Below are 262,314 nucleotides of genomic sequence, written 5' to 3'. Positions count from 1 at the left end.
ATTATCGATCAGATCGTCCTGACTGGGCGCCACCATTTTATGTGAAGCAAACGCAAGTGATACGAGAGGTGGAATCTGATTGGTCCATAGGAGAGGCTTAGAAGGAATATAACTGGTAAAAGCCACTGGTGGCGCTACGATCAAGCCCAGTAATTCCAGCCTAGTTCAGCAAGGGCTTTTAAAGTCAGTTAACTCTCTTGCCTCGGGAAGATGGTGATCAATGTGCATTACAGGAAATATTCACATTTCAGGCATTTATCTGGATCCTTCTACAGACTCGGTGAGGATTTGGGGAGTTCCAGGAATCAGACTGGGGTACCAGGGTCATACCAATAACAAAATACATAGTATTTTTAAATTGGTGTTCATAATTCAAGTAGTCATACTTTTTATGCATTCCATGGAGCAACCAGTGCAAATTATGTCCTGCAGACATAGTGATACTATGAACATTGGCATGACCATAGGGGCCCCTATGCTTGCTACATTTGGCACACTCCACTAGATTTCTAAGAATTGTGCAGTGATGTCATAATTGCAAATGCTAATATATGTTGTAGTCGAATCATGAGATTTTATGTGTCCCGCATTAGGTTTTATACCTCGAGCCGGAGGCGAGTGGTATAAACCTAACGAGAGACACATAAAATCCCCATGTATCCCTTGTGATCCTGCTACAACAAATTTTCCTTACCATGTTTTAATATGACATTGTAAAATAATTTAAATATATTCCAAATTGATTGAAAACAGTTGCTCGATTGAGCTGAGGTTAGCTTGCGCTATATTATGTGACATCTATTGGCTCAGAGAATGCGTGCAGCTTTTTTCTTTGAAGCGGGGTATAAAGGATTTATTCTGCTTCTCAGAAATGCACGTGCAGCCTGTAGTGCTCATGGTGGGGTATAAGAGATGTATTCCCCTGCTGAGAATTTATTACCCTCCAAGGGTATTTTATCAAGATCACGTGGACCAATCAGATCTCATCATTCTGACATGGAGGTATGATAAGAAGCCTTATGCCTATTATAATGGGGATTTCAATGCTACAAGACAACCAACTATGGACACTCTGAACTTTGTGTGTATGTCTTGCTAAGATGGAAATGTCAGTAATGTATAACATGCAATCTACAATATTGATTAGCTTTTATGTTTCAAACAGCCATACATTTCCCAAGACTTGCTCTGTTAACCATTGTGTCCCATTCTCAACGTTTTATGTTGAGGTCAAACCCAGGTCTGTTCTTAGTTTTTATGCATATTTGATGTATTATTTGGCATCAAGTTAAAGCCCTGAGCTTCCGAATAAGCTTCTTGTAGCGTTGAAGCTAGAGACACTACACATATATCCACTCTGATGTGATTGTAATGAAACACCACGGGGATCAGAAGACCAAGACTGAAATTATGACAATCTGTAATTGCAGACCTTTGTTAACTGTTTGAAGTATTGATGCTGTTAGGTAGGACTGCAAGTTCTTTTGTTGAATGATGATATATCCCTGTGTTACACAGCATTGCGTTTTAATGGTTTTGTTATGTAAATACCTTATTTCTTGTTTCAAGACTCGCGCCGACAATTTGCTCCATAAAATGGCAAGGTGCTATCGATCATGTGTGATTCAGCTGACAATGTAACATTGTTCATTCTGTAAGATTGTAATAAAAATGTGTACAGTAAACTTGATACAGTCCATGCATGTGTGTTGTGATGATGATGCAAGTTCAACAATTAAGATGTGGTAAACCTCAGCTGTAGTAATAAGAAAGTATTGCAACGCTATAGGAACAGATGGAGAACATCATGAGTATGCAAGTGTTGGTACTTTCATAGCAATATTTGCATTTTGATATTTTAATATACAAATGCAAAACCTTTCACCAGCACAGCACATTGTAAAGTAATTGGTGTATTGCAATATGCATCCTTTCTTTACCCTGGTCACACATTTATGGTGAGTGAACAGCAACCAGCAAGAACAGAGGTACTTCTTCTAGTTAGCCACAGCTGAGGTTTTCTATTCAGCTGCTAGTGCCGACAATATGGGAAGAGCGGAGTTATATTGGTAAAACTTTCATCTAAAGGATAGCAATGTTACAGATTTCTGCCCATAACCCCCGTCTCAAAATCGAAAAAAAATCGAAATAGAAGTATTAAAAAATCATTTACGTGGGGTTATGGTTACGTTGCCCTAACCCAGGCTAAATTTGAAGCAGGGTTCTGGGCAGAAATCTCTATTACATTACTATACTTCTAATGCTTGCGAGTTGTCGCATCTATTTCATAACTAGCCTAACCTAAAACAGTAGATAGGGGCACAGGTGGCCCAGTCGTCTAAGGCGCCGCGATTTGCTGTGCAGAGTTGCGTCCCTTCGGCACGCCAGAAACCTACGATTGTGGGTTCGAATCTCAGTTCGCACCGATTATGTTTCTAGGTTTGTCAGCACCATAACCGTGCTCGTGGGTTACACCGAAGTCGTCAACGTCTGAGACCTGCATCACTTCGGGCTTTCCTCCCACATTAAGCTGACATGCCGTGATATAACTGGAATACTGTTAAAAGCGGCGTTAAACCCAACTCACTCGCTAAAACAGTAGATACCTCACAGAGGGAAACAGTTAATACAGTTGTCATGGAATGGGTGATGCAGCATAGACAAGCATTACTTTGAAATTCCTGGTTTGAGTTTTGAACTTGTGTGGACAATATGGATCTGATGTTGGAGTTGTATAATGTTGTGAAGTAAACTATGCACTGAAATAACGTGTTCTGATTTCCCTTGGTGTATCGCTAACATACAGAACACAATTTGGATGTTTTCTGCAATATAAAGGGAGCACATACCAGCCATGTGCAGCAGCAGAAGCCTTGTTTGGTTGGCTTACACAATTTACCTGCATCAAAACATACGTTAGATTTGAACATGACAGGCAACAGTGTGGATTAACCCAATCCCTGACCTGGCTTTTAGTTCTAAACATGCACCCTCATAATGAAGACTGACTTGACTTATGAATTTCAACTTCGGTACAGGTGCAAGCCAGAGAAAGAATAAAGAAATTGAAATCAAAATCTTCCTTGATAGTTTCTAAATGTCACTATTAGATAAGATACACCTCCATGAGACACTGGACTTTTACAGAATAGGATAGAAGAAACCTGTGCAATGGAGATGGTCCTTGCTCAAAGTGGACTTTGTCACTTGACCTGACAAGAAGCCATAAGGAAAAGAACCCGGCCTAATGGTATTGGTTGCTCTCAAAACCCGGGTGTATGTTAGATCAGTTTGAATTTGGCCTCAGATGAAATAATGTACACATACAATAACTTGTAGCAGGATCATGATGGCTGCATGGGGTTTTATGTGTCCCACGTTAGGGTTTATGCCAACCCCCTCTGACTCGTATAAAATAACGAGGGACGCATAAAACCACATGTATCCTTTGTGATCCTGCTGCAAAAAATTTATCTTACCAACATGTTTTAATGTGACATTGAGTGAGTATGGTTTTACGCCGCTTTTAGCAATATTCCAGCAACATCACGGCGGGGGACACCAGAAATTGGCTTCACACATTGTACCCATGTCGGGAATCGAACACGGGTCTTCGGCATGACAAGCGAACGCTTTAACCACTAGGCTCTGTGACATTTAACAAGAATTAACACATATTCAAAATTGATATAAAACAGCTGTTTGATTGAGCTGAGGTTAGCATGTGCTATGTCACATGCCCTACATTGACTCACAAAAAGCGTACAGCTGTTTGCTTTGAAGTGGGGTAAAAGGGATTTATTCTGCCTCTGAGAAATCCACGTGCAGCCTGTATTGCTCATGGCGGGGTATAAGAGAATTACTCCCCCGCTGAGAAATTTATTAGGCGGGTTACACTGTATTTTATCAAGATCACGTGGACCAGTCAAATCTCATCATTCTAACATGGAGATATGATAAAAATCTTTGTCAACCCCTAAACCAACAAAGATGTTAAAAGATGGTACTTGTTACCCAGCCTGGAGCTCGGCATAAACAAGGACTGGTCAGCTCAGAGTCTGTATACTTTGACGAGGGTATTTATGTTAAACTGCGGCATGGTATCTCAGTTAGCTAGAACTATAAAACTGGCATTTGTCCGGACTAGAACAAGCAGCAGCAGGCACACATGCTGCTATGTAAGTGCAATGATCTTGAACACGGCATTAAACCCATTCTCACCTCCAAAACCAGCCAAGCATGAAGATCCGGGGTAGAATAGGTCTTCAGCAACCCATGCTTGCCGTAAAAGGCGACTATGCTTGTTGTAAAAGGCGACAAACGGGATCGGGTGGTCAGGTTCACTGACTTGGTTGATGCATGTCATTGATCACAGTTGTGTGGATCAATGCTCATGATGTCAATCACTGGATTGTCTCGTCCAGACTCGATTATTTACAGACTGCCGTCATATAGCTGTGATATTGCTGAGTGCGGCGTAAAACAACAAACAAACAAATTCAAAACCAGCCCCTGTGAGTGACCCGTAGCAGCTGTTTCAGTTATGTGAAAGACTTGCACCGGTCAAATACTTTGTAATTCATGTATGAGTACATGTGAGGAAAGTAATCCCCTGTGTTTCATTTGGGGTGAGTATTCATAGTGTATGTACAAACTCCCACAAAACATCACAGTCAACATGATTAAAATAGTTGTCACAAAAAACACAAGAAGATTTCAAAGTTGTAATATTCATTCAGAATACTGTTTTCGGTGTCTCTAATAAATACTGATAAACATGGCTTGTGACCTTATCCCTTTCTTGATTCAACATCTTCACAACACAAAGTGAATTAACAGTATAACATGCTGCATTTAATATGACCACATGTGTACATGGCTTCTAAAACAATCATCAAAACATCACCTCTGATAAAAACTAAAGACAAAACTGAAAGGAAGACAAAAACAATAATTTCAAAACTGACTGGCTGTTATGTTCTGACTTGAATTTCAGTTTGATGGATCAGTTAAAAAATTAAAACCATTGCACACTTCAACCCATTTTGGTACACATTAAATATTACAATTTGATAGTAATGAGTATTGTGACAATGAAAAAATGCAATTTTAATTTTAATGTTCCAAGATGAGTACGAAGTAATGTCCTAAATGCAGTCACAATTCATGGACAAGGATGAGACAATTCATGGACAAATCAACAAAATGCTAAAAATCTTACTTAAAACAATCTTTCAGTTGGAATACCTCTTTGCTACATGAACAGTGTTTTGAGCAATATATCACAGACACAACTGGCAACAGAATTACATTCAATAACACAGGACGGAATGGCATTCATAAATAGGGAGCCCCTTTGTTAAAGTGCCATATTTGACATTAAACACCCAGGGCACATAACCTATTCCACTGAGTTTTGACAGTAACTAGGTTAAGCATCTGAATACTTCTTCAAAATATCAGTATAATAACAAGACATTTGGATTATACAGTGCATCAGCCAGGACCCATACTTCCCGCACTCAAATTCGTGAAAACAGTGACCCAGGTCTATCAGTAATGTTACATTTATAGTAGGAGATCTTGACTAAATATTTTTAGAACCAGTCTTTCAAAATGCTAAAAACTTTGCATCTGACTTTAAAGATTTAACATTGGCATCTTGATTCTTAGAACGAAAATGTAGTCATCAATAGCCGTTTCTGGGAACTTGTACCATTTATGGAAAATAGCGTTTCACAGAAAAATGATCAATTAATTGCTGCTGGGAGATGTGTTTATTAGTTAGCACAGGAAGAAGGGGCAACCGTGAACAGCACTTGTACCATTCTGTGTCATCATTCACCTGGCACCCTTTTTGAAAAGTAATGTTTCAGCTGGCACAGTTTGGGTCAAATCCTGGCTGAAACACTGGTGTTATCTTACAGGGTACTGATAGAGCACTGTGCTTAATGCTGAAACATGGTACTATAACTTGTAACAATCACCTTAAGGAAGATATCTACAACAATACTGGCAGCATAGGTCATCACAGTTATTTTGGCAATGTGAATAGATTTCAATGTACAAATAATTTACAATTATTTCGAGCCACATTTTAGCAAATTACACTTTGTGAAATTGATTGAAATATAACCATAACTTGTAAAGAATATATACATGTCAACTGTTTGAATATATCTATTACAACTTACCATTACATGTTTTGAATATTAAAACAGCAAAATAATTTGTCCCTGAACCCTACAAGTGACACACCTCCTTCACCACAAGAAAGACAGAATTCACTTAGTCATGATTATGGTAAACTAAAAAACATATTGTCTGAAAAGTGAAAACTGTAGGACTTCACAATCTCCCTTTCTGGCTATCTCTTGTTGTTGCGTACATTGTTCATTCTGGAACAAAGAAGGTATTGATAACATTTAGTATATTGCACATGCAAGATAGTGATATGGAAACATCAAACCCTTTCACATTTATAGTTGCTTTTTGTTCTTTAGGCGACATATTTTATTTCTTGGTTTACAGATGCGCCACTCTTTCAAAGTCCAAATGTTAATTTTTTTTATCAAAATACAAACTACTCCTTATTTTTTTACCGCCGATCTTTGCTTTTAAAAATGCAAAAGTTCAAACAAAAAAAGATTTCATTTCCTCGTTGAGTGTAAAAAAGGAAGTCGGTCTGATATTTCTCGCTGGGATCCTTCTCTGATACCATCAAAGCGTGTCAATGCATAGCGCAGTGGTGACCAGTTTAATGGCCATGCTGCCAAAATGGCGTAGTCTTTCATGCATTTCATCATGACATGAATATTGTTATATTGCCATTTGTGCACAAACTGTGTGCCAGGGATATAATAAAATGTGCTTGGAAAGTTGAGTTGTTTTACTTTTGTTACTCCAGAATATTTTTTTCAAACCTTTCAAACTTTTTAGGACAAAAGTCAAGAAAAAAAATCCAAGAATTTTTGTCTTTTTTTTTGTTTGTTGAAATTTGCCTACCTCACTTTTGAAATGAGTTTTAAATCCATAAACCAAGAAATAAAAAACATGTCGCCTTATATTATAAAAAAACTGATAAATTCCATCAAGTTCTGAATAACTTTTTCTCCTTATATGATGTGCTTCCAAATGTAAGATGCAATTGCTGAATAGGTATGGCAAAAATGAACAGATTCCTATCTGTGAAGAATATATAGCCATCAAAACCAAAACAAGCTCATGACAGTTATCAGAGGTTTTCTCAAAGACAATCAATCCACTTTTGACACAAGGATTGTAATTTCAGAAGATTATATACTACCCAATAGCAGTTCAAGACCACTCGATTCCTTCGTTACTATAGTAAATCTGTCATCACATGGAAGGTGGATACACTTCTAGGGTAGTGTTTTTGTATAGCCACTTGGCATCCACCATCCTCAGATCACCCACCTAGCCAGACTCTCCACATAGTCAGCTGTGCTCTGAGCTGAGTAGGGCGCCTGGTTACTGAGATAGGAGAACTGGCCGCCATTCCTGTTGCTGTTGTTGTAGCCATAGTTCTGCTGACTGCTGAGGTGCTGGTAGGCCATGCTGTTACCCCCTGTCCGCCCCCCACCATTGCCGCCAACATCATTCTTTGGTACCCCCCGTCGTCTACCTCCACCTGCAAATATTGAGAGACATGATTAGCTGGCTTCATCACGCACAGTATATATATCAGGTAAGTGTTAAGCAACTTCACATCAGCCTCATCAATTCAAGTCAAACCAATGGATGATCATTATGAAATTAATGAAATGAACAATTATCAGTGGGTTTGAAATCCCAGGTTATATATCATCAGTCCTCCAGGATTACTTTACAAAAGCATCACCAAATCCCTGATGTTATTGGCCATGGTATCCAATTCAGTAAAGCCATGGAGATCAATGCAAATACAGCATGTTCAATACAACCAGGGCATCCTGAATCCACACAAACAGTGATGTTCTGCCAAGTTACTTTGTGTTGGACAACATATTGAGTCCTTGAGTTAACGAGGTTTCAGTGTAGAGCACAAACCTATCAACATGCCCTCGTATCTATTTGAATGAAAAGAAGCGTTATTAAAATTAATGTAAACAATATCGTGTGTTTAGCTACCAAGTGAGAAGGAAGAGTTTTAAATGCGAAATAACTGCAGTAACTTGTCGTAACAGCAGTTCTCATTGGAATCACCACACAGCTGCTATTGGAAACGACAGCATCGGCAACCGAACCGGTCATATCCGTTAAATTCCGCATTTCGCCGAACCACAACACTACTTACTGTCGAAACAACACGATGTGTTTTGGCTATCAAACAGTTGCCAAGATTGCTGGGATCTGGTGGGAGAATGGGCGAGATGTCAGACATCTTCAGCGTGTTCGGGGACCATACCTGACCACTTCCCATTTATTTGCAATGATACAAGAAAACATGTCTCCCACTTTAGATAACAAATGCTGATACATATGAATACTAGTTGCTCAATGCCATGGATTTTATACTAAATAGTCAAGACTTCGTCAGACCAAAAGAAATAACTTCGCTTGTCATTTATTTGTTATCACCAGCATTTCTCGCATGCTGTTTTTTCAGAAAAGGTGTTGTCAATTAACTTTGATCAGGTTTTGATGGACACAGCCGAAGTTATTCCACATGATGTATATGCAAACAATATTATATCCGAACAATTACTTGAGTTATTTGTTGCAGGAACAGATAGAGAGCAATTTTTAGGGCATAGCATTATTTACTTGTTGATATTACAGTAATTGGAGCAGATGAAGCACCATGAAAATACTTGTTTAGTGTAAAAAGAAAGGGGCTGTGTGCTGCAATCTGATTGGATTCAAACTGTTATTACAATAGAATTGCATCCTGGATATCATAATTCAGACTCCTCACTGCATATGAATAGCTTTCTTGATGAGTTTCTTTTTTTCTCAATCCCAAATTTGAAAATTGTGTCATTCAGGGTTGGCAAAATGGAAACCTTTTAACTAAATATTAAGTATGATCAATGTCTCTCTGAACAACTTTGTCATAGTTATTTTCTCCGCTAACCAGGTGAGTTCCTTTATTATTTAATTACGTCATCATAATCCAGGTGACGTCATAGAATTCCAGGCTGACAGAGAGAGAGGGCATGCTTCATTTGTAATTTCCAATTGTCGATAGACATTATGTGTTTACAGAATTGCAGGTGTTATTGAGTATTCATTGCCTCGTGATATTAACATTTGAAACCTCCGACTATTCCAAATAAAATTTCCATCCATCAAATACTCAATAAAACACATATAACCTGAAAACAAATATACAGTTTATCTCCTAACTGTTTTCTTCAGTTGATCAGTGTGTGTGGTCAACCATCTTGCAGTCTGTACAACATAAGGGCAGAGTGAGTGAGTGAGTATGGTTTTACGCTGCCTTTAGCAATATTCCAGCAATATCACGGCAGGGGACACCAGAAATGAGCTTCACATATTGTACCCATGTGGTGAAACAAACTGAGGTCTTTGGCATGTGGGGTGAACACTTTAACCACCAGACTACCCTACCGCCCCTAGGCAGGTCAGATCAAGGCTACAATAGACCTAGCTTCATTGCTTGCCCATCTGGGACGAGGTACTTGGCCCCAGTGGTCTAGATGGAATAAACTCAAACACAAACAGTCTGAGATTATTAATAAGATCACCAGACTACTGCATGTCGTTGACAGGCTAATTGTGGTATACGTCAGTACACATGGCAACAGATCAATAGCACTTACAAAGAATAAGAAAGAGCCCGTATTCAACATGACTGATTGGTGCTGTACTCACCTCTTTGGACATTAGAGTCTGTAGCCTCATCGTAATAGACTGCCCCACTCCACATTGGTGGGGAGGACAACTGGACATTGGTCACTTTCACTGGCACAGAGGTCTTGTACTGACCAATACCAGGAAGCGTTGCCTCCACCGTGGTGGTTGTGGTACCAGTTGGCTGGAACATCGCAAGTTATGAAGATAGTCAGTATTTATCTGCGAAGATGAAGAATCTATCAAATCTAAATATTTTCAGGGTTACGAGCTATAACTTTGCTGACATATATTAATATTTACTTGCCTAAAAAGGAAACATGGTATGGAATCAACAACATTAAAACACATAAAAGACTAAAGAATAAGGTAAAGCAGATCATTCTGTCATCATTTTTAGGAGTCAGCAAGGCCAAAATGTTACTAATTCTTGGGGACTGGGGGGCATGTCATCAATAAGTCAAGCCTGGCATGAAATAACATTACAGACACTGATGAATGATGATCCTATTATATAAATTGTGAAAGTTATCAGGTGTATGAGCAAGATGTAACAGCTGACCATGGGACGCAGATGCGTGCTCATGCATTAACTGTTATTGGCCATGTGCTTCCTGATTTGGATGTAGACTGTGCATCAATGTAAAACTGGTTTCAACATCTGCATATTATCAGGGACACAATCTGAACAATCCATCTGTAGATGAATTATGTACATGTTATATCTTCATGAACAGTTTCCTTTTTTGTGAGAGACTATATATATATAGAGAGAGAAATAAAAGAATAAACTCTGATGAATGCCTATTAACTTACCTGGAAGTATACCTGCTGGTCAGCAAAGTACAGCTCCGCCTTCGCGCGTTCCTCATCAGTAACAGGAAGGCCATCAATAACCACTAGCTGTGGCATGCGGAACACCAGCATTGGTCGGTGCATTAGGCGCCGAGATATCTAGACATAGACAGACTTACTATCAGATCTCTTAGCAGCCAGCACAGAGATTTGTAATAGTCCAACAGTAACATAATCAACATACTGAAACAAACATCATGTGACCATATGGCAGTCTGCCACTGCCAAAGATTCTTTATATGAAAGAGTGAGAGAATAAAACTTTACCGCAAATCCTTTTTGTGAAAGTCAGAAAAGTTACGCATGATAACAAGTGAAGATGAGACACTTACCACATTGTTAACTATGGAAATCTCCACCAAGTTAGAGAGAGAGTCCAGCTTCTCCAGTTCTGACAAATCCTGAAAATATAATAATCATGCTGTTATAATGAAAATCAGTCAACACCAAAATATCAACATTAACCCACAGCTCAGTGTCATAGGTTTCACTGCTCTTGCATTACCTTAACACTCCCCACACATCTGTTGTACTTCACAACCTACCTGTATTCTGTTAGATCCTAGATACAGTCTCTGCAGGTTCTCCAGACTACTGAGGTTGGATAGGTCGCGGACTCTGTTCTCCTCAAGGTGAAGTTCCACTAGATTCCATTGATTGATGAAGGCCAACTCAGATACTCCCTTGATTTTGTTTCGATCTAAGACCAGCTCACGTAGATCATGCAAGCCATCCAAACCCTCAACTTTTGTGATTTCATTCCCTGTGAACAGATCCAGACATTAAACACACTTCCTTTTCAGGTCAAGATGAGATAACAGGGATCTATAACAAGTGAGTGAGTGATTATTTCATCAAAGTCACAATTGTCCTAAATTCAAAGCATTCCTATCGCGATTGCATACAGTATGCAAATTATGATTAGAACAATGACAATTACACAAAGCAATTCAGTCCAAATTTACATCATCGAGTGACATCTTTCATATTACGTTAAAGTTTGATATCTCTGGATACATTCAATTTAGAAAATGAGTGAGTGATTGAGTATGGTTTTACGCCGCTTTTAGCAATATTCCAGCAATATCAAGGCGGGGAACACCAGAAATGTGCTTCACAACGAATGAACGAACGCTTTAAACACTAGGCTACCCCACCGCCCTTAGAAAATGAAGTAATGTATTTTTGATTAGTTGGTCTATGAGTCTCACCCTGTAAGAAGAGTGCTTTCAGAGCAGGAAGACGACTCAGCTGCAGGGCTCCCATGTCTTTTATACAGTTGTATCTGTGAACATGAGAAAGTATCAACCCATGTGTCCTCCCTGTTCCAGGCTTATGTGAACATAGACATGATGAAATATCACCACATCCATATACAAGAACCTTGGAGGGACTCCTAAAAAAAAATTTGTTCCATAACAAAGGTAATTTGTTTTGTATGAATGTTGTGTTTGTTATATAGCATATGGCTTATCTTTTAATTGTATAACCAATTCCCCTGGCCTAAAAAAGTGAAAAGTGGATCAAAAAAATAATCTGAAAAGCACTTTTGATTTTATTCTACTGAATGCCAAAAAACATGGTCAATACAACAGAACTGTACATGCAACAGGTTAAACTACAAAACAATAGGTAACAATGGCTTGATGCTCAGACAAGCTTTACTGACACTAGCATCACATACAGATAACCAAAAAAACAGTCAATAATCGGATAATAATAATTATATTTTTGTATTTTCCCTATCTATAAACACAAAAATCTGTGAACCAATTAATTAAACAATATCTAACCTAAAAAGAATGTGTGTGATACCTTCAGATAAACTGAAACAAAAACAAAAAATCTGCATAATGGTGAGTTTACCCAAGATGGAGGACCTCCAGTGATTCCAATACTGGTGTAAATGATTCTGTGTAGAACTCGAGGTTCTTTGAGGGGATGCTGCTCGTCGGAAACTTCTGCTTGGTGTTGGTGGCTTTTGACCGGGGCAGGATACACTCGATGTGATTGTGATTCAGGCACAACACCTACAATAAACATGTGGCAGAATACACTGGATGTGGTTCAGGCACAACACCTACAATATACATATGGCAGAATGCATGCAATGTGGCTGTGGTTCAGACACAACATCTACACTATACATATGGCAGAATGCATGCAATGTGGCTGTGGTTCAGGCACAACACCTACAATACACATATGGCAGAATGCATGCAATGTGGCTGTGGTTCAGACACAACACCTACAATAAACATATGGCAGAATGCATGCAATGTGGCTGTGGTTCAGGCCAAACACCTACAATACACATATGGCAGAATGCATGCAATGTGGTTGTGGTTCAGACACAACACCTACATACACATATGGCAGAATGCATGCAATGTGGCTGTGGTTCAGGCCAAACACCTACAATACACATATGGCAGAATGCATGCAATGTGGCTGTGGTTCAGACACAACATCTACAATACACATATGGCAGAATGCATGCAATGTGGCTGTGGTTCAGACACAACACCTACAATAAACATATGGCAGAATACACTGATGAGGTTGTGGTTCAGGCACAACACCTACAATACACATATGGCAGAATGCATGCAATGTGGCTGTGGTTCAGACACAACACCTACAATACACATATGGCAGAATGCATGCAATGTGGCTGTGGTTCAGACACAACACCTACAATAAACATATGGCAGAATGCATGCAATGTGGTTGTGGTTCAGACACAACATCTACAATACACATATGGCAGAATGCATGCAATGTGGCTGTGGTTCAGACACAACACCTACAATACACATATGGCAGAATGCATGCAATGTGGTTGTGGTTCAGACACAACACCTACAATAAACATATGGCAGAATGCATGCAATGTGGTTGTGGTTCAGACACAACACCTACAATATACATATGGCAGAATGCATGCAATGTGGCTGTGGTTCAGACACAACATCTACACTATACATATGGCAGAATGCATGCAATGTGGCTGTGGTTCAGGCACAACACCTACAATACACATATGGCAGAATGCATGCAATGTGGCTGTGGTTCAGACACAACACCTACATACACATATGGCAGAATGCATGCAATGTGGCTGTGGTTCAGGCCAAACACCTACAATACACATATGGCAGAATGCATGCAATGTGGCTGTGGTTCAGACACAACATCTACAATACACATATGGCAGAATGCATGCAATGTGGCTGTGGTTCAGACACAACACCTACAATAAACATATGGCAGAATACACTGATGAGGTTGTGGTTCAGGCACAACACCTACAATACACATATGGCAGAATGCATGCAATGTGGCTGTGGTTCAGACACAACACCTACAATACACATATGGCAGAATGCATGCAATGTGGCTGTGGTTCAGACACAACACCTACAATAAACATATGGCAGAATGCATGCAATGTGGTTGTGGTTCAGACACAACATCTACAATACACATATGGCAGAATGCATGCAATGTGGCTGTGGTTCAGACACAACACCTACAATACACATATGGCAGAATGCATGCAATGTGGTTGTGGTTCAGACACAACACCTACAATAAACATATGGCAGAATGCATGCAATGTGGTTGTGGTTCAGACACAACACCTACAATACACATATGGCAGAATGCATGCAATGTGGCTGTGGTTCAGACACAACACCTACAATAAACATATGGCAGAATACACTAATGTGGTTGTGGTTCAGACACAACACCTACAATAAACATATGGCAGAATACACTAATGTGGTTGTGGTTCAGACACAACACCTACAATAAACATATGGCAGAATGCATGCAATGTGGCTGTGGTTCAGACACAACACCTACAATACACATATGGCAGAATGCATGCAATGTGGCTGTGGTTCAGACACAACACCTACAATAAACATATGGCAGAATGCATGCAATGTGGCTGTGGTTCAGACACAACACCTACAATACACATATGGCAGAATACACTAATGTGGTTGTGGTTCAGACACAACACCTACAATAAACATATGGCAGAATGCATGCAATGTGGCTGTGGTTCAGACACAACACCTACAATACACATATGGCAGAATGCATGCAATGTGGCTGTGGTTCAGACACAACACCTACAATACACATATGGCAGAATGCATGCAATGAGGCTGTGGTTCAGACACAACACCTACAATACACATATGGCAGAATGCATGCAATGAGGCTGTGGTTCAGACACAACACCTACAATACACATATGGCAGAATGCATGCAATGAGGCTGTGGTTCAGACACAACACCTACAATAAACATATGGCAGAATACACTAATGTGGTTGTGGTTCAGACACCTTCAATATACATATGGCAGAATGCATGCAATGTGGTTGTGGTTCATTCATTGTCCTTGACACACAAACATCATTTCTCTATACATAATTATATTCCTCATTCCTGAGAAGTCTGTGTAAGTGTGTGATGTAGATGAAGCTCACCCTCAAGTTGACAAGATGGACCAACCCTGTGAATGACGTCAGGTTGTTGTGTTCCAAGTTCACACTGCAAACAATCATTTATAGCATTCTTTACAAAGACGAAATGTTATTTACTTGTTAGCCTTAACTAGACCCACTTTTGAGTTCAATATAAAACCAAAATGAGTGAGTGAGTGAATGAGTGTGTATGGTTTTACGCCGCTTTTAGCAATATTCCAGCAATATCACGGCGGGGGAGACCAGATCCAAAATCAGTGAGTGAGTGAGTATGGTTTTACGCCGCATTTAGCAATATTCCAGCAATATTACTAGAAATGGGCTTCACACAATGTACCCAAGTGGGGAATCGAACCCGGATCTTTGGTGTGACGAGTGAACGCTTTAACCATTAGGCTACCCGACTGCCCTAAAACCAAAATGATGTGACACGGTTTAAGTAATTTCATGTAATGGGGATGTATTGAATAATTTCAATAAACTCAGGAAACAATGAAGCAGTTTTTTAGCCTTATATATTTTTACCTTTATATATTTTTGGCTACTTTTGCCTGGATGATTTATTTTCAATGTTGCTTCAAACATGTTACCTTCTGAGGTTAAGGAACTGCTCCCCTGTGCCAAGGTCCACAGTTCTGATCGAGGAGTTTGGTAGGTCCAGTTCCCGAACTTCGTGGAAATTTGAATGACCCAGTTTCTCAGCAACAAAGTCAGCTGTCAGTCGCCCTCCAAATGTGTCCTTGGCCAAATTCCCCTCCGAAGCTTCCTATAATAGACACATCAGTCACAAAACATTACAAGATATGTATAGCAAAAGAAACACAAACTTGTAATCACAAACATCACACAGGTATTATTGCTATCTCCAAAGTAAATCATTGTCCACTTATTTTTATGTGAGCTGTCATATTATGATTATATGTTCAGAACCCTCCCTATAATGTTGACACATTCGATTCTCTGTCCCCGCCCCTGTCCCTGCCCCCTGCAATGACCAAGACATTCTGCAAAGAAAAGTTTTATGTAATAATGTTTATGGTATGTTTCAGTCACTCACTATTGCACATCCATCGAGAGCCTTGAGAGTTTTCAGATGGAAGATGACGAAGAGACGATAATGGTCCACATCCACAGCTACTGGGTTGCCAAACAAATCCAGGATGACTAGGCTTGGCAGCATCTGCAACACATCAGGTGCATAACTTACAGTCATTATCACGATACACAGAGTCAAATGTGGAAACAAAGAGAGATTCTTCCATGACATATTAGAATCCTACATTCTGATCGGTTAGAATCTATGTTAGACCATGATCTTGCTGTTAAGCGCATTACTAATTACCGTGAAAGTAAATATTTATTCAGAAGCACTTCTTTTGCAAACCTCCTATTTCTCAATTTCATAAACTGATCTTACTTCAATAACATTGCTAAATAACTTGTTGCCGTTCCTTAAGTAGTTAAACATCAAGTGAAATATATTCACTTAAAGAATGTATTGTAAAACTCAGTAACATCAACACAGCGTGACTTTTGGTGCTACCCTGACACATACTGTGGCGTCATGTCTACCACATCACAATGCTTAGACTAACCATCTGCAGAGTGAGTGAGTGAGTATGGTTGTACACTACTTTTAGCAATATTCCAGCAATATCATGGCGGGGGACACCAGAAATGGGCTTCACACATTGTACCCATGTGGGGAATCTGAAAACCGGGCCTTCGGCGCATTAACCACTAGGCTACCCCACCTTCCCCCATCTGTAGAACTACATGACATCTTATATACTGATGTGTACTTTAGAACAAAATATTCTAATGGTCGCTTCACATCCTCTAGGGATGTCTATTTGAATAATGCTCACACATATCGTGCCTCATTCAAGTATTATGGTTAAAAATATGGTATGGGGTACATAGAGCAAACAAGTATGCAGATTAAAACCGATCTTCACCATGTTCACTGATCCTTGAAAACGCCTTTTTGCCATTTTCCTACTGAAAAATAAGACACTAGGTTTGTCTCCTAATGACATAATGTAATACATAACAGTAAAAACTTGTTAATCTGTGATGGTCATGCAGACTATTATATTTCTGAAATAACAAATCATGGGTACTCCTACCAAGGTCCATTTGTATAATTATAGACAAACCAATCAGTAATCATTAAGAAAGTAGACTTCACTGTTGACAAACACTGATAAAGCTGAAGTTACAGAATGTATGACTGATGTAGTTACAGCACATCTAGATGACTGGACCAAGTATGTGTTCACATTAACAATAGTCAACATATTTTATACAAAGTCTTTTTTCATATGCCAGTAAACAGAGATAGGATGCCTTGAGTAACTGAAGCGGTGACATTACCTTGAGACAAAAGACCTCTCTGATGTTGGAGATTAAGTTGTTGCCAACATAGAGCTCCACTAGCCACGTCGCCCTCTGGAGACCGAGAAGGGAGGTAAGCCTGTTGTTCTCAAGTGACACATAACACAGGTGAGTGAGGTTGCTGAAGGCAGCATTGTCCAGTGTGTTGATGTAGTTGTAGCCCAGACTAAGTCGCCTAAGTTTGGTCAGTTTGGCCAGGCCCTCTACCTTCACAATACAGTTGTTCTCCAGTGACAGCTCTTCCAGATTGACACAGGAATCCAGGCCCTGATGCGAAGCATTGTGTTACTCAATAAATAAATCTAATAACCAAGGCCCTGTTTCATAAAATGATCTTAGCTCTACATCTGTGTTAAAGTATGGGAGTCATAGCATTAAAATTACTGTGTGAATCAGGACCCATGGCAGGAATGTATCAGGGTCCCTGGCAGGAATGTATCAGAGCCCAATACCATAAAGCAATCGTAGCCCTACAACCATTGTAAGCCTATGTTAAAGAAATGGAGTTACGATCACCTAATGCTAAGATTGGCTAATGAATCAGGGCCCCTGGCGGGAATGTATCAGAGCCAAATTCCACAAAGCAATCGTAGCGCTACGACCATTGTAAGCCTATGTTAAAGTAATGGAGTTACGATCATCTAATGCTAAGATTGTTTTATGAATCAGGGTCCCTGGCAGGAATGTATCAGAGCCAAATTCCACAAAGCAATTGTAGCGCTACAACCATCGTAAGCCTATGTTAAAGTATGGGAGTTACGATCACCTCATGCTAAGATTGCTTTATGAATCAGGGCCCCTGGCAGGAATGAATCAGAGCCAAATTCCACAAAGCAATTGTAGCGCTACAACCATCGTAAGCCTATGTTAAAGTATGGGAGTTACGATCACCTCATGCTAAGATTGCTTTATGAATCAGGGCCCCTGGCAGGAATGAATCAGAGCCAAATTCCACAAAGCAATTGTAGCGCTACAACCATCGTAAGCCTATGTTAAAGTATGGGAGTTACGATCACCTCATGCTAAGATTGCTTTATGAATCAGGGCCCCTGGCAGGAATGAATCAGAGCCAAATTCCACAAAGCAATTGTAGCGCTACAACCATCGTAAGCCTATGTTAAAGTATGGGAGTTACGATCACCTCATGCTAAGATTGCTTTATGAATCAGGGCCCCTGGCAGGAATGTATCAGAGCCCAATTCCACAAAGCAATCACAGTGCTACGACCATCGTAAGCCTATGTTAAAGTATGGGAGTTACGATCACCTAATGCTAAGATTGCTTTGTGGGACAGGGCCCCAGTATATAGTGACGTCCTGCAACTGGTCATTTGGACAGCAAAACAATGGTGAATATAGTGTCAGTAGTGATCTATCCTATTAATTTTACTGATCAAGTTTACAACCTATTTTCTTTCCTTCTGAAATTGTTGTGCAGTGAGTGATGTGGAGCATGGTATCATACTGCAACCGAATCACAGCTCAGTTAAAAAACTGGAACAAAGAAATAGTTCCTAGGTGTTTACCTGTTTGGTGACCACAAGCAGAAGTGTAAAAACATTTTTGCTTTGCTGGAAGACAACAAAGCTGATTCTGCACAACAAAGGTTAGCTTTGAGAACAAACATACCTCTATCTTAGTCAGGTCATTGTTACTGAAGGATGCCCACTTCAAGTTCTCCAGCCTGTCTAGGTTGGACAGCTTCGTGATGTGCTGGCCCTCCAGGTTGAGTGTGGACACTTTCAGATACCACGACGTATCATGCTCTCCGAACTTCTCCGGCTTCTGTCTGCTCATGTGCAGTACGATCTGTGCGGTGGTGTTGAGGCTGAGTGAGCGTGGTGTGGTGGCGTCCACGCGGGACTGGGTGAGGAGGGAGAGCTGGGAGATGCGAGACCCTGCTGCTACTCTCAGGGCAGCAGTAGCCTCTTCCTCTGTCACAGGCTGGTCATCTAGCAGGGTGAGGGACTTCAACCGACCAATGACACGCAGGCGTAATCCGTCAGGCTGAGATTGACAGGAGGAGGAGAATGTGATAATAGTGTTGCTTATTGACTACTGTTTTGTGTGAAAAGCGTTGTCTTCTAAATCGCATTGCTCTCATTCCAGGGAGGAGGGACTCCAACATATTTGTGATAAATTTTAACAGAATTATTTTCATTACATGAGAGTATTTAATTATTTACAATGCATGTCATTGAACAGTACAATCATGATAAAGCATGTGATCTGATTGTTTACAATGCATATCATTCCAATAAATCATAATGTTTGCATATAATGCATCTTATTTCACTTTTCATAATTCGTATCATTTTGACTGATCATAATGCATGTGAATTCACTGTGCACAATCCATACCATGTAACCTTGTATGTCATTGCATGACTGTTTCTAATAAAAAATATCATGTAAAAAATAAAAATTTCTAAAATTTCTAAATAGCAAAAGGCACCAGTTCAGCATGTACCTGACAAACCTGCAAAGTTTGATGAAAAATTATTGAATGGTTTATGAGTTATGCTCCGGAAACGAACCCTACCCTCACAGAACCTAAGTCCATCTTGTTGCCATGGAAACGTAAAAAATAAAAATTTCTAAAATTTCTAAATAGCAAAAGGCACCAGTTCAGCATGTACCTGACAAACCTGCAAAGTTTGATGAAAAAATATTGAATGGTTTATGAGTTATGCTCCGGAAACGAACCCTACCCTCACAGAACCTAAGTCCATCTTGTTGCCATGGAAACGTAAAAAATAAAAATTTCTAAAATTTCTAAATAGCAAAAGGCACCAGTTCAGCATGTACCTGACAAACCTGCAAAGTTTCATGAAAAAATATTGAACGGTTTCTGAGTTATGCTCCGGAAACAAAACGTGACTGACGGACGTAGGTATGAACTTTGTTGGGCGGGGGATAATTATAGATTGACACCATTCAGGAATAATACCATTCATTTAATCGGGACAGATGAAGCTTGTTGGATATTCTCTAAAACATACATGTCATTTGACTCAATAGTGTATGTCCTATGTCCCTGTACCCACCTTAAGCCATGGGTTGTATCTCATGTTAAGAGTCTTCAGACCCGACATGTGTTTGCGCAGAATGGACAGCTCCTCTCGCGTGTTGGTCAGTCGGTTCCAGCTGATGTCCAGCTGCTTCAGGCGAGACAGACCCTAGCAGAACAAAATCTTACTTCAGTCCCATGAAATGTTATCAAGGCAAAAATTATATACATGGTCATAGTCAGTGCAAGAGATCCAGCAAAGATGTACCACTGATACAGCCATGCTGCAGCTGCAGCAGTGGTCGCCCATCTATAAGTACCTACCTCAATGTTGCTTCAGTTCACAGCCTCAACAGAGCACGTCGCGTCCAAGATTATTGCACTTAAATAGCAACGTGCATGCATGTGTGTGTATGTGTGTGGCTGCTTGTACTAGACCGGACTAGCCCTAGTGCTAGCCCACTGAGATACCATGCCGCAGCTTAACATGGATACACCACTCAGACACAGTATACTGACTCCGAGCCGACCAGTCCTTGCTTTAACCCCTTAATGCCGAGCGCCAGACAGGTTAACCACAAGTACCATCTTTAAACGCCTTTTGGTATGACGCGGCTGGGGATCGAACCCCGGACCTTCCGCTCTCCGGGCTGACGCTCTACCACTAGACCAGGGAGGCGGTCCCATGTCATTAGAAGTAAGTACAAATTGGGACATTATGCATACAACATTTTCACAATGTGAATACTAAGATGTAGGATGGAACACTATATTATCGTGGTAGTTAATTTATAATGGATCGTAATGGCGCATGCTTACTAACCTATTAAATATGTCATATGCAAAATGTTTCTTGTTCTTTTTTTAACTTTTAGGACACACAAATTGGGATTGATTGATGCTGATTTTCTTCACCAAGTTCGATAAACAAAGTAGTCATTAGCATCTCAAGGGCAGCGAACTCTATATTATTGCAGTACGGCTATTTTGTGGTGTGACACATGTGGATTATGTGGTTTGCATCACGTCCTGTTTTGGATTATGCATAATCAGTGTACAAACAACTTAGGTTGGATCATGGGGCTTCTTCGTCGAAACAAATGGGTTCTTTTCTAATCAATTTCAAATGGAGTTAGGGGTAATTCCACTTCAAAATCATTCAAGAAACTATCATATAAAAAGTTAGCGAGTATACTTACAAGTAACTATGACATACCACAATGAGTCCTGTGTTCGATCAAGCAATCAAATATCGTGCTTAGATTTGCATAAGTAAACAGTCGACAGGCGGTGTGGATTACGGGATTTACCGATACCGCAATAATATAGAGTCATGCTATAACTGATGATTGGAGGATGTAATGAAAACAGTGACTCAGTGATGTTTGGAGAGTCGTCACTACTCACCTTCATCCCCTCAAGTGTTATGATCTTGTTGAAGCTGGCATCCAAGTACTCCAGTGACTGTAAACAAAGGGAGAACCTTGATAGAACAGCACTTGCATGACTTTACCAACTCAAGACGCAAAACATCAAACCAGAGGAGGATTGAAACAGAGCTAAGTGCTTCTAACTTAAAACTGAACTACAAGTGGTTATTACCATTCTTAGGCTAACCTTGTCACTGCTCTACAACTGTCTCCCATCATAAAAGTGGTTTGTGCAGGATATAAACATATTAATGTCTTATACAACAGGAAATGGGAAAATTGTCGAGTGCTTTTATGCAGAGACCATGTACTGATCAGTACCGGTATATGGTCTCTGGTTTGAGCTTATTGTTGCATATCAGGTCTACGTGCTAAGCAGACATCCAAAGGTTTAACTCTCAGAAGGAAATTTAACTTGGATTGGTTTTCAAGGGTACCTTCAAAATGAGACATTACACTTTCTTTAAGTGGGCATTTAGCATCTACTAGCATTTAGCTGTTGTAGCATCGATGACAAGGTTGATTTTAGGATTTGAATGTCTTTATTCTTTTAATGTGATGTTACTTGCTTAATAAACGTATTGGCACCTTCAAAGAAAAATAAAGAGGCTGCAATCCGTAAGTACACCCATTTGTCCAAAACATTGCCTTGTTAGTTACCATGTGTGCTAGGTCCTCTAATCGTGTCAGCTCATTAAAAGGGACAATGAGTTTCCTCAGTGCTGATAGAGACTGCAGGTGCTTGAGTTTTGTCAGCCCATTTCCATGGAGATTGAGCACTGTGATATTGGCCAGAGCATCACACTTGGATATTTTCAGCAAGAGTTCATCATTCAGTGTGACTAGCCTGTAATAGGGAGGAAGTGGGTATGATTTTATGCCCTCTTTAGCAGTATTCTAACAATATCATAGCGGGGGACATCAGAATGGGTTTCATACATTGTACCCATGCTATGGGGAATCGAACTTTTTAACCACAAGGCTACCCCACATCCCGTTCTGCAATAGATCACTTACTTCCCATTGATAAAAGTGTATGAGTGAATGAATATATGCCAGATTCATCGATACGACAATAGGCAAGCAGAGCATTGAATCAGAAATGAATTGGTCTTCCAAGGTGGTCACAAATGCTAGTTCTATCCATGTTCTGCAGCCATAGTGTCCACCTCATCCTCATCCTAGTTATAATTATGACAAGCATGATTAACTAGCCATTTCAAAATATACACATATTGAGACAAAACCTGTTTAGCGGCCAAAGTACCAGATTAACACTAAGCAAACTCCTGTTCTTTAAATAATCATGGAACATCTATAAATGAAGAAATACAATACATTCTGAAAACAATTTCAACTATATGTTTAGCAGAAAGGTTTAAACAAAATAGTATCTGCAGGAAATGAATGACCTTGGTCTCTGTTTGATTGTGGGCTCCATGTTAAAGATTTCCTCATCCTCCTCTGAGTGCACGTCCTCCCCACCCCCCAGGTTTGCTAGTTTCACCGGCTTGTTCTCCAGCAGCTCATCACTCAGACCAGAAAATGGGGATTTGCATTTGCTCTACAAAACACATAAAAAATTAAGTCCCTAGTTTCCTAGGTCATCTTTTCAGATTATTATCTAGTCCGCATTTCACATTGTGAGTGAATATTGTTGAGTGCCCAGTCAGAAAACTTCCCGAGGCAAGTATGTCCACTAGCCTATATCAAAGCCTAGTTTCTACCCTTGCCACATCAAGGCCACTTTTCTTGGCTCGACCCTGGCCCCACCTCTCCCATATCAGGAGTTATGCCCCTTGTAATGAAAACATGATATCCAATCAGATCGCTGTTCACAATGATGGCGATTACCATAGGCGACGACTTTGTCGATCAGTTTACGAAAACATTCACCATTTCATCCCTGACACAAAAACACAGGTAATCATTGTGGGGTTTAAAAGATGAAAAAGACATATTCATGTTAACAAAGACAGGCATCGGAAAATCACTTTCATACAAAGGTGTACAAGTTGTGGAAGTTGATTTTGTGAAACGTTCTCTGATTGGACTATCTATATGTGTGATAGTCCAATCATATTTAACACAGGAAAGTCGGCTTGATGTGGCAAGGCAGGAAACAAGACTTTGATAAAAAGTCTAGTGGACGCTAGTGACTCGGGAAGATGCTGTCAGCACAAGTACAAATATAAATTGTATGTAAGCAATTTGGGCAGACAAATCAGTGACTGATAGTGTAAACAATGATCCAAGCCATCAGGGTACAATGACACACAATCAGACAGGACACACAATCAAACAGGTCACACATTGCAGCAACTTGGATACAATGAGAAATTGATGACTACAAAGAGGTACGATGACTATAATGAGGAAGACATATTCGTCCACAGTGGAAGTCAACATCTTGAACCATGTATATACTGGAATCCGATACATAGCCAATATTACTTTTAGATGAAAGTTCCTATGCGATTTTTATGAGGTTCCTAACTGGTTACAACAATGTGATGCTGAGACAACAGTAGTTGTGTTGTAGGAAGCAAGCAGTGACAACCGTCATTGTGGTTCTTTTCATATGTGTTGAGACCCCCAAAACTACACATGTACCATATTGCATAACAATTTAAACAAAAATGACTGAGAATAAATAGCATTTTCAAAATGGCTGCCACAGACCTGAATTCAGATTTGAACCTTTTGCACAAATTCAGGTGTAATCACTGGTAGGAACAAGAATGTGAAGTTTCAGCTTCATCGGACCATGGCCTTTTAAGTTTATGGGAAGAAGAATTTTGAATTTCTTGAACTTGAACTCCCTGATAGTAACAAACATGAATTTCCACAGGATCCATCAAGCTATTTCAGAGAAGTAAACAATGTAAAATGTTATGACAATGGCTGACTTGGGACAACATAAGCTCAGGTGGGTTAAACACATTTTTTCTCACCCGTGTGATGTACTCAAACTCTATGATGTACTCAGGAAGTACCAGTTCATGATCGAAGATGTACCACTCACACTGCCGGGCGCTGCACTCACATGAACTGTTCTCACCATCTTTCTCTGAAATATCATTGTCAAATTAAAACCACAAGAACAAACACAAAATGGTTGCAAGCATTTCTATGTCATTTGTAACAATGAGAAAACAACAGAAATAAAATATCCAACCTTTGATGTATTATGTCATCATAATGTACTCACTTTCATTTGGAATAACTTTCCTTCTTGGTTTGAATATTGCATCTATCTTGTGATATGCAGATTTTGATATACTGCAAAAGAACAAAAAAATGTATATAAATACACTGTATTTTCTATTAGGCTTAAAAAATGAAAGAATTGGTTCTCAGGCAATGACTTTCAAAAGATTTTTTATTTTTATTTTTTTAGCTTGTTCAAACTAGTATGTAACCAAATAAACAGTTGTGAACCATCAACCTGGGAAAGGGACTCACTACATAAACAATCATACAAACTCCTATTGCCGCCATGACCATAACTCGAGATGCGCAGTGAAACATTGCGCATGTAAAGGGAAACGTGCGGCAGACTTTATGATGATGCTTGCGGTGCCTGAGAACCAAGACTATTATTTCTTTTTGTCTTTTAATGGAAAAAAGGCAAGACTATTCACACAATACTGCAACACAATACTCTGTGGTATAAAGACAATTGGAAACTTTCAATTCCAATACTCAGACAACTGGAGATAAATGAATGTTTTCTAGAAGAATAGACATCTAATTACTCATACTTGTACTTACGATCTGTCATCCATGGCTGACATACTTTTCCCCAGGTACACTTTGGCTACCACCAGCTGACCTGAAAAACATAAGTATGAAATTTAATCTAGACCAGAAAACCAGTAACTGAAAAACATAGCAACGTCCAAATGACACAGAATCAGCTAAGTCACAGAGTGAGTGAGTGAGTGAGTGAGTGAGTATGGTTTTACGCCGCTTTTAGCAATATTCCAGCAATATTACGGCAGGGGACACCAGAAATTGGCTTCACACATTGTACCCATGTCGGGAATCGAACCGGGTCTTCGGCGTGACGAGCGAACGCTTTAACCACTAGGCTACCAGACCGCCCCCTAAGTCACAGAGTCTGACTCCCTGATCTAATATAGTCCATTCTCATGACAAGCAATAGAGAGCTGGAGGCAAAACCCGGGTTCCCACAGTGTTTGTACCTGTGTCCTGTCTTACCATATCTATAAGGGCAGGAGTCAGCAGCTTCCTTGTCTTTAGACTGTCTCATCAGACAGTTGATGCGGCGGCGGTCAGCCAGGCTTAAACTGTTACTTAAGGGGACAGCACCATCTCGACCAAGTTTCTGAAACACAAAAAATACAGTGACATTTTAACTAAAATTTTATGTTCAACTTTGTTCATACATTCGGTTGTCTAACGTGCCACAATTCGCTGTGCAGCGTTGCATCCCTAGGGCATGAGATACCTATGATCTGTGTTCAAATCCCAGTTTGCCCTGATCATGTTTCAAAGTTTGTCAGGTCCATACCCATGCTCGTGGGTTTCACCAAAGTGGTAAACATCTGAGACCTGCATCACTTTGGGCTTTCCGCCCACACCAAGCTGACAAGGATATAACTGGAATACTTTCAAAGTAGCATTAAACCTAACTCACTCACTCACTTACATATATTATATTCTGATAAGTTCCTGTCTCTAATGAAAGTTTACTTGTACACACAAAACTATGATGACACAATATAATACAATGAAGTATCAACATTCCCTTAGTTTCACTTGAGAAAGTCTGGCCCACTTTCCCTTAGTTTCACTTGAGAAAGTCTGGCCCACTTTCCCTTAGTTTCACTTGAGAAAGTCTGGCCCACTTTCCCTTAGTTTCACTTGAGAAAGTCTGGCCCACTTCACCTTGTTCATGTCTGCATCTAAGACTCACATGAGACAGTCATGAACATTTCATATCAGATTGTTACTCTAACACCTCTCTGCAAGAAGATCTGACAACCACTCCATAGGAAGTTATATCAGTTGACTAACTTTGACTGCCCAATCTCAATAAAGGATCAGTGGGTTCTTGGGCTAATCATCTTTCCAAAATTATGTGGCTGCATTTTTGTACCATCTTGATTTGGAAAATTTGATTTAAAACAACGGTCCCACACAGTACACAAATATTCTTTCATGGTACTCCCTTCTGGGTGCAGTTGCTATAACTTTAAAAACAGGATAGGGTGTATAAAATATCCACAACAACTACATGACATGGTCTATATTATTTACATTGAGAGCTGAGCATTTAAGTTCATTTTCGTAATACAGACATCAGATATGCTGCTGTTAACGCTTCACTTACTCGTACCCGAGAATTTAGAAGCCTTGACACTGATTGGCTGATGTTATGGAGGGTTTGTCTTATCTTCATCCCTATCATAAATCCATGGACCTCATAAAAATAAAATGAAGGAAGCTAACCTGGTACATGTCTGCATCAGGGAATCCCTCCTCTAGGACCCGAGCCATCTCTGTAGCTCCTCCAGCTATATCAGGGTCCCACATCCAGAACAAGTACTCCAGCAGCTTCTTGTGTGTGGGGTTCCTGCAACAGTGCACAGACTATGGTAATATCTAGGATTCCAGACTAAACACCCATGGCCTGGAAATTGGGGGCAAAAAATCATTATATTATTTAAAATAAGAATTTAGGGAGTCATAGAATTCCTAAATGCAGAGATATTTCAACAGTGTATTTTAACACTGCATTCAATGTATAAATGTAAAACTTTTACAAACCTGTAGAGGTTATGAATTCTCTGATGAAATCCTCCTTGGGGCACTTATTGCATTTTCCTGGCTCAAGAAAATCTACATGACATAGTTGTAACCATTTTCCTTAATAAAAATTGTTACCACACAAAAAACTTTGTTTTTGTATGATATACGTCCACCCTTATGGTGCCTCACCCTCCACGGCGCGTCACGCCAAGGGAAGCAACTCTCACCCAAATCACTTTCCATATGTCTAATGCTGACGGAATGTGGGGAGGCGGGTGGCCGTGCCCCAAGGAGGATTTCATCAGAGAATTCATAACCTCTACAGGTTTGTAAAATTCTCTTTCAGATTAAATCCTCCTTGGGGCACTTATTGCATCAAGATAGACTCCTAAAGATAATCTAGGAAGTGGCATCCGTCAGCAACAAGCGTGCATAAAATACATCGTATTTTGATTATTTCAATGAATAAACAAGAGTTCAATAAATGGAACCAACCTTATCGTGAGGCACCACCGTCGAAAGGCGGGGGCTGGAGACAGGGCGTTATCGACCATACACAATGAAAAGAGCCATTCTTTGTGGCTCATCATATCGAGAACTCGAGACACACACACCCCCCACCCCACCCACTTTTTTGAACAAGTGATATTGGGGGCACAGATCACGAGAGACTATAAACCCGCACAGAGCTAGGCCAGAGGGTCCCCGTAATCGAAGGAGTGCATGTGCAATTACGATGATTATCGACTAGTAATGGCTGGTATTGTATCGACCGTAGAAGATAAAATCCGGACCGTTACTGAGCAGTGTTATAACCGGTCCGGGCGGTCTAAAATCTCGAAGGCTCAATCGGCTAGAGATGTAGTACTTTGCCCAGTTCGGAGAACTGACTGACCAAACCGAGCACGCTCGCTTGAGTGTTTGTCGAGTTGGTAATGTTTGATGAACGTGCTCGGCTGGCTCCAAATAGCCGCGGAGCAGATCTCCTCAATGGGCAGAGCCGCAGCATACGCTTGTGTCGTAGCCACTGCTCTAACCGAATGAGCCTTCAACTTGGTAGGGGGGTCCCTGCCTTGAAGCGTGTACGCCGTACATATAGTAGAGACTATCCACCGCGAGATAGTTTGTTTGCTCGCAGGTGAGCCAGCCTTCCTACCGCCATAACAGCAAAATAGTTGATTATCCTTACGGATACCCTTAGTTCTGCTGATATAGGACTTAAGGGTCCTGCGGACATCCAATACATGAGCATGTCTTGTAGTGGTCCCCGACGAGGAAGGCTGTGAAAGAGCAGGTAGCTCAATAGGAGCCGTCACGTGGAAGGCGTGTGCGACCTTAGGACGGTAAGAGTCCGGCAGGCGAATACTGACCCTGTCCCGGTGAAAGACAGTTAGTTCGGGATCGGCTGACATTGCGTGAATGTCGCCTACCCGTCTGCCGGACGTTACCGCCACAAGGAACGCCGTCTTCCAGCTCAACAGCTGAAGAGAGAGAGACGACAGATCCCGAAAGGAAGGACCGGACAGCCAATCAAGAACGATTGACAATTCCCAAGGGGGACTGATCCGCCGGACAGGCGGTCGGATCCTGTCCACACCTGCTAAAAAACGCTGCACTAATGGGTGCGCACCCAAAAGTGCCCCGTCGACGGGGACGTGAAAGGCAGCGATAGCTGTAGAGTACCCCCGGACTGTCGATGCGGCCAGGCCGACATCTAGTCGCGACTGGAGGAACTCAAGTACGGCTACGAGATCTGCAGAAAAGGGATCTGCAATCCTTCTATCGACACACCAGCGCGCATAGCAGGCCCATCTATCCTCGTACTGAACGTTTGTCGAATCCCTCCGCGAAGCCAGTATTGTGTCTGCAACTCGTGCAGGAATACCGCTCTCCTGGAGGCGATTCCGGACAGTGGCCAAGCCACCCACTGAATCCTGGGATTCGGGTGGAGGGCCTCGTTCTGGGATAGGAGGTCCGGTCGTAAAGGTAATAGAACAGGAGGCTGAGCCAGAAACCTGAGTATGACTGGAAACCAACTCTGCGCCGACCAAAGGGGTGCCAGGAGCACAAGTAGTCGCGCAGGCTGAGTGGCTAGCTGAGACAGGACCTTGGAAATCAGAGGTACTGGGGGGAATGCCCACAGTATTCTGTCCGTCCAATCTAGCTGGAAGGCGTCCGGTGCCACCGACCTCGGGTCGGGGACTCGGGAGCAGAACGTTGGTGTCTGGTGATTCACCCCAGACGCAAACAGATCCACCTGGAACGACCCGTATAACTGGGAGATAATCCCGAATATCCCCGGGTCGAGCCTCCACTCGTGAGGAGCGAGGATCCGGCGAGACAGAGCGTCCGCACGGACGTTGTCTACCCCCGGGAGATAAACAGGTAGCACCCTGATAACGTGTGAGTCGCACCATAGGAGGAACTGCCACGTCTCTTGGAGAAGCGACGGAGACACCGTTCCCCCCTGCTTCCGGATGTAAGTCATCGCCGTTTGGTTGTCCATCTCTAGACGCACCACTTGGCCACGAAGCAGATCCAGGAAGCGTTGGAACACCAACCTGACCGCTCTCAGTTCTAGCACATTGATATGCAGTTTGATCTCCTGCTGGGACCATAGTCCCGAGGCAGTGTGATCGTTCAGAACGCCTCCCCAGCCGGAGAGTGACGCGTCTGTTTGAACTGTGAGAGACGGCACGGGAGTGTCGAGGGGGAGCCCCCGGGACAGATTCCCGACCTCGGTCCACCACTGAAGGTGTGCATTGAGCCACTGCGGAGTCTCGAGAACAGTCTCGAGATCTTCCGAGTTCACCCAAAGTCGACGGAGCGCTTGTTGAATGGGTCTCATTCTCAAGCGCGCCCGCCAAACCACATCCACTGTCGCCGCCATGTTGCCCAGTAACTGGAGCCATGTACGAGCAGTGTGACTGGCGGACAGAAGGAACTGGGAAGTAACACTTCTGACCTTGGTAATGCGATCTTGTGACAGAGATACAAGTCCGCTCACCGTGTTGAAATTCGCCCCTAGGAAGACTAGATTCTGAGTAGGGCTCAGATCTGACTTCTTGAGATTGACTATCCACCCTAGAGTGATCAGAATATCTATCACTTGTTGTGTAGCTATCTGACTCAGGGATTGCGATAGAGCTCTTAGTAACCAGTCGTCGAGGTACGGATGGCAGAACCGACCTTTTGACCTGGCCACTTGGGCGGGAATCAACATCAGCTTGGTGAACACCCTCGGGGCCGTAGCGATCCCGAATGGTAGAACCCTGAACTGATAACACCTCCCGTCGAAAGAAAACCTGAGGTATTTCTTGAACTCGGGGTGTATGGGTACGTGGAGATAGGCGTCTTTTAGGTCTATTGACGTTAGCCATTCTCCGGTCTCGACAGCTGAGATCACCGAGCGCAGTGTCTCCATCCTGAAGGACGGTACCTCTATAAGTTTGTTCAGCCTTCTCAGATTGAGAATAGGCCTGAACCCTCCGTCTTTTTTGGTGACTAGGAAATATGTCGAGTAGAAGCCCTCGCTTTCCTGTCCCACGGGAACCGGTTCGATCGCAGCCTTCATAAGAAGTGCGTCGACCTCGGCACGGAGGAATTCCGCCCTCTCCAGGGTAGCAGGCACCGGAGTGTGCTTTATCCCGGAGAAGGGGGGCGGATGATGTTTCCACCGAGGCAAATGGCCATCCCTTAGAGTGGACAGGGTCCAGGGATTGGATGTGACTGTCTCCCATTCCTGCAGGAATAGAGCCAGTCGGCCGCCTACGGGGACATCCGGCTTGAGGCAGCAGACCCCGGCTGTCGGCAGTTCGAAAACATGCGACCGTGGGTCCGCCCGGGGCGCTTCGGGCGCTAATGGGAACCCGATGGGTTCCCGGCCCCGCGAAAAGGCTGCTGGCCTCGACCAGCTGCCCTGCCCCGGCCCCTGCCTCTCTTGCTCCTCCCGGCGCCCTTACCTGAAGGAAGCGGCTGCTTCCAAGCAGGTGCAGACTTCTGACCCGGCGCGTCAGCGTAGGAGGAAGCAAGTGGAGAGGTCCGCTTACGCGGTTTAACGCATGGTACCTCCAACAAGGCCTTAGAATCCTTGATGGAGGCATACAACTGTGCGGCCTCTCGGACCACCTGCTGAGCCCCAGGGAAGAGGGTGGCACCCATCTTATAAGGCAAAGCAAGTAGATCCTGGCGTGTGGAAGCCGAGTATTTGGATACCGACATCCACAGCCTGCGCATGCCCATGACTGCGCACATCATCTGCGAGGCACAGCTACGAATAGCGTCCCTCGCAAGATGACTATGTACCTCCGTCAGTTGCGCGGCCAACTCCGAAGAGTCGGCCGGCCCCTCTCCCGCTAACTCCCTCTGTACGGCCGACAGATAAGCGGAGTGTACGGACACCCGGAGCTGCTGACATGCGTTACGATATTGCTCCTCGAAGCAAACGTAAGCAGCCTTCAGCTCCGTACCGCACGCGGGAAAGGGTGGCAACCGCCGGCCCTGCTTGACCTTAGCCAAGTTGGGGGTCGAAGACCCCCCCAGGGTAACGGAGGTCCAGACGCATTCGTCCACCACCGGTACCTCAAAATCACCATCCTCTGCTAACGGGTACCGCTTAATAAGTTCGGGCAGGTCGAACTTCCTGCGGGCACCCGACAACAGAGGGTTGATGACTTCATGCACCAATGAAGACAGAATACGGAGCCGCACCTGGGGCGCCTTGCTCGGAGCAAAAGCGTCCCCCGGAAGGCGGAACTCAGTCGGATCCGACTGGGGCATGGGCGCAGCCACCTGAGGCAGTACCTGGACAATTTTGTCCCGTACATGCCTCAACGAGGAAACGAAGGAAAATATTCCCGAGGTCTCCGAGTCGTCTCCCCCCTCCTCCATCCACTCCTCCTCTCTCGATTCCGAGCCGAAATTAATCGACTCTTCCCCGAGAGAAGAGGCAGACGAAGTCGGAAGGGGACGCCCGAAGGCCTGGGCCTTCGCATCCCCGGGCTGCACCCGGCCCGAAGCCGAGTCCCGGTCCCGAGGTGCCGGGGGTTCAAGGGAACCCACCTGGCTCTGGGCTAGAAATCCGCTAGAGGAAGCCTCGGCCTCGGAAGAGGCGTCTGGCTCCGCTAGGGAGAACTGTGCGTCGGTAGTGAACGGGCCAGTGCCCGCCACCCCTCCGCTGGGGAGCGACCTCGAGCCGGCGCCGAAGCCCGGTCTGAGTTCGTCCCCGAGACCAAGTGGCCTGCCTCGGCCGACGCCGGGCATATCACAAGGTCTCGAAGCCGCGTCCGGCGCCGACAACGGGGAAGGCTCGGTCCGCAACTCCTCTCGGAGCTGAGACTTTACCTCCTCCATCATCGACGCCATCTGCGACCTCAACAAGGCAGAGATGTCTGCCAAAGACGGTGCAGGAGAGGGTGCAGTGATTGTGACGGGGACCCTAGAGCCTTCTCCCCCGGCCCCCGGGGAGGGAGCGGAGGAGACAGTCTCAGCTGCCTTTTTACCCTTTCTTACTTTTTTTGAGGGGGGCGGGGCGGTCTTTGCCGACCTAATGTCCACCCCCGCCTTCAATAGACCCTTAAAGTGTAAGAGGTCCACATTTCTCTTTTTTTGCGCCCGTGGTGTAAATGCAACACAGATCGGGCATGACCCATCGTCATGCCCGTCTTCGGCCAAACACTTTATGCAGGTATCATGCCTGTCTTGGGGGGGAATCGAAGCCGAGCACCCCGTACACAGTTTGAAGGTCTGTAAAAAAGACCGTAATTTTTGAGTTTGGCGGGAAGGGTAATAAAGTGTATCAGTGCGATTGAAAGATCGGAAAGATACGTGCATAAATTGTGTAACTAGAAGCAAAGGCGTAATTTAGAATGCGATTGGTAACGCGATACTAATAGCCAATGTCGTAGTATAATTATAACACCAAAGTGGGCGTGTTACGCGCGAAGGTGTAGAAAACCCGTAAAAAAGGTAAGTGTAATTTAAAATAATTAACACACCACCTTGGGTTTATTTAAAGGAAAAGATTGTAGGCTAAAGCCCGATGATATAGATTAAAAAACCGAAGCCGTTTTTGATGGCCCTGGTGTTACATATATCATACGTGGCACTACAAAATGGACGCTACGACGGCCTTATTTCAAAGGTATCGTACACGTGTCACATAATTACAACTTTATAACTTTACAATGCGAGGTATTACGCCTTTGCATGAAAGAAATGTACCATACATACAGTTTGGTCTGCCATGGTTCTTGTACAAACGATAATCTTGTCTTTATATTGTCTTGAAAAAAACAGCACGTCTGTCTTTGTCAGATGACATAAGGAAAGTGATTTGGGTGAGAGTTGCTTCCCTTGGCGTGACGCGCCGTGGAGGGTGAGGCACCATAAGGGTGGACGTATATCATACAAAAACAAAGTTTTTTGTGTGGTAACAATTTTTATTAAGGAAAATGGTTACAACTATGTCATGTAGATTTTCTTGAGCCAGGAAAATGCAATAAGTGCCCCAAGGAGGATTTAATCTGAAAGAGAATGAGCATTAAAGACTATATTGGTCCTGTAACCATGGTTACAAGTGAAACACAACTCACGGCTACAAAAACATATCTTTAGTTATGACTAGCATGAATTAGGAAATTTTCATTTCAATTTGTAAATGTCAACTGACATTTGCTGTTGACATGGGGCTGAAAATCGGCCTTTAGGGCTGTTAGATAAATCCCTACCACATGCCTACAGAGAGCCCATGAAGCTTAACATGCTGACACAACATTTCTATCATTGATGTGTTGATTGTGGGAGGAAAGCCTGAAAAACCACAAGGTCCCACATGGACAGACAAATCAATCTAATTTGAAATTCTAATATTATAAAGAAAATCCATGTTATGCTTATAAAAGTGCAGACAAGGTTGAACTTACTTGCTGAGAGGGTAGAATTCATTATCCTTCTCATCAGTAATGTTGGCCAGTTTTTCATCGAATCTTGCTCTTAGTATCCGATTGCGGACGCGAATGATGCGATGCAGCTTGATACCCATAATGCCCTGTTCTCTGTAGTCGGCTGCACAAAACCTCGACAGCACCAGATCATGACAGGAACTAAACCTGTAATACAATTTGTACAACTAAATTCACAATTATACAACTTAAAGTACACAAACATTTACTGAAACTGAATTCATGAGAGGTTTGTTCAGCTCCAGAAGAATATATTAAGATGTTCATAATCATAAGTTGTATGTTATTCACTCTGAGAACCCACAAGTTCAAATATATCATAAATTAACAGCAAATGCATAAGAAAGACCTTGTTTCAACTCTTTTGTGACCTTTATTTAACATAGAATATATGACAGATTATTGTTTGAACCATTCATAAGTCTAGTTCAAGAACTAACAGTAGCGACCTTGCCCTGCGTGAACAGCGGGTGCTACAGATAGGTTCAACACTCTCTCCAGCTGATGTCATCCTTGTAGGCTTACAATGATTTGTGATTGTAGGTTTTATATATTATTCTTGCCTATGGGCCTTGTTTATTATATCCGAGTGACAATACTCCTGTGTGTTGACATTATGAAATAGACTTACCAGATGTCAGCTGACGACCCCTCTTCAAAGCGGACATTTCCCCCTGTCTCCAGTTCTATCATGAACCTGCTGATCAATGTATCTGACATCCGATGAAGACGACTTTCAGCCTCTTCACAGTAACCCTCAATCCTAAACACATTAATCACAAGCTTAGCAAGACAATGTAAATAGGTTAGGGTTGGGACAGTTATCTCGGGTACTCAGGGTGGGTGGGTACTGAGTAGGACCCAGGTATCTACAGGACTACCCAGACCCGTGGTTAGTCATGTGATATATTGTTTAATAACAATAGTAATAAAATTCCATGATTACACAAGTACAAGTTGCTAATGTTCGCAATTCTTTCTGACTATGCACACATTCCTTTGAATTTATGTTTGATTTAAGACAAAGCTTCAGCCAACTTCAGTGCATGCACGATCAGATCGATTTATACTATATCTAAATACTTTCTGCCAGGCCCTGGTAAAACAATTTCCAACTGAACATTTTGTACCAAACTTGAGACCTTCAGCGGGTACAAAGGTAGGTTAGGGTAATAGGGGGTCGGGTACCTGGGTAGTCATTTTGGACTCATCCAAGCCCCAAAGTGTAAGTACAAGTTTGGCATATTGTATATCGCATAGAAAAATGCTTAATAAGCCATACTTAATGAAGGTTTCTAAGTTTAAAATAAAATTTGTTTCACCATGTGAAAATTTTATATGGATAAATTACTGTGGCCTTGACAAGAGTACGAACCAGGGAACTTACTCTTCACATTTCCTCTCCAGCTTCCTCAGCCTTCTCTTCAGTGCATCATACTTGTCCATGATAGGCTTTCGATGATGGCTGTGATCCACTACTTTCTGAGTTGAACACATGATTATTTCATTTACTTGGCACTGTCTGTTACTGACTACCTAGACATTGTATGAGAAACTATGCCAGTCATGAGACATATATCAGTCACCAGAGAACAAGGTAGCTTCTCATTGTTGATGCATTGCACTCCTACTATTGATTACAGCCACCCCAGGGTATCACTAACTTAACCCTACAACCATTCCTTTCCTACTAATCTGTGAAAGAATTCAACACTTTAATCCAAATAGAATGACATATAAGTATCCACATCATACAACGTTTAGGACAATGATGCCTTATGAGTGGTCCCAATTAAACATGAAAGTCAAGGGGCGTAATCACTGTCATAACCTTACTATTAAATAGTCATGGTTTTAGGGTCCCTTGTTTCACACAATAGCAGTAAACCTCAAGGGCCTCAATGTTTTCTTTTCCCACTTACTGACCAGGATTTTTCACAAAGAAATCTGTTATCCAAGAAAAAGCAATCTGTCCCCTATGTCCTTACCTTCGATTCCTTTGCATCTTTCTCACTCTCGGTGTCGCTGGTGCACATGTTGAGGTCCTCCCCTGCCTGCTGCAGTTCCTGCACCTCCCGCTCCAGCTGCACACACAACACACCATTACACACCCAGTAGCTGTACTAGGGAGCGAGCATGGATTAACACTGTTTCGAATCATATTTCACTTACATTGTTGCTTAATGCAGGAGGAAGTTTATTACCAGAACCGCTTTAGTGAAACCCTCGAACACAGGTATTGTGCTGATAAACCAAGAATTACACTGAGGGTACACAATCCATGAGCAACAGACTTTCACATGGCTAAGGGATGAACTCTGTCACATTATCTACCGATCAAGGCCTCATTCAACCAAAAACCATAAGGTTATGACTGGCAGATGATATTGAATGTGAATTACTATAGTCGAAGCACAAAGGCTTATAACTTTTTATCACTTAGTTTAATGATTTTGTTCTCTAAAAAAACATAGGGTCAGTGGTCGAAATAAAAATAAAAAAATAATTGCAGAACAACAGTTTTGTTAAAATCTATAAATAGTATAGTCTGTAGAGTAAACAAATTAACTCCATAGCCAGTTAAACCCATAAAAGCAAAAACATTCCTGAACCAGTTAGCAATGGTAAAACTTTTTACAGACATCATCTGTGTTAAACCATTTACATTACAAGCTTCTATATGCCCCCAACACTACTAGTATTAATTTTGTTTGGCAGACTCAGAGGGAATAAAACTGACAATATTCAACTCTAAGAGTGAATATATCCATGTAACAACGAAGTTAGAAAGGATATCAATGGGCTAGGCAAAACCACATCCATAGCACATGTTGATTTGAAGCAAAGTTCAGAGGTAGCTAACCATGAATGGGTGACCGGTTTCCAGGGTGCATCCAGGGTGCTGTTTTCACTCTTTGTTATGGATATCAGAGATTAGAAGCAAACTGCACCTTGTCATACACATAGTTTACACATAGTTAAATTTATATCAACCATTTTAGACAGTGCTTTTATTTTGATTTTGTAAATGGCTGACCTCCTTCACAGCAAACACTATCTTTCTCATTCTCTGGTAAGGTCCCTCCAACAGATGGCGCTTGTGTGTCTCCAACTTTGAGACGAGAGCTGTCAAATTACGGCGTATGACTTTCAGCCTCATGTTGTAGTACATCTTCTTCTTCGTCACAGTTGTCTGTAATGAGGGCCACAGATACATCAATAACTTCCATGTCGTTTCTTGCAATGTGATTGGCCGATATTGTGTTCATAGACAGCTTGACAACTCAAAATACATTTCAGCCACACTCACACTTAAACCAACATGAGTAAGTTACTTTAAATATAATAGATTAGAAATCATTATGACACAACATATAGCAGCTGAGTCAACCCATAAGCAGAAAAATATTATCTTTTGATTTTTTTCAATCTGGATAATTTCTACATTTTTTCACCCAAACAGCTCTTCAGGTAAATCTATATCAAATTGTGCTTAGCTGAATATATATCTTACCTCATCATCCACCAGGATAGAATAGCTGGAATCTCTTTGAGATAAGATGGTGATTTGCGTTTGACTGTCTGCCTTTTTAAATCATTGCCAACCCCCTTTACCCCGAAAGCCTTTTTTCCCCATTAGATCTTGTTGGTTGACAGATAATATTTTTTACAAAACTTGAAAATGGTGGATGAAAAAAACAAGGAACTAAAAACACTTTCAATTCTTTTGGGTCTTATGTGAAAACATATGGTTGGTAGATATATTAAAGAAACACAATTATTTTATGTGCATGTATTGTTGGTTGTGGAGAGTTATCTTTTGTTGGAACAATTTCTCATTGATTTATGGTTGGTTGGTTTGTTGTTTAACGCCGCACTCAGCAATATTCCAGCTATATGACGACGGTCTGTAAATAATCGAGTCTGGACCAGACAATCCAGTGAGTAATATCATGAGCTTCGATCCACGCACTCGGCATCGATGACATGCATCAACCAAGTCAGCGAGCCTGACCACCCGATCCCGTTAGTTGCCTTTTACGACAAGCATAGTCGCCTTTTACGGCAAGCATGGGTTGCTGAAGACCTATTCTACCCCGGAATCATTGATTTATGATACATTTCATTGCTAAATGGGTGTAATAATAAAAAACTCTTAATTGTGAATTATATTTTTCTTCTACTTTCGTGATATTAACGGTTGTCCGATCCATAAACCAATAAAAAAAAATAATCGCTTCACAATCCCATCAAAAGAAGTCTCACCATGACCAAGACGACAGTTTACAGAAGTCCATGTTATTAAATCTACTACTTATTGAAACTATGAAGCTAACAATCATTTAAATAAATCAATCACTCGGTCTTACTTCTGCAAGATCACTGAGCTGCTTGGCGGTGATGTCGTATGTGTCGAGACGCAGTAGGTTCGGTAGATGATACAACAAGTGTGTGGAGTAGTTACACAGCTGACTCACAGGACTGGCGGAGTACAGAGGATCCTTCAGACTCACACTGTTCAAGTGAGGGAACCGTGCAAGGTTGGTCAAGTCCTACAGTGGCCAAAACATATCATTAAGTGAGTGAGTATAGGTTTATACCGCTTTTAGCAATAATCCAGCAATGTCACAGCTGTGACACCAGAAATGGGCTTCACACACTACCCATGTGGGGAATTGATGAGCGAACGCTTTAAAAACTAGGCTACCCCACTGCCCCTCATTTCATTAAGAGTATGATTAAGCTAGTTAATACTTAAGGCCACAATAAATTAATAGATTTTCATCAAAATTTAAAAAAGGTGATGCAGTATATTTTGTCACTTTTCTAAACAAACTGTTCGAGACATCTGTGTCCATTAACTGACAACAGTTAAGATTCACATGAAGCATGACGCTTGGTAGGACTGTGTACATGGAGGATATTATCATGTAAAGAAGACAACACAAATAGTGATTTTCTTTGTCTTTGGGTACTTTGGGAAAATAAAATGTGAGGCTGGGTGTTTTGAAGTGAGATGGACGGGTGAAATTTTATAATAAATTCATCATGGTCAAATTACAAAAATTGAACATTTTATATTAAATTGTATATTGATATACTTGGCCTATCTAACGCAATGCATTTCTTCCTTCTACTTTGGATCCTGGTGTGGAAATGCTCTAAAACAGTTTCCAGCTTCAAAAAACATTTTGCCCGAACACATCCTAGCATCATCATGGTCACCACCCAAACAAATGGGTCACTCACTGTAATCCCATGCGCCGCAACCCTTAGCGACCTGATCACCTGACATAACCTGCCACATCGTTCTATTTCTCAAATCAGACGGGCTGGTGTAACTGTGATGTGGGAATGGTCAGGTGGGTATATAGCATGTGAGATAGGATAAGTATATACATACACAATTTATTATAAAATTTTCAAATTTTTAAACATATCCTATCTCAAACCATGCATTTATCCCAGAGTTGGACGGTGGGGCGCAGATACCCTAGCCTGTCTTAGACTACAACTGTGTGAAGTTCTGAGGAAGCTGTTGCTGAACAATGCATCTGTTACATGATTGCTACAATGTTTAATGTCATAAAGACAAGAACTTGCAAATGGGAGAGCACTAACAGAAGTGAGAAACTCCTTTGCATTACAAGGACATAAATATTATGATATCGGGTAATACATGTGTCATGTGTCTTCACAAAGGACATCAATTCAAGAACGATCGCGTAGCTTTGAACTATGGCAACAAATTCAGCCACAACTTTTAACCAACCTGGAAGGGGGCTCCAGTCCATCGGTTCTACAAAACAAGCCTCACACTCTATCTCTGACAGACAATAGCTTGGCATCTCTTTTAACGCCTTGTCAAAGCTATCAAACACACCAGGAGTGAATAAAGCATGCTGAGACGCGAAGAAGAACAATCGACAAAACCCAGAAGACAGTCTTCAAACATCTACTGAGACATCACATGCAAAAAGGAAGGGGTGAGAAGGTAGCGGTTTAAGGACATTGTTGAAATGGCCGCACCTTGTGGCGACTTCCATGCTGAAGACCTAAGTCTCTTTAGATGAGTCTTGTTGCCCTCTAAAGTGTGGCAATAATAAACAAAGAAATCAAAATTCCAATATTTATTTCTGTATGTACTAGACATGGTACACGATTCATCCGAAAGTAGGTTCTTCGTATCATCATCTGCGCTGAAGAACTGCAATCAACTGATGTGCAAGGACCAAAAGACTGTACTAGTGAAGGCCTTGGACATCTGTGACTGATATGTCACGTAGATAGTGGGAAGCAAAGACTGTATCAGACTTCCAAAAGCACCCTTCCATAATATCAGACAACATGCAATTACTGTGCAATGCCATCGCAGAGATCTGGTTGGCCCGGCAGCTGATTCTTCACTACAAATTCCTAACGCAGTCCAAGGAAGACTTTCCTGTGACGTTGCCTCTCAAAACTGTTAACATTAAGAGCATGAAGTTCACGTGTCGTGTAGCTGTTACTGGAGCCAGTAGAAAAACCGTCTTGAGGGTGACATGTTAAAAAAAAGTATTTCTGGAGGCTCATTGGCCTCCGAAGTTAGATACGATAAGATGGCTTTAAGGTCCCATGTAGGTGGTTGAAATCAGGACTATTGATCCGCAAGTCTGTAGGAATGAGAGGCTGCAACTCTGCAACCATGGAGACCTTCGAGCATGTTGTAGTGGCAATCATTGAATTAATTTCAGCAAGATAAGTAGCCACTTGTGGAGGTGAAGCAGTGGTCGGAGTCGTGATATCATGTATTTGACAATACCCTTCAAAGGCCTTCCACTTATGATCATAAAAGGCCTTAGGAGAAGTGTGATGGGCTTCGGTGATGGCCATGGCTCCCCTTTTGGAATACCCCTTGGCTACAAGGGACTTTGGTGTTAGCCAAACAAAGTCGGAGGTTGTCCAGCGATAGGTGTAACTGGCAGGAGTAGATGCATTTCGCATCGGTAGCGATGGCACCTTCGATATGTGATGTTGACCAGACGGAGAACCAACTCTTTGGTGGTCAATACTCGAGGTAGAAGGTTTGTTGGGGGACAGGCTTATTCATTGAAACCCTCTTAAGACATGTCTAGAGCGTCATGATCACAAGCCTTTGGATCCAAGATCGGTGAATATAATCTCAGCAACTGTGTGTTGAATCGAGTTGCAAAGAGGTTGATGCCAGGATCTGGAAAATTGTGGGATAAATTCACCATTCCATCAGGTGATGGTTGATCTGGTCAGGACAGAGTGTCCGCTATGCGATTATGGAACCCCAGGATGTGTCAAGGCCAGAACCTGAATGCAAAGGGAATCGATCAGTCGGAACAACTGTATAGCTGTTGACAGAAGGGACGCTGATTTGGTGGAGCCCATCTGTTTATGTACGAGACCATTGCAGTGTTGTCAGACTGGATCATGACCTGCACAGAGAACATCGGACAATTGAGATATTGCCAGAATCACTGCCTTGAATTCCAAGTTGATGTGAAGCTTCTTGTCGTCTACGGACCAAAGCTCTGCAACTTGAAGATCGAGAAGGTGTGCGGTTGAGGCATTGAAAAAACAAGTGGTGGGTCGGAATGAATGCCTTCAAAGAGACTCTGCTGCAAACATTCAATTCCTGAAGCCTCCACTGGAGATGTTGGTGTGATGACAATAGGTGACGGATCTCTGAGGAGCTGTGTGACGAAGGGGTCTTCCAGTATGGTCCAATTCTTGGCAAAGAAAACAAATCTTCTGGCTACTGGGGACTGGTATATGAGTATGACGGGGTAGGGTTAGGGTGGAAGATCCCAGTTGCCCCAAAGCCGTAGTAAGTCACTTGGAGGAGGAGTCGCCTTTGCTGAAGTAAAGGAAACTGTTCTGGGGCTTGAAGTCTTGAATCCCCTTAGGCCTTGACATCCTTGTCTTCTGCGAAAAGAGCCTTTCTTGTTCATGAGTACTTCCCGAAGATTGCGATGTACCGATGTGAATTGAGGACTACGTCGCTGCCGTTGTTCCTCCAAATGCTGTAGCGGAAGTCCTTGGAATTTTCTCATGGATTCGGTTCACATATTAAAATGGAGTGGACCAAGGTAGCTGATAGAGCTGCACCTTAAAGTGGTCTTCCAACTGGGAGGAGTGTAAAATTCCACATCGATGAAATGCTGTGAAGAGTCCCAGACGGTGACATAACAGATCCATAACACCCTGGAACTTGTCATGAATTAGGGCAATGGCCCCTCTGATATAGAGGTTTCATGGCTAAGTGGGGACATCTCCGTCTGTTTCTGGAGAAGCAATAGTGGCTGACATACCGTGTGTTCCACATTCCAACAGGGTAAACTTTGGAGATGTCTCTGAAATCGTGATGTAAGGTGGAGTAGAATTGGTAACCACAAGTCAGTCATTAGATCCTTACAACTTCTTGGAAAAGTTCAGTTAATCCGCAATCCACGGGAGTGTGTCCACAGGGTCGACATACTGTAAATCTGGAAAGATTTGTGCCATGAAATTACTGCAAGTAGCTACTAATAGCCTTAACTGCGTCTTGAAAGTATTGCGACACCCTGGTAAGATTACCAAATATAAAAGCTACTTTTGCAGGTGTTATATTTGATAAGTAGGAAGCTGCATGATGAAACAGTAACTCATTGTCAGTCAGTGATTTTAAACTATAGATACATGTGTTGTTGTAGTTGACGAAGGAGGTTGGAGTAGCGTGTTTATCTAACAGAATAGACTGGCTGGCGTATTTCTGGATTACTCAGTGTCATGTCAACAACTTGACGAGATGTGGCAAGTTAATGAACTTAGATGAAGTAGACTTTTGATGCAAAGTGACAAATTGTAATTAGGGAAACACAGGATGTGAGAGATTATTTATTCATGTACTGGCTGGTTTGACACCATCTGCACACCGTGTGAAGATCCGAATGATGCTATGGATCTGAATCTATAGATCGAGACCTGGCTTCCTGTTGATGTTGATCCGAATGACGATGTCGAACCAAAGGTTCTGATTGACCTTGCGTCTTAGTAGTATGTCAACCCGAAGGTCAATCCAATGGGTTGATTGAGAGTCCTCCTCAGTTGATCCAACTCTCAACTATTCTTCTTCTGTTGTGATCGATCAGGATCCTAAGAACGATGTCGATCCAAACGTTGATGTTGATCCTTATTACAAGTGTGCTGCCAACTTTTTCTTCCTTGTGGTGAAGGCGACGAGGGGCTCGAAACAACAATCCCAGAATTTGGTGACTGTCCCTGAGAAGTCTGGGGTGAGAGATTATCCCATGGTTGGGGTGTGCAATCTTGACTATAACAGGATCATCCTGGTGAGGAGGGGGGATGAAAGGCAACTCTCAGCTGAGGGACGTGGCATGGTGGGTGGTTTGTATGTAATTATCGTCGAATTCTGTAGGGGAGGTTTATTCTTTGTGACGATCAGCCGTAGTAGTTTCAACAATTGCTTAGGTGTTGTCAGGTGCACGGGGACGGGGCATGGTCGTAGATTTGGCGGGAATATCCGTGTGCAGAATGCTATCTGACACTGCGTCATTTCGAATGCTAGCGATGAGATTGGATGATCGAAATCTTGTAGTAGATAGTCGGCTGGGTAACACAGCTTCTTCATTGCCAAAGGTTCAGCATCTTTGGAACTGGATTTTGATCGCCGGTCTACTGAGCGATTTGACACTTGCAAATGTAATTCTTGAAATCTTCCTCAGGGAGATGAGAGCAATATGAAGATCAGTTGGTAGGTTTGCACTTATGTCAGGTGATCAGGTCGTTTGGGGTCTCGGTACATGGCATTACCGTGCATGATCCATTTGGTTTGGTGGTGACCATGGTGATGCTAGGATGAGTTCGGGCGAAATGTTTTTTAGGCTGGAAACTTTGTTTTACAGCATTTCCACAACAGGATCAAAAGTAGACGAAAGAAATGCATAGTTTGAGATAGGATAAGTTTAAGAAATTATAGTTTCATTAGTTCATGGACACAAGTATTGCCTTTAATGGGATTATGTTATCAAAATGTACTGCAGTATTTCATCCCAACTAACAAGAATGGAATACAAAATGCATAATAATCCTAATTTACGAGTGTTTGTTAATGCTGCAGTAAATCAGAGTTGCAAGAAAAACATTTTACCTTAAGTGATGACACTTTGGTGCCAGACAAGTTGAGATCTTCTAATCTGATATTGGCATCAAGTGATCTTCCTGAAAGTAACAACATCCAACATAATCCAGGAATTTGGTTCTGTGGCAATGAGACTGACATTTAACAGATAATTAATATCAACATAAACAGTCAAAACTACGTAACAGCAGAAAAACAGCTTGCATCATTCGTATCCTTCTAAGTGCAGGTCTGAGAGCCAAAAATTGGTTACAACTCTCCAGTGAAAAATTTTACCTATTTTTTCTATCTTGTTTTCAGCCAAATTCAGCTCCCTCAGTTTGATGAGTGTAGACATATTCTGGAAACCGATAAAGCATTAAAAGGTTAACGAGGCAAAAAAGTACCAGGTAACTTGTGGAACTCCATGATACATTGAATGGACATTGTTAGGAGGATGCTTATTTAAAAAAGCAAGCCTTAAAAGAATTCATGTCATTGCAGAGAAAACTATTTGACATTACTGTTATTTCATCTAATATCTATGTAGATGCAGGTCATCTAGGCATCCTCTGAACCCACATACGGGTGTCTAAGTGAGATGGTTACCTCAATGTTTGTAATGTTGTTGTCATTGAGCCACAGTACTTCCAACTGTGACAGCTGAGAGACATTTTCTATCAGGGAGATCTGGTTCCCATACAAGAACAGTTTCTTCAGTTGTTTGCATACTTCCACATTTTCAATTTTCTGTGAAAATAAAATTATGCTTGTATATATTACACATCATATCTATACTCTATCAGCACTACAACCTTAATTAATGTTCTCTAAGGGTAATGATAATTTGATTTGGGTGGTGGTGGTGGTGGTGGGATTGGTCTTAGGACTGTATCATATTATGCTGAGTCCTCACCCATAATATATAACATCCTCTCCTGTCCTATAACATCATAGTGAGTGAGTGAGTATGGTTTTACACCGCTTTTAGCTATATTCCAGCAATATTACGGCGGGGGACACCAGAAATGGGCTTTACATATGTACCCAATCAAATCCAAGTCTTTGGCATGACGAGTGAACGCTTTAACCACTTGGCTACCGGACCACCCCCTAAAACCCCATAACCTTAATTAATGTTCTCAAGGGAAATGGTCCTTTATTATTGGTGGTGGTGGGTGGTGGTGGTGATGGGATTGATGTTAGAGCTGTATCATATTTTGCTGAACCCTCATCCTCCAACCCCCAAGTATATTTGTGATAAATTTTGGCAACCCCTCCTCTTTCATTGTCATTTTTTCATAACACCTCCTCAATCTAAATAACAAAACATATATAACCACATTGTCAAGTTATCCACAAATACAATTATTTATAAAATCACAGCATTCTTTGTGTAAAATACAAAACTCCAACCTTGATCTGACATTCACACAGCCACAGTTCCTGTAGTTTAGTGAGAGCTGATAATCCATTTATCTTGGTGATAGTCTGACCCACAATTGTCAGGGTGTGCAGATTCGGGAAGTTTTGTAACCCAACAATTTTAGGGTAGCCAGAGAAAAACATTTCAATAATGTAAGCATTTTCTCCTTCACCACTTGATAACTTGCTGTAGTTGAGGCCATTGCAAGCACACTGAAAAGAAAACAACAAATATCACCCTCAGTTTTCACTCAGTTACATGAATTGGGGAAAAAATCAAACACATATTGCAGAATAATGGGTTTTTTTAGGATAAAAGTATCATTTATACTTATCCTGACTCACACTTAATGCTTATCTCTTCTCATTCACGAAAGGTAGCAGAAACTACTTGTGCTGTGTTCCCCAGGAACAGAAAAACATCTCACCCAATCTCACAGTTGGTGGTGGATCTCACCTCGCTGTGTGATTCTGTCACAATCCTTTTTTTAATAAAACCCTGGGAATGTGGTCAGACATCCAGTACGCTCTTCTGTATGTCTGTACAGCGGTACCACCGCAGTTTTGGAGAAAAAGGAACAAATCAAAGGATATTGTGGGCTTGATAAAAGCATGCGCAGAGGAGCATTCTAGCTTGCTTCATAATGATTATAGTGTTAAGAGAAGGATGTAATCTTGACACAATCGTTATCACTCATGTGCTGAAATACATAGTAATACAGGGGAACATGGACTCTCGGGTCAGTGGTTATGGGAAGTAACCTGACATATTGAGGATTGTGGGTAAATGTAGCCTATCTTCTGGTGGGTATCTTCCCCTCTCTTTGCTCCATCCTAGGCCACTTCAATCTCATTCTAGGCCAGTTCTTTCCCTCCTTGTATTGAGGTTGGAAAAGTTCAGTCTAGGCCAGATCTTCCCCTCTCTTGGCTCCAACCTTGGCCAGTTCTATGGCTCATCCTTGGCCAGTTCTTATCCACTGTGGTCATACCTCCCCTGGACTTCAGAGTGCGTCGTGGGCCAGTTTGCGGTCTTCTATGATGGAGATGTTGGAGAAGCACTTGGGGTTCAATGACGCAATGTCCCCATGGAGGCGGTGGGGGACATTCTGTGAGTGCCAGTCTCTGCTATGTTGAAACGCTCAGGGAATAGCTTGTCCTTCAGACAACAGAAGGCGGTAAAGGTTTCATCCACTTTCTTGGTAACATCGGTCATGATAGGCTTCGGTGGAAGCGTAATGGCGGCAGAGGCCGTGTTGGAAATTATAAATCCCAAGGGTGGTCATCAAAAGGAGTGATTGCATTGTAAGTTGAGCTGACCCGAAATCCAATGGAGGACAGTAGTCGGATCAACAGTGTGGAGACTGCCCAGAGAGGAAAATTGTGAGGCTTGACTGGCAGTAGTGGCATATAGCTGCATTGCTGGAACATTAATGTGAACAGCAACCGACATACTAGGAGGAGCGGCTAGAGTAGAGGACAAACTAGAAGCGTCCATTGGATGTAAATTTGGCTGACCAGTGCACTGAAGAAAGACCAATGTAATGGCCTGTAGTAATGACAAAGTCCAAAGTCGCAAGCGCTGGCTGATCCCGATGATCCCATGAGGTTAGTAAAGGTAAAGTAGACGGCAGATTCTTACTGGCAGGAGCCTCGATGGGTTGGGGTCACAGCGCAGGAACAGGCAACGGAGACAACGATCAACTGCAAGACTCGATCTGTATGGGTAGCACCAGGGGATGCAGCTTTTGGGAGAGATAAGAATGTCAATGCCGATCTAACTGTAGATGTTGATACGGATGTCACTCCCGTGGTAGCGAATAACGGTAGAACTCTGATCTGTTATCCGGGTATGGTTGGTATTGAAGTCGATTCCCATAAGGGCCCAGTGATGATATCGATACAAGAAGGAAGGGTAACGATCCTGACTGTGATCCCTCTAAGTGCTGTAGTAACTGGGAGACTGGGGAGGGTGGGAATCAGAGGATCTAGGTTAATCCTGATGGCTAGGGTGATCTGTAGGACTGGAATGACGGGGAGGTCGACAGCGAAGTATCCATCCCTGCTGGGGATGAAAGTACCGGAGATGGCGGATGGGAGACTGTAGCCTGAGAGGGGATGACTTCCACGAGCTGGGCTCCATCATCCTGCAGGGGAGAGGGGGATGATAGGCGACTATCAGCTGAAGGCCAGGAAGCACCGGGAAGGTTGGATGCCGTAATCGTCATTGTAACCGGGGTAGCACTGACTTTAGCCAGTATGGTATGTTTGTCAGACGTAGGTTGTAGAGACTTCGAGGAGAGTACTTGTTGACGACTTGGTTTTGGCAGGAAAATCTTTGGGAAGAAGCCTCGTTAGAAAACATGTTGTCTTCTATCGAAAGTAATGTAATTGTCATGACTGAAGATGGGACAGTCGGTTTCTTTGTGACATGCTTAGGCTTCATGGAAGAGGACCATCCATGTTCTGTATCCCGTGGATTTGATTGGCCATCTAAGGACTTTTACGCAAATAGTTGGTGAAGGCTTCCTCTGACAGATGAGCACATCAGGAACATCAGAGACCAGGCTTGCAAACTCCACGACAATCGCAACAAAGTTCATGTTGGTGAAAATAAGCAGCGACACGTATTACAAGTCTGGCTTTTAGTCTCATCACTGCCCATGGTCATAGATGTTCGATAATGTATATGAGAGGAAACTCGAGCAGAAAATAATTAAAATCAATTCTCTACTACTCAAACATGTCTCCACATGAAAGGGAGAATGATGTGGCATTGGGTATTGGGTGATCAAACCGCTTAGGTCAGATCTCATGGGATTACAGTGCATGACCCATTTGCTTGGGTGGTGACTATGGTGACACGAGGGGTGTTCGTGTGAAATGTTTTTTGAAGCTGTAAATTTTGTCTTAGGATGTTTCCACACCTGGATCGAATGAACTTTGAAGAAATGCATAGTGTGAGATAGGATAAGTTTACAAATTTGTACATTGTAGATCACACCCAGAGCAGGAGAAATATAAATGCTTAAAAAAATCATGAGTGCCCAAACTTAATCAATGCTGGATTCACAAGAAATAATTTGAAGGAATCAATGATTAGGCTTAAAAGAATTGGTTCTCAGGCATTGGCTTTTGAAAATAAAGTGAGGGCTGGCAGTGTTTTGGGGTTTGTTTTTTTGTTGTTCAACATGTTCAAACTAGTATGATACCAAATCAAAAGTTGTATACAATCAAGGGCCTCCTTACATAAAAGTATTCCTTGATGAGTAAAATACTGGAAAACAGTATTTGACTACCGTTGGACAACCAGAGTGTGTATAATACATGCATACAATGAACTTTGATTTCGCACCACGAACACGTTATCGTGAGCACACAACACCAGAAGAATCATGTCAACAAATCTATAATGAAATAAGCAAGTTAGTCCTGTTATTACACTATTTAGCTATAAAAGTGTTTGTGTATCTGGACTTGTGTTTGTAATCCATTTTACAACTTTTATGCAAGTTTTCATTCAATAATGATTACATTAAAATGAAATCGTGTATGAACTGATCTGCAAAACATATCAACTTGCCATGAACTCGCCTTGAAACAAGGTACAAAGTCTTCTGTATTCTTGTCACTGTATTGAAATTTGTTTTCAGTTATGATATTTGCCATGACATTAAGCATTAAACAAATTCACCCATAGATAGGGGAGAAAATGCTGATTGCTATTTCTAACTTATTTTACAAGACAAATACACATGTAATCTTAATATCTGGGAATGAAACATTGTCCGGCATACACATGATACAGTACACAAATACCACTGAATTTGTAAATCATCATGATGATACGAGCAGTGCCTGAGAACCAAGACTATTAATTTTTGTTAGCCTTAAATAAATGATAAACAGTCTATGAGCTTATCAGAATCAAGAGGAATCTTACTATCTCTCTCAGTATCTCCTCCTCAGCACTGTTGGATGTGATGGGTTTTGGTGCCACATACTCTGTCTTGGATACTGACTGAACAGGTCCTCGACTGGACGAAGTTCCTGAGGTGGTTGTTGAGGATGGGGTGTCCAGTGAACTGACCGTTGATCGTGTGGTGCTTGAGGCAGACATCTTGACAGATGCTGGGTCCGATTTTGCCCCTAAATCTGTATCCAAGCTGTCACTCACATCGCTGCTTCATGTGTTTGACCACAAAACATCCGATTGAGGAATATATGTTTAGTTCTGAAACAGAATATAAGTAGAATCATATTGGATTTAAGAAGACATTTATTTGTGGAAATATGTTGATTTTGTAAAGTTCATATATCCTTGTATGGGCCTGTTATGTGTCTTTGGACGCCTTAGAAACAATCATAGTATTCTCGCTAATCATGTGAACAACTGTAAATGTAAAACATCTCTCTCGCTTACAAAAGACAACTTACAATGTCACGACCCTCTTTATTGCACTAAAAACATGGTCGTCAAAAAATGTATAATGTCCATTAACGTATAATCCGACGATACAGAAATCCGACAAAAGGTAAACAAACATGCTGATGCAAATCAACTGTGACTTTCATTGTTTGTGTGGCAATCCTTTGCTCTGAAATGTTTATTAATTACCAACTATATGCGCTTCCAAACTGACTGAAGCGTTATGAAAATGTCACGTTTCAAAGACCAAATTACCCTATGACCACATATCAGAATGCCTTATTTATAAAATATATACACTTCGATAAAGGTCTGTGTATTTTCTACATTTTGAATGCGATTTATGGAAAAAATACCAAAATTAAGTCATGCAAAATAGTAGCAGAATAAATCGCATTCTTTACCTAATGTTTCACTGCAATCCTACACACCCAAGGTCGGAAAATGCGTCTGTTACACTGAGACCATAAAATACCGATTTGCTGCTTTCTTCAGTTATATTTTTAGTTCATTCTAACGTGTTCTATCGTTACCATTGCAAAAGGTTATTACAAAAATTGGGAAATGATTGATATAATCAGATCAAACGATAACAATAAGATGCACATCCAAAAACTCACTGTTCACTTCCGAGGGCCGCCATATTGAAGCCGTGTTTACAATTGTGATTGGACAATTAAGGTCACGTGTCACAGGTCATCGCTGGGGCAACCAGGTCATTGACGGAGAGGGAATTTCAAAAAGCAAGGAGAGAATAAAATACAGGCGGAGTGAGCTTTATTAAATGTCGCATCGGCATGTTTCTGCCATATAGCGGCTATTGTAAGGTGAAAGAGACTATAACATCAAGACTTCCCCCAAATGCATGCAATACTGGATACATCTTATATTGTTTGTAGAATATGGCGTAATGCATAAGTGATAATAGCCAACAGCACCGAAAATGTTTTAATCTGTTGGTAGCAAAATACACAATACATTTCTCTCCTCTAATTGTTTTTTTCCCCTGATGCTGATTTCATATGAGGAATAGAGCTGGCTTGACTTCCTTTTATATAATCTGAACGTATATAATCTATATTGATTTTGTTTTCATTAAAAGTATATTCCACAGTCATGGTGCAGGACTACGGTGTTGGAAAAACACCTTGTCAGGCATCTGACATATATCATATATTCTGTGATAAATATATCCCGAAAACATATTTTAGTATATTTAAACATACATTTTAAATAATGATCATAGGATACATGATCTCAATATACTTTTCATAAGGAAGATGTCATTTATAAATTAACTTAATTAATATCAATACCAAAGAAATAGAGCATACTATATCTCACTAATAAGCAATGGCTCAATTAATTAATCCACAGCCCAATTAAGATATTGTTGTTTGTTTTAATCAATACGTTTTAGTTCAAAATGTTCAAAATTAAATATATTAAGTCCGTATAATAGCATATAGTGATTAGAACTAAATGCCTTTATGTTAGGCTTGGCACAGTTGCTAATATTATTACAGCGAAATACCTTCATTCCGTGCGGCTACGTGCCGTTTTGCATGGTGCCATCGTCTCTGGCCTAGATCCGCTCTTGGCACGTCCGGTAAAGGAGCGTTTGTTTATAGTTTCTATGACCTGTTGTAGCGTGACATCAGCTCACGCAGCACTTGCTCTCCAGCTTTCAGCCGTGCAACACATAGTTATATTCGCGCATTCATCTATAGTTCGTTGCACCCACCCACCCACCCTGTTATCCTTAATTCCAAGTTATTCAAGCTTTGCAGCTGTCAATTGGTGGAATTTTATTGGAGCATAATGTTTGTATATAATGATGTTGTCATGAATAAAATGTTGCGGATGGGCGGGGTGCTGGTGGACTGCATTACAAGTTACATTTGGCGTCTTGGGATACGTCCAAAATTATAAATTATTTAGGATAGGGTTGCCCGCTTTACAGCAGGATACAATTTATCCATTCTGCTTTACAGCAGATGGCTTAGTGTCCGCTTTACAGCGGATGGTCAGCTTGGCAACAATAGTTGCCCTCGCTCATGGTTAGTCAATGGCAGCGCTGCATTGGTAAGCAACATGGGTTGCTTGGCAACGGTTGTTGCAGGGCAGCGGTTGCTGCAGTTGGGGTTGCTTAACAGGGGTTAAGCTCATTTCTGCAGTCCACCAGTACCTCCACATCCGCGACCATTTCATCCAATAATATTTCTTGTCTTAATTTGAAGTTCCGCTATCATGCATGACAGCGGAGCCTGTCATAATGGAGCCATGTCCTTATATAATAGAAAAGATGCAAGGTCAAGTTTTCATGTGTGTAGAAAGTGTGTGTGATAGATAGATAGTTGTATGGTTGAATTGTTTCAGATAATTGTAAACTTGCTAGTTGCTATCACGCACTTGTACATGCAGTTAATCCATTAAGAAAATGGTATCCTGCCAGCCTGGTCCCCTGGGTATGCTGCGCTGGCGCTACAAAGTGTAGCGCCAGCGCAGCATACCCAGGGAACCAGGCTGAGCTGAAGAAAATACAAAGACATTTCCATGCCTTATATAATAGAAAAGATGCAAGGTCAAGTTTTCATGTGTGTAGAAAGTGTGTGTGATAGATAGATAGTTGTATGGTTGAATTGTTTCAGATAATTGTAAACTTGCTAGTTGCTATCACGCACTTGTACATGCAGTTAATCCATTAAGAAAATGGTATCCTGCCAGCCTGGTCCCCTGGGTATGCTGCGCTGGCGCTACAAAGTGTAGCGCCAGCGCAGCATACCCAGGGAACCAGGCTGAGCTGAAGAAAATACAAAGACATTTCCATGCCTCAAGAAAACTCCCAAAGACGAAAATGGGTCAGATTTTAGGGAACTAGCAGAACGGTACAACTTCCGTGAAAGATAGAAGATAAACCAGGATGAAAGACCAGGGTCACTCTCAATCGGTTTACCGGCGAAATGTACCCTGGGTATACAAAACAATATATCGCATTCTACCCAGATTTTCGTTGCCGTATCTCTCTACCCAGACCGTATCTAAGTGTACTCCGAAATTGGAAATCTTTCGAGGCATAAGGTAAATGCATTGAGGCCAAGTGTAGACAGACTTTCACTGAGTGCAATCGAAACTACTTATAATATTTGCTTTAGATGCCATGATTTGTATTTAAAAATCCGACCCACAATTGCTTTGAATTGTCTTCAGAAATGGGCTAAGTCAGTATTTAATCAGTTTATAGAACACGGGTCTGTATCTATATTAATGGTGCAGTTGCTTGACACGTTTTAGGCGTTATATCAGTTTATTTTCGGGGATGTAGATGTAGATCAGCAACGCATAGAAACGCAATGGTCGAACGATCGCATCCAAAAGTTGGCGAGATATGACAATCTGTATTGGGAGAAAAGGTACCGATAATGACCGTTAATTGTTTGTGAGAATATTCAGGAAATACCAAACTTAACCACCCTGTTCATATAAATGAACATGTCCGACATTGCTGAAATCGGATTCTATTCAGGGAGTCATCAATATTTACATACTTGTAAATCTTTTTAAAGCTTCTAAATTTTCTTAACATCATTAAAAGAGGCTGTGCATAATAGTCCAAGAGATAGCAGGGAATTTATTTACCTCAGAGATCCAAAAGGTTTGAAATGTGAATCATGAAGAAAATTGATTATATTTTCGAAAAATCAATTTCTTTCAAATTGAATCTTGACCAATTCCTCACAGTATGCCATTAAAGGCATGACTCAGCTATTTTGTTTAGCGCCCATGTGATTAAGGAAAATACGATGTTTAATAAAAATTGAGACGGACAAAAGTTATTTGGGTATTGAAGCGTCGGTATGAGCATATACTTTATAAAAGAACACATTATTGCACCCACTATATCAAAATGTGTTATCTGTGATAGGAAATATCATAATATTTAATATTTTGTTTGCAAAGTATCATCTTTTGTTTCTTCTTACTCCTATAATATAAGGTTTTACGTTTCTCAGTAATTTTGCTTTACAAGCCCAACATTATTGGAACAATTTTATTCATTTTCATAACGAGTTTTGTTCAAAGGAGTCAGAATGATTTATTTTTGGTAAAGAGAGATAACTCCATCCTAAAATCATAAACTGTGACATTTCAGGCAGTTCAAGTACAATTAATGTAATAATAAGGACCAGATTTGAATAGAGTTAATCAATTAACCTTTCTAATGAATAGTTTTTAGTATGTGATTTTAATCAAGTGAAATGACTTGTCCCTGATGCCAAGATGGCCACAATGCTGGAAGCATATAGACAGCAGGAATGGAAAGGGTGAGTTGTTGTGAATACCCTTATCAGTATCTTTTACACTGTTTGTCATAAGTTGTGTAGTGATCCACAGAAAATATCATCTCTAGTTCAACAGTATAAAGTCTTGTGATCAGTTATAAAGCCCCTGCAAAAAAGTTAAGGCTACCAAGGGAGAATACTCTTAATAACAAGTATTTCCAGGGAGCAGTTGTTTTAGTTTGGGACTATTCAAGTTTGATTAATCATTTATAAAGCAATTTGTTTGTTTTTTTAGATGATGTGTAGTTGCAACAAATATGAAGAATGGGTGATCAAAATCTCAAATGTATTCTGCATCTGGGTCAACATTCAAAAGAACCAGTCAAACAGTTTGACAGTGAGTCTTGGCAACAAATACAAAATGCTGCAAAAACTTCGTCTGAACAAGTATTCTTCATCAAAATACCATAAAGCATGTTAATATGTGAGATCTCTAGATGCCACTGAACTGTCCTATGGATATCATATCATCTGCTACAAAATTTCACAGCTATTCCAAAAGAGATAACTGAGCCCCAAAGAAATGCATCTCTTTTACTCCTTTTACAATTGCCTGGTATTGCTTGTAATTCCTCTGGGGTATTTGAAAATGTGTGCATTTCCTGCAAAGCTGTTTCAAAGCGTGTTGAGGAAAATAGAGAAACACTTGAAAGATGCAAGAGTTTTGATGCTGAAGAAAAAATAAAATCTGCTGCTAAAACCCTGTGTGACCAAGCACTACTAGCTCAGATTTGTGACGTAGACTTCATATCGAAGGAAGTAAAATATCACCATTCCTGTCGTAGGCATTACCTCAAAAGAGCAGAAAATATATCCATCAATCATGGAGCATCTCTGGAGCACTCTGACAACAGCAAAGAAAACCTGACCAACAATGCACATGAGACAGCCTTCCAGACATCTGTATCAGAAACTGAATCACCAGTTCCAGATGGTCTCCTTCACTTACCTGGACTTCACACTGGCACGGCGTGGGACAATTATGATGAGAACACAGAAACTCTATCAGGTGCTGGGACACTTCATGACACAGTTTGTATATGTTACCAGGATATTCCAACAGCCCCAGTTACACCTGAAGATGTTCCAACACATACATCTTTTAAAGCAGGAAGAAAGAGATCATTCCAAGTAGAACAATCTTACATCAAACCCTACATGAAGAAGCCTAGGATTCAAAGGTTTGAGTATCCATTATCCAAAGAAGATGAGCCTACAAATTATGTACACTTAAGGCACATGGACATGCTCTGGATGATGGGTTATTCATGGAATCAGCAAACTCCAATGTGGATAGGATCGAATGCACGATGGTCTGAGGACTATCGATCACAACAAAGAATTGGGTATTTGAAAAACATAACAGAGCCACCAACACAACTGGATGTGATGGCTAAAACACTGAGGATATCTCAAGAAGTTGCAAAAGCCTGTGGTGAAAACATGGCACTTGCCACTTATGATTTGGCTATAGCAAAACTTGCATTGCAGATACAGGCACAAGAAAAACCCACCTATGACAACGTGCTCGTTTGCTTTGTAGCTTTCCATATATCTATGACTTTTTTTGCTTGTTTGGGACACCTGGATGGATCTGGGGCACCATACCACTTGACTGAGACTGGCGTTCTTGCTGGTGGATCACTCAAGGGATTTATCAGTGGTAGACATTTCAATAGATGCAAACGCCTTCATCCAATACTAGCCCTCGCTTTCTGGAAACTACATTTCCAGTCCTGACTTGACAAGCACCATGGAATTATTTATGATGACATAAAGCAACTGGTGAGTTGGCGTCAATCCAACATCAGAGTCTGTCAAACTGGCTTTGGAAAAGAATGCAATTCTAAGAATCCTTGACACAGATGATGCCTATTCAGAGGAGACGAGGAATGGGGCTCATGGGAAAACTACTCCGTTCTGGATCATCTATATCGATCTTGTAAACCTGTATCTGACGTTTAGCAGGGCCTGCAGGACGTGTGACTTCAACGTTTTTGTGTACTGCCTTGCCTTTGATATGAATCGTCTAAATTATTGAAGATGGATGACCTTGTATCACTTGAATCTTCTGAACATAGATATCACACACCCGGTAGCTAAAGAGATGCTAAAAAATGGAGGACTTTCAATAAAGAGAGACACAAATTCATCCTCCAGAGTACCAGTTGATATGGCACTTGAACAAACTGTCAATGCTGATGCGGCTTCAAGGATGACAGGAATTTCTTTGTTCATACAATCAGAGTATGCTCGCACAAGATGGATGATAACTCGTTCTTTAAGACGCGCATTTGTGTCAGGTCTTCTTGAGATGGCTGGCCTTGACAGAAAAGATGAAACTTCTCGTGAGCAAAGGCTATGTCAGGTTGTGAGAGATCACAAGGATGCAATAGAAAATAGTTTGAATCCATTCAGTGAAGCATGTCCCAACCTCTATTGTATCAGTTCTGGAAAGGCTGTACAAAATGAAATAGCCAATGATCTTGTTTCTGTGCTACAGAAAGGAGAAGAGTGGTACAAGCAATTTCAAGATGGCTGTTTCAGTGATGCTCGACGATTTGAAAAACCTATTCCCAGATGTAAAGTAAAAAATGTTGCTGCTGGAGCTGTGAAACTTTCATGCACAGCCAAAGATATGAAGGTAAATGAGCTGAAATGCACAAGTGATCTGTTTGGAAGACTACTGTACCTAGCTACAACCTCAAACATCAACCTGCAAGAAGTCTTTCAATATCCCTTGACTCCAGTACCTCTTTGCTTTGCCCACATAGATGGCTCTTGATGTTTGTATTGTTGACGGGATGTTCTTTGTACATTCACTCACGAATGTGCCTCTAAGGTACAAGGATATTGCCAAAACAATGCTTATTGGCCAAACGTGTTGAGTTTGTTTGTGATACATATACAAGAGTCCATCCATTATACTATATTAAGGACAGTAAACGGCAAATGTTGGGTCCGACTGAATTTGAAGCCTTACTGACAGGTCCTCTCCATATTAGACCAATAGAATTACATCAAGCATTGAGGTCTCACTCATTGCCAGATGCGCACAGCGGCTATATGATTAAGTCCACCAAAGTACAGACCAGAATCATGGTTTACATTTATCAGTTTTCTCATTTTTTCACATACTAACCTCCTCCTTTCTAGAGATGTTTTTACAGTACTTATGTACACTCCCGCATAGACATTTGCCCTTTGAACAGGTAAATTTATGTTGCCAATGTACAGATGTTCAGGCGACACTGATTTCTTTCTACATCCAAATGTTAGGACAGCACTTTTGATGACATTGTATTTCAACTCCCACTTGTAAGCATAGTTTTTTGCACCGTCGAGGAGCATTTGAAGACCTGATCAAGGTCGTTTCATCTGCTACCATTATTCCTGGGCATCATCCCCATGGGAGGCATAGTCCACAACCGGAACTGCTAAATTGATGATATCGAATTGAAGTACATCGTTGATATAAAGAGTAAAGAGCCATGCTGATATGACACGACCCTGACCTACACCCAGGGAAAACCTCAGATTTGAAGCCAACAAAGCTAACACATGAGTACATATAATTATAAGACCTCGGACAGTGACTGGTCTGCTCGATGTCGCATACTGTGTCTGAGTGTGGTATTCATGTTATGGTAGCTGCAGTATGGTAGCTCAGTGGGCTGGCACTATAAATCGTCATCAGTCCAGACTAGTACAAACAGCTAGTTCACTCACACTTGCATGCACGTCGGTATATGAATAGTAACATTTTTACTGTTTGACATATATTTGTCAATATAGATAATCGTGCTGTCTTTGCAGAACCATCTACATGTATAGCCTTAAATATTACTAGATAGCCATCAGAACCTTTTAAGCATGTGTGTGTGTGTGTGGGGGGGGGGGGGGGGGGGGGGGATGTGTTCGAATCCAGGTTCGCTCCTAATATGTTTCTAGATTTGTCAGCACCATACCCGTGCTCGTGGGTTTCACCGAAGTGGTAGACGTCTGAGACCTGTATCACTTCGGGCTTTCCTCCCACATTAAGCTGACACGACGTCATATAACTGGAATACTGTTAAAAGCGGCGTTAAACCTAACTCACACACTCACTTTTAAGCATGGTTACCTTCGTACGGCATGCGCCTTATAAAAATATCTACATGTCCTGACATAACCGCCCACGCGAAGACAAGTCCTGCATACAGCTGCCCTACACAGACTCACAACATCGTGACTGACAGAAAGGATTGGTGCTGGTATCATTTGAAATAGAAGTACATTAGACTTAGGATTGTTTGTTGTCTAACGCCGCACTCAGCAATATTCCAGCTATATGACGGCAATCTGGAAATAATAGAGTCTGGACCAGACAATCCAGTGATTAATATCACGAGCATCGATCCACGCCTCTTGCGACAAGCATAGACAAAAACTGTTGAAAACAATGAAAAGTGAAAGATTGAAGCTTCCCGAAAACACACGCCTGAAAGCAGCCAGTGGTTTAGTCCATGCTACAACTGAACCCCACTCTTGGAAGTTGAAAATGCGACGTTTTATCTCCTATCTGCGGGGACCCCTGAAGATCCGGGGTGGAATAGGTCTTCAGCAACCCATGCTTGCCGTAAAAGGCGACTATGCTTTGTCGTAAGAGGCGACTAACGGGATCGGGTGGCCAGGCTCGCTGACTTGGTTGATGCATGTCATCGTATCCCAATTGCGTGGATTATTTACAGACCTCCACATATAGCTGGAATATTGCTGAACAAAGAAACAAAACTGTTGTTGCTGTCATGTCGACCTTCCATGTCAAAAAGATAACTGTTTACCTGGTGAAAAGAAAACCCTTTACCCAACTTCCCAACAGGAAAACAGAGATCGACTAACCAGACCATCTCCGTAAGAATTAATAGTTGAGAAGATTTCCTGCTGATTTTCCTGCAAGACAAGATCCTTGGTTTGGGAACAGTTCCCAATATGCGACTCCTCTGTGATGCTGTAGTCATGTATGGCGACGGGACATTCTATGTGGTGCCAACTCTTTTCTATCAGCTGTATTCCCTTCACGCCTGTGTCAGTGGTAGCTTGTATTCTCTCACAAAGCAAGTCACCTACGAGCGGATGGTCCTTCTGTTCCGAGATGTTGCTGCTGCACATAATCTTCAGCAGTCACCCCGAACCATACAGGTACATATAATATGAACTAATACGTAATAATGTAATAATATCCATAATATTCATATATAAGGAAACGCCATTGGCTTGTTTAGCAGTCCGTTTTCGATATTTTATATTGTTTTATATGGATTTCGAAGAACCTGCTAAACGAGCCGATGTCACTATGTTCAACTGTGAGTGGAAGGGCTGCTTCTTAAACTGTACGCATGTATTTGTATGCATTTTTTATGGGAATAAACGCTGACATCTACCATTACAGGACGTTTCAAACTAGCGATATTTCAGACTATGCTTTAAAAATATTTTGACAAAGTTCTCGATTCAAAATTTGAAGACATCCCATCTAATGTATGGCCTAGATTGTATGACAGTACTTCCCACAAGCTATACAAAGTATCTTCCGTTTAAATGTTGATCTCATTGAAGTGAGAGATAGGCGATACTTTTGACGGATTTAATCGTACAGCCTGTAACTATTATTCTAAATACCCCGTGTTTACATTTTCAAGGTTGCATGATTAGAAAACACATTCCGACTGTCACTTTTCTGATCTGGTAGCGGCGCTCTGATTGGTCGGATGAAAGGCATGTCGTGCACCGTCATTGGTTGTCCACAAATCTTTGTTCAGCTTCAGCGAGAACTAGGGTCTGATTTCAATGAGATTACAAAATATTACAAATAATGATTATTCGATTCGACAAATGCCGTTAACATTAAGCATGGTTACAACATCGTAACTAGAAATATCTGCCCCTGGGGATAAACAAGGGCGCGTAGAGAAAAGCATGACGTGTAATAATCACAGTACCCATACTCCCAGGCCTTTCCTTATTTGAGAAGGAGATTATCAATATTTTGTTATCGTAAACAGAGAACATTATAAAGCAAAAACATTGATGCCCGACGCCGGGGACACGACCCAGCGTATGTCGTCATGGCGGCTTACCCGTCCCACCACCTTACGCTCACAGGTAAGACTTGCTATGGGCGTGATAGCGCTGTGAATTTTATTAACACCGTTTGAAACATCTCTTGCTGGTTGGGGTTGAAGAAACACGTAAATAAATACGGATGGCCTTCGGGAAATCTTCTTTTTCTTTGCATGATCTTCCAAGTAATGAGTTTTGTGTCCCGCCAGTCGGCCTGGCGTGAAGACACCATTTAGAGTTCAGTCAATACATCATGATAGGGGAGCTATATCGGTACAGACGGATTAGTTTTGGTCGACTGTTGCGTCCGATAAGGACGTTGATAAATAGTACACATATATATACACAGGAGTAATAAATAGGATCGGACATCCACAGAGATTCTGAAACATACCTGTTGATAAATAGTTCATGTATACAGGAGTGACATGTAGTCTCCCACACAGACCCTGAAACAGACCGGTTGATAAATAGTTCATGTATACAGGAGTGACATGTGGTCTCCCACACAGACCCTGAAACAGACCGGTTGATAAATAGTTCATGTATGCAGTAGGCCTCTGGACCGGAGCTGATGATATACAAGACGTGTATCTTGTTGCCGTATTAAGAGGTATATCCGTTAACAACCAGTATCCGCAGGTAACGGGTTCGAATCCAAAGTTCGTCCCGTTTATGATCTGTGATTCACAGGCACATAACCCTCCCTTACTCGTAGGATTCCTGAAGTGCGTGTGTATGGTTTTACGCCGCTTTTAGCAATATTCCAATATATCACGGCGGGGGGCACCAGAAATGGGCTTCACACATTGTACCCATGTCGGGAATCGAACCCGGGTCTTCGGCGTGACGAGTGAACGCTTTAACAACTAGGCTATCCGACCGCCCGGATTCCTAAAGGTTTGACCGCATTCGAAACGTGTAACTTCGGACTTTTCCCCCGTACCGTGTTTAATTTACTCACTGCAGCCGCCGCCGCTTGCGTCACCTGACTTAGTGTTGGGTAGAGAAGCAGTGTATAGCGTATTCAGACCAGTACATCTCCCAACATGCTCGCTGTTTCATCTTGTTTATTTGTTTGTTGTTTAACGCCGCACTCAGCAATATTCCAGCTATATGACAGCGGTCTGTAAATAATCGAGTTTGGACCCGTTTCGCATTGCTTATGAATGAATGAGTATGGTTTTACGCCTCTTTTAGCAATATTCCAATATATCACGGCGGGGGACACCAGAAATGGGCTTCACACATTGTACACATGCCGGGAATCGAACCCGGGTCTTCGGCGTGACGAGCGAACGCTTTAACCACTAGGCTACCCGACCGCCCCCCACATTGCTTTTGAAGTGGGGGTGATCTCATGGTCGGGTGTGTAGCAGTAGTAGTGAACTATATAGTCTAGTCACTGTGTCTCATGTTCCGTGATCATATCTATCTTGCCGTGACTACCCTATCCTTTCAACGTAGCATATCCGGTTAGTTGACTGCACCCACTGATAATAGTCATATTGTATTACCACTAGTTATTATAATGCACGATTCGAAAAACATATATTTTAATTAGGATCCTGTTGGACCAAAAGATTATGTCAAAGTGTGTTTGTTTTTTTACTTACGTCAGGTGCAGCCAATTATATACGCAATTATGTACGGCGGAGTCACGCGGACCTCGCTGTGAAGTCTGAATGCATATTTGAAATAACATGTTGTGCAAAGAATAGCATGCAGATGGAACAACCCAGTATGTCTATGCATATATAAGAATGACGCTTCTTGAGGTCATATTATATTAGAAAACCAGAATGTGAAAATAAGTACATAAGATGATATTTCTATTAATGTCAAGATTTAAGTGTTTTGACATGGAGCAAATGTTTGTTTGTTGTTTAACGCTGCACTCAGCAATATTCCACCTATATGACAGCAGTCGAGTCTGGACCAGACAATCCAGCGGTTGATATCATGAGCATCGATCCACGCAATTGGGATACGATGACATGCTTCAACCAATTCAGCGAGTCTGACCACCCGATCCCGTTAGTCGCCTCACACGACAAACACAAGCATAGTCGCCTTTTACGGCAAGGACGGGTTTGCTGAAAACGCTGTGTATTAGTTTCAGAGATATTGTTTAAAACTCATCTTGGGTATTCCAAGCTATCCGAGTTAAACCGACATATCAATTGAATGGAGTGAATGTTCATTTTGTCCGGTCCAAACTTTACAGACCGCCGTCGTTCAGCTGGAATATGCTGGGTGCGTGAGTTTGGTTTCTCTGAGTTATACCAATGGGTGGGTGGGTAGGTGGATGGTTGAGTCGCTGTGAGCGAGTTTTAAGTACAGTCAAGTAATATGACGACGGTGATACCATTCGGTTCCTAACCACTGACCTCTAGATGGATGTTGCTAGTTATCAGCCAAGCAAAGCGGTTGTTAAATGACCCATGAAGTGAAAGGTCATGTTGTCTCTCTGTTCTGAATAAAGACTTCTGACATATATAAGGAAACAAAGATATACTTTGTTTACACACATTGTATTCTGGCATACATGCGCAGCCAGGCCCACCTCACACACTATCACCCCGTTATAACGCCAACCTCGATATAACGCAGTATGGTTATTATAAAGGTTCAATGGTTTGGTAATGGCTGTCTTCGATATAGGAACGTTAAGGAAAGACACTTGTCAAATTATGCTTCTCAGACGCTTTAAAATATTCAGTAAAAACCTTTTCGAAAGGATGTTGATAATACGCTTTGTCGACATTAACCTGCTACAGTGGCATTGAAACAGAGAGCGACCCGATAAGATCCGGGGTAGAATAGGTCTCATGCTTGCCGTAAAAGGCGACTATGCTTGTCGTAAGATGCGACTAACGGGTAAGAGTGGTCAGACTCGCTGACTTGGTTGATGCATGTCATCGTATCCCAATTGCGTGGATCGATGCTCATGATGTCAATCACTGTATTGTCTGGTCCAAACCCGATTATTTACAGACCGCCGTCATATAGCTGTAATATTCCTGAGTACAGAGTAAAACAACGAACCAACCCAATTGCGTGGATCAATGCTCATGATGTCAATCAGTGGGTTGTCTGGTCCAGACTCCATTATTTACAGACTGCTGTCATATAGCTGGAATATTACTGAGTGCGGCGTTAAACAACTTACAAAAACAAAACAAGAGTCACCTTTCCGCGGCGGGGAATATAGCTGAGCGGATAAAGCGCTAGCTCTTCTTACTATCCTGGGTGCCCTTGTATCAAAACAACCATAGCGTTACGCTTGTCGTAATTCTACGTTAAGCTATAGGAGTTACGATCACCTTAGCACTGAGATCGCTTTGTACAACGGCACCCTGGTTCAAATACCACACATGTATATATGGCTTTTGGAATTCCTGGCTGATATATTTTAAATATTTATTGCTTAACGCGACTGAACTCTAATTATCTATTGATTAGTTGCCTGATAAGTAAGCAAGAATATGCTCCGAAATCGTTGTCCTGTGTAAGTAATACGATAAATTGTCGCCAGAAGAAGTGCATTTCTGTGTTTACCACTGCATGTGTACATCGTATACTAGACTTGTACAAGTCTCTAAGGCAATATTTATTAGTTTAAATAATAATTTCTAGATTATGTAAATAATAAGAACAAGTTGTTCCGAAAGGAGACTGGAGTTTGTTTACATATCTAGACTTGCCTATTAGGATGATAGAATTACTACACATTCATGGACTTATCTTTCTGTTCAGCCTTGGAGCAAGGCTAACCGTATGCTGTTAACGTATAATGTCTAATGAAGGTGCATGTTCCTTTACCAACGGGCGAAGGGCTAGCCTAGTGGTTAAAGCGTTGTCCCGTCGCGCCGAAGGCCAGGGTTCGATTCCCGACATGGGTACAATGTGTGAAGCCCATTTCTGGTGTCCCCAGACGTAAAACCATACTCACTCACACCTTTACAAACAAGTGAGTGAGTGAGTGAGTTGGGTTTAACGCCGCTTTTAACAGTATTCCAGTCACATCACGGCGTGTCAGCTTAATGTGGTTGGAAAGCCCGAAGTGATGCAGGTCTCAGACGTTTACCACTTCGGTGAAACCCACGAGCAAGGGTATGGTGCTGACAAACCTAGAAACATAATCGGGGCGAACCGGGATTCGAACCACCAATCATAGGTTTCTGGTGTGCCCAAGGGACGCAACTCTGCGCAGCGAATCGCGGCGCTTTAGACGACTGGTCCACCCGTGTCCCCTTACAAACAAGGATTGCTTTCTGTTTGGGTGATGCTGGTGCACCGCGGTCAGACTCGTTCCAGCTTTATGACTGTAGCTTGTAAATAAGGCTGGACCAGACATACCACGGGTGGACAGCATGAGCAACGCTCCACGCCGCTGCGGTCAACCATTACACATTGTAACCACCTGATACCCATTTCAGTCTTAAGCCCCTGTTACACTATAAAACACTTTGATGGAATAGAAACCGATCCTATTTCTCGTCGAACCTTGGTCAAAGTTTGATGACGTTGATTTAATTTAGCCAATCAGAATGCAAGGAATATTTACCCCTTCTCAACCGGAGGTGCGTAGAGTCAAGTCAAAATGAGGAAACTAGTTTTTGACTCACGAGATGGAAGAATTAATCGATTTGGTTGAACAACGAGCAGCCATTCTCGGGACCTAATATGCCTTTGCCTACCCCGACGCCGCATTTTCAACATGGCAATACACAAAATACATATGACAACAGCAAAATATTCTTTGTTAATAGCATCCATCTTGGCAAGGTAATTCCCGCCAAAACTTTGGCCTGTCAAAAACTTTAATTAGTGTAAACAGCCCAACTTGGTCAACGTTTTCTTTGACCAAGTTTTGGATCAAAGTTTTTGATAGTGTAACGGGGTCTTTAAATATCGGGTAGGCCTATACCTGGCCAGGGCCCACTTGCACAAAGCGATCTTAGCGCAAAGATGATCGTAATACCCATACTTTAACATAGGCTTACGATAGTCTTAGCGCTAAGATCGCTTTGTGCAAGTTGACCCAGGTGTGGAAGCCTCCGGGTCCTTCTCGCGGAGACTGAGGTTAGTTGCTAAGATACCTCAATCTGCTGACACGGCAGTGTTGGGTGAGCGTAAATAGAGGTTCACACACAATCGTGAAAAAGCCACAACATCATCAATAGCTCACGTTTTTTTAGAAAACGATGTGCCTTGTCAATTCGCGTGCAATAATCTTGTAACTTTGTTGGAAACATGACACAAATTGAGCTTGTCATATTGTTTTTCGTTTCCTTATAACAATCACAATAGACTAATTAAGCTGGGATTAGATTTTGGTTTGGTTTGTTGTTTTACGCCGCAATATTCCTGATATATGACGGTGGGATTAGAGGCCCAAAATATAGAAATGTACTTTTACTTTTGTTTTCTTTTAATCTTATAATTTTCAGTCACATGGTGATGTAATTAAACATCAGAATGTTTGGAATTCGTTATCATAATAAAATAAATGGACAGATCTGTCAGTCAATTTGTAAAATAACTGAATATTTAGGCGTGTAATATATTGCCTAAATGAAAATTTGAGTCTTTTTACACATTGACTGTAACATATACATACGTTAGAATAAGCAATGCTCATGTGAAATATTCAGCTTGTGTCACAAGTCAAAATAGTATGAACAACAATCGCACAATACCAAGCAAGTGACTTATCAAAACATTTATTACCATTAGTGATGCTACCCCAAAAGATACCTACATTTCTTTTTTTATTACCCAGACATAACTGTATTTAATTTGTTCATCAATGGGACCATACGCCTTTATGCTAACAATAAAAGCCACAAATGCGCTTACTTTTGGCGCAGCACAGGTCGCTAACTAGTCGAGATTTCCGGGATATCATCGGGGAAAAAACAATCACAAAGGCAACAACCAATCACAGGGGAAATTACTGGAGATCAGTGTCCCTTTAATGAAATTAATCGCCTATCAAATTTCCGAATGTTTAAAGGCTTTGTATGCTTTAAACACAGGACCACGTAACTAATACGCCTCTTACGACAAGCATAGTCGCCTTTTAACGAAAAGCATGGGTTGCTGAAAAACTATTCTAACCCGGATCTTCACGGGTCGACCGGTCTAGAATTGGCCTTCCGCGTCTCCCATACTTGTTGCAAGATGCAAGTAACGGGATCGGGTGGTCAGGCTCGCTGACTTGGTTGATGCATGTCATCGTAACCCTATTGCGTAGATCGATGCTCATGATGTCAGTCACTGGATTGTCTGGTCCGGACTCGATTATTTACAGACCGCCGTCATATAGCTGTAGTATTGCTGAGTGCGGCGTTAAACAACAAACAAACCATGCGACATATAGCAGCGTGTTTCAACAACCCTGATGAATGGGACTGAGAGAACGGCCAAGCACAACACTCTACAGACTTGCTCAACAGCCAAGTTAATGTACTAAACATCTTGAATAAATAATAACCTCAATAGAATACTATTTACCAAACGTTCAACTCTTTAACTTAACACTCAGCTGAACGACACCGTGGGATTACTAATTAGGCTTAGTGCGCTTGAAAACCTCTCAAAAACATTGAGCTCATTGGATGGCGAAGCCGTCTCGATACGCTTGCTGGTTTCGTCTGACCTACTTTGTGAGGAAAACACATTGCCCGCACTTTCTTACCCATACAACTTCCTGCTTGCGTGAATAACACACGTGATAAATACAGACTGAAGGTAAAGTTGGTTTTCTGGCGTTTCTCTGTATATTTTCTCGTACGCTGTCAACAGAGTTGGGTGGTATTATGTATATGATTTTGTATCCTCTCTAAGCAACCTTCCAAGAAGGTTGACAGCGCGAATAGGGGAAGGTTTTGTCGATGTTGTATAGTGCCTGCTCAACGGGGTTGACTTTTAATATTACCTGGGGAAAATTGTTATCAAATGCTAAAAATATTTATATATATTCTCTATATTTGGGTTCAATAGTGTGGGATATGGTTGAGTAGTCATACAACAATTTTTTTATTATTGAATGCATCACCCTACAATTGTAATTATAATAACAAGGATGATGATGATGATGATGATGATGATGATGATGTCAGCAGCATTAAAAGAATCTGTATTCACCAGTTCATTGACAACACTTACAACTCCAACATGCACACGACCAATACATTTATTCATTTAAATTAAACTTTTACAAACAATATCATGAGAATCGAGCTTTCAAATTTGTAATTTCAAAACCTTTTCATTATTTGTATAGTATTGATGTTACACATGCCAGCTTGGAATGCCATTAAATTCACACCACTGTGAGCTTCACATTATTTTCGCCAATTTGGTTTCGTTTTCGTCACATGGCCTTTTTCTTCAGATCTAATTAGCATCACAATACATAACAGTTCCGGGTATGGGGAACACTCGCATAACACGAAGGGAGTTGTGATCGACGGGAGTAGCAATTTACAGATTTAACGAACTACATCGAGGTCCCCGGACTTTGTGAACTCCCGATATGCCTGTATGTAAAGTCATGTGACAACTTGTTGATCACGGTGTTTTATTCCCTGTTTGGCAGATTTCCAGAGACACAATCAATAAAGCAGGTTTTAGATAAATCATTTAAAAAAGGTTACCTTCCTTGCCATACAAACTCTGCATCACCAGTAGCACACACATGCATCCAGGTGTCGTTGATGCCATTATTATTAATATTATTGTTTATCATATTTGATATTGTTATTATTGATTTTATATTGTTATTACTGTTAACACTTTTATTATTTGATTTTTTTATCAATGCTGTGATTGCTGTTATTGTTATGTTAGTGTGTGTGTGTGTGTGTGTGTGTGGGGGGGGGGGGGGGGGGGGGGTGGAGGGGCTTAAATGAAGCTATAAAACATTGGATGGCGCACATGTGGTCCAGTCGACAGGGGCGCCACAATTGTCTAAGCAGAGTTGTGCCCCTTAGGCCTGCCAGTAACCTAGAAACCTAGGAGCGTGGGTTCGATACACAAATGAATATGTTTCTAGGTTGATCAGCACCATACCCGTACTAATGGGTTTCGCCGAAGTGGTATATGACCTTCAACACTTCGGGCTTTCCTCTGACATGCCGTAATATAACTGACAATATTACCCACAAGGTTAGAAATAACCGAGTTCATAAAAGTCACACAAGAAACGATTTCATAGCTGAAGATTCATTCGACAGTTTGGGTTTCTAAGACGATCAGTGTATATTCTAAAGGGGAGCTCAAAAAGATTAAGAAACATTGGGTAATAAAAACATTATTACACTCGCATGTGTGTCGCACTGATTTTACAAAACTCGTTTAAGAAAACATGTATGACCCTTGCTCGGGAAATACAAGAGTTCTGACACTCGTTTCGTAAAATCAGTATGACACTGATGCTTGTATAACAATCTCTATCGCTGTCAAAGCGGCGTTAAACACTATCTCGCCCACTCACATAGCTTCATACCCATGAAGATCCGGGTTAGAATAGGTCTTCAGCATACCATGCTTGCTGTAAAAGGCGACTGTGCTTGTCGTAAGAGGCGAGTAAGTCGATTATTTACAGACCGCCGTCATATAGCTGTGATATTGGGTGTAGCGTTGAACATCACACAAACAAACATATAGCTTAATGCTTCATGCCGATGACACGATCATACTTCTTTCTATATATACAGATATGACGCATCTCTTTAAAACGAGGTAACAACTTCATTGTTGAACAATTTTCTATATAGAAACCAGTTTTGATATAATTCCCTGCAGTGTTTGTGTGTACGGCACATCGCGTGGTGTATTGTTCCTACTGGGCGTCGACAACATGGAAACAGAGCGCACTGTAACATTACGTGAGATTGTATTTGTATACCACACACACCTGACCCACAATCCGAGGTGACAGTCGGAGAAACACGTTCTTCCTTTGATGGCCATACAGCTTATGACAACCGACCGATCAGATACACAGACTCGTGCCTGATACGAAAGAGATTTGTGGAATCAATTTACAGTTACCAGGACACGAAGCTTAAGAATTTAAAACATTTCCGTATACCTATAACATAAGGAAATGTCTTGTCACGTAACGTCATGGCCTATGAATAAATTAAATTCGATATGCAGATTAAATGTCGTTGACAGAAAGCTATTGACATCTTTGCTGAGCATTCTTCCCGCATCGTTTACATTACGGTAATATCCGGCCGAGTGGCCCAATACAAGTCTAACCGACTAATCAAAATAGCCCCGCAGACGAGGTGTGTTATTACAGGCCATTCTCATACACGCCGCCCCCGTCAGTGAGGAAACTCTATTGTTCTTTCAGGAAAACCCACAGTGGGCGGCGAAGATCTACGGATGGTTACTTGTCATTGGGTTACTCACGAGTTCTTGGAAGTCCTGACTATGATGCCTTGACAGATAACATCACGTTTCTCACCTGTTGAGTCAGCTATCTCCAGATTACCACAGTGAGCATTCAAGGATTATACAGTGTTGTGGTGTATTCAGGAGCTAGAAAACGGCACTCGGATAAGGTTGTAGTGATAGTTACAGCGAGTTGGTTCATGGCTGAGGAGAGCTTTACTCGAACATACTATACAGATTGCGCGTCTTCTTTTGATGCATGCTGTCAAATGTTGTCATGCATTATGGGTATATAATGACAATGATCGTCAGTTTGATGGAACGTTTTACGCAGTGAGAGCGTTTGAATGATGTTCACGTCACTCCAAAACTCCCTCCACACTGAAATGACCACAACTGGTCACCACGTCCTCAACGCCACCCCAACGATTGACCAACTCAACGATGAAAGACGCCTGTTCCAGCAACCGGTGGTCGTGACACTGGGTGTTATCATGGTTGCCGCCATCTTTGGTAACGTTCTCGTTATCTATGTATACTTGAGCAAGAAGATGACACCCTCCTACTTCTTCATACTGCTGCTTGCTGCGGGGGACCTGATCAATAGCACCCTGTGCATCCCGTTCCAGATGTTCGATCTCAGCAACCCTTACAAGTACCCAGTTCCTGTTGCATGCAAGATCTTCCGATTTCTGGAAACTGTCGTAAACACCTGGTGTGGCCTTATTCTTATGTGCATCGCTTTTGACAGATATTTTAAGATATGCCACCCTCTTCAGAAATATACAATGGGTAAGGCGAAATCTCTTGCAATCGTTATGTTCGCTATGACAATTTCGGTATCATGGCCCCAGCTGTTTCTGGTAGGCAAAAGGACTGTCACAACTTCCGTCAAGGACGTGTTTGGTGAAGATTGTTCCACCCAGGATGGATTGTTCGGTTCTGTATACTCCCTGTTGTTTCAGGGTGCCATAAGCTTCCTGTTCGGTGTATGCTTTTTGATATTTCTATTATTCTACGGAAGAATGTTTCACGTGATTTGGAGAAGGAAACGTCAGCGAATTGGGGAAAGTTATTCCTTCACTGTGTCGTCTGGTTGTGAGAAAATGAAAGGAGCAGACGATAAAAACAAACGAACTTTAAGTGTGATGGAGGATACCAGTTTTACCGCTCAAAATGATAGTGCGTTCCCTTTTGAAAATATTGATCAAAACAGTAATGGGAATATTGGAGAAACAAATTCCATAGTTGATGGTCGGAGACCGTCGACGACAGATAGAAAATTTACGAACCTGACGGAGTCCTTTTCAAGCAATCTGAATGAAGTCCACGTTGGAACCAGACATTCGTCCGTGTGGTCCCTTTCAATGATGTCTCAAAGGACCCCTTCTACACCACTAAGTGCTCAATCACACCGTTTGAAATTCTCGAGTCAGATTAAAATCCGGACGTCTCGGACCACCGTCATGTTTGGCCTGGTTACTTTGGCCGGAGTTTTTGGATTTCTGCCATATTTGTTGTTGGAGGTTCTCAGACAATCTGGAGTCGCATTTCAACCAGGTATGACAAACACGGAAGACTTAATGTACGAGTTTTTATCGAAGTCTTATTTTCTAAACAACATTGCCAATCCGTTGATATACAGTGCTGTGAACCCACTATTTAGAAAGGACAGTAGGAATGTGCTACGAAAGCTGATCAAGTGCAAAGACTGATCTTGTTCATCCAAATGAGGTTAATTCAGTATTAAAACATTTATATATTCTAATAAATGTTACTATTTCTTAAACAGTCTTAGTGTTGTTGTATCCCGTTTTAGAGGGTACTGAGACAAAGATTTTGTCAGCCGCTGTTTTGACTTCTGTAGTAGACTTGAGATTGTAATTACTGGATGTTTGTTTGTTTGTTGTTTAACGCCGCACTCAGCAACATTACAGCTATATGACGGCGGTCTGTAAATAATCGAGTATTAAGAAACCTCAAGTCTTTCCATTTCAGGGACTAAGCAAATCTGGCACTAATTTATAGGATGTCCCAACATGCGTGGAGTCATTGCTAATTAGTGTTTCCACGCAACTATGACTTGCTGAGAGGCATGTTTGACGTGTATTCTCCACGCCAAGATGGCATGTTTGACGTGTATTCTCTACGCCAAGATGGCATGTTTGACGTGTATTCTCCACGCCAAGATGGCATGGCATACTGCAAAACATGGGCTGGGGCTGGGCTGGGCTTAGTCTGTCTTACAGACTCTGATACAAATATATATCAAATACAGCCCATGCAAGTCTATAATGTTTGGCAAGTCTAGATTACTGCAGTATCTGAAAATGAAGAGAGTAACAGGGCTCCCTTTTATTATATTTTTATTAAGATAACCGAACAATTGTTTTTTCTGTACGATATGTTCATTTCAGAGACTAGATGTTAGTCTAGGCTGGGCTTGGTTGGGGTTGAATTTGAAAATACATATCTGTTAAACATCGGGAGGGATTTAAGAATTGTGGAAACAAAGTTCCAGTAGAAATTGGCACTAGTCCCATAGTCCTTGACAAACTGCCCAATAGCTAAGGTATCATAAGGACTGGTAGAAATTTGCGACTTTTAAGGGTTTTGCTATGTGTTATTATGAGGACTAGTGGACTGAAAATGTTGGTTTCCAATGCTGAATTCGGTCACAGACTAATTTTCCCGTGTGTTCGCAAAACAGGAAAACTGTTCCCCGATACTTTAGTTCAAATGAATATCATAGGTCGGGATTGAAGCTGACAGCCTTCTTGACACACAGGGAAGCTGTGGACAGGGAAATGTACTCGTACATTACAAGGTCATTGTTAATCTGTGTTAAGCTGAACTGGTAAAACAGACGACGTGATGTAGGATAAACGGGGGAAGGGGTGAGGTGAGGTGAAATGGGGTTTAACGTCGCGTCCAAGATTGTTGCACTTATATAGCGACACGGGGGAAGAGACGGGAACACCTAGTGCTGGGACAAGGAGGAAATACTGAAATAGTTGAAATTTCAAAATTGACCACGGATTAAACTTTTACAAACAATGTCAGGTAAGGTGAGGTGAAATGGGGTTTAACGTCGCGTCCAAGATTATTGCACTTATATAGCGACGTGCATGTACGTGTGTGTGTGTTTGTGTGGCTGCTTGTACTAGTCCGGACTGATGCCGATTTATAGTGCTAGCTCACTGAGATACCATGCCGCAGTTTAACATGAATACCCCACTCAGACATAGTATACTGACTCCGAGCCGACCAGTCCTTGTTTTAGCCCCTTAATGCCGAGCGCCAGACAGGGTAACAACAAGTACCATCTTTTAACGTATTTTGGTATGACACGGTCGGGGATCGAACCCCGGACGATCCGCTCTCCGGGCGGACGCTCTACCACTAGACCACGGAGGCGGTCTACAAACAATATCATGAGAACTGAGCTTCCAAATGTGTACTGTCAAAACCTTTTCATTATTGTTTGTATAGTACTGATGTCAGCTTGGTGAGCCATTAAATTCACCCAACTGTGAGTTTTGGTTTCGTTTTCGCCAGACAAATGACATTGTATAGTTGGCCTGGTTTGTCACATGGCCTTTTTCTTCAGATCTCATTACCATTACTATACAGTTCCGGGTATGGCGAACACTCGCATATAACGAAGTTAGTTGTGATCGACGGGAGTAGCAATTTACGGATTTAACGAACTATATCGAGCTCCCCGGACTTTGTGAACTCCCGACACTTTCCCAGAGAATAGACGGGTGTCAAGTTTGCCTTTCAGAGAGTTGGTAACTGAAACATCCTACTAACCTAAACCAATAGAAATGCAGTGTTTTATCAGTGGCACTACATGTATTCCAGATGGGGGTGATACTTAGGATACAGCTGACAGAGTTTCTATAAACAATCTTTTTACCCACCGCGTCCACATAACTAGAAACAAATACCGGTTTTTACGGAAGCCGTTTAGGGTCATCTGCTTTTATATTTTCCTTCTTGCTGTTTCAAGACACTAAGTTGAAATTTCAAAATAATAAGATGATGTCGGAATGCATTTATACAGTGTACATGTCTTGTTAGTTCATTACATTATAGAAGTTATGAATAAGTAGCTTTGGTGACAGAAAGTCAACTTAATGTCTTGAAATTTCAATTTAGTATCTAATTTAAATTTCAAGTAAAAATATATAGGGCAAATGGCCTTGAAAGGCTTTCATAGTTTTTTATGCTGGATAGTTTCATCCTTCACCCATTGTTTTACAGAGAATTTTTTTCTCATTCGACCCCACCCTACCCACCCATGCTTCATAGTACTCCGGGTGCATCCCTTCAAACCACTGACCAGAAGAATCAGATGTCCAGAAACCTATCTGGTGTTGGCAGATGGCACTCTAACATAATAGTCAAAATATATCTAAATACACAATACATTTCTGTCCTTAAAATAAATAATTTCCTGACACTGCGGATAAGAGCTATCTAGACTGGGTGTGTTAGATTGGTTTTGGTTTAGGTTTCATAAAACACATACATTCCACAATCGTGGTTTAGGAGAGGGGATGAATAGAGGCTGATGGAGCTGAGACGGGGATAAGGGGTGCAATGGGGGTGCTTGTTTTATTGAACATAGTCTCTGGGTTATGTATCACTAATGTTGTTTTGAACACAGGAACTCCATGATAGCGTGTAAAGCAATGATATATTCATAAAGAAAAAAAACACACACCCCTCGACATATCGACTATATGTATAGAGGGGTGTGATTATTAATGTACGAATATATCATTGGTTTACATAATATCATCGAGTTCCTGTGGGTCTAAACTACATCGAGTATGTTTTTTAACGAACAGTGACCGCCTCAGTGGCCTCGTGGTAGAGCGTCCGCCCGGAAAGCGGAAGGTCCGGGGTTCGATCCCCGGCCGCGTCATACCAAAAGACGTTAAAATACATACTTGTGTTGTTACCCTGTCTGGCGCTCGGCATTAAGGTGCTAAAACAAGGACTGGTCGGCTCGGAGTCAGTATACTGTGTCTGAGTGGGGTATTCATGTTAAATTGCGGCATGGTATCTCAGTAAATCGGCATCAGTCCGGACTAGTACAAACAGCCACACACACACACGTGCATGCACGTCGCAAACCCCATTTCACCACACATCACCTTGGCCAATCGTGTAACCTCGGTGTTGTATGTTGTATCTAAAATGTATGCGCTTATTCTCTACCCGAACTGTACGCGTCTATCTGAGATTTATACAGGGCTTATGACTTACAGGTTCCACGTGCTCAGGGAGTCAGTGATGCAATAGAAGCTATGGAATGAAAATCACCAGATGTGGAAATGTCTTAGGCCTTCCATTACGCATATCGGCTAAATACCATGTGTCGTATTGTGGGATTACATCGTCAGGTGGAAGTAATGGGGCACAATGACCTACTTGAGAAGAAACAAATAAAGATTTGATTCACAAAGGAGCGACAGAACTCTGCTCACCTGGTTGATAAACCTGCCAAGATTCTTATCATTATTGTAATTATTGTCATTAACACCCACAACAATGCTACTTACCGTGACTGATTTGAATTCAAATATAAGATACTAATCTTTATGTTTGTGTTTCCAAGGTCGAGTTTCTAAGAATCGATATCAGTCGCCAGGTTACCGGCAGTAAATGTTTCTTTGCGAAGAACCCCAAGAAATGACTTCTTAATTATTCAGGTTCCAATGTCAATGTGACAGCGTGAGTGTGTTTGGAAACAATCATTATGTTGATGTTCGTGCATTTGTGGCATTAGACTACACAATGGGTCGTTTTGCTGACAAGTATTGCTTCAAGTCAATTCCATTGTTGTTTATGCGTAACGCATACCTCTATAAATTAAGACGTTGCATGAATATTATTTTACGCCACAGCCAGCCATGTTCGTGCTATATCAGAGGCGTGTCCAGGTTTTGAAAAACATAATGTTTATTTGTTTGTTATTTAATGCAATATTCTAGCTATATGACAGCGACCTGTCAATCATCGAGTCTGAACACTCTGTAGCATTGATAATTTAGGCAACCTCCCACACCACCAGGGTACAATGACATGTAATCGACTAAATCACCGATCTTGATGACACGATCCATTTAGTCGACTTTTAAGACACGCACAGATGCTGGTAACCAGTTCTAATTCTAAGACCAATTCCGAAATTTCCGCGGATTTTGAACAAACGTACGCACACACTTGGATCAGCAGTGTAGTAAATATTCAAGCTTATACCAGGAAAACCAGTGGTTGATAGCATGAGTAACAATCAACGTCGCGTTCAATAGTTATGCACTTATAAGGTGTGTGTGTGTGTGTGTGTGTGTGTGTGTGTGTGTGTGTCTGCTTGTACTAGTTCGGACTGATGCCGATTCTATAGTGCTGGCCCACTTGGGCACCATTCCGTATTCCATTAACATGAAGTCCCCACAGCATAGTGACTCCGAGCCGACCAGTCCTTGTCTTACCCCGCTTAATGCCGAGCGCCAGGCAGGGTAACAACAAGTACCATCTTTTTAACGGCTTATTGTATGACGCGGCCGGGATCGAACCCCCAGTCCTTCCGCTCTCCTGGCGGACGCTCTACCACTAGACCACGGAGGCGGTCTCAACGACGCCATGGTATTATTGCACAGTATCATCCAGGTCACACAATGTGACCGATCCTCACTGTAGCCGGTTTTTACAACAAGCTTTGGGTACTCAGCATTTAGCACCAGGCAGACAGTAGCCATTGTGTACAGGGACACGAGGCGATCACGGTTCGAACCTGCGGCACCACATTGCTTGCAATTACATGTACAGCCTCAGTGTTAGCCTGCAACCTCGGGGTATCGCGGTACTTGTCATGTACGCTAAACGGAACAAAATGCACTCACTAACCTTTATGATTATTCGTGTTCTCTGTATCAGATATCATTCATGTTATCAAACAATGCATATTTTACTGATAAAAGTTCATTATTTACATTAGTAGCTCCAAATAAAAGCCGGGCCTCGCGCTCTGTTTGATAAAGGAGAGAACTCCTTCGTATCGCGGTACAGAGAAAAGTTGTGTATGGAGTTCGGAATTGTACAAAGAGAGGACATAATTCTACCAACCACTTGGTATGATCATGCCAGACATCAGTGATTTGTCCAGACAAGTGCAAAGACAGCACAAGTAAAATTCTAAATGTGTTATCAGCAATAGGTATTCAATGCATATTTACCGAAAAGTAAGAGAAAAATAATTTTATAAGTCAACATCAAAATATCAGAAATTATATTTTAAGATTGTTTAAAAAAAATTGGATGACAATAATTTGTCACAAAATGGAAAAATGTTAAAAGTCAACAATAGATATATAAAAAGCACTCCTAGTATGCCCAAAGTATGTATTTATCTTTTGGCTACTAGTGAAGAACGTATTTCTAAGTTTGGCATTATGGCCCTTATGATCTCCAAATAGATTCTGGGCACAGAGCGGGAAACAAAGTGCGGACTACGTAACTTCCGTTACCTCATTAGTCGCCATGAATATGCAAATGATCTAGTTCAGGTCGATAGAGAAAGTTTACTTGGGGAACTGCGGGTTATATCGTTGGCCATTGATAGATGGGGGTAAGGCAATATTACAACAGATGCCAGAAGTATGTATCAACGCATTAATAACTCCTTACTTACAGCAGACGGAACATCCCGAGAAAATTGAAATTGTTTACGAAGTGAGCACTTCCTGGTTACTGATTTTCATTAATAGACAGCCGCTATGAGGCGTGTACCGCGTGAACTATCGGAAATCACAAATGCCGCGATACGATGAATGCCGCGGTACCATGGGGTCCGAGTATACCTCTACCTACCGTGCATATTGACAGTCAGCACATAGCTAGCCTACGACCCGTGAAGATCAGGGGTAGAATAGGTCTTCAGCAACCCATGCTTGCCGTAAAAGGCGATTATGCGAGTCGTAAGAGGCGAATAACGAGATCGGGTGGTCAGGCTCGCTGACTTGGTTGATTTATGTCATCGTAACCCAATTGCGTTGATCGATGCTCATGATGTCAATCACTGGATTGTCTGGTCCAGACTCGATTATTTACAGAACGCCGTCATATAGGTGGAATAGTGCTGAGTGCGGCGTTAAACAATAAACAAACAAAGCTAGCCTACACTCTGCATTACAAGGACTGGGTATGGATTCAACTTCCCACAGACTTAACAGAGACATTGAAAACGGCACTGAAAATAATGGTAACAAAAAGACAATGTAAACAATCTCAGTTATATGCAAACATCTCTTCTTTGGCAGTTTGGCAGCTTCTAAAAGTATTTTCGAACACTCTGCTTTCCTCCCTTCACTGTCTTTACACATGAAATGAAAGATGATTCATTCCTAAACCTTGTTTAACGCCACTATTTTGCCATTTATGCCAAATCTGTTTCTGATAATGCTTATTTTGTAGCGATGACGTTTTTCATTTATGTGAGGAAAGATGACTAGATTGAATCTACAGTTGCAGGTTGGAACATACTGTGTCAGTTGCACAAGGAGATGATAACGGGAGTGGAATTAAAACATCCATCATATTAAAAACCAAGTTGCTAAAATAATTTCCTTTAGTTACCATGGTTACAGGTTATGAATTTCTTATCATTTCAAAATATGACCATCTGTTATATATCTATATAGCGAAGCTCAAAAGTTCGATGTCCAATAAAAAACGTAATCCCTAAAGTTTTCAGACAGCCCACACACCCCTAAAACTTAATTATGAAGATGTTGACATCCGCAAACATATTTTTTCAGGAAGAAAAACACAAATCATAATACAATTTCATACATTTTATCAACCATACCACAGCAGGAGATAGATATAAGCGGTTGGGTAGTCAAGTGTGGACAAAGCGTTTGCTCGTTACGTCGGTGGCCCGGGTTCTATTCCCACTTGGCCACTAGGCCGCATAGCAACACCAACACACCGAGGAAGGCTTTGTACTGGTGTGAAGTGTAAGGCCCCGCGACTTAGTGATTTCTACTACAAAATATAGCCAATATCCATATTCTCGAGCGACACGTATCCATTTCTTTAGTGATATAAAATTCAAATTAACATTATTTATTGGGGGCACGGGTGGCCCAGTCGTCTAAGGCGCCGCGATTCGCTGTGCAGAGTTGCGTCCCTTGGGACAAGCCAGAAACCTAGGATTGTGGGTTCGAATCCCGGTTCGCCCCGATTATGTTTCTAGGTTTGTCAGCACCATACCGTGCTCGTGGGTTTCACCGAAGTGGTAAACGTCTGAGACCTGCATCACTTCGGGCTTTCCTCCCACATAAAGCTGACACCCCGTGATATAACTGGAATACTGTTAAAAGCGGCCTTAAAAACCCAACTCACTCACTAACATTATTTATTCAATTTTAATATGATATATTAGGGCTGCATTTATTGATAAAGATCCGTGGTTTCACAAATATGCTTACACGCATACTTTTTTAACACTTTCATCCTGCTTGACACTGACAAACAGAGCTATAAACTTTGTAGAGCAGAACCGCTTAAGAGGCAATGAAAACTACAGACAAAGAGATCTCCGAGCCTCTATATATTGCTACACGATTAACTTTTTAACACAATCAAATTTAATTTATTTCGAAAGCTGCATGATGGGGTTGAAATTCTTTGACTGAAAATACATATGTTTGTAGAACAGGAGAGAGTGTGCGAGTTTGGTGTAAGCCGTTTTGATAATATTCCAGTCATATCACGGCGTTTCAGCTTAATGTGGGAGCATAGCCCGAAGTGATGCAGGTCTCAGACGTTTACCCCATTGGTGAAACCCACGAGCATGGTGCTGACAAACTTAGTAATCAGTGCGAATCTGGAATTCGAACCCGCGAGTATAGATCAAAGGGACGCAACTCTACACAGCGAATTGCAGCGGCTCAGACGACAAGGCCACCTGTGCCCCGATTGAAAGAGACACTGGTTTAAGGTAATATTGAGAGGTATATGTTCTCACAATAAGTAATCTACAAAAATGAAAATGTAAAAAAAGCGGACTGGCAGATATGAGTGTCGTCCGGAAATGAGCAATTGTTGACAACGATGCGGTCAGACGTTTAACATTTGGAGTCGGTCGTTTGTCCCCGGATGTGCTCATCATGTCATTAAACACGCGAGGGGTGGTGTGACTGTGGCTGTAAGAGAGAATGTGGAATCCGGCACATGAAAGTGTCGGAAAGGATCATGGTGACACGGCATTGTGACGGCAACACCGACAAAGGTCAAACTGTCAAAGATACGAAGGCGAGGTGGTTTAAACAACATGGGCTGAACTCGAACACGGATATTTAGCCCGGGGCTTTGACTGCGGAATATGTGCATTTAACTTTTAAAAAAATATTTTTGATGAAAGTAGGCATGTCTAGCTACAAATATTCCACAAATTAGCATTGAAAAAACAGATTAACACTTTAAGAGAGAAATTTATTGTGTAATAAAAGATTCATAGAAATATGTTAGGGTAAACATCTGCCAAATGAGTGAGTGAGTATGGTTTTACGCCGCTATCAACAACATTCCAGCAATATCACAACGGGGGACACCAGAAATTGGCTTCACAAATTGTACCCATATCGGGAATCGATAACGGGTTTTCGGCGTAACGAGCGAACGCTTTAACCACTAGGCTATCCGACCACCCCTTCTGCCAAATGAGGAGGGAGGGAGTTTGGTTTTAAGCCGGGGGGGGGGGGGGGGGGGGGGGGGGGACTTTTAGTAGAGATTTCTTGTCGTTATGGAAATGTTTTTTGTCGCTTGTATTTAATTAGACCCATGTGCACGGGTCTGGTGCTGACAAACCAAGTATCATAATAAGAAACCTATATTCGAACCCACGATAATTTGATTCCGGCACGCCAGAGGGACGCAACTTTGGAACATGTATCTAGCCGCATGTATGTACTTATATCTAACTTACACGGGATAAAAGGAAACAAAGTATAGTTAAGTAAGGATAAGAACTTATGGATGAACAACTTCTTCATTACAATTATGAGCGACGTTTCGGTGTTGGTTCTAACACCGTTATCAAGAAAGTGATATACTGAGTATAGTTGACAAGTATATATACAAGTAGGAGGCAATGTTTATACAGTCGAATATACTGGAGTGGAGAAGCCTGTCATGTACACACAAGGGTAGTAACGACAATCATCGGTGAAGTCAGTGACATAAACAAAGAATGAAGCCAGTAATATAAACAACAGGATTATGGCTGATTGAAATCTTTGATGAGTTGATGGTACGCCGGGAGTATGTATGTTCATCCATAAATTCTTACTTAGTACTCCAACTTCTAAATGCCTATCAAAGAAGTCAAAGTATAGTTGTCAGTCATGTTAACTTTGTAACAAGTATAAGTGATGTCGAAAAGGCTACAATATTTAATATAAGAATTTCTACATATGATACCCTAGCTGAGGGTTAACCTTAATTTTTCAGTTAAATCATGGCGTGTCGGCTTGATCTGGTCAAGTCCGAAGCGAACCACCCCTCGGGAAACCCACGAGCACGGGCATGGCACTGACATGATCACAATAAGGCTGAATTTTGGATTCGAACCCATGGGCAGCAGATTTTCACACGAAGGTCATTGACAGACAATAATCGAGGAAGAAATCAGTTTATGGTTGTTTGTAAAAAAGAGTTCTTTATATATAAATATGTGGAAATGGCGTTATATCAGATAATTTTATTAGTAATATCGGTGTCCGCCAAGGGTGTATATAAAGCCGATTTCTTTTTTCCTTTTTCATAAATGAATTATCATATCAAATCCAAAATATATGCACTGATGGTTACACCTACATCCCAAGCTATTACATTATTTTTTATTCTTTTCACTGATGATATAGTCATTTTATCAAGCACAATACATGGCTTGCAAAAGCAAATATATGTATAAGAGATATAGTGAAGGGTCACAGCTTACTGTTCATTTTCACAAAACCAAAGTAGCTCGTATGATTTATTTATTTATTGCGTGACTGAGTGAGGTTTTACGCCGCTTTTAGCAATATTCCAGCAATATCACGACGGGGGACACCAGAAATAGGCTTCACACATTGTACCCATGTCGGGAATCGAACCCGGGTCTTCGGCGTGAGGAGCGAACGCTTTATTTAAACAGGCAGATATGTTGGTATTTTAAGAGAACATAGACTTTTTTAAATTTGTAAGAATAGATAGACTGAAGATGAATATCACTTTCCAGTGTCCAGTGTACAGTGAATTAAATGCAAAACTATTTCTACCACTTTCCTAATGTTAACACCTTCTGTAAATCAATGACATGTGATTGTACAGCACCTTTGACCTCGTCAGTATTGTTTTTTATCACTGAGGTCAACCCATATATTTCTACATACTAGTTATTTAATCTAGATTCAGAAGCAGGATGGACTAGCTGGCTGGTCTTGAAGGACATCTTGATCTAAGTTTGACCTACGGTCATGGAGGAAAAAATCATGGATGGATGGCTGTAATATTTTACGCTTAACACGTGACAAGGTTCGGGTTGAAGTGTCGGTTAACCTCAGGGGTGATTAAGCACCCGAATGGAAAACCTGACGTACAGGTCAAAAAACACCTCTTCTGGTCATTAGAGGCCACTAAATGAATCAGGAGCTCAGGCTCGGTGTCTTGGTTGACTGCGTGTCAGTGTACGCGATGGCGTGGATGTTACTCTTAATAAAAAATATTCTTTGACCTCGACTTTCCAAACGCTGTCATCTAGTGGAAACATGGCGTTGGTATTGTACATTCATATATTAGCATGTGCTAATTTTATGCACCTGAAAACCTAATACAGGAATATTTGAATTCGACCTTTAGGTTGGTTGGTTGGTTTGTTGTTTAACGCCGCACTCAACAATAGTCCACCTATAGGACGGCGGTCTGTAAATAATCGAGTCTGGACCAGACAATCCAGTTATTAATATCATGAGCATCGATCCACGCAATTGGGATCGATGACATGCACCAACCAGGTCAGCGAGCCTGGCCAACCGATCCCGTGAGTCGCCTCTTACGACAAGCACAGTCGCCTTTCACGGCAAGCATGGGTTGCTGAAGACAGGTCACAGGTCCGACCTTTAGGAATCAATGTGAATTTGCAATGCGTACCTATGTAAATACGATATTTTGTAATCCAAGAGTGCCCAATGTAATACTTGTTAGGTTGGGGCAGTGGCAAAGGCAGTCATGCACGTGAAAATCCCGGTTAGAATAGTCTTCAGCAACCCATTCTTGCCGTAAGAAGCGACTAACGGGATCGGGTGGTCAGGCTTCTGACTTGGTTGATGCATGTCATCGTATCCCAATTTTGTAGATAGATGCTCATGATGTCAATCACTTAATTGTATGGTCCAGACTCGATTATTTACAGACCACCGTCATATAGCTTGAATATGTCTGCGTGCACCGTTTAACAACAAACAGACAATGAGTTGCATGACATAGTCATTATCACGTAGCTACCGAAGCAAGATCAGTGTATGTCAATATCAAGAGAGAAAACGTGGATCAAACCGCGCACGATTTTAGACTTAATCCACTGTTTTCATGTGTTTGTTGTTTGTTGGGAATTCAGAACTCCAACGCCAGCGAATAACTAATTTTTAAAAATATTCCCAAACAGATTTAATAGTGGGTAACAGGCAAAACACGAAGACACGTATGAGAAGTGGTGAGCATGTCCTGCTCTCCTGGCAGAACCCGCCACTCACACTATTCTTATTAAAAAATTAAGTGCCAGTATGTGAAACTCCATTAAAGGTCATAGTATGAGATAGCGTCACGCATCATGTTGACAAGCGATTTGCAAATTCCTCTGAATGTCTAACATATACTTTCCGGAATGACTTAATCAGACTTTGTGTGAGTGGCGGGTGCTGCGGGTAGAGCAGGACATGCTTACCTGTTTCACGAACACCTGATGTCCTCAATGGTTTTGGTGATCCACCCACATAGTTTTCACAGCTATATTACCCTTTACGTCAATTGGAATCTGTTCCGGCAGATAATCTGATATTTGTCTGGCGTTGACGTTTTATGTATTTGATGGTGAATAAACACTGATAGAAAAGCTCAGTAGTATGAAAGATGAAACATCACCGGAGACGACTCTGAGAACAGGTTCAGGAAGAAGCAATGGCGATATTTAAGACATGAAATGATGATTAAGACGTGGCACCGATGACCTCGCTTTGTTCAGCGCTGTGCTGTGTCGTGCCGTGCCGTACCGTGCCGTGCCGTGCCGTGCCGTGCGTCCATTAGATGACAGGATGTGTGTGATAGCTTTTGTGTTTCCCAGATATCAAAATACATTATTTTTATCTACCAACACCGCCTACGTGTTATTTGGGGTTTCACTGATATGGCAACCGTCTACGACCTTGACATACAAAGGTCATACAATGACATACAAAACATTAAGCGTGATGGTACATGTACTTAATTTATTTGTCATTCGACGCGTCCCTTGTGTTTTCTAATCTTTATTTTAGCTATGCCTAAATCGTATCATTATTATAACAACGCTGTAACAATATTCTCACTACTATCGTAAAATTCAGCAACCAATGCTTGCCGTAAAAGGCGACTATGCTTGTCGTAAGAGTCAGGCTCGCTAACTTGGTTGATGCATGTCATCGTATCCAAATTCTGCGGATCGATGATTATGATGTCAATCACTGGATTGTCACGTCCAGACTCGATTATTATTCAGACCGCCGTCATATAGCTGGAATATTGCCTAGTGCGGCGTTTAACAACAAACAAACTACTGTAAAACAATATTAATGATCGTTATTTGGCATTACAAAAAACACGGTGTCTGGCGACTGATACCTTACGCCAGGTTCTCTCGTGGTCCCTCCCCTGTGATGAAGGCTTAATGTCAAAGGGTCGTAAACTGTAAATTTTAATAAATTAAACAGCCGTTTATCATAGAATGTAAAAATATCTTCTCAATTTGGAGCATAATTGTTGCAATTTGTGAGTCAGAGATGTCACATTACCGGAGTCATTACTGTCAAATATACTGTTCTGTAATATTCCATTCATCTTCAAACTTCCAAATGCTTCACGTGGAATAAACCCCGTGGACACACATGTATATAATATACATCTACATGGTGGTACACTGACGACTGACACATAAGATCAAACTCGGCTTACACGAAGCGACATTGGAATAATCCCAGGCGGTACTACAGGCATAGAGTGCCATGATTCAAGTGGCGGCGAGTTGAAGATGGAACCATATGTTCACCCCGGCTGTACACGAAGTGACACAGGTATTATACAAGCACTTAGATCCACAATACAAGCGGTTGTGTAAGGAAGGTGACACAGGTATTATACCAGCACTTGGATCCACAATACAAGCGGTTGTGTAAGGAAGGTGACACAGGTATTATACCAGCACTTGGATCCACAATACAAGCGTTTGTGTAAGGAAGGTGACACAGGTATTATACCAGCACTTGGATCCACAATACAAGCGTTTGTGTAAGGAAGGTGACACAGGTATTATACCAGCACTTGGATCCACAATACAAGCGTTTGTGTAAGGAAGGTGACACAGGTATTATACCAGCACTTGGATCCACAATACAAGCGGTTGTGTAAGGAAGGTGACACAGGTATTATACCAGCACTTGGATCCACAATACAAGCGGTTGTGTAAGGAAGGTGACACAGGTATTATACCAGCACTTAGATCCACACTACAAGCGGTTGTGTAAGGAACATAGAACCCATCTGATGACACATTTCAAGCTTCATTCAAGGAATCTTTATGAAATTGAAAATGCATGTGACGCCTACTTGACCAGGTTCACGTTTTAACAAGTTCAACATAGCACCATGTTCACCGACATGAGGGAGTCTATAGAGACATAAATGCCATGTCCATGATTACCGTGACAGGTGGAAACATGTCGGATACAAACCGGTCGGTAACACTTGGAGAACTAAATGCCGAGAGGCGGTTACTCCTTCTACCTGTAATTGCAGTATTTTGTGTTGTCATGGCAATAGGAATTATCGGCAACCTATTGGCCATTAACGTTTATGGAAGAAGGTACCAGATGAAAGCCGCCATCTTGTTTATGATTATTTTGGCGGCCACAGATCTGTTGAGCTGTTCAATATGTCTACCGTTTGAGATTTACGACACTGCAAATCCATTTCTGAACCATTTTCCGATCCTTTGTAAACTTTTCCGATTCATTGAAGCATTTTCGAACACCTATTCTGGATTAATACTTGTATGTATTGCTTTTGATCGCTTTCACAATACCCGCTATCCTCTCAAGATGTCTTCCCTGGAACACTCAAAGTCTCTGGCGGCTGTAATGTGCGCGTTGGCAGTGGCTATCGCTTGGCCAATGCTGCTTCTTAGTGGAAACAAAACTATCCGTACTCGTATCGATGGGGTGACCGGAATTGACTGTTCAACGTCAGATATGATGTATCATTCAGTTTATTCACTATTGTTTCAAGGATGTTTAAGCTTGTTGTTTAGCATTTGTTTCATTGTATTTGTTGTGTTCTATGGCCTCATTGCTTTAACAGTTTGTAACCGTAGCTGTAGAACTATTGGTGCTGGCGTTTCTTACAAACAGCCAACTATGCCTGTTAGTCCAATGAGGAGAAAGAGGTTTGAGCAGATGCTGATAGCAAGAGCATTGAGTAGTATGAAGACTCCGATTGGCAAAACTAGGAGTAACATTGGTAAGATCCACCTACGCCCTGGGCATACAACGATGATGTTGAGTGTTATTACATTTTCAGGAATCATTGGTTATGTCCCTTACCTGACAGCGGAGTTCCTGCACTTCTCAGGTCAAAAGTTTCAGGAAGACATGAGTTCCACCGAGGTTATTATTTACAAAATATGTAACAATTCTTACTTTCTCAGTAATGCAATGAACCCTATAATATACAGTATTCTCAGCCCACACTTTCGGAGGGAAAGCGTTGTATGTTTGAAACGTATTTTCCGTTGCAAATGAAAAGAAATATACAGGTGTATGACTAAGATAAATGTCTATAGAAGAAGTAGGTAGGATTGTGACTGCTTTACCTTTATATACAAGCAATGTTATTATGAAACTGGTTCTTCAGCTTTATGTGGAAAGAATTAAAAAAACGAACCTTTTGCAAAATATTATTTATCATAACCAAGACTTTTCCTATCTATGTGTGTTGATGCCTGACACGATGGTTGTTGGGAGAAAACATAAAAAAACAATTTAAGAAACCGTGAAAATATTAATCTCCCAGTTTCACACACAAGGTCTCATTTAACATCATATTTCCCTTCAAGCATTGAACTTTGGAATGCATAAATACCCCTCTGATCAGACAAACACAAATCCACCTCGCAATCATACAGCTTATATTAAGTAAGTGGCGAGTGAGTTGGGTTTAACGCCGCTTTTTAACAGTATTCCAGATATATCACGGGGTGTCAGCTTTGTGTGGGAGGAAAGCCCCAAGTGATGCAGGTCTCAGACGTTTACCACTTCGGTGAAACCCACGAGCACGTATGGTGCTGACAAACCTAGAAACATAATCGGGGCGAACCGGGATTCGAACCCACAATCATAGGTTTCTGGCTTGTCCCAAGGGACGCAACTCTGCACAGCGAATTACAGCGCATCATTTTGAATTCTATGCAGAGAACCAAATATGACACTGAATAAGGTTTCGTTCTTTCACTTCCATCTTTGGTGAATAAATAACATGTAGAAACCAATTAATCTTGATGTTAAAAGACATGAGGTCACATATCTGCTGGCAGAGGGGCACAGTGACAAGCCATGGGAATACCTACTACTTGTCTACATGTTCTACCTCCGCACTAGACAGAGGTTGTCAAGCAGGAAAACCAGCAACAAAATTACAAATTGATGTTTATAAAAAAAATTGACAAAAAATAATTTCCAAACTTTTTTTTTTGAAGAGGTTTGGGAAATTCTTATCATTTTTTGTATTCAGTGTAAATTGTTTGATAAACAGTAGTGTTTGGCTGAATTACTTGTAGTTAACAATAACAATATTCTCAATGACATAAGCCCGATTTTATATGGCAATGCAGATGATCTCAATATATGGATGAACATATTTAAAGCAGTACAATATAATAAAGCAGAGGAAAGGATTTGTAGAAGTGGTATTTTCTGATTTTACTCCTGATTTTTCCCTGTTGTACTTGTACATAGCTGTTGAAAATCCTTTCAGAGAGGTCTACTTAGTTGTGATAATCCATTTAATCTTTAAATAAAAATAAGTTCAAACCAAACAAGAATCCTTATGGCTACACATATGATACATGTTCTCCACAGAACAATGTTGTTGTTGTTGATGATGATGATGTTGTTGTTGATAATGATCATGATGATGATGATGGTACTTTCAGACAAGCTGTGTAGGGAGTGGTTTGGGCTCCACTTTATGGTGTCATCATAAATGTTGTTTATCCTTCATAAAAGCTTCATAAAACTCATCAGAATGCTTGAATCTGCAGTTCAGACAAGTGATGTCAGGAATCCACCCACCCAATCCATCTTGTGCCATTCTTTTCCCTTTTGGCCTCGACAAAAGATCAGCCGAATACAAAGAAAACACAAAAGACAGAATTTGATGAATATTTTACTGAGCTACACAACTACATGTACAGTAGCTACAATGTGATGTGTCATGGGAATGCTAAATAAACCATCAATATGATCACGTGGTCCTACTGCCAGTGTCTACAGTGTAGGGCTGTACAGACATACAGACACAAGAGTCTCTAGAATACCGAGTGAGCACTGTCTGTTGAGGCAGCCCAAGGCAGGAGCCTGCTCAGGCTAAGACTGTTGGCGTTATACAAGACAGGCACCATGGGCAGTAGATAGTCATGTTGAACAGCTCACTGCGAACAGACTACACCAGATTGTTTCTGTTTCTAGTTTGCTAAATGTCTATTGCATTATAATTATTGCTAACCTGATCGCAGTAATGGGATGACATGGTATGGTTCATTCAGAATAAGCATCTTCATGTGGCAAGTTGATTTTCACATGGCTGCAGATGTGGCCGATTTGCCAAATATTGCACACAGCTTGACTGAACCTTTTTGAATTGCCTGTAATGCCCAATGAAATCTGCTTCACTGGATAATCGAGACTAGTTATTCTCTGGTGTTATATATTTTCACTTTTAAATGATGTTATGCTTCATTATAATGTAGCACACTTCTTTTTCATTAAAGACTTAACCAAATACCTTAATGTAAGAATTTAAGTCTTCATTGCTACAAGTACCATCAGGAAACCAACCATTGAAGATATATACAATGTTCTGATATACCATGTATCAGAATGTTCTGGTACACAAAGTTATTCAATGTTCTGGCATACAATGTACCTGAATGTTCTGGTATACAAAGTTTTTCAATGTTCTGGTATACAATATAACTGAACGTTCTGGTATACAAAGTTATTCAATGTTCTGCTGTACAATGTTGCTTAATGGTCTAATATATTGTTACCAAATGTTCTGGTATACAATGTAACTCATTGTTCTGGTATACAATGTTACCCAATGTTCTAATTAATTGTTTCTAAATGTTCTGGTGTACAATGTTGCTGAATGTTCTGGTATACAATGTTACTCATTGTTCTGGTATACAATGTTACTCAATGTTCTAATATATTGTTACTAAATGTTCTGGTGGACAATGTTACTAAATGTTCTGGTGTACAATGTTGCTGAATGTTCTGGTATACAATGTTACTCATTGTTCTGGTTTACAATATTACCCAATGTTCTAATTAATTGTTTCTAAATGTTCTGGTGTACAATGTTGCTGAATGTTCTGGTATACAATGTTACTCAAAGTTCTAACATATTGTTACTAAATGTTCTGGTGGACAATGTTACTAAATGTTCTGGTGTACAATGTTGCTGAATGATCTGGTGTACAACATGACCATGTATGTAACCCGGTGTCCCATCCTTTTAAACATATTGCACAAGTGAACTGGTATATGAATTATTCTGTAAAACCACAACAATCATTCTACTATGTTACTACTTGTTCAACATTCCTTGTAAAGTGAGCACACACTACTACCGTGTGTACAACTGTTGAAGTCATCCACAACAAGGTAACACTTCTTCATTGTGTGCACAGCTCTACCTGTGTATTGTGCTACATCTATCTCATGTCTCCAGCTTGTAGTATTGACACTGCTTTAAACATAAAGCAAAACCACACAAAGTAGTTGTTGTTTCTCTAACCATGACAGGTTAAGTACTGTAATCATACAGAGCCCTTAACATGGATGATTACAAAGGATCCATGTAACTTCCTCCCAATTGCAATGTGTCAGGTTCATGTTCAAATTAGACCAGTTGGAGATCTGCATCATGTCTGCAGACAAGTTTGCAGCCAGCATTTTCAAGTTTCAAACAACAGTTGCTGAAGTGAAAACATATATTTCTAAGCAATGAAAAGAACCAACAAAGAAGAAACACTGATATTGCCATTAATTCTTAATTTGCTGTAAAATAATAAAATTAACTTAACAGTACATTTCTGATGATGTAATAGAGGACAAGTGACAGTACATCAGGAGGATATAAACCAACAGTGCTTATATCACTCTGATATCCTGGGATGGAAATTAATCAAGAAAGCCTACTCGCCCGAATAGTGATAACATATAGCAATATCCAATGTTTGAACTTCTAGCCATTAGGATACCTTTACTTTCAACAAAACTGGTCCGGGCTTGTACTAATTTCCATCCCTGAAGTCGTTTCAAAAGTTCTCTATCTCAACCAAATACCACATGATGCATGAATGTAATGCAGTACACATTCCGATCTTCAGAACATTCATATACTGTATTAATATTGCACAAAATCAAACGACAATCTCTTATTGAACAAGAGGTGTTAGCTGAGCTTGAGTAACAGGTTAGAACTACACTCTCAAACCACATGTAAAACACAAGGTTGCTGAAGGTGCTTCTCTGCACTACAGACAAGTCTAAAACAAATCAAGCTAACCAAAACAAGTAACAACAGAAGGATTACTGTATCACAGATATAAGTATAATGCCATGACGTAAGGTGTGAGTGTCTGGGACAGGCAGAAGCAGATCAGAGTCATACAAGGTAAATGCATTGTAAAGACAAATCTGTAAAACAAGGGTAAAGCACAAAACAATTATAAAAATACAAAATGAGATTGATATGATTCATGTATAAGGAGTAACAGAAGCAACTGGCAAGCATATCCATGGATACAATCATCTTAAGACAAACGAAGGCTAATACATCACACTGTATATTGAGATAAAGTATTATTAAGTTGAGGTCTTGACCAATTCTTGTGATGAGTATAGAACCCTGAGTTCAATAAAATATCTTCAAATTTAGTTTTGATACATTTTCCTGAAACCCATAGATGATGCTAGTAAGATTACAAAAGAATAACATAAGCACAAATAAAACATTTCAACAAATACTTCAATGATTGTACTGATCATGCTGATATCCTGGTATACCATACGTAAAAGAGTCCAATAAAATCAATCCGACTAGACTTGAATTCTGTAAGATGTTAGACATTAGGGATGAACCATCAGAGCTTAAAACAGCTTTGAGAACGTGCATCTAAATATTTGTCCATATCGGTCCTGTAATCAGTATTCTGTAACAATGGGATTCCATCAAGATTTGTTTGCTTTAAATTTGTGTACATTTTCTATTCTGCTTATGCCTGTATATATGAATATTTGATTCATAGAAACATATTCAATGGAAAACCTGAAGACATTTTTGTGTCTCAGCTACCATATTTGATATATCAAAAGCACTGGTTTTATTAATAAAATTGAAAAAGACGTTGTTAGAATGCCAACTGCATAAAATGTTCATTTTTCAGCATCTTTCAGACAATTTATCCTCTTTCAAATGTAACAAACAGACCAGCCATGGGCATGTCTCTTACTCCTGTTTATAAGATACAGGTTGTTTAACTGTTTAGTAAAATGCCAATGTAACAGGTTCTGAGATTGCTTACTGAAGCAATGTCCCTTATACACTGATTCATACCTCATTAACTTTCTGGTTATGACGTGTACACTTTCAAGCAGGATATTCCAGAGATATAAACAAAATAAAGCAAGTAGAATATGAGAATGATTATAACACCATACACATGGGATAAAAATAACAAATTGATTGATATATGATAAATAATACTCTATATATGAAATACTGAAGAGGATTGAGATATATTCTAACATGCAATTTATTCTTGCTGTATATGTCGTCATCACAAGCAGCCATTTATAAGTAGCTTTTATTCATTGACAATATTGTGTTCTGATTAAGAAACAGTAAGTATTTAGCTAATTATCTTTGTTTATATTAAGATTAGATTAAAGATCTGTTTGTTGTATTGTTTTTTCCCTATTATTGCGTACTATTTACATACATATTGTACGTGTGTGTATGCTGCTTCATTCTTAGTTTATATACAAGAGATCAAATTATGGTATGTTCTCAAAGTCTTTTTCTTGATTCTAGTTTTGTAGATGTGAGAGTGTAGTGTCCATTTTTAGCAGTTTTGCAGCAAAATCACATCAGGGAATACCAAAAATACCAAACAACCTTGAGGACACTAATCAAACTGGGATCTGCGTAGAGAGTGAAAGCACCAACCATTGAGCTAAAAGTTATATCAATCCAATCAGTAAGATCTAGTATATAGTATTGCATCAGTCATTAAATATATTTTGTTAATGGAATGTCATTTTACCTAAGATGTCAGATCATTGCACCAGTGTCAGAAAAACAAAGTAAACAAACCGGTATACATTAAAAATACTTTCAAAATGACAACAAAAGTGACTGAAAATTAGACACCAAATTACATCTTGATTAAAGCTGATCAGAAAGGTGCATTATCAGAATAAGCCAAACAACATAAAAACAGTTAACTACATCTTTCTAGTGTTTTCTGCAAATGCATTAATGAAAACAGATCATTTGTTCTTGTCTTGCCAGGGTCTTCTCCACAGACACAGATCTAAATGAGAGGAACTGTGCAGGCAGGTAGGTACAAACACTGAGCTGTGCATTGTTCACGATACGTCTGTACAAATTATGGTCTACTTCACACATTTATATTCTACACTTCTCACATTGGGTTAAGTCTCCACATTACTAAGTCAGCTATTCCTACGTATCAAATATTAAGAAAAGTTCTGAAAATTGTAATTCCTGAGTTCTGATAATAACAGCAATGAAACTCTTTCCATAATCATAAGAATTATTAGTCAATCGTACAATTCCTATATCATAAGCATGTGTTTATGAACCACTATCAAATAGTGATGATAACAGGTATTTGTGAAAAGGTGAACATATTCTGCCCCACCAGTGGCACCAGTCACAAACACATGCAAATGCAAGTCAAGTGTTGCAAGGGAATTGCATCAGACATAATTTTTGTCACTGATGCATCAAATTAGGAAATTCCCTCCACATGTCTTCTATGAAAGTTTTTGAAAGCCTTACAAAGCCTTTCTTTGGCCTTATTGACACCTTATCAAGAGTCTGTATCAATATCAATTTCATCATTTCATTATATAAATACATGTATTTAAAAATCAAGGTGGTATAACCGACACCTGTTTTTAATTGATAACATTTTAGTAAGATTATCATAACCTGAAAAGGATATTTATTATATTCTTTGTCTGATTGTTATGAATTATTCATTATAGGAAACAGTAAAACAAATTCAACCTATACCAGGCCATATTTGTTATGGAAACACTGCATGTTCTTGTCATGCAAATCAGCATTCCTATTTCACTTTCTCACAATTTCACATCCAATTTTTCAGAACTTTTCTTGACACACTGACATTACAAAGCTTGTCATCCAGTGCATTGATACAAATCCTTAAACTGTATCAAAGATCTATTGATCAACTACAGTACCTTGTATACTTATCTACATATATACACACACACGTTGTTACAAAATTTGTCCAAATCCATTTCTCTACATATCACATAATTAATAAAATTGCAACAAAAGTCTTACGCAGTGTGTAACGCACACATGCAAATATTCAATGCATTATCTACCTTTTACAATATAGTACAGGATAGTTGTATCTACTTGCATTCTCTACTTCCATGGTTCCGATGCTATTCTGTCTACTGTGTCTATAAATCATACGCTACAGAAGGCCTCAAATTACTCATTTGTCTAACTGGCATTATCTTAACTGATTCAAACATTAACAATAATATGTTTTATACATTAACTTCAAGTCATGTTTGTTTATGACAAGAAAAAAAAACGTTATCAAAGATAAAATCAACAAATACAATCTGTTCTCCAGAACTGCAAATACTTAGTGCAGTTAATGCATATGGCTGCACGGTTCAAGGGAGATAACTCTTATGGCCCTGCAACTAGCAGTCCACTGTAAAATCAATACTTGAGAACTGTAACACTCACAGGGAGAGATCTAATTATCTATTGTCATTGAACATATTTGTACATCAATGAAGTGATTCAAATTTATGTATAAGTGCAGAATACATATTCTAAAATTACATATAAAACAATTATGCGCACAATTTGATATCTATCTCTACACACACTAAGGCTTGTGTTACAGTGAGTCTAAAGGCAGTTTTCAATTATAAATATCTATCACAGAAAGAAAGAATTACTCTGTCCACACTTATCATACAATCCATTAAGCAACAGGTGTAGTAGAAAGAAAACCTTCCTAATTGTCCACTGACATCAAGCACAAAAACTGCCTTGTTAATCACTGCGTAGAAAATGATCAAACTCTATGACTTTGATGATGGTATGTTTTTTTCTAACACTTCCTCTTGGACAAGAATACCACAATATTAATTCTGAAATCCTATATTTCACAACTCAAGGACAGATGCTAATTATCAGGGTTAGTGATATTCCAGGTAGTGTATAATTGACGTTATACATTTGTAGGGAACATAACACATGGAAATGTGTCATTGCCGGTACGGTGGGTATGTCCTGCATATCACTGGGAAAGGAATGTTACAAATGGCTCAGATATGTGAAATTTCATCCCATTTCACTGTCCCAAGGGCACCTAGGTTGATCTCCAGGTCATTCAGCTGACACATCTAATCACTCTCCTTCTCTGACTCGGTTTCATTAAGATGTTCAATCTCAACCTTGTATTCGTATTTGGCTATGTAGCGGACCCACTTCTCTGGTGGGCTGGGATTTGCCACGGAGATGGATCGAACCTGGGCCTTAGACACAGTACATGCTGGCATCGTGAAATCCACATTAGCAAACTGCTCGTAGTGATCAGGAATCTCATCATGAGGTCCGAGGTCCAGCCGAAGCACGAACAAGTGGCTCTTGTAGGCACCTGGAAATACAAGAAGAACAGTTTAACACCAAAAAGATGAGATGCAATTTGGGTAGACATGCTTGAGATCTTAGCACGTACAGTTAAACGTCATTGTGTCCAATTTGTGGGGACCTGAAAAAAGTTTGAGTCCGAGGTTTCAAGACAACCAACAAAGTGAATTTTTGAAAACCAAACATCAGGTTATGTGAGATTTTACCAGGTTCAAACACAACACTATATTTCAAGGCATATGTAAATTTCAGTTCCCAGGCTGCTGGTAGTGGTAGTGAAGGGGGCAGCAGCTATGGCGTAGCATCGATCTCACTGTCCCCATCTGGATCGTTGTTGTTGTCTAAGTCATAGCTCGAATAATAGATTTACTGACGTAATATTAATCCATATTACTCCTTTCCCAATTTTCAGTGTCAATGGCAGTCACATGAGAACACATCATTAACTTGCTGCTGATGTGTATACTATATGTCTCGTGATGTGTAATTGCAAATTTCACCTTTACATTGACAAAGATTGTTATCGTGTTGTTTGTTCACCTGAAGCAATGCAATGTACTTTTTTACGAACAGAAAATTAGTTTAAAGAAAGTGAAACCTTTACATAGGCTAAACCCTTTCTAGTCTTTTTTCTGGTCCTCAAAATTCAGCTTATCTATGGTCATATGTGGTAGGATCAACTGGATATTGGCCTGTTGTTAGGAAGCATCCTGCCTTTGATGTAATCACAGCAGTCACAGTAAGATCAGTTAATTGTGTGTGAAGTGAGTTAATATTGAGCTGAAAGTTGAAAGTTTGGCGAGTATGGGTGTCTGGATGTTATTTTAAACTCACTGGATTGTCTGGTCCAGACTCGATTATTTACAGACATCTGTGATATAGCTGGAATATTGCTGAGTGCAGCATTAAACATCAAACAAACAAACAAACAAACTTGGGACTCCTAGAGAATCTTAACACATCCAAGTTCGACACAACTAGATTCGACTGTACTTGCAAAAACAGAGGCAGCTCTGTCACTACCATTTTCTCAAAGCTTCTATATTCTTAAAATATCACCATGTATTTCTAGACCTTAATCTTAATAAAGAGAACTTCTTAGATCCAACAATTACCAAATCTCAGGATTGCTTAAAACTGCAACAGTAACTGCAACTGTTTCATAATAGCCTCAAAGGTGACCTTCTCCTTATGTTGTAGTATTTGTAAGGAAATATGCACATATAAAGTTGCCTGTAGAGTGTGTGTGTTTGTTGTTTAATGCTGCTCTCAGCAATATTCCAGGTATATGACAGCAGTGTGTAAATATTGGTATACGATGACATGCATCAACCAAGTCAGCGAGCCCGACCACCCGATCCCATTAGTCGCATCTTACAACAAGCATAGTCGCCTTTTACGGCAAGCATGGGTTCCTGAAGACCTATTCTACCCCAGATCTCCAACTATATGACCACCTGTACCCCGTCCTTCCCAACCAGGATAGGTTGCTGGGGGCCAATTCTAACCCAGAATCCACATGAGGCCATGCCTGTAGAGGGAACCATGCCTTAGATGCTTACAATAACATAACCATGTTTTACAAAAACCCTGAATGCGAAATTGATTTTTGCATAGTGTTTTACCAAACCCTTTTCAGAGCATGGCTGCATCCCAGAGAACGTACATAGAAGTGCATTGATAAATGCATAAACATATTCTTTGAAAGCGTAACCATGATGATTTGAGTGAGATTAGTTTCTCTTGACCATGACCTCATGATATGTGCCAAATGAATTCCTCAGGTCATGTGGAATAAGTCCTTTGTAGGTAGTCCTCTAATAATCTTTGCAAAGTATTCAAAAGAAAGTATGATACAACTCTTCTGAGATTTACCTCAAAGGTGAGCTTGAGCTTTGACATTAATTTGGAAGCCGTGGGATTGGTTTAGAAACATGTAAGTATCCTTGTAACCATGTCATGTGATATAACAATATTTTACAAAAATATCTAAGGAACTTGCAGGAACCACTTTCACCTGACCTTGACCAAAACGGCAGATGCGCACAGAGTAGGTGACTGCTATCACCTGGCTTGACCAAACGGTAGATACACAGACCTTGATCTTCGATTAATCTAAATCCCAACCTTATCAATGCAGTGCCCCAATGATAAAAGCAATAACTGTGTTCTATCCAGAGACCTTGACCATTGACCTTTTCAAGATATGAGAAATGAATTCCCCAGGGCCGCATTGGAAGAAGTCCACGGAAGATTAATCTTTCTAATGTCAATAATCTGTGTGCAGTAGACCAAAAAATCACCACCAGCGGTGGCGGGATAGTCAAATTTCTACAAAATTTTAAAGCAGTCTTGATTCACAGGGGTGTGAATAATGAAATACTAACCTGCGTTATTTTCAATTATTAAAATATCTAAACTTACATACAGTATATTGTATTAAGTAGACAGTTAAAGTTTAGTTTTATGTTTTGAGCAGTGAACAATATATCACATGCTTGCGGACAAGAAAATATAAAGAGATTTATCATCTTATGCTATCTTGTTCCTGTCTCAAACACAAATACATCAGCTTCATATTTCTGCTGAACGATGCAGACGTACCTCTTACCTATGCTGCTTGTTCGTCATGACCTCAACCTATATTATGCTGCATACATACATTCAAACATGAAGTCATCCATCATTCATCAGGTTATTACCATTTGTTTCTTTACATGATTATAGAAGACTGCCTTCTGACACAAAAAGTTAACAGACAACATATTCAATCTTTTCTTCCACCTAACAGTCAATCCTCCCCCTGTACAGTCTACATCCCTCTCTCTCCACCATCAACTCCTCCCCCTGTACAGTTTACATCCTTCTCTCTCCACCATCAACTCCTCCCATTGTACAGTTTACATCCTTCTCTCTCCACCATCAACTCCTCCCCCTGTACAGTTTACATCCTTCTCTCTCCACCATCAACTCCTCCCCCTGTACAGTCTACATCCCTCTCTCTCAAGCATCAACTCCTCCCCCTGTACAGTTTACATCCCTCTCTCTCAAGCATCAACTCCTCCCCCTGTACAGTTTACATCCTTCTCTCTCCACCATCAACTCCTCCCCCTGTACAGTTTACATCCCTCTCTCTCCACCATCAACTCCTCCCCCTGTACAGTCTACATCCCTCTCTCTCAAGCATCAACTCCTCCCCCTGTACAGTTTACATCCTTCTCTCTCCACCATCAACTCCTCCCCCTGTACAGTTTACATCCCTCTCTCTCTCCACCATCAACTCCTCCCCCTGTACAGTTTACATCCCTCTCTCTCAAGCATCAACTCCTCCCCCTGTACAGTTTACATCCTTCTCTCTCCACCATCAACTCCTCCCCCTGTACAGTTTACATCCCTCTCTCTCCACCATCAACTCCTCCCCCTGTACAGTCTACATCCCTCTCTCTCAAGCATCAACTCCTCCCCCTGTACAGTTTACATCCTTCTCTCTCCAGCATCAACTCCTCCCCCTGTACAGTTTACATCCCTCTCTCTCTCCACCATCAACTCCTCCCCCTGTACAGTTTACATCCCTCTCTCTCAAGCATCAACTCCTCCCCCTGTACAGTTTACATCCTTCTCTCTCCACCATCAACTCCTCCCCCTGTACAGTTTACATCCCTCTCTCTCCACCATCAACTCCTCCCCCTGTACAGTTTACATCCTTCTCTCTCCAGCATCAACTCCTCCCCCTGTACAGTTTACATCCTTCTCTCTCCACCATCAACTCCTCCCCCTGTACAGTCTACATCCCTCTCTCTCAAGCATCAACTCCTCCCCCTGTACAGTCTACATCCCTCTCTCTCAAGCATCAACTCCTCCCCCTGTACAGTTTACATCCCTCTCTCTCCACCATCAACTCCTCCCCCTGTACAGTCTACATCCCTCTCTCTCAAGCATCAACTCCTCCCCCTGTACAGTTTACATCCTTCTCTCTCCAGCATCAACTCCTCCCCCTGTACAGTTTACATCCTTCTCTCTCCAGCATCAACTCCTCCCCCTGTACAGTTTACATCCTTCTCTCTCCACCATCAACTCCTCCCCCTGAACAGTCTACATCCCTCTCTCTCCACCATCAACTCCTCCCCCTGTACAGTCTACATCTCTCTCTCTCCACCATCAACTCCTCCCCCTGTACAGTCTACATCTCTCTCTCTCCACCATCAACTCCTCCCACTGTACAGCCTACATCCCTCTCTCCAGCATCAACTCCTCCTCCTGTACAGCCTACATCCCCCTCTCTCCACCATCAACTCCTCCCCCTGTAAAACCTGTGTTCCTCAACTCCTCCCCTTGTACAACCCGTGTTCCTAAACTCCTCCCCTTGTACAACCTGTGTTCCTCAACTCCTCCCCCTGTACAACCCGTGTTCCCCAACTCCTCCCCTTGTACAGCCTGTGTTCCTCAACTCCTACCCCTGTACAGCCTGTTCCCCAACTCCTCCCCCGTACAACCTGTGTTTCTCAACTCCTCCCCCTGTACAACCTGTGTTCCTCAACTCCTCCCCTGTACAGCCTGTGTTCCGCATCTCCTCCCCTGTACAGCCTGTGTTCCGCATCTCCTCCCCTGTACAGCCTGTGTTCCGCATCTCCTCCCCTGTACAGCCTGTGTTCCTCAACTCCTCCCCTGTACAGCCTGTGTTCCCCAACTCCTCCCCTGTACAGCCTGTGTTCCGCATCTCCTCCCCTGTACAACCTGTGTTCCTCAACTCCTCCCCTGTACAGCCTGTGTTCCTCAACTCCTCCCCTGTACAACCTGTGTTCCTCAACTCCTCCCCCTGTACAACCTGTGTTCCTCAACTCCTCCCCTGTACAACCTGTGTTCCTCAACTCCTCCCTTGTACAACCTGTGTTCCTCAACTCCTACCCCTGTACAGCCTGTTCCCCAACTCCTCCCCCGTACAACCTGTGTTTCTCAACTCCTCCTCCGTACAACCTGTGTTCCTCAACTCCTCCCCTGTACAACCTGTGTTCCTCAACTCCTCCCCTGTACAACCTGTGTTCCTCAACTCCTCCCCTGTACAACCTGTGTTCCTCAACTCCTCCCCTGTACAGCCTGTGTTCCGCATCTCCTCCCCTGTACAGCCTGTGTTCCTCAACTCCTCCCCTGTACAGCCTGTGTTCCGCATCTCCTCCCCTGTACAGCCTGTGTTCCCCAACTCCTCCCCCGTACAGACTGTGTCTCCACTACCAACCCCTTCTGCTGGAGTTCCCCTTCCCTCTCATCTCTGATGTCAACCATCAAACATGATCTTGCATGGATTAACATGTCTGATTAGAAAGCTGACTGATTTGACTGATATTGGTTCGCACATATTGAGTTTGCCCCCAAACTTAATTTCCTATCACAAACTGATATCTTGCTGTGAGCAATGCCATTACTGTAACAAATTAGCTCTGATGGATATTATCTGAGTGAGTGAGTGAGTGAGTGAGTGAGTGAGTGAGTGAGTGAGTGAGTGAGTGAGTGAGTGAGTGTGTGAGTGTGTGAGTGGGTGGGTGGGTGAGTGGGTGGGTGAGTGAGTGAGTTTTGGTAGGTTGGTAGATGAGTGGATGAGTGGATGAGTGAGTGAGTGAGTGGGTTGTGAGGGAGTTTTGTTCTTTGTTGTTGATCATGAAACAGTTTTTCAGTTCTATCACTGCGTGTGAGAGATGATCACAATCTGGCACACCTAAGGGACAACAGGATCATGAATGCATGAGAGTTGGAATGATTGCAGTTATCCTTAAAGGGAGTTTAGAGGCTGCAGTTAAAATAACGATACATAATGATGAGGACTAACTTAGGCAATGTCTTCATTATTTCAACGCAATATTTCAATATTTCAGTAATACCACTAGACCACTGAGGCAGTTCTAGCATGGGAAGAGCTGATGGACAGTCCACATCATGCTTGCCTCAATGCCAACTCAGCAGCCAGACCACAACAGAGATTAGGGTTTCCAGCAATAAACATACTTGCAACTTTTGCAAAATCTTGTTAATATTGCTATGACTTAAAAGGCAAATAAGAATTTGCAAAATGAAAAAAAGAAATATGAAACGAAATATTGTTTAACCTATATGCCTATATGTACTTCTTTCTTTTTAAGACTTTTATCTCAAGGGTATTAATACAACAACATTTAGTTTTGCTGCTACCTTTTGGTACATTGAACAAGCAAATCCAGTAAAAATGGATCATATCTATCAGACAATTGTTTTCTATTAAATATGGGTTCCTGGGAGCAATTTCACCAACAAAACCTTATTGTCTAATAAGTTGTGCATTAAGACACCCGGAAAAAAAGTTAAACACCAAACCTATATTCTTTTCATACATTCGGAAATATCTTTTTGAAATATCTACATTTGAGATTTATCTCATTTTGATCTAAGATACCATGAAGACCTCTGCTGGTACAAGAACACTGTTCCTTCAGATGCTCACAAACAATGAGTGACATCATGTGATGAAAACAAGCAGAGGAAGCAAGAGAGAGGTAGTCAGATAACTTTTGCCACCGAACAGTTACAAACATGTCATTAGATAATCAAGTTCAGCTTCTGTATTTCAATGAGTATTTGGAAAATATATACACAATATGGTTTAAAAAATACAGCGTCCTATCGTCCTTGCCAAACTGCCTAATGGTAGACTAGAAGTTTGCCATTTTTAAGGGTTAATATGTTATAATTATTAGGACTAGTGGACTAAAACTGCAAGTTTCTATCGCTATTCTGGCAACTTGATATGGAGCTATATAGATGGTGGTGCTTAACTTGTTTCCAGCTGTATATACATGGTGGACAGCAAATAGTAACAGAATCAACAACATTCCTCATGTTCACTTTCACTGTCTCAATGGAACTCCATCACAAGAAGGCAGTGTCTGCTTTTCGCCATCATCTGCCGTCCTTGATAAAGGGCACAAATAACTCCCTGTTCCTAATTAATTCCAACATGAAATTCACAGGGTCAATCAGTGTTGTTTTCACCCTGCTGGAGAACTTGTCTCTTATTGATTTCTGGATACAGACAAGGGCCATGTTTCAGCTCTGCCTAGATCTTCATTGGATTCATTGTGGCTGCACCCAATACTACTGCTGCTCTGAGGAAGAACTGGGAGGCTGGGAGGCTGGGAGGCTAGGAGGCTAGGGGTACCTGTCTCCTGAGGGTCAGGATTCAAGGACAAATTGTAACTCTCAGGGGTTTCTTACAACCAATGTGTATCTCTGTGAGAAATGCAGTCTGCAACTTTAGCCACTAATTCGAAGCCTGAATCAAGTAAAATTCTAGGTCTAGTAAGCTCAGTTAATAATAGTCCACAAAACACTAAATTCTACTGATTTGGCACAGTCTGGAAATGGTTTATTCCATGGCAGTACAAAGAGAATTATTCCAAGACATTTGATGCCAATGATACACTGGTGCATCATCTTTGATTATTTACAGCATCATGATGAAGAAAGTAATTCAAGGTACTAAACTCCGTGGGCAGTCGGGTAGCCTAGTGGTTAAAGCGTTCGCTCATCACACCGAAGACCTGGGTTCAATTCGCTATGTGGGTACAATGTGTGAAGCCCATTTCTGGTGTCCCCCGCCGTGATATTGCTTGAATATTGCTAAAAGTGGCGTAAAACCAAAACTCACTCACTCTCTCACTACTGAACTCTGTATTGAAGCCAATAGACAAGGATACATTGATTAACAAGTTATTAAATCCACATTACATTCCCCTATGACATGGACTGTTAACGCCAGGCGCTTATCTCGAACATTGCATGCAGTCATCCACTGGTTTACCATGTCCAGACTTGATTCTTCATAGGATACCATGAGCTGGTTGGAATTGTGCAAAATAATTCGAATAAAAAATTAAAATGTATTCATATCATGGCGAAAAATTTACACTGCAGTCAGCAATTCTATGTTAAGTGTAAAAATATTCTTGCTAGTTCTATCTGTGAAAGACAGGATTATATTTCTGCATTGAGATAAAAAAAATTCCTGAATCTGACATTTAGGTGGCTGAGTGTCTGACAGAAAGTGATCATCAAAGCAACTGCTTGAGAATCAATTGTTTTTCAGCTTCTTAAAGTAGTATGTTAGAGTTTATTGTTTGTTTGTTAAATGCCACACTCAACAATATTCCAGCTATAAAATGGTCGTCTGTAAATAATCGAGTCTGGACCAGACAACCTAGCATATAAGAAGTTGGAATACTCAAATATGGACATATTAAAGAAAACTTCTGCTAATATACATATTGTTAACGTCTTTGGTCCTGTGGACAAGGCGTCCGACCTCTGATCAGAAGGTCCTTGGTTCGAATCCCGTCACGGGACTCGGAAATTTTATGGCCGCTATACGAGCAATATTTAGATATATATTATTACATTTTTAGCAGTCATTGGTTGATAATGTTGTCAGAAATCCTCAGGACAACATCCCAAGAAATGGATATCTATACATTTCTTCTTTCTCCTTTTCAGCCAGACAGTTCAACAGAAAACATTCTCAGTAATAAAACTATATTGGGGGTAAACTAACAGCATGAAGGAGATATAGCTGTTAGATCAACAGAACCAAATGTAATCCCTACAATGACTGACCCAAACTTTCAAATCAAATCTTGGATATACAAATGATAAGCACCAACCTTTCTTCTGCTTATCTACCTGATTTTAATACTGCAAGAAAATAACGTAACAGAGTATCTATCTACTGACCGCGAACTTTCATGTTTCTCAGCTGGAGGCAGTGTCATGTTACTGTAGTTGACCTTCACCTTGTACAGACTCCAACATGAGTGAGTGAGTGAATGAGTGACTGAGTGAGTGAGTGAGTGAGTGAGTGAGGTGGGTTTAACACCGCTTTTAACATTATTCCAGTTATATCACGGCGTGTCAGCTTAATGTGGGAGGAAAGCCCGAACTGATGCAGGTGTTAGACGTTTACCACTTCGGTGAAACCCAAAAGCACGGGTATGGTGCTGACAAACCTAGAAACATAATCAGGGCGAACCCAGATTCAAACCCACAATCATAGGTTTCTGGCCTGCCCAAGGGATGCAACTCTGCACAGCAAATTGTGGCGCCTTAGATGACTGGGCCACCTGTGCCCCGACTCCAACATGAACACTTAAAATATCATCCTGGAAGATCCTATGTAAAACAGTGGGGCAGATTTTGAATAGGTGGCTAATATATGCAACTTCATAGAAGTCAAAGAACACTTGATTCTTTCATAATACAAGTTAATCTGTCATGCCATTCTTTAACTTCTTTTGAGTAGTATTCATAATAATAGGGCCTACTGACAATAAAGGGAATTAGGGAGTCCAATGGCATTGTATAACGTAAACTGGTATTCTCCAATCTTTCAAGGGGCGGTCGGGTAGCCTAGTTGTTAAAGCATTCGCTCCTAACGCTGAAGACCCGGGTTCGATTCCCGACATGGGTACAATGTGAGAAGCCCATTTCTGGTGTCCCCTGCCGTGATATTGCTGGAATATTGCTAAAAGCGGTGTAAAACCATACTCACTCACTCCCTAATCTTTCAAAAAAATATCATTCTGACAGAAACTTACCTGTACATTCAACACATAAACTTATCACAAATATGATAATGTGATGTCTCCGAAGCCAATGCTTTTGCATATTTTAGATAAGTAAAATATTTGTTAAAATATTATGACCCGTTGATCAGTATCCATCACTTTGTCATAACTTTTTCAAAACACTTTACTCCATAATTCATTATGAAATATGTTGGAAGGAGGCTTTAAATAAACATCCAAGTACCTCATCACATGTTTTCATAACTTAGTGGTTGAAATAGTCAGGGGCGGTCGGGTAGCCTAGTGGTTAAAGCGTTCGCTCCTCATGCCGAAGACCCGGGTTCGATTCCCCACATGGGTAAAATGTGAGAAGCCCATTTCTGGTGTCCCCTGCTGTGATGTTGCTGGAATATTGCTTAAAGTGGCGTTAAACCATACTCACTCACTCACTCACTGAAATAGTCAGGGGTCATTACCTTGATGTTGAAAACCAAGAACCTTCCTTATTTCTTTTATATGAGTGAATAGTACACTACTTTTAGCATATTCCAGCAATATCACAGGAGGCAGCATGAATAATCTCCCCACAATTTGCACACACATTGGGGAATTGAACCTGGGTCTTTCAGAAGATACCCAACAAGTTACAAAGAATTACAGTTTATCTGTACCAAGTGGTGTTCATCCCACACCTCTGGCGAGGGACTTGAACATTCATTCACGAGGAACAAATAATCTGTAATTCCGAGTCTCAAGTAGCCTATTCACTTTATCACTTATTGACATTTTAAGAGAGAAAATGTATAAAAATGTATAAAATGTCAACAGAGAACTTCACTGAAGGCAGCCTATTTTTTAGAAGATGCAATGTAATCAATTTGTGAAGTTTTTGTTTGTTTGTTTGTTTGTTGTTAAATGCTGCACTCAGCAATATTCCAGCTATATGACAGCGGTCTGTAAATAATCATATCTGGACAAGACAATCCAGTGATTGACATCATAAGCATTAATCCATGCAATTGGGATACGTAGACAACCAATTCACGGATGTCTAACCCGTTTGTCGCCTCTGACAAGTATATCGCCTTTTACATCAAGCATGGGTTGCTGAAGACCTATTCTTCACTGGATCTTCACAGATGATTTGTGAAGTCATGAACAATGGATGACGTCATATCATATTTTTCTAAACAACATGTCGTATGGCTTTAATTGACCAATCAGCAATGAGAATCACTAAAATGTACATGCGCAAATATCGGAAAGTTAATACACACGATCATTCGATCCTTTTGTGTAATATAATGCTGTAACCACTAGGCTGTCACATTATATGCTGTTGCGGGGAAGTAACTTCAGTTGCCTTTATATCACAACTGCAGTTTATGAACTATAGCATGATGCAAACCCTCCTGAGTGTTAACATGAGCATTGTTTAAAATGATAACCTCCCAATAAAATCAAGGGTGCATTACAGACATTCTAAAAAAGACTCTGTGGAAACACTACTGCTGGATCTATGCCAAGGTTGCAATCAGCAGAGTACCTATAAGAACAATCAGCCACAGATGTGAACCTTTAGGGTACCTTGGCACTAGGTGACTGATGTCTGGACAAAAAAAAGAAACTAGAGGCCCCACGAGATGGACTATGTGTCAGGCTTAGGGACATGAAGGAGAGAGGAAGAACTTATTCCTAAATTGGTAGCCACCAGTCCAATCAATCAATCAATCTTTCAATCTTGAATAGCCACCAGTCACACAGATAGACCAACCTTAGAGGAACTGTTGGTGTTGAAGACCAAACAGCAGTCATTAACGATTTATTAGTAGGCCAAAGTCATTGAGATGAAGATTTAACAGTTTGCTTGAAATGCTTGTTTGCTATGCTAACAACTAGCAACTGTGGCCAAGGAGCTCTTGCAATCTGAAGACGAACAGTGACCATGAACCCTTGTGTAACTATGTAACTGAGGCCAAGGAGATCTTGCACATGATGACCAAGAGCGACCATCAACCCTTGTGTTACTATGTAACTGATGACCAAGAGTGACCATGAACCCTTGTGTTACTATGTAACTGTGGCCAAGGAGCTCTTGCATCTGATGACCAAGAGTGACCATGAACCCTTGTGTTACTATGTAACTGATGACCAAGAGCAACCATCAACTCTTGTGTTACTATGTAACTGATGACCAAGAGTGACCATGAACATTTGTGTTACTATGTAACTGATGACTAAGAGTGACCATGAACCTTTGTGTTACTATGTAACTGATGACTAAGAGTGACCATGAACCCTTGTGTTACTATGTAACTGATGACTAAGAGTGACCATGAACCCTTGTGTTACTATGTAACTGTGGCCAAGGAGCTCTTGCAATCTGAAATATTGCCAATGTGACGTAAAGCATTAACTCACTCACTCACTCTTGCAATCTGATGACTAAGAGTGACCATGAACCCTTGTGTTACTATGTAACTGATGACTAAGAGTGACCATGAACCCTTGTGTTACTATGTAACTGTGGCCAAGGAGCTCTTGCAATCTGAAATATTGCCAATGTGACGTAAAGCATTAACTCACTCACTCACTCTTGCAATCTGATGACTAAGAGTGACCATGAACCCTTGTGTTACTATGTAACTGTAGCCAAGGAGCTCTTGCATCTGATGACTAAGAGTGACCATGAACCCTTGTGTTACTATGTAACTGATGACCAAGAGTGACCATGAACCCTTGTGTTACTATGTAACTGTGGCCAAGGAGCTCTTGCACATGATGACCAAGAGTGACCATGAACCCTTGTGTTACTATGTAACTGATGACCAAGGAGCTCTTGCAATCTGACGACAAACAGTGAGCATGAAACCATTGTGCTAAAATCTTAATATGCAACTGTAGCCAAGGAAATTTTGTATCAAAAGACTAATAGTAACCATGACATTTAGTACCTATGACCGATCGGTCAACTAATATCTTATTGGTCCTGCCCGACACACATTTAATCCAAACTTCACACAAAGGAACATACCCTGACCTTTGTGCCTAACACAAACAGTGGCCAACAGGACTCATATGTCATGTCATAAAACACACACTGATTTGAGGATACATTTTTGTGTTCTCAAGATATTGATATTGGTGTAGGTTAGGATGAAACAGATAGGTTTATGCAATAGGTAAGTTAGCACTATGATTGTCACAAAGTGCTCACTCGAGCACATTCATTTCATCAAATATCTAAGGTAATGCTCACATAAGCATACTTATTAAATTAAAAGCATTATAATTGTGCTTACATAAGCATATTTATTCCATCAAACCAAAAGCCTATGGTAGTGCTTATGTAAGCACAATTATGCCACCAAAAGCTTAGGGTAGTGCTCACATAGGCACAGACAGGCCTGGGCAAGTTATTAAATGTTATACTTCTTCTGTTTAGTTCAGGTCTTGGGTATGATTGGGTCTACCAAGATGTTGGATGTATAGCTGGTTTATTTAACCTTTTTCAAGCCCGTTTGAAATTTATGTACAGCCCAGAATGGTTCAATATAAATATCATCTAGTACTAGATATGAATATCATACACTTTTTAAGCGCCCCGCTCTAATAAGCGCCCACGGCGATATTTGCTAATATATATTGACAAGTAAACAATCATAATAAGCACCCCTTCTGATTGATAAATGTACACAAGACTTATTTATTCGCGTATAATACGCACTCGTGTGTTACATGCACCCTTAATAATGGCAATTAAATTCTGGAATAATATATCTGTCGTATATAAGCATTTCAGGCTGTCAGCATAAACCACGAAATTTATCTTTCAACTCTTGTTTTCACCAAAATAATATTCTAATAAGAGCCCCCTATTTCCAATTTTGAGAGCGCCCTGGGCACTTATTGCATTGAATACGGTAAGCCTTGAAGCAGAGAACTATTTAATAGATTAGACTTTGTGTACATTTGCTGCCGATGGTGCTTGAGCTCAAGTTCGATGTACATGGCTTGATATTGATACCAGGAGACACCATCAAATTCCAAAATCTGAAAGATTATGTACCTATTGTAATCTAAACAATACCAAATATTTGTATCATTTCACCCTTATATGTCCATCCTTAAAAGATATTCAGAAGCAAAACATACCAAATAAATATATAATTCGACCATCAGTCCAACAATTTATTTGCCTTATGGCAAATTATCAATATTTAAAATCTGTTATCTGTTATATTTAAAATATGCCTTCAAGATCAGATGTGTACAGAAATGAAACATGTGATTCACTTGTAAAGTCATCCTGGACTGTATTGTATCCACTTCATGTATCGGGGCCTTTGGCCTATCATACAATAAACATTGGATTTGATTTGATATTTATTACATCAAATGTCAATGGTAGTGTTCACATAAGCACCTATAGTACATCAAATGCATGCCTATGGTAGTTCTCACATAAGCACATTTATTCATAATATTCCATTAAATATCTAAGGTAGGGCTGACATGAACACATTTATTGCATCAAATGTCTATGGAAGTGCTCACATAAGCACATTTATTCATAATATTCCATCAAATGCCTATGGTAGTGCTCACATCAGCACATTTAATTGTAATATTCCATCAAATGCCTATGGAAGTGCTCACATAAGCACATTTATTGCATCAATGTCTTTGGAAGTGATCACATAAGCACATTTAATCTTATATTCCATCAAATGCCTATGGAAGTGCTCACATAAGCACATTTAATCATAATATTCCATCAAATGCCTATGGTATACAATCTAATATAACACCATCCTGCTAGCATAACCACTTGTCGGTGTGCTCAGTGTATCGTTTAATGAAATTAAGTTACTTTTTTGCAATGGGATTGAAAAGTGTAATTTGTCTGAGCAAATTGATAGGAAATATGCCAAGTGTAATACCTTTGGGAAATATCCTGACATTTAACAATTTGCACCAAAGCTGCAGTTCTGGTTTTGAAAGTTGATTGGATTCCGCATCTTCGAGATTAAAGCCTTGGATGCAATGGGAACCTTTATCATTAACATTTTTCTTGCATTGTATTCAACGAAATCTGATAAACATGAAAGCTTCCTCTGAAACTACCACCTACCATAATAACACTTAATGAGGAAGTGACAAAATTAATGTCTGTGTAATTACATGTGATGAATTATTTTAGATAGGAATCAATACCATCTGTGATAGTGAAGTTAATTTATCATATTAATTATTTATATAAACAAGCTCTCCAGCAGCGTTAGAAATTATAACTAGCCCTATAGTCCTGGCCAAACTGCCAACTAGTTAAAGTCCCAACCGGACTATAAATAGCGCGGTATTTTGCGAGATCTTAGTGTTTGACAGACGTTGCGATGATCGGTCAGCCAGTAATCGGTGACCCAAAATCTTGAATAACTAAAGAACGAGACAACATTCACATCCAAATCTTGGAAGACAGATTTGCCCTACACCAGTCAGTGTAACAAAAGTCACACGATATAAAAAAATATTACATTCGATCTGATGTTTGGTTGTAAAAAATCCAGTCGTCTGTGAAACAACAGAAGTGGGAGGAGTTAGCCTTCGGTCAGCTGACATCTACTGCGCGAGCGAATCTAATTATAGTAAACCACGTGGCGAACTCGCACATGGCACAACTTCTCGAAGTGTTTGTTTACTTGCAACGAAACTGCCAAGAAACTACCAAATGGCATAACAAAGACGTTAAGTTCAGTACCACAATGAACACATACCCATACAGTTTACGACTGTTTTGTGCACCGCATTTGGCGAAAACATTGTAAACGGGACTATGCAAATTAACTTATACAAAATAAATAAAAGTTATAATGTCGACAATATGTAGTTTATTTATACACAAATCTATCATAAGAATGAGTAGAAATAAGGGTTTTGCTATATATTATCATTACAAGGACTAATGGAAAAAAACTGTTAGTTTCTAACGCTGTCCAGTGATTGTTATCTATATGAGTGAGTGAGTGAGTTGGGTTTAACACCGCTTTTAACAGTATTCCTGTTATATCATGGCGTGTCAGCTCAATGTGGGAGGAAAGCCCGAAGTGATGCAGGTCTCAGACGTTTACCACTTCGATGAAACCAACGAGCACGGGTATGGTGCTGACAAACCTAGAAACATAATTGGGGCGAACCGGGATTCGAACCCATAATCATAGGTTTCTGGCGTGCCAAAGGGACGTAACTCTGCACAGCGAATCGTGGCGCCTAAGCCGACGACTGGTTATCTATATGAATGATAATTACATACAATTATATCTGTATAAAAACAGTTGAATTACAATACGAAGAATAGAGTCAATACTGTCAACTGAACAACATTTGCAACATCATAAATCAACATTACAATAGGCAACACAAGGGACACATATTCAAAATATGCAAAAATACACAACATCTGCCACTGCACAGCAGACTTTATGTATACATGTATGACATTACATATACAAGAACAACTGGCTGCAGTGACCTAGAAAACTATTTCAATAAACCTGCTGTGGGGGCAAGATCAGATATGAATTTTGTGAGCAAATTATATAATTTTCAGGTTCGTAAGCTAAGGAGATTCATCAGATATGTCATGAGATTACATGGGTGTAATACTGTGTAGGCCAATGGTCATGGTCAGGTGTATGCTTATCATGCATAACATAAATATTCACTGACATGTCAAATTACATGATGCTACATGCTTACACGGTTGAGAATTTTCATTTTCTCTGCTGTTGCTATGATGAATATTGATAATTCCATGAACAAAATAGGAATGCTTGTTTGGATAATATTTTCAAACTGATCAGATTCCTATACCTTGTGGTTTCAGAGGGTGTGTATAAATGTTTATGACAACAAGTGTAAATTTATTACATTATGTTGATGATGGACAATGCACTATGACATAGGATCACAAACAAAAGGCAACCTAGAATTGTATCAGACACATTTGAAATGTCTAGTATGCAATGTCAAACCTTCATAAGATTCTTGCTTCACAGTCTTTAATCCTGCTAGTCCACAATTAATTTTAGACTACTGTTCTTTCAAAACATACTGGTCTCAGTATTGGCTGGGTTGACAAAGATTAGAGGTGAACTGTCTTGTGCCCTTTCCCAGTGTAGGTCTTAGCGGTTTTAGTGATGGGTCACACACAGACAATAGCTGTGTTGTTAGTGATGTGTCACACACAGACAATGGATGTGTTGTTAATGTGTCACACACAGACAACAGCTGTGCTGTTAGTGATGTGTCACACACAGACAATAGCTGTGTTGTTAGTGATGTGTCACACACAGACAATAGATGTGTTGTTAGTGATGTGTCACACACAGACAATAGCTGTGTTGTTAGTGATGTGTCACACACAGACAATGGATGTGTTGTTAATGTGTCACACACAGACAACAGCTGTGCTGTTAGTGATGTGTCACACACAGACAATAGCTGTGTTGTTAGTGATGTGTCACACACAGACAATAGCTGTGTTGTTAGTGATGTGTCACACACAGACAATAGCTGTGTTGTTAGTGATGTGTCACACACAGACAATAGATGTGTTGTTAGTGATGTGTCACACACAGACAATAGCTGTGTTGTTAGTGATGTGTCACACACAGACAATGGATGTGTTGTTAGTGATGTGTCACACACAGACAATGGATGTGTTGTTAGTGATGTGTCACACACAGATCATAGATGTGTTGTTAGTGATGTGTCACACACAGACAATAGATGTGTTGTTAGTTATGTGTCACACACAGACAATAGCTGTGTTGTTAGTGATGTGTCACACACAGACAATGGATGTGTTGTTAGTGATGTGTCACACACAGACAATGGATGTGTTGTTAGTGATGTGTCACACACAGATAATAGATGTGTTGTTAATAATGTGTCACACACAGACAATGGCTGTGTTGTTAGTGATGTGTCACACACAGACAATGGATGTGTTGTTAGTGAGGTGTCACACACAGACAATAGATGTGTTGTTAGTAATGTGTCACACACAGACAATGGATGTGTTGTTAGTGATGTTTCACACACAGACAATGGATGTGTTGATAGTGATTTGTCACACACAGACAATAGCTGTGTTGTTAATGTGTCACACACAGACAATAGCTGTGTTGTCATTGATGTGTCACACACAGACAATAGCTGTGTTGTTAGTGATGTGTCACACACATACAATAGATGTGTTGTTAGTGAGGTGTCACACACAGACAATAGCTATGTTATGAAGGTAATCACTATTTGTTTGTTGTTAAACGCTGCACTCAGCAATATTCCAGCTATATGACGGCAGTCTGTATATAATTGAGTCTGGACCAGACAATCCAGTGATTGATATGATGAGCATTGATCTATGCAACGGAGACACGATAACATGAATCAACCAAGTCAACGAGCCTGACCACCCGATCCCATTAGTCGCCTCTTATGACAGGCATAGTTGCATGTTACGGCAAGGATGGGTTGCTGAAGACCTATTCTTGCCCGGATCTTCATGGGCAGGTAATCCCTAACTGTTACTTTGAGATACATAATAACATTTCAGTTAGCAACAAACATGATCGGTATTAAAAGGATGAAATCAACTTGCTATGATGGCCAATTGGCCCCAGTCTTGTCCCTTCTTCAAGGTTTATTGTAAATTGAGGCTCTGGGTCTGTACTGGGAACATGAATTCTTTAAAGGCATTCTTGATTAGATAAATGAAAATGACGAGGCAGGATGAACCACCAAATCTTAAACTAAATTTAAGTTGAAACACATTCCATTAAGTGATTAATAGCAACATAAAAATACAGTGGAGTCTTACCATGATTTCTTTCTGGCAGCCTGCTAATCCTCCACACAACTGATTTGTACACGTGCTCATATTTTGCACTGCCGACTGATGCCTCCATGATGGTGGGAGTGAGCGCCCCTTGAGCCATCATAGTGAGACGTTCTAATCCCTTGATCTTGCCAGGTTTGCGAGCTGTTGCTTTGAAAGAGCCATATCCAAACCGCTTCTCATAACGAAACAGGTAAATCCATGGCTCAGGGATTGGGAATCGGATTTCAATATCCTCACATGGAAACTGTCCATGTTTTTTGCTGTTTGCATGGTATCCAGTCACTAACATGTCACACCTAATTTCAAAATGGTGACCCTTCAAAATCTGTTGGATTCTCATTTGCATTGGTAGTTCACGGTTTTCTTTAGGGCGTATTCGGAACCGTAAAAGTTCAAATTGACATGCATCTAAAGGATGAAATTTCAGAGTGTTTGTTCTGTCAAATTCATCCAAGTCAACAGAACAGTGAAACTCTGGTTCCTCTATTCTAATCCAATCCTCAGTTTTAACAGGAATAATGTCATACCTTCCCACAACTTCTCGCCCCTTCCGCCTCCGGTCGTTCATCCCCAGCTCACAAGATGGCATGCCAGTAACAAATGCCAGAAAGAATACTCTAACTCTTGCCTTCTGGGCTTCAACATGTCCTTCCTTGTTGATGACAGCTCTGTATTCATCCCAGACCTCAGCCTGAACCTCATCTTTGTTATAGGACAAGGTTTTTTCTCTATGGGCTTCTAGTTTCATGAAAGCATCTTCAATTTCCCACACAAATGTCCTCAAATCATCCTTACTTAAACTGCCAAATTTCAATAGTTCAGACACTTGAGGTGCATGATCTAGTATCATAGTTGGCTTCGGTTTACGCACAAATGAAGGGGTAATCCTCTCTGGTCTTATTCCAACTCTTTCCCTGTAGAATACATATTGAATTTTGACAGTATGGATTTTGCCAAACTGATCAAACTGTTGCAGTGCTGTTTCAGATATGGAGTAACATGGCTGAAGAGGCAGCTCCTGCACGGGTTCATTGTCACTTTCATCATTATAGATTTTCAACAAAAGCCCACCTTCTTTAGGTTTAGCTAGCCTAACAAACACAGTTTTCCAAAATCTGTTTCCAGCAAGCTTTTTCTTTGTTGGTTGCCTTAGCATCAACTTCCAGCCATCTCTTTCAAACTTAGCATTGAATTCTTCTATGGGCCCAAACTTATCTTCTTCTTCAGGAGTGCTGCTTTCAGTTGACATGCTCTGAAGCACATCACGCTGTTCCTTTGCTTTGGGAGTCTCTTCTTCCATCACCTGAAACTTGGCAAAGTTTTCCTCAGGAGGAGAGTCTCTGTCAAAAGGGTTTTCTCTCATGGGCATCTGTGGAGACTTTGGTGGTTTGGGTGGTGGAGGCAAAGCAGGAGGGGGGCCAGTTGAAACATTGGAGACAGCATCAAGAGATTTGATTTCAAGCATGAACGTGTCCTTCTCATTATCATTATCATTGTCAAACTTGTCAAGATTGTCATACGTTGAGTTATTGAGTTGTGGGTTGTTGGACACAGGGCCAAGGCCACCCACAGGAACATCATCTGGGTGCTCACCATCAATTATAGTCTTGAAAGGGTCAAATATGTCGGCAGAGTCTGTGTTTTGTGTTGTTGCTGGAGCTGTTGGTGCTGAACCTGCCCCAAACAGGAAGTCAGCTGCACCTGTTCCAGAATCCGTATTTGTATTTGTCACACCAAAAGCATCATCCGAAAAAAATGGATTAGCTTTCTTTGCCTCTGCAGCAATGTTTTCAAAACTAGCTGTCAGAAAAGGATTTTTGGGTTTGGCATCAAGTTGATCAAGCTTCTCACTGGCTGATTGGGCTGGAATACTTGCAGTTGTAAAGAGATCATCCTGAAATGGATTAGCAGTTTGAGTGACAGATCCTCCATCACCCCAGATGTCAGCAGCAGGGGCAGATGTTGTATGTTTTTCAAAGAAATCGTCATCAAAATCCATATCTTGCTGGAAGGACACCTGAGGTTTTGACTGTAGGGTATCAAAAGCTTGATCACTTGATGTATCCATCATGAATGGGTTTTTAGATGAAGCTGTGGTCTGTGGTTGACTTTGATCTGTAAATGCAGGATTTGTTTCCCCAAATGCTGCAGAGAGGTCGCCAAAAGCTGTAGATTGAACACCAAAAGCTGTAGATTGGTCACCAAAAGCTGTAGATTGGTCGCCAAAAGCAACTGCTTGGTCACCAAAGGCTGCTGCCTGGTCACCAAAAGCTACAGATTGATCACCAAAGGCTGTGGTTGTCTGTTCAACAAATGCACCAGAATCACCAAACCCACTTTGGTCACTGAATGAACTTGGTTCTCCAAATGCATCATCACTGAATGAAATTGCTGGCTTTGTGATTTTGGTTTCCGGAGAATCACTGATAGTGGTGGTCTCTTTTTGCGGAGCAAATGGATCAAGTGTATCAGTCGGATTTTTATCACTTGATTTGTGACGATTTCCAACAGAACCCCAAATACCATCAATTTCTTCTGTATGAACAGTTCCAAAGGGATCAAAACTCACAGCCTTCTTCTTTGGGGTAGCAGGATCCTTTGGTGGAAGTATTCCCTCTGACTTGAAGGGGTTTGCAGGTCCAGGGGTCTGTTCTTGCTCTTTGCTGACTTGTTCTACTCCCCATTGTAGGAAGTCATCCACCAGACTACGAGCTAGATCAGACACTGCAGTGCTCTCTGGAACCATCTGATCCTGCTCATTGAGAAAGTCCTGGTCAAAGGACAGGGGACTAGAACAGAGTGAAGACTGGGCACTGCTTTGGTTTGTTGAGCAGCCCAAGAACCAGTCAGACATTCCAGTATCTTGAGTGGTCACTTGGACCTTTGAGGGTGAGGCGGGGTGACTAAGAAAATCTCCAAGTCCCAAGAGGTCTTCATTGACAAAGACTTGACTCTGAGGCTGTACATTTGCATTGGGGTCATCTGTAAATGACAAGCCTAGCAGATCTTCCTCAGCTGGAGTAGGCGGATGAGGAACAGATATTACTGGCTTCTCAAACTCCAGTATATCTGTAAGGTTTTCTTGCTCCATGCTTGACCGTCTACTGCTGTAAGGCGGCTGGGGTGAGCGACTAGGAGAGTGCACAGGAGTGATTTTTAGATGAGGTAGGTCTTTCCCTGGATGGGCTATGAGAGCAGAGAGATCATTTCCGTTTTCATTCCCGTTTAACTCCGTTGACATCAATTCTTCAACATCCTGTTGTTCAGGCTCTTCAGATGACAGTGCTTCTGAATTATCAAACTGTGTCCATGAAACAGATGAAGAATCTTTTGAATCACGCTTTTCAGCTTTTGATGGAGAGATGCGACCAGATGGCGATATACGACCTGAAGCTAGCTTCCCTAAACTTGTTTGTGTTTTCAAAACATTAGTCTTTATCCTATCTTGCATCTGCAGGAATGCCTGCCAGTGTTCGGATTTTGATTTAACTGTTTCATCAACTTTTTCATCCTCTGCTAATTCTTTGGTTAAATTTTCTCTAGAAGGTGACTTGGATGGGGACTTAGAAGGTGATTTTGATGGAGATTTATTCCTTTTGTGTGCCCCTTGAGATGCTCGGATGAGAAAACCAAGACCTTTTGATGCTTTAGCTTTTTTAAATGGACTGCTGCTTTTGAAATGTGATCCTTTACTCTTTGGGCTTTCTACATTGGATTTGGCTGAAGCTGTTTCTCCTTTGTCAAAGACGTCATCTTTATCAGTTGTGATTGGCGAGGGTAGATCTGGGACCAAATTTGATGATTCATCCCAGGATCCAGTGGACATCTCTAGACAAAAGGATCAACCTGAAACACAAGAACATAATATTATTTCAAATGAGCGAGACATTCATATCTCTCCCCCCAAATAATAATTCACCTCCTTGGAAACAGAAATATAATTATGTATGTCTTTCTCTTGTGCCTTTGCAGCCAGTCAGTGTGTAGTTGAGTGTATGTTCGATTATGTCTCAGTTAGCAATATTTGAGAAATATCAATGCAGCCAGTGGATCTTGGGACCAGACAAACCAGTGGTTAAATGCAAGAGCTGTGGGACATGAAGACAGAAAATCAACAAGGTTAATACTGTATCAGTCATTGACCATTTTACATGGCTCTAAAAATACAAATCAATTCAAAGACATAACTCAGCTATCACATGACACCATATATACAACATAAATAGGTATATGGAATATCATCCAAAGTCTGTTGTTCCAGAGTCTGTTGCTTTTAGTTCTGAGTTCAATGTGTGGAATTGAAATACTTTGTCTGTTCAGTAAGGGCAATCAGTCCCTGCTAGGTTGAACTACCTCAAGGAAGTTAGCAGACAAGTCAAATATTGTTTTGAACAACCTCAACAATAGCGATGTATGAGTGCATCCTCAGTCTGAGCTCAAATACTGTTGCTAAAGGTTGCCAGAAAAAATGTAACGCTATGCCAATAGCTTCATTGTATTGCAGTCCTGTGCTAAAAACATGAAAGTTATGACGGATTAACATATCCAAGTGTTAATCAGCTACTTGCTACTTTCATCTGAAGCCCTGAAGTATGGTTTCACTAAGGACACAAACACTCTCCTACCCAAGATGACTGCTTTTCAGAATACAAATGATCTCTTCAGAAACACTTCTCTGTTGTCATGGCAATAAGGACAGTGATCCACTTAATTTTCAAATTATCCCCCAAATACAAGGAGGATTGTAAACTGTGATGCTTTCTGGCAGACCTGTGTATGCGCATCAGAGGGGATTATTCAATTATTCTCCTTTCTGTCAACTCCAGATATTGAGCAAAGACAGCAAGTTTTAGGAAGCTTTTTTGGCATTTATCAGAGAACAAACCATGTAACGTTTCCCTATTATTGATTGTCACTGCACACATAGTTGACCACCAAGCTGACAGATTCTTGAATTGTGATAAGGCAGCTCCAGGTCCCAGTGCCAGATGAAAGACCACTTTTTAGCAGTGTTGCAATAACAGACATCTGGTTAATGCCTACTCATATCAAAAACAACATATTGATCAGACACAAACAGGTTTCCTTTGCACTACAAAATGGTAAAAACATAACAGGATTGACTGTAACCTGAGCAAATGTAATCCGCCTCAAAAACAAGGTCGTGAAGCAGAAGAATGCTTCTGAACAGATTATAATGACACACTCTCGTCTACATTTCATCATTTCTTCAAGCAATTTCCTTATAAGTTTTGTACTTTTTGTCCACAGCCTTAAAGTTTCTGCATTTGTTAATCAACCATCATATTTTTTTTGTGTGTGTTTGTTAAGGCCGCACTCAGCAATATTCCAGCTATATGAAGGCGGGCTGTAAATAATCAAGTCTGGACCAGACAATCCAGTGATTGAGATCATGAGCATCAATCCACGCAATTGGGATCGATGACATGCATCAACCAAGTCAGTGAGCCTGACCACCCGATCCCAAATCAACCATCATATCTATGTGAGACATTATCTTTATGCTTAACTAAATAAATACACATGTCTTTGAAAGACAGAGCAACTAATGTGTCGGTTTGAATTATGGAATTAACAACCTCATTACTTTTAATATAAACACATACGACAAACTCAAGCACTCCAATTGAAGGCCATTGTCAAGGTCATATGCACAGGTTGCTAGCATAAAATAATTGTACACAAATACACAATGTGAATACCATACCATCATGTATTAACAATAAAAACAGAGCATGAACATTAAATGAGTACAATTTTGTATCCACATTCGACAATTTTCCAGTCACAGAATCAAAAATACAAATAGGTCACACCACAATCCTGGGCCACACACCCAGAAAACACACACGAACAAAGTAATACCTATTTCTGTAGATTTTTCGAGAGAAATAACAAAATGACGTTGGTGAAAGCTGTGACCTGTTGAGGTCTGCAATATTGTGACAGATGTCATGATCATTAACAAGAAAAAAATTGCCACCCTAATTAATCTTGTATTGTATATACGCATGTGCATTGTTGATTCATGAGAAACGCTAACCCGCATCCCACTTTATAAATTAAACTACTTGCAAATAGCATCAGCCTGTCTCTCAAGTGCAGATGTTCTTCTTGCGTCACAGGGAACATATTGAGCACAAACCAAAACAAAACAATCAGTCCCATGTTACATATATCTTCAGGCACAAATGTCACATTTTCAACAGTTTGCCTGAAGCATCATTATTTGAACAAGGGCAGAGAGAAATGAATGGTTTCTATTGCTTTGCCAAACTGTCTGCTACTTATCATTAATTCACTCAAAACAAACAGAGGTTGCTGAACTCATCTTGCCATTTTGAAAACAATAGATTCAGGAAACATGTGAAATTGTTTGATTCCGAACAATTATTTTCATTACATTAGTATCCACTGGTTCCCAGACTATCTGTCACAAATGTGCCAGATCCAGCTGAAGAACCCTTTGGACAGACACATGTCATATATATTTATATTTATCTCACCATGGATGATAAAACTATGACAAGATTTAACAGCAACACTTAGAAACAATCAATAATGCACCTTATGCTAATCACGACATTGCTTGGGAACCACACATATGCTATGGTAATAATCTATACTTCACAACCACCACAGATCATTAACGCTTGCTTTTAACCTCATTCACTCTGCCCACAAAGGCATGTTCATTATAAATAATCACACATTCCGTGATCCCTGGACAATCACATTCATATTAGTCCAGGTGTGCAACGACAGAAACAATACCAGCACAAAAAATACAAAACCTTAACCACAAGCCTACCTTCTTTACTACTACAACCGATGTAGGCACCAATGGAATTTCATCCAACTGCTTGTGAATGCTGACAGACGTTGTGGAGGACATTAACACAGTGCGAGGGAGCGATTGGTAGAGAGGATGCAGTCAAACAGGAAGTAAGAAGTGGTAGGTGGAATTTTGAGGCGTGATGGCACTAGATGTCACTCTAGAGCAAGAGTTAGCATCCAGCGTGTCGTCACAACCACCATGTTTCTCGTGTCAGCCGGAACTTGGAATCGCTGCTTGCTTTGGTCACATGACTTGTGCAGCATAAGATTTACGATAATTTCCAAATTTGGATCAGGGTTGTTGTGTCGTAAAAGAAGTCCATTGGGAACATAATAGTAATCTTCTGAGCACCAATTCATGATAAATGGAAGGAAAGGCTTGGTAAATGTTGCATATAATTGTGAATCTCTTACTGGACTTCATTATTATGAATGGGAATTTTAATAAAATATATTGAGTTGAAGTTAGAATGTCTAATCTGTTGAAGTAATGCTGTGAAGAAGAGAATGAATTATTAAACAACTGAGTGTGTGTGAACCATTTTGAATCTGTGGATTGAATATTGCGTTGTTTTCAGCACAGAGTCGATCTGGTTATAATGAGAATACTTCAAGCCGGGAGCAGAGCTTAGGTTGACGAATAAGTCGGGGAAAATCAATACCGTTCGTAGAATGAAGCCGATCTCCTCTCCCACACAACCTCTTGTCCTTCACAAGCAGTGTGGTGAGCTTACAGATTAGACTCATAAGCCTGTTGCCCAAGCCTGAAAGCAAACTTTCCACAAAATTGGATGAAGTATTGTTTCACCTGTCAATGACTGGGCCCATTGGTTCCTAGGATTCAGCAAATGGTAGCTGAGAGTTCTTCCCTGATAATCTATACTGCTTATTACTGACCAGTCAATGCACTGGTGACAAGCTTGATGCCATCAGCTCTGCATCCTCAGTATGGAATATGATACAATGATGGTGTGAAGTCATCAATACCTTCCACAATGCATGTGCTGACTGGGTGGCAATGCTTTGAAACCCTGCTCCAGACAGTCTGAAGCATTACAAGCATTGCACCCACACATACACCTTTGATACTCCTACCACATGACTATGAAAATTAATATCACACTGGCGTGCCTCTGATACCATGCCTACGGGAATAACAATCTATGTTAATTTGAAACGCATGCAATTTCACTGGTGGAGTCTCATATTAAATAGTGGAGTCTCCAGCTACAAACTCCACACACCTCCAACCATATCAACAAGGTGCCAAGGTCACTGCATCAGAACGTGTGTCCCACATCTGACACGCTTTGCCAGCAAGGCTACATGGAACATGCAAAGACACTTACAGGATAACAAATATCTGTGAATGGCATATTCATACACCTTTAATCAACCTTCCCACACCATGCCAACAACTGCATGATGATTCACATTAGATGGCTTAACACCTCGCCACAAGACACTCAATCTTTGGTGATTCATATTGCATCTATCTATTGTACCTATTCCACACAAGTCTGCATCAATAATTATATTACACTTCTGTCACCATGACAAAAAGGCAGCATGTAAACTCATGACAGATGCCTCCTTGATACAATGCAAATAATGGTGGCATGGGGATTAATCATTACAGGCTGCACAGGAACTTATTTTACCTCTGACACCACAACGAGGCTGTACGGGGACTTATTTCACTTCTGACACCATAACAAGGCTGTACGGGGACTTATTTCACTTCTGACACCACAACAAGGTTGCACAGGGACTTATTGCACCTCACAACAATGCTACACAGGGACTTTACCTCTATTCTGACATCATGACAAGGCTGCATGGGGATCCATATTATCGCTGACACCATGACAATGCGACCCGAGAACACATATTACCTCAACAACAACCTAAACAAGGCTACATGGAAAGAGATATTAAATCCCAATTGTATCAAAACAAGTGCTACAAAATTCAATTCTAAAGCTCTTAACCACTATTACAACAACATGACAGAGCTGCTGCTAATGCAAATATTTGCTAGCTCCAAGATGGTGTTTGGTACTTGTGCAGGCTATTCAGGTTAAACTTTGACAACAGCCTTTAACCAGAATGCTGTCACTAAGTCAGGCATTCAGACGCAGGCTTATTCCATACAAGCTTAATTTGACTTTGGTGCTCTTGAGGCAACTATTCAAAAGACGAATTATGCATCAATTGATTTTTGGGTATTTCCACTGTGATGCATTACTTCAGCAGAAATTGGTATTTTGGCACATCCCTCAAGCAGTCCAGGCCTGCTTCCAGTTTGACATTATCATTATTTTCTCACACAAACAATCAAGGCGAGAAAATCATACCATCAGTTTCACCAAACATCACAAATTGAGATACAGCTGTATAAAATTCTCATTCAATACATGCCATCTCCACCTGTTGAGCCACATTCATTTCTGCCCTACATGAACAAACTGGAATACCACCCCAAGGAGTTCACAGGCTGCACATCCCATTTTATATTCAATGTCATAGACAATTCCCACCATCCAGCAGTAAAAGGAAATATCCAGTACTCTACCAATGCTTCTGTGACCCATAAAATGTATGTAGCTCTCCCCTAACAACTGCTGCACACTTAATAAGCAGTTACTATTACTAATATTATTCATTAGTCCTGACTTCAATGCATCATCCATAAGCACACACTACCTTAACCATGCCAAATATGATTTAAATGTCCACCTCTCCTACTATTCACTAGACCCTGAGTGAGTGAGTGAGTGTAGGTGAGTGGGTTGGGTTTAAAGCTGCTTTAAGGGGCTCAGGTGGCCCAGTCGTCTAAGGTGCTGCGATTCACTTTGCAGAGTTGCGTCCCTTGGGCATGCCAGAAACCTATGATTGTGGGTTCGAATCCCGGTTCAAAGCGGTAAACGTCCGAGACCTGCATCACTTCGGGCTTTCCTCCCATATTAAGCAGACACGCCGTGATATGACTGGAATAATGTTAAAAGCGGCGTTAAACGCAACTCACTCACTCACTCACTAAAACAGTTTTCCAGTTGCATCACAGCATGTTGTCTTGATGTGGGAGGAAAGCCTAAAGTGATGCAGGTCTTAGATGTTTACCACTTTGGTGAAACCAACGAGCACGGGTATGGTACTGACCGTCACTTGACTGTGACCTTGCTACATGTAAAGCCCTTACAGGCCTACAGTACCCAAACCACACCAAAACAGTACCCCAAACCTTAATTTACCCCCTACTTGTTAGGGAGTTCTGACCATCCTACAAAACATATGCAACATAGGCATTCATTATCGTTGCAAATGCCACTGCTACCCACACTCTACAATCTACCTCGAGAACATTCACTAATCTGGTCCTGGCTATGTATATGTATGTAGCAGGCATCGGCAGACTCTACTATTTGAAATCTATAATCTACATCTCCCAGTATTTTCTAGTGCTGACCTTGCTACATAATGTATCACATATGTAAGAGTTGATGGCAGTGAAGCTGATTAAGTTAGAGCTTCATCGCCACCCACGCTCAGAGATGTGACGAACTATGCTTACTTGTCTCACTAGGAAGTGGACTCGCCCTTGCGTATATCCAATGCAGCAACACAGGTATCCACTACCCCAACCACTCCTATATGAAATCCATAGCCTATTTCTCCTTCTATTTACAAGCTATCTTCTTTGCTACATAATGTATGCAACATAGCTAGGCCACCCCCACAAAGCACATTCCATAGTCAGCCTCTTAATGCACCTTGCCACGTAATGTACATAGCACTTGCAGACATCCTATACTCTAACCACCACCACCACCACCACCGTCATCACCTCCATCACCACTCCATATTCAACCTAACACCTTGTGCTAGTCCCGAACTTGCAACATAATGTACAGAGCCCTTGCAGACATCCTATACTCTAACTACCACCATCACCACCACCACCACCATTCCACATTCAACCACCACCACCACCACTCCACATTCAACCTCACACCTTGTGCTAGTCCTGACCTTGCCACATAAAGTACATAGTACTTGCAGGCATCCATTACTCTAACCACCATCACCACCACCACCACCACCACCACCACAACCACTCCATATTCAACCTCCCACCTTGTGCTAGTCCTGACCTTGTTCCACGATATATGCAGCAGTAGGTGTACAAAACCAAAGGAACATACCAGCCAGAAAATCAATGGCCAGCCAACGACCACTATCCTGGTCAGGCTTAATGATGGATGATTGACGCAACAGGGGTCGCATCTTTCAAGATGAATACAGAGTAATTACATGCTATAATGACTGCCTTTTCACACAGTGTCTCAGGCAGTAGGCTGACGTTCAGTTTGTACATGCTGTGAGTGAGTGAGTGAGTGAGTGAGTGAGTGAGTGAGTGAGTGAGTGAGTGAGTGAGTGAGTGAGTTGGGATTAGACGACTGGGCCAACCTGACCTTGTAATTAACATAAAACCTACAGGCAACAAGTCATGATTAGATTTCATCAGTGTAGTTAACAAAAGCTGACATTACTTTCATTATTTTTTTCATATTCTAAATAAATTGTTGCACTTTTTGAAAGTTGCATTTGATATATGAACTCAATGAACTCAAGCACTGCACAAGACTGTATCCGGCAGTAAATTCTCTTCCTTATGTGTATCACTTCTAAATGCCATTCAAAGACTTGAAAGCATGACAGTCCATTTAGAACCTGTAAAAGCCATATAGCTGACGATTCATAACTATGAAACATCTGAAGATCAGATATGTATTGAGTTAAGTTATTTGGGATGGCATGGAAAATTGGAATGTATTTACTTCAGTTTAACATGGATACCCCGCTCAGACACAGAATACTGACTCAGAGCCGACCAATTCTTGTTTTAGCCCCTAATGCCAAACGCCAGACAGGGTAACAACAAGTATCATCTTTTAACATCTTTTGGTATGACACGGCCAGGGATCGAACTCCGGACCTTCCGCTCTCCGCATAGTGGGTTCTTACAAACGTTTGCACATCGGTTTTCTGATTCATACCTCAATTAACCGTAACAAATACACAGTCAATCCTTATAATTAAATTCGACAAAGAAAAAATTATTAACCTTAAGTAGATTATTCAAAAGCAATCATATAATCAAAGTAGACAAAAATGATGAGATTAATAAACATTCCAGAGGTAGGAATACATACTGTGGCGTAACATGAATCAGGAGATTGTTTAATTTATGCACATGATTTGACACGCCCACAAAGTATGTAGCCAATCAATGGAGAGTAGCATCAAACAAGTTCAGAGGACCTGTCAATCAAGGCAACAGGCAAGAAGAACTGCAATAGTCAGACTGTAACAAACCGGAACAAGAATGTCAGGGAGAAGGCGGCTGTTTTATAACGACATGGTCGGGTACAGCCAGATTCAAACATTAGTTCCCTCGGAACGGGAAGGCACAACTGGAAAAAATGTTAGAAATGAAACCTTAAGACATGAAATTTGTGGAACCGAGGCAAGTGAAAAAACACAGGCGAGGGTGCCATCACATTTGCTGTTTCATTCCTTTTCGATCTTTGGCCTTGAAGGATGATTTGGACGATGAATATGCATGAATTTCGCTACAAAGTCCTGTGCATGACGACACAGGTGAGCAAAAGGGAACTCCCTCGACTATAATATGGGATTCTCCGACGTTCCATTGTGGTGAAAGTTGACCGCTTTGCTTTGGTCGGTGAATGTTTTACATTCATTGGGAAATAAATGCAATAACACATGACCAATTCAGCTAACCAGAATGCAGGAATTACAATGAACACAACAAAATTTAATTTTATCGCTGTGAATTATTCATTCCTATAACATGTATGAGGGAATTCACGTCATTGGTTTTGATGACATGATTTATACATGCATTGAAAGTGATCCATCTTGCATGAAGTTTCTACACTCTATAGAAAAAGGCACAATGTGTGTAATTTACAGTGGTGGAAAAGAAAAGGATCTTCAGTAATTGGGGAGAATAGCATAATGTCAGTGGGATCTGACAATAACAAATGCTGGTGAAATTCCCTCAGTTGGTCAAACAAAACACAGTGTATCTAGTGTGTATCCAGCAGAGGTCAACTTAACTGCTGGCCCTTGGCCAGTTAAAATTACGAAAGGCTTGCTGAAACATTAGGTTTAGTCTGTCAATATTTTATTAAATCCAGCATACTATATATTAGTCATAAGACCGAAAAAGTAGTATGACAATCACAAATTTTCCAACAAGATTAATTTTCACAACCAACAAAAAATAAATTGAGTCTGTCACAACTTCTTTGGCACACAAATCTATCACTGTGATAAACCACACTTAAACATATTTTTGTGTTGTTTAACAATTTTATTAACAATTATATGTCAGTTTGTACAAATTGAAGGATTATCAAACTATTTGGGTATTTTCAGGGCTTTTCAAGGCTGACACTAAAAATCAAGGCTTTACAAATTCAAGAAATTGAAAATCAAGACCTTTTCCAGCCTGTAAGAACACTGTAAAATGTATAGGTGTGGCCTGGCTGGTTAGTCAAAAGTTCACGCTTTCACCATGTATGTTTCATTTTTTTTAAATCGGACACTACTCGTGAAACACGTAATTTTGATTAGAAAACATTAAGGGGGGATGAAGTCGTGTGAATAGTTTACTCAAAGAAAGATACATCCCGATCATCTCAGCAGAATGACATAACTGGCAGTCATTCAGTATTGTGTACAACAACATCCTTATTTGCTCATAATAAAATGGAAGGCAAGATTTAATCTCAGTGTGCAGGAAAAAGCATTTTGGGGGGTTAGTTTTAATATTTTCGGAGTGCCCCCTAGGTAACTCAGTCGCTACTCAACCACAGGTTCGGCTTTGCGGCCTCCATCATCAAGTAGTGGGCCATTGTTTTGAGAAAGGCCAGTAACTTTTGAAAGGAGCAAGCCCTGCTGACTACATCCAAATTTGTTGTTAAATCTACCCCTGTCCAGGAAGTGTGGAACATTCCAACTGTAAATGGATATCTGGTGTGGCATAATGTCCTAAGTCTATTGAAATATTCATACATCCATATTCATAGATGGACACCCAATAAGACATTCAGATAACATAATATTACACAGATTAGATGGCTTTCTTTATGAATAGGTTTTCCTGTTTGCATAGAAAGCCAAGATTACATTGGAAAGGTTTATAGGAACATAAATTCCAGAATTTGTGAGTGAGTGAGTGAGTGAGTGAGTGAGTGAGTGAGTGAGTAGCACAGACTGGATTAAAATTACTCTGAACAAGTTCAACTAGTAAACAGCTATAAAAAGAAAGGTTTCTAAGATCTCACCCTGCAGCCAATGCCATTTCGTTCATTCCACTCAACGTTCTTGGTTTTTAAGATTACATTCCGATGAATCTACTGCCAAAACTGCCTTCTAAAAACATCAATCGACTCCAAGTCTCAACAGATGCAGAAAATCAATGTTCAAAGTGGTCTTGTTGCCTGATCACTGAGCATTCGAGATACAAGTATTGTAAACACAGCTCTTGATGTTGTGTTACTCTGGAAATAGCAAACTCAATATTTCCTCACTGGACATGGCCCTTGTGGCATCGTTTCCTAGAAACCAAACTGATAGATACTACTTCCCTATAATTTGGTTATCTTCATGGCTGTCACTTCAGTTTATATCTCCTTTATAACCCTTTGGGATTACAGGGAGCTACATGCTTCCTGTAACAAGCCTAGGATTACAATAACAATCCAATTTCTAAACTTTAATTGTCAGACAATTGCATATCAGAGGCTTAATATGACAATTAAAATGTGAAATTCTTATTGAACATTTTCTTTTCAGATATTTTTTTCTGACAACTTTACCATGAATATATAAATGTACCATACTTAGTCATGCAATTATGTTTTTCATCAAATGGTATTAAATCAACAAAGGACATAACAACAACGGGGGGTTTACTGATTAAATCAACTGACAGTTATCTGAATACAGGGGTTTGGCATGAAAGACAGGATATGTTGAGAATGCCTTACATATGTGATCAAGGTATATATAGGATATCAATCTCTATGGCTGATGCTGGTGGTTCTAATATATGTCTGGGTGGGTGGGTTACAAATTCACAGAGGTTTAACTGTAATGTTTAGGTTAGGCTGAGGGAAATAAGGAGCAGCGTCTGACATTAAGTAATTCATAATGATGTGTCTGGTGTTCATGGAGTTGTTAGGATGTTTCTGATGTTCATGGAGTTGTTAGGATGTGTCTGATGTTCATGGAGTTGTTAGGATGTGTCTGATGTTCATGGGGTTGTGAGAATGTATCTGATGTTCATGGAGTTGTTAGGATGTGTCTGATGTTTGTGGGGTTGTTAGGATGTATCTGATGTTCCTGGAGTTGTTAGGATGTGTCTGATGTTCATGGGGTTGTTAGGATGTGTCTGATGTTCATGGAGTTGTTAGGATGTATCTGATGTTCATGGAGTTGTTAGGATGTGTCTGATGTTCATGGGGTTGTGAGAATGTATCTGATGTTCATGGAGTTGTTAGGATGTGTCTGATGTTTGTGGGGTTGTTAGGATGTATCTGATGTTCCTGGAGTTGTTAGGATGTGTCTGATGTTCATGGGGTTGTTAGGATGTATCTGATGTTCATGGAGTTGTTAGGATGTATCTGATGTTCATGGAGTTGTCAGGATGTGTCTGATGTTCATGAAGTTGTCAGGATGTGTCTGGTGTTCATGGAGTTGTTAGGATGTGTCTGATGTTCATGGAGTTGTTAGGATGTGTCTGATGTTCATGGAGTTGTTAGGATGTGTCTGGTGTTCATGGAGTTGTTAGGATGTGTCTGGTGTTCATGGAGTTGTTAGGATGTGTCTGGTGTTCATGGAGTTGTTAGGATGTGTCTGGTGTTCATGGAGTTGTTAGGATGTGTCTGGTGTTCATGTAGTTGTTAGGATGTGTCTGGTGTTCATGTAGTTGTTAGGATGTGTCTGGTGTTCATGGAGTTGTTAGGATGTGTCTGATGTTCATGGAGTTGTCAGGATGTGTCTTGTGCTCATGGAGTTGTTAGGATGTGTCTGGTGTTCATGGAGTTGTTAGGATGTGTCTGATGTTTGTGGGGTTGTTAGGATGTATCTGATGTTCCTGGAGTTGTTAGGATGTGTCTGGTGTTCATGGAGTTGTTAGGATGTGTCTGATATTCATGGAGTTGTTAGGATGTGTCTGGTGCTCCTGGGGTTGTTAGGATGTGTCTGATGCTCATGGAGTTGTTAGGATGTGTCTGGTGCTCCTGGAGTTGGTGCTCCACACAGATGTAGCTGCATCTCGTGACTAGACACTGTTTCCTTTACAGAACATAACCTCCTTTCTTGAAATTCCTTTCCATCTCACTATGCTTCTTTATACCGCTATCAAAGTATTAATGGACGCAGATCTTCACAGGAAGAAACCACTAAAAACCCTTTTAGGGATAAGCTTCATCTTCTGAGAACTTTGAGCCCTCCTTTATGTTTTGACCAATATATTTACAATTATCATATTTTCCCCCAGAGATAGACAAACTTTCCCTGACAGCTATTAGTGACACACTCCTGAACATCAAAGACTATGCAAGCTAATAGGCATCTCATAAGTGTGCCAATCAGAGAGTAGACCACATACATGTAGAGATACGCTTGAGCGGTCTTGTGATAGAGGATCTGCAGGACAGGAGAAGGTCATGGGTTTGATCCCCAGCCGTATCTAACAAAAGAAGTTAAAATATGGTACTTGATGTTACACTGCCTGGCGCTAGGGATTCAGAGCTCCAGATAACCTTTTGAGCAATTGAGTTTTTACTCGAAGATTTCTATTTTAATTGGGTTATTACATTTTTCATTGGGTAACCAATATTTTTTCACTCATCTATTCATCACTCTATTTGGGTTTTTCCAAAAATGAGCAAACATTTTGAGATTTCAAAAAAATAATAATAATGTTTTAGATGTATACAAGGGTAAAAAATTTAACTAAAGGCTTGACTCGGAAAGTAAGTAAGCTCGTAATTGTGTTTCGGAAATTAGCTCTGTTGTACGCATGCTGAAAAAGCATCACTGGGTATTTACGTAAGCTGTTTTTGTACGTTTGAGTTTTTCATTTAATGGATGCGTTTCTGTACGCAAGTTAATTGAAAGTAATTGGGTTTTGAATATTTTTGGGGGTATTTTACGCAAATGCGCAGCTTATCTGTAGCTCTGGGATTATGTGGCTAAAACAAGGACTGGTCGCTATACTGAGTCTCAGTGGTATACTGTGTCTCAGACAGACACACACGGCGTTAACGCGACGTTAAACCCCATTTCACTTCACCTCACCTACACGTATATTACAACTTACCAGTTGTAGTAAAATAGTCAAAACTGTATAATCATGTCTAAATTATTTCAAGACCATCAACATATTGTCATGAATATCTCACCATGTATAATACTGTCATACCCATATCATCATATTTAATATGGTCCGGATCATCCCCAGTACAAACAATACTGTCAATACTTCACCGTCATGTATAATATCATCAATACCACATCATCATCATGACATCAATTCTCCAGACTCTTATTTGTTTGAACATGTGATAAAATACAAACATGGTAATTCAATCCTAAATCAGATCAAACTTCTGCTTCCAAATAATCATAACTAACTAAAAATACACATCCAAGCATTAAATCATTAACCCCAACAAACGCAAATACGAAGATGAACAATTTCAATTTGATCAACCAAGCCTCAGAGCCATTAGTCCCATAACACAGACATTATGAGCATCAATCCCAGTAACAGCTGGTAATCCCCTCCTAGGTGTGCACAAGTCACGGCTCCCAATGGCAGGCACCTAACAGCCATGGCCAATCTATACTGAAAACAACAGCATCATTGATCACTGACTCAAGTGTGGTCTGTTATCCCCCACCCTCAGCCAGGAATTACATAAAGATGAAAGCCGACTCAAGTACTGTGAATTATTCATAACCACACTATAGACGGACTGGTGGCTCAGCACAAGCTCCTCAGGAAGTGGTCTTTATAAAGGCTTAACAGTGCTTGTGCACAGACTTATCCAGGAAATGTAAAATAATTTCAGAAAGTTTTTTCAGTAAGTAAAAACTTTGATGCCAGGACCATTACTTTAGATAGCCAGGACTCTGGTCATTGACCCCCCAAAACAGATGTTTACTTGGAGTTTTCTCCCCAAATGTAATGATGTTACATAAATAACAAGTTGGAAATGTCCCCTAACCATATGTTTCTAATACCTAACCATCCTTTTCCTAGATGATGTGTCGTTGGACCCATAACTACATATATTATTCTGAAGCACTGTGTGACACTGAACATAATAAATTCCAATTAGATCAGGTGTGTAAAGTTGCATATCTTAGGCATGCCATGGTCCTATGATCCAAGGTTCAAGATCTGGGTACAGAATAGGTCTTCAGCAACCCATGCTTGCCGTAAAAGGTAACTATGCTTGTCGTAGGAGGTGACAAACGGGATCAGGTGTCTGGCTCGCAGACTTGGTTGATGCATGTCATCGTATCCCAACTGTGTGGATCTATGCACATGATGTCAATCACTGGATTGTCTGGTCCAGACTCGATTATTTACTGACCACCATCTAGTGAGTATAGCAGGAATATCCCCGTATGTGGCATTAAACAACAAACAAATGAACAAATCAAATTCCCGATTTGCCCTGATTATGATAATTGGTTTGTTGGCACCAAACCATGCTCATGGGTTCTCCAAGGATTTTGACCCGTGAAGATTCCGGGGTAGAATAGGTCTTCAGCAACCCATACTTGCAGTAAAAGGCGACTATGCTTGTCGTAAAAGGCGACTAACGGGATCGGGTGGTCAACAAACAAACAAAAAAATCTCCAAAGGATTTCCTTCCACATTAGGCTTAAGTTATGATACACTGTTTAAAACTGTGTAAAACAACTCAGTCAAGTCACTAGAATCTTCAAGAAACATGACATACAAAATAGATAATACTGGATTCAAGTTTAAGTGACTTACTGAGAGTGAAGGTGAACAGAAAGAATGATAACTTTCTTACTCTGAAGGCCCAAGGTTCCTGCACCAGCAGCATGCCCATTAGTAGGCACTACCACTGTCAGGGTTGAGGTGATTATATCTTGCAGACAGACATCACGGGGACAGTGACAGTATGTGTTCCAAAGAAGGCTTAATCTGGCAGGGAAAGTCAGGAGATGTTGGCATGGGGTTGGTCTATCTGTCTGGCGGCTATATGGTGACCTAGTTTTTCAAAGTACGATAGCTGATGACCTGTCATCCAAGCTCTGACTGAGAGAACCAGAGGAAGGTTCTTACTGGAGAAGAGTAAGTAAGATAAGATTTATGGATGAACAACTTCTTTATCACAATAAGGAGTGACGTTTTGGTGTAGGTTCTTACACCGTTATCAAGCAAGTCACTTGCGTGATAACGTTGTTAGAACCTACTCCAAAATGTTGCTCCTAATTGTAATAAAGAAGTTCTTCATCCATAAATTTTATCCTTACTAAGTACTCCAACTTCTAAATGCCTCTCAAAGAAGTTGAAGGAGAGTAGTGAGTGAATGTTGTTTTATAGTGCAATAGTATACACTCAAACATACCATAGCAGTATATACATAATTGAATCATGGCTTGTCAAACTAGTGGTTGAAAGGACAAACAACAGTCCACACCATCAGGGTATGATGACAGGTTGACAATGTACCCATGCTCACTTGTAGGCAAGGTGAGGTGAAATTGGGTTTAACGTCGCGTCCAAGATTATTGCACTTATATAGCGACGTGCATGCACGTGTATGTGTGTGTGTGGCTGCTTGTACTAGTCCGGACTGATGCCGATTTATAGTGCTAGCTCACTGAGATACCATGCCGCAGTTTAACATGAATACCCCACTCAGACACAGTATACTGACTCCGAGCCGACCAGTCCTTGTTTTAGCCCCTTAATGCCGAGCGCCAGACAGGGTAACAACAAGTACAATCTTTTAACGTCTTTTTGTATGACGCGGCCCGGGATCGAACCCTGGACCTTCCGCTCTCCGGGCGGACGCTCTACCACAAGACCACGGAGGCGGTCACTTGTAGACAAGCAACGAGTGCTGAAAGCCTATTCTTCCCCAATATTCCCCTCAAAGTGTATTGAGGAAGAAGTGATAATTTGGAGACAAAACTTCTGTTTAGAAACAGTTGACAGAAATTAGTTTCTGATGTAACAAACCATCTCTGTTATCAGTGCTTATTGTGTGGCACTGGGCCCATTTCCTAAATGACAAAAGACATGTTTGCCAAACCCTGTAATTGAATTATGGCATATGGCTGATTATAAAAGGTCACTGTTAACACCCTTAAAATAAATAGGTGAATGTCATCATGCAGCTTGATGCAGACATATGTTATTGTGAAACCTCGGATTTCAGTAAATTACAAAATTATTACATGGCAGAATGAAAGATAACGTAATGTGATGAGGACGGGGGAGAAAGGGAAAATGGCAGCTGTGAATGATGATGATGCAATGGACTTAAGCGTTAATTAGAGTGATTAGCAATGCTGCACACCATTCGTCAGCTTACACAAAAGCACATAACCATAAAGAGGAGGTTTTTTTTATCATTCTTTGCAACTCTGGAATTGACCATTTCTGGAAGGTTACCATTTCAGTTATAAAAAACACATATTTGCACCAAAATCCTTACATATCAAGTCAATTTATAGCTGAAACGTTACTGATGCAATTTTATATTTGAACTTACCACTTCATTAACAAAGCACATAGATAATTTGGGTCATGTTAACCAAGGTCTGATTTCATCTGAATACGTATTTGGCCACACTAAGATGTGACAAGGCATCAGGACACACTGTCAACAGACCACTCACTGCAACCCATTTAGCATAACTCAAATGGATTTCTGCCCTGTCTCCGTGTAATTGGATGGGACGGTCTGACACAGGTCTGGCAAATACCCAAGTCAATTCCTATATATCCTGAACCTCTTCCGCTACTGGAACGACTAACCTGGTTACATGTGGTTGTTACGCACCACCATTTTGCTCGTGTTCATTTGTATCATCTAATATGTCACGAGGCAAGAATTTAAGAATAAAGACACAAACTAGAAATTTTAGAATGTAGTTATTTTTATAATCTTCAATAAAGTTTCAATCTGTTAATAAATTACCCTCTTTTATAAATATTCATTCACCCGTTAAAAACATACAAACTTCAATCAAGAGAAGTGTTTTTACTGACATTGACTATGATGTTCCCCCATCCCTTTGTAGCCATAATCATAAAGATGGAACAAGTTGCTGACAGAATATCTGTAAAACTCTCAAAAAGAGTTCTCATTTCCATATTTGCCAGACAGGAGATTGCATCTTTTTCCTCCTATCCATGGCATATCAGATGAGTCTCTCTCTGCTTCAGTATCATGATCCTGTGTCCTGAGAGAGCTGTGCAATGCTGTTGTACAATGTTGTACAGAGGTGTACAATGTTGAACACAACCCCAGTTGCAAGCACAGGTCATGGCTACCAAGGTCATGGCTACCAAGGTCATGTTTGAGCCCAGCTGTCTCTCCTATGTTGCACTCACCACAAACCGTTGTACTGATGGCAGATTATCATCTTTATCTCATATCATACCATATTTGTTGCAAATGAAATCTACTTTAGTAATAATTCTTTCCAAGTTTTCATGTGAATGTGAGGGTTTTAGGCTGCTTTGAGCAATGTTGCAGTCATATGATGGCAGCTGACAACAAGTATGGGTTTCTGAGAAACTGTCTTGGCTTCATGCCAAATACTGAAACCACTTGTGAAACATTAAGTCAAATTTTACAAGCCACACTTTACTGTTACAGTGAGAACACTTGCTTCACCAATGATATTGGGGATACATAAGTGTAGTTGCTCTTGTAAGAATATAACAATTTTATGGCATCAATCATTAACTCAAACTTTACTATTACACTGGGAACAAATTTACTTTATTCTGTGCCTTGATATATAAGTCATTAATGTGATTGTTCTCATAAGATACACTTTTGGTTGGCTTTTTAAACTTTTGTCACAGTGCTAATACCTGGCTACCTATAGTTCACACTTCCATTGGACTGTTCACACATACTGCCGGTGATGGGGTCCCCCATCCTCAATCATCCAGTGTGTTCGTCTCCATTCCCTTATGATTGCACATTTTATGAACGTACCCTGTGCAAATTTGCTGCTATACCTTCATCCGACTTGAATGTCCCGATGCTAAAAGTAGCTTTCCAAGCACATGAAGATCAGGATTAGAATTCTTCTTCAGCAACCCACCCTTATGGTATGAGGTGAACAACAGAATCGGGTGGGTTAGGGCCACTGACTTGTTTGATGCATGTCATCCATATCTCAATTGCGCACATCATTGCTCATGATGTCAGTCACTGGATTGTCTGGCCCAGACTCGATTATTTACAGACCTCCCTCATATAGCTAGAATATTGCCGAATGCAATGTTAAACAAACAAACAAACAAACAAACAAACAAACAAATAAACAAACAAAAATAATTACACTCATGTGCCATCCAAATTCGGAGGGAAGTCTCTGATAACAGAGTAATTGATGGTATCATATTTTTTCAAAGGAAGCTATTGCAGCACATGGGTCCTAGGTATTTATCCTAATGAAATTGAGATATCACTGAAAATCAAGGATGGGATTGACCTGACAGAGGGCAACGAAGCTACCTTTTCAACTTCAACCACCAAAAATTAATCTTCCTGAGCACCAGATGATCCAATTTTAAAGCTTCTTGAATATGTTTGACCACTGAAACAACTAACGGAACAGCACACTGTACACAGGGACATTTTGTGCATACAACACCATACAGTTTTTCACTCATCCCTTACATATGTACCTTAAGACAGCTACAGTCATCAGATTCCTTTCTGGATCTTGACCACAGACCCTATCTGATTTGACCCATGAGGAAACTAGTTAACTAGATGCAATTCTGTCCAAATCTCTTCCCTATCAACAGATTTGCATCACTGGAGCAACATCCCTTCCATCTCCTAGCTGTATCACTCAGTATAAGTCATACAGCTCTCACCCATGTCACTCTAACAACGTATGTACAAGGCAACAATACAGCATTCTCTCTCAAACCCACAAGCTTAAACTAGACTGGAGAACAAGCAGTGGTCAAGCAGCGATCAGTATTAAGCATGTCTTGACCAGCATCTGCTGCTGATGGTAATGAGGTCCCTGAAGGCTCACTACACCGTAACCCTGTCAGAGATGCATTATCACTGAGAGAAGCAAGGAGAGCAAATCCCACAAGGGACCAGCTATTTATTGGTCAAGCATCGCCTTGGCCTGGTGGTTATGACATGGGCAACAGAGAGAGCTGAAGCTTAAACACCTTGGAGGGAAGGTTGGTTGTTTAATGCCGCACTCAGGAATATTCAAGCTATTTGACGGCGGTCTGTAAATAATTGAGTCTGGACCAGACAATACAGTGATTGATACCATGAGCATCGATCCACCCCATTGGGATCGATGACATGCATCAATCAAGTCAGCGAGCCTGACCACCCGATCCCGTTCACCCGAGCCTCTTACGACAAGCATAGTCACCTTTTACGGCAAGCATGGGTTGCTGAAGACCTATTCTACCCCGCATCTTCACGGGTCCCTTGGAGGGAAGGACTGAATGGAAGGACTGATTGAGAGGTTTGCATCTGTTTCAGAGACGATTTAACATGATCATAATGGTTGGTTTGGAAGTTGGAGGTTTACTTCATTGATTTTGAATTATGATATTTGTTGGAGCTAAATATACAAGCAAATGTGAAAAATAGGTTGATTGTTACTTCATGCATAACCGTTTTGTAACTCCATGGTCATTCAACCATGATCCTTTCCTGCCTTGATTCAGATAGAAACAAACAAACTGGTTGTGCAAAAGTAAATATTAATCTCTCAAAAACATGTCTCTAACTGAGCTGAATATTACTGGCTGAAATACAGCAGTGGGCTAAATCAGTGTCAAGCTCCTTCCCAGCGCGTGACACCTTCGTTACACTCTCGGTAACAATGCTGCCACCAGTGTGGGCGCGGCCATTACAAGAATCTTGAAATTTGCCCTCAAACCCCATATGTAGTAACGATTATACTTATGTTTATCTCTTTGGAAATGCCATCATATTTCATTTTGATAAGGTTTACGACTGACCATATTTTCCAGATGAATTTACTTTGTTGTTTTAATAATCAGATTGGTTCAAGATTGCAGACTAACGGAAAATCAACCAACTTCTCCCTTACATTCCTACTGTATCAATTAAAGATGATAGTTTTAATGAAATAGGAATTCAAATTGACAAACGAAGAAAGTAATTTATCAGCGGTAAGTGTATTCGGCGTCACGACAGTCGTCACTTGTTTGTAAACATAACGGTCATTCAGTTGCAAGTTCAACTCCAAGCATGGTTGGGGCCACCTATCACAGTGGGGAGTTTTGACTGGTGGCAGCTATAGTATATAGAGAGCTCCGCGAACGGACTATAGCTGTGAGGAGCTTGAATCAGTGTTTGAGAAGGGAGCTAACTCTGCTTACTTAATTGAAAGTGGCCCACATTTGAACTAAACACAAAAAAAACTGTATTACGAGCTACTATTTTGTCAACAAACAGAAAGTATAATATATCACTATTGATTGTCAGCATACTCTGATAGCATCACACCGTTGATGATCAGTCATTTCAATGGGTGTATTGACTGCATGTATGACTACACAAATGTTCACGATTCAGCTGGGGTATCAATTGTTCCCTCCTCAACCGAGCATCCCCACTCTCGTCAACGTCATTTCCTTACAGACATGAGAAACTGTACCAGCCTCAGGGGGAATTATACATATAGATGCTGAGTTCAAAGTCGTCTCAGGGGCGTCTTATGTCAACTCTTAATGTAAGCCTAATCTGCTTGATCTAGATGCAGCCTTTGATGCTGGAACACCAGTGACAGCAACAAATAACACATGGCTCTACAACTGTCTTGACATTTGGGACACTATAGGAGGTGCTATAGTCAGATAAATATATGGATGTGGTAACATGGATTGACATTCGTCCAGAAAATTTGTATTCATTTTCCGTGATAGGACAACAGCCATAATCAGACAGGTTTGTCTAAAAGAAGACTATCAAGACTGATTCTTAAAAATAATGTAGAGGTGAGTTGAAGTGAAATGGGGTTTAATGTTTAACATTTATATAGCGACATGCATGTACTTGTGTGTGTTTGTGGCTGCTTGTACTATTCCGGACTGGTGCCGATTATAGTGCTACCACACTGAGATACCATGCCGCAGTTTAACAAGAACACCCCACTCAGACACAGTATACTGACTCCCTTTAATGCCGAGCACCAGATAGGGTAACAACAAGTACCAAAGTACCATCTTTAAACGTCTTTTGGTATGACACGGCCGGGGACCGAACCCCGAACCTTCCACTCTCAGGGCGGACGCTCTACCACACTAGACCACGGAGGCGGTCAAACTTAATGTAGAACAGTAAATTTCAAAACCACCATGACCCACAGACATTCAAAGCTCTCATCCTTCATCTCTTAATTTGGCTGGGATAGCTCCGTAGCTTAGTGATTATGTTAGCTTGTCTGCAGGCTAGGGTTTGATTCCCCATTTGGCATAATCTCTGAAGACTGATCTTTCTGTTCCAATCCAATAAAATGGCTGCATGATCATGCTCAAAGTGGCACAAAGGTGAAATAATAATTATTCCATCACTATTCTTCAGAAATACATGCCACACCTTCATCTTCAAACCTCTTCCTAATCTCACAAATCATTATTCCTTCAATTTGATTTGAGTCTAAAATAGCTCTCACCCTTTACAAAATTCCCTGGATATAAAAAGGGACTTGAAAGGAACTAATCACAGTCCATGATATTTACCATCTGTAGACTTCATCATCTCAGTGACCATGGGCATTTCTAGCAATGCAATTACTTCCTCAACAAATCCTGAACAAAATCGACACACAACATCAAACATTATAGAAAACACAGATTGGTGAGGAAGAACAGACCAATATGTTTCTGTAGAAAGCAGTACAAACCTAGATTCATTGATCAGCTATCCATACAGTTCAAGGGTCCAAGAAACTACGGGGTGTCGTATGTTCAAAGATGAAGTAGACAGCTAGTAAACACTCTCCAGAGTCTCCAGACTGTCTTGTTTTTCTTCCTATAACGCGTAAGAGGGAGCCAGACAGACAGCAAGATACAAAGACTTGGTCCACAGTAATCTAATCATGCCACAGACACAGTTATATAGCAGGGCAATTGGTGGACCACTCAGCCAATGTTATATGTTGCTTCTCGTAGCTTGGACGACACTATAACTACCAGGGGATTGTATGCTCGCGGTGTATGTGCTTTCAATTCATATTGATTATGGCTATCTCTTGGGTATAAACTTGGCTTAGGTATAAGCCCATCCTATAAAGAAATGCAGAATGTGAGTTAATGAGAGAGCAGAGCTTTATACATTTGTAGGTTTTGTAGGTTATCAGTATATGACTTCTAGACAGGAAGTGTGATTGTGCTCCTGGTGACTTCTGGGAAATCATGACACTGGGGCTAATGCGGACATCCCATCTAAATCAGACATTGGTTCACACATATTATATTGTGGTAAAGGCTGGATCGTGGCAAAGTAGTCTTCTCTGGACACTACGCAACCTGTCCATACAGGTTAATGACCTGTAAATGCCTAGTATTTTACACCTCCGGGATTAGAGGGCAAACATTGTCATCTACCAATTCACCTCAAACAGGGACCCCGTCAATTGTAAAATAGAGAAGATGAGTTTAATGGTACAGTATTCAATTCCATCCCAGAATGGGAGGATATTGTAGAATGTGAGCATAATGTCCTAAGCCAATCCAATGTGATGCCGGCCCTTGACAATGGTGAAACCCATGAGCATGGATATTGCGGTGACAAGACCATATCAGAAACTAGGTATATCTCAGTCAGGAATCGAACCCATGACCTTCCATACTCAAAACAGACTCTACCACTTGACCACAGAGGCGGGGCCATAAAGTAAGATACAGGTGTGATTACCAAATTGTTGGTGTCCAGTAGCAGCATGGATCTAAAGAAACAATGGTTAGTCTGCTCCAAAACCTTGCAGTGATCATGCTTAAAATTCAAAGAATTCTAGTACCTTGCAACACCATACAAACTAAAATCAAACCGTAAATCATTTAAGTGGTCCATAACAAATAACCTCATTCACTAGAGACCATAACCAATGTCCTTCAACAATAGTTGTCATTCACACCATACCAAAGGCAGCTGAAAGGCTTCAAATTACATAACATATCTCCTCAAATACATCAAAAGTAGTTTATGACAGTAGACTTGGTGTCCAAATAACCCTAAACACCAAAAACTAAGTCTCTCCTGAAATAGAAAGAATCTATACATAAATTAACGGGGACACTAAGCTGACAGAGATGTCCCAAGGGAGACACATGTTTATGTCTTTCCCCAGTATTATATTGATCTTCTCACGATATCATCCAGGGAGAGAGGCTGGGACTGCAACCCCAGCAAGTCCTGGTGGCAACTCTCCATGCACAGGGAATATTCCACACACAGTTAATGCTACATGCTCTTCAGATGACTGTGCATGATATACTTATACATGCAATCTCCATATATATGTCATAAAAACCTTCATTATTGGACCCCTAATGTCAATGAATGACATTTAGGTGCCATGGACCTATTTTCAGCTGTAAGGAGGTTTCAAGCAAATAGTATCAATGGGTTTTGGGATATTTAATAGAAAATAAAATCACTGATATGTGGGATTGAAAATATCAATAACTTCATCAACGAATATGGTGCTATCAAATTGTTAGGAATGCAGCAGAAAACTACATGTTGATAGAGTGCAAATAGCCATCGTGTCAATGCCCCACTGTGTTCCCAGTGTCAGCAAGTCTGCAGGGTTTGTTTTCCTCTCACCAGTAGGCTGACAAGTCATTGTGTGGTAATATTGCTGTAGCTGCAATTAGGGTGTGACTGTGTCCACCATATGGTCTGTACCCCATGGGAGCTTGTTCTTTTAATGTGAATAGAGGGGTGAGCACTAGTAAAGAACCAATTCGAACCTGGACCTCCAGGGGGTGAAACTTGAAATGTCTCCAAATTTGCACCCACCTCCATGATGTGCAGATATTTTTAATGCTAAATATCACTCAAAATATCCTAAGCAGCTTAATCTGTAATTGCAATCAATACCAAGCCCTTTCCAATAGATGCAAACAGTAGCATTGGCCGAAGGACTTGGGCAAAGTTAATGCTATAACCAAACAGGAAGCATCAAACACTGGGATGGATTCCCTTGTACTGGTCAAAACACCCTTCTCTGCAGAATTAAGTTAATTTGTCATTGTCACAATGCTATTTAGACTCTTTGATGTGGGAATGAAGCAGGATCAATGGACAGCCAACCAGATAAGATCTGCTGACACATTCTGTGGAGGAATGTGGGAGGTGAGGGAGCTACGTGACGCCATAGATGAACAAACAGAAGCGGACAACTGTGGTCCGATACTCACTTCAAATACAACTGAAAGGTTTCCTCTGAGAAAATTGCCATAAGTCTAGAAAGTGTAACAGCGTGATCAAAGCAATGGTCTTCTGAGGCCTCCCAGTTTGAAGCTGAGTCCACTGGGAAGACTGTCAAGATGGATCTAATTTCCCTCCCAGGGAAGCATTACATTGCAGGCTGCCCAGCATAGCTGAGGTTCTGAGGTTTTATGAAATGGAGTGAGTGAGTGAGTGTGTGAGTGTGTGAGTGAGTGAGTGAGTGAGTGAGTGAGTGAGTGAGTGAGTGAGTGAGTGAGTGAGTGAGTGAGTGAGTGAGTGAGTGAGTGAGTGAGTGAGTTGGGTTTAACGCCGCTTTTAACATTATTCCAGTTATATCGTGGCGTGTCAGCTTAATGTGTGAGGAAAGCCCGAAGTGATGCAGGTCTCAGACGTTTACCACTTCAGTGAAACCCACGAGCACAGGTATGGTGCTGACAAACCTAGAAACATAATTGGGGCGAACCGGGATTCGAACCCACAATCATAGGTTTCGGGCATGTCCAAGGGACGCAACTCTGCACAGTGAATCGCGGCGCCTTAGACGACTGGGCCACCTGTGCCACCTTATAAAATGTAGGAATATATGGGTGAATATTGGCTTTTTTCATCACAGTGTACAATATTTCAGTTATATCATGACAGCTAAGCTGTAGATAACCAAAGTTGTGCAAGGTGAACTAGTGGTTGATATCATGATCAATGAACCATGCAATTAGGGTTACCAGGGTTACCAGACATTATACCATAATTTTAGTCTGCTCTTACCACTTGCATTTGGTACTAGTAGACAGGGAATCTATTCAGGGAGCAAATTCAGCCATTGAATCCCCATACAGAAATTATGTGCATCACATAATTATGCTATCTCTGTAAATATTATCCACAAGGACACACATATTCGATCAGATGCAGATCGTATACATACATTTGATCAGATCAAGATTGTATACACATTCGATCAGGTTCAGATTTCGTCTCACTGTCGTTTACTGTCCACCATTCTGATCAAATAGCAATGGTTGCTGACCAGATTTAGATCCTATCCAGCTCAGGAGCAAACCATCCATCAAGATTGCCAATACCTAACTACCTGAACTGGGCCCACGACAAATTGATCTGGAATGGTAAGTGGCATACTTAATATGTACTTAGCGTAGTTGTAGGACCATGATTGCTTTGAGGAACAAATTCATGACAGAGACGTTACCATAACTCACTCACAAACCAAAGCACAGCTAATAGCTTTCTTCCAATAATATATCTTCATTTGATCTTGTGGAGTCTACTTAAGTAATGGCAGCACTATCCACTTGCTATCTGATGTTTTCTTCAGTAATTGTACTGGACTGGAGTGACATTCACCACCACAATTCACTGTGCAGCATTGCCTCACTTAGGTGTGCAAAAGTCCTGTGATTGTGGGGTTTGAATTCCATAGTCACCCTGAATATGATTCTTAGTTTGTCAGCACCATACTAGTGATTCTGGGTTTCATGAAAGGTGGTTAACTTCTGAGAACTGCATCACTTTGAGCCAACCTGACAAATTAAGCTGACAAACAGGATATAACTGAGCTGTTTACTGAGTCACTCAACTCAATCACTAATTCCATAATTAAAAATAAAATAGCTTTTTAATATTTTTTACCAATGACAAAAGATTTTGAGAAGAAAATATATTTGTAAACAGTGTAAAATATAAATGAAATTATATAAATTACCAGGCCACCATCAGGACCCACAGACTGTAATAGCTGCAGGCCCTGACCAAATTCTTCAGGACCTGGTGTACAAAACTGCAGCTTAATGTGACAAGTAAATTGACACACTAATTTACTGCAGGCCATAATGAACCATATAAATTTGAAACAATGATCTACCATCCATGGGCCTTCAGGCAGGTACTTATTTCGAAGACAGTATGAAAACCAATAAAATAGCAAAATACGGCCTTAGTTATTGCATAGTGATTCCACCTGCATGACCTCATAGCCGTATTCTTCACCTGCATAGTGATACTACAGGTAAAAATTGGACAATGATGCTACCTCATCCCGCAGCAGCATCCCCAGTTACCAGCTGATGTATTCCTCTGTAATGGCAGTGCATGCCAATTTCAGAACGAGAAATACATCCCTAAGGGTAATTCTTTTTTGTCCCTACCACAAGAGAATACTCAGTTTTGGTTGTTTTGGTTGCAGAGGCGTAAACAATATGTTACTTGAGTATTGTTTTAGGCTGTCTTTTAGCAATATTCTGGTAACATCAGGACATGGGACATGAGAGCTTCATTGTACCCATCTGGGGAATCCAACCCAGGTCTTAGTCTAGTGACAAGCGAACGCCTTAACCACTGGGCTACCCCACAGCCCCGATATGCTACAGGGCCATTACACAGATATTGATGCAGGATGGTGACGATGTTGGTGTTCTGCCAAGAACTTAACGAGAGCCTGTGAAATGTGCAGTAAATAATCTATGTAGACAACTGAATGGCTCTCTTAAGACAGAAGTTCTGCAAGGTGTCATAAACTGTCAGTTCTTGTCATTGTGTTTGTGATCCTGTCTATCCTGGTAAAGGTTACTTGTAAGTTGCCATTAGAATCAACCCCCACCATCAAAGCTGCAACAGATCACAGTGAATACCTTTGGTTTGCTTTGAAATTTACTGAAGTCATAGCCTTTGTATTTTCAAAAGAAGGTGTACTGAATGGTAAGAAATATTTCTTGAAGATGATAGATAGATAGAGGGATTCAGGAAAATGAAAACGCCTTTCAAACAAATTTGCATAAATAACCAATAATCTTTTACCTTGATCAAATCTGGCTACAACAAAATCCAACAAGTCCATAAATCGCTATGTGGTGTGAGGTTGAGTGGAATGGAGTGCTGTGTTACGGGGGGTGGGGTGGTTAGAAGATGGGGAAGACTGTGTATGTGAAAGAGTGAGGAAAACTTTGAATAGTACTTTAGTCATACAACTGATTGTCAGTTTGATGTGGAAGGGAACCCATATTCATGCAGGTCTCAGACATTTACAACTTTGGTAAATCCCATAAGCAGGGTGCTGACCACGCAAGAAACATAATCAGGGTGAAGATGACATTCAAATCCACAACCATAGGTTTCTGGTACACCTAAGGAACACAACTGTCAACAAATTTCAGTGTCCAAGATAAATTGACCACCCATATGTGAAAGAGAAAGGATAATGAGAGGTTCTAAAATCAGTTTCGATTTTAAACTGTTCAACATGTATCTGAAGACTTCAAGATAAAAAAACTGCCGCCATATATTTTCCCCCATTAGACAGCCCATCTAGGAACACCTACTTGAGGGATATCAGGCCCACTGAAGCAGCAAAATGCTGGTGAAATCAATGAGACCTCTGGTGAGTACTGAAGGTCAACCCTGCCTCCTGTGTTTGCCAGTTCAATAGCCAGGGGAGTGAGGAAACAGGCTGATTATCTGGGCATGTGCAGTCAGCGTTTCACTGGTGCCACTGCCATACACTCTCACAATGGCTGCTCTCCATGCTGTTCTGAGTCGTGGTGTCTATTTGTTCTTGATACAGTTTAGGACATATGAAGCAAGGAAGCATGATGCTATGAACTGAACCTCCTTACAAAGTCAATCATTGTGCAATGTCCGAATGCTGATTTGAAACATCAAATAACAAGAACAGCCTCATGGTGAGGCTGTGCTCAACTGGTTTTGACATGAGTGAGTGAGTTTGGTTTTACGCCGCTTTTAGCAATATTCCAGCAACATCACGGCAGGGGACACCTGAAATGGGCTTCACACATTGTTCCCATGTCGGGATTCGAACCCGGGTCTTCGGCGTGACGGGTTTTGACATGAAATAAAGTGGTGGTCCAGAGGGGACAATAGGGAGTCCAAGGATGTTCATCCCTCTTTTGAAGCATAACTAAACATGTATACATATGGAAGATTTTCAAATGACCAGGTGTTGTGATACCATAACCATCTTACAAAAACCAAACTACCTTGAAGATTATTGACATTCATCTAAAACATATAAGTTAACTTCTGATCACAAATGCATCACTCTTTACCAATGAGCTGTATCAGTGCTTTTGTGATGTTATTTTGTGACAGGTCTGTAGGAGGGTCTTTTTTCCAACTGACCCTTATTTCAACATAGCCTTACTACAATAGCAGTCAGATTACACACTATGACACCATTGGTGCTGAAAACAACCTCAGGATGAACCATGTTTAGAAGTCATGCATCATCAAAACACTTAAATAATCCTTCAGCAGTTTCTGGGCCGAAGTGTTGAAAACAAAGGCTTCCACCTAAAGACCCTCATTTTGAAGACATCTGACCTTAAATCAATTACAGAGCAACTTAGCGCCTAGATAAAACAAGAAGCACCTTGATAATATCCAGCGTTAGTAGAGCTTTGAATTATTTAGTGACATTGGAGTACGGACACTGTGTGAATTATCATTGAGTCAGTGACCAGTTGAAGGTCATAGATGAGAGTTGTAGATGGTGATAGATGAGTCCTCATTTCCTGTAATATCCACACTTAGCAACCATTGTATCCACCTAATCCTCATCTTCACACAGGGGGACGGGTGGCCCAGTTGTCTAAGGGACCGTAATTCGATGTGCAGAGTTGCGCATTGTGGGTTTGAATCCTGGTTCACCCCGATTATGTTTCTAGGTTTGTCAGCACCATACCTGTGCTCATGGGTTTCACCGAAGTGGTAAACGTCTAGGACCTGCATTACTTCGGCCTTTCCTCCCACATTAAGCTGACACTCCGTGATATAACTGGAATACTGTCAGCACACAACTCACCCACTCACTCATCTTCACACATTGCATCATGTTCAGATATATATGAAAGAATTGAAATCAGACAGGATATATTGCAAGAGTTAAATTCTCATGAAAAATATCTAAATAATCTGAACTCAATATTCATACCTTGATCATATTAATCCTAAATTGTATTATTAATGACACATGATGAAAAGAGTCAGAACCAAACACCAGGTCAAATGAAACATACCAACAGTCTGTGACATTAGCCACTTGTCTGTAGACCAAGTCCAGTAACATTTCTTTCTGTCTAGTAAATTTTGTACTGTAGGCTAATAAAAGTCCATGCATTAACACTAATATCTACTGAAAATGATGTCAAGAAACAGGTACAGTCAATTCTCCAATAGATCATAAGTCAAATCCACAATCTCTAAACTTGTCCCATGATACGTACAAAGCCAAACCTGATTTACCAAATGACACATTAATTCTGCAGCAACCAGGCATCTTTAATCTGATTTGCAATCCTTCTCCTTTTATTCAATCACAGCTAAACTGTGATAGGCAAACTAGAATATCATCTTGCTGAGCCTGTCCATATTAATCACCAAACTGCAAGTGCTGTAGATGAAAATAGCCAGGATCATAGGATCTTTATCCTTTAAATCGATCAGCTTGCTTCAGTTTGGCTTGATCTCATATTAAAGACACTAGGTCTAGTCTGCATAGGCTTTTAGCTAAGGAACAATTTGGTCATGGAAGTCACATGGTGCTGACTGGCTGAAAATTGGGCTTCTATCCCTGTGATGGACATGTCACGAGGGGATTAAGCTGAAAAAATGCAGCATCAGCAGAATGTATATATCCAAGCATTCTATTGACATAGCATATCATTAGGTGTCCTTGACAGACATTGTTTTTTTCTGCACAAGGATTAACCTAGATTGACCTGTCAAGTTTGACCTTGTAAATAATCCAATATACAATGTACCAGTACTTACAATTTCCTATGACAAGATTATTAATGTTGTTGCAAAAGTCGAAAACAGAATTTTCAGTTTGATTTTGACAATGACCACATAACAACCTGGTGTAGAAAAGCTTTGTTCATCCACATGGAACCATTTCCAGTAAAACTGCTACCATATTTCTGCATTAAAGGGCAAGTTCACACGGAAATGAACCAATTTTTCTTGTACTTTTTCCACATTAAAAGTGTTAACATAGAAGTGTCATAGACAAAAATATAAAAACATCATATTTAATTAACATATTTTTTGCATTAAAACGATTTATATTTTTCACATTTACCAAGTGTTCTATTTCCATAACAAAAACACCATGGCTTATGCCCCTTGCAATATGACGTCATTGGTGCCAATTGATAAACATTATGACGTCATCATGCTTTGTTAGAGCCGCTTCACGTGGTGTAGGTACAGTTTTGTGATTCTAGCGTCTCAGATGCCAGCCAGAATTGTGTTATGCTGAGTCACCACTGCACCGGAGTGTGTCGTAGACCATGTTGTTTTACCGCAAACTGGTCCTTGATAACTTTTGCGTTGAGAATAGACAGGGACCCAGTTGAATTGGCACCAATTACGTCATCATCTAAGGGGGATAACTCAGGCCTATTTCGCTCGTAAAACGAAGGCCTCATAACGACATATCATTTTAACACTATTGTGAGCTTCCTACTTTCACTGTGAAAAAAAATGAGTGTATATTTTCAAACACAGATACTAACTAATTCTAAAATTGCGTTTTGTTTAGAAAAAGAAGGAAAGTGATTTTTGCGTGTACACTTCCCCTTTAACAAACCATAGCAGCAACACAAACTAACAGTTTTAGTCCACTAGTCCTAATAATGATAACATATAGCAAAACACTGAAAAATGGCAAATTTCTACTAGTCTTTATGATACCTTAAGTACTGGGCAGTTTGGCAAGGACTTTAGGACTAGTGCCAATTTCTAATGCTGCATAGGTACAGTCTGTGCCAAAAACATTCAAGTCCACCAGCCAAAACATGGCTAGAGTAGAGTTTAGTGTAAGAATATGAATTACTATAGCTGAGCTTACTAGACTGAACAGAATTTTACTAGACTTGGGCTCAGTGGCTTAAGTTGCCTATGGATATAAAAAAACCCAACCTTTTGCATGTACAATGTATGTAAATGCTCCAATCAGAAATTATTGACAGTGTCAGAAATCACGGGGAGCTGTGGTCCTTGAGATTTGCTGCTTCAGTATTTTCAGTATTTAGAGGTAAAAGTGCCCAAGTCGGGATACAGACAATAAGGTCTGAACTAAGACTTTTGCCTGTGTACATATGATCACAAGATGTGTTTTTTGCTTTTCACAGAATATTTTTAGAAGTGCCCAATTCATTAAATGAACTAAATATAATCGTCACTTAGATACTGTATCTTCATCTGAACCTGATCTCATTGCACTGAAAAATACAATGAAACTGTTGCACTCAGCTTAATATTCAGCACCAAGACCCAATCATCATCAAGCCCTAATACAAATATACATTAAACATGTTTATCATAATGCAGACATCAAGTATTTAGCACACACTAAATATTCAGGATGCTCATCAGCCAATCAATAAGTTGTATAAGCTCCTGAAGAGCACAAAGAAAGGGAGGTAACTCTATATTGAAATGGCAAAGGTGACCTGCCAGTAAAGATGAGGCTGTATCCAGCCTGAGGCGTTACTTTCATTATAGCATTACCGGAATCGATAAGCAACTAGTACCAACTCGATGAGGTTTTTATACAATTTCCTGTGAAATAAGTACTTGCTGATTTTAAGAGCTGTTCATCTATTGATGTAATCACTTCATGTAAACAGGGATATTCTCATGGGAGACCGCATTTTCATGGAAGAATAAAGTTTAATGAAATCTTTCACTTCTTCAGTTTATTTAACGTCTCAGGGTATTTATTCACTTCATTACTTTAGTTGAGCAATAGCACAAAACTTCATCACCTTTCCTGTGGGGTCCGAAAATGGAATCATCTCAGCAAATTATCCTTCAGAAACATTGCTTTACATTTGATAATTACCAAAATAAAATCGCATTAACCTCTTCAAACTGAAAACTTTCAATACCATTTGGTCTAACATCAAGGGACAAGATGCTTCCACAGACATTATTGTAGATGCCTCACATGGTTTTTTTAAAAAGGCCCAAAAGGTTATTGTAACCTGGTGTACTAAACTGAGGTTTCCATGTATTATTAATTCATATGACCGATTGTCCATGTTAATACCAAACCTAATTTAGCCATGTTTTGGTTGACTAAATCTCGTAATGATGAAGGTTACGGATGGTGGCATTAGCTAGTTCATAAAAGATTTACCACGGATTTATCTAACCAGTCAACTCTCTGCATTCTACACTGTGAAAATCAATTGTCAACACTGATTATTGGAAATAGGGCAGAACCATTGATTCTTCAGCCATGACAAAACAAAGCATATCACATTACACAATGGTTAAGCAATACAAACACCAAGACCAGGTTCAGTGTTGATTTACTGCAACTCAGTGTGACTAAGCTGTGTGTTTGGCCAACTCTCTTCTTTCATACTGGTATTGACCACGTCATGTATCATACAGGAAGTTCTTGAATATATTCTGCATACCAAGAATCTTACCTGTACAGAAAATGATGACAGTTCTAGCCAATTTTATACTAGTCCTCCAAACACAGCTTTCTGGTCAGCTAACTAACAGTTAGTATTAATAGATCAGCTGAGGATGACACTAATTACGCTAAGACAATATTTCATTTTCACAGAGGACTCTCATTACAATATCTACAATATCTATATCGATAAGATAAAACTGGGATGGATATTGGCTCCAGATACTGGAACAACGTCTCCGTACAAGACATCCCAACATGGATAGGTGCCAGAACCTCTAAGATTTGTTACAAGCATGAGTAAAATGGAGAAAACGGACAACATTAAACAGCAGACGTATTCCTGATTGCCTCAAAGCAATTTTGAGTTACTTGAGTGAGTTACTTAAGCTTATTGTTGCTTTTAATAGTATTTCAGTTATGACATGCCAATCAGTTCTAGAATGAAAGGCAAGCCTAAAGAGGTCTTTCATGGAGGTCTTAGTCAGTCATCACTTGTGTGAAGCCCACGATCGGCGGAATGGTGCTGCCACATCAAACATCATGAAGAGGATGGGTCTGGGGTCAGAACCAATGATGGGTAGAAGGTACGGCTGGGACAAGTCCAAATTTACTACCCAGGTTCCCACACCCTATGACCCGACCCTACCCAGGTACCCGCTGTAGATATCAAGAGAAAGGTACAATCTGTCTGATTTGGAAAAGTTTGACCGTAGCCCTGGCGAAATGTATTTAGATACACGTATAAAACGATCTGGTCATGCATACACTGAAGTTTACAGCATGACGTTTTACCTTTATTCAAACATATAAAAGTCCAAAGGAATGGGTGCATAGTCAGAAAGAAATGGAAACATTAGTGACTTATAGTGTAACCATACAGTTTTAGATAATTTATGTCATTAAACAATATATCATGTGACCACGGTAGTCCTGTGGGTACCCGGGTCCTACTCAGTATCCACCCGACCCAAGTACCCAGGTTACCCGTCCCAGCACTACCATGAGGAACACTGTCAACTTCACACAGTGAGTGGTGGTACCAAAGACCACTCAAACCCCCTTACTCCACACCAACTAGTCACTCATCTATAATTATCGTAATTACCTGTTGAAATAGCTTGTTTTATATAAAATATGATGCTGTCAGACTGTCAAGTCCTAACAGAGTGGTCCATGTTTATTTGTTTGTCATTGCCATATTCAGCAATTATCTAACCATAAGACGGCACCTACAAATAATCTTGTCCCAACCAGACAAACCAGTGATTGACATCAAGAGCAACATCCCATGTAGTTGTGTATGGAGACATGCAATCAACCAAATCACTGATTCTGATAACCCGAACCAGTCACCTCGAAGGACAAGTAAATGTTGCTTGCGACCTAATCTACCACAGAATCTCAACAGATAACACAGGAGCAATACATAGTATGGTACACACATATCAAACCATATAAGACAATATCAGTTTATATATCACAAACTCATCCAAAGGTCCTGTTTGTCAAGTGAACAGTTTTAACAACAACCACCCATCACTTTGTTCAGATATTTCTCCAATGTGACAAGTGAATGTTTTACCCAACCACCCATCACTGTGTTCTGATATGTCTCCAGTATAAGTGAATGTTTTAACCTACCACCCATTACAGTGTTCTGATATGTCTCCAGTGTGACAAGTGAATGGTTTAACCTACCACCCATCACAGTGTTCTGATATGTCTCCAGTGTGACAAGTGAATGTTTTAACCAACCTCCCATTACAGTGTTCTGATATGTCTCCAGTGTGACAAGTGAATGTTTTAACCTACCACACATCACAGTGTTCTGATATGTCTCCAGTGTGACAAATGGATGTTTCAACCAACCACCCATCACTGTGTTCTGATATGTCTCCAGTGTGACAAGTGAATGTTTCAACCAACCACCCATCACTGTGTTCTGATATGTCTCCAGTGTGACAAGTGAATAATTTAACCAACCACCCATCACAGTGTTCTGATATGTCTCCAGTGTGACAAGTGAATGTTTCAACCAACCACCCATCACTGTGTTCTGATATGTCTCCAGTGTGACAAGTGAATGTTTTAACCAACAACCTATCACTGTTCTGATATGTCTCCAGTGTGACAAGTGAATGTTTCAACCAACCATCCATCACTGTGTTCTGATATGTCTCCAGTGTGACCAGTGAATGTTTCAACCAACCACCCATCACTGTGTTCTGATATGTCTCCAGTTTAAGTGAATGTTTTAACCAACCACCCATCACTGTGTTCTGATATGTCTCCAGTGTGACAAGTGAATGTTTCAACCAACCACCCATCACTGTGTTCTGATATGTCTCCAGTTAAAGTGAATGTTTTAACCAACCACCCATCACTGTGTTCTGACATGTCTCCAGTGTGACAAGTGAATGTTTTAACCAACCACCCATCACAATGTTCTGATATGTCTCCAGTTTAAGTGAATGTTTTAACCAACCACCCATCACTGTGTTCTGATATGTCTCCATTGTGGCAAGTGAATGTTTCAACCAAACACCCATCACTTTGTTCTGATATGTCTCCAGTGTGACAAGTGAATGTTTCAACCAACCACTCATCACTGTGTTCTGATATGTCTCGAGTGTGACAAGTGAATGTTTCAACCAACCACCCATCACTGTGTTCTGATATGTCTCCAGTGTGACAAGTGAATGTTTCAACCAACCACCCATCACAGTGTTCTGATATGTCTCCAGTTTAAGTGAATGTTTTAACCAACCACCCATCATTGTGTTCTGATATGTCTCCAGTGTGACAAGTGAATGTTTCAACCAACCACCCATCACTGTGTTCTGATATGTCTCCAGTGTGACAAGTGAATGTTTCAACCAACCACCCATCACTGTGTTCTGATATGTCTCGAGTGTGACAAGTAAATGCTTCAACCAACCACCCATCACAGTGTTCTGATATGTCTCCAGTGTGACAAGTGAATGTTTTAACCAACAACCTATCACTGTTCTGATATGTCTCCAGTGTGACAAGTGAATGTTTCAACCAACCACCCATCACTGTGTTCTGATATGTCTCCAGTGTGACAAGTGAATGTTTAAACCAACCACCCATCACTGTGTTCTGATATGTCTCCAGTTTAAGTGAATGTTTTAACCAACCACCCATCACTGTGTCCTGATATGTCTCCAGTGTGACAAGTGAATGTTTCAACCAACCACCCATCACTGTGTTCTGATATGTCTCCAGTTTAAGTGAATGTTTTAACCAACCATCCATCACTGTGTTCTGATATGTCTCCAGTGTGACAAGTGAATGTTTCAACCAACCACCCATCACTGTGTTCTGATATGTCTCCAGTATAAGTGAATGTTTTAACCAACCACCCATCACTGTGTTCTGATATGTCTCCAGTGTGACAAGTGAATGTTTTAACCAACCACCCATCACTGTGTTCTGATATGTCTCCAGTGTGACAAGTGAATGTTTCAACCAACCACCCATCACTGTGTTCTGATATGTCTCCAGTGTGACAAGTGAATGTTTCAACCAACCACCCATCACAGTGTTCTGATATGTTTCCAGTTTAAGTGAATGTTTTAACCAACCACCCATCACTGTGTTCTGATATGTCTCCAGTGTGACAAGTGAATGTTTCAACCAACCACCCATCACTGTGTTCTGATATGTCTCGAGTGTGACAAGTAAATGCTTCAACCAACCACCCATCACTGTGTTCTGATATGTCTCCAGTGTGACAAGTGAATGTTTCAACCAACCACCCATCACTGTGTTCTGATATGTCTCCAGTGTGACAAGTGAATGTTTCAACCAACCACCCATCACTGTGTTCTGATATGTCTCCAGTGTGACAAGTGAATGTTTCAACCAACCACCCATCACTGTGTTCTGATATGTCTCCAGTATAAGTGAATGTTTTAACCAACCACCCATCACTGTGTTCTGATATGTCTCCAGTTTAAGTGAATGTTTTAACCAACCACCCATCACTGTGTTCTGATATGTCTCCAGTGTGACAAGTGAATGTTTCAACCAACCACCCATCACTGTGTTCTGATATGTCTCCAGTGTGACAAGTGAATGTTTCAACCAACCACCCATCACAGTGTTCTGATATGTTTCCAGTTTAAGTGAATGTTTTAACCAACCACCCATCACTGTGTTCTGATATGTCTCCAGTGTGACAAGTGAATGTTTCAACCAACCACCCATCACTGTGTTCTGATATGTCTCGAGTGTGACAAGTAAATGCTTCAACCAACCACCCATCACTGTGTTCTGATATGTCTCCAGTGTGACAAGTGAATGTTTCAACCAACCACCCATCACTGTGTTCTGATATGTCTCCAGTGTGACAAGTGAATGTTTCAACCAACCACCCATCACTGTGTTCTGATATGTCTCCAGTGTGACAAGTGAATGTTTCAACCAACCACCCATCATTGTGTTCTGATATGTCTCCAGTGTGACAAGTGAATGTTTCAACCAACCACCCATCACAATGTTCTGATATGTCTCCAGTTTAAGTGAATGTTTTAACCAACCACCCATCACTGTGTTCTGATATGTCTCCAGTGTGACAAGTGAATGTTTCAACCAACCACCCATCACTGTGTTCTGATATGTCTCCAGTGTGACAAGTGAATGTTTCAACCAACCACCCATCACAGTGTTCTGATATGTTTCCAGTTTAAGTGAATGTTTTAACCAACCACCCATCACTGTGTTCTGATATGTCTCCAGTGTGACAAGTGAATGTTTCAACCAACCACCCATCACTGTGTTCTGATATGTCTCGAGTGTGACAAGTAAATGCTTCAACCAACCACCCATCACTGTGTTCTGATATGTCTCCAGTGTGACAAGTGAATGTTTCAACCAACCACCCATCACTGTGTTCTGATATGTCTCCAGTGTGACAAGTGAATGTTTCAACCAACCACCCATCACTGTGTTCTGATATGTCTCCAGTGTGACAAGTGAATGTTTCAACCAACCACCCATCATTGTGTTCTGATATGTCTCCAGTGTGACAAGTGAATGTTTCAACCAACCACCCATCACAATGTTCTGATATGTCTCCAGTTTAAGTGAATGTTTTAACCAACCACCCATCACTGTGTTCTGATATGTCTCCAGTGTGACAAGTGAATGTTTCAACCAACCACCCATCACTGTGTTCTGATATGTCTCCAGTGTGACAAGTAAATGTTTCAACCAACAACCCATCACAGTGTTCTGATATGTCTCCAGTATAAGTGAATGTTTTAACCAACCACCCATCACTGTGTTCTGATATGTCTCCAGTTTAAGTGAATGTTTTAACCAACCACCCATCACTGTGTTCTGATATGTCTCCAGTGTGACAAGTGAATGTTTCAACCAACCACCCATCATTGTGTTCTGATATGTCTCCAGTGTGACAAGTGAATGTTTCAACCAACCACCCATCACAGTGTTCTGATATGTCTCCAGTTTAAGTGAATGTTTTAACCAACCACCCATCACTGTGTTCTGATATGTCTCCAGTGTGACAAGTGAATGTTTCAACCAACCACCCATCACTGTGTTCTGATATGTCTCGAGTGTGACAAGTAAATGCTTCAACCAACCATCCATCACAGTGTTCTGATATGTCTCCAGTATAAGTGAATGTTTTAACCAACCACCCATCACTGTGTTCTGATATGTCTCCAGTTTAAGTGAATGTTTTAACCAACCACCCATCACTGTGTTCTGATATGTCTCCAGTGTGACAAGTGAATGTTTCAACCAACCACCCATCACTGTGTTCTGATATGTCTCCAGTGTGACAAGTGAATGTTTCAACCAACCAACCATCACAGTGTTCTGATATGTCTCCAGTTTAAGTGAATGTTTTAACCAACCACCCATCACTGTGTTCTGATATGTCTCCAGTGTGACAAGTAAATGCTTCAACCAACCACCCATCACTGTGTTCTGATATGTCTCCAGTGTGACAAGTGAATGTTTCAACCAACCACCCATCACAGTGTTCTGATATGTCTCCAGTGTGACAAGTGAATAATTTAACCAACCACCCATCACAGTGTTCTGATATGTCTCCAGTGTGACAAGTGAATGTTTCAACCAACCACCCATCACAGTGTTCTGATATGTCTCCAGTATAAGTGAATGTTTCAACCAACCACCCATCACCTAGTTCAGATATGTCTCCAGTATAAGTGAATGTTTTAACCAACCACCCATCACAGTGTTCTGATATGTCTCCAGTGTGACAAGTGAATGTTTTAACCAACCACCCATCACAGTGTTCTGATATGTCTCCAGTGTGACAAGTGAATGTTTTAACCAACCACCCATCACACTGTTCTGATATGTCTCCAGTGTGACAAGTGAATGTTTCAACCAACCACCCATAACTGTGTTCTGATGTCTCCAGTATAAGTGAATGTTTTAACCAACCACCCATCACCGTGTTCAGATATGTCTTCAGTGTGACAAGTGAATGTTTTTACCACTAGGCTATGCTTACTATGTTCCTATTCATCCCAGTGTCTTCAGCATTACCAGCATACATTTCATTATTATCAAACAGTCTGATTGAATGTTAATATTACATAGCCATGTTCATTTCATGTTTCTTTTGCTGTATATCATACATATTGAATGAACAATGCTAACAAAGCAGTTCACCCTGACCTGTTATCCTACAAAACATTATTCAGCCGAATTTAACATGATGTAATTGACATGACATGGAAGATTGTGAGCATTCAGTCTGACCAGTTTGATTCAGTGCCGATTTTATCATCCTGTCTAAATTTATAAAGATGAAATATTTGCAAAAGAGACCTAAAAATCAAAGTGAGTATGTATGATGTTAATGAATCATGTCCTGCAACTTTTTTGAATCGCTATGACCTGAGACAAAACCAGACAGTGATGATTCAATGATTCAGACAAGTAGTCCATCTCCATCTTTGGATGGAGCGGTAAACCTAAGTTCACTTAAGAAAAGCGAAGGAATCAACCATGCATGAGTACACAAATACAACATGAATATTCACCAGTTTTGACCCCCAAAAGCGTGAACTTGTCCAAATCACAAAGAGGTTACCTGGATTCTCCATAGCGTCCTATCGACACTTGAGAGATGAATCCCATACACTGTAATGACAAAAACGCTGTAACGACCCTGTCGCAGTGAGGGTTATTAGTTCTGCGACTCAGACGAGCGACGCCAGAGGCACTGGCTGAAAACACAACTCCCAGCTCTTCTTTCTCTGATGAGCAGAAGTGTTGTTGGGACCTAATACACCCGACAGCAGCTCTCGGGAAACGTTCTACATCTGCAATTCGAGGAAATCAATTCATTGATCCTCTTTGCCTCAACTCTCGGCTCTGGTTGCCATGGCGACACAAAGCCAATGATCTATTATCAAGAAGATACCCCCAAAGAATGGGGTCGGGGTATTGGGCAAACCCTTATTGGTCCCCCCTCCCGGAACAAAGGTTTGTAATAATGGTTAGGTGGTTCTGTGCAGGAACCGCACAAATGTTCATCATTCAACAGCAATGAATTTACATTGTTTGGTTGGAATGGCAGAAACATAGATCAATAATTAATGGTTGCTGACTAGCTTGTGAATACAGACGTAGTGGGTATGTGACCTTGCTGAGAAGAACATGGGGCCAGGCTAGGTCCCATCGCCCTGTCAGACTTTTGGCACGGCCACAAAAAAGTCATTTCCGATAATCAGGCTATTGTTCTTCTCAAGTCGAGCAACAACATGTCAATAGCCATTATAGAGTAACAGAGGAAGGATTTAGAAGCATGACATGTAGCTCTGAAACTATGGATTTATCTACCATGGGCTGTCAATACGATAATGTATATGAGTTTCCTTGGTTGTGAAACTGACCTCTACATGCAATCAATGAAAATCAACCAACCACTGACTTGGCTGGAGTAATGAAATTCAAGTCATCAAATGCCGTGCCCTGGTGGTTGATGATGATGATGAGTCTTATTCTTATAGTGTGAAGTTATCTTTCAGGATAATAATAGTAAAATAGTAAAGATCTAATAGTTCATATTAAGTATCCTTACAAACAACTGATGTTGAAAACATCTTTTCTTATCATTCTCATGTGATACAGATGAACAAACACTCACCCACACTCTGGCCCAACGACAGTTCTGTATTTTCCTTTGAATAAAACATGATTAAAAATGTCAGATGTAACCTGATTTGAAATGTGACTGGAAACACATTCAACTTACTCGAGTAAATAATGAGGGTAACTTTAGATTCTATCAATATTGTGAACATACAGTAAACTACGGTAATAACAAACTCAAAGGGACCACTAATTTCAGTTTGTTATAACCGCAGTTCATTATAAGATATATACAACATCTATACAGCAAATGGCAAGAAATAAGTCAGTTCGTTAAAAGCATGTTCGTTATAAACATAGTGTACTGTAGATGGAAATACTATTGTGTCTAAAAGTGTGCATGAAAACATGAGCTCATTCACTGTTCTTAATGGACAGTATAAATATAATCTTGGTAATTCAATGAAAAGTGAGTATGATATGTTTGATATATCATGTATCATCACTGTATTGAAAGACAATCTGTTACAATCTGGGCTCCGGATAATGTTCTAAGCCATTGATTTGTTGTTCAACGCCGCACTCAGCAATATTCCAGCTATATGACGGCGGTCTGTAAATAATCCAGTCTGGACCACACAAACCAGTGATTGACATCATTAGCATTGATTCACGCAATTGGGATACGATGACATGCACTAACCAAGTCAGCGAGCCTGACCACCCGATCCCATTAGTTGCCTCTTACGACAAGCATAGTCGCCTTTTATGGCAAGCATGGGTTGCTGAAGACCTATTCTTTACAGGTCTTTAACCCAATGAGTATTTACTCATATGTTATCAATAATATTAGGTACATGTGTATATTGAGTATTTTCTCACTTGTTCATTTTAGGCATTGATATTCTCTTGTGGGGTATTCACCATACTTTATCCCCTTGGGTCTAGTCTATTGGTGATTTATAAACCAGTGACTTAACCTTATATAGCAAAATTTCTGCATAAAAATGCTGTTACAGGCGACTTTATGTGTGTATGTGCCGCCCCAGGAGTGCCACATGTCTCATGGGCTCACAACTGCGATAAACTTCTAAATTGAGAAATATAGCACTTTTGTGACTTATTCACGAAAGTGGAGTTCATGTAGATGCAAAACCTCGTATGGTTATGGGCTCAAACGTTCAAAATTTGTGACATGAATCTTTTCTTCGTGTTTTAGAAACTCTGATTTTAATCAACAGTTTAAAGGGACAGTATGTCGACCGTTCTGAAAAATTGTTTGTAAACAATAGCCGATAACCCTCGAGCTTCTTGGCTCTACTTGCCTTATTCTGCAAGAGAAGTTTCTGCACCAGTAGCAACACTGTGGGCATAGGCTTATCACATGACCAGACTTTTCTCTTGTTTGTAAACAAACACACATATTTTGAAAGAAGAACAGACAGGTCTAATGCAAGCCTTTCGGTGCCCTGTAATATTGTTTTGCGTAATTATGTAGACATACTACTACAACTGCGACAGTGAAGTGCATGACAATATAGCTTTATACATCAAAGTGACCGTATCGCTAGCTGTTCAGACATCGATAACAGCACATGGAGGAGAAATACACAAAAGGAACATCTGTCTGGAGAGCAGAAGGTCGGGGGTTTGATTCCCAGCTGTGTCATACCAAAAGACGTTAAAAATGGTACTTGGTGTTACCCTGCCTGGTGCTCAGCACTAAGGGGCTAAAACAAGGACTGGTCGGCTCGGAGGCAATATACTGAGTCTGAGTGGGGTGTTCATGTTAAACTGCGACATGGTATCTCATTGGGCTAGCACTAGAAAATCGGCATCAGTATGGACTAGTACAAGCACACACACACACGCACATGCACAATGGACTGTAAGATGTGACAGAGGTACCAGGCTGTCCACAAGGAACCCTTGGTAGGAGACTGATTGGCTTCATATGATGAAAGTATATTTATATCCCAATCTAGGCTATGATAAACCCTGGTGTCCAATCTAATTAAGCTGCCAATGGGTATTTTGTAACTCATCTGTAAGAAAAACACAAACTTTCGCTTCAGTTTGCCTCTAATAAAAAACATGACTGAAGCCAGTTTACGCTGCACAGAGCCTGCATTGTTGGCTTCACTGTGCAGAGCTCTATTGTTTGATTTGAGACTTGAATCAGGCATGTGACACTCCGAAATTATTTTATACATGATTTAAAAACACCCAGACCCGTGGATGTACTGTCCCTTTAACAAACTAAAATGTTTGAACATAAAGCAAATTGTATTTTTGAAACAGACTCTCTCATGCAGCCAATCCAATTTTCAAGTATATTCAGGGACTACAATGATCGTAGCTATTTTAGATTGGTTTAAATCAACTGCACATTTTGATTGCAGCTTAAAATTACCTCAGCCTACAATTGCTTTGTGCAAGTTGATGGCCATTGTAGCCGAAGCCAAAGACCACAATCTTAAGAACTTTTCAATAGTTATAGCACTAAGATTGTTTTGTGGGAGTGGGCCCTGGGGTATATTTACTGTTTGCTGCAGGTCTAATTGCTCTACCCACTGCTTTTCAGATTACTTTTATTCATCAAACACTTGTCAATGTGTGATCACAAACTGTACCCCTGCTTTTCCCAAATGCTACATCAGGGCAGGGAAAAAAGAGGGGGGTGGGAGGGATTTCTGGGGGGTTGATTTGGTTCTTAAGCAAAATTATTGATAAATGACCCCAGTGGAACCCCCCTTTTTGGATCCGCCCTTGTCAGAGATTGATACCTAGTCTTAACACTGCACTGGGATAACTATTTAGGCATCATTGACCAATATATCCTTCTAAACAGCTTTACATTATCATACTTTGCAGCAAACATGATATACCTTTTCAATATCAATATCAGAGTTCGAAACGTAGTATGAAAATTGAAAGTTCCTTGTCATAATGTTGAGAGCTGAGAACTGGGGATCATTAGATTCAAATACTTACAGCAGAAATCCTCAAGGACCCCCCTTAATCTCCAACACTGAAATATGCATACCGAGAGAAACCTTGAGTGTAAGAGTAATACATTTTCTTCTATTACTTCAACCACCAAATAACATAAAATTTCAGGCCATCTTAATTTCCACAAATGTGTGCATGTTGCCTTATGGTACAATCTGCAATATTTCAGATATATCAAAATGGCGTCCAAATAATCTAGTGTGGGCGAGGCAATCCATATTTACAAATGATCATGATGAAACAAACCGTACACTTTGTACTTAGAGCAAGCATCTCCAGGGGTTTAGTCAGTGATGAACAGATCCATTAGTATGGGACTAATAGTTCCTTGGAAGCAGAAACATCCCTAAGGCAAACTTCCTCAGATGTTAGTGTGTATGACTGGAATAGATTTACTTAGCATAATGTTGTATTTAGCATGAGAGAGAGTGGAATGCATCTACTGACATAATATTTATTCAGTTAAAATAATTTTGAAGGAATATCAATATGGGAATTATGAAAGCAATCATGTCGTAACTAAAAGTCATGAGTGAGTGAGTTGGTATTTGCACCGGTTAAACAGTATTCCAGTTATATCACGTTGTGTCAGCTTAATGTGGGAGGAAAGCCCGAAGTGATGCTGATCTGGACGTTTACCACTTTGGTGAAACCCACAAGCACGAGTATGGTGCTGAGAAGCCTAGAAACATTACTGGGGGTGATCTGTTTTCGAACACACGCTCATCTAAGGTTTCTGAAGTGCCCAAGGGGGGCAACTCTGCACAGTGAATTGCGGCAACTTACACGACTAGGCCACCCATGCCAACTATACCCTTCATTGACATGTGTTGCTATGGTTGATATTAGGTCCATAACAAGTCAACAAATGCAATGTGAGCATTGTATATTAATGTCATTTTCTGATGAAAAACAAAATGTATAAAAATGAGGATGCTATCAATTGTTGAGCGGCCTTGAGAGGTGTGGGATGTGATACAGGTCCATCACACTATATATCCCTAGGGACCGAATGACAGCAAATTTTTCTTATCGGCCTTATGTTTTCAGCAGTCTGGCCAGCAAACTGTTTCATGGAATACCTTGACATGTAGCAGATGACAAAAGCACATTCAGAATTACCACCCTTGCATTACAATCAGGTCAAGCTCCTTCCCAGAGTGTGACACCTTTATGACACTCTTGGTAACATTGCTGCCACCACTGTGGGCGCTGCCATTACAAGAATCTTGAAATTGGCCCTCTAACCCATATTGACAAAGAAAGAAAGTAATTTAGCAGGGGTAAGTGTATTTGGTGTCACAACAGTCGTCACTTGTTTGTAAACATAATCGGCTGTGAGTTCAACTCCAAGCATCGTTGTGGTCATCTATCACTGTGGGGAGTTTTAAATGGTGGCAGCGATAGTACAGGGAGCTCTGCGAACGGGATATCGCTGTGAGGAGCTTGACAATCAGGTATGTCCAGTTACATATGCTAAACCGCATTTGACAGGTGTTCAATTTCGAGATTATACAATCATATTACATTTGCAGTGGTAAGAATGTCTTTCCCAGAGGGGTATATGAAATCTGTACCTCGTCTTTCAGCGGGGTAGAAGGGAAGAAATTGTCCAATACGTTACCAATTAGAAATTAGTATCTTAATGCAAGGTAAAATAAATTTTACTTATAGCGTGTGTGTGTACAATACTATTCTCTGATAGAAGAATGTGGAAACAATTTCTCATTTTATCAACTGAAGCTTCAAAGTATGTTTTAGTTGGATCTTCAGCGATTATTGAGTGATTGAGTGAGTGAGTTGGGTTAAACACCACTTTGAACAGTATATCATTCACACGGCACCTCACCTTGTTCATGAGGAAAGTTATGTTGACCTTACATCAGAGTACCCCAGGACCCCTCTTAATTTCAATCACTGTTACTATGTACATAGTCTGGTTCTTCAGCCATTCGTCCAAAGCCTGAGTACCTGTGAAGATCTGGGGTAGAATAGGTCTTCAGCAACCCATGCTTGCCATAAAAGGCGACTATGCTCAGACCAACTGACTTGGTTGATGCGTGTCATTGTATCCAAAATGCGTAGATCAATGTTCATGATATCAATCACTGGATTGTCTGGTCCAGACTTAATTATTTACAGACCACCGTCATAAAGCTGGTATATTGCTGAGTGCGGTGTTAAACAACAAACAAACAAAACTAACAAACCAAAGCCTGAGTCTACTAAAATGGACTGCCTCTTGGTCCAGTGGATAAAAACGTTTGGCAGTAGAGCGGACAGTTGGTGGTTCAATCCAAAATATGTTGAAACATGAAACTTCTTGTTTCCAGCCTGGTACTCAGCATTAGGGGATAAAAGAAGGACTAGTCGACTCAGAGTGTGATTAATGTGTCCAAGTGTAGGATCCATTTAAAGCTGTGGCAATGTATCTCAGTGGACCAGCACTACAAAAGCATCATTAGTCCAGACTAGTACAAGCATGTTATGATATGATATGTGTATACACTGTGCCAGAACTTTTTGCGCACACGCAATTATACAATCACGGGACAAAATATTGATCGTCTAACTGATACATGGATATCCCATTTTCTTCAAGATCAGTTTAAAGTAGAGGAGACACATCAATATATTGAAATCTACTGTAGCCCTATCATAGACAACAGAGCCACCAGACTGTGGCAGTGAATGAGTGAATAATCTATAAACTTGTATAAAGTCATGCGAATTGGCTCTAATCAGTCAGACCCGGGTAACTGTCTTTCATCTACAGATGATGGCCTCTCAAACACAGGAGCGGGGCTTCCACAAAATGTTAGCCTGTCCCAGACAAGCAAATTCTGTCCAAGTGTCCTTGTTGGAAGTCAACAGCTGCTTGTCATTTGCAATATTTTGTTATTCCAAATCTGTCCTTTTCAGACCAAATCAGTTGGCCCAACAATTCATCAATCTGCAAAACAACTACTATGTGTTTTTTTTCGATGGACGTCTGACACTTGTCCATGAGGAAAAACCATCATACCAATATTTGTTTTTCCAAGGATAAAAAAATAGGGAGGGAGCCTAGTGGTTAAAGTATTTGCTCATTACACCAAAAGTCCAGGTTTTATTCTCACACATGTATACCATGTGTGAAGACCATTTCTGGTATCCTCACCAATGACATTGCTGGAATAGTGCTAGAACCTAGAATAAGCACTATCAGATATAAACAACCACTTTTTATCGCTCCTATTATTAATTCCAGATTTGTTAAATCTAACGATTTCAACAGCAAATAATAACACACGAGTGAGTGAGTGAGTATGGTTTTACGCCGCTTTTAGCAATATTCCAGCAATATCATGGCAGGGAACACCAGAAATGGGCTTCACACATTGTACCCATGTGGGGTATGGGCCTTGGGCGTGACGAGCGGACACTTTAACCACAAGGCTACCCCACAGCCCCTAATCACACACGAAAGTTTTGGTACTGAATCAGAGTGTCAGACAACTTAAATACTTATATATCTCCTGAAGATTTAAAGAGGGACTATGCTCCAAATCTACCCTTTTCCAGAAGAACCCTAGGTGTTATAATTTGTGACGTATTAAAATCTCAGACAAGGTCTCTGTTAATTCCGGTAACCATCAAAACCCTGGATTGATGTTGATCTCTGAGTTTACAAAGTCTGTTTTAAATGACTTGAATCAAATTAAGATTGCCAATGGGCAGGAGCCTGAGCCAAGTTTCTCCTTTGAACAAAATTCATTTTAGCATGAATTAAAATAAAATGCATTAGTATTTGTGAATTGCTGGAATTGTTTCTCTGAAGTGTATGTGTTTCTACAACATACATTTAAAGATAGCAAGGTAAAAGTTTATGACACCCTTTTCATGATAAACCAATTCTCTTTTGAATGTCACACTGTGTCAGGGGCGGTCGGGTAGCCTAGTGGTTAAAGCGTTCGTTCGTCACGTTCGATTCCCAACATGGGTACAATGTGTGAAGCCCATTTCTGGTGTCCCCAGCCGTGATATTGCTGGAATATTGCTAAAACCATACTCACTCACTCACTCACTTACTCACACTGTGTCAAAAGATCTTTATAAAGCTTCTGTACAACAAAGAGCCAACAAAAATCATTTTCTGTCTATTTCTGACCCTGGACCAACCACACAGTCGAACAAAATAGCTAATGATTTAAACAACTGTACAATAACCTACACTGGTTTTGAGTAACAACACCAAAAGAACTGAAAAGACTATAACCTCACCTACATAAAACCAGCATGATCGTCTTTCAGCAACTAATCTCGAGCATCTCAATCTGTGCCACATTCTGCAAGAAATGAACAGATTATTACCAATATGATAATAAATATCAAATTCCAAATTTCTTCACTGCATCATGTTGCAATATATAGGTAAAGGGCAGTAATCCAGCGCTTACAGGAACAGAATCACTCAAACCTATACGATGTCTTCATAAAATCAATGATCACACAGTCAGCAACAGTTATCTCCCTTTGTCCACAATCCCTTCAGCCGTATCAAGATGACAGCCCTGGGCCCAATCCCAGTAATCATTGGCAGGGTAGCGGAGTCCCTTGCTCCCATATCTATGTCAGGCCCTACAGCAAGTTCAATATTTCATAGATTTTCCTATCACACATATCTCCTGCTGCAAGTGATTGACTGGGTTAATTTGCCTGAAACTGGCATTTTCGTCAACCCAAGTACACCTTAAAAATGTCCTGGTTGTCTGTATGAAATATACTTCATCTGCATGTATCTATAGGGTAGAAATATTGGACATGAGCATCAGGCCAGGGTTCATGTAATTATCTTGGAAAATGAACAACACCAAGACACAAAATCAATTTCATCTGAGTTATTTTTGTCTTGATCTGCAGTTCACCATGGGTTCGGTTTACGATGGGTTTCAGTATTCAATCAGTTCAGCTACATCGACAAAATAATTCTATTTTGAGACTCAAGTCTGTAATTAGATTTTTACAAATGCTGGGCAGGAAATGCATTTGTGATTTTAAAAAATAAATAACACTTAACACACGATGTTCTTGTGGTTCAGTTGAAATGAATTTCTGTACTGCCTGCTTGTTATTTAAAAATGAAGTCATTCCAAACAAGGCGACAAACTAGAAAATGGCTACCTGTTGGAAGCAGTTCATTGTTTATACTGTAAGTGTGTCTGACTAAATCGTTTCAGTTCAAGTCGTGACATTTATGCAAAACTGATTTGAAATAAAGAATGTGACATTATCTTGAAGACTTAACATATAACATACCTGTTTCTTACTTTTCAGTGAGTAAGTCATGATTGGTTAACACCACTTCTAATTTATTATACTTGATAGCCATTTAGAAGTGGTACACATAAGAACATATATTTTAGGAGCGGTAGGGTAGCCTAGTGGTGAAAGCGTTCGCTCGTCATGCCGAAGACCTGGGTTCGAATCCCGACATGGGTACAATATGTGAAGCCCTTGTCCTGGAGTATTGCTAAAAGCACTCACTCCCTCACACATGTTTTATCAGCCAAAGATGTCATCCACTAGCTCAGCTAAGAATTCCATATACTAACACTAAAATTATGCAAAGAAACAATTCTGTGTAGTGGACCTAGCCTGCACAGATTTGTTCATGGATGTCAACTTAATATCTTACTCCTTCAGGTGAATGATAATAGCAGTGGATGGACAGGCCATCACTGTCTTCATGGAGGCACATTTACTCCAAAATATGCTTGAAAGGCTTGACTTCATTTCACTATGCTTAACCTTTTATATTAAATCAAATTGAAAGTCACGAAAGTGGTTTGGTGCATCACGCTCATAGGGACCCTCGCTCTATCAGCAGTCGTACATTGCAAATGGATATAGCTCGATTATATAATGTCTGTAGTAGCTCTATGCATAACTAATGTAGACTGCAAAGTGAATTTGATACGTGAAACTATCTTGTCTGGTTTAGTAAAGTGCGTGTGAATGTCTCTTGCTTTCATGAGCTAGAGTACTTCTGCCATGTAGTTGTAAAAGTGAATGACGTCTCGTGGTTTTTTTATGAAAGAAAAAAGTTGTTCCGGTGTGACAGAGGTCACTGTTATCCAATCAAAACAAATAAAACAAGTCAATCTTATACGACACACGTGTGACGTACAGATGTATCTACTGAATGAGCTCAGGGTTGTAAACTGTGTTAATTGCCCATCCCTTTTTACCAGGAACTGACTACCATATTTTCTTGTTTGTTTGTTTGTTGTTTAACGCCACACTCAGCAATGTTAAGTATAGTGTGCACCCAAGCATAATATCCACCCTAACTTGGGAATGCAGCGTTTTGGAGATATTTGTTTTTTTAGTTTTAAGCGCAGTCAAAAATTACATTGTATAGCTTCAGGTGAACGAACAGTTGATAACAAATTGTTCAATGAAAATGTGAAATTTGCGATAGAACATCACTAGACATGACTATTTACCATTTCAATTGTATTTTCTCTTCTGCTCGGCATTGTTTTATATGCAGAGATTATGACTACGTGTGTATTTGTCTCATAAACTAAGCCAGAAATAGCCACACACTTTCTCCTCTATCTGCTGGTGATTCAGTTAAAAATACCCAATTCTATTTCTTGAAAGAATCCCTATTCTATTGTCAATATTTGATGTATATCCAGACACCCGTTGTTAAGAGTCACGTATCTTCACTGAAGGTTTATAACCCACAACCAACTATTTTCTGTGTATTATTATTTCCTTCAAACAATCACATTTAAGAACAATATGTTGTTGGTATATCTTGAAAGAGAGAAGTCCCTTGGTAAGGTGTTTTTCAGAGAGCCGTCCTGATTGCCTGCCCTCGTGTGCTTGAGTGCACTGTTGGGGCTGATTTGCATCTCTGTATATGTTGTATTAAAATACAGTTTTCAAAATTAAGGGGGGTCTTGGGATCCTTGAGGTTAGCTTCAAAGTATTTTAATCTTGAGTCCCTGAAATCTGCAACTTGTAACATTAGGGCTATGACAAGGATTCCTTGACTTCCATTATTAATTTTCGAAAACTGAAAATATATGTGTGTGCATGTGTGTGTGCATGTGTGTTCATGCATGTGTGTGCCCCCCATACTAATGAACATATAAAAAGTATGTGAATCTACATCATCATCTTAATCTTATATACCTACAGTCAGGATTTGAGAGCAGTTATGAGTTCTGTCATTTCATCTATCAATCATGAGCACTGTTCACATAATCATTGACTCATTATCAAAAAGACAGTACACAATTTCATTAGTTTGAAGGACCCCCATATTGCCTGCAAGGACACTTAAAGTAAATTATTGTAAGTCTTTTTGTAAGTCAAGGTAAAACCCTGCCTACAGTCATATCACTGACTGAAAGTTCAGGTGGGACAAACTTCCAAAGGGACATGTATCATGTTTGACATGTATCATGCTTGTCACGTATCATGCTTGTCACGTATCATGTTTGACACGTATCATGTTTGACACGTATCATGCTTGACACATATCATGTTTCCACTTTGTTGAAACACACAAGCATGGGTATTTTGACAAACCAAACCCACCCTTATCAAAATTATACAGGATCTTACCAGTAGATCCTGTCATGACCAAGGGAAGCAACTATGACCAGCAAGTGGCAGTTCCTTAGATCACTTGGCCATCTGTTCCCCAGGGAAATATCCATGGGAGTGAGGAATTTCCCAATATTGAAGCTATATCACACTGGGAGATAGATGAACAGCATGACATGCTGATAGTGTACCCATGTGTGGAATCAAACTCTGAATTTCAGCTTCACAAGCAAACATGTTGACCCCTAGGACAACCCTCCCACTCCTGAAGGAAAACCCAAGGTTAATGTACAGCATCTCAAGGAAAGGCACAATGGCCAACTATTCAATGGATATGGATTCAAAACTAACCAAACTTTAAGTCCAACCTCATTAGTTTCACAATACCAACCATGATACAGATAATAACAATAGGCCTATTTATATTGCACTAAATTGCTCAAAGCGCTCACTATTACTACCCAGGTCAATGGATCAGTGTGCCTTCAACAATCATTCTCAGCTCCTTGGGGAGTATACAAACCAAGGTGCCTGTGAGGTGCTAGAAGGTTACGAAACACATTGCCATCTCATCCTACCGAGTACCCATTCACTGCTGGATGAAAATGGGCACATTTCAAACAAAGTCACTTGCCAAAGGAGACACCACATGTGCTACATGTGCTTCAGTGTGGGGCAGGACTGAAGCCCTGGAAACTCTCAGGAGCATGGTCACCCATCCAACGACTCTCCAGGACCAACGTTGCTTAACTTCGCCTGATTTGTGACCTGTGCGCTGGTAGTAGTATGATTCTTCCTGATTTTCCACATTTTCCCATACTAAGCCAATTTCAACAATATGGATTTGGAAGCCCTAGACTTGATCATAATCCATGAAATCTCTACCAGGTTATCAAGAACATGAAGCCCTTCTAAAAAATATTGATTACAGTCTGTTCACTCAAAATCTAATATTTTGAGACAGCTGACATTCACAAAGACCTCACTTGCCTTTCAATTGGGTTAGGAAAATGTCCCCCTGGTATTAAGAAAGTGAATACAATATTCATTGATTCTTTAGTCTGACATATCGAAAAAGAAGAAAACTTTAAAAAAGTATACTTAATGGAGAAATCACTTGAATCTGTTGATTCCGGAAGTAGAATTAATTCACTGGTTCTGGGATCATTGAATCTTCTTCCAGGATGAACAGATTCCAGTGATTTCTCTGATTTAAACCATGTTATGGTCGCTAAATATTTCTCTATAATTCTGTATAATGACCAACAAGTTTTATTTGTTGAAACCCACGTTCAGAATGGCCAGTGTATTTCTGACTCAGAAACAACTGAAACATAGATAGAATCCGATACACAGAGATGACAGCCTTAAATATGTCTTCTCAGCTGAGATGCTCATCGAACAATTGATAGGCCACGATGACCTCTACTTCCAACAGAGTTAATATATACATATGACAAAATAAAGATGACATTTTACCTCAGTAATGGCTATGTATTTGTATTCCGGCAGCATTAATGGACAGGGCAGCTACATAGTAAAGGTCTCCGTCGTTCTAATGTAAATTAAAAGCGATAGATACTACACTTTCTTCGGTGACGAACTGGTGCAGTTGATAAATATCAATCTTAATTTTAACACGAGCCAAATCCAATTTTGTCCATGGTGGCGCTATGGGCTAGATGTCCCTGCTGCATCAGTTGTCGGAGATGCACCACAACCACAATCCCTCTCTGCTGGGGCTGTCATTGATTGGTAATTTCACTATCGATAAATCAACTAAAATTATCCCAATGATCACATTTTCTCACATTTAGAATTAAAGCAAATTGAGGACTTGTAAGCACACACAAAACCCTCAATGACTCAATGAATAATGAATCAATTTAATCATTTTATTATAAACTGTAAAGTAAAAAAAATTAAACCATGTTATCATAGATCTTATACACTTGTATTGTTTGTTTGTTTGTTGCTTAACTCCATACTCAGCAATATTCCAGCTTTATGATGGCGGTCTGTAAATAATGACGTCTGGACCAGACAAATCCAGTGATTGACACCATGAGCATTGATCTACACAATTGGGAAACGATGACATGCATCAACTAAGTCAGCGAGTCTGACCACCCGATCCCGTTAGTCGCCTCTTACAAGCATGGGTTGCTGAAGACCAATTCTAACCCAGATCTTCATGGAGGTATACAGTTGTAATCACAGTGATCAAAATGTCAAGGGGACCTTGTCACAGCCCTAATGTTCAATGATAGAGTGAGTGAGTGAGTTGGGTTTAACGCCGCTTTTAACAGTATTCCAGTTATATCGCAGCGTGTCAGCTTAATGTGGGAGGAAAGCCCGAAGTGATGCTGGTTTTGGACGTTTACCACTTCGGTGAAACCCACGAGCAGGGGCATGGTGCTGACAAACCAAGAAACATAAATGGGGCGAACCGGGAGATAGAGATTGAGGGGGTCTCTTGATGCAAATGATATAGGAGCAACCCTCAAGGACAACCCTTAATTTCGAACACTGCATATGAATTATTGATCCGACCTTCAGTTATTTTCCTACTTATTCAATTGAGTGGTATATTCCTATTTGTGTTTTTAATGACACAATCTTGGGAAAACAAAGGGGCAGTATGATAAAAATATTTTGACAAAATTTGTTATTCCAAATTTGGAAAAGTGACCAAAAGTAAAATCTGGAATGTCTAATAGATGGCTGAGATTGTATGGCGGTACGTGGGCAATGGAAAGTCTCTTCCGTTTGAAAAGTTTTCCCATTGAAGTGAGAGATAGATGATGCTTTTGACAGAACCAGTCATACTGCCTCTAACTGTTTTTCGGAATACCCCGTGTTTACCTGTTCAAGGTTGTGTAGCGGCCATAAAATTTCCGAGTCCCATGATGGGATTCGAACCATGGACCTTCTGATCAGAGGTCGGACACCTTGTCCAGATGACAAAAGAGGTTAATCCCATCAGCAAGCTGACAAGGTAAGGATGTCATCTGTGGGATGAATCCACACCCTGCTACAGATGCATGATTAGAAAACAGTCTGACTGTTACTTTCCCGATCTGGGAAGCGAAAGTTCTGACTGGTCGGATGAAAGGTGACCCATAATGGGATGTCCTCAGATCTTTGTTTTGTGATCTGATTTTAATGATATTGCATTACACATTTCACCAGATGTTATCTAAACTTGTACAGCAGCCATCTGCTGTGATTACTCCCAATACATTACACACTCACAGGGAAAGTCCATTACGACAGCAAGATCTAATCACTGTTATATCAATACAATTAGTCTTGAGGTGACAAAATGTTAACAATACCCATTCATATTCAAATACACTGACATTACAGCACAAACGTTTCATGGGTGAAAATTGTTCAACCACAGTCATGCATGGTCAGCAATATTCCAGGGATCTAAATTTATTTTAGTCACCTCTTCGGACAAGCATCAGTCATCTGGGCACCCATTCTACCCCAGACTGGATGAGGCAAGTCAGACTGGATGAGGCAAGTCAGCCAGGGAGGATGGAGGACACTGGGCAGCAGCTCAGAAGCCACATCACAACAGGGAATCCAAGGAATGTCTGTCTGTCTGTTTGTTGTTTACTGCCCCACTCAGCAATATTACAGCTATATGATGGCGGTCTGTAAATAATCGAGTCTGGACCAGACAATCCAGTGATTGACATCATGAGCATCGATCCATGCAATTGGGATCGATGACATGCATCAACCAAGTCAGCGACCCTGACCACCAAATCTCATTAGTCGCCTCTTACGACAAGCATAGTCGCCTTTTACGGCAAGCATGGGTTGCTTAAGACCTATTCCACCCAAGATCTTCATAGGTCGAATCCAATGAATGGGTTTCACAAAGTGTGACTACAGTGGTCCCTCGCTACAACGCTACCAATGGGGTCCAAATAATTGGTGGGCGTTATAGATGATGAGCCGTTTAACCGAGGCCGAGGCAGGGGAGCGCGCTCGGCAAATCTCAAATCATCAATATGTGTTTATCTCACTTCACGTCAAAATAGTATATATTTTTATGGACCTAGATCTATAAGGAATGGGCTTCATAAAGTGTGATCATAAGGAGAATCAAACCCAGACCCTAAGTATGACAAGTAATCACATTAACCACTGGGCTACCCGAAAACATAGAAGAAAACATATAATCTTCAACGTGCTCTCTTCACATGGAAAAACTCAGATAGTTCAAACTAGATAATTATGTTGTACATGTTTTTGCACGGACAACAAACTTATAGCTGGAAAATTAATTTGTCTTAACACACAAGCTGATTTTGAAGCTTTTATTATTAAAAAAAATGATATTTTCTAAATGAAAAAAAGAATGACAGCTACCCAAAACATGATCTAAGAGCATCAAGCATATTGTTCATGCTTTGAAACACATAGGCTAATTAGTTCTCATTATTGGAGGCAAGACAAATTAAGCTTCATTGCGCCTCATTGCATAATTTCAATTTCTTCTCTTCATGTTTCCATTTGGCACACGTCCAAAAATAATCGATTCTTTCGTCTTTCAGCAACCTGTACTTCATGGGCGAAACTGAATGTAGTGCTGCAAGACCAACAACTTATACTGGATAGTCTACCCAAGCCAGTATGGTAACTGTGACACTAACGCAGAACAACAACTGATTCTACCCAAGTCAGTGTGGTAACTGTGACACTAACGCAGAACAACAGCTGATTCTACCCAAGTCAGTGTGGTAACTGTGACACTAACACAGAACAACAGCTGATTCTACCCAAGTCAGTGTGGTAACTGTGACACTTACACAGAACAACAGCTGATTCTACCCAAGTCAGTGTGGTAACTGTGACACTAACACAGAACAACGGCTGATTCTACCCAAGTCAGTGTGGTAACTGTGACACTAACACAGAAAAACGGCTGATTCTACCCAAGTCAGTGTGGTAACTGTGACACTTACACAGAACAACAGCTGACACTGGAGGCTGTCTACCCAAGTCAGTGTGGTAACTGTGACACTAACGCAGAACAACGGCTGATTCTACCCAAGTCAGTGTGGTAACTGTGACACTAACACAGAACAACAGCTGATTCTACCCAAGTCAGTGTGTTAACTGTGACACTTACACAGAACAACAGCTGACACTGGAGGCTGTCTACCCAAGTCAGTGTGGTAACTGTGACACTAACGCAGAACAACAGCTGATTCGACCCAAGTCAGTGTGGTAACTGTGACACTAACACAGAACAACGGCTGATTCTACCCAAGTCAGTGTGGTAACTGTGACACTAACAAAGAACAATGGCTGATTCTACCCAAGTCAGTGTGTTAACTGTGACACTAACACAGAACAACAGCTGACACTGGAGGCTGTCTACCCAAGTCAGTGTGGTAACTGTGACACTAACGCAGAACAACGGCTGATTCTACCCAAGTCAGTATGGTAACTGTGACACTAACGCAGAACAACAGCTGATTCGACCCAAGTCAGTGTGGTAACTGTGACACTAACACAGAACAACGGCTGATTCTACCCAAGTCAGTGTGGTAACTGTGACACTAACAAAGAACAATGGCTGATTCTACCCAAGTCAGTGTGGTAACTGTGACACTAACACAGAACAATGGCTGATTCTACCCAAGTCAGTGTGTTAACTGTGACACTAACACAGAACAACAGCTGATTCTACCCAAGTCAGTGTGTTAACTGTGACACTAACACAGAACAACAGCTGATTCGACCCAAGTCAGTGTGGTAACTGTGACACTAACAAAGAACAATGGCTGATTCTACCCAAGTCAGTGTGTTAACTGTGACACTAACGCAGAACAACAGCTGATTCGACCCAAGTCAGTGTGGTAACTGTGACACTAACAAAGAACAATGGCTGATTCTACCCAAGTCAGTGTGGTAACTGTGACACTAACACAGAACAACAGCTGATTCTACCCAAGTCAGTGTGTTAACTGTGACACTAACACAGAACAACAGCTGATTCGACCCAAGTCAGTGTGGTAACTGTGACACTAACAAAGAACAATGGCTGATTCTACCCAAGTCAGTGTGTTAACTGTGACACTAACACAGAACAACAGCTGATTCTACCCAAGTCAGTGCGTTAACTGTGACACTAACACAGAACAACGGCTGACACTGGAGGCTGTCTACCCATGTCAGTGGTGTTCATTACAACACAGCCAGGTAAAATTTAACTTTGGTCCAAACACTTGCAGCTATTGTTTTCACCACCACAATCACATCTGTCTTTAGATCAAGCAAAAATATATTGAGCTTGTCTTTCTGTATTGCAGGGTTAGAAACTAACAGTTTTTGTCCACTAGTCCTTATAATGATAACATATAGCAAAACCTTTAAAATAGGCCAATTTCTACTAGTCCTTAGGATACCTTTACTCTTGGCCAGTTTGGTAAGGACTACAGGACAAGTGCCAATTTCTAACGCTGTATTGGCATTTAAAACAGTTGAACCTGATTGAAAAAAGATTGAACCTTAAACATCACAGTGTTTCAAATAAATGCCTGCCTGTAATCCCTTCACTAGTAATATTAAAGACATACTAACAATTATTCAATATCCTATCCCATCTGTCAGGTACTACTGTCCAAACTAGGAAATACCTGTGAACCTATCTGAATTTAATTTTCACATTTGCCACCCTTATTTGCGTTGACTGCAGCAAGGGGTTTGAGATCAAAACTCTTCTACGCTTAACCCCTCTAATTAGAGGTACAAAAAACTTATACACGGCGATATATGGCAAGTCAAAACTGATAGTAACTCCCACCTACCCCTTGAGCCACCTGCAGCCTATCTCCCAAGAGTGAGTGAGTGAGTGAGTATGGTTTTACGCCGCTTTTAGCAATATTCCAGCAATATCACGGCGGGTGACACCAGAAATGGGCTTCACACATTGTACCCATGTCGGGAATCGAACCCGGGTCTTCGGCATGATGAGCGAATGCTTTAACCACTAGGCTACCCGACCGCCCCCTATCTCCCAAGAGTGGTTCATAGTTTAAACTACTAAAACCACAACAACCTCATGGGGATTTTGGGGCAGCATAGATCCCCAGCAACCTATACCATTCAGATCGGCTGGTTACAATGTGAGGCTGATTGTTGATTGTGCATCATTATTCCCCAACAGCATTGATCTTTTTGTACTTCGCAAATTTCATGCAGTCTGCAAATTTGTTTTCATTCTATATAGAGGACAATTGGATGCTATGTTTAGAGTCATCAAATAGCAGCCGAAAAGAAATCGGTCAAGGTCTCTCTACTTCTTTCAGCACCAGTCCAGATTATTTACAGGTAAACAACAATCTCTCCGACTCAAACATCAGTAAACCCACCTACAGCAAATCTGATTAGCCCATGTTTAAACCCCATGGAGACAATAATTCATGCATAAAGAAGTAAAAGTAATGGCATGTTTATAATTGGAAACAATCAATGTAAATACAGGATAATTTTTCCCGGAATCTGGGTGTGAAATTGCCTTTGAGGCTATCCACTTTAGAATCATGAAATGTTGCAACTGTTTTTGATGGCGTTATCAGAGTAATCAAGTGCAACTATTGACAATATTCTACCTTTGATCTAATATTAGATCCGCTGCACTCCACACAGAGTTCTTGCATTCAATCATTAACGAGTTCAAGTAACTGTGTCAGTCCAGGTACTGCAGAGTTACCTCCCATGGATGCCCTGGTTGACTGTTTAAATTTTCAACTCAGATTATGCTTCACATTTGATGATAATATACATTGATTCATGAGACTGTTACAAGACAACAATGTCTCCTATTACTGAAAAGATTCGAAATCCTACCTCATGATTTAACAGACTTTATTTTCAACATGCTCCAACCCATATGAATGCATCCCCAGGCCATGAAGAGAACCCGGCTATGAAATCTCAGCTATGATTTCACAGACCTCATATCCAATCCTATGCATCCCCAGACCATGAAGTGAAACCGGTTATGAAATCTCAGCTATGATTTCACAGACTTCATATCCAACCCTATGCATCACCAGACTGTGAAGTGAAACCGGCTATGAAATCTCACCTTTGATTTCACAGACCTCATATCCAATCCTATGCATCCCCAGACCATGAAGTGAAACCAGTTATGATATCTCAGCTACGATTTCACAGACCTCATATCCAATCCTATGCATCCCCAGACCATGAAGTGAAACCAGTTATGAAATCTCAGCTATGATTTTACAGACCTCATATCCAGCCCTATGCATCCCCAGACCAGGAAGTGAAACCAGTTATGAAATCTCAGCTATGATTTCACAGACCTCATATCCAACCCTATGCATCCCCAGACCATGAAGAAAGGGGGGCACTTTTTGTGTATAACAGCTAATGAAAATATTGATGTCTGTTCCTGCCACTCGCACATAATTGATCAATGTGAAAATGTTGTACAACATATGGTAATTGCTTCTTATGGTTATTTTTCTCTCTTTCTGTCTGACAGCCACCCCAATTATTCAACCAGAAGAACCATGTCAAATATAACAAAATAGATTTTCTTTAACCATGCTTGTTCTTATCATAACTCTAATGTTAAGAATTAAAGGTTTAGAGGGACCCTAGATTCAAATACTATAGCAGAAAACCTCAAGGACACACCTTGATTTAGAACACAAGTTGTCTGTTCACAATCTTGGATTTACATAATAGTTTCAGAATTGCTCATGCAGATTTCCTATTCGCTGTCATCCATTCCTTATCTGGCTACTGGGGCGGTCGGGTAGCCTAGTGGTTAAAGCGTTCGCTTGTCATGCCGAAGACCCAGGTTCGATTCTGACATGGGTACAATGTGTGAAGCCCATTTCTGGTGTTACCCCGCCGTGATATTGCTGGAATATTGCTAAAAGCGGCGTAAAACCAAACTCACTCACTTAACTGGCTACTATGACAGTATAAGGCTTCTTCAGAGAAGTTTATAATTATACAAGCATGGGACACTGAGACACATATGATCAAAAGCAAATAAACTCAGTGTTATTAAAACTTTATTTTAGCATTAAATGTCTACAATAATATTTTCTCTCACTTCGCTTTCTAAATTGACCGGTTATTAAGCATCTCCATCATCATCATAAGCTAGTGAGTGAGTGAGTGAGTGAGTGAGTGAGTGAGTGAGTGAGTGAGTGAGTGAGTGAGTGAGTGAGTGAGTGAGTGAGTGAGTGTAATTTTATGCCGCTTTTAGCAATATTCCAGCAATATCATGGCGGGGGACACCAGAAATGGGCTTCACACATTGTATCCATGTGGGGAATGGGCCTAGGGCGTGACGAATGAATGCTTTAACAACAAGGCTACCCCACCGCCCCTAATCACACATGAAAGTTTTGGTATTGAATCAGAGTGTCAGACAACTTAAATACTTATATATCTCCTGAAGTGAAGTGAGTGAGTGAGTGAGTGAGTGAGTGAGTGAGTGAGTGAGTGAGTGAGTGAGTGAGTGAGCAAATGGTTTTAAGAGCACTTTCAACAGTATTTCAGTTTCATGTCAACATGTCAGGGGAAAGCCTGAAGTAATGCAGATCTTAGATATTTGCCACTTAGATCATAGGTATGTAGCTGACAAAGATCCTACTTAGGCTGAATCTGGGATTCAAACACATGATCACAGGATCCTGGCACACCCTTGTGATCATATAGGTGGAACATTGCCGAGTGCGGCAGTAAACAACAACTTCCCCTAAGACGGTGACACATCTCAGAACAGCAAATCATGGCGTCTTAAATGACTGGGCTGCCAAGTATGTGCGCGAGTGTGAGAGCAAGCGACTTGGTGGTTGTGTGGTTTTGATGGGGAAAGTCAGTGAGTGATAGAAGGTGATATCTCCTCCAAATAGTATCGAAATCTTAAAACCACAGTGGCTCTCTAATCCCCATTGTGATGTTTCAATCTGCTTCAGATTCCCACTGAGAACAATAAGAAACTACTTTCAGTAGGCAAACAGTATCTCTCAATGTCCATCTCATCCGCAGCTGTATCTAAATCATGTTACACCGTATCTTCCAAACATTTGAACCTAATCAGTACAAGGCTGCACATATACCACGACACTGATAACTAGGTCTATTTCCTGAGAAGGTCAGGAGGTGAGTCATTTCAATCGTTGTGAGCTGAAACTGCAGCTTCAGTCATATCCATCCCTGACACTGGCTAAGCAACATCGGTGGCCTGGAATTAAAGCTCTTGTCTATGCAGCAGTAATGTTGCGCCTCATTTAGTTGAACCTATTAACTTGCCAGTCAAGAAGTAGGGCGTGATACGTTGTCCTTTGCTGTAATGATATGGAATCACAGCCATCTACTATGGTCTGGTACTAAAACATAACATATTTTTCAGATATCATTCTAATTTCGTAAGTTGAGCTTCCATAAATATTATATTTAACATATAATTACGAATTATGGTGTACTTGTGTAAACATCAACAGTCATTCATGAGTTTTCTGATCAGGACACAACAAGGAGCTTGATTCATGCTGTGAAAATGCCAAACTCCCTGACCAGAGTCAATGAACTATATTTAACCACAGCTTGATCAATAATTATCAAATCAATCAAAGATACGAAGGGTGGAGGGACGAAGTTTCTCTCGTCTTCTATAACATTTGTAACACTTGACAAACCTCAAATTATTTGATCAGCGATGTTTGGAGCTGGGCAGTGGTAGACAACAGTGGTGGGGGTGAGGGAGTAAATGAGAGGTGAAGGAGTAAGTGAGGTCCCAGAGGTGTGACAGTGAGATTATACAGATGTTCAGGTCAGAGGTGAAGGTGAGCCAGAGGGGCAGGGGGTGAGGATGTTGGAGTGGAAGGTGTGGGTGAAACGGATGTGTGTGTGTGTAAGGGGTACCACACTGGAGTTTAGGTCAGAGGCAAGGTTGAGGTGTAGGGGTGAGGTGATGATGGGTGAGATGGAGGAGTTGTGGTCAGAGGCAAGGATGAGATGTATGGGTGAGGTGATGATGGGTGAGACGGAGGAGTTTAGGTCAGAGGCAAGCATGAGATGTATGGGTGAGGTGATGATGGGTGAGATGGAGGAGTTTAGGTCAGAGGCAAGCATGAGATGTAGGGGTGAGGTGATGATGGGTGAGATGGAGGAGTTTAGGTCCGAGGCAAGGATGAGATGTAGGGGTGAGGTGATGATGGGTGAGATGGAGGAGTTTAGGTCAGAGGCAAGGATGAGATGTATGGGTGAGGTGATGATGGGTGAGACGGAGGGGTTTAGGTCAGAGGCAAGGATGAGATGTATGGGTGAGGTGATGATGGGTGAGACAGAGGGGTTTAGGTCAGAGGCAAGCATGAGATGTAGGGGTGAGGTGATGATGGGTGAGATGGAGGAGTTTAGGTCAGAGGCAAGGATGAGATGTAGGGGTGAGGTGATGATGGGTGAGATGGAGGAGTTTAGGTCAGAGGCAAGGATGAGATGTATGGGTGAGGTGATGATGGGTGAGACGGAGGGGTTTAGGTCAGAGGCAAGGATGAGATGTATGGGTGAGGTGATGATGGGTGAGACAGGGGTTTAGGTCAGAGGCAAGCATGAGATGTATGGGTGAGGTGATGATGGGTGAGACGGAGGGGTTTAGGTCAGAGGCAAGGATGAGATGTATGGATGAGATGATGATGGATGAGACGGAGGAGTTTAGGTCAGAGGCAAGCATGAGATGTATGGGTGAGGTGGTGTGTGTGAGATTTGGATGACGGGTGAGATGGAGGAGAACATGCATCATCCAAGTCAGCGAGCCTGACCAACCGATCCAATTAGTCGCCTCTTACGACAAGCATGGGTTGCTGAAATCCTATTCTACCCCGGATCTTCACGGGCTGGGAATCAAAAGGGTAGAGAGGAGAGGGGTTAGGGCAGAGGGGAGAGACATGAGGGGAGAGGCTTGGGTCTAGTTTGCTTTTATAATGGTTAGGATGCCATGAGTGTACAGGCCTGACTAAGAAGAAGGTATCTAGCTTAGTTCTACAACATTTAGGATGCCATGAGTGTACAGGCCTGACAAATGAGAAGGCATCCAGCTTAGTTTTACAACATTTAGGATGCCATGAGTGTACAGGCCCGTCCAAGAAGAAGGCTACCAGCTTAGTTTTACAACATTTAGGATGCCATGAGTGTACAGGCCCGACCAAGAAGAAGGCATCCAGCTTAGTTTTACAACATTTAGGATGCCATGAGTTTACAGGCCTGACTAAGAAGAAGGAAACCAGCTTAGTTTTACAACATTTAGGATGCCATGAGTGTACAGGCCCGACCAAGAAGAAGGCATCCAGCTTAGTTTTACAACATTTAGGATGCCATGAGTGTACAGGCCTGACAAATGAGAAGGCATCCAGCTTAGTTTTACAACATTTAGGATGCCATGAGTGTACAGGCCTGACTAAGAAGAAGGCATCCAGCTTAGTTTTACAACATTTAGGATGCCATGAGTGTACAGGCCTGACAAATGAGAAGGCATCCAGCTTAGTTTTACAACATTTAGGATGCCATGAGTTTACAGGCCCGACCAAGAAGAAGGCATCCAGCTTAGTTTTACAACATTTAGGATGCCATGAGTGTACAGGCCTGACTAAGAAGAAGGCAACCAGCTTAGTTTTACAACATTTAGGATGCCATGAGTGTACAGGCCTGACAAATGAGAAGGCATCCAGCTTAGTTTTACAACATTTAGGATGCCATGAGTGTACAGGCCTGACAAAGAAGAAGGCATCCAGCTTAGTTTTACAACATTTAGGATGCCATGAGCGTACAGGCCTGACAATGACAAAGAATGCAGTTAAGTTTTACAAAGGTCAAGGATTCAAGGGCCCTGTTTCTCAATGTGTTCTTTGCACTCCAGCTGTCATAACTCCATGTTGTATTGTCGAAGTTACGATCATCTTAGCATCAAGACAGCTTTGTGGAATGGGCCTAGGAAACATGGGCACCGTTAACAAACATGGACATAACAGTAATGATGTTTAATGGCCAGAGTAGTGACAGGCTGGCTGTCTCATCTCCTATCATCCAAGTGGCAGTACACATCCATCACTGCAGGGGCATTGACAAGCCTCATCAGATAGTGACATGTTATCAGCAAGCCAAACATTGGTGAGAGTTAAAATATACCCAGAAAGAAAGGCCATTCATAAAGAAGACAAGGAGAAGTTAGATCAATAGATGATATTTTCTTGCTCTCACTACATGACCACCTCTGTAGGTGGCTTGACAGCTGCTGATTGGTGTTTGTTGTGAGCATGTGTGGAAGTGGAACTTGCTCATGTATTCCTCCACATTGATCCCTGAATTCGTACAACACATACAAATTACCACAGTAGCTTGTTACGCCCATGTAATTCAAATCATGCTAATGCTAATTTCAAATTAAGCATTTGTTACCTTTGATGAAGAACCATACATATTAGTGAGTTTGTTTTTATTTCCCCGAGATTGGTATGTTGCGTTAAATATACAATGGATGATTCATGTACGTTTTTTTAACAAATAATACAGCTTGAAATGGACAGTCAACATTAGGTTAGGCTACATGGCAACAGACATGCATTATAATACTTTTGATACGTTAGTGAGTTACTGGAGTTTTAGCCAGTTTATCATCAACCACATCATCATAGGGTTCCATTTTACAAGGATTTCACACTCCATTTGTTCTCTCCTTTCACTGTAATGACAAAGGGAACATAATGAAACCCTATTAATCAGGCCCCCGTCAATCCATAAACCTCACTTACTGGAGGTCACTGTGAGGAATGTCTAAATGTATACTTGCACATTATTCATGATACCCGTTTTGGTTGTTTGTTTGTTTGTTGTTAAATGCCCCACTCAGCAATATTTCACGGTGGTCAGTAAATAATCGAGTCTGGACCAGACAATCTAGTGATTGACATCAAATGATTCGATCTACACAATTGGAATACGATGACATGCATCAATCAAGTCAGCGAGAGTAACCATCTGATCCCGTTAGTCGCCTCCTGTGACAGGAATGGGTTGCTGAAGATCAATTTTAACCCGGATCTTCATGGGTCCGGGGCGGTCAGGGAGCCTAGTGGTTTAAGCGTTCGCTCGTCACACCAAAGGCCCGGGTTTGATTCCTGATCTGGGTACAATGTGTGAAGCCCATTTCTGGTGTCCCACGCCGTGAAATCGCTGGAATATTGCCAAAAGCGGCGTAAAATCAAACTCACTCACTTACTCATGGGTCCATAATACCCAGTACCCATCATTCAATGATACAGATGATTTCACTGACAATGGTTCCGTCACTGTATTTGGGAACTGTGGTATACACAAAACAACTTTTAGCATGTTTAGAGTATTGTTCTCATGAAAATATGTTTAATCATATGTTCCCATTTATTTGAGATTCCAGGTTGCTGACATAATTAACCTGTAAAGTTATACCAGTATTATACTCATGAAAATGATTAGTCAAATAAATGACTGTTTCCATTATGAAATTCCAGCCAGAGATGGTATAATTAACTTATGGAGTAATTGCTCATCAAACAAGCAGCTAGTCTTTTCCTGCTACTTTAATCAAGATGATGACCCAGCACACACAGTGATAGTGGCTGTGTGATGCAGCTGTGCATGCTGTGAAGGTTGGAGTTGTTCCGATATACCTTCCTGTCGAGTTGCCACTGATGTACCGGTAAACAAACGCAACTGATGTAGGTCAATGACACACCACACTGACTTCTGATGAATAACGAACATAGAAGATAATCTCCCCCATCCAGAACACCAACAGCTGTATCCATCCAGGACTTCTCTCCAGCACTTAGCACAAACTGTGTCCTTTGTAAGGCAACAAGACGACAACAACAAATCTGTTTCTGGTAACCTGTATCTCACCATCACATCGTCTCCAAAGTCTGCTTTTGGGCTCTCTATTTCCTGTGCCAACATAGTGGTCCATAGGCAGCTTGGGTAGTATACTCCCCAGGGAGATGAGAATGAAACCTGGGACTCATTACAAATGATCCTGAATTTTCTTGACATCAAGAAACAACATTCCAGTCAACAATGATTTTGTTTGTTTATCTCCCTACCGACCTATATCTATAAAGTAAGGGTGACACATTTGAGCATTTTTAGCATTGCAACTGTAATTATCTGAAACACATGAATCCTTTTAATAGCTAATATGACCATTATGGTGGAAGCAGATGCACCAGATACAAGTCATGTCACTTCCTTTGGTATTGACTTATGCTTTGATGGCTAATTTCTACATTCTGTGTAGGAGTCTCCATGTCATGGCCAGGATACGGCACGGCAGTCGGCAGTCAGCGCCATTGTCTCTGCTAAGTGCTGCTCGCCATCAAAAAGATCAAAAAGATCAAAAGATCAGATACAGACTTATGATAATGACTCATGAATGATCAGGAATTAGTTTCACTTGTGTATTACAGGGAGGAAGACAAGTAAGTGTGCATGCATGTGCTATAATGCTAGCCCACTGACAGTTTTAATATGAATACCCCACTCAGACACAGTATACTGACACTGAGCCTACCAGTCCTTGTTTTATCCACCTTTTATTTTAATGCCCAGCGCTAGGTTTGGTACTAACAAAAGGGAGTACTGGAGACAACTACCTGTATCTTTTTAAGAATCTCTGCAGGGTAGACCATGGTTTGGTACTAACAGAAGGGAGTACTGGAGACAACTACCTGTATCTTTTTATGAATTTCTGCAGGGTAGACCATGGTTTGGTACTAACAGTAGGGAGTACTGGAGACAACTACCTGTATCTTTTTAAGAATCTCTGCAGGGTAGACCATGGTTTGGTACTAACAGTAGGGAGTACTGGAGACAACTACCTGTATCTTTTTAAGAATCTCTGCAGGGTAGACCATGGTTTGTTACTAACAGTAGGGAGTACTGGAGACAACTACCTGTATCTTTTTAAGAATCTCTGCAGGGTAGACCATGGTTTGGTACTAACAGTAGGGAGTACTGGAGACAACTACCTGTATCTTTTTAAGAATCTCTGCAGGGTAGACCATGTCTGGCCATATTTGTAACATATAGTTACAAAAAAATCATCTTCACTTTTAGGTTATCAGTAGTACATTCCTTTGTGATCATATCATAATCTCAAAAACATTTTAATCTTTTTATTTTATTTTTCATCATTTTTGTTGCATATTAGCACAGAATATCAATGGAAGGCCATATTAATTTGTTATAAAAGATATGACATCCCACTGGTTAACAAACAGCATCTGTGACAGTTGTTAACAAAACATCAGCACTGTGAATCCTACCAACTTTCTCCTGAAAGCCTTCTACAAACATGCCTCAACAATGTGTTCAGACACACACACAGACATGTAGCCATATTGATGTCATCAATTAAAAAAATCCCTTTATATGACACTGCAGTTAATACCATGGTTCCTCAACATGGAGTATAAGAGATATTAGCGTTAGCCTGGAATTAAACATTTACAGAAGGTATTAAACCTGTTAAGGAAAGCATATCGATCAATGCAATGAAGTGTTGGAAAAGGACTCGACAACCAGTCCACTGGGATATATTAGCAAGGCAGTATGGTTAACCAAAGGTGGGAGGAATCTCATTAACAGCACTTAATCCTATAATGATATTAGTTGATGGTAAATGTCAGGCTTGATGATAGATGTTGTATCATGGAAACTTCATGCACCGTTCGGTTCATGGCGATCAGACCCGTGCACCATAACAAAGGCTTAGCTGGAATGGAGGATTATGTAATTATTTTAATATTTTTAATAGTGACACTGCCTAATTAACTATGGATTCTAATTAGTAATGAACTAACATATTTGTCACATTTCGTATCACAACAACAGACATTCTCCATGACACTGAACTATCCTTGACAGTGTTCAAAATGAAGAAGGAAAGTCAATCGGTCCTTGTCATATTTGACCCTGCCTCTGTGGGAATTCCAGGTCAGAATTGGTCTCCATCAATCTTCGTTGAACGTAAGAGGTGACTTTTCAATGATAGGGTTGATATGTTTGGTAATTTCACTGACTGTCTGTATTTGTATTCCAACAGTTTGGGCATTGCTAATAATATCAATCACAGGGTTGTCTGGTGTCTATAAGCCTGTCATAGAGCTGGAATATTGCTTAGTGTGGTATACAGATTTTACCCCCCTACCGCCACCCCACCATAGATTAATTCAACAGGATTCTAGGATCGCCATTACAAACACTGCTTAATTTCATAGCTATTTGCAAACACAATTTCTCATCTGAATACTATAGTTCAACTGATAAGTGAATAATTTGTTTCATCTGAGATGTGTTTACTACAGATAGCCTGGATGCAACACTGAAGGTAAGGCCAGATGGTAAAGATAGCTTAGATCTGCCCTAGCTCCAGGTGAACAAACACAGGGAAATGTCAGAACAAGTTACACATGCTGTAGATCCAATCTATATTCAGCTTGGTGCCCAATTATCCTATCTTGTAAGAGCCATATGCATCTAACCTTGAACAATCGACATCATAGGATACTGCCCAAATGACAGGACCTATATATGAAGAACAACAATGTCAGGAAATAATGATAATATCTGTGCTTTCTGGAGGAACCCTACTCTGATTTGCTACTTCAGATTGACTTCAACACTTATGCATGGAAATTGATTGACACTTACCACTGTTTAAAATGAATAAAACAAATTTGATGGCCTTGGAACAACCCTAATGTTAAAAGTTGAGATTTAGAGTCCAATAACAGCAAACCTGAAAAAAACTTTGACTCCCAAACATTACTTCCCCCCAGTTACTACCCTGTGTCAAAGGTATTATTTGTGCAAGTAGAAATTCCTAATTTCAAAGAGCTTCCTCTACGTTATTATTCAACTGAGCACTGATAAAAACAAGTTGTTTTTCCTTCTTATAGTCATAGCAACCAAAAAACGAGTCAAACTGATGGGTTTAGCGCTGGAGCAATTCCCAAGAATAATTGGTTAATTGATCAGTCACAGACTTTCAAAACAATTATTCTGCCATGAATTTTGAAATTACTCGAATGTAATTGGTTGATCAGAGATATCAAATTACAATAACAACCTCTGAAACAGGTGATTTGATGCTGTGTGTTCAATACCACATTCAATTTAGCGTAGTAAAATCTACAGGTAACCTAGCTCCACAGCGAGACAGTATGTTTTTTTGCTACTCTTTCGCAAAGCTGTTCACCACTAATGAACAACGCCGAGGGAATAAACCACAGTGACGGATAATTCAAAATATAATAGCTTTTTATTCATGATGGTATTTTGGGGTCAAATAATGACATGTGGCCCAAAATACTTTCTGCAACAAGCAAGAGGCCACTAATAACCAATTCAAGATTGCCTGTGCCCAACATGCAAGCAATTAGGTGCGTGCCACAATCAATCGTTATCGCTACTGCACTTGTTGGGAGCTTATAACATAATTAATCAGTTTATGTATCTCACCATCAAATCGTCTCCAAAGTCTGCTTTTGGGCTCTGTATTCCCTGTGCCAACATAGTGCTTCACAGGCCGCTTGGGTAGTATACTCCCCAGGGAGGTGAGAATGAATATAGAGTGCATGATACCGATCCACTGACTGGGTAATAATGTTTTGAACAAGCTTCATGGTGTAAATTGGTGCATAATAAATATGCACATTATTATTCTTATTCTTACCATTATTACAACATGACACAATCTTCTTAAATAGCAACCCATGCTTGTCATAAAAGGCTACTATGCTTGTCGTAAGAGGCGACTAACGGGATCGGGTGGTCAGGCTTGGAGTCCAATTGTGTGGACTGATGCTAATGATGTAAATCACTGGATTGTATGGACCAGACTTGATTATTTACAAACCGCTGTCATTTAGGTGGAATATTGCTGAGTGCGGCATTAAACAACAAACAACTTCAACAACAACTTCTTAAATATATTGATTATTCCCAGATCAGTGTTCCACATTTGGCACCACCTTTTGTGTTTTTTGAGAATAAACTGATTCTGTGAAGTCCGAAGCTTGGGTCTAATCAAAGCTTGTTCGGTCCAGTAAGCTTTAGCTCCAGACAATCCACTGATAGAGCAAAACATACAGAAAATCATGTCAGAGTAACATCGGCAAGCAGGCAGGACAGTTTGTGGGTCAGACTGCCATATTCAAAAAGCCGAAAAAAACCACCTTGTAATTTTGATATTGTTAATTCAAGTAATCAGGTGCTTGCGGACCTCATTTAATGCACAAAGTGATTAGAATTCTAGCGGATGAGCATGAACTGAGACACTAAAGTTTTGTATTGTCAGACAATTTAAGACATGTCAAAACACCAATACAATTAGCAATACCAAGCATGAATCATGATGAAAAGAGCTATCACATTTCAAAAGGGGGCCTGGTACAATTTCAAAGTCTCATTTAGATGTTGAGTTTCACATTAGATCAACCAGTCTTTCAGGGAGGAATTAGACAATAAGATAGTAGAGGTCCACTGTTCGAAACTGTATTTTTTTTAGTATAGTGCACACTTTTCCAAAAAAAACCACAGCTGTGGAGAAATCCTTTAAAGTTATATCATTGGGTAAGTTTTAACCGAATCTCCGGTAGATTTCAAGAAAATGTGTGTACAGCTGATTGCTGTTTCTGGCATAGTTTACGAGAAAATCAGAAGGTAATCTAAATCCCTGCATGTAAAACAATGCCTTTTTCCAAAATACAGAATCTGCTAGAGGGGAGTGCGCATTTTACTTACGTGCGCACAAAACTCAAGAAAATATGGTGCATAAATTTTAAGTCTAAGTTGAACCAAGGTATTCTAACAACAGTATAGCTGTTTGCCAAAGTTGTCACCATTAGGTCAAAACCGTTGAGTATTGTTGATGATAATGTGGATGGATTGCAAAACTATCATGATATAAATTATAATGCAATAATACTGACAGCTTTAAAAAAAAGTTATTGCTTTTTTCCACTTGTCAGTGTCCAACACTCAGGTCTTGACACTCAATGATAAATATGCGGCACGACACGCTCTTTGGGTTTTTATAATATGACTGTTTCTTGAAAATACAATCACTTATTGCACAACTTGAACCCTTACTGGGTGATGTGACAAGCCAAGTGAGCGATATCTAACACTATGACTTCATAATTATACAGACCAACCATCGGACTTGTATGGGTTCTCACAAGACGGTGACTGTCCAATCAGATAGCTCCATTTCTTTTACGAATAATCTTAATCATACATACAGATCAGTCTGATGGCACTTAATATAATGAGATGGCTGTATATAGAGAATATTATCCTCATAAGTGTATACAAACATCATGGGGAAACATCTTCTGTAAGACAATAACACAATGTTTCCCAGTGACACACTAGTGGTAAATGTCTCTGCAATAGGGTAATCATCCTACAAACCATGAGCAGGTAACATAAACAGAACCCTCTCCACTTCACCCTGAACTAACGGCAATGATACAAAGTAGACGATGAATAACAAGAAAATCATTTGTGTAAGAGACATGACTTGATTAAATCAGCAAATATTCCAATATTTCATATCATAAATTGGCTTCTGGAGTTTGGCCATTTTAGGTCTTCAGGAAGTGGGTCAGTGGGCAACTGCTAATGGAAGCAGCAGGACTATTGAACGGAGTTGGAAGACACAGCCAATTATAGTCCAGTTATTATATCCTTGACGGGGCAGCATTAGTAGACTTTAATGCCACCTTTAGCAATAGATTTGCCATATCTTGCAGCAACACAAAGCCTGGTTGCTAAATGCTTAAGATAAAGCCCATGTCAAATACATGACACATTTCTGCAGTGACCATTCACCCACATAGGGAATGTTAGAGTCCTATTTTTGATGACCCTAGGGTTTCACCTAGCATATGAAAACTTTTATTCTAGAAGATATTTATATAAATTACACAAGAGTCATCAGAAGATGACAAATCACACTGGCAACCACAAAAAGTTCAGTTCCGGAAATGACACCTACCACCGTTTCAGCTTAGTCTAACTTGTTTCCATGGAAACAGGGAAAAATCAAATTTTGAAAAATTTCTAATTAGCAAAAGGCACCACTTCAGCCCTTGGTTAATACATGTAGGAGGTTTGGATGAAAAGTCTTTCACGGTTTTGAAGCTGTGCTCCAGAAACGAAATTCACCGCCTTCTGAAACTAAGGACAAATTGTTTCCATGGAAGTCAAGAAAAATCAAAATGACGAAAATCCGTGAATAGCAAAAGGCACCACTTCAGGATCTGTTTGATGTATCTGCCAAGTTTCATTGAAAATATTGAACAGCTTTCGAGTTGTGCTCCGTAAACAAAATGATTACGGACGGACGGACAGACAGACAGACAGACAAGGCGTCAACTATATCAAATAAAACTCAGTAACATTGTTGTTTGAAACAAGCTACAATGAAAAATGTACTGTTTCTGTATCAGTCTGTGTGGTTTTTGCTGGTACATCAAAAATGTGATCATGAGTATTTGGGGTAAAACTTGCTTCAAATATGAAGGACTCCTACGTCACTCAATACTTTGTCACCACAACATGATATGACTGACATATTGAATAAAACACTGTAAAACCACACTCACCTACTACCCACTAGACAACAATTTGACCATGACCTTGTTCCACAAAGTGAATTTAGAACAATGAGTGTCATCAAACCCTGACCCTAGACTTTCTACACACGCACTGTCAACCAAATGGTTTGCTGCGAAATTGTGAAACTGCAGTCCATTGTGAAATAACTGAAAGATTAGCTTAATTACTGAGAATCCCTCTTCCATGTTCTAGAAATGATACTTCACATAATGATGGTGTGCCTCTTTTGTGTCCTTCAATCATAGAGGTGGCATTGCGATGACCATTTATAAACATGTCTTAACATATCACAGAATGCCTTCATGAAACTTGCAGTAGTCCAGAAACTCAGAAACTCAGAAACACGAATTAACATTGCATCATGAGACAGCCCTGAATAGCAATAGGTCAAATATCAACCATCAGCCCTGGCCTCCATAGCACAGAATTGTCAATAATCCTACTGTCTACAACTAAAGTCCTTTTCACTCATTTCCAAAGAATCAAGACTCCAGCAATGTGGTAATGAAGAATCAGAGTTCAAATCCCACTGTCAACAGAAGTAAGGTACCATCAGGAGTTATCCCATCGCAATGAATATTGAGGACAATGCCACACAGACAATATTGGCTGAAACGTCTGTCTGGTATATCAAGCACAAACACACCACCCTTGTCTGAAAGCCTGTGGTGGCCCAATCAAATGTGAAATGACGACCTCATCTAGACGTGATGAATAAAAGACTTTGTAGGGAGAAGAAGAGCTGGCATAATGGAATATGCATTGGTTTCTCTCTGATTCAACACCCACGAAGTGTCTGTTGAAGGCCAATGCAGCAGCAGCATGGCTTCAAAACATCTTGATAACTGTCAAGCTGATGGGTCAAAGCATGGCTTTGGGTATATGCCTTGCATAAGTCAACAGTATCCTTTAATATCTATTTTCTAAGAATAAACTCCTTAATGAATACGATAAGCTTCATATACCTAACCTGTTTCCTTGACGTAACGGCCTTGAGAAAATTATCACCAGGCAGGCAGTTTAAAGGGGATCAAAACCAGTTGGAAACATCATGCTCACATTGCTTTTATCACTGACACCAGAAAATATTTGATCATAGAGTGAGTGAGTGAGTATGGTTTTACGTCGCTTTTAGCAATATCCCAGCAATATCACGGCGGGGGACACCAGAAATGGGCTTCACACATTGTATCTATGTCGGGAATTGAACCTGAATGCTTTAACCACTAGGCTACCCGACCGCCCCTTTTGATCTTAGAAGTACGATTCAAGGCAATGTTAAAAGGAGGGTTCATCTGGTCCAATGGCAGACTGCCACAAGATCTCTGGTAAACTCTGGTAGATCAAAGCAAACCTCTGGAAATATAGATTTTTTTCTCCAATTTATCAAACTCCTGGAGCTAAAGTCATATGTTTTTCCAAGCATAGGTTGTTATCAATATTTTGATTGACAAAAAGACACCATGTTTCATACATCATAGTGACATGTATACAACTTCCTCATTCTCCTGATCTGGAAATCTTTTTCATCATCACAAATTGTGTATGATATTTTGGCACACCAGAGAACAAAACATACAGAAGCTCAGTTTTGTATAATGAAGTGATGTCAAAGTGTTTGTCTCAAATCATAATGATCAACTAGCACACCAACATTTCCAGACTAATTTGAATATTTCCAAGGAAAAATAACTCAAATTTCTAAAATTGCTGAACAAGTAAATTTTCAATGAGTATGCAATGCAGAATACAACAAAATACAAATATTTCACACACCTGATGCCTATTTCACCTGTCTGCAACTTCCCAAACAAAAACACTTCTGCATTGTAGATAGTCTTATATATATCTACAAATATATATTTCGAATTTTCAAAGAAATCTGTCAGACGGTTAAAGAGAGAGTTTGGCATGAAAGCTGTATTTGAAACTACAAATAGATGCTATGTGATTTTCAAAATCAAATCTGTTTACATTGTTGTGTCAAGGATATTGGACTTTTTTTGATTGGCATATTAAAGTTTGGTAAGGTAATAACAAGCAATTTTCATGCATGACAACTATGTGTTTCAGACTAACAGAGTCTTGACTTTCAGGGTTTCACTGTATACCCTCAGCTGAATAACAGACATTGTGATAAGGGCTCGGACGGGTAACTCGGGTACTCGGGTTGGGTGGGTACTGAGTAGGACCCAGGTACCCTCAGGACTACCCGGACCCGTGGTTAGTCCTTGTTTAATGGCAAAAATTATCTAGAACTCTATGGTTACACTATAAGTGATTTCTTTCTGACTATACACACATTCCTTCTGACTTTATATGTTTGCATAAAGGTAAAACTTCAGTCAACTTCAGTGCATGCATGACCATATCGGTTTATACGTGTATCCACGGACCTATATAAGTCTATGGTGACATTTTGACAGGTCCAACGTTTCCCAATCGGACATTTTGTACCTATCCCTTGAGACCTACAATAAGTTTTGGTTTGGTTTGGTTTATTGTTTATCGCCGCACTCAGCAATATTCCAGCTATATGACAGCGGTCTGTAAATAATCGTGTCTGGACCAGACAATCCAGTGATTAATATCATGAGCATCCATCCACTCAATTCGGATCGATGACATGCATCAACCAAGTCAGCGAGCCTGACCACCCATCCCGTTAGTCGCCTTTTACGGCAAGCATTGGTTGCTGAAGACCTATTCTACACTGGAATCTTCACGGGTCTGTAGGGGTGTGGGTACCCGGGTAGTAAATTTGGACTTGTCCCAGCCCTTATTGTGATCAAGGTGAATCAGATACTTTTACCCTGAAACAGCCAATCTAAGTGACAACACGACCCCTTAGATCGCTTGACCACCTGGCATGCCGGAAAGTGTGAAGGATGTATTGGCCTTGTCGAAGAAGACAATCCAGTGAAATGTGTAGAATGAAGACATCCTTCTTGCCATGCACCTCACTGAGTGATCAGCAACCAAGAGACAGATAGTGAGATTATTAACCTGAGGCTTACATGCAAGAACTCCAGAATCAGATAGATTGGCGCCAAAGTTGAAATATCTGCCATGAATTTGAATTCATGGAGATTAAGGAGTTGTTTCAGGAGAGAAAATATAAAGCAGGTTATTGCAACAGAATAAAGTCTAGCAATAGTAGAAATAGTGCAAGGTCTGGAAGATTTGCTTTGCACTGATAAGGGTGTGAGACATATGACTGATTAGAATCCTAGTAACCATGGTAAGCTAATAACCCATATCGCCCACTTCAACATCCCACCTTATGTGTATCGCATGTATGGACAATAAAGGTTGTATTCTCATGAGCTAATATTTGCCTGAGTGAGAAGACACTGGTGTAAACTCTTGGGACGTTACAAACACATGGAGAAACTAATGGAACACCAGTGAGTTCTTGTGGTCATTGCTGTCAAAATAAGGTTAGAAAAATAGTAAACACTTCAATCTTTATTTGCAATTAACTTGCTGAAAGGGCAATTATTTTGCCTGTAGTTCATCAAGATCAGCACTAAAAGGTAGATCAGTAAACGCTTCCACAGTTGCCTTAGCATTACAACTATAGTGTGACTTCTTTGAGTGGCATTTAGGCATGTACACTGATTGATTAGGTAGTTATGATAAGACAAGTTTATACAAGAGATGGGGTTGATGTACAGTTATGTATGGGAAGCCAGTGGGGAGATAATAGTTCACACCCAAATCCACCCCAGCCACAATATTAAGTGGGACAACGTCAACATCTTAACAACAAACCAGAAAGACTTCAAGCTCAGAAAATTTAGAGAAGCCATTTGCATCAAATGATAAACAGAGATCAAGGATACTACATCCCTTCAGCTTACCATGATCTCATCAGCTCGCCAAAACAACACTGAACTATTATCTCCCCACTGGCTTCCCATACATTCCTTCTTAATAATCCTTGTGTTAATCCTATACCCATCAATTACTGTACATCAACCCCATCTCTTGTATAAACTTGTCTTATCATAACTACCTAATCAATCAGTGTACATCAACCTTATCTGTTATAAAAAACATCTATCTATTGTTATGTATATATATCATGCTCATACCTAGTTCGTTACGCATCAGTCGGAAAGCGCACGTTAAATCTCCAAAGTAAGTAAGTAAGTAAGTAAGTAGTTCGTTACACCGAAAAGTCGCCCAATTGTAATAAAGAAGTTGCTAATCCATAACAATTTTGTCTTTGTAACTATAGTGTGTGTAGTAATTTCTATGCTTAACACAGACTCATAACTATTCACAAAGCCTTAGCATTACGGTTGTTTTGTGGAACATAAATATTATCAAATAATAGAAGATGGCTATGCGATAAATCGCAAAGAACAATGAAGAATGAAGTGTGGTTTATTTCACGATAAAACAGAGTTCTATCTTGATGTCATTTCTGGAGATTCAAATATGCACTAGCAACTTGATGACATCCTATATTGAACTACATTATTTTGAAGAGGGAGTGTCTGGTAAATTGTTCCCCATAGATGTGGCTGGGCTACTCAGATAAAAAGTGGCCAAAGGATCGCATTCAAAAGAGGAAGAGATATAACAATCCGTATTAGGAGAAAAGGTACAGACAATCTACATGAAGATTGTGAGAATATATGGGAAATACCAAACTTAACCCACCTGTTCATGAATGGACTTGTCCGACATTTCCGGTTTTGATTCTATTTTGTCATCATTATCAAAATTTGGGTAAATATTTCTAAAGCTTGTACATTTGTTAGCATTCTTAAAGAGGCTGTACATAATATTGATATCTCATATAAGAAATAAACGCCCCTCATGGTTTATTCTCCCTGCAATGTTTTATTGTACGATAAACAACTCCACTCCACTGTGATCCACCCATACACACACACTTAGTTTTAGCTAAAATACAATAAACATTTCATAGGACAACAACTGTCAAGGAAACACTTCTTAAAGTCCCTCCTTCCTCTCTGATGCCACAGTATTTGTTCTAGTTGGTCATCTCTCTGGCTTACCATATTCACTGGCAGTGAACTTTGTTCTGCTCAAGGTTATTGTGGTACATCAAGGTGTTTTAAGTTTAAGGGCAACAGATAGCTTGACATTTTGTGCTTCTATATCTCTCTGTGAGTTTCATATTTTTTGCCTCAGAATAAGCAGTGTGACATCATAACTGGCTGAGAAACGTGAGGGATAAAACAAATCTAGCAAGGATAGTTCATTTTCTTTTGGTGGCAGTCGGGTAGCCTGGTGGTTAAAGCATTCGCTCGTCACGCCGAAGACCCGGGTTTGATTCCCGACATGAGTACAATGTGTGAAGCCCATTTCTGGTGTCCCCTGCCGTAATATTGCTGGAATATTGCTAAAAGCGGCGTAAAACCATACTAACTCACTCATTTTCTTTTGGGTTGCCCACTTCATGTTTGCTTAGAAAGTAGCTGCGCTAGTCAATGCCAGCACCACACTTTGTTTACAGGCTATTATCAGGCTATCAATATTTTAGATGGACAACCCAGTCAAAATGTTGGACTTACCCACGCCACTTCACTGACCATCTTTGCTTACCCAAAGTATACAAGTTTACATGAAATATTATCATACCACCATGTCAGAATGATGAGATCTGATTGGTCCACATGATCTTTATAAAATACTGTGTAACCCACCTTGGAGGGAAATACATTTCTCAGCGGTGAATAAATCTCTTATACCCCGCTACGAGCAAATCAGGCTGCAGGAGGTTTTCTGAGCGGCAGAACAGATCTCTTATACCTAGCTTCCAAGCAAAAAGATGCACGTTTTTACCAAGTCAATGGAAGTCACTTGACATAGCGCAACCTAACCTCCAGCTCATGGTATAAAACCTAATGCGGGACTCATAAAACCCCATTCTAGCTCCAGCTACAACTTATAATGTCTTGTTAGACATGGTAGAACAGAAATAAACAAACTGTGTTTTTTATGCAGGGTTACTTGTAGACCATGCAAAAATTTAACAAAAGGAAAATCTGTGATGTTATTCACTGCTGCAGTCACAGCACATCCAACTCAGTGACATGAAACACCATGTATCCTCTATGTAATGATACCTATCATCTGGCAACTTGTAACAACCATCCAGACATCAGACAGTCTTCAAATTACCATCTTTGACATTTTGGTTATGTTCATATGGTCCATTACTCAGACTGATAATGTATTGGGATTGTTTAAAAATAAATAAACTAAAGATACAGATGTATTTTTTTGTCATTAATATCATCATTAAAATTATAATACCATATTGTTATTCAGAATTTTGATTCATGATTAATAATAAACCCAACTCAAATCTTTTGGTACATATCATATGACAAGTTTTTACTGCGTATATGGTAAAAGGCCTAGGGCTCCCATGATGCAGGATTCACAATGCCTGGAATAGATGTTCGTACAGCGGAGGACAGAACCAGTTGTCAGTTTATGAGTGACAGCATATGAATCATTATTTTATCTCAAATCCCAGCTGCACATGAAATGCTGATTCAGAGATCATGTTCTTTAAAAATTTATATAGATGACGTTCGAAATAGCCCCTACTTCTTACAACTTGACCAATGTGATATCTAAAGCAATCTGATTAATCCGTCATTATAACCAATTCACGACAACCATTGTCTAATGTACGATTTACTTTTAAAGGTTAAATACCCTAGCCATGCCATCTTAATGTCTTGAATTGTAGTTAATCGTATTTGCATGTCCTGTAGATTTACTGTCAGCCATTCTCATCAAGTGTGGCAAACATGTCATTACACATTTGGAGGAACCCCTGAAGATCCAGGGTAGAATAGGCCTTCAACAACCCATGCTTGCCGTAAAAGGCAACTATGCTTGTCGTAAGAGGTGACTAACAGGATCGGGTGGTCAGACTTGTCTACTTGGTTGATGCACATCATTGTATCCAAATTGCGTGGATTGATGCTCAGATATTAATCACTGGATTGTCTGGTCCATACTCGATTATTTACAGACCGACGTCATATAGCTGAAATATGGCTGAGTGTGGCGTTAAACAACAAACATTTGTAGGAATGTTTATATTAATGATGTAATCCTGGCCATGTGACTTCAGCTATATGAGCCTTGAAACCGATTCAGATCTCATGCCAAGCCTAGAAGGGGTTAGGCTAGATGATCTGAGGAACCACCACCACTACCTTCCAATACCTGGGACACTGTTGTTACATACCGTACTCCCCGTAATAAGCTCCCTGAGGCGCTGAGATAATTGACATGGGTGGAGGGAGGGTGGGGTCTCTTAGTAAAACCATAAACAAGTTAAATATATTTTCAGTGATCAAGCGGTTTGTTAAAAACAGTTCAAACATCTATGGAACTAAAACTTTTTGTTTTTTGGCAATGACATAAGTTGCAATGCCTCTTTTACACTTCTGTTTCTGTTAAAGAAATTTGTAATATGCACAAGAAGATAAGAAGTGTCACGTAAATTTTCAGTCTTAGTAGGGGGTTCTTTTAAACATTACTCTAGAAGTTGGTCAGGGATGTTTACTGTAAATCATGAAATTAATGCGTCTCCAAATGAATGCGATCACTGGCCCCTAGCCAAAAAGCAACTCAATATGAATGCGACACCTCCTTCCTCTCAAGCATCAGTGGATTTATATCTAAAGAAAATGTCATCTGTCAGGTTTACAGGAGAATCCTCACCTTAATCCAACCTTACATTAATCCAATCTCACACCAAATAGCACAGCTTATTAGCGCTGAGTAGAGTACTTCCGCTAAAACACTACGTGCGCGCTGGCTTGTGTCGGCCTATGACGCAGTCGCAAAGAATAAAGCCACCATGTTGCGTGGGTGGCGTCTGTCTGGACTTGCAGGTGTGATCAGTGATGACATAAGTGTGTAGAACCCTAGTCTTGACCCCAGCAGTGACAATTCAAAGGATGTAATTAGCGTTTGAATGACATTGTTTATATACTTGTTACGAGTGCTACTCAATAAACAGTGGTGTGGAATACATAGTTGTTTGTTTTCAGCATATGTCTAAGTTGGTATTTTTGCTGTCCCAAATGTCTTATTGTTGATATAAATGCAATGTTTAATAATGCGAGCAAAGAGCGCATTTTTCACATTTAATTCACGCCCGCATTAATTTCAAGATTTACAGTATTTGGATTAAACATATATATTTTCACAAAAGTATGAAAATGGATTGGTAAACAAGCGAAGCACTTATGTTAATACCGCTCCATTACACATAGGACATATTACAATGAATACATGAATGAAGATTAGATGTTACAAATGAATTGTACATGCCAAGCTAGATGTGTATATATAATAAATCTATTTGCAGTTTATATTAAACAATTCATTTAACTGAAAATCTGCCAGTTTTCAATATAAAGTTTTGAATAGAATCTAATGTAAGGATTTGCTTTTCCTTACTCAAATACGAATTTCCAAATAGCACTGTTTGTAAAGAATAACCATGTTGGTAAAAATACATTTCATTTCGAAGAACATAATAATTTGTACACACAAAAAAGAAGTGTAAAGCATCTTCGGTATGATATCCACAAGAACAAGTTTTTGTTTCCAAAATATATCTATCCTACTGATCTGCGTTAAGATCGCTACAGCCAAGCCTGAGGCGACTATGAATAATTTGACATAATCTGCTTCCATAATTTAAATCCCAGTGTATACCATTATCTCCCTTTACGTGAAGCAAATTCTCAAATTGTGTAAGTCTCTGCCCCTATAGGTTTTCAACACATACAGTAGCTGTATCACTCATGCACATTAAGTATAGGCATCTCTTACTGTACACCCTCATTCAAACCCTTATTGTATAGTATAATAGTTTGTACTGAACCACTGCTTGAGCATTCACACTATGAAGAAATAATTGCAATAAAGGTTGCTTTCCCAGGGAAGTAAAGGGAGGCAACTGTGACCAGTTATCAAATCATTTTTGACAAAAGAGATCTTAACTGTGAGATTGAAATTTTGAAGAGCTACTGTTCCTACCCATGTAGGGTGAGTGAGTAACATCCTAGCAGGCAGAGTCACCTTATCTGTCTCTCATTCAGTGAAACATATTATATTCCCCTCCACCCAGCACTTACTGTAATGCTACAACCAGAAATGAGGCAAGTCTAGATTTTCCACAGGTTCTGAGGTGAGGTGAGGTGAAATGGGGTTTTACGTTACATCCAAGATTATTGCACTTATATAGTGACGTGTGTGAGGTGTGTGTGTGCATGCATGCATGTGCTGGTAGTGGTCCGGACTGATGCCAATTAATAGTGCATGAGATACATGAGTTTAACATGAACATCCCACTCAGACACAGGATACTGACTCCGAGCTGACCAGTCCTTGTTTTAGCCCCTTGAAGCCGGTCACCAGACAGGGTAACAACAAGTACCATCTTGAAACGTCTTTTGGTATGACGTGTCCGGGGAAACCCCGAACCTACCACCCTCTGGGCAGACACTCTACCACTAGACCACGGAGGCGGTCCACAGATTCTTAATCTCCCTAAAGGTTCTAACAGATTCTGAATCTCCCTAAAGGTTCTAACAGGTTCTGAATCTCCCTAAAGGTTCTAATAGGTTCTGAATCTCCCTGAAGGTTCTAATAGGTTCTGAACCTCCCATCTCACCGAAGCTCCCTTTCAATATAAATGTAGTTGCTTGTTATCAAAATTATATATTTTCAGAGACTAAGCAGACACTAGTACTCTGTAGTATGGAGATTTTCTTTAGGGATGTTCAGATTGATTTTCATTTGTTTGATGTTGGGTCAGAAGAACCCTAGATCCATTAACTGATTTGGATTTCTTAGATCAATCATTGACTATAACAGTTCAACATGACAACGATCAAACCAAGAATGTTCATTTGTTTATTGCCAAAACATTTCATATTATTCCAGCAAAAGACAATCAGCTGATTCAACATTACTGCTTTGAATTAAAAAGATTCACTCTTATCCGTAAATACATACATCAATACACTATTTTCCCTCTACAGAAAATAATTATGTCACTGGGAAGATGTTAGCCATCCATGTGATATTCTGCCATACCGTCATACATCATCAACAACAGTTAATTTTCATGTCTTCTGCTGTGCATACAAAGCCACAAAGATCTGACAATTCCAGTGAGTAGCTGATTTAATGGTACGGGAAATCAATGTAAATACACACAGCACTATCACTGGAGACAGGTGTATGTGCTACATTGACACGTTACGTGAGACAACTGACAGAGTTATGTGAGATCTGTATTGTGCTCTCAGCAGGCCTTGTAATGATTATGATAGCTTTTGTTACAAAACGAATATTGACTTTCCACATAATAAAATTTATGGATTTTGTTTTTTAAAGTTTATTTTATTGTAGTTCCATATATATTCAGTGTTCCCGTTGGCTTTTGAAACTGCCAGTCCTTATCCACTGGCAACTTTAGAAATTACCAGTCCCCCCTAATTTTTGCCAGTTCCAACTTCCAACAAATAAAAAAACGAATGAAAATTATTTGGTTTTAATACTTTCAACATCATGTTCAGTGCAAAGATGTCATCTCTGAAGTAACTAAGTTAGATTTATACGTCATTCACACAAACTTCAGTCACAATTTTCTCTTTGTTTTTAAATATTTTGAGACGAAGTTGCTACAAATGGATATTTATCCTAGAAATAGACCAGGGGAAACCCTGATGGTAACAGACAAGCTGACTTTGTTCGAAAAATGGACTTATATGAAAATCACCAATGTTTTGTTCAACAACAAAGATTTACAAGTACTTTATTTGCCGGTCCACAGGCTCTGGCAGTCACATGAATTACTGGTCCAAGCCTAATTTTACCGGTAAAAAACTGGTACCGGTAATTACCGGTAAACGGGAACACTGATATTGATAATTATACAAATTTCTACATATTTTAGATTGGGTATGTATGCAGAGGCTCTGGAATATCATATTTACACATACGCTGCAGCATATTTTGTAACATGAGTGGGACAACAGTGATGTTTGGTAACGTCATGAGTAGGTTTTGTCAGGCCAGCTGACTTGGTTGATGCATGTCATTGTATCCAAATTGCACAGATCAATGCTCATGATGTCAATAACAGGATTGTCTGGTCCAGACTTGATTATTTACAGACCACTGTCATATAGCGTGGTATTACATGTATAACAAACAAACAAACAAACAAACAAACAAACAAACAAAATGTCAGACTGACTATTCACTAATGACATTCAAAACAAAGGGATAAAGTCAGGGTTTCTTGTCAGAGTCTCACTGCAAGCAAATATACATTTAGCATTCAAATTGCTCCAGCTAAAATCCCATAGGACCTAAATCTTCCTTAATTTTGACTGCACATGCAGTGAGTTTTTTTTCGGTTACTTTTTGCAAAAATAATCAACTCAGTAGAAGCTGCTAATCACATCTGTTTCTGTGCTCAATCATTCAAGTTTGTCATCTCTCATGACAAGGTTGTGTTTTTTCATGCTTCCAAATAACACTAACTCAAAATCCTTCAAAGCAATATTCATCTAAAACCTATAATCCTCACAAATCAGGAAATAATTTGCCCCAAATGATACTCAAAATGCAGATGAAAGGTGCTTGAATTGTCCCAGTAGAAAATTGTAAGTTTTTCATAATTAGGATCAACATTATCACGATATTGTAAGCTGAAACCAACATGTTAACTCTTTTATCACCTCTCTTATAACCATCCACCGAGTCACACCAATATATCCTTACCAAACACGTAGCCATCCCCTATCACTGCTTAGTGCTTACCAACCACCGCTTTCAATCAGAATTAAAAAAGGTGGCTGAAAAAGTACATTACCAAAACTGATTCTTCATTTCCCCAAAAGACACCATGTCATTCCATCATCTACAAAGTCTACAGTAAAGGAGAAACAATAATATTTCTAAGATTTCTAAAGCAGAGAAGTGACCACTCAAGGTAACAACCCTATGGTTCTCAGATCACAACAATTTTCTTCAAACTAAAGATGATCAATTTCGATGTGTTTTGCCTGCAATTGTTTCAGCTGAACCTTCGTTAACTGCGCCCATGGACATTGATTTTCCTGCTGGCTCCATGTTGTAATATAGATGAGTCGGCACCCTGCTCTGCCAACACGTATCCACCTGCAACTCGCAGACACTGATTTCCACTGTAGACTTAAGGCTCTTGCACCTTTGTCACTGGGGAATAACAAAGTACCTCTTTCTCAATGAGGAGACGATTCGAATGGAATCTTCTCAATGAATAAAGGTGATAAAGCCTCATGTACCATGCCCCCTGGGATTGACATATCTGACCTGGGTTTCTAAACTTAGAAAGAAAACAGATTTCGTTCTTTGAAAAATATATCTACCATATTTCAGGCAGTCTATTGATTTTTTGTCTGCAAATGAATGAGAGATGGCTTGTAGTTAGACTGGTTCACAAGAAGAATTGCTGAGCTCAATGATGTATGTTTCAATCAATTCGGGTTGAAAAATATAGGAACTACAGCCATTTGAAATAAGACCAAATAGGTGGCAGCTTACCAAACTAATTTATTGTTTTATTGCTATTTACTTAAATTTGAGAAATTCAAGTTTTCAAAAGTGGGTAGTGCCTAACTTCAGGTCTTCAGTCTTCAGCTGTGATAAAGCCCAAATGAATGGAAATCATATCTGGAACCATATGAACACATTTTGTTTATCTCCAAATCTCCACATCCTTTTTCGCATCCCTATACTTAACCAGTGTCCACAAACAATCTCACACCTCAACACTATCTTTAAACACCTCAACACCAACCCTATCCCCAAACCCTATTTCCACACCTCAACAACCTCACCCTATACCCACACCTCAACACCCTATACCCACACCTCAACACCCTATACCCACACACCTCAACATCCTATACCCACACCTATACACCCTATACCCACACCTCAACACCCTATACCCACACCTCAACACCCTCTACCCACACCTCAACACCCTCACCCTATACACACACCTCAAAACCCTATACCCACACCTCAACACCCTATACCCACACCTATACACCCTCTACCCACACCTCAACACCCTATACCCACACCTAAACACCCTATACCCACACCTCAACACCCTATACCCACACTTCAACACCCTCTACCCACACACCTCAACACCCTCTACCCACACCTCAACATCCTATACCCACACCTATACACCCTATACCCACACCTCAACACCCTATACCCACACCTCAACACCCTCTACCCACACCTCAACACCCTCACCCTATACCCACACCTCAACACCCTATACCCACACCTCAACACCCTCACCCTATACACACACCTCAACACCCTATACCCACACCTCAACACCCCATACCCACACCTCAACACCCTATACCCACACCTCAACACCCTATACCCACACCTCAACACCCCATACCCACACCTCAACACCCTATACCCACACCTCAACACCCTATACCCACACCTCAACACCCTATACCCACACCTCAACACCCTATACCCACACCTCAACACCCCATACCCACACCTCAACACCCTATACCCACACCTCAACACCCTCACCCTATACCCACACCTCAACACCCTATACCCACACCTCAACACCCTATACCCACACCTCAACACCCCATACCCACACACTTCAACACCCTATACCCACACCTCAACACCCTATACCCACACACCTCAACACCCTATACCCACACCTCAACACCCTATACCCACACCTCAACACCCTATACCCACACACTTCAACACCCTATACCCACACCTCAACATCCTAAACCCACACACCTCAACACCCTCTACCCACACCTCAACACCCCATACCCACACACTTTAACACCCTATACCCACACCTCAACACCCTATACCCACACACTTCAACACCCTCTACCCACACCTCAACACCCCATACCCACACACTTCAACACCCTATACCCACACCTCAACACCCTATACCCACACACCTCAACACCCTCTACCCACACCTATACACCCTATACCCACACCTCAACACCCTCTACCCACACCTCAACACTCTATACCCACACACCTCAACACCCTATACCCACACTTCAACACGCTCCCTGTATCCCAACACCTCAACACCCTATCCCTACCCTAACACCTCAACACCCTCCCTCTAAACCCACACCTCGGCACTCTAACCCCATCCTTTAACACCCATTACTCCCACCTCAACACACACCCCTCCCATCCCCCCATACCCTCCCCCTACCCCCACACCTCAACAACCACAAAGTGGCAACCAATGGAGCATCAATCTGCACACTCCCACAACTCCCTTGCTGAAAAGTTGGAATCAAAACTCTCACCAATGACATTTGGTTTTGATGATAATGGCAAGTAATCTCCTGGGCCATGCTTTCCGAACTGCTTGCCTTGTTCTCCTATTTTCTGATGTCTGTTCAATCAATCTCTTCCACATCAGCATGGATTTTTAATATATCAGTTTGAAATGTCATAGAAATATCCATTTTAGAACATCTTGACCATCAATGTAATATTTGTACAAGTACCTGAAAAATCACAGAACACAAATTGGATCACGCCACAGCAAGGACATCATTTCAGTGGCACTGTGGTCAGGTAACAGACACATTACCATCTCATCCTACCAGGTACCCATTCACTGCTGGCTGAACAGAGGTATATTTTGAATGAAGTCACTTGCCTAAGGGGACAGGGCGTGTGGGGCAGGGCCAATGCCCAAGAAACTCTCAGGAGTCAAGCTGCTGAACATGTTCACCCATCCACCTACTCTCCGTTGCTTAACTTCGCCTGATTTGTGCACTGTGCACATATGGATATTTCTATGACATTTCAAACTGATATATTAAAAATCCATGCTGATGTGGAAGAGATTGATTGAACAGACATCAGAAAATAGGAGAACAGACAGTGTGTGCCCTTCCAGCAGTGCTGAACTTAATATGCATGACAAGTGCTTTTGCATTGTCAATCAAGGCAAGCAGTTCGGAAAGCATGGCCCAGGAGATTACTTGCCATTATCATCAAAACCAAATGTCATTGGTGAGAGTTTTGATTCCAACTTTTCAGCAAGGGAGTTGTGGGAGTGTGCAGATTGATGCTCCATTTGAACCACGTGCCACCTTGTACACTACATGGTGTCCCAGTAGGGAATTCTAGTCAAGGCGAGTGGAAGATCTTCCAGGGTTGATTTAAGGTTATTATATTTCTTTTTAAACATAACAAAAATAAAAGAACATTTGAAAAGAACTAATTTTCAACCAAATCAGAGTTTAGGTATTTCTTACTTGGCAAAAATATGGTATGTTCTTCCACGAATCAAAAGAAATTTGTGTCCAAAATCTTAAATGACATTTTTTATCAGTAATCAGGAAATGCTTGAAGCAAGATAAATAAAACTTTCTTGTGTGTTAGGAATGCAACTTGTTTCAGCTGTAATGAAAGTTTCCGTGAGATACGTCCCCTGTGTGAGTACTTCTGATATTGAGGAAACCAACCCACATCATGTTACAGCCTTGATACAAACAATTCTCATCTCTGAAAGACAGTCGCCTTTTCACAATACACAAGCACTGATTTCTCATGCAGTGTTCCCGCTGGCTTTTGAAACTGCCAGTCCTGGTGGACTGGTAACACTAAACATACCAGTCCCCTCCTAATTTCTGTCAGTCCAAACTTTCAACAATTAAAAAAACATAAAAATTACCTGGTTTTAATTCATTCAACATGACATTATCTCTGAAGTAACTTAGTTAGATCTACATGTCATTCACACAAAGTTTCGTCACTATTTTCTCTTTCTTTTTTTTTCAAGACTAAGTCGCTACAAATATATATCTAACCTCGAACCAAAGCAAAATGTTATTTCCTTGCACTAAAAATAGACAAGGGAAAACCCTGAAGGTGACTTCATTCGAAAAATAAACTTATATGAATATCCCTGATGTTTTGTTCAACAACAAAGATTTATATCGTACCTTATTTGCCAGTCCACAGGGACTGGCAGTCACATGAACTACCGGTCCAAGCCAATTTTACCGGTAAAAAACTGGTAATTACCGGTAAATGGAAGCACTGTCATGTCAGTGAAAAAACATTTCAAGAAAAAAAACATCCTACAATTAATTTTTTTTTTTAAATCACTGGACAGTTGAAAATACATTTTATCCACATTTTTTGAATCCAAACACCAAATGAAACATGTTAAGATAAAACTGGAAATATTTCAGTCTTACTTGGTGGGGTTCACAGAGGAAGTCACATCATCCATCTTGCCTGGTCTACAATGAAGACACATTAACAGCCCTAAGGCTCACGCTATCATTCACCAAAATAGTAGGATTTGAACACTCCAGCCAAATTGATCATAGATTATTTACACTTGGACATTCTGCAGACCAGCTGAACCTGGTGGCTGGAGTATTCCCTCTAGTTCTGTTGCCATTCAACTTGTCCACGACTATCATGCATCTTCAGACTAATGACAAATAAAGTTGACGTCCTCTAATCAAACTCTGGCAGTACGACATAAGGCATACTTCACGCTTATTTGTACAAATGAACTGAGAGTTGAAGAGTTTCGTCAGAAATGTTTGCAGATTCGATATACAGAACTTCTCTACACACAGTGCCATTTCAAACTCAAGCTTCATTCACATGACTTGTTGAGCGCAACGGCCACATATTCAGCAAGGAAAGTTCTGAAAAAATATCGATTTGAGATAGTATATCCATATATAAAATTAAACTTATTTTGAGTTCGAAAAGATGATAAAATCATCCACATCTGCCACTCATGAGTGTTTACAATTGTACAAAAAGTAAATATGTGAAAATATAATCCTATTTCGCATATGAATTTGATGTCGTTACAATATCTTACAAGGTTTGTAAAACCCAAACCCAAAAGGGAAATATCAAAGAGCACCACTAAACCACTAAGTTGAGGTGTGCACAGTGTTTCCAGCGGTAGAAACTAACATTTTAGGTCCACTCGTCCTTATAATGATAACGTTTAGCAAAACCCTTAAAAATGTCAAATTTATACTCGTCATTAAAACTAGTCCTTATGACTTAGATGAGGTGTGGGCAGTGTTTCAGTGGAAGACTACCATTTTTAGTCCACTCGTCCTTATAATGATAACATGTAGCAAAACCCTTAAAAATGTCAAATTAATACTAGTCATTAAAACTAGTCCTTATGACTTAGATGAGGTGTGGGCAGTTTTTCAGTGGAAGAATCTAACATTTTTAGTCCACTAGTCCTTATAATGATAACATATAGCAAAACCCTTAAAAATGTCAAATATATACTAGTCCTTATGATGATACTATTGGGCACTTTGGCAAGGACTACAGAACTAGTGCCAATTTCTAACGCTGGTGTTTCACATAAACATCTTGCACAGTTTTTGAGAATTGAGAGAAATATCTTACTCCAGATGTTAAACACATGAAAGTTTCAAACATGAAACATGGAAATGAAAAGCCAAGTACCAATAGGAAAGAACAGCCTACCGTAATTGGGTTTTCTGTCTAAGAACCAATGGATCGATAATAACTTTAGATTCTTTTACATGTTTTATGCTCCTAATGATTTCAAAGAATGGTATATAACATGATATAATGCTTGGACTTGCTCCACAAGTAAACAAGTATGGCTGCTGCTGTTTTACAAGCATATATTTGATGTCAATGAAGGAATCATCGAATTCTATTTTTGGAAGATGTACGTAGTCGGACAGTTTGCCTCCCTGGGTCAATGTGTTTTTTTACCTTCTGCATTGAACCAACAAAAGATGAGTGTCTAACATACCACTGGGTTAGTGGTTGAGTATGGGTTTATTCTGCTCTAGCAATACAATATAATAGCAGGGGAAACCAGTAATGGGATTAACACAATGTCTGCATGTTATGATTCCAACCTGGGTATTCAGAGTGATGAGCTCGTAGCCCTACCGCCTCATTTGGTGATGGCTGGGCAAGAATATGTTCAGTTTTGGGGTGTTCTTTTTTTTTTTTTTAAGGTTTATATTGTGTTCATGATACACAATTATTACCAACCAGTGGACACAGATTTGTTACCCTACCAGGGCAGGCTGACTCACAATTGCTCCACAAAACCAGCACAAACACATTCTTAATCATGTTAATGTTGTGTGACATCCTTAAGGACGTTTCTTTAACCTGACAAAATGTCCCTGACAAAATGTCTCTGACAATGTGACTCAATGGATGGCAGAATCTTTATGATCACTGTGGTCTAATATTGTCACTTGTCCTGAACTACTAGTAAAATCAGATACATGTATTGCAGATGGTCCCAAGGATTTCATTTCCCATTAGGTTTCATGGTATAAATTGCAGACCAAGATACCTATTACAAGAGACAAGGTGTTGTGTCGTGTTGCAGAAGGTTGTTGGTGCCCTCAATGCATGACATCACTGGATGTCCTTTAAAACAGAGAATTGACTTAGCTGATGCCTCCAGTGATCTGTGAAAACCAACATTTTTCTCAGGTGAGGGGAGGTGAAATGGAATTTAACATTGCATTCAAGACTACTGGGCCCACTTGCACAAAACGATCTTAGCGCTAAGACCATTGTAAGCCTATGTTAAAGTATGGGAGTTAAGATCATCTTAGCGCTAAGATCGCTTTGTGCAAGTGGGCCCTGGACACTTGTGATGTTCATGCATGTAGCGATATATATAGGGATGGATACCCCACTCAGACACAGTATACTGCATGACTCTGAGACGACCAGTACTTGTTTTATCTAGCATCAGGCATCTTTTGACATCTTCATGGTATGATGCAGTAGAGGATCGACCTTCTGCTCTCTGAGCAGATACACTATCCACTAGACCATGGAGGGGGTCTCATTTTCTCAGAAAAAAAGAGTATGGGTATTATATAGAGTGACCAACAAGCTACAAGGAATTACACACATCTCTCCCATTATCTGTGAATCAATATCAAATGTACACAAATAATGTACTCTAGATAGACAACAGTAATCTGCAATTCCTCATAGCTCACACAGAAAACTTGAATTTGTTCCTGACAAATGAATAATTTTAATGAAAATGTATACATGGCGTATACTGTATTCGGCATAATAAGCGCCCAGGGCGCTCTCAAAATAAGAAATATGGGGCTCTTATTAGAATATTATTTTGGTGAAAAACAACTGAGTTGAAAGATCGTAAAATTTCGTGGTTTATGCTGACAGCCTGAAATGTTTATATACGACATATTTTTTACAGAATTTAACTTACCATAATTAAGGATGCATATAACACTCTTATTATACAAGACTAAATATGTCTTGTGTACATTGATCTATCGGAAGGGGTGCTACTTGGGATCGTTCACAAGCCAATATATTAGCAAATATCGCCTTTGGCGCTTATTAGGATGGGGCCCTATTATGTCGAATACGGTATATGTTACAAAATGTGTGTACCGATGAAGTTAAAAGTATGTAAATTCAGAAACCTTAATGGACAACAAAATGTCTAAAATAATAACAAAGGACCAAAAATCTTTACGTGAAGCATCACAAGGTAGTATGGAATATTTCACAGCATATATCTTACACTGGAAGTTTACTTGACCAGATATGCAAGTGAAATATATATTTCTGCTTGACTAATAATATTGGACAGTCCCATATATGACCAAGATGATATTTTTCTCATCTTTCACTTAACACTAACATTGATGTATGTCACCTGGAGCTTGCCTGGCAACACGATGACAAAGAAATACATCTCAATCTCCATTTGTTTTCATATTGTGGTAAATGATAACTTGGCGGAAAAAAAATAAAAATGATAGGCTTCTCACATGGGGAATACAGACTGCAGTACAGATTGTATCTTGTGATACACGCCACACAGGGGGGAAATCAAAACAGATTCCTCTCATATGCAAACAACTTATATTATGTGAGGTATTGTTTCTAATTTTATCTGCTTAAAAATGTTGAAAACAATGATTAATGATGACTGTTTAACTGTGTACAATTAATGTTGTAAATTAGTAGTGTAAATAGAAACATTTTTCCATTTGTCATATAGGTTTGCTTGTACACTTTAATCTAAGGGTGAAATGATACACCGATATTCCGATGCATTGCGATACTTGACCAACGATACGATACATGATACACGTTGGTCTATTTATCGATACGCCACAATATGGAATGCACATCTTAGTACAATCTTCTCACGCTATTGCATCCTTCAATATAGCACTAACTCTGTTATAGAGCGCGTTAAGGCATCGCTCTCAAAACTTACTTACATTTTAATAAGTTCAAGTTTCTTCACTTACACGATTCTTTTCCCAATAGGGGCGGTCAGGTAGCCTAGTGGTTAAAGTGTTCGCTCGTCATGCCGAAGACCCGGGTTCGATTCCCGACATGGGTACAATGTGTTAAGCCCATTTCTGGTGTCCCCCGCCGTGATATTGTTGGAATGTTGCTAAAAGCGGCGTAAAACCATACTCACTCACTCACTCACTCTTTTCCCAATCACAAAAAAAACCATTATAAGCGCCAGCAGGGAACACCGGAAAAACCAGTCAATAAATATGAACTCAAGTACGCAATTTAATCCTATTATTATACTATCAGGTTATAAAAACATGTTGGATGTATACTGATATATCTGGACTTATATATTTTATATATTTTATTCAGTGTATATATTTGTGGCAACTTGACTATTGTATGTCAACATAACGTTTTCGCAATCGAAACACATGTAGTGCGGGAATTCTCTACAGTGACTGGTCAAATTGTACCATACATAAAGATATCCTGCAACAGCATCACCTGTACCAAACTGCGACGCTTATCCTTCTTATAATTTTAAATATATATATAGTTGCAAAGAAAGTAACACGATATTGAAATATATTATTCCTGATAAAACAATAACTTCAGATACAATTTCTTCCGACCATTGCAACAAAATTCTTTGAAGTTATATCACTGGGTACTTTTTAACTGAAACATGTGTGTACAGCTGATTGCTATTTCCAGCTTAGTGTATGAGACAATACACACGATAATCTTAATTTCTGCATATAAAACAATACCTATGAGAGCAGGAAAGAGAATATTAATGGTAAATCGTCGTGTCTGGTGATGTTTTATATCACATTTCATATTTTTATTGACCAGGTTTGTTATACCTGTTTGTTCACCCGAGTTCCCTGATGGGATATGATGTGTTTTTTTAGAGCGCATAACACTCAATAAACATGGGTTTTTTTACACTATGAATCATAAACAACTTTTATTCTAGTCCTTTGTCAAACTCTGAAGCGTACATCGTAGGCCGTGTTAGGTAGGCAGAGCATGTACTGTTGTGTTGGTCATCTACCCCCTACAACTCCACCTCTGTTAAGAGAGGGTATCACTTTCCCTTGACAATGTTGACATTTATTTTTTCTGAAAAAGAACCTGTGAATGAAAAAGAATGCGAAGCGCATTGATTATTTTCTGGTGTTTGAACTTTGATGTTACCTTTGACATATTTTGACGGAAAGTGAGAGAAAGGTCTACTTTGAAGCTTAACAAGTAGTCTTGTTATTATAAAATAATTTTGACTGTTCCAAAATCATGAAAGGTCCAATACTGACATGCTTGAAGCCTTGAAATTTAATAAATGCTGGAGTACTGGAGTACTCTTTTTTTATCGTTGCGTATCAGGATACGTATCGTATCGTGACCAGAATATCGAGATACGTATCATATCGTGACCTTCCTGTATCGTTGCAGCCCTTCTTTAACAGTATGTATATTATGCACGGATAGAAATTAACACTAGTCCACTAGCTCAGACCAGTTTCACTAATGTTAAATTTTAAAGGTATCCAAATGGCTAGTAGAATTTCAAACATTTCGGTAGGTATTGCTATATGTCATTACTATTTGGCTTGTAGACGTTCTTGGGTAATTTCTATTATGATATCTTTGATGTTGATGATAACATATCAACTGATTCTTTTCAGATGAAACCAGTCTGGAGGAGCAGATAGTGAAACAGATCAGTGGTATTAAACCAGGGACGGAAGATGCTCATCTATAATTTGGTTGCCAAGTGTGTCAATGTACTCCAGTGGTGTAGACTGGTGTTCTCACCATCAGTTATAGGATCTCCATCTCCAGTCCCTGTGCTGACTACCACATTGTAGTCTAGATTTTGCTGACTACAGCGAAAAACACCAACTCCCTTCCCCTATTGTATTACTCTCCTAATAATCAAATCACTGAAATTGTCACATGAATTCTGTAGTGGGAAATATTCAATGTGGTATTTATATTCAATGCAATACTCTATTACAGTGCCATTTCCATGAGACCATTATTGGCAGTCTATAAAACCATGATTATAATTAGAAATTAATCTATCACTGTGTATAAATATTTGATTGTGTTCTGTCGAACAGTTCAGTGTTCATGACTGTAGATTCTCAGGGGACCACTAAGGCCTGGCATCAGTTACACAAGGCTCTGTACAGGTTCATAACACAGCCCTCATTCGGGAAACCATCCCCGAGATTAAAGAGAAGGCCAAACTGTGAGAACAGAAATCAATCAACAAATCTTCAAAAGGGAATACGATGATGGGATTTGGTGGGATTTATTCAAGCATCACACTCTAACACCTATGAACATAACTATTCCAAGCATTGCAAAGTTGTTTCTTCAAGGCATGATCAGATTGTCTGATCCAGACCCTATAATTTACAGACCGCTGTCAAATAGCTGAACTATTGTGGAGTGTTGCGTTAAACAACAAACAAACAAACAAGGCATGATCATATTTGTTTGTGTGTTGTTTAACACCAAAGTCAGCACTATTCCAGCTGTATCTTGGTTAATCTGAAAATAATTCTGTCTGGTTCAAGGTTCAAACATCATATGGATCTAACATTTCAAGGTTCAAACATCATAGGGATCTAACATTTCAAGGTTCAAACATCATATGTACCTAACATTTAAAGCTTCAAAGATAATTAATTGTTTGATAGGCATGGCATTAGTTAGAAGTTGATGGATGACAAAAGTAGAGATAATTTATGGATACCAACTACTTTATTTACTGTCGATCAAACATCATATGCATCTAATATTTCAGGCTTTAATGATCATATGAATTTAACAGTTTAAGGTTCAAACATCATATGCATCTAACATTTCAAGGTTCAAATATCACATAGATCTAACTTTGGAAGCATCTTATGTGTTTATATAATGGATCTAAACTTGGAAGGTCTGTGACTTTCAGCCACTAGTCTGAAGCCGAAGTCTAGTAAAAACCTGGTTGGTCAAGCAAGCTTGGTTAATTAGTCCATATGATAACACTAAAATCTGACAGATGCTTTAGAGCCAAATTCGGACAAGGAGACTGAAAGGTTTTGGCAAAGACTGCATCATATGGATCTCTTTTTGGAAACTAAATGATGTCATTATCCTGATTAAGCATGAATAATGTTAAAACTATCTGCAACTTGTGCATTATTCAGAACTTGTGTCATCCCGAATTGTGTCATCCTAATGCACAGACGAGAATGATCACTCTGTTGTCTAGTTCAAAATGCCTTTATTTGCTTTCAGAATTACCATACTTATAGAGTTATTCCTGGAATTGACATTTAATGTAACCAAACACCTGGTGGTATGTCATTACAAACTCATTTCTTTGTGTATGGCTGATGAAATAAAGAACAGCAATCCAATACTCAGTGTTTTTCATGCATATATGCTAATATGACACCAACAAAGCCACTCTGGATATCCCATATGTATCTCAACATGGCTCTCAGTCTCGGGTAGCATGAAACAAGCAGTCTTCTTGTTAATCCAGTCACACTATAATGAGAGTTCGCAAAATGGAGAAAATTGGCCTGAGCCATAAAGTCCATAATTGGAGAGTAAACTGGGGGGTGTTTTATTATGCTTGTTTCAGCATGTCCTGCTTTCACTGTTGTGTTGGGCAATGATGGCTACCACCGGCTGGGCTCGGGGGGGCCCAGATTAATCGGTTCAAGGGCTTCATAGACAAACATTTTGTCCCAGAAATAAAAATATCCTATATAAAAATAAATATCTACACAATAAAAAATATAATCTAAATGGAGTTCAGAACAATGCATAATTTTAAAGCTGAGGCAATCTAGACTTGCCAAATCATTCTCAACTTGAGTTGGATTCATTTTTTAAAAATTATATGTTCTCAAGGGTCTGGGAGATAGACTTGGTGCACAACTGTTTGGATACTATTAATTAATTAATTAATTATTCTGATGTTGTTTTCACTTCACTTCTCTGATAGGTTAAGAAGATAATTTGCAATCAGGAGAACATGGAAATCAGGAGAGTGAGTGAGTGAGTATCCTTTTACGCCGCTTTTAGCAATATTCCAGCAACATCACGGCGGGGGACACCTGAAATGGGCTTCACACATTGTACCCATGTCGGGAATCGACAAACGCTTTACCCAATAGGCTACCCGACTGCCCCGGAAATCAGGAGAACATGGAACATAGACACATACTAAAGATCATGATACAGTGGAATCTGTCAAACCACTGACTCTGACAAAACCAGATAACTGTCAATACCAGGGCACTGTCTTAGGAAAGAATGCTGAGGGAAATTAAGACCAAATGAGAAAGGAAAGAAAGCTGGGAGATAGACAAGGCACTTATCTGTTTGGATATGTATTACTTAAAGGGGAAGTGTACACGCAAAAATCACTTTCTTTCTTTTTCTAAACAAAACGCAATTTTAGAATTAGTTAGTATCTGTGTTTGAAAATATACACTCATTTTTTCTCACAGTGAAAGTAGGAAGCTCACAATAGTGTTAAAATGATATGCCGTTATGAGGCCTTCGTTTTACGAGCAAAATAGGCCTGAGTTATCCCCCTTAGATTATGACGTAATTGGTGCTAATTCAACTGGGTCCCTGTCTATTCTCAACGCAAAAGATATCAAGGACCAGTTTTTATGTAAAACAACATGGTCTACGACACACTCCGGCGCAGTGGTGACTCAGTATAACACAATTCTGGCTGGCATCTGAGACGCTAAAATCACAAAACTGTACCTACACCACGTGAAGCGGCTCTAACAAAGCATGATGACGTCATAATGTTTATCAAATGGCACCAATGACGTCATATTGCAAGGGGCATAAGCCATGGTGTTTTTGTTATGGAAATAGAACACTTAGTAAATGTGAAAAATATAAATCGTTTTAATGCAAAAAATATGTTAATTAATTGTGATGTTTTTATATTTTTGTCTATGACACTTCTATGTTAACACTTTTAATGTGGAAAAAGTACAAGACAAATTTGTTCATTTCCGTGTGAACTTGCCCTTTAAGGATTCTGATGATGTTTTCACTTCACTTCTCTGATAGGTGAAGATCACGATACAGTGGAATCTGTCAAACCACTGACTCAGACTAAACCAGATAACTGTCAATACCAGACCAAATTTACCGTCCCAAATTTCCAACTTTTATTTATCAATTAAAATTGGTTTCGCCCAGGTTATCTTCACTCTGGATTCCAGGCTGACCCAGGACCAGTTTAACATGTAACTGATGCTCCATGATCTGGATTAACTTTCCCTCATCTGTTAAGCTGTTCTCATCAACAAGCCACCAGATATTATGGCATACTGCTCACATAACATCGTACTAACTCACGTAACAATACTTCGAACCATTACAATTTTCGTGGGTTGACTTGACCTGAGTCATTTAAATAGTGTGTAAACACTGTAGGTACAGCTAACACTGTTGGTTCCAAACAAAATTTCCAGGCATAAAATACTCGATAACACTAAATAATCTGAAAACTAGTTTTATCTCATAAACGTTATTTGACAATTGTAAGTTGATACTTTGCTTTCATTTATAAAGTAGCATGGCTTCTGTCAGCTGCTGAACCAGCTGGTAATTAGGGAATGTAAACTTCATCAGATGTCAAGTCGCATACTCTGAACTGTGGGGATATATATTCTAAGGGGGTGCAGTATTACCATTGCACCGGTATATTGTGGTGCAAATCTTCAGCAATACATATTGCGATACGTTTGTAAATGTAGCAATATATTGGGGCAAATATAAATAAGTATATTTATGGAGATGGAAAATAGTATCTTTCTGATACAACTTGCCTCTGACAATCTTTTCATCAATTAGCGTACACACATCACAACTATCAAGCTCCTCACAGTGATAGCCCGTTCATGGAGCTCTCTATACCGAGAGTATAACGAAGCTGTCATGAGTTTGACATCGTCCCAAATAAGGGACACTGACTGATGGCATCTGACATTAATACAGGGTATAACTCTGATTAACTCATGAAAATGTAAATTGGCAATATATTGCAATACGTGTCGCAATACAGGTTAAAGTATGGCAATATACGGCAATACAAAATCCAGTTCAATACACATTCCAAATATATACATATCTCTCTATATCTCAACTATGGGTTAACAGCAACCATTTTGTCCTAACTCTGTCCTTTATCAGGTGAACACCACATGGAGTTGTAAATCCAATAATGCGGATTTTCTGTCCTCAGCTAATTAGTTTTCTAAATGAATGGTGCAAAATAGTTCAGCATTTGTTTCGTGTAATGATAGCCCGAGTAGATATCTGGCAAGACTAAACAAACCTTGTACATGTTAAGGATGGATAATTGATCATGTTGATACAGAATCAAAATGTGAACTGATACATAGGTACACGTACCATGTATGAGGATGACACCAGGTGTCCACTCAATGCATTGATACATGAGTGAGTCATGTAGGGGTGGGACCGGTAACTCGGGTACCCGGGTCGAGTGGGTACAGAGTAGGACCCGGGTACCCACAGGACTAGTCGGGCCCATGGTTAGTCACGTGATATATTGTTTAATGACAAAAATTATCGAGAACTCTATGGTTACACTACAAGTCACTAATGTTCGCATTTCTCTCTGACTAAGCACCCATTCCTTCTAATTTTTCATGTGGTTGAATAAAGATATAACTTAATTCAGCTTCAGTGTATGAATGACCAGTTTGTTTAATACATGTATCTAAATACGTTTTGCCAGGGCTATGCTACAAATGTTCCCAGTCGGACATTTTGAGACATTTCCTGAGACCTAGAGTGGGTACCCGGGTAGGGTCAGGTGATAGGGGGTTGGGTACCCGGGTAGTAAATTTGGACTCGTCCCAGCCCTAGAGTCATGACACCCTTGTAATTACCTCCCTGGCCCACCAAGAAGTGCCCCTCAAGCCATAGTCAAGCATATTCAGGCATGATACTTCTGCAGCCTACCTAGTCTATTCGAGAGACGGATGCTGAAGGGAACAAATCAACCTCGTCTATAAGAGGAGACAGACCATCCTGAAACCATCTACAGGTGATAAACAGAGCAAAATATGATGAATCGACAGTGGTCAGCTGATGACATCCCTTCATCATATGCAACACTTTCCTATTGTGAGCCTTGTTAAGACCCAAGTTCAAAAGCTACCAAGCACTAATTAGGCGACCACTAAAGGCACTGATGCAGTAGGCGTTCGTCCTTGTGTCACATGTAGTACAGTTATGTCCCCATCATGTGCTCCAACCAATACACTTTATACAACAGTGATGCTCAAGCTGCAAGTTCCTCAAGACTGACACAGATGCCCGGCGTTTATGTGGAAAGTAAAAAGTGCCATTTGTGTGATATCTGTTCACAATATATACTGATATGTTTTTTGTGGAGCTTGAGTTTAAGAAAGTTGAGGGAAAGTAAGACCCAGGGCAAGGAAAGAAAGCTGAGGGAAAGTAAGACCCAGGGCAAGGTAAGACAGCTGAGGGAAAGAAAGACCCAGGGCAAGGAAAGAAAGTTGTAGGGAAAGTAAGACCAAGGGCCAGGAAAGAAAACTGAGGGAAAGTAAGACCCAGGGCAAGGAAAGAAAGTTGTGGGGAAAGTAAGACCAAGGGCCAGGAAAGAAAACTGAGGGAAAGTAAGACCCAGGGCAAGGAAAGAAAGTTGTGGGGAAAGTAAGACCAAGGGCCAGGAAAGAAAACTGAGGGAAAGTAAGACCCAGGGCAAGGAAAGAAAGTTGTGGGGAAAGTAAGACCAAGGGCCAGGAAAGAAAACTGAGGGAAAGTAAGACCCAGGGCGAGGAAAGAAAGTTGTGGGGAAAGTAAGATCCAGGGCAAGGAAAAACAGCTGAGGAAAAGTAAGACCAAGGGCGAGGAAAGAAAGCAGAAGGAAAGTAAGACCCAGGGCAAGGAAAGAAAGTTGTGGGGAAAGTAAGACCCAGGGCAAGGAAAGACAGCTGAGGAAAAGTAAGACCCAGGGCGAGGAAAGAAAGTTGTGGGGAAAGTAAGACCAAGGGTGAGGAAAGAAAGCAGAAGGAAAGTAAGACCCAGGACAAGGAAAGAAAGTTGTGGGGAAAGTAAGACCCAGGGCGAGGAAAGACAGCTGAGGAAAAGTAAGACCCAGGGCAAGGAAAGAAAGCAAAAGGAAAGTAAGACCCAGGGCGAGGAAAGAAAACTGAGGGAAAGTAAGACCCAGAGGCAGGAAAGAAAGCTGTGGGGAAAGTAAGACCCAGGGCCAGGAAAGAAAGTTGTGGGGAAAGTAAGACCCCGGGCAAGGAAAGAAAGAAGGAAAGTAAGACCCAGGGCCAGGAAAGAAAACTGAGGGAAAGTAATATCAATGGGCGAGAAGGAAAACTAAGGTCTTACCTTCCTATAGCTTTCTTTCCAAGGTTGTTACAACCCCAAGCATAACCCCAGAGTCTAGTTTTATCCTGTACATAAAGTACCGTCACTCATCCTCTATCCATTACAAAAACCAAATACGTAACAGACATGAAAGGTTCCAAGAGTGAGAGACGGTTGACAAGCTGTACAGTACAACACTTCAAATAGTCATCTCCAATAAAAAAAGGCTCCATGTTTGAAAGGAGTTGAACACATGAGAGGTACGACTGCAGCTACATGGTGGACACAGATATTGATCGGGACGACCATGACGGACTCCATGGGCGAGTCCCAGTGTGGCCACCAGAGCTGGGAGTGTATACACCCACACCTTCCTCAAGTAAGCTCAATTAAACTGATTGTCTCAGCTCACAGCTTCTGTAGGACATCATGCAGGCATCAACACGTTCTGTCAAGGTCATTAGCAACCCTCGTCCCTGAGATTTTGTGGCCTCCTCACAATACTTGTTTAGATTAGGTGGAGACATGTATGGACTAATGGACATTGATGCAAGGACTGTTTCCCATGGACCTGATTTAGATAGCGGTAGATCAATGATTGTCTGCTGATGATCATTTATGAGGGGCTAGTGCGAATGTTGTCCTATATATTTCATAAGATCTCTGGAAACAGGTTTTCAAACAGAATTTATACCCCAAACACAGATTATTGATACATGCGTTAAGGCAAATCTTGCAGAGTTTGATGTTACAAGCTAGGTATCATGTTGCTAGATCTGGGATTATAACTGATATCAGTACATCATCAGAACACAAGGTAGACCTCAGTGAAGCGTTTATGCAAGTTTTACATTTCATACAATATTCTTCATTTACATTCTAAAATGACAATGGTAATATATAAGTATTTAGAGACAGTGACTTGAAATATGGAACAACAAATTATCTCTCATGAATGAGTACTCAGTTTTTAACTTTGGATTGATTATATCTGGTTTAGAACCTTGACCAGTGGATCCTAGCAGCTGTAACTCTTACCACTGGGCCATCAGTGCCTTACTAGGGTTGTCTTTGTCTGAAACAGTCTTCTAAATGTATTCTGTGAAGAGACATCAACTACATAAAGTAACGTTGCATGAACCACCTTGTCACAACACATGATCAGACAATCAACAGTGTTTGAAACTAAGAATGAAAGTCAAGGCATCCCTGTCAAAGCCCTAATGGTAGAGGACTTTCGTGGAGGGTGTGTGTGGGGGGTGCTATAGATATTCAGGTTGATAGGTAAAAAAAAAGAAAAGGGAGGGGGAAGGGGGACAGAAGGACTTCTTCAAAATGTTAAGTAGGTAGGAAAGGTGTGTGGGGGGGAGAGAGACATTCATGACCAACTTGTGTTATTCTGGGACAAGCCGAATAGCGACTAATGCCCTTCTCGTGGCCATTTTTGCGACTGGGTTCTGTCAAAGAGCAAACTGGCACAGCTGAATGAATTGTCAACTCACGTATATTTGCCCTATATATCATATATACATTCCATTTCCAGATGCTATTGAAAATACATCGGGGCTTACGGTTGGTGGGTTGGTTTGTTGTTTAATGCTGCACTCAGCAATATTCCAGCTCTATGATGGCAGTCTGTAAATAATCGAGTCTGGACCAGACAATCCAGTGATTAATATCATGAGCATCGATCCACGCAATTGGGATAGATGACATGCATCAACCAAGTCCCGTTAGTTGCCTCTTATGACAAGCATAGTCGCATTTACGGCAAGCATGGGTTGCTGAAGACATTTTCTACCCCGGATCTTCAGGGGTCGGGACTTACGGTAATATACAGTATGTTTGAACTCATTTAACTGTATCTTGGTTTATACTATATTTTTAAATGCAAGTCATTTGTAAAATCAAACATTATTGCTGAGGGATTCTTTGACCTTTTTTTCGCGGATTCTGATTGGTTTGTCGTATTTTCTCACATAACATTCATTGATGTTAATTTGATGAACATTTTCAACATGTTTTAATTATTCAAGAATTGACTTCATACAATGTTTGGCCCTCACATCATGAAGGTTCATAATCCAGTGAAATCACTCAAAGTGAAAGTCAATTCTTACAATTATTTATTTCCAGAGAAGGGGCCTTTTTGTGTATTATTTTCACATTTAATCATTTTTTCCCCATTGCGCGGGGTAGTGATTACACTGTTGTCTTGTTAAGGATGAAATCATTCACTTGTTTAATCCTGCCCAGGGATATAAACTAAATGAAGCAATGGAGATTTGATGGTTTATCTAGACCGGCTCGGGGACCTATATTCAGCTCTTAGTCTGAAACGATGTCAGAAAAAGTTCCCAAATTGGAATTACAATAACTTATGGCTTTGTGGTGGCAATTTAAAAAGGACCAATAAAGAGGAAGAGACTTTGGTGCTTAGTTTTACATAATTGCATTGTTAATGAAGCTAATTCCAGAGCTAATTAGTGCCTTTACTAAGTCAACCATTAATATTGACAAAAAAAACAAACAAATTCATTAATATGGCCTTCAACAACTGTTTTGCTACATCTGTGACATGAACAGGGACCCGTGAAGATCCGGGGTAGAATAGGTCTTCAGCAACCCAGGCTTGTCGTAGAAGGCGACTATGCCTTTCGTAAGAGGCGATAAACGGGATCGGGAGGTCAGGCTCACTGACTTGGTTGGTTTTATATCTTGAAGGATTTTCGTTCAGTATGTATGATTTCATTCTTACACTGCCATACGACAACCACCCTTATCGTGTTGTTACATAGTTCCTCAAAAGGAGAGGGTGACATGAGCGAATGTATGCTTAAATTGCTCCCCTGTAACATATTTTGTGGTTTGGTTAAAACAAACACATTCAAACACATTCAAATATCTTCATCAGATGGGAGGGGCGGTCGGGTAGCCTAGTGGTTAAAGCGTTCGCTCATAACGCCAAAGACCCGGGTTCGATTCCCGACATGATATTTCTGGAATATTGCTAAAAGCGGTGGAAAATCAAACTCACTCACTCACTCATTAGATGGGAAAAGTCTGTTAACTATCTCAGTAAGTCAGACGTTACAGTGAGTAGTAATACATTTGCATGAAATGCAGGACGTCAAAATAGCCGACACGATAGTCGTGACGGGAAAGGTTTACGAAGTTGTTAAATGAGACGGTGGCAGTTGCAAATGTTAGCCATCATTGATCAACTGGCTGATCATTGAAAAGTGATTGTCATAGAGATTCAGGGGTAAATTCAAAGATTGCTGTGAGTGTCACTGTCAGTTTAGACACGGAGTGTGACAATAGTTAGGAAGTATATTTCTTCATTTTGATCACTGGGATATGGGTCGTAATGAGGATGTTCTTAAACATGTTAAACGGTCATACCGCCAAACTTTTGCAATGTACGCTAAAACCAAAGAGTTCAGGATTGAAGGGTCTAAATGATAAGAAGCATCGCTTCGGTATTTATTCGTGCCAGGGTTTATGTCATTTCAAGAATACAATGTCATCAATAACATATGAAGATCAAAACACTGTACATGTCATATCATGAGACAAATCTGTTCTTGTCATAACCTGGATATGAACTGTACACATTTTATCACATTGATAGAGCTCCCTTGAAACTTATCCATCATTACTTTTACTAATTTCTAAGCAGGAAACATGCATCCTGTAGATAAAGAATGAATTGAGTGAGTATGGTTTTACGCTGCTTTAAGCAATATTCCAGCAATATCACACCAGGTGACACCAGAAATGGGCTTCACACATTGTACCCATGTGGGGATTCGAACAAGGGCCTTCGGCGTGACGAGTGAACACTTTAACCACTAGGCTACCCGACCGCCCCGATAAAGGAATGAAGCAATCCAGAATAATTTAGCACAAACTTGTCATGTCTTGCAAGGAACAGATTTGGTATTTGCTATTTTTGTCCTGCTGGTAGCAGATCAATAACTTCTCAAGGTGAACGCACTTGGCAAACACCGATTTTGGTATCAATCACAAACACAGACACAAATTAGGTAAAGGCATCTTCCTGAAGAAATCTGCATCAGTTCTTAGTAGAAGAATAATATGGCCATTGTTCACTTGTTCATGATATTAAATATCAGTATGTCATCAGAACAATAGGTAGACTTCAATAGAGTTTCTTTGCAGGTTTGGCATTTCATGTTTTCCTTAAAATGACAATGGTAGTTTCTATAGAAAAATACTCAAAACTGGAAATAACAAATTATCTATTCCTCATGAATGAATACCCATCTGTAATTAATTCTGTCATTCTATAGCTAGATAGGAGTGGGTGTTTAACACTGACCATGCTGAGGCATCTGATGTATGTTGATGGTAACATTTTCAGAAGTTTTGGTTTTGGTCCCTCGTCAGGATTCCAGGTTAGAATAAATCCCTGCAATGTATGCTTGCCCTAGGCCTAGAGGTGACTTAAATGGATATTGGGTGGTCAGGCTTGGTGACCAGGTCGATTGTGTGTCAGACCCTAACAGCGTGGGACATTACTCACAGTTTGCAACTAGTCTGAAGCCCGAGTGAAGTAAAATTCTGTTCGGTCAAGTAAGGTCAGCAACTAGAAATCTGTCAGACAGCACTTGACTGTACAAGAAATGATCCTGAAGGACAGATTATGGCTCAGATTGAACTCATTACATCAATCACTAGCTTGTCTGGTGCGGATTCAATTAATTACAAGCTGATATAGCTGGGATATTGCTGAGGTATAAAACAAACCATTACGTTATGTACATGATTTACAAAGTAATAATTTCCTCAGCCGTCTAGCCTCATGTCACAAGTCATGTTCAATTCATAATCCGATTATTCTATTCCAATCCAATGTGCATTACATAACCATGATAACTGGCTTGATGATATAAAGTACAGATAAGATTTGAAATTCATGTCACGATCCCAATACTGATATTGATTTTGAGTGACGTTCACTGACAAGCTGAATATTACTGATCATTTGCTGAACATCCTATCACTTTCATATCTAAAATTGAATCAAGCTCAGCTGCTACCTGGATGCAGCTAGTTGTCTGATGAGTCGTGAAGCTCATGTGGAAATCACTGTGTAAGGAAAACAAGTTACGAGAGAAGAATCTGTTTTCAGCCTCATCATGCTCATCATCACATTTATTGCCACAGATTGAACTAATTTCCTGAAAAGAATCTAAATAACTGAACTGTTATAAAAACATAATTCATATTCAGTGTTTGAAACTAGCAGTTTCAGTCCACTAGTTCTTATGATGATAACAGATAGCAAAACCCTTAAAAGGGCAAAGTTCCACTTGTTCTTATGATACCTTAACTATTGGGCAGTTTGGCAAGGGCTATATGACTAGTGCCAATTTCTTATGCTGATATTTCAATAGTATGATCGTGACAACATTGCTTTCACACCAGGTTGAGATAATGAGAAGCGACAGGTGTCTGTATTTGTCATCCCATGATTCAACGGTCTTATTCTTCTGAGACAAGAACATTAACACTAACCATGCTAACAGCCCTCTCAGGTTTAGTCACGGACATCAGTCTTTTCATCCAAGACTAGTGAAAATCTAGAGGGGCTAGTTGTTTTCTCCACAAATTTTACATTAACCACTGTTCCGAAATGAACTGTGGACTATTTGGATATGATCAATAGTGTCTAACCATGTCTCTTGTGCTTCTTGCTCAAAGTGTTAATAAAAATCAGTTTTTCTTGGTTATGTTTCTCAACTGAATTTATATCATCTGTCAGGAAAAGCAAAGAGTGAACAAAATGTGATGGATTCTCATAATATGATAAAATGTCAAACTAAGGACTGTACAAAGGTCATGACCTATTATTTACATATAGTATGTGACAGGCACAGTTTCAGATTGATGGGGTACTAGTGGTCAAGTGACACATACTTGAGAAACCAATAAGCCTGGTTTAAGAAACATAGGGCCAGGCGTTCCGAAATTATCAGAAATGAAACACATGCAAGCACACATCAACAATGTCCCTTGAAGAGCAGGGTAGCAGGGTTGCCCAAATGAAACACATGCAAGCACACATCAACAATGTCCCTTGAAGAACAGGGTAGCGGGGTTGCCCAAATGACTGACTGAGTTGGGTTTAATACCTCTTTTAACATTCTTCCAGTTATATCACAGTGTGTCAGCTTAATGTGGGAGGAAAGCCCGAAGTGATGCAGGTCTCAGACGTTTACCACTTCGGTGAAACCCACGAGCACAGGTATGGTGCTGACAAACCTAGAAACATAATCGGGGCGAACCAGGATTCGAACCCACAATCATAGGTTTCTGGCGTGCCCAACTCTGCACAGCGAATCACAGCGCCTTAGACGACTGGGCCACCCGTGCCCCCTTGCCGAAATGAAACACATGCAGGCACACTTCAACAATGTCCATTGAAGCACATTTCTGACTTCCCACTTTTGATTTGAAATAATTCACTGGTGAACAGGACATGCAGGAAGATGTTTACAAAATATAAATAATAATCAGTTTTCGAACGAGGATGGGCAGTCCTCAGATTCTTGAGGTTTTATCCGAAGTATTTTAATCTAGCTACACCCTAACCTTGTAACCTTTAACACTGGGGTAATGACAAGGACCTCTTGACGTTCATCATGTTCATGCCTAATCATGAACACTGATAATGATAAGCCATCTGCAGAGAGCAAGATTCTATGCATATTAATTATGACATATTACCATGATTTGATCAGAGAGCATTGAAACTACATTTTCAGCTGCTTGGTTTCCTTAGAATAGATCTGAACTTTAATTTTTGGTATTATAATGACAGAAAGCTAGATGGGAAGGCAATTCTGGTTCACTTGAAGCAAGCGCTTTGCTGGGTTTGATGGCATTCCCAGGGACACATGGGATACCAAGATATATTTTGTTCAAATCGGAAAAGAACTTGATTAGTCTATGGACGCAAATGTATTGGGAATAAAATTTCCCAGCCCCTAGGAGGGAAACAAACCACCTTCTGTGAGGTCAGACACCTGTACCACATGACTTGAAGAGGTTAACCATGTTGAACCCATCACAAGCTGACAAGGTATGGATGTCGGGCAAATGTAGAGCTGACCAGTGATTGGTCTAGGCTACAGAATCATGAATCAGTATTCAAGGCAATATTTTGTTCATTCTATGTTTAACACAGAGTGCAAATCAGTAAAGTAGCTCCCACAAAGTTGCATGAACGTGGTTACCATTGATTTTCCATTGACAGTTTCATCCTGGAGGTCTGTTGCATCACGTTTCATCACATTCCGTCTCAGATGGCACAGTTGAGGTGTCTAGTATGTCACATCTCATCACATTCAGTCACAGCTGGGGTTGTCTCTGGTATATCACGTCTCATCACATTCAGTCACAGCTGGGGTGGTCTCTGGTATGTCACATCTCATCACATTCAGTCACAGCTGGGGTGGTCTCTGGTATGTCACATCTCATCACATTCAGTCACAGCTGGGGTGGTCTCTGGTATGTCACGTCTCATCACATTCAGTCACAGCTGGGGTGGTCTCTGTTATATCTTATCTCATCACACTCAGTCACTGCTGGGGTGGTCTCTGGTATATCTTATCTCATCACACTCAGTCACTGCTGGGGTGGTCTCTGGTATATCTCATCTCATCACACTCAGTCACTGCTGGGGTGGTCTCTGGTATATCTCATCTCATCACACTCAGTCACTGCTGGGGTGGTCTCTGGTATATCTTATCTCATCACACTCAGTCACTGCTGGTGTGGTCTCTGGTATATAGTATATAATGCCTCATCACCTTCAGTCTCACACTTGCCACGGTTTCTAACATTAGCCACAGTTACTGACCATGCTAACATTAACTACAGTAACTGATATTAACTACAGTAACTGATATTAACTACAGTAACTGATATTAACTACAGTAACTGGCATTAACTACAGTAACTGATATTAACTACAGTAACTGACATTAACTACAGTTACTGACATTAACTACATTAACTACAGTAACTGATATTAACTACAGTAACTGACATTAACTACAGTAACTGACATTAACTACAGTTAGTAGTTACTGACATTAACTACAGTTACTGAAATTAACTACAGTAACTGACATTAACTACAGTTACTGAAATTAACTACAGTTAGTAGTAACTGACATTAACTACAGTAACTGACATTAACTACAGTTAGTAGTAACTGACATTAACTACAGTAACTGACATTAACTACAGTTACTGAAATTAACTACAGTTAGTAGTAACTGACATTAACTACAGTAACTGACATTAACTACAGTTAGTAGTAACTGACATTAACTACAGTTACTGAAATTAACTACAGTAACTGACATTAACTACAGTTACTGAAATTAACTACAGTAACTGACATTAACTACAGTAACTGACATTAACTACAGTTAGTAGTAACTGACATTAACTACAGTAACTGACATTAACTATAGTTAGTAGTTACTGACATTAACTACAGTAACTGACATTAACTACAGTAACTGACATTAACTACAGTAACTGACATTAACTACAGTTACTGACATTAACTACAGTTACTGAAATTAACTACAGTAACTGACATTAACTACAGTTACTGAAATTAACTACAGTAACTGACATTAACTACAGTAACTGACATTAACTACAGTAACTGACATTAACTATAGTTAGTAGTAACTGACATTAACTACATTAACTACAGTAACTGACATTAACTACAGTAACTGACATTAACTACAGTAACTGACATTAACTACAGTAACTGACATTAACTACAGTAACTGACATTAACTACAGTAACTGACATTAACTACAGTAACTGACATTAACTACAGTAACTGACATTAACTATAGTTAGTAGTAACTGACATTAACTACAGTTACTGACATTAACTACAGTTACTGACATTAACTACAGTAACTGACATTAACTACAGTAACTGACATTAACTACAGTAACTGACATTAACTATAGTTAGAAGTTACTGACATTAACTACAGTAACTGACATTAACTACAGTAACTGACATTAACTACAGTAACTGACATTAACTACAGTAACTGACATTAACTAAAGTAACTACAGTAACTGACATTAACTATAGTTAGTAGTTACTGACATTAACTACAGTAACTGACATTAACTACAGTAACTGACATTAACTACAGTAACTGACATTAACTACAGTAACTGACATTAACTACAGTAACTGACATTAACTACAGTAACTGACATTAACTACAGTAACTGACATTAACTACAGTAACTGACATTAACTACAGTAACTGACATTAACTAAAGTAACTACAGTAACTGACATTAACTATAGTTAGTAGTTACTGACATTAACTACAGTAACTGACATTAACTACAGTAACTGACATTAACTACAGTAACTGACATTAACTACAGTAACTGACATTAACTAAAGTAACTACAGTAACTGACATTAACTATAGTTAGTAGTTACTGACATTAACTACAGTAACTGACATTAACTACAGTAACTGACATTAACTACAGTAACTGACATTAACTACAGTAACTGACATTAACTATAGTTAGTAGTTACTGACATTAACTACAGTAACTGACATTAACTACAGTTAGTAGTTACTGACATTAACTACAGTTACTGAAATTAACTACAGTAACTGACATTAACTACAGTAACTGACATTAACTACAGTAACTGACATTAACTACAGTAACTGACATTAACTACAGTAACTGACATTAACTACAGTAACTGACATTAACTACAGTAACTGACATTAACTATAGTTAGTAGTTACTGACATTAACTACAGTAACTGACATTAACTACAGTAACTGACATTAACTACAGTAACTGACATTAACTACAGTAACTGACATTAACTATAGTTAGTAGTTACTGACATTAACTACAGTAACTGACATTAACTACAGTTAGTAGTTACTGACATTAACTACAGTTACTGAAATTAACTACAGTAACTGACATTAACTACAGTAACTGACATTAACTACAGTAACTGACATTAACTACAGTTAGTAGTTACTGACATTAACTACAGTTACTGAAATTAACTACAGTAACTGACATTAACTACAGTAACTGACATTAACTACAGTAACTGACATTAACTACAGTAACTGACATTAACTACAGTAACTGACATTAACTACAGTTAGTAGTTACTGACATTAACTACAGTAACTGACATTAACTACAGTAACTGACATTAACTACAGTAACTGACATTAACTACAGTAACTGACATTAACTACAGTAACTGACATTAACTACAGTTAGTAGTTACTGACATTAACTACAGTTACTGAAATTAACTACAGTAACTGACATTAACTACAGTAACTGACATTAACTACAGTAACTGACATTAACTACAGTTAGTAGTTACTGACATTAACTACAGTTACTGAAATTAACTACAGTAACTGACATTAACTACAGTAACTGACATTAACTACAGTAACTGACATTAACTACAGTTAGTAGTTACTGACATTAACTACAGTTACTGAAATTAACTACAGTTAGTAGTTACTGACATTAACTACAGTAACTGACATTAACTACAGTTAGTAGTTACTGACATTAACTACAGTAACTGACATTAACTACAGTTAGTAGTAACTGACATTAACTACAGTTAGTAGTTACTGACATTAACTACAGTTAGTAGTTACTGACATTAACTACAGTAACTGACATTAACTACAGTTAGTAGTTACTGACATTAACTACAGTAACTGACATTAACTACAGTAACTGACATTAACTACAGTAACTGACATTAACTACAGTAACTGACATTAACTACAGTAACTGACATTAACTACAGTAACTGACATTAACTACAGTAACTGACATTAACTACAGTAACTGACATTAACTACAGTAACTGACATTAACTACAGTAACTGACATTAACTACAGTAACTGACATTAACTACAGTAACTGACATTAACTACAGTTAGTAGTTACTGACATTAACTATAGTTAGTAGTTACTGACATTAACTACAGTTACTGACATTAACTACAGTTAGTAGTTACTGACATTAACTACAGTAACTGACATTAACTACAGTAACTGACATTAACTACAGTTAGTAGTTACTGACATTAACTATAGTTAGTAGTAACTGACATTAACTACAGTTACTGACATTAACTACAGTAACTGATATTAACTACAGTAACTGATATTAACTACAGTAACTGACATTAACTACAGTAACTGACATTAACTATAGTTACTAACTGGTAAAGGTACCAGAAGTAATCATCAGCATGATGAGTGATTACTTTTGTTCTTCTGATGTTAAACACTCATATTATAGAATTCATACAGACACAAACAGTTTACACATGGAGTAAATCAATACTACAGGCATGACACACTGTGTATGGTGGAACAGCTTGATGCAGTTGGTTACAGGTGACATACATTATATCAAGTACAATTCCATCATGTCCAACCACAGTGAGTAAATTATTCTTCCGAGAAAACACAGACACATGATGTCACACATCACACATCATAAAAACCAGCTGTAAAAGAGACTGAACAAATGTTGTTTTAAAAGCTTGTAAATAATCAAGTCTTGGTCAGGAAACTTGTGGTTGATAGCATACCAACTTCCCAGACAGTGACACTGCTGGGGTATGTTGACACATACAATCAGCCTTAGTCAAACATTATGGCTACATGATCCAAAGTCAAACATTATGACTACATGATTCCAAGTCAAACATTATTATTACATGATCCAAAGTCATACATTATGACAACATGATCCAAAGTCAAACATTATGACTATGTGATCCCTAGTCAAACATTATGACTACATGGTTCCAAGTCAAACATTATGACTACATGGTTCCAAGTCAAACATTATGACTACGTGATCCAAAGTCAAACATTATGACAACATGATCCAAAGTCAAATATTATGACTATGTGATCCCAAGTCAAACATTATGACTACATGATCCAAAGTCAAACATTATTACTACACTCTTATTTTGTGACTACCATGATTACAAACTATCACCATAACCACGTATCATGTTCATCATATATCATGTTTATATACCCAAATATTCCTAAGGCCTTTTGTCACCAGCAAGTTGTCTGAATTTATCATCTCCATCAATTATGTACAATTGATGTACAAAAATCAAATTTGAAAAACATCATTGAAGATAAGCATTGGCATGATCAATGACCTGCACATTCCTGCTAATCGACATATGTTCATGTCTGCAAGCATTTGTTCTGCAATTGCTACAAGGTCACAGTGACCTGATATAATGGTCACCACGCACACATGGCACACCATGCCAAAGACTCATGGGACTTCCTTAATTCACAACTAATTTCAGAATCTAGTCTATTACAATGCAATCTGATATGCATTGACATGAGCATGAGAATGCAGCAATATTTCTTAAATATTTGGGTTTTCCTGCGCTCCTTGAGAGCTGTTCTTCACTTGATATAAAACAAGCATTTGTCACAGAGTGACGAAATATCCCCCGCCATATACACCATAGTACCAAATATGAAGACAATCCAGCGATTAGTTCTTGAGATATTGTGGCAACACCGTTTTCCAACTCCAAAAACAGATTTGCCTGCTGTGACCTTGAAAATGGGGTCAAGGTCACCAAATCTGATAGGTGTATGCGGTGTCTGTATATACACTATAGTTCCAAATATGAAGACAATCCAGCGATTAGTTCTTGAGATATCGCGGCAACACCGTTTTCTAACTCCAAAAGCAGATTTGCCTGCTGTGACCTTGAAAATGGGGTCAAGGTCACCAAAACCGACTGGTGTCTGCGGTGTCTGTATATACACCATAGTTCCAAATATGAAGACAATCGAGAGGTTTAGTTCTTGAGATATCGCGGCAACACTGTTTTCCAACTCTAAAAGCAGATTTGCCTGCTGTGACCTTGAAAATTGGATCAAGGTCACCAAAACCGACTGGTGTCTGCGGAGTCTGTATATACACTATAGTTCCAAATATGAAGACAATCCAGTGTTTAGTTCTTGAGATATCGCGGCAACACCGTTTTCCAACTCTAAAAGCAGATTTGTCTGCTGTGACCTTGAAAATGGGATCAAGGTCACCAAAACCGACTGGTGTCTGCGGAGTCTGTATATACACCATAGTTCCAAATATGAAGACAATCCAGTGTTTAGTTCTTGAGATATCGCGGCAACACTGTTTTCCAACTCCAAAAGCAGATATGCCTGCTGTGACCTTGAAAATGGGGTCAAGGTCACCAAAACTGACTGGTGTCTGCGGAGTCTGTATATACACCATAGTTCCAAATATGAAGACAATCCAGTGTTTAGTTCTTGAGATATCGCGGCAACACTGTTTTCCAACTCTAAAAGCAGATTTGTCTGCTGTGACCTTGAAAATGGGATCAAGGTCACCAAAACCGACTGGTGTCTGCGGAGTCTGTATATACACCATAGTTCCAAATATGAAGACAATCCAGTGTTTAGTTCTTGAGATATCGCGGCAACACTGTTTTCCAACTCTAAAAGCAGATTTGTCTGCTGTGACCTTGAAAATGGGATCAAGGTCACCAAAACCGACTGGTGTCTGCGGAGTTTGTATATACACCATAGTTCCAAATATGAAGACAATCCAGTGTTTAGTTCTTGAGATATCGCGGCAACAAACAGGTGGGACGTACGGACGGACGGACGGACGGACGGACGGACGTGAATACTATATCCCCCGCTTCGCGCTTTCGCGCGGCGGGGGATAATCATCCATTATTCATATCAGTTATCATTCCCATGACTGCTTCCTTTGAGTGACTTTGACAGGAAACAGACACATAAACAAATCCGACAGTAAACATGGTCAATAATCAAGATACCTGTATTTCCATGGTGTAGTTCCAGAAATGTTTGTTTATGGTTCAACAAACTTGATTAAATCAAAAGTGAACTGAGAAAAACAGTGGTCAACTGGTACTACTGTCATCACCTTGCTGCATGATATGTTGCTGATATCCATGTCTAGGAAAAACACTGTGTAAGAAAGTCATAGTGAGTTGGGCATAATGCCACTTTGACATCACAGTGTGTCAGTTTGATGTTCAAAGGTGATGCAGGTCTCTCAGACATTTACTACTTTGGTTAAACCCACAAGCACAACAATGGTCAGAGCTCCAGATAAGTTTTTGGTGTTACAGGTATTTTACCCATGCATTTTAAAATCATTGGGTATCAGTAATTCTATCTGGGTATTCAAATTTCTGTTACCCACTAGTTTTTACACATGTGGGTATTTAAGTTAAATATTTAACAACACTATTCATCTAGTCCCTGCAAACTGGTGTCATGTGGGTTAGAGAGCTTTATAGGACTCACAAATACCACGATACTTCCACAAGAAAGTGTGATGGCAAATGATCATGATGTAACTGTCATCGTGGAGTTTGGCAAGGTTGTCGGAATGCCCGTTTATAATTTCAAAATAAGTTGCTGATTCGCTAATCGAATACACAGGGTTACTTCACAATATTTTGATGATATGCACAAGTTTTATTTTTGTAGTGTATCTGTAATGTTTGTTGCGTATTGGATACGCTTGGATTATATTTTACTGCGTATTTCTGCATTTCTGATGCGTATTTTACACACAAACGCAGCTTATCTGGAGCTCTGAATGGTGCTGACAAACCAAGAAACACAAGCAGAGTGAATAATAAACCCAAATATGCTCAAATACTTCTATCATGTCTATGCTACCAGTGAAATAGGAAGGATATAAAACCAGAAAATATGATGACATTGTTGATATCCATTTGGCCATTATAGTAAGTGCTACTGCACAAAAATAAAAATAAGGTTTGTGGACGTTACTTGGAAGGTTGAACAGGACTTTCTCTTGCAAAACGTCTTTTAAGGAAACTTCATGCCCAGAATATTTCCAATGTGACCAACATGATCAAGGCAAAACATTTTCCAGGAAGGACCGAATCAAAGACATCAGCAAGCACACACAGAGTACAATATCTGAGGTGCACAGAAACAGTCACTTGTTTTGCGGCTATTTTGAGATGATAACTTTTGGTGATGATAAATGGACTTATGATAACCATAAAACACAATTCACAGGAATGTTCCCCTTTCACCATCATAAAAAATGGAAGAATGTTGTTCCTGAAATTAATCAAAGGTGTAAAAAATGTTACATGTACTTACCACCATTTCTACTGCTATTTTGGCTTGGTTGTCTACAGGTATGTTTCTCTAGGAGAGGAGGACAGCACTTTCTCTACTAGTTCTTCCTCTTTGGTGCTTTTGACACTGGAGGTGCGAGAGATTGGAAGAGATTCGGAACAGCTCACAGTCTCCCCATTCTGATTCGGCAGGGGGGTTTCTAAGGGGGATTTCTCGGGGGTTGAGGGGCTGGGTATGTTACTGCTCCCACTAGAAGACAGAACAATGTCTATTCCACACTTTCCACTGGCACCAGTATCTTCAATATTAATAGTTAAGAATTCCTCTTCTTCGTTGTTTATATCACAAGGATCAACTGAAGGTTTATTTGCATAGGGGGCAGGTTTGCTGCTATCACTCTCTGTAGAATTGTCCTTATTGTTTCCAGCTCTGAGTGGGTTAGTTTGGCAGTTATCACTTTCGGCAAGGTTTGAGTCTATGGTATCAGGAAATGTTGCCCAGTTCTCGTGGTCAGGGGACTGGATATAAACAAGCGTAGGTGTCCCTGGCACTCCGTCAAATTCTTTCTTTAGTTTTGACGCAGGTGCCAGTTTTGGGGACGAGGAAGGGGAAATAGTTGGTGGAATCAACACTCTTCGAGGGGAGTCTGGTACTTTTCCGTCTTCGGTAATTAACAAAGCAGATCGAGTGTGACTAAATAGAAGTTCCTCATTAAATTCAAAACAGGAATCTTCTTCCGAGCTACTTTTCACCCTCTGACACTTTCTAGGACTTCTGGGTTTCACACAAAATTCATCTGGTGGCAAGGTGATTTTCAGTTTTTCGGCAACACTGGGTGAATTAGGAGATTTCTCTGGGGAACTTAGTACAACATATTCTTCGAGAGTAACCACATTTATTGGTGTAGTGCTTCTAGGTCTGGCAATTGGAGAAGTTTTGACTTGCAACCGCTGTAGGCGTTTCTCATATGCCTTTCTTTTGGAAGGTGATGTTATTGTTGTTGGGTCAATTATTTCAGGAGAGAGAGTAACAGGGCTTGAACGAGGGCTGTTGGTAATATTTGTTCTCACCTGCAGTGGTCTCCTTGTTTTCACTGGTCTCACACAACGTACATCCGATTCTGAATCAGAACTTGAAGATGACAATGATGATGTCCGTGATAACTTAGGTACTGAAGGAGGCTCAATCTTGGTAACTGGTTGGGAAGTAGGCTGAACCCTCCCCACTTCAATACTCTGACCTTCAACGGGCTTCCTTGTCCCAACAATAATGGCTTTCTCTTTCAAATCTCTTGATGGAATATGACTTATATAGACATAATTTTCAAACCCTTCTTCATTCTCTCTATCACGATAAACTGCATCTGAATTCACTGGGGGAACATTCCTTCCTGGTGAATATACCTGATCTCTTTCTACTTGCCCACCACTCTTGATCTTATTTCCATCTCTACCAAGGGCATTTCTTAGTGAATTAGATTCCTTTGCCTGAACTTGTTGCTTAGACTTATCTGACTGTGACTGTGCACAAGGATGACATGCCTGTGTGCTATTGTGAGAAGGAACTTGACTTACAGCAGTGGCTAGACTATGTGGCTGTTCAGGCCTTTGAATTTTCAAGGAAGAACAAATAGCAGCCTTCGGAAGCTCATCACCCAAGTCAATAGTGTCAAATGTAGCCAAAGGGGCCTTAACTGGATGATCTCTTGGGAACTGTCGAATTTCAGAAGATTTTTGCATAGCAAATCATTTGTACCAGTGAAACAATAAAACTAAAATAAAACAGCTGTGTCTTTTGTTCTAAACAGAATGTTCCGTTAGTGTCATGACTGACAAACCTGTGTGCTTATAAGCCTACTCAGCTTACTGCTCCAAAAGAATCTTCACATTGGGATTCCCCTCCGTTGCACTTCAAGGAACCATGATGTCATCGGGCCACCAGTTCCAAATGTGATAAATTATCCTTACACCTAACTATAACCAAGTAATATTCTTGGTGAATAAACCGCCACGGTTCGTTCGTTTGTAAAAGGCAAACAATTAAACGGTGTATTTCCCATCCACCGAAACCTTTTCCATGTCCTCAAAGAAATCGAAAGATACCGTCTGCTGCTCAGTAAACCCCCATCGAAGAAGGATCAATGATTCAATCTTATGGGAACTGGCTGAATTCTGTTAGGACGAGAGTTAAGCAATGAAACAGGCGAGCACAGTCATACTAGACCAAATATCGATCGATACTTCGGAGCCTGTTTCTTCTTACAGCGCCATTTCTGTTTACGGAAGTGACGCGCTTGACATTCGTTGACTTTGAGACATAGTTTCGAATAAACTTAATGATAAGTAAAGCTATCCAACAATCGTAAGGACTGTCTTCGTATTCAAAGAGTATCTACCATTTTCGTTACAACTACTGCTTGCTTAATCGATGAGAGACATCGTTACAACATATTGATACCACATTTCTCAATAACATATTTTGATAACACCTCTTATCTTCCCACAAATATGTTTTTGATAAAATACTGGACTTTATTTCCTTGAGGGGCAAAATGGGCCAAAATTATGTTATTCTTGTGTTAAATCTTTTTTTATTTCCACAAACATAATCTGAACCTGGAACATCACAGGGAAAATGAAATGTGTCAATTTAAAATCAACAGATAAAATCGAAAGAAACATCTTAGGTCAAATAGATATAATTACCTCGTTGAAATCTGGACTGATAATATTGGCAGATTCAATTATTGTCATGATTTATCAAACATATGATGTTTAAGATGTTATAGCCTGTTTCTCATTTCATGTCACAAAATATCAGGCCTGGCAGATTTATTATCTTGCTTTAACAGATGAGCCCATCCTACACATGTGGTAAAGTAAACAAAAATAGATAAATAAAAAAATATGATAATAAATATGTTTTCTTAGACACTTTTTTTAATTGTTTGTTTGGGGGAATTAATCTCAAAATAATCCTGATAACATTTATAAATTGGAATACAGAACAAAAACATTCATAAAACAATCAATTAAATTGGTCTGGCATTGTATAAGATAATAATTTTTACCATGTCACCAACACTTTTTATATTTATCAAACAACTTTTAATGAATGATTAACAACATTAATCAATATGACAAAACTGATGTGTATGTGAACAACATACATTGTCATTTCATGAAGTCACGCCTTGAATTTGCTGTTGTTTCAATTATTTTCCCTGACCAGGAATGACAGAAAGGGTTTTTTCATCCCAGGTATCCCTGCTTTTTTTCGTTGAGTTGAAGTAATGCTAAAAATAATTCAGAAAAAAACTGAAACCACCCTAATAAGATAAATAATAAATGTTACTTACTGACAATATTTGTTGTGTTTCCCATATAAAAATAATGATAAGTAAACGCTGTAATAATAAATATTATTCAACAGATACATATATGTCAAACCAATGTGTTGCTTCTTGTTTCATGGAGTCTGCTGAAAAAATCAAAAGTAAGAAAGAAAGAAAGATACATCGGTTTTTTTATTGAAAATATTCTTATCAGGACCATGATTTTGTTGTACCGTATTCGACATAATAAGCGCCCAGCGCACTCTCTAAATTAGAAATAGAGGCCTCTTATTAGAATATTATTTTGGTGAAAAACAACAGGGTTGAAAGATCGTTAATTTCGTGGCCTGAAATGTTTATATACGACAGATATATTTTTCCAGAATTTAATTGCTCATAATTAAGGGTGCATATAACAAACGTATTATGCACGAATATATAGTCTTGTGTACATTGATCAATCGGATGGGGTGCTAATTTGGATTGTTCACTACTCAATATATTAGCAAATATCGCCGAGGGCGCCTATTAGACCCGGGCGCTTATTACGTCGAATATGGTATTTATGTTATAACTAAAAAATAATTATGTTTCAACAAGTGGTTAATTCAAGGAAATTAATGTCAAATATTTATTTCACACCTGCATCTTTCCATGTTAACCAAGAAAATCTCTAAGACAAGAAACAATACTGGTCTGGCCTCACATTTGAAGTGCGATACATTGACTATAACCTGAACAATTTCTTTAAATTGACAGAGGAAGCCCTAAGAAAAGCTAAAGAGAAGTATAGAAGAGGCGCAAACTTCCAATGAATAGAGTATCAAATGATGTCAGTAAAGAATGTCAAATAAAATTTGATAGATAACAAATATGTACATTTGAAAAATAACACAAACATAGCTATCTGGTACTTTTAATAATACTGTAAAACACTTGAACAATGTAAATTAAATGACAAAATGTCCTGTTAATTTAGCCTCATAATAATGTTTTTTTTATCAAGATTTCCAGCAAACTGACGTATTCTTACAAAACACGTATCTGTTGATAGTTGCAAAGAATATAGTATATAGAATGTAAACAAATCGACAAATCGGATCATAGGTAACCGGGAAAATGTTCCGATTATATTTCAATGGGCTTTTCAGGAAAAGGGATGAATTACAATTTTAAAATCTAGTTCAAATATAACCTCACTAGTTACAAAAGATATATTTCATCAACCGTGCCAAAGAAACCGACAACATTTAAAGAATATTGCGCTTAGAACGACCGGTTTTGTCCTGATTTTTAGGCACGCCGTATCCAATGTAAACTGAATGGTCGTGAGAGGGTATTATCAGAGGCCTATTGACAGCGGCCCGTCTTTGTTGGCGCGGGAGCGTAAAGGATTATACTGTGAGAGTTTTAAAAGGTAAGTTAAATTATTTTCTTTACTTTTTTTAAAACTGAACGTGACATTTTGACAAAACGGGCACCTGCCTGGTACTGATATGGTCGAACTGAGGTTACAAATCACTGTTTCATGATTTTATTCCGAACTCCTGTCAGTATATGTTGACTTTTCCAACAACATTATGAGATTCATGGACATAATTACCCTGAAAAGAGGTCTATTGATACTATTGATATTGAAATATCGCGGGATTTGCACACTTATGTACCTCTATAGAAAACCCGTAGAGGCTTAACAATAGACACGTTTGATATATCTGACCTATTGAATGAGAGCTGTCATGTCAGTTTATGGAGAAGAGAACATGTTGTGAACATACTTTCTGGTACTTTGACTTGAATAGACTCCATGTTATCTCTCTGGTACAATTAGCTTATGTTATATCCAGCCTTGGTATTTATAATCCATTAGAACCATGTTGACATGGCAAGAAAATTTGGAAAATAGGGTAAAGACTTCTAAAGTATTTAATGGAATAATATTTTAACATTTTTTTTCAATTTCACATCTTTTGATTATTGCTGAAACATTTTTTCTTTTGCATTTTCACAGTACAAATGTTATGACGCATAATGCTGTTAAAACTTTGTTATTGAAATTAGAGACCATGATATATTTAATGGTCTGCTGAAATCTTAGCCATATAGCAGGTAAATTTTTTGTAAGTGTTGATTGATTATTTAGAAATATATTTGCCAATTGCCTTCACATCCCTTACAATACAGGGGCAGGGGTAAACCAGTCGCCGCGATTCACTGTGCAGAGTTGCGTCCCTTGGGCATGTCAGAAACCTATGATTGTGGGTTTGAATCCCGGTTCACCCCGATTATGTTTTTAGGTTTGTCAGCACCATACCCGTGCTCGTGGGTTTCACCTAGGTGGTAAACATCTGAGACCTGCATCAAATCGGGCTTTCCTTCCAAGCTGACACGCTGCGATATAACTGGAATACTGTTAAAAGCAGTGTTACACCAAACTCACTCACCTTACAATATATTGTTATATTCAACGATTATCTCGTTAGTGAATGGTGCCAATCACTGGTTGGTTAATGACATGAACAATAGTTAATTACAACCAGGATTATAATGTGGTTCATTAAGACGTTTTGAAGTATTACCCTTGTTATGTAATTTTAATTACTATTTTATTCAAGCATGGTTCCAGGTACTTGGCCCTGTTTATTTAGACCCTCCATTCATGGCTGACAGCAGGCACAACATGCCACAATGCTTAGTGACCACCCTGTACAAACTCATGCACCACTGATTTCAGTTGTTGTTGTATCCTTATCAAGATCGGGGTCTTGTGTATTGGGATTATATCAGGTAACAGACTTCCTCATTTCTTAGTTCGTTGATTTTCACATGTGGAAATAAATAATCATTCTGTTTTTATCATTCAGCCATTTGGTATTTGTAAGTTGTAAGACTAGTCCACTTGAGGATAAAGGGAACAGGTATGGCTGCTCACTGGACCATTAATGTTTTGTTTTGGACTTGGTATGTTGATACTTTGGGAGGATAGCATTTCAGGCGTTATGTCAAAGTGTCAAATTACTCCTGATTTTTCAACAACTTTCTTGGCAAGGACTTTGCTTTTGATGTTTAAAATTGGATGATTCTGTGTGAATAGAGGTCGGTGATTTAGTGATGCAAAAACAAGAAGTATTTAACTTGTTGTCGCATAATACTTTCTTCTGCCTCTGTAATTCAGTTTTAAGCTATTTGCATTATTTGTTATTGTTTGAAATGATCCTTGAGGTTTATTCCCTATTTGCTTCTTTAATATTAGAATGTAGGGTCATCCAACATGTTCAACTTTTACATTCCGACAGGACTTTCATCCTTGATTCTAAACACTGGCATTATCAGTTATTTCACGTGGAATAATACCTCTGATAAATATCCTTTTAGTTAGTCATTGTACAGCTGACTTGACATTCTCAAGATGTAAATTATAACGTAGCTGTACATGATAATGTAGCTGTAGTTACAAGAGATAATCCTGTAATTAAACACTTACAGAACAATAACTATCTTTGATGTCAATTATATAATGTATGCTATTTCTCATGTTACTTTCAACACATTGTAATTTGTATATGTATCATGTTTGGGAGAGGCATTCAGATAAGCAAAATTTGCTTGTTTGCCAATCCCTCCACTTTATGGAAATAAATATGTTTATATGACATTCTCAAGTATGACATTTGTTAAGTACAGGTAAGAGCTAGTCTGCTGACAGCTTGAATCACAACTGGACATAATGCAACGGAGAAAAGAAAAAAATCAGTCCCAGTTTTCTATTCACTCCTTTCAGTCCACTCACCATGCTCACAGCGGACACATATTTCAATTGCTTCTACATGTTGAATAGCCATTATAACAGTTATAGCACAGGTGGAACTGTTGTCTGTCAACCAGTAAACAGTGTCAGCGCCACCATGTATGGGTATGTATTGCTTGGTAGGACTTGCTGCAAGTAAATAAGGCAAAACTTATTCAAATGTTTGAAATTAAGCTTGAAATTAAGGGGTTCTTGACACAATCCTAAGGTAAGAATTTAAGATTTAGGGGGTCTCTTGATTCAAATACCATACTCTAAGGACCACAGGACCCCCTTAATTTCAAAGCCTGATTTCATAATGTCAGACTTAGGCAGAAATTAAATACATCATGTAATAGGATAAGGGTTTTTTGGGGATGAATGTTTAAATTTTTCAAGTACAGTAGGCTTTGAAATATTGGGAGGAAATTTATGGAACATTTGTATTTTGTTATTTCTATCTTTTGCAAATGGTGGACAGATGATCTACATTACTGTGTCTAGAAATGGTGATAAAGACCAAACTTTGACCCAGAGTTTTATGACATGTGCTTGTTATGCCAACATCTCTGTAGAAAATCAGCTTAGATCATAGACTGGCTCATGTTCAAATACTAGAAACATACACCATCCTTTGTGTATATGATCATGCTGATTAGACTATTTAGTCTTTAAAATGAAAGTATTTAAATCTCTTGGGTACAACTGAGTTAAACGTATCTGAGGAAATGTATAATGCCAATGTTTTGTAGACTTGGAACACATGGTTTGTGTGAGTTTGTATGAGAGACAAGTATCAGTGTTCGAAATACCCGCCTGCCCGACCGTCCGAGACGGGTTGATTTCAACTCGGGCTGCCAGATTTTCAAATCCCCCTGCCCGACGGTCGGGTTATATTTCATATGTGAAAATATTCAAAATATTTCCCGATGATAAGCATTAATTCACATGTAAAGATGAATGATAAAATGTAACCAAAAAGAAACCCTGTTAGCTTATCCTGAGAAACATATGATTATAGTGGGCAGGCAGGTTTTGGTCAGGGCTGGCAAGTATTTCAGCTAGCCAGTCCTGTGGTCTGGCTGAAATTTTTGGGAGTTTCATACCCTGCAAGTATCTTATAATTCTTAATTCATTTGGCAAAACATTATGTGATTCAAAACAATAAGTAATTTATTTAGGGTGAAGAATAACATGGAAAAGTATTCACCGCTGTCCGAGAAGGGTTTGCTTTGTATATTTAGTGTTTGCAGTAACAAGAGGTCACATTGTGCGTCAGTCATTTAGAGACATAACAGTTGTTTTCCTCAGTGTATTTTGTAGCAGTATCTTTTTATTTTCATAATCGATTGAAGACTGAATAAGGAAATGAAATAATATATTATACAAATTACAAATACGATTGAGTGTTGTGATTGGCCCTTGGATCGAGCCCAGTTAGTCAAAATTAGAAAATTAAGAAATGATGACTAATTAAAGGAGGCGCTATGTTCAGTCCAATTGCCAGTCCCAGGAAATTTGATTGTAGTCATTCAAACCCACTTTGTCTACTAATCAAATTCAGCAGCTACCAATTATCCTGATTACAAAGAAACAAGGTCCAATTTTCACACAGTGTCTACATATAATTATAAATCGCAATATTAGGAAATGGGATCTAGACTATTGTCTGAAAAGTTGCAGTCTGGAGGTTAGCTGTAGCAGTTAACAACAGAGTGGGTTTACTTTCATGGGAAATGTGATTCCGTTATTACCGTATTCGACGTAATAAGCGCCCACAGCGATATTTGATGGTATATTGGTTAGTGAACTATCCTAATTAGCACCTCTTCCGATTGATCAATGTACACAAGACTTTTTTATTCGCGTATAATAAACACTTGTGTGTTATAATCACCCTTAATTATGGGCAATCACATTTTTTTAAAATATATTTGTCGTATATAAACATTTCAGGTTGTCAGCATAAACCAGGAAATTTATCTTTCACCAAAATAATATGCTAATTAGAGCCCTATACTTCTAATTGTGAGACCGCCCTGGGCGCTTATTACGTCGAATACGGTATAATACTGTATCCTTTGTGATTTATAGATGCAGGATCAGATTTCCAAGCGTTTTAAGTTGTTTTGTGTGAGGTCTATCTGATTCACCCCTGATGTTGCCCTGTGCCAATATATTGGGCATCAACAAAAGGCTATGTCAAGGGTTGACATGATTGGTGGAGTGTGTCAATGAATAAGGCTGTTTTCTGGGTTGTCTTTCAACATGCTTTGTATGTGAGCATGCATTAGAACCAAATGTTAAATATGCAAAAAAATAAAATGGGTTATATATGGTAAGATTACTGGGAATGCATGGATTTAAGCACAGGTCCTTATAACTAGATTCAACACCTCATAGGACTGAATAGTTCCTCCAAAATTAAGCTGTGGCTTTAAATACCGAAAATATGTAAACACTACTAAGAGACTTTATTTTATTCTATTTTCATGAATCAAGTCTTTTTAAATTATTAAAAAATTATCAAAACTACAAGTCGCTAATGTTCACATTTCTTTCGGACGATGCACACATTCCTTCTGACTTGTATGTATTTGAGTAAAGATAAAACTTCATTCAACTTCAGTGTACGCATGATCTGTTCGTTTGATACATGTATCTAAATAATTTTGGCCAGGGCTGGGGTAAAACAATTACTAATCAGACATTTTGTTCCCAACTCAGCCAGCCATACATTTCAGCCACCATTTTCATTGGATTGTATGAAAAGCTGGGTAAGTGAGTGAGTTGGGTTTAACGCTGCTTTTAACAGTATTCCAGTCATATCACAGCGTGTCAGCTTAATGTGGAAGGAAAGCCTGAAGTGATGCAGGTCTCAGACGTTTACCACTTCGGTGAAACCCATGAGCACGGGTATGGTGCTGACAAACCTAGAAACATAATCGGGGCGAACCGGGATTCGAACCCACAATCATAGGTTTCTGGCGTGCCCAATGGACGCAACTCTGCACAGCGAATCGCGGCGCCTTAGACGACTGGGCCAACTGTGCCCCCCAGCTGGGTTTGGTTTGTGTCACAATAAGTTGGTGTCATGATGCATGTATCATGTGAAGATGCGGGCTAGAATAGGTCTTCAGCAACCCATGCTTGCCGTGAGACACGTGAAGATCCGGGGTAGAATAGGTCTTCAGCAACCCATGCTTGCCTTAAAAGGCGACTTTGCTTGTCGTAAGAGGCGACTAGCGGGATCGGGTGGTCAAACTCGCTGACTTGGTTGATGCATGTCATCGTATCCCAATTGCGTGGATCGATGCTCATGATGTCGATTACTGGATTGTCTGGTCCAGACACGATTATTTACAGATCACCGTCATATAGCTGGAATATTGCTGAGTGAGGTGTAAAACAACAAACAAATCAGTCACTAGTGTGCCTGGCCCTGACTTGATTAGGAATGACCTGATATACCGTATTCGACGTAATAAGCGCCCCGCTCTAATAAGCGCCCACAGCGATATTTGCAAATATATTGGCTAGTGAACAATCCCAATTAGCACCCCTTCTAATTGATCAATGTACACAAGACTTATTTATTCGTGTATAATACGCACTCGTGTGTTACATGCACCTTTAATTATTGGCGATTAAATTCTGTAAAATATATCTGTCGTGTATAATACGCACAGACTTTTCTTTTGTACCATTTCAGGCTGTCAGCATCAACTATGAAATTTACAATCTTTCAACTCGTTTTTTTTTCTCACCAAAATTATATTCTAATAAGAGCCCCCTATTTCTAATTTTGAGAGCGCCCTGGGCGCTTATTGCGTCGAATATGGTAGCTGGAATATTGCTGACTGAAGTACTACAGATTGGTCATGTAACTGATTCCATGAATTTAAAAAATGACTTGACAACAAGCACTGTTGCTGCAATGTTAAAATAATCTATCTTGATTTAAGATTTAATTCCTGAGAGGTCTTTGAGTTGTTTATCGATCAGTTATACACTCTGCTTGTCCTAATGAGATCTCCCTGGTAGAAAGATGACAAATTGCCGCACAGAGCACTAAAACACTCAAGCACACAAATCTGATTGCGGCTTTACTACTCCATGATAGCTGAATAAACAGAAGAGGTCACTGAAAGGTCTTGAAATGTCACAAAGGTCGACCAGAGATTGATGCGTTACTCTGGGTTTCCCAGCAGTGGGTTAGACAGCAGTTTACCTGATATGAGCAACAGTAGATTTAGAAGATTATTCGTGGAGTATGTTATCGAGGGGAAGTGGTTAAGAGACGAGAGACTTGTGTATCTATTGTTGTTTGTGTCATTGCATGGCTTTGACATTTAGCATTGTCATTTGTGTTGTGCAAAAGGGATGCAAAATATTCAATGTTGGTGCGATTCTTGAAACAATTTGACAATCAAATTCCAAGAACACGAACAAGACCTTTCTCAATAACCAGCTAGAACAATAACATTGTATATTAGATACAGGCTAAAGCCACTAGTCTGAAGCCAGAGTCAAGTACATGGTACATTTAATCTAGCTTAACCTCATAGTAGTTGTTTGAATGGGTTGCATCAAAAAGTGAAACTTTGGAATTCGTTAATACCCATGGACATGCAGAGCCAGAACTGAATTTATTATGAGGAGAGAAAAAAATATGGTCAGGACAATGTTTGGGGTTTCTCAGTGATTAGAAATAAAAAATTTGTTATGTGGCCTTAATCCAACAAAATATTATTTATTTGCTTGGCAGAAAATGCAGTCCCACAGATTGCACATGTGTAATATTTGGGTTTCAGTTCTGTCGAAATTATTTTTGTCCGGTGCAAATATGTACCTACACTGACTGATCGCAGAGACAAACAGCCAAATTCAATGGTCCACTGTATGGAATTAAATTCCAAGGTACAAGATAAAGGCATGTCTCCAGTTAAATATTGACAAGAGAGGTTTACTAGAGACATGTGTTACCAATACTAGTCGTCAAGATAACATTTGTACCATAAACTGACGAAGATGGTTATAAACATGACAGGTGTTAATGATAGAGCACATTACACGGGGGTGTTTGAAGTTCGTTTTAACACTGAAGATCACTGAATGATTCACGTAATGATTTATAACTGGTAGTAAGTTTGTTGGTTTGGGGTTATCATGGTTATTGATTTAGGCTAGATTGAGCTATTGAATTGAGCTGTACCTGAGATTTGGGATACGAAACTAAGTCAGAGGGAGTGTCAGTGCGTATTACCATATACCATTAGGCTGAAAATGTCATGATCATAAAACTGATTGGAAAAATGTAATACACTTGATGTGGAATGTCCAAGTTGTGGTAATATAAACAGACTTTGTATGACAAGTTAAAATAATTATCAGTAACAGTTTGTAATCAGATAATAATTAATAATTAAAATAAATTGTGAAAAGGAAATATAGTGTTCATGTTCCAGGATACATGCATATAGTATGTGTAATTAATAACAAACTCATTGTGACTGAAACTATCGATTACAATGCATACCATCGACAGGACCATTGGCATTTACAATTCCTTTTGATATGATAGAATTGGGCAAACAATTGCAATACAGTAAACTATGTTTATAACAAACAAGCTTATAACAAACTGACCGATATAACAAACTTTTTTTTTAGTCCAAGCCATTTGCTGTATATATGCTTAAAACGAACTACAGTTATTACAAACTAAAATTAGTGGTCCCTTTGAGTTCATTATAAACGTAGTTTATTGTGCATTGATAGTTTGATATATATTGTTACATTCCTCATCTCATTGTTTGATGTTATCAGTAACCCGTGAAGATTCCGGGGTAGAATAGGTCTTCACCAACTCATGCTTGCCGTAAAAGGCGACTATGCTTGTCGTAAAAGGCGACTAATGGGATCGGGTGGTCAGGCTTGCTGACTTGGTTGATACATGTTATCGATCCCAATTGCGTGGATCGATGCTCATGATATCAATCACTGGATTGTCTGGTCCAGACTTGATTATTTACAGACCGCCGTCATATAGCTGGAATATTGCTTAGTGCGGCGTTAAACAACAAACCAACCAACCAACCAATGATGTTATCAGTGTGGTTTGTATGTGTATCATCAGCCTCTGAATGTTTTATTCTTCATGTTTCAGATAGTTGAGTAATGTGTGAAACTGTAAAAATCAAAGATGTCAGCAACAAAAGTAAGCTCACCTAAAAGGGAATCAACAAAGAGCAAATCAAAGACAAGTTCGCGACCTTCATCCAGGGGCAGTAACTCTAAACATCTTGATGATCTCAACAAGGAGACCTCACAACTCAGGGAACAAGTGACAACACTTCAAACAGAAAATGAACAGATAAAAGAAAAATTGAGAACTCTGACTCTACGTTTAGTCGAAGCAGGGAGACAGAGTGGAAATGAAATGGATTTTGATGCCAACTGTGACATTTTAGAAATTCCAATGATTGAATTATTGGCTGTGATTGCAGAGCTGAATAGGAATGGAGTGAAGACGAGGTCACATAAATCAAAAGATTTTGATGAAAACCGGTTAGAAGAGCTGGAAACTCGAGTGACTTTGTTAAATACAGAACTGGCAAAACTGTTCAAACTAAAGCTGAAAGTAGAGAATGGTTTGCAGGACCTGGACCGATGTCGAGATGATGGGGAACTCAGGAAGAAGGCCAAGTACCTGTGGTATGAGTCATGTGAGTAGCCGCTTCATTCAATTTGCCATGATGATCAGATGTTAGCCGGGAAGGATTACATTATCTTGAATTAAATTTCTTGAAAACTATAACAATGACCAAGGATATATACTCACCGACAAAAGAAACGTGAACACCATACATGGTGAATGAAGACACTCTGTGGTAACATTTAACTGATTGTTAGTTTTGGCATTAAGCTGTACACATTGGAAACATCTATTCTTAACGTACATACTTCTCTATAATATTATGTTTCTATGGTTCGCGTTTCTTTTGGCAAAGAGTATATAATACATCCATGTACAGATTTATTACATTACATTTTGTCCGCAACAGTATGTGTGGTTACAATCTCTCCAAACCAGTGTAGCAGGCTAGACATTCCTGGGGATACCTTGGACCATGTTTGAGGCTTGTTTATGAGAAGTACCTCAGCCATATTCTTACTAAACCGTGCCCAGGTGAAATCTACATTTACCTTATACCTGATGGATGTTACTAATTGTACAGAGATGCAAGCACAGAACTACATGCAGGAGGTGGTTCAACTGGAGGGTACTGACTGGCCTATGAAAGAAAATTTGGCCTGCTGCACGGATTGTTAAATATATTTTTTCACATAACAACAATGTATAAACAAGCTGTGTTGTACTCAGTTATTATCTCTTTGTACTCTTGTTTTGTATATGGGCCAGAGGCCTTAAGTACAATAAAACCTCTTGAACCTTGAACTTGAATCTTGTATAAACCAAGTCTCACAGAGAGAACATAGAAGTATTTCAATGAGGCAAATTAGTAATATTTAGTATATATTCCTATGTAAAATCAGTTCAAAAGAGAAACAGTCACAGAGAAATATTTTCTTTGAATGTGCAGAATTACTGCACATTCTTCAAGTTTGTCCATTTTCCAAAGGTCTCAAACCGCTGCTTTATTTTACAGACTTGTTACAGCAAAATAAATTTGCTCAATTGACTGAAGTTTTGGTGGATATACCCCTATGACATCATGTTAATGTCCACAACAAAAGCTTTCACTAATACCCAATTCCTTCTATGTGTGGCTCAGAATACACAATGTGGCTCAGAGCTTATCAATCGACCCTCGTAACAATCTGGCAACAGAAAATATCAAACTCTTTTAAATCCATCAATGTCTTCCTCCTTGTCCTCACTTTGGAAAAGAAATCTGAAGAACAAATAATCAGTTTCTTTTGGCCTGATCTCATTACTGACATGCTCTTATTAGATGTCACAACAGTAAACATGATCTGTAAGTTGATCAACTTTGTTTTATTGGTATTGCAGGTGGCACACAAGTGTTTGTTGCCCCGAAGATAGAAGTGGAGGACACCCCATCAATCCAGCCAGTGACTGCCGCATCTGATCCCTCGCCAGCTCCCACCCCCACCAGCCGCCCAGTGTCCGCTCACAGTAACCTCCCCCTTGCAGTCAGAATCAACCTGGAGAGGGTGCACATAGCTACCGTGAGTTACCTCCCTTGATTCTACTTAGTTGAGATTTTTTGTGTGGTTGAGTGAGTTTATGCTGATTCGTGAGAATTAAATTCTGAAATTACTTGCACTGGATTAATTTACATGGTTTTCTTATCAATGTTAATGAAATCTTGAAACATTTCAACATTTAACTTCTTTGCTGTGTTTTGAAACAAGTAAGAAGAAATATGACATAACAGAATATAATTGCATTTAGATTATGATTCTGGGTAAATATCATATTTAGCTGTAGAAATTTATTTTGGATGAATAAAATGAACCTATATTTGTTAAAATTTACTTGCCAAGGCCGTTAATTTAATTTGAAATGAATGTGTTGTTTTCTTGAAGCCTCCCTGTAAGCTGCCTGGCGATACTCACATCAACAACATGCACAAGGGGCTGCTGCAGCTCGTCATTCAGGACCTCAGTCTGTATAAAGGCAATGGTGAGTAGGAGGCCAGTAGAGGGGATACCGTGATTGGACGAGTAGAGGTGACTGTTAGGAGCAGTTTTGTTTGTTTGTTGGTTGCTTTTTTCCAGCTATATGACGTCAGTCTGTAAATAATCTAATCTGGACCAGACAATCCAGTAGTGACATCATTAACATCGATCAGCGCAATTCGGATAGAATGACATTATGGCTGGGATGAGTTTACTACCCGGGTACCAACCCCACTATTACCCGACCCTACCCATCTACCCACTGTAGGTCCTAAGAGATAGGTACAAAATGTCTGATTGGGAAATGTTTGACCGTACTCTTGTCAAAATGTATTTAGTTTCACGTATATACCGATCTGGTCATGCAGACACTGAAGTTTTATATTAATTCAAACATATAAAGTCAGACGGAATTTGTGCATAGTCAGAAAGAAATGTGAACATTTGTCAACATATAGAGTTCTAGATTTTTGCCATTAAACAATGTAATCACGTGACTAACCATGGGTCCGGGTAGTCCAACCCGGGTCTTACTCAGTACCCACCCGACCCTAGTTACCCATCCCAGCCCTTAATGACATGCATCAAGCAGATCAGCAAACCTGACCACTCAGTCCCAGTAGTCCTTAGAGTAGGGGAGGTGACTGTTAGACTAGTAGAACTTAGGGATGGGACAGGTCCAAATTTACAACCCGGGTACCCATCCTGCGTAGCCGCTGTAGGTCTCCAAGAGATGGGTACAAAATGTCCGATTGGGAATTGTTTGACCATAAATCTGGCAAAAAGTATTTAGGTACACTAGAAAATGATCCGGTCATGCATACACTAGTTGACTGAAACTTTATCTTTATTCAAATATATAAATGTTTGTGACATATAGTGTATAGTAACCATGGAGTTCTAGATCATTTTTGTCATGAAGCAATATATCATGTGAGTTACCACGGGTCCGGGTAGTTCTTTGGGTACCCATGTACTACTCAGTACCCACCTGACCCCGAGTACCCGAGGTACTCGTCCCAGCTCTAGTAGTCATGACTGTTAGAAGTACCAGTAGTAGCAGTAACTGTTTGGACTAGTAGAGGATACTGTTGAAACTTGTAGCAGTGACTGTAAGACTGGTATAGATGATAATAAGGACTAGTAGAGGTGTTTATTTCAGTGAATATGGCACCATTGACAAATGCAATTCAACAGTTAGATCTGTTTTACACATCTAAGAGCAATGGATGGCTACAATGAGAGAAAGCCCATCTTTCTGTTTGCCTTGGTGAGAAAGTGCTTGGATATTACTAAATGTATGTTGATGAGTGTGTGCCAGAAATGGTCAAAGGGAGACAATTCTACCATATCAGAATATTACCTCCCCTTTGTACACTTCCCAAACTCCAAACATTATTATGGCATGAGATGTAGCTTTGTCCAGGACACTAGTTCAAAGGTGGGAATGTTCCATCAATTTCATATTGTTCATGTTTGCAACACAGTAACACACCGTGAAACATTACATCAATGAGATTAGGGATATACAACACCAGTCATCATTTCCTTACATGTTTCATCATTACATTCAGTTGAAAATAATATTCCAGCGTTTCTGAAATTAATTGTTATTGACCAAAAAGAAGTAAGTCAAATACCGTTGTGTCAAAGTTGAAGGACCTACATAAATATTTCACGTTATACAAGGTTCAACACAACTGAAAATGATAAATAAAGAAGGAATACGCAGGACCAAACTTTTACTTCGAGACAAACGAAAGTTCGACACTACAGTGTTTGACTGTATTACAAAATACAATAGTGTTTTTCTGTGACCACAATAAGCTGCCAGAACACTTGTTTGTTGCTGGATGGCCTGAACAAGGTAAAACAATGTGCAAGGAAATATGAATGTATTCCTTCTGTCAGTGAAAGCTATTTAATCTCTTATCATCTCAGATGAATATTAGATAATTCTAATTTATTTTATAGGGTACTGCTGGTTCAGGAAACTAATGTGCAAGTCTACTGTGCAGAATTGTGTCCCTTTGGCATGCCAGGATCTTATGATTATTATATCTTATGATTATGATACTTGATTTGACAGTAAGAGGGGACTAACAGGATCAGGTGGTCAGGCCCGCTGACTTGGTTTATAGTATACTTTATACATGTCATCGTATCCTAATTGCCTGGATTGATGCTCATGATGTCAATCACTGGATTATCTGGTCCAGACTTGATTATTTATAGACGGCCGTCATATAGCTGGAATATTGCCGAGTGCGGCGTTAAACGACAAACAAACAAAAACTTGGTTTGATTCCTATGCTTGTGAGTTTCACCAAAGTGGTAAAAGTTTAGGACCTGCATCACTTCGAGCTTTCCTCCCACATTTAGCTGACATGCAGTGATGTGAGGTAAATACTGTTAAAAGTGGCTTTAAACCCAACTTACGCTGATTTATAGTGAGTGACTTCGGTCAAAGATCATACAGTCTGCGGTTTTTATGCCACTTTGAACAGTATTTCACTTACATTAGGGGAAGAGTCAAAATAATGCAGGTCATTAAACTTTAAAGAAACTGATATCCTCAAGCTTGGTTGAGACACACCTAGGATAAAATGAATATTGTTAGGTAGGGGACACAACTCTGCACATCTTCAGTCATTCTGTACAATAAGCTGACTTTCATACAGGGGAATTGGTTTCAGATTTCTTTTTTTTTACCACATGAAGTTGTTTCTACTGGTTATGTTGTTTCTTGTTGTTTCTACTGGTTATGTTCTTTCTTGATTCTTTTTACTGTTTCTGAAATTGACTTTTTCAAGACATCATACAATATGAAAATAAGAATACCGTATTCGACGTAATAAGCGCCCCGGGCGCTCTCAAAATAAGAAATAGGGGGCTCTTATTAGAATATTATTTTGGTGAAACAAACAGAGTTAAAAGAAAAGTTTTGTGGTTTATGCTGACAGCCTGAAATGTTTATATACGACAGATATGTTCTTCCAGAATTTATTTGCCCATAATTAAGGGTGCATATAACACACAAGTGTGTATTATACGCGAATAAATAAGTCTTGTGTACATTGATCAATCGGAAGGGGTGCTAATTGGGTTTGTTCACTAGCCAATATATTAGCAAATATCTCCGTGGGCGCTTATTAGTCGAATACGGTAAGAACAATAACAAAGTATATTTCTCAGGAGCTGATTGGCGTCTGATGGCAGAACGTGTTGGGGTACCGACACAGCTGATCACACAGTGGAAGACCATGAAACTACCTCAGCCGATGAAGAATGTGGTGTATGTGTGGGGGGAGAGTCCGGGGGCAACAGTGCGCATGCTGCACCGCCATCTCGTCTCCCCACAGATGAAGAGTCTCATCCTTGCAAAGAGAATCAGTGATTTCTACGAGGTTGACTGATACATTCTTGGATCCAGTGTTGTTCTTACAGCACATTTACAATGAAAACAGTGATAAAAATTAACTTACAAAGTGCAATTGTGAAATACTTAAATTTCCTTACCTTTTAAGCCAATCCGTAGTACCAAACATTGCATAAGTTTAGGGTGATCAAGTGAACATTTCTATTGAATTCATGCTAAAGAAGTTTTTTGGCACATGGTTGTTAAAATTTGGTTCTTATAAGAGAACAAACTTTGGTGTTTTACTTATCAACTGGGGACTGGGGACTGAAAAAGTAGTTCCCAGAGGGACAAGCAAAAGTTTAGTAGTAATTAGGCCAGTTGACTGTTGTGTCGCTTCGGGCGTCGGTGAGCATTAATTCTTATCACTGTGATCATAACTTGCCCATTCTGCTGATTCCATGTTTACCCATACCTCTCGTGCCCTACAAAGGTGGCGTGCCTTTTATTTAATAGCAATCTCATAAAAATCAGATCTAAGTTCTTGCTGCCGCTAAACAAAGATCTGAGGACATCCCATTACGGGTCACTTCAGAAAAACCTTTCGGGAACTTTGACCGACCACTGAAACGATGAACAAGAAGTCAACATCAGCCAATTAGAAAGCTGCTTTCTCGAGCCTTACAGCACTCGTTACAACCTGGCAACTTCCATTTCAGACTACACTCGAAAAATATGTTGACACAGTTCTCAATTAAAATTTTGAAAACTGAACAAACAAACATTCCAGAATGTCTAATATATGGTTGCAATTGTATGGCAGTGCTTCCCATGTACTGTGCAATGGCTCCTCCGTTCAAATGTTTACCCGACGGAAGAGAGAGACAGACGATAATTTTGACAGAATCAGTTGTACGGGCTGTAACTGTTGTTCGGAATACCCCGTGTAAACGTTTTCGAGGTTGCATGATTAGAAAACACATTCCGACTGTCACTTTCATGATCTGGTAAGCAACGCTTTGATTGGTCGGATGGAAGGTCGTTCGGACGTGACCCGTAATGGGATGTCCTCAGATCTTTGTTTAGTGATTGCAAGAACTAAGATCAAATTTTAATGCGATTAATTTAATAGATTCTAATCAGAGATTTATTTTAAGAATTATGTTATAGACAATGCCCTACATAGTATTTATGACTATAAAGATAGTAAATGTCTTGTAAATAGCTGTACACTTACTTTATACCTTTTCCTTAATCCAATGCAGATCGAGTGAACAGATAAAGATGCAATGAAAGTCTTTTTGCCAAGAGTCTGCATTGTCCATGAGCAACAATGTCATATTTCTGATCATCATTTTCAAAGATGAATATCTTCCATAGTAATCAAAGAAGTCATGCATACATGTTTTAATAGGCTTCTAGCCAAACACTACGCTGACATAGAAATTGTTTTTGTTTTACTTCATCAGCAATCCATTTTTTTGTACTTCATATTTGTTCCGATGACATCCATTGTTCAAATTGTCAGTTTTGCAATGGTTTTAGTTAACATACAAGTGCTTAACAGAATTAGAAGCTTCTTTTCCTTTATAAAAGATGCTATTTTTTTCTAGCTGTAAAACTGAGGTTATATATTTATTAATGTAGGCTTGTAAAAGATTAAGGAAATATGACAGAATCACAATGGGCAAATTATTTTTTAATTCAAATTAAACACCAACAACTGCCAAACACCACACAAAACTTCAAGGTTTATTGACTAATTATATTTACCATTTATGCCTCTATATTTTGTACCAGAGAAATATATCTATACAGTTGAAAATATGGGAATATTTAATGAATTACTTGTTTATTGCTGTTATTTTTAACAGCAACCATGTTAAGTGTTTGTAACAGTGTTTTACCATGTAATACTTCCAGTACCCATCTATTCTGTCAAGTCCTTTATTGTTGTTTTAGATATTTAAAATTTTATCTGTGGGGTTGTTTTGCTCGTTTTTGTGCAAAAGTGATATGTGAAGTGTTATATTTAATAAATGTTTAAAACAAAGAAATTGTGCCTTTCTTCAACATAGGTGATTACTTTAGTTGAACCGGAGATGGAAATAGTTGTACGTATTCGTTCATGACCCCTCTAGGCTCTGAATCCATATCGCCCTTGTAGGGGTGCGCTAACCCACATACAGCACATGGGCTATTATCATGATGGACGCTTTACAAAGACTAACCTGATGAAGCAACGGATATAACAAACCCTAGTGGTGTAAGTCAAAATGTTGAGGTGAGGTGAGGTGAAATTGGGTTAAGTGAGTGAGTGAGTTGGGTTTAACGCCATTGTTAACAGTATTCCAGTCATATCACGGCGTGTAAGCTTAATGTGGGAGGAAAGCCCGAAGTGATGCAGGTCTCAGACGTTTACCACTTCGGTGAAACCCACGAGCACGGGTATGGTGCTGACAAACCTAGAAACATAATCGGGGTGAACTGGGATTCGAACCCACAATCATAGGTTTCTGGCGAGCCCAAGGGATGCAACTCTGCACAGCGAATCTAGACGACTGGGCCACCCGTTCCCCCGAAATTGGGTTTAACGTCGCGTCCAAGATTATTGCACTTATATAGCGACGTGCATGCTCGTGTGTGTGTGGCTGCTTGTACTACAATTATGTACTACGATTTATAGTGCTAGCACACTGAGATACTATGCCGCAGTTTAACATGAATACCCCACTCAGACACAGTATACTGACTCCGAGCCGACCAGTCCTTGTTTTAGCCCTTTAATGCCGAGCGCCAGACAGGGTAACAACAAGTACCATCTTTTAACGTCTTTTGGTATGACGCGGGATCGAACCCCGGACCTTCCGCTCTCCGGGCGAACGCTCTTCCACTAGACCATGGAGGCGGTCTACATACATCTGAAATATTATTGAGAGCTTTAATTCTTTTTTCAACATAGTCCCCATAGTTCATTACATTTGTTCCATCTCTTGTCCAGGTTAGTTTATCACTGTTTTGTAGAAGCTCAAATCCTGGTCTGTCAGCCAGCCTCCCTCAGAAGCAACCCATTCTTGCTCCTCTTTATGTTCCTGACCATGAAAGTTCTTATTCAAATCTTAAATTCGGTGGCAGTCATGGGCCAGATGTGGTGTATAAGGAGGATGGGTTAGGTCTGTTTGCATTCCCATACAGCAGCCATTGCAACATGCTGCAGAGAACATCATGTTGAAGTTTGCTATGACAGTTCTCTTTGATAAGACTCAAAAGAAGATCTTTTCAATAAAATATCTTTGTCAGTATTATGGCATGCTACTCACCATTCATAGCATCAGTAGAAACTAACAGTTTTATACCACTAGTCCTTATAATTATAACATATGGCAAAACCCTTAAAAATGGCAAATTTCTACTTCTCCTTATGATACCTTAATTATTGGGCAGTTTGGCAAGGACCACAGGACTGGTGCCATTTTCTAACGCTGCATAGTGATCCCCGTGGTCAAAGATCAATGTGTATTTTGCCTTTGCTATTCTAGTTGGTGGCCATAACATATTTAATGATCTTGTCTTGTCTTGAACTTCTTAGTTTGGCAGACTCAACGTGTTTCCACGCCTTGGATTCCTGTTTGGTCTTGGATCATTGTAATGGATCTTCTGAGTTGCATTTCTATCTTGTTAACAGGCAGTTAGAAGAGGTAACCCATATAACCTTCATTTCATCCGATGACATTCCAGTAACCCATGGGACTAAACCTTTGACTTGTGTAGACGTTCATAACGGATTGTTTCTGTTGACCACATACAAGGAGCTTGAGATCTCCTCTAAGTCATGTTGTGATGTGTTTATTGTTCTGTATCAGGTCAATCTTTTCTTTTGTGGTGCTGGTGGCGGGTTGACCAGAGCTGGGGTCATCTTCCAAACTCCCTCAACCAATGTTTAAATGTGGCATATAAGGCAGCTTCCCTATTAATAGCATGCTACCATCATCTATATTTGGTGATGACAATCTAGGGTAAAAATTGTGATGACTGCTCAATACTGTTTTGTCAATTAAAATATTAAGAAGTGGAGTACATCAAAGTTGAAGTCAATCATCAGCAAGTCACTGGACTGAAGCATGTCAAATTGAGAAAGAGGACTCAACAAACAGGTAACATCTTCCCGAGGCAAGAGAGTTTACTGACTTTAAGTCTAATTTCAACCCTTGCCAAACTGGGCTGGAATTCCTTGGCTCTATCGTAGTGCCACCAGTGGCTTTTACAAGTTATGTCCCTTCTGAGCCTCTCCTATGGACCAATCAGATTCCACCTCTAGTATCACATGCATTTGCTTCAAACAAAATGGCGTGCCCAGTCAAGACAATCTGATGGATAATCAAGATCTATATTGTGATAAAATGAGTCTTATATCCCAAAGTGCATCAAATCACGTGATCACCTAGATAAACACATGAAAAGATTTAGAAAATACCTGTTGACAACGAGCTGGCAGTGCACATGCTTTGCAAATCCTGCAATTGACCAAAATCTGCATGAGTTTACAAACCCGATTTTGATTTTGTTGCACATTTTGACTGGACTATGGATAGACTTATTAGTCCAACCAAAACATAACTCCATAATACCAGCCTAGTTCGGCAAGGGTGGAAACTGGATGTTTATAGTCAGTTAACTCACTTGCCTCGGTAAGATGAAGTGGCAACTAAACAAACAGTTGTGGGGCTTCGTGACAGAACTGGGGATCGAATGTCCACAAGGGCTACTGAGTATGGATGGACTGGGGTTCCACCTTGGGAGGCAGCAGCCTGCTGGTATTAAGAATTGGCAGTCAGCTGAGTGCCAGCAGTTATATTTAGCAGTGAACTTGGTCAAAAGCGCTTTAAATACATTCTCACTTTCAGTTCATGTTGGTAATGTATGTACACCGCACGTTGCTAAATATAGCCGCTCGCAGTCACCGGACTGCTGATTCTAACCCGAATTGTAACGGTACTAACCACATGATCAAAACTCAGAGATGATCATCATGTTCATTGCGAAGAAAATGGATATTTCTTGATATCCGGGGTAGAATAGGTCTTCAGCAACCCATGCTTGCCGTAAAAGGTGACTATGCTTGTCGTAAAAGGCGACTAAAGGGATCGGGTGGTCAGGCTCGCTAACTTGGTTGTAGGGCTGGGACGAGTCCGAATTTACTACCCGGGTACCCACCCGCGTATTACCCGACCCTACCTGGGTACCCACTGTAGGTCTCAAGAGATAGGTACAAAATGTCCGAATGGGCATTTTTTTACCATAGCACTGACAAAACGTATTAACATACAAGTATTAATCTGGTCATGCATACACTCAAGTTATATCTTTAGTCAAAGATTTGAAAAGTCAGAAGGAATGGGTGCATAGTCAGAAAGAAATGCGAACATTTGTGACTTGTAGTGTAACCACAGAGTTCTAGATAGTTTTTATCATTAAACAATGTATCAAGTGACTAACCACGGGTCCGGGTAGACCTGTTGGTACCCAGGTCCTACTCCGTACCCACCCGACCCGGGTACCCGAGTTACACGTCCCAGCCCTACTTGGTTGATGCATGTCATCGATTCCAATTGCGAGGATCGATGCTCATGATGTCAATCACTGGATTGTCTGGTCCAGACTCGATTATTTACAGACCGCCGTCATATAGCTGGAATATTGCTGTGTGCGGCGTTAAACAACAAACCAACCAACCAACCAAATCATTTATTCATCATCATCATATTTCATGATTCTATTTCAAGTGGTGTGGTCTATAGTTGGTTTCATCAAAGTGTAAACCTCTATGAGCCATGACCATAGTCACTTTAGGCTTGCCTCCTACATTTAGTGGACATGCCGTTATACAGCTGAACTGTAGTTCTAAGCAACATGAAACCCAACCGGTCACTCAGCCGTATTCACTGCTAACATGATGACAATCAACAAGGCACAAGATTATAACATGATTTTCTTTACTCCTGTCAATAGTTTAACAATAAACATTAAACATGCTTACAACAAGGTACTGGCAATTTGAAAGCACAATCACTGATTAACAATAACAGTTTTTCTGTAACAATAGAAATTTATACAACTCCACAAGGCCAGAAAAGTTCAGATCTTGTTTCACAGAATTCTGAACCATAATCTCTCGACACAGGACCCAAAACAAACAATTTGGATTAAAAATTAGAATATTGTTGATAAAAAATGAAGCAAGACATCAATGCCAAATAAATTACCAAAACTTTCAGGATGTAATTAAAAATGCCTGTTGCTTATTACTTAATGATCGTTCGTAAAATGTCTTTAAAATAAGTGCCACGGCACTGTAGTCAACATCAAAATGTCAACAAAGACTGAAACTTAACTAAAGGCTGCATAGATATCCATATATCTAGAATATAATCTAATGAGCTGAACAGAATATTGTGTCACCATAAGGAGGAACTGTTAAGTTCCCAACAGTCTGGCAATTTCAAAGAAGTTTACAGAGCCAAATACCGTATTCGACGTAATAAGCGCCCCACTCTAATAAGCGCCCACGGCGATAATTGCTAATATATTGGCCCGTGAACAATCCCAATTAGCACCCTTTCCGATTGATCAATGTACACAATACTTATTTATTCGCATATAATACGCACTCGTGTGTTATATGCACCCTTATTTATGGGCAATTAAATTCTGGAAAAATATATCTATCGTATATAAACATTTCAGGCTGTCAGCCTAATT

The 262,314-nt window shown here is 40.1% G+C and overlaps 5 protein-coding genes across 11 annotated transcripts; 3 read left to right on the top strand and 2 right to left on the bottom strand.

Annotated features, from left to right (window-relative positions):
• Positions 1-4,710: 4,710 nt before the first annotated feature.
• On the bottom strand, positions 4,711-51,702 carry LOC124146679 (leucine-rich repeat-containing protein 9-like). The gene is made up of 34 exons (XM_046517090.2): positions 51,352-51,702; positions 50,246-50,536; positions 46,297-46,518; positions 45,490-45,630; positions 45,178-45,241; positions 44,911-44,981; positions 39,122-39,304; positions 37,789-37,944; positions 36,740-36,835; positions 36,139-36,233; positions 35,383-35,514; positions 34,713-34,898; positions 27,490-27,613; positions 26,236-26,362; positions 25,786-25,846; positions 25,223-25,293; positions 24,966-25,081; positions 23,424-23,575; positions 22,672-22,858; positions 21,989-22,045; positions 20,619-20,750; positions 19,201-19,578; positions 17,552-17,839; positions 16,233-16,355; positions 15,766-15,941; positions 15,179-15,242; positions 12,538-12,701; positions 11,883-11,956; positions 11,217-11,434; positions 11,004-11,072; positions 10,633-10,770; positions 9,838-10,000; positions 7,438-7,651; positions 4,711-6,398 (listed from the first exon to the last, which is right to left on the bottom strand). Exons 2-34 carry the CDS (start codon positions 50,420-50,422, stop codon positions 6,368-6,370), a joined length of 4,650 nt encoding a protein of 1,549 aa, XP_046373046.2. The 5' UTR covers positions 50,423-50,536; positions 51,352-51,702; the 3' UTR covers positions 4,711-6,367.
• An 8,405-nt stretch (positions 51,703-60,107) lies between these two features.
• LOC124146680 (5-hydroxytryptamine receptor 1A-like) lies at positions 60,108-72,382 on the top strand. 3 transcript variants are annotated; one of them, XM_046517092.2, is made up of 2 exons: positions 60,108-60,255; positions 70,553-72,382. In XM_046517092.2, the coding sequence occupies exon 2, from the start codon at positions 70,941-70,943 to the stop codon at positions 72,306-72,308; it is 1,368 nt and encodes a 455-aa protein (XP_046373048.2). In that variant the 5' UTR covers positions 60,108-60,255; positions 70,553-70,940; the 3' UTR covers positions 72,309-72,382. The 3 variants fall into 3 exon arrangements, with proteins under 3 accessions (XP_046373048.2, XP_046373047.2, XP_046373049.2); XM_046517091.2 differs by lacking the exon at positions 60,108-60,255 and adding an exon at positions 67,827-67,935; XM_046517093.2 differs by lacking the exon at positions 60,108-60,255 and adding an exon at positions 69,932-70,076.
• A 13,061-nt stretch (positions 72,383-85,443) lies between these two features.
• LOC124146683 (cholecystokinin receptor type A-like) lies at positions 85,444-88,229 on the top strand. The gene has a single exon (XM_046517098.2). It carries the CDS (start codon positions 86,595-86,597, stop codon positions 87,702-87,704), a length of 1,110 nt encoding a protein of 369 aa, XP_046373054.2. The 5' UTR covers positions 85,444-86,594; the 3' UTR covers positions 87,705-88,229.
• A 1,101-nt stretch (positions 88,230-89,330) lies between these two features.
• On the bottom strand, positions 89,331-238,714 carry LOC124146681 (protein stoned-B-like). Of its 4 annotated transcripts, XM_046517095.2 has the most exons (5): positions 236,428-238,714; positions 167,167-167,231; positions 159,947-159,980; positions 114,613-118,479; positions 89,331-96,154 (listed from the first exon to the last, which is right to left on the bottom strand). In XM_046517095.2, the coding sequence occupies exons 4-5, from the start codon at positions 118,457-118,459 to the stop codon at positions 95,901-95,903; spliced, it is 4,101 nt and encodes a 1,366-aa protein (XP_046373051.1). In that variant the 5' UTR covers positions 118,460-118,479; positions 159,947-159,980; positions 167,167-167,231; positions 236,428-238,714; the 3' UTR covers positions 89,331-95,900. The 4 variants fall into 4 exon arrangements, with proteins under 4 accessions (XP_046373051.1, XP_046373050.1, XP_046373052.1 ...); XM_046517094.2 differs by lacking the exon at positions 159,947-159,980; XM_046517096.2 differs by lacking the exons at positions 159,947-159,980; positions 167,167-167,231; positions 236,428-238,714 and adding an exon at positions 158,888-159,122.
• Positions 238,715-241,045: 2,331 nt separating this feature from the next.
• Positions 241,046-256,381, top strand: LOC124146684. Of its 2 annotated transcripts, none has more exons than XM_046517100.2 (5): positions 241,046-241,157; positions 249,697-250,255; positions 251,566-251,744; positions 252,105-252,201; positions 255,393-256,381. In XM_046517100.2, the coding sequence occupies exons 2-5, from the start codon at positions 249,733-249,735 to the stop codon at positions 255,611-255,613; spliced, it is 1,020 nt and encodes a 339-aa protein (XP_046373056.1). In that variant the 5' UTR covers positions 241,046-241,157; positions 249,697-249,732; the 3' UTR covers positions 255,614-256,381. The 2 variants fall into 2 exon arrangements, with proteins under 2 accessions (XP_046373056.1, XP_046373057.1); XM_046517101.2 differs by lacking the exon at positions 241,046-241,157 and adding an exon at positions 243,570-243,653.
• Positions 256,382-262,314: the final 5,933 nt, after the last annotated feature.

The sequence above is a fragment of the Haliotis rufescens genome, unplaced genomic scaffold, assembly GCF_023055435.1.
Source record: "Haliotis rufescens isolate VD_foot unplaced genomic scaffold, xgHalRufe1.0.p SCAF_3, whole genome shotgun sequence".
Taxonomy (NCBI): Eukaryota; Metazoa; Mollusca; class Gastropoda; order Lepetellida; family Haliotidae; genus Haliotis; species Haliotis rufescens.
Note: the sequence above shows the minus strand (reverse complement) of the source record. Positions and strands in the feature narration are given on the sequence as shown.

Excerpts from the sequence above, each read along its gene's own strand:
- LOC124146679 (XM_046517090.2), bottom strand. The coding sequence starts at position 50,422 with ATGTCTGCCTCAAGCACCACACGATCAACGGTCAGTTCACTGGACACC. Across the intron at positions 37,945-39,121 it reads AGCTCAGTGATCTTGCAGAA|ACAACTGTGACGAAGAAGAA; the intron begins GTAAGACCGAGT and ends CCCTCATTACAG. Across the intron at positions 35,515-36,138 it reads CTGGAGAGGAAATGTGAAGA|GATTGAGGGTTACTGTGAAG; the intron begins GTAAGTTCCCTG and ends TAATGTGTTTAG.
- LOC124146680 (XM_046517092.2), top strand. The coding sequence starts at position 70,941 with ATGATGTTCACGTCACTCCAAAACTCCCTCCACACTGAAATGACCACA.
- LOC124146683 (XM_046517098.2), top strand. The coding sequence starts at position 86,595 with ATGTCCATGATTACCGTGACAGGTGGAAACATGTCGGATACAAACCGG.
- LOC124146681 (XM_046517095.2), bottom strand. The coding sequence starts at position 118,459 with ATGTCCACTGGATCCTGGGATGAATCATCAAATTTGGTCCCAGATCTA. Across the intron at positions 96,155-114,612 it reads GCTGCCAGAAAGAAATCATG|GTGCCTACAAGAGCCACTTG; the intron begins GTAAGACTCCAC and ends TTGTATTTCCAG.
- LOC124146684 (XM_046517100.2), top strand. The coding sequence starts at position 249,733 with ATGTCAGCAACAAAAGTAAGCTCACCTAAAAGGGAATCAACAAAGAGC. Across the intron at positions 250,256-251,565 it reads GTACCTGTGGTATGAGTCAT|GTGGCACACAAGTGTTTGTT; the intron begins GTGAGTAGCCGC and ends TTGGTATTGCAG. Across the intron at positions 251,745-252,104 it reads AGAGGGTGCACATAGCTACC|CCTCCCTGTAAGCTGCCTGG; the intron begins GTGAGTTACCTC and ends GTTTTCTTGAAG.